General features: G+C 41.6%; 4 protein-coding genes across 7 annotated transcripts in view; 2 read left to right on the forward strand and 2 right to left on the reverse strand.

Annotated features, from left to right (window-relative positions):
- Nucleotides 1-6,558: 6,558 nt before the first annotated feature.
- On the forward strand, nucleotides 6,559-79,572 carry ppp1r9ala (protein phosphatase 1 regulatory subunit 9A-like A). 3 transcript variants are annotated; one of them, XM_061235461.1, is made up of 20 exons: nucleotides 6,559-6,734; nucleotides 7,352-9,302; nucleotides 31,345-31,477; nucleotides 36,204-36,324; nucleotides 36,760-36,864; nucleotides 38,140-38,269; nucleotides 47,052-47,207; nucleotides 48,184-48,237; nucleotides 48,382-48,611; nucleotides 48,838-48,934; nucleotides 55,312-55,456; nucleotides 63,202-63,356; nucleotides 63,527-63,833; nucleotides 64,676-64,733; nucleotides 65,184-65,255; nucleotides 65,377-65,566; nucleotides 66,256-66,300; nucleotides 71,854-71,970; nucleotides 74,694-74,882; nucleotides 77,863-79,572. In XM_061235461.1, exons 2-20 carry the CDS (start codon nucleotides 7,545-7,547, stop codon nucleotides 78,019-78,021), a joined length of 4,221 nt encoding a protein of 1,406 aa, XP_061091445.1. In that variant the 5' UTR covers nucleotides 6,559-6,734; nucleotides 7,352-7,544; the 3' UTR covers nucleotides 78,022-79,572. The 3 variants fall into 3 exon arrangements, with proteins under 3 accessions (XP_061091445.1, XP_061091446.1, XP_061091447.1); XM_061235462.1 differs by lacking the exon at nucleotides 66,256-66,300 and having other exon boundaries at nucleotides 36,201-36,324; XM_061235463.1 differs by lacking the exon at nucleotides 66,256-66,300 and having other exon boundaries at nucleotides 6,560-6,734.
- Nucleotides 79,573-79,780: 208 nt separating this feature from the next.
- Nucleotides 79,781-86,090, reverse strand: pdk1 (pyruvate dehydrogenase kinase, isozyme 1). Of its 2 annotated transcripts, none has more exons than XM_061235465.1 (11): nucleotides 85,168-86,090; nucleotides 84,872-85,013; nucleotides 84,655-84,726; nucleotides 84,369-84,553; nucleotides 83,846-83,941; nucleotides 83,568-83,645; nucleotides 83,286-83,362; nucleotides 82,859-82,957; nucleotides 82,664-82,774; nucleotides 82,095-82,208; nucleotides 79,781-81,434 (listed from the first exon to the last, which is right to left on the reverse strand). In XM_061235465.1, the coding sequence occupies exons 1-11, from the start codon at nucleotides 85,274-85,276 to the stop codon at nucleotides 81,294-81,296; spliced, it is 1,224 nt and encodes a 407-aa protein (XP_061091449.1). In that variant the 5' UTR covers nucleotides 85,277-86,090; the 3' UTR covers nucleotides 79,781-81,293. The 2 variants fall into 2 exon arrangements, with proteins under 2 accessions (XP_061091449.1, XP_061091450.1); XM_061235466.1 differs by having other exon boundaries at nucleotides 84,872-84,966; nucleotides 85,168-85,260.
- Nucleotides 86,091-90,439: 4,349 nt separating this feature from the next.
- On the reverse strand, nucleotides 90,440-128,972 carry LOC133124108 (integrin alpha-6-like). The gene is made up of 26 exons (XM_061235007.1): nucleotides 128,694-128,972; nucleotides 119,797-119,924; nucleotides 119,393-119,472; nucleotides 114,616-114,877; nucleotides 111,456-111,587; nucleotides 110,569-110,782; nucleotides 107,958-108,151; nucleotides 107,279-107,373; nucleotides 106,970-107,094; nucleotides 106,808-106,882; nucleotides 104,448-104,509; nucleotides 104,193-104,362; nucleotides 103,946-104,083; nucleotides 103,651-103,766; nucleotides 103,383-103,542; nucleotides 99,917-99,991; nucleotides 99,685-99,764; nucleotides 99,466-99,543; nucleotides 98,896-98,998; nucleotides 94,769-94,945; nucleotides 93,966-94,064; nucleotides 93,740-93,847; nucleotides 93,409-93,507; nucleotides 93,166-93,291; nucleotides 92,788-92,923; nucleotides 90,440-92,266 (listed from the first exon to the last, which is right to left on the reverse strand). The coding sequence occupies exons 1-25, from the start codon at nucleotides 128,870-128,872 to the stop codon at nucleotides 92,816-92,818; spliced, it is 3,183 nt and encodes a 1,060-aa protein (XP_061090991.1). The 5' UTR covers nucleotides 128,873-128,972; the 3' UTR covers nucleotides 90,440-92,266; nucleotides 92,788-92,815.
- Nucleotides 128,973-287,398: 158,426 nt separating this feature from the next.
- Nucleotides 287,399-288,358, forward strand: part of dlx2a (distal-less homeobox 2a) — a 7,745-nt gene continuing 6,785 nt past the window's right edge. The window contains exons 1-2 of the mRNA XM_061236685.1: nucleotides 287,399-287,616; nucleotides 287,730-287,802. The gene's annotated coding sequence lies outside the window, so the exon portion shown is untranslated. The remainder of the gene's footprint in view (nucleotides 287,617-287,729; nucleotides 287,803-288,358) is intronic.

The raw sequence follows: 288,358 nt of genomic DNA on the forward strand, positions 1-288,358 counted from the left end.
GGCCACCGAGGGACGGGGTGTAGGCGGTGTATCCCCCAACAAACACTAATTGGATTATATAGGGTACAATTGGCTACCAAATTTGGAGAAAAATGTTAAATATATTTTTTTTTTTAAGAATGGGTAAAAAAAGGGATTGTGACCATGGAATGATTGTTGGTGGCAGTGGTTTGAGTATCTCAGAATCTGGTGATCTCCTGGGATTTTCACGCGCACTAGTTAGCAAAGAATGGTGCAAAAAAAAAATTCCAGTGAGCAGCAGTTCTGCAGACAGAAGCGCCTTGTTAATGCTTTTTCTCCACCGTCTACCTGTTCTAGATTGTTGATATTTTGTTTGTATTTGTGGTGTTATGAAATATCGCATAGCCATTTTCCTTGCTAATTCTTTCCAATATATGGAGTTGGCAGTTGTGTGTATATTTTGGCATATATTTTCCCATTCCTAAATGGTAAATGGTAAATTGATGCTTCTCATTTTGGGAGTCTCACCGAACCAATGATATACCATGGCCGTGATCTTTTAAAAATAAAAGTCACAATTTAGTAAAATAAATAAAGATAATGTTGTGCTCTTTCTTGTTCAGTGTGTGAATTACACATAAAAGTTAATTATTATTGTATTTTAATGCATTTTGAGCTGAAATTCTCATTACCGCAATGCGTCCACATTCATGTCAATGGATCTTTCATTGCATTTTAGATTGAATAAACTCAAATTTTCACGAAAACAAAATGCATATTGTTTATTATGTCTTGTAGTAAAGTAAAATATGATGCATAATAAAGTTTCATTAAAAATCTTTTTTTTAAATGTCTGTGGATGTGGTCTGTCTCATCCTCCGCAACATTTTCTATGTTACTGTGAAGACTCCAGTAATTTTTTAATAAAGTTTTATTTTCCCAAGATGCTTCACAAAAAAGAGAAGCTACAAGATAGCTACCAGCTAAGCTAAGTCTCTTCCATTTTTCACACTTTAAAATGAAAACGTCCCTCTTCACCCCTGTACACAACAAAATTGATTCTCATTACCGCAACATGAGATATTATGGGGCGACATGGCTCAGGCAGTAAGAGCAGTCGTCTGGCAGTCAGAGGGTTGCCGGTTCGATCCCCCGCCCGGGCTGTGTCGAAGTGTCCCTGAGCAAGACACCTAACCCCCAAATGCTCCTGATGAGCTGGTTGGCACCTTGAATGGCAGCCAATTGCCGTCGGTGTGTGAGTGTGTGTATGAATGGCTTACAGATTCTATTCTTGAACCCTCTTCACCACAAGATGACATGCAGGCATAGTCTAATTTTAGACACTTTTTGGTAGAATTACCAGGAGACCACAAATAAAGCTGGTTATTCACTCCAATGAAGTTATCGTGGATCTTTGCAATATTTCTGTTTTGAAATTATGTTGTAAATTATATGTCACGTTTCATGTTTGTCATGTCATGTTTTATGTTTAGTTATTGTCTTGGCTATGTTTTGTTTTGTTGTTTTGTTGACCATTGGCTGCCTGTACCACGCCTTTGCCTGCTGTTTTTGTACTTTTGTACCGTCAGCGACCCTGAGCCTGCCTACCATCCACCTGTACTTCTGCCCCGCTGACAGCTTTCCTGGCTACCGGAATTCCCACATGGTGTACCGATTACGAGACTGCCTTCTCCCTCGGTACTGCGCTTTGGTTTTCTGGCTGGATGTTTACGTGTATGAACATTGCTTGTTTTTGACTATGCTCTCTGGATATTCCCCAAATAAAGCCCTGATGGGACTTTACTACACTATTGTTTTCTGAGTCGTGCATTTTGGGTACAAACCCCCCATGCACCCATCTCAGTATACTTGTTTAGAAACTACTGACCTTCAAACACACCAAGGCCCCTTCTCTCATGCTGATGGCATGTTCAGGTAAAATGGGACAGCTTGTAAGGTAAATTGGGACAAATATCAGTTCAAATATTATTTTTTATTTGAACATAGTACAATTGAACATTGTAAATTATAGCTTATAGAAGGGCTGAACATAGTACAACTTGGAAACAGGTGTTGAAGGGTTGGACCGAGTGAAGTAACTGCATGCCATGAAATTTGAAACATTTAAGATTGGGATTCTTCCCTGCCTCCACTGCCTCCCTATATATTCTTTAATGGTAAATGGTTGGCATTTATACAGCGCCTTTATCCAAAGTGCTGTACAATTGATGCTTCTCATTCACCCATTCATACGCGCACACACACACCAACGGCGATTGGCTGCCATGCTAGGCGCCGACCAGCTCGTCAGGAGCATTTAGGGGTTAGGTAACATTCTCTCTTTGTCTTTCCTTCAGTGTTTCTCTCCTTGGTGCCATATCTGTAATAAATAGTTTAGCATTTCTTTAGTTTTAGGCTACTAAACTGTTCAATTAGAGAACAGATCTAGCATGAACGAATAAACTAAAGAGCATGTGTGAGAGTGTGAAAGAGAGAGCATAAAAGAGAGAGAGCGCGACAGAGTTAGTGTGTCCCCCAGGTACAGCAGAAAGCACATGCTAACGCACCCATAATGGTATATGTGTGAGGCAGCATGTGTGATCAGGTCAAGATAATACAAGAAAATGCTTATAATAACAGATTTCACCATAATTAATTAAATTGTGATCCTATTGCAGCTATTAAAACTTTAAAAAGTGTCCAAATTCTGCTGAAATTCTTGTGGTACACCTTTTGTTAAAATGGAACAGTGCTTCAAACGCTTATTCACAAAAAAACAATGGGCCTCATTTATCAAACGTGTGCCGAACGAAATACGAAAGGTACATTTCATAAAAATACTTCTAAGAAAAGTTGCTAGCGAAGTAATAATATGTACACATAATCTATGGTCAGCGGAACTGAAATGGCTTGCAGGGGCGACATGGCTCAGGCAGTAAGAGCAGTCGTCTGGCAGTCGGAGGGTTGCCGGTTCGATCCCCCGCCCGGGCTGTGTGAAAGTGTCCCTGAGCAAGAAACCTAACCCCCAAATGCTCCTGACGAGCTGGTCGGGCCCTTGCATGGCAGCCAATTGCTGTCGGTGTGTGAGTGTGTGAGTGTGTGTATGAATGGGTGAATGGAGAAGCATCAATTGTACAGTGCTTTGAATAAAGGCGCTATATAAATGCCTGCCATTTATCACTGTGGGAAGGAAAGTGCCAAATGTGAAACCATTTTCTTTTTACCAGTTGTATAGTGCGTGTTATTTGAGAGAGAGTTTTCAACAGGCTATATTGCCAGGCTATATGATATGCGTACTTATATAAGCAGATAATCATAAGTGAATTGCATTCAAAAGTTTAATTTTTAAATGAAAATGCAAGACCTGGGGGGGGGTGCACTGTTTTGTTATTTAAATATATTGGTACGTACTGGTGTTCACAATGACGTCTATCTTAACAGATGCCCCACAGATGCCCCAGGACCTGTTAACCCTTATGGCCACACGCCATATTTAAAAATGCATGGCATCTAATCCTAGTGAGGGTCTAACAAATAAACATCAGGTGAGAAATATGAAAGGGCAATAATACAATAACGAGGGGGAAACGAAAACGCAGATTGGATTTAAGGAACGTAGTGATAGAGGAGAGCAGGTGCGAACATTTCGCTGAATCAAGGCAACCAATTTAGGGATAGAACAGGGAGGCAGAGTTATAGAGCAGTATTGAAGTAGAGGTAGAGTTAGTCTGTTAGTTACGTGATTAAATTAAATATCCAAAACTTACACAAACATATTAGTGTGTTAATATAAATAGTACTGTACAAATTCAATGTTAGTTGGGATATTAGTGGTATCTCCAAACAGATAGGGGAGTGACTTGGGATCAGAAACATTCAGACACAGACATCACAGGGTAAGATGAGTGCAAAGACTAATGAATATAAACAGAAAACCAGACATGAATATGAAAAATAATAAATATACAAAAATACCAAATAAACTAACAGACAGAAATCAGGATCATAACAAGCCAGGTATACAGTGGCTTCAAGTATTCAGACACCTTTTTCACTCTATTGTGTTGTAGTTTCATTTTAAATTACATTCTTGCTTATCTAGACTTCTCTGAAAACAGTTAGATTTCAATTTTGTATAGATTTTTGAAAAGTGCCATGTATTGAATACGTCTACCATTTTGGAGGAATTTGCACTCCCATAATTCCACATTCCTACAGTAAAAAGTCAAGCAATCAATGCTGTTTATACCTGCCATGGTGCTTTTCAAGGTGTAAGTCAAATTTCCTGAAACATTTTGATTTCTAAATTGTATAGATTTTTAAAAAGTTCCATGTATTGAATGCAATTACGATCTTGGAGGAGTTTGCAATCCCATAATTCCAAATTCCTACAGTAAAAAGTTGCACAAGCAATAGAACGTTAGATCGAAGCTAAGCTATCAGCAAGAAGCCCCCGTAAAGCACCATTGTTGAAAAAACAGCAGGTGCAGAATCCGATCAAATTAGCCAAGGAACACAAGGATTGGCCCAAATAGAAATGGCTTAACATTCAGTGGACTGATGAGATTGTTCTTTTCGGGTATAGTGGTCGTCGACTGTACGTCAGACTACGCCAGGGTACTGAATTCAAGCCGCAGTACACTGTGAAGACAGTGAAGCATGGTGGCGCAAAAATCATAGTATGGGGATGTTTTTCATACTACGGTGTTTGGCTCGTATACCAGGGACATCAGTTTGAATATATCAAAATACTGAGAGATTATGTTGCCGTATGCCCTATACATGCAAAGGTGGTTTTCATGAATATTGTGGAATTTTGAAAACAGTTCGAGTCGACCTTTGATTTTTATGGATTTTTCAAAATCGTCATGCATTAAAAATCATTACTATTTTGGAGTATTCAATGTTATTATTTGTATTATCGAGTGTTTAAAATAACCAAACGGTATCATTTGGAGTAGCTATTAAACGAGCGAGTCCTGGAGTTTTCAGCTGTGTATTGTCGTCAAAACACGAGGTACCGTAAAATTCATTGTAGATCCGCACAAAGATTTCAAGTGCGGACCGACGTGAACGCAGTCTTTCCAAAACAGTGCACGAGAACACTGAACTGTATAATAATAGCGCTTTATATTACGTGTTATATTCATAGACTGTGGGAACAGTGTTGTGGTTTGAGGTTATTTGTTGCTGAAATTCCTTTCTTGACTGTTAGGAGTCCGAAATGACCTATTGTACCTTTAAAGATGAACTCCGTAATTTTATCGGCAATACCTGTGGTTATATTTATGCTCGTCAAAGACTCGAATCCTAAGGGGAGTTCCCAGTAGCCAGTGGAAATTTAAAATTTGGGAGTGGGGGAGTGGGTTTTGGAAGTAAACACAAGAGCCAACGTTTATGATGGATGAGCTGAATAAACACTGAAAAAGCTGAAAAATGAGCTGAACAAATAACAGCAAGTGTACCACACAAATCATCTATCCCCTCAAAGACAGCTGTCGTAATGTGTGCCTGTCTGTGCTAGTAAGTTGCTTACCAGATGCCCTTGGAGTGTGTTGGGAATTTCAAGCATTGCATTGTAGTTTTAGGTAGTTTCACCTACGAAGAAGCACTGATAAAAATGGCGAGCATTTACAGTGCAGTCCATAACTAGTTGGACAGTGGTACAATTCCCGTTCTTTTGGCTTGCAAATTATGCATTGGATTTGAAATGTAGGGCGGCACGGATGGTGCAGTGGGCACCTGGGTTCCTGGGTTCGAATCCAGGTCGGCCGGGGCCTCTCTGTGTGGAGTTTGCATGTTCTCCCTGTGTTCGCGTGGGTTTCCTCGGTTTTCTCCCATAGTCCAAAGACATGCAGGTTAGGCTGAATTGCCCATGGGTATGAGTGTGTAAGTGAATGTGTGCCCAGCAATCGACTGGCAACCTGTCCAGGGTGTATTCCTGCCTTTCGCTCCAGCCCCCCTGCGACCCTGTTCAGGATAAGCGGGTTAAGATAATGGAAGGATGGATGGATTTGAAATGTAACCATTAATATTATATTAAAGTCCAGAAAGTCTCTGACTGTTCTTTTCTTTTTTCTGAGCCTCATATCCTAACCGCTTCCTTGACTGTCATTGGCGAAGCCAAAAGAACATAAATTGTACCACTGTCCAAATACTTACAGACTGCACTATACTGTCACTTCTCCATGTTCCGAACACCAAGTTAGCTCATGTTTCGAACCGTGCTACTTTCATGACAAATAACTTTTAAAAAAATACTAGGAGGTCAGTTTTGGTTTTTGGTTTTTTGAAACAGCTGGATTTTACACCAGGATTGAACTCTGTGTTACACATATTATCCAAAAGAAAATGCCAGGGAGGCCATGTTATTTGTAAACCACATGGGCTACTTTATTCCCTTTAAGATCGAGTCTTCCATCACTGCAGTGCGGTAGGTGGGAGTATCTTTATGAACTACATTGCTTTCCCACGCCATTCCTGGGCTGTCTTTTGAGCTGGTACAGTCATGCAGTTGAGAGCAGAGAGGGAGGATTGCTGGTCCTGGAATGTGCTCACGCGCACGTCACCGACCTCGAGTCTACTCCGTGAGGCGCGCCGGATAGTCACGGGCACGCGCGTCGGGACGACAGGTCTGTGTATTTGGAGAACGAAGGCAGAACGAAACGCTGGAGAGAGGAATGATGGCGGTGAAGGAGTGACAACTTTGGGAATGTAAATTGAACGGAGGAGTACTTAGCCGTCTCCATAAGACGCAGAAAACGGAAACCGAGGTAAATGATTACATGTTTGACAATATAATAAGTTTTAGAGACGTTCACCATGTGATCTGGTTAACTTCTTGAGCTCGATAACTGCCAAAGCGTTGAGCATTGTAGACTCCAAGGGACCTAACGTTTGTAACAAAAGTGTGTAACTGACTACAAACTGGAATCCTTACGCGTGTTGTAGCTTTGTAAGTAACAGCAGTAATTCGGGACTTTTCTTTTTCAAATATTCGCTGGCTAATATGCTACTCTGAACGCGTAGTCTAGACTACTCCGTTCATTTCGCGACAATAGTTAGCTTGTCGGCTAGCTAAGTGTGGATTCAGGAAATGTGTCCGAAGTTATACATTGGGCTTTTATCAATAGAAGTTTAAAATCGCTTGGCCAAAGTTGCTATTGGTTGGCTAGAGATGGGGCAATGTCTCCCATTTTAATCAAAGAGATTTTATAGTGTACCGAAATACTTTTCTGCTGAAATTGAAAACCTGAGCTCTGACTAAAACAATTGGAATTAATTATCATTAGATACGTTTCCTAATAAGAGAAACACGAATATTGTTATGGAATTCGGCTAGTTTACCCGAAAAAGTTATTTCCTAACGAGAGTTTTCCTATTGTTGTAGATGACCGCAGACTATGTGAACTGAAGAAAGGCGCCGGGAACAGCTCAGCGGGACTCATGGCACAGTTCAAGTAGGAAAAGGGGGGCACGTATGAAACTGCAAAGGAACGGGATATAAAAAAATTTGGAACTAACTTGTTTTACGGCTGATCAGTAATCCGTCTGTTCTGCATCGTCCATTTCACCTCAGAAAAATGATCAAGACCGAAAGCAAAGGCGACAGGACCCTAAGGAGTGCGTCTCCTCATAGAAACGCTTACAAGTCGGACTTTCACGCAATTAAATGCTCCTTTGATGGGGCTAAATCCGACAGTGCTCCCAAGTCTTATGCAAATGGATCAATCGAGGCACGGGAGGAGACGAGGGGCAGACCGTTCGGCAACAGGGTGAATAAGATCAAAAACATTTTCTTACAAATGGACGGCCAACAGCAACAGGAGAGCCAAGAGGTGAAAACGGCCATTAAAAGCGATTCACTGCAGGTTACTCTGCAAAAACCGCAATTTGTAGCCAGTGCTCATAGAGCTAGTTTGGGTAGTGTTAACAGCCCTGAGTCTCAGAGCTCGGACAGATTGCCCAAGGGTGATGATGGGGAGATTGATAAAGCAGCACTGGCAGAGAAGTTTTCTGTGACCAGGAAATTGTTTGAGAAGGGCATCAAAGACAAGCCAACAGCTGAAAAACTCTCCCCAACTAAAGCAACAGGCCGGGTCTCTCTCTGCAGTGAGACCGATGAGGGGAGGGCCAGTAGGCGATGCTCTAGTTCTTCAGAGATTGCTGCTGTTGATATCAGAGCTGATCTCAGCCCTACCCCTCTTACCAAAACCGCCCAGCAGGAGGATAGGGGCAACAGTGAGGAGAAGCAACAGGGTGCCAGGTCCTCTCTGAATGCTGGCCCTATCTCCAGAAGGCTGGAGAACTTCATGGCGGACAGTGATGGTGAGGAGACGTGCAACAAGACCACATCTGGAGGAGTCGACAGTGGGAACCTGTGCAGCCCCTCTGAGCGCTTGTTGCCTACCTCCCCAGTTGGTCATAGTCAACATGTTCAGAAACCCACCTCCAGGGATAACGATGGTCTTTGCAGACCCTCTGCCGGTGCTGTCACAACCAAACCCTCCAGTCCTTCTGTGAAGGATCTGAAACGGCTTCCAGCATATGCCAGCTCTGTCTACGGTCCCAGCAAGGCCAAGGAAGAGGGCATGGCTCAGTGCGGCACTGGGGAGCAGCTGTCACAGCGAGCAGCCCCACTGGACACGGCAGGAGTAGGGGTGGTCCGAGCAGAGTTGGTGGTGGTCCAGAATGAATCCTCAGAGAGTGAGGAGACTGAGGACGGAAACCTTGAGGACAGTGTTTTTGAGGGGCCAAACACAGACCTCACAGGGGAGCCAAAATCAGAAAGCTCAAGTGAGCTGAGTGGGGATTCCCCAGAGGAGCTAAGAGGGTATCATGCAAAGGAGCACAAAGAAAACTCCCTTGAGGAGCTCAAGCCTGGTGCCCCAAAGGAGCCTGTGGTTGACCCTGTTATTGAGGGCAGGAAAGAGTCTCCCACAAACCACTTTTCCAAGAAGGCGTCAGGTGAGGAATTGGAGGACACGGAGATGTTGAAAGAAAAGGAAATAGGAAGTAGCAGTGAGAAGAAATTGAGATTGATGGAGGAGCACAAGGACGAGGTCGGGCCAGTGAGCCAACATGAGGATTATAGAGAGGAGGAAGAAGGTGGGGTGGAGGAGAGTGATCTTGAGGATCAGGTTGAACGGAGTCCCCAGGCGATAGTTACCGCTGTTGTCTATGGCATTGAGAATGCCGCCTTTGTGGATGACAGGGACACTTATCAGGAACATCATGAGGAGGACCATCCATCTGAAGAGTATGAGGAGGTGCCTGGCCTATCAGATGAGGATGACCCAAACCCAAGGAGGAAGATACGATTCACCACCGCACCAATCCGGGTATGCATTTACATTCCAAAAAAAACTGGGGTCCATTTCTTAGCTATAGATATGTGGCTTTATTAAATGTGCCCATTATCTTTCTTTCTAATAGTGCCTTTATATTAATTCATTATTAGGAACATTAGAGATGGCTTTGTAGTTCAATTTTTACTTTTTACACATGATCACATAACTATGAAAGACACATAAGTTGCTGGAGTGCAATATATAACATTCCTTCACCATAATTACAAATTAATGTCCATGCACATAAACCACTGAGCATTAAGAATAAAAAAGTTGGATTGTTATGTGTGTATGTATTGTTTTTATTGTAATATGTTGTCTTTCATTTTGGTGACTTGTCTTGCCAGTACTGACCAAGGCCTAGTACATAGAGGACCACAAATGGAAATGAGTCAAAAGTCATTATTGTGTTTAGTTTCCTTGATAATTTTACTATGTGGTTATATATGGTTGTTGTTGCTTAAGGGCAACTGACGCTATGTATCTTTTAAAATATCTGAAATAATATCAATCAGTCAAGCAAGGGCGAATGAATATGGGCTGGCTCGAAATGTACCCCAAGGTACCCCCATAGGGAGGTCCTGGGGCATGCCCCCTGGGAAGGACAGATTTTAACTTTTGGCAAATCCAAATAGAAAAATACTTCAGACTTACATGTTGCACTAGCTGTGTCTTTGGAAGGTTGTAAATGAAGAAATCTGCATTTTACATTAATTTACTTGTATCTTGATAAAAATACTTTATTGCAAGGTGACATTATGGTAAATAATGACACAAAATGTCATTCATAATTTTATTTTGACCTTTAAAAGCTCCAAGAGTCCAAGTGAGTAACAGTGGGTCGCCTTCGTTATGTGACTGTAGTGGAGCTAGTTCACTGCTGAGTATCTTTGGCTTACTTGTCTGCAGACTACGCTATTTGTTATTTAATACAGTAGGTGTTTAAACATCATGTCTGTGTCTCATGTCACATGTATTGTGTGAGATTAATGAGTTGTGGAGACCTGTTTGTGTGTTGCATTAAAAAAATTAGTTGCATGCTGACAGGAATGACCCTGGAATATTTGGAATTATTGTTAACATTTCTCTGGTGGCATGCATGAGGAGTAGGAATGTGACAAATCATCAGTTACCATCCCATTTTTTAAACGGTTAACCGATACTGCTTATGACGCTAGGGGTTGTATCTTTTTTTTTTTTTTTTTTTTACTCCATTCCATTACTGAGAAATTTAATTGCATTTTCAAACTTTATTTTGGGCCATCTCAATAGTTGTCCGATAATGGTAAATCAGCCTAATTGCCAAATTAAATATTTACTTTTACATTAACATTGTGCAGTGTAACCTCACAGTTGCTGAAATCCCTGTAGTTTAGGTTTGACATTTATTTAATGCAAAATGCAGTTAAAATTATAATTCTTCATGTTTTCATCCCTAGTCCCTATGGCTAAACATACAAAATATTTGACAACTATAGTACTGTAGCATTCAATTAGCCTGCATGCGGTGTTTGTGTTTTTAACCCTCTGAAATGGCTGCTGATTGCTTGTCCACAGCGTATTGTAATATTTAGTGCAACATTTGTCCAATAATGTATTCCTTTGTTTATTTGTACATTTAATATTTTAGTCATTTGACAGACGCTTTTAATCCAAAGCGACTTACAAGTGCATAGGTTCTTCCACAAGTTAAAGCAAAATTAGTAAAATACACATGAAGTGCTGTTCTAAACATACAATCATCATAAGAGCAATTTCATTTTTTTGGGTAGACAAGAGGGATAGGGATATTGGAAAGGGGGGGGGGGATCAGGAGGTAGGACTAAGGTACAGTTTGAAAAGGTGTGTTTTTAGTTTGCGTCGAAATAGGGGGAGGGATTCTGCTGTCCTGACAGTGGTAGGCTAGTCATTCCACCACTGAGGAATCAGAACGGACAACAGGTGTGAACGTGCAGCTCGACCGCCAGGTGCTCGTAGTGAGGGAACCATAAGGCGACCAGAGCTGGCAGACTGGAGTGGTCTAGCTGGGGAGTAGGGAGTGATTAAGGATTGGATACAGCGTAGTGGAAAGCTATGTTCAGTTTGCGAGTATTGAATTTGCGTGTCAACGAATAAACACGGATCTTCTGTGAACCTTAAGAAACGACATAGCGTTACAATAAGCCATAAATCAACCAACAGCAACAAAAATGTTTTGAAAACTCTAATACTGTAGCATTCATTTCATGTGGTGTTTGCATTTTAAACCCCCTGAAATGGCTAGATTGCTTGCTCAAACTACTGAAGCTTGTTGGTTGCCAGTTTAGAATAGTTTAGAACCGCAATAATATGCCTAGTGATAAACATACATTTATTTTAAACTGAGCTCACGGTTATTGGTTATCACTGCACACCATTGTTGTAATGTGTGAGTATTTGTGTTACTGTCACCTTCTTGCCAGCTTTGACCAGCCAGGCCCTTCTCCACTAATAAGGCAGCCTTTAAAACCAGGAAAAGACCACTTATGCCATATCACAATATCAATATAATATCGATATATTCCCCAGCCCTATTACCTGCTGTAGCATTGGTTTTCCTGAGCTCATGTCTCCGTGCCACTGTGCCTGAAACCATTAAAGCTGACCCATCTTGGATGGAGGGTATCGTTACTCCCAGTCAATATTTTGCCAAAATATGAGGAAAACAAATCAGCTCAGTGCATTCCACTATCTCTGGAACAATGCAGTGCTTATTCAGAGCCTAAAATAGAGCCCATCAGTCCACACACTTCCTGTTTTATCTGCTAGCCCCCCACCTGCTGGGCTCCTGTGGCCCTTGTGCCTCCTGGCAGGGTGTCCTGGGAGGGGTCTCAAGTCTCTCAAAACAACATCCACAGCGCAGAGACATTGATTGATGGTGGGTCAGGGGATCCAAGCTGGTAACTGTCAGAATTGCAGCTCCACACTTGCTGTTACAGTTCATTCCATGAATACGAAGAACCCTCCTTCAGATGAACATTCATAAAGGATCTGGTCATCAATTTTTTTGTTTGTTTTTGTTTTTGTTCTGATGGTTCATTTTTCTGTAATTAGGGTACATTCTCACATTTTTCTTCCGGATTATCTGTTCACGAAGTTGCTCTCAAGTTCAGCTAGCCTAATGGATTCAGGGCTTGGCATTGAATTAAAATCCACAACTATCCAGTCCACGGCCTAGTGCCCTGCTCAACTCCATGTACTACTGTACTCCAGTAACTTCCTCTGACTTTGAGAACAGACCTGGTGAATAACAAAACCACTGACTTCTACAGGTCTCAAATAAGCTGGCCTAAATGGATACCTCTGGATATTAGATGCATATTTCTCTCAAGACAAGACTCAAGACAAGATCTCACAGCTCAAAAGGCCCACAATAAACTGTGATGCAATCCCCCTGGAGAAGTGCATTCCTTCTGCTCAAATTGTGAAAGAATGATGCTGGTTAGAACCTCCATAAACCGCACAATCCTGCCCTGGCATGCTGCTTGCTCTACTCTTTGTTTTCTTCCTCTCTCAGGTTTTATTACTCGAGGGTAGGTGAGGTGATTTCTTATCAGTTTTACACACACACACACACACACACACACACACACACACACACTATGGGTATGACTTGGAACTGTTGAATGACTAAGCATGAACAAAAATGCTTAATCTTAATAAAATTGAAATAATACAACACATTTTTTTAAAGGACCAACATTATGAAAAAAAACAAAAAAAACATTTATAGCCATTAAATTAAATCTGTAGAATATAGTCACAACTGAATCATATGATTATCAAATCAGTCTATTGTGTGGCAGCAGTGCAATGCATAAAATCATGCAGATATGGGTCAAGAGAATGGGGGAAAACATGTGATCTCAGTGATTATGACCGTGGCATGATTGTTGGTGCCAGATGGGCAGGTTTGAGTATTTCTGTAACTGCTGATCTCCTCGGGTTTTCGTGCACAACATTGTCAAGAGTTTACTCAGAATGTTGCAAAAAGACAAAAAACATCCAGTGAGCAACAGTTTTGCGTACAAAAATGCCTTGTTGATGAGAGAGGTCAATGAAGAAAGGCCAGGCTGCTACGAGCTGACAGAAAGGCTACGGTAACTCAGATAACCACCCTGTACAATTTTGGTGAACAGAAAAACATCTCTGAATGCTCAACACGTAGTACCTTGAGCTGGATTGGCTACAACAGTAGAATATCATGTCGGGTTCCACTTCTGTCAGCCAAGAACAGAAAGCTGAAGGTGCAGTGGGCACAGGCTCACCAAAACTGGTTGGTCCAGTTGAAAACTGGAAAAATGTAGCCTGGTCTGATGAATCTCGATGTTTGTTAAGTCATAGTGTGATGGTAGGGTCAGAATTTTGTGCCAACAGCATGAGTCCATGGACCCAACCTGCCGTATCAACAGTCCCGGCTGGTGGCGGTGATGTAATGCTGTGGGGAATGTTTTCTTGGCACACTTTGGGCCAGTTAATACCAATCAATCATTGCTTGAATGCCACGGCCTATTTGAGTATTGTTGCTGACCATTTTCATCCCTTCATGGCCACAATGTACCTGTCTTCTAATGTCTACTTCCAGCATGATAATCACAAAGCAAACGTTGTCTCAAAACTGATTTCATGAACATGACAATGAGTTCAGTGTTCTTCAGTGGCCTTCTGAATCCAATAGAACAGTGGTTCCCAAACTTGGTCCTGGAGTACCCCTGTCTATACTGGTTTTCTTTCCAACCACAATTGCAAAGAATTTTAACTAGCTGTTAATTTTTCTTAATTAGCTGATTTCATATTTAAAGGGATTACTTGCCCTCGGAAACCACATTTTGACAGATGGCTATACCGTAAAGGATATAATTGCCATGTTCATATTGGCTTATTGTGCTATATTGCAAACAATGCATATACCTTTTGCGGAGAAATTGCATGAAAAGTGGTAAATTATTTTTAACTGGTCAAATTAGCCCCTTAAGTGTCACCCGTTTTCTAGACACATGCTTGAAGCTGACATACTGAAAATATAATGGTTACTCTTCTTGAACCCTTTTGATGGCCACTAAAATATTCTTTGAGGTCCATTGATTTAAGTTTTTGTCAAATACCCAGCCCCCGTCAACAAGTCAAGCACTCATGCATTTGGCTCGCTTGACCCTTGTCGTGAAAATTCTTGTATGTGGATTTCCAAAATGCAGAGAAGGTGAGGTCCCCCCACACTTGTTTTACCACCCACATGTTACAAAATATGGAACTGTTGTCGCTAAAGCAATGGCATCTTAAAATAGGTTATTCAGATAGAAACATGGGGTTTAATGCTTTCAAACGGTATCCTACTACTATAGTGGTTCAAAATTGCATCTGGAAGGAATGAATGCAAAAACTCTTATGGGGCCACGAAACATGGCCACGAAAACGAACCATACAAACCTGCATGTATGTACGTTTAAGGAAAAGACGGTGGCCCTCAAGTTGACCATCATATGGTACTTTTCTGTGGTTTGCCTTCAGTAGGCCATTTGGTTTTGAGGTCTGCGCTGGCTGTTTTTCAAATTGGTATTTAAAAGCACATCCTGCCATTTATATGTAAACACTTCTCAGGGTTTAGCAATTTTTCAAGATTTGCCCATCTCTAGTGCTGTTGCTCCATATCTGTGTCTGTTTTCAGACACTTGTGCGTTTGGGGGAGGGTTCAGTGTCAGTTTACATTTGACTTTATTTTCTGAAATCTGCTCAAAATGAAACCAAATGGAACTTTTCTCTTTCTTTCTTTGTGGAGTATTTCAAGGAATGTCAGTTAGATTTTCACCTGGAAGTGTGAGAACAAGGCCTGGTCCACGCAACCCTTTGCATTTTGTGCATTTCGCTGAATATTGCGTGCAGTTGTGTGGTTTGCACGTGGACTTACTACAAGTGAGTGGGCTCTCTGCCTCTATGACTTTGTGTCTTTTCAGTCTTTTAGATTGGAGAAATTTGTCCCCTTTGTCAATTTGTAGATAGAGAGTGAACTGGGCAGGGAGGCACAGACTGCCCGGACTGAAGCGGCCAGTGCTACATATAATGGTGAGAGCACTAATAAAATAGTTTTAGTTTTAGTGATGTTGGCTTGGGACAGCGCGGAGTGAAGGAGTGGGTGAGGTTGTGTCGAAGCAGCGGTATGAAGTGTCTTCATTTAAATGCTGAAAGTATGAAAAAATATATTACTAAGTGGGAGGACTATGACAGTAGATATTACACAGACATGGCTTGAGGATGAGGAAGGGGCTGAATACAATATAGAGGGGTATAAATTTATTAGGGAGTGGATAGAACCAGTAAGAAAGGTCAGGGTGTGGCTATCTATGTACAAGAACATCTTATCATGGTGGACGTAAATAGCAATTTGTGGCGCAGTATGTCAGTCAGCCTACAAGAGGGGAACTGATTCTAGATCTGGTGTTGTGTGATGATTCTGGCTGGATTCGCAGAATAGAGATAATGGGACAAGTGATTTTTGATGTATTGCGGGCTGAATGGCCTCTTGTTGTCATTATGCTATGTTATGTTAAAAGGTGTCAACCCCTTTAAACGGTGTCTGTGAGCAAACAGCAAAAAGTAAGTTGGTCTGAGGTGGCTGTAAGCTGCCTTTGAAAATCTTAATCCACTCTGCTCCACTGAACATTTGGGGCTGTTTCTTTCACACACATTAAAAAGTATTAGCCTACGATTTCAGTAATAGGGCTGCATGTTCTATTCAATTGCTGTTTTAAAAAAAGGGCAATGCCATAGTAATGTCATTTCATACATGAAAAAATAAATGTACTTCCCAATTTTATTTATTTCATATTAACCCTTTGGGTGTATATTTTGGAGTACAGACTTCATTTGGCCATTTTATTGATACAACTGCATGTTATTACCATTATAGTGCAGGATGCAATATTACAAATGTGGTAATTCAGTAGGCTATACCAGGAATGGATTGTTTGATTACAAATCTAAAATTTTGGAGTATAGAAAAAATGTATTTTCCAAAGATTACAGAGCTCACTGTATGTATAAAAAGTGCTGTGATTCCTACAAGCTGAAACCAAAATGGTAAAAAATACCCTCTTTGAGAATCTGCACTTTAAGCAAATGTACTGTTTGATTACAATTCTAAAATTGTGGAGTACAGAGCCAAGAAAAAATACTTTGTCCATATCGTCTTATTTAAGTTCGCTTTGTAGTTATTCGTTTTTCAGCTCTTGCGTTGTCACTAAATTACACTAAATAAATATTTCTACAAACCTTGGTAGATTTGAAATAAATGGTATTTTCCCCTTTTGCTGTCTTGTTCCACAAACACATTCATTCCATAGTATTGTCAACCAGTGCATACAAAAATAAAGTTACTTATTTCTCAATTAAACCACATTAATACTTGCCCATAAGGCAGTGCTTCTCAACTCCTGTCCTTGGCCTTGCAAGAAGGCTTTTGTTGTAACCAGGAAGTCACACACCTGATGTACAATAGGTAATTTCAGACTTCTAACGGTCAAGAGAGGAATTGCAGCAACAAACACACTGAAACCACGACAATGTTTATCCCACCCCTCCTCTGTGAACACGCTGAAGTTGAATCACCATTGGCTGTGTCAATTAGAGCCAATTTTCAACCAATGAGCTTGAATTATTGTACAGCTATATATGTTTTGGTACAGAGTGCCGGCCCGTCAACTGCAAATTTTTAAACCCAAATTTAAGGACTATAAACACAGGTAGAGGGTGAGTCAACATGTCAGTGAGCCTTTTTCAATGATAGGAAGGGATTTACAATGGTCTTAATATTTGAACACAAAGATCTTACCTATTGTACCTTTAATGACTGAACCAATTAAACCAGCAAAAATGCCCTTGATTAGTTAAATAAGGTGTTCTCCAGAACACCCGGGGGTCCCCTGAAGCAGCAGACAGGTACCGGGTGACCAGAAGGGCTGCAGCTTCGGCAGTCGCTGAAGCAAAAACCCGGGTATGGGAGGAGTTCGGGGAGGCTATGGAGAAGGACTTTCGGTTGGCCTCGAGGAAGTTCTGGCAAACCATCCGACGACTCAGAAAGGGAAAGCAGGGCTTGTCTCAGGCTGTTTTCAGCAGGGGAGGAGAACTGCTGACCCGGACTGGGGATATTGTCGGGCGGTGGAAAGAGCACTTCGAGGAGCTCCTGAACCCGAACAACACGTCCTCTGTGGAAGAGGCAGAGCCTGAAGACTCGGGGGAATCTGCACCTATATCCCTGGCGGAAGTTGCTGAGGTAGTCAAAAAGCTCCTCAGTGGCAAGTCGCCGGGTGTAGATGAGATTCGCCCTGAGATGCTGAAGGCTCTGGACATTGTTGGGCTGTCTTGGCTGACACGCCTCTTCAGTGTCGCGTGGAGATCGGGGACAGTACCTGTAGAGTGGCAGACCGGGGTGGTGGTCCCCATTTTCAAGAAGGGGGACCGGAGGGTGTGCTCCAATTACCGGGGTATCACACTCCTCAGCCTCCCTGGGAAAGCTTACTCTAGGGTACTGGAAAGGAGGCTCCGACCGACGGTCGAACCTCGGATTCAGGAGGAGCAATGTGGCTTCCGTCCTGGCCGTGGAACAGTGGACCAGCTCTTTACCTTGGCAGGGTTGCTGGCGGGGTCATGGGAGTTTGCCCATCCAGTCCACATGTGCTTTGTGGACTTGGAGAAGGCTTTCGACCGTGTCCCCCGGGGAACCCTGTGGGGTGTACTGCGGGAGTACGGGGTACCGGGGCCGTTGTTACGAGCCATCAGGTCCCTGTATAACCAAAGTGAGAGCTGTGTCCGCATTCTCGGCACAAAGTCAAGCACGTTTCCGGTGGGTGTTGGACTCCGCCAAGGTTGCCCCTTGTCACCGGTCCTGTTTGTGGTATTCATGGACAGGATCTCAAGGCGCAGCCGAGGTGAGGAGAGTGTCCGGTTTGGTGACCTCAGAATCGCATCTCTGCTTTTTGCGGATGATGTGGTTCTGCTGGCTTCATCGGACCATGACCTTCAGCACGCACTGGAGCGGTTTGCAGCCGAGTGTGAAGCGGCCGGGATGAGAGTCAGCACCTCCAAGTCCGAGGCCATGGTTCTCTGCCGGAAAACGGTGGATTGCTCCCTCCGGGTTGGGAACGAGTCTTTGCCCCAAGTGAAGGAGTTCAAGTATCTCGGGGTCTTGTTCACGAGTGAGGGTAGAAGGGAGCGTGAGATCGACAGGCGGATCGGTGCAGCGTCAGCAGTAATGCGGGCGTTGCACCGGACCATTGTGGTGAAGAAGGAGCTGAGCCGGAAGGCGAAGCTCTCGATTTACTGGTCGATCTACGTCCCAACCCTCACCTATGGTCACGAGCTTTGGGTAGTGACCGAAAGAACGAGATCGCGTATACAAGCGGCCGAAATGAGCTTCCTCCGTAGGGTGGCCGGGCTCAGCCTTAGAGATAGGGTGAGGAGCTCGGACATCCGGAGGGAGCTCGGAGTAGAGCCGCTGCTCCTTCGCATCGAAAGGAGCCAATTGAGGTGGTTCGGGCATCTCATCAGGATGCCTCCCGGGCGCCTCCCTTTGGAGGTTTTCCGGGCTCGTCCAACTGGGCGGAGACCCCGAGGGAGACCCAGAGCCCGCTGGAGAGATTATATATCTCTCCTGGCCAGGGAACGCCTCGGGATCCCCCAGGAGGAGCTAGAATGCGTTGCTGGGGAGAGGGACGCCTGGAATACCCGGCTTTGCCTACTGCCCCCGCGACCCGACTCCGGATAAGCGGGTGACGATGGATGGATGGATGGATGGATGGTTCTCCAGAAACCATATGGTTACAACAAAAACCTTCTAGCAAATGAGTTCCGAGGACTGGAGTTGAGAAACACTTAAGGAATAGTGAGCTCCAAAATCTTCTTGGTTTGGCTCTGTTCTCCATCATTTTGGATTTGTAGTGAAGCATGTAGTTAAAGTACAGATTTTTAGTTGTTATTATTTTCATTTTTATATACAGTCCCTTCCAAGAGTATTGGAACAGCTAGGCCAATTCCTTTTTTGCAATACAATGAATACATTTGGGGTTGAGATAAAAAGATGAACACAAGACAAGAGTTCAGAATTTCAGGTTTTATTTCCTGGTATTTCCACCGAGATGTGTTAAACTACTTATAACAGTGGAGGCTGGTGACTTCCAGAATTGAGGAGGCCATTTTTTTCCGCTTGCTCACTTCACTCGCGATGGAATGTTCCCTGTTCTCTTATCTGTCTTTGTGCTGGCCAAAGGCATACTATTTGGAGTGTAAGCTACAGTCAGAAAGTTCTGGCTGATGAAATTCATTGTGCAGAGCTTAGCCTTGTGCCTTCCTGAAGAAATGACATTGCTGTAAGTCTATGAGCCTGCCTGATAATTAAGCTGAGAAATGACATTTGGATGTAATATAAATGCCAAGTGAACATGTGTAAAAGGCAGGAATTTTAATTATGTAGTTAAAAACAATTTTGTTTAGCTTACATTTTTCATTCTTCTACAGCTTCAACAGGTAATCACCAATTTAATCAAGTTTAGCATATAAAAAAGATAAGATAACACTTTCTTTATCATATGTAGTTTTATTCAATATATTTAATATAAAATATGTAAAAATATGGTTCCAGTTGGCTTTATCTAACGTTAACGTTATCCACTAGAGGGCAGCACTCTATTCGTATTTAGAGTGAATTTCCTCACAGAGCAACAATTCGGTAATTTGATATGGAAGATTATTAAATTGACTTGTAATAAAACGAAATGGACTACATTAAAAATAAAACTGTTCAATAAATCCCAAATGGTGTCTAACATGACCTATTGAATGTCATTCTCACTCCCTAGTATCTGGAATCTGCATATCTCCAGCCCAAGAGCTCAAATTGCGCTAGAATCTCGCCGACTTCCGAGGTAGTTTTAAGCAAAAGTGTTTGGCCAAATGAGCTATAAACTCCAGGGATGATAGCCAGGGGTGTTCGCTAAATTTCCTGAAAAGCACAAGTTGATAGGACACTCGTAGCCACTATGGCGAGTGTTTGTTTAACTGAAGTGACTAGCGAATTCTCAAAATGGCTTCTGTGTTGAATAGGAAAGGAAAGGATAGTTGATTCCAAATGAACCAGTAGCATGTGATTGGACGAACAAAATGTCAATCTTTCAGCCCTGGACACAATGCATGGTGAGGCCAGGCCTCCGTTGCCCACCCATTTTCAGTGATCTGGCCAATCACATATTGGCATGAAAAAAAATGCATTACATTGACTTCTATGAGAATCTCATTTCCTAGGGGAGGCCTGGCCTGGCCTGGCCTCCCTTAATACAAACTGATAGGGAAATCTGGCCTGTTGCTTTACAATTGCAATATTGGGTTTTAGCCATGGGAAAATTTAGATTTATGAACAAAACTAAAATAATATGAATATAAAAAATAAAAAATATGTTTTTTGTTAAAATAAATAAATAAAATAAATATATTTATTGTTTTTTTTAAATCTCTCTCTTCTCTCAAATTATTGGGGAGGCCAGGCCTCCTCCACCTCTATGGAGGAGCCTCCACTGACTTATAACATAGCTCCTTTGGTATCAAACCACCCAATTTTTATGTGAGCAAATGTATTGGGACCGAGTATTTAAGAAAATTAAAGTAATTTTCTCCATAAGTTGGCAGACAGAATGTTTTTGTAGACTTCTGAATTCATCCTACTGCCAATATCATGAGTTACATCAATAAAGATTATGAGCCCACTCCAGAAGCAGCCATGCAAGCCCAAATCATGACACTTTCTCCACCGTGCTTCACAGATGAGGTTGCATGTTTTGGATCATGAGCAGATCCCTTCTTTCTCCATAGGTTAGGTTAATCTTGGTCTTATCAGTCTATAAAACTTTGTTCCAGAACGTTTGTGGTCATCTCTGTACTTCTTTGCAAATTGTAATCTGGCCTTCCAATTCTTACTACTGATGAGTGCTTTGCATTTTGTGGTATAGCCTCTATATAAGTCTTTTTTAACGGTTTATTGAGATGCCTTCACCCCTGCCCTGTGGAGATTGTTTGTAATGTCACTGACTGATGTTTTGGGCTTTTCTTCAGAACTCTCACAATGTTTCTTGTCTGTTACTTAGCATGGCAGCGGTTTCTTTCAGGACATTCCAAATTGTTGGACAAGCAATCACTCTGATCAATTTCCCCTCTTTTCTAAGCTTCAAAATGGCTTGCTTTTTTCCCAAAGACAACCCTCTGTTCTTTATGTTGGTCTATGTTATCTAGCACAAATGCAGTCTTCACAGGCAAAACCAAAGGCAAAAACCAACAGTAGACACTCAGAACGATTTATTGTTTAACCAATCAATCTAACAAGACACATCTGGGCAACAATGAACACCTGTCAGTCACATGTTCCAATACTTTTGCTCACCTAAAAATTTGGTGGATCTGTCATCTCGTGTACATCTTTTCACCTCAAACTAGATTGTCTTCAGTGTATAGCAAAAATGAAGGAATTGACCAATACTTTTGGAGGGAACTGTTTTTTGGTTTCACCATGCAGAATTTCCAGCAATTTTTATACATAGTCCCCCATTTCAGGACACCATAATGTTTGGGACATTTTTGGTTACGTAAAGTAGTCATGTTTACTACTATATATCTTCTGTGGTGATGATTTCCCATGTACTGCATCTTCAGCTTCTGCCTTTTTCAGGGGTTAGTTGCCTTAAGCTCAGGAAATTCATGTGCAATTGAATTCAGATTGGATGATCTGACTTAGCCTGTCAGAATTTTCCAATTTGTTTTAGCAGTATGTCTAGGATCATTGTCTTGCTACAGGATGAAACATTGTCCAGTTTGGTTGAACTTTAACCGATAAGAGGCTTCAGAATTAATCCTGCTGCTGCTGTCAGCAATTACATCATCAATGAGGCAAGTTGCAACGGTATGCTTTGGTTCTTGGGCAGTTCCTTTTAGCCTCCACACTTTGCTTTTGCCATCTGATATACCAGAATATATCCAGAATACCTTTTTCCTTTTAATGATGTCCCAAGCAGTCGATTGCAATAATTCTGAAAAAATTCTGATTTGAAATCTGATAAAATGTAGGCTAACAACATAAAAATGAATAAAAATTGATTTATCCCATTACCACTCTAATCAATGCTATTTGGTGGCCATTTTGAAAAGATTCAGATGGTTTTCTAAATGTCAAAACTGAATTTGATTGGGAAATGGTCCAACATTGTCCATCTCAGACATGTCCCATCCATAACACAATGGCGTCATAACCATAACACCGGTGTTTCTTCATAAAAATCTAGACAAAAATATGAATATTTTCAAAATGGCTTTTTTTATGCTCAACCAAGCCTCCTACAGTGGTGTGCAAAAAGTTGGGAACCCCTTGTCAAAAAGCCTTTTACAATTAATATCTAAGTGAACAGAAGCAAACCTGACCTCTAAATGGTACAGTTAAGCATTACACATTTCTTCCAATTTTAAAGCAAAATTACCTTTATTAAAAAATTTTGCAGTTTGAAAAAAATGAAAAAGTTCCTGTGCGAAAGTTTGGGAACCCTGTCAGTAAGTACTTTGTAACTCCTCCTCAAGCAACTATATCAGCTTGCAAACATTTTCTGTAGCCAGTTAAGAGTCTTTCAATTCTTCAATTTTTCAATTTTTCCCCTGGCAGAATACCTTTAGCTCAGAAATATTCTTCAGCCTCCATGCATGTATGGCATGTTTGAGATCTCTTGACAGATTTTCAATAATATTCAAGTCTGAGGACTCTGTGGTGGCCATTTTAAAACCTTCATCCGACTTTCCTGAACTTTTGTATTCGCAGTTTATAATAGAAAAATAAATGCAAATCGCAATATTGCTCTGAAAAATTGCAATTAGATTATCCCAAATTGTTCAGCCCTAGTGAGTAGCAGTTGGTAATGAGAGAAGTCAGAGAAGAAGGGCCAGGATGGTCGAAGCTGACAAGAAGGTGACCATAACGCAAGTAACCACACATTACAACAGTGGTATACAAGAGTATCTCTGAACACCCAACACGTCAAACCTCAAAGTGGATAGGCGATAGCAGCAGAAGTCTATGAAAGGCTATACATCTATTTTGTATTTATTTCAGCCTGGCTAATTTCAACCTAGCCAATTCTCTGATATTTGAAAGGGTACATGGGATTTGGTGAGCAACTTTGCCTGAATGGCTCATCAAAACGGTGACATTCCAGAACATTGCCTTGTCAGGCAGCATGTGTGAAAAGTGTGATAGTGTAAGCTATCCAAATTGTACTGTATAAGTATGTCTGCAATGCAAATAAAATGATTTCAGTAATGGTCCATAACTACAGACTGCGTTCATCTGCCACAAGTGGAGCAAAGTGGTGGATGTCTGATGTGGATTACAAAGACTCCCAACCTGTCAGACCTGTTGGGAGTCCACACACCATGGAAATCCTTAAACGGCTGAGGGAGTGAAGCATGTTTGCTTATCCTTCCACACCATTTTCCCTGTCTGCAATCCAGCACCAGCATGTTTATTACTGAACTTCAGAGCTGTTAGTGAAGGGACAAGCCTATAATCTTACAGAGGAACAAGGAGTGGCCTAACCCTTCTGTTGCTAGCTGTTGCAGGGGTGCTGCTCTCTGCTCTTATTTATACATTCATTGAGATGCTAGCAACAATTTATGGGCTATTGTGCCATCTTGGATTGTGCATAATAAATGCTGAGCCACTGCAAAATACTAACTCCATTTCATGCCAGTGTTGATAGCCCTTGCCCAGAGGAGGCACTTGCCAGTGCGTTTTCTTTCAGTTAGTGTGTGACCCAGCTCAGGCCCCAGGTTGACAAAAGCAGTGCGATTGGATTTGTTTCCTATGTGGGCCTGCTCATATTACAGTTACAGTTCTGTACAGTCCCTGTGCTTCTCCAGTCCAAGGCTCTCAAGGCCGCTGACTAATTTCCCACAGTTGGATTTTTTGACAGTGGGGGAAAAGTCTGTCTGGGTGGCTGGCCTCCTCAGCAGGCAGAGGTGGGTATGGAGCTTGTCTGGTCTGTGAGGCCCTCTCCCAGAACCCAGAAAATGTAAAGCACATGCCAGTGTGGTTTTCTCTGAACGGCAATGTCTCTGCAAACTAATAAACAGGTTGGTCTGTGAGCCTCTCTTGCAGAAGACTTGTAGTAGGCAGAATAATTTTTTCAACTGGTGGCGCTGGTGCCACTAACTTTTTCAACTGGTGGCTCATTCACAACATTTTGCCATGGCATTGCACATTTAAGTTATGCAATGTTATATTTTTGCTATATTTTGCAGCGATCTACACTGAGCACTTTATTAGGTAGAACTGTAAACCAGCTTGTAAATGCAAATATTTAATCAGGATGCAACTACATGGATAAACATATGCAGATACTGTCAAGCGGTTCAGCTGAAACGGCTGATCTCACGTGCAACAGTCTCTAGAGTTTGCAAGAAACATCCAGAGAGCAGCAGTCAGTTCTGCGGGGAAAAAAAAAGCTGACAAGCTGGCAGTAATGCAAATAACCACACATTGCAACAGTGGCATGCAAAAGAGCATCTGACGTGCACAACACGTCAAATCTCTAAGTGGATAGGCTACAGGAGCAGAAGACCAATAAGTGAAAATAAAGAAATAAATAAATACCAAATAAAGTGAATGTATATGATTGTTCGGCAGATGGCGGAAATTATGTGCAACTTATTTAAGTATAATTTCTTTTGAGCAAACATTAAGTGATTAACAAATCAAAATGCATGAAACGGTATTTCTGTACAAGCTTCCGCTTAAAAGAAATCCCCCTCAGCACCACAAGGCGCCTCAGTCTTTTTGTAGGCCAACCCGGAAGTTTGTTCCACCATGGCCCCGGCAGAGTTTTTTCTGAATAACATTAGGTTTGTAGTTAACAAGCTTTGTTCTACACCAGAAATTACACCTGTTAATCTCAACAGTAAATTTCGAAGCCGTCGTATGCTACAGGTCTATTGCCATATTACAAAGTAGGTTCCCAAGAAGTTGCAATATTGAAACTAGAACGGTTGTCACATGCAGGCAGGCTAGTATGAAACCTGAGTGGTGATGGGTGAAATGTGATGTTTATTGTAGTTTCAAAATGTATTTCATGGGATCCACACGCAGAGCATTACTGCTTAAACCACTCTAGTTGCACTGGTGTGACCTTTAAAATGAAATGTACACTGCCAGGGAAAATGCTAAATACATTGATTTCTTTGGGTTGGGAAAAGCACTATAGAAATACAATCTATTATTATTATTTAGTCACTGTCTGGAGCGTTGGGTAGGGCTGTAGAGTTTCAGCAAAGAAAATAACATTGTTCGGTATTTCTGGATTATTCCATGGCAACGGGAACATCAGACAAAAAATAAATATGTCAGGAGTGGCCGAGCTCCCAAACAGCTCACACATGCTGCATACAAAGAAGTCATTTTCACTTTCAACTAACCCAGCTGTCAGAAATATTAAACCCATGTCATTGTGGGTACCAGTGTCCATAACAGTACAATTTAATGTTACCTAACCAGTGATGGTGCGTGGTATTATAGCAGGACGGCTGTGATTGCAAACATGCCCTTTTGAAATGTACTGCAGAACATACAAGCTGCAGCATGTAACAGGCACAATTTTTCAGAGCTGTTCATAGTTTGTACTTGCTTCATAACATCTCAAACAGAAGACAAAATGCAACTGCCGGATGCAGTTCCTTTGAGGGAAGAGAGACCTAACTAGCATTGCCAGATGAGACATATTTAGAGGAAAATGCCAAATTTTTTGGAAATATAAGTTTTTTCCGACTTAGCCAGACAAATTTTTGTGCATTCGCTGGCTCAATTTCCATGTTGGCAAAATGCTGAACATAAAGACTTGAAGCCTTGAAGTCCATAGCCTACCTCCTTCAAAGTGAGGAAATACCCCTTCCAGCAACTCCGATGCGGTCTTATTTACACAAGGTATTGTGTATTTGAAATACATACATCACAGGCCGATTCAACTTGCGTGAATTTTATCATGGCAACTCATAATGTGACTCAGCAGTGTGTATGGCCCCCGCGTGCCTGTAGGCACTCCCGACAACGTCTGGGCATGCTCCTGATGAGTCGGGGTCCTTCAGGATCTCCTCCTAGACCTGGATCAGGGCATCAGTGCGCGTCCCATAGGTGCTCAATTGGATTTAGGTCAGGGGAACGTGAGGGCTAGTCAATGGCATCAATGCCATCCTGGAACTGCCTACACACTCTGGCCGCATGAGGCCGGGCATTGTCCTGCACCAGGAGGAACCCAGGGCCCGCTGCACCAGTGTAAGGTCTAATGATCGGTCTGAGGATTTCATCCCGGTACCTTACAGCAGTCAGGGTACCGTTGGCTATGACATGGGGGTCTGTGCGACCCTTCAAGGATATGCCTCCCCAAATCATCATTGACCCACCGCCAAACCGGTCATGCTGGATGATGTTACAGGCAGCATAATGTTCACCACGGCGTCTCCAGACTCTTTCACGCCTGTCAAATGTGCTCAATGTGAACCTGCTCTTATCTGTGAAGAGAACAGGGCGTGAATGGCGGACCTGCCAATTCTGGTGGTCTCTCGCGAATACCAATCGAGTTGCATGGTGCTGGGCTGTGAGCATAGGTCCCACTAGAGGACGTCGGGCCCTCATGCCACCCTCATGGAGTCTGTTTCTGACAGTTTGGTCAGAAACATGCACACCAGTAACCTGCTGGAGGTCATTTTGTAGGGCTCTGGCAGTGCTCCTCCTGTTCCTTCTCGCACAAAGGAGCAGATACTGGTCCTGCTGCTGGGTTGATGCCTTTCTACAGCCCTGTCCAGCTCTCCTTGTATAACAGCCGGTCGGTCTCCTGGTATAATGCCTCTTGAGACTGTGCTGGGAGACACAGCAAACCTTCGTGCACGTATGGATGTGCCATCCTGGAGGAGCTGGATTGATTGGGCTGCAGGTCCCGACTCATGCTACCAGTAGTGACAAGGACACTAGCAGAACACAAAACTGTCTGTGGCCACCACATGCAAAACAGCTACCTTTTTGGGGGTTGTCTTGCTTTTGCATCTCCATTACACCTGATGTCACTGCACCAAAGCAGGTGAAATTGATTCACAATCACGTGTGCTTCCTAAATGGACAGATTGATATCCCTGAAGTTTAACTGACTTGGTGTTACGTTAATTTTTTTTGAGCAGTATAGATATACAAATAATATTAAAGTTAAAGTGCTGACTGTCCTTTAATTTGAGGGTATTTACATCCATACAGGGTGATCTGTGTAGGAATTACATCGTATATTCATTTTAAACATACCCCCCTATTTTAGGAGACCAAAAGTAATTTGACAGTCGACTTCTCAGCTATTTCTGATTAGTGAGGTGTATTCAATCGCTTCCTTAGTGCATGTATATGTGCTTTCAGTATATATATATATAATTCAAATTAATTCCTGATGGTGAAAGTCACTAGGAAATAGCCTACTGTTAGAGTGAGTGTTCAGGACTGTGTTCAGGACCTTGACACACCGTGGTGTAACCTTAAAGCAGAGAGGGTTACAAGCTTGTTTTTCTGGTTAACAATGCATAAAACAAGATGAAACATAAAAAATATCTAATGAATTACCAATTAGCCTGGAGTTAATTGTAAATTGAGAATAACATAATTTCTTTTGATTTAATGTGGTGTAAGCATAGGTAAATTATGTTTCTTGATTGTTAAGCTGTTTAGGTGTTCATACGCATTATGATGTTCATAGGTATTATGATGTTCATTTAGGTTTTTGTTTATATAAGCTTATTTTAAAGTATTTGTTATTCTGGAGGTTTTAATGGATAAATGCCTTATTTAACTTGAGCTTCTTGTCTGAGTCATTGTTTGTAGTGCATCATAGTGTAACTAAAGTAAGCAACGCCTAGTCTGCTGTAATTTGAGATCAATGCCATCACTGGATCACATGGTAATGACTTATTTTCACATTGTCATAATTCCACTATAATACAAAAAATGATAATATCGAATATCATCATATTACTTGAGAGCATAGCAACGTATGAAAACGGGATATTGTGATGACCCTACTGTGTGCACACTGCACAGCTGGACATGGCACTTTGGATTTGATCACATTAGCCACCATCTTATTTCAGCAACAGACAGAACTGGTCACATCTATGTAGCGGTCTCCAATGCACAGCCTTGTGTGTGCTCACAGCTGTGGTCTACTTGGCCTACTAAAGCCACACCACGGGTCTCTCTTCTGAACAAGGGAATCACTTTTCCTTCTTAAACTAGCCTTAAGTTGATTGACCTTAAGTTGATTGTGGTTCAGATTCCCACTGGGGGACAGACAGTATTATGGGCAGTATTATGGGTAATTGGAAGATTGTCTAAATTTTAATAAAATTTGTCATACCAATGTCACCAAGTGTTCCTATAGTGGCCAGCTGTATCGGCAGGTTTGGTTTGCAGTAAACCTTTGGGACCCAGAGACCTGCCCGCTCCACAGAACATCATACAATAGCTTCTTTCACTTGTTGCATATTCTCATTGTGCTGTATTGCAAATGATTACATAAGTTTTAATTAACTGATCAAATTAAAAACGGATGAATCAATAGTTTCCAATTTTTTTTTACGTGGTCACTAAAACTAACCATTTGGAGAACTGAAGAAATTGAATTACAAAGCAAAGATAATGGGTGAAATCCACATTCTGTTAATAAGATTAAGGAAAAAGAAATGTAGTGTTCAACTAATATAGTGAGCACCATAATTCATTGGACCGTGACATTTTTGGTTATTTTGGTTCTGTACTCTGAAAGGATACAAACACAATGAATGGTTGAAGTGTAGACGGTCAGCTTTAATTTCATGTTCTTTTCATCCATATCGGATGAACCGTTTAGAAATTATAGAACTTTTTGTACATAGCCCCTCCCATTTTCGGGCATCAAAAATATTGGACAGTTTAAACTAATGTAGAATAATGTAGGGACTACAACTTCCACATTCCCACAGGAAAATTCTGCGACGTCCACCACGAATGACGTCTAACTTGGTTCAGCCAATCCCGTAATGGCGGGAGCAATAAAGGTCCCGTATAAGAGCAAGACACGTTCTTGGGATCTCTCTTCTGGCTCTTCTGCTTTTTCTGCCTCTTCTGCTTGTTCTCTTCGACGCACCCTTTTTGGCCAGTCGCTTCAGCTCATCTGCTCCGAGACTCGGACAGAGGCTGAATGCTGCACAGCGCACTACCAGGCCTACGGACACACCCAGTTACCTCGCGGTAACTACGTGGCCTATAGTGAGTGGAAATTGTTGTACGCGGAACGCTACATCAGTTTACCCCAATAAAGCCCAACAACGAAACAGCAACGAACTTTTACACCTGGAAAAGGACCAGCGGATCAGACGACAACGCGCTGCTAAGACGGGAACACCCCAGCCTGCGCATCTCTCCCGGACACCATTCACAGCACCATCGCCGCTTCTACAAGGACAGCATGTCTTTTGGATCCAGCAATGCGTATGGACTCAGTAAGAAAACAAACATTCGTGAATTGATTCGCCGTCTTTTGCGCATATATAGAGTAAAACTACGCAAGTAGTCCCTTCTCACAGCTAACTCTAACTCATTACCACACCCAGAACTCTAGCGACACGCGCGCTTGCGCGCGCCACACACACGCACACACACATACCAAACTAAATTTCCTTACTAACTTCCCGTTAGTTTATCTGTTATGTGTTTGTATGTTTGTTTAATAAATATATTTTATTAAACCCCGGTGTCCGTTTTGGAATCGCATAGACATGAGAGCCGAGTTAAAGCAGTCTTTCGAAGAACTTCCAACCTTCAGGTTATCGGTATGTTCAATCATTAATATTGGTTATTTTAATTAATTGAAATACTATATTTGTGGTTGGATATTTCTGATAACAGTAATTTTATGAGACTGATTACTTTTCGCAGTTATACTGCAACACAACGTTTAACTGGCGCCCCGGTTTCGTAGAGAGTAAAATCCCTGCGTTATTTGGCGGCCCGTGCAAGGACCCTATATAATTTGGAGTCCCGTGCGAGGACCCCTACAATAAAGTAATACTTTTTTTATTTGGTCACATATTCTTTACATGCAATGACTGCTTGAAGTCTGCCACGCATAGGCATCGCCAGACGCTGGGCATCTTTCCTGGGAATGCTCTTCCAAGCCTGTACTTCAGCATCTTCAGTTCCTGCTTGTTTTGGGGCCTTTTTGCCTTCAGTCTCATCTTCAGCATGTAAAATTTATGTTCAACTGGATTCAGATCCGGTGACTTGGCTAGTCAAGGATTTTCCACTTTTTGGCTGTCAAAAACCCATTAGTTGCAGCAAGGGCGTGCACTAACTTTTGCCCCATCGTTGGCAAAAAAACCCCCCAAAAAAGCGTTGAGGTGGTGGAAACAACCAAAGAGAATGAAAGCAAAGGGGGTGAGTGATTACACTGACTGCTTTGCTTCACATTGCCGAAAAAGACCTCTGCCAACCCAAAGCGGCAGATAATCACTCATTCCAAACTGGCTGGTATCAGATTCCAGAAGCTAAACAGCAGTTTGAATATTCAGACAAATAAGACCACATTTTTTCTTTGCATCTAGTAGCCTATAACTGAATTTAATGACACTGCTTTCATAGTGTGAGGGTGTGCCAATTGGAAAATTGGGTGGCAAAAATGTAATAAAAACACGCAATAGGTGATTGCCAAAATACAGTAATGTCTGAACTCTGAGATTCAATATCACGTTAATTTTGGTCATTGTGTTTTCAAGTAGCATATGTTAAACAACTGCTATGCAGTGGTGCTGTCGGCGGCATAGGCTCCAGTTTAGATGGGTTAGTCCTGCTGTAAATGTACAGTTGAGTGGTTGTGGACATCAAGGGTGCTTATGTCTGCTCTTAATTTTGAATGAAGTCATTGTCACCCCTTCACTGCAGGTATTCAGCACCTACTCAAATGAGGAGTATGATCGGCGCAATGATGAGGTGGACCCTGTGGCAGCATCGGCCGAGTACGAGCTGGAGAAGAGGGTGGAGAAGATGGATGTGTTTCCGGTGGAGATCGAAAAGGGTGGGTAACAAAGCAGAAAACAGCGTTCCCAGTCAGGAGATGTATTAAATATATAAATAAATAAACATTTTCACCCTGAGAAGCTCTGGAGGGTGGAAATATTCTACTAAGTCAGGGCAGGTTGCCCAAATCTAATGAAAGGCTATCCAGCTGGCTAGCTTGCTTGCACATTAATGGCCCATTCAGAACAAAGATTTTGATGACACTGACAACTCTTTACAAGACTCATGGTTTGCAACATTCTAAGACTAAGGTTCACATGAAAGCAACAAGATGAGACCATGTTGACGGTTACCACAGCACAGATTCTCTCTACTCCCTTGTTTACAGCTTGGTTTCTTGCAATAGTCATTTGGCAAATATCTAGTATTGTGAAAATGGACAAAAGTAATAGTGATAGTGAGATGCTTGCTGTAGCAGTAAGCTGGCCATGTTACACGCGGTGCATGCACAATTTCACCTGTCTTTTCCCATGAGCTCCACTGATTGTATACACTGTTTTTAACAATAGCACTGACACATACAGTGTGTTCTAAGACTCCACCACCTGTGATTAGATGAGATTTTTTGCCTGCAGTGGCCAAGCTCTGACATTAGACATTCTGTGATGGGGTAGTTCACACTGCTGCAATCTTCTCTGCTGAATTCTAAAACCATTTCCTTGCATCATATTCACAGCCAAGAGCATCCACAATTGGGTGTCCATGTAAATATATTCAAATGGACATGCTTCAATGTTTTTTTATCCCTCAGATTTCATCCAACCCAGTTTTCTTTCAAGTGCTGAAGTAGTAACAGTCTTTGTTCCTTAAAATGTAGGGCTACCCCCCAGTGGTTGACATTTCGGTCACAAAGACTCTTTCAGTCGAATCCTCGCCTGCAATTCACTTGCACAATGTTAATTGCAAATGGTTATTCAAGTGGTGAGCAGTCATCGGCTAATCTTGCTTGTCCAGAAACATTTAAAAAATGTAAAATAATTACATTTTCACTTCTCCACTATTTCCTCTTTCCATCACTGTGGTAGAGGTTGATCAGTCCATAACATAACTTTAACATAACTTTATTCCAGAACTCTACAGGTTTTTTACTGTATGTTTTTGCAAACTATAACCTGGCCATTCTATGCTTCAGGCTTGCTTGGGGTTTGCATCTTGTGGTGAATCCTCTGAGGTTATGATGGCATAATCTTGATGGTCATCTTTGACGCCTACATCCTGGAAAGTGTTCTTGAACTGTTGAACAGTTACAAACAGATTTTTCTTCACCAATCAAGAGATTCTTTTGTCATTCACTGCACTGGTCTTCCGTGGTCTACCAGGTCTTTTGCCATTGCTGAACTCACCAGTGCCTTCTTGCTTCTTAACAATATACCAATAAGTTCATTTTAGTGCACCTCATTTTTTGCCTATATCTGTGATTGATTGATTCTGATTTTACAGCCGGATGATGGGCTGCTTTACTGGGATTCACGCTTTGGTCCTCATGTTGAGAGACAACAGGTTCCAAATGCAGATGGTACTCTTAGAATCAATTCTAGACCTTTTGTTAGCTCTCTTTTGCATGAACTATAGATGAAACCTAACGCACCGGTCCAAGAAACATTTGAGCAGCTAATTGTCCCATTACTTTTGGTACCCTAAAATTGGGGTGGATTGTATAAAAATGGGTACACTTCCTACACTGTTCACCCAATATGGATGTAAAAGCCCTCAAATCCAATAGTCCGCACTTAACTTCATAATCATTGTTTTAATTAAAATTCAGTGTGCTGGCGTACAGAGCCATAACACCAAAAAAAAAATGTATCATTGTCCAAATACTTAGACTGCACTGTTTCTGTTTTTAAAGATATTATTATTTTTTTTTTTACAACAACAGGTAACAGATGACTAGTTATTTTTCCCCTCAGCTTTCACTGCAGGAAATAGTTAGACTTTAATTTAATTGGTACAATATTAATGATACATCAAACTGTGGGAAATATCAATATTGATATATGAACATAGTAATAGTAGCCTACAGCTGACGGAGGAAAATGTAACAAATGGATTCAAAAACACGACAGTAGCAGACATCGATATTGTACATCTTAGTCCCATTCCTATAATGACTAAGGCTGGGTTTCTGTTAATGAAAATATTAGCTGAAGTCCCAGAGCATTCACAGCAAAGTTTCTGTGAAAACGCTGAAAAAAAGGGTGAAAAGCATAAAACATTTCTTTGAAGTCTGACAAACAACTGCAACGACTGACAGACTGGAATCTTGGTCAGAGCTTTGAAGAATCTATACATTGTCACAATGTTCATCCCATTGTTTGCCAATTTGGTTAAAATGCTTAGGCCTATAGGCTACAGTACAGATCACACTGCAGGCTATGTTTAAGGTTGACTGTTACCATCCAGAACTGTCAGAAAATGGAAAGATAGGGGAAATTGCTGAAATGGCAAAAAACACGGAAAGCCACACCGTCCCTGAATTCCAAGACAAACACCCAGTTATACTAATGACTACTGTATTCAGTGAATGATTGTGGTACACTAGTGACATTTGCAGTATATGAAGTGAAACGGTTCAACCAGTTAATGTAGAAATCTGTGGGAAACTGCGGTTGGATGACTACCTCCAGAATTCTACAATTCGACAGGCATTTTATTTGCTTCTAACTTCCCTTTCCTTACTTTTACTCACACTCCTCTATCTCATACCAACTGCACTCCTCTATCTCACACTAACCATCTCATATGAATCACAATCCTCTAACTTACACTAGAGTTGTTCCGATACCGATACCACGATTGGAAATGCCTGTGATACTGCCCAAAATGCTGGATTGGGTATCGACGAGTAAGCAAGTCTACTAATCCGATATCACATAATTTATCATGTGATGATAGCATTATCATTTATGCTACTCAGACAAGCAACAACATGCACGGTGCTACGAGAGTGCAACGTTAGTCAGAGCTAGCATAATTTCAGCAATTTGGCAGTATTTTACACTGTAAAATCCCACCACTAAAACAACGATGTGCACAGTATGCAAGGCTTTAGTTTCAATTTCAACACCAGCAATCTTCTAAAGCATTTGAAGGCGCATCACGTGAAATTGCACAATGAGTTCACCAAGGCAAAGGGAAACTGAGTTGGAAACGTTTACAAAACATTGCTAACCGATAACCATAATTTTTTTCTGAAGCTGAAATGGTAAGCTCAGTTTAAAATATATGCATGTTCACCACCGTATTATTGTGCTTTTTGTTCTAAACAATTGACAAGCTTACAGTAGTTCTAGGAAGCAATCTGGCCATTTCAGGGGGTTTAAAATGCAAATTGAATTGAATGCTACAGTATTACAGTTATCAAATAATTTATTTTGCTGTTGGTTTATAAACAGAAGATCCATGTTTATTCGTTGACACGCAAATTCAAACTACCGGCAAACTGAATGCAGTTTTTCACTATGCTGTATCTACATGAAAATAAACAAAGCAATACGTCATTGGACAAATGCTGCACGCAATATTACAATGTGCTGTAATACTCTTCCATTCTAAACTGTCAATCAACTAGCTACAGTAGTAGCCTACTAGCAAGCAATCTGCGGCCATTTCAGAGTGTTAAGAATGCAAACGCCACAGAAAATTTAATGCTACATTAGTTATCAAATAATTCCTGTGTGGTTTAAATCTGTAGCTGTTGGTTTACGCATGGCTGATTGTATAATGTTTCTTCATCCGTGTTTATTCGTTGACACGCAAATTCAAACTACCAGCAAAATGAACATCGCTTTCCACTATGCGGTATCTGCATAAAAAGAAATAAAGCAATACATTACCATTAGGTTATTTATCCATTGGATATTGAAATTCTGATTTCAGCGAAAAATGGAACACGTTAATCACACCACCCATGCCATACAAAATGTATTGGCAAAGTTTACCTTTACATAAAAAAATATTACATTATATAGAGACCTGTATTGGCAGGAATGTGAAATCATTAGACCAGCCGCCTATGGTAAAATATACCCGGTGTTATCATATAATATCAGGCAAATATTACTTGACCACAACATTTTGAGTGCACAACCCCATCTGTAACAAAGTTCTTAACTGCAGCATATTAACAGATTTCATGCCAATCAAGTCTATCAGGTATAAGCCATAGGGAAGAGGGATGAAAACATGAACATGAATTATCATTTTAACTGATGCATTTTAAAAAATGACACACGATCGACCAGCATGCCTGGACGTAAACCACAGGGATTTAACTACAGATTTCTGCAACTGTGAGGTTACACTGCAATTAGGCAAAACTAATATTTTGTTATTTTTTATTAATACATTTTTTAATGCACAGGTATCAGATCGGTACTCGGATGCCAATACCTAACTTGCGTTAGGGAAGGAAAAAATGGAATTGGAACATCTCTACCTCACACTAACTGCTCTCCTCTACCTCACACTAACTGCTCTCCTCTACCTCACACTAACTGCTCTCCTCTACCTCACACTGACCACTCTCCTCTTCCTCGCACTAACTGCTCTCCTACCTCACACTAACAGCTCTCCTCTACGTCACATTAACTACACTCATCTACCTTACATTAGTCCCTCTATTTCTCGCTTCAACTCTCTTGTTTTTCACAATAACTGCCCACCTATTCCTTACACGAAACACTCCTTTTCACCTTCTCTACCCTCTTCTTCCACACAAGCAGGTGACAACGGCCTGGGGATCAGCATTATTGGGATGGGAGTGGGTGCAGACCAGGGCCTGGAGAAGCTGGGAATATTCGTCAAGACAATAACAGAGGGTGGAGCGGCCGAGAAAGACGGACGGTGAGGAGCTTCATGTTGTTTTTACAGCATCAGTTTATAAAGCCAACAGACGAAAGTGTGTTTAAGCAGGACAATTTATGAAGAAGAGCTGCCTACTCTGTTTTCCCATGATGCGACCCTGAATTCCCTGCTGTCATACTTTACCTATAGGGGTCTGTGCCATTCCTAAACAATTGAGTGTATTTATATCCTTTGGCAAGAGCAGAATAAAATATTTATAGTAGCTCCAATCTACACAGAACTTTCTGCCAGATTAAACACAGCCATGCTTTCTACTTTTCCCTGGTCTATGTATAAGCTGTATCAATGCAAGTTCATAACACACTGAAGAACACAGAAATACAGTTTTTGCCATATTGATGGGATTTTTTTCAGTTACAGTGACACAGCTCCGCTGCAGGTCTCTCTAATATGTGTCCACTGTCTCATGCCTAGCATCCAAGTGAATGACCAAATCGTGGAAGTAGACTCCACCAGCTTGGTAGGAGTCACACAACTTTTTGCTGCCACTGTCCTGAAGAACACCAAAGGCACTGTCTGGTGAGTTTTGATACTTCCTCCCAGCTGTTAAAGTGGAATGGTCTTTGTCAACTGCCTCTCCAAAGCGCACAGGCACATTGCCTATATTTATGGGTTGTGGCCAGCGAGGTAATACAGTCTTTCACAGAGCAATTGGAATAACTGGAAGTGTCATGAGAAACAAGGACTTTAAAGGTATTTTCTTGTTACCTGCCAGGGACTACATATGTGACCTGCTCTATCAAAATCAGACACTACTCGACAAAAGCTTTCTAATAATAACAAAGTTCTCTCTACTCCAGATATCAAGGGTGTTGTGTCCCATTTCATTTTGAGTGCCAACAAACCATGTTTTTGAGAAAAACGGCTTCAAAGTTTAGTCGCGAGATGGTAATTACATGAGGCTGGAAGACTACCGATATTGGGCTAACAAAACTCTGGGGCTACAACTTGTCATCTTACGTATAAACCTTTAAAAATTATATTTTACTCTCAACATTTACTCTTGACATTAAGACATACAGACCACAAAAGCATAAACCCAGCTGTTATGGTTGTTTGTGACTGGTGAACGGTGAAAAGCTGGCTAGCCTCCAAATGACGTGAAACTCTGTTGCTACCGCGTCATTTTACGTGATAAACATTTAAATGTATATTTTTAAACTGAATTTCACATTGCAACATACAAATCCAGAAAGCCAAGACATTGAAGTCGCATTCAGACTTTAGATTATGAAAGCAAAGATATTGTTCAACAAAATTAAGATAAAGCCAAAAATTTAAACTTTTCCATAAACATCAATTTATGTGAAATTGCCCGACTGATTATGATAGAGCGGGTGAATTAGGTATTATTATAGTTGACTTCGGTTTATTTCTTGAATATGGCGGGTTGTCAGTGAATATGTTTCTTCAACATTGGCTCACGCAGTAAGAGCTGTTGTCTAGCAGTCGGAGGGTTGTCGGTTCGATCCCCCGCCTGTGCTGTGTCGAAGTGTCCCTGAGCAAGACATCTAATCCCTAAAATGCTCCTGCAGCCAATCACCGTTGGTGTTTGAGTGTGTATATGAATGGGTGAATGAGAAGCATCACTCGTACAGTGCTTTGGACCATTTACTTCACGCTGGCTTTCAGAGAGAGCAGACTGTTAATGGTTTACCAAAGGCAAATTAAGTCCACAAGCATGCATTTGGCAGAACTGCACTTGTCAGACAGTTTTTCTGAGGTGTGGATAGGGCTTGTCTCAGAACGTTTTTCCCCTGCTCTCTAAGCTAAGCCCTCCATCTGCCCTCACAGCTTCCTGATTGGCCGGGAGAAGTCCGGGGTCCAAAGTGAGGTGGCTCGCCTCATTAGTGAAACTTTGGAGCAGGAGAAGAGCCAACAACAGCAGTGCTTGGATGATCCCTATGACCACTCTACAGATGAGGTGACCAAAGTTAACCAAATTTGATCAGGTCTGAGGACTATACCAGGGTTTTTCCTGCCTCTAAAGGAGACAATGGTGTTATTTTACTGGTGTTAACTTGATCATGGGCCATTCCATTTTTTGGGGTGTTATATCTCCAAAATTGGATATTTTTAGTGTCATTGTATTTTCTGAGTCTTGGGTGTAGGGCAGCTCAACAATGACTCCACATCACAATCTACACAGAAATGGTTGAGTAAAAACAACAACCATTTTCTGCAATGGCCATTTCAGTCTCCAGCCTTAAATCCCATCAAAAACCTGTGGTCTGAACTGAAATACAAATAAAATGTGATTGTAATTGATTGATTGATTGAGGAGGGAGGTATCCCAAGGATATCAATGATTCTGAAAGGTTCTGCATGGATGGAATGGATGAAAGTATTCTCTAATCTTATCACAGACTATAGGAAAATACTCATGGCTGTCATCTTTGCCAGGGGTGTTTACACAAAGTGTTAAACCAGGGGTGCCAATAATTCCAACCAATTTTCTGGGCAAATTATTTAATTATTTATTGTAAAATTTCCTAATTCTTATTTGACTTTGGTTGATTCCATTGAATCATTAATTAAGCACACTACTTTACACCTGTTAGAAAATAAACCATATGTCCATAACTGCATTCGTTTTTAGTTTACTGGTGTGTCAAGCAAAAGTAGCAGAAAGTAGCTGCAGCGAACGCTGTCACTTCAGATGTGTGTACATTACAGGAAATAAAGTGGTCTAGGGTTTACATGATCATTACGAATTTAGTAGTAGATCACGAAACTAGGCATTCAGGGGAGCTGCCATAATTACCTGTTCATCAAGCTGGCATAATTCTGTATATATTGTGGGAATCAGATCTGCAGTAAAATTATATACAGAGGAAAATGGGAAATACACATGGCCAATTAAAGCGGTTACTGTGCTTTATTTGAGTCAAACATTAGGCCCCACCACACAATGCTTTTCATAAAAAGCCTACCAAAAAAACTTCCGGCGGCATGCAGTGCTAGTGAGGAGTGGCACACACCGAACCTCCTGAATATTAAAACCACAACTTGCTTTAAAAATGTGGTAAACTTTTTAGACAAAATCTGAGGAGCAGAGACTTTTCGTGTGCTTTCAACAACTTTAAATGAGCGAAGGTTTACGGAGCAAAGGCGCACCAACTCACAACGCCGGTCTACCTCCAGCCACGCGCAAACAAACAAAGCTGAAACAATCTAAACCTACAATGACTCAACCCGTGGACAAGGAAGAATACAGCTCAAGTGAGTTAATGAAAGCTATCATGTCAGGCAACGATCTGTCTAAAAAGATATCGGGGCAAGTAGCTGACTTGGACAATAAAATCGCGGCCTTGACAACTCGAGTTGAACAAGTGGAACAACGAGTCAGTGACGGAGAGGATAAAGCCAATACGCCGAACGTCGGCTAAAATCCATGGAGAAAGAAATCAAAGACCTCCGTGATAAAAACACAGAGATGGAAACAAGAAGTCGGAAATTCAACTTAAAGATTGTAGGATTAAAAGAAGGAAGAGAGGGAAGCGATGCAACAGCCTTCTTTGAAACTTTCTTTTTCACACTTTTTGGATCAAGAGTCCCAGGACGCATCAAACTTCAAATCGCTCACTGCTCCCCGGGACTCCAGCAAGCAGCAGCCCATTCACCCACAGGCAAACCAGCCGCACGAACGGTGTGGGTCAGATTCCTTCGACTGCAGGACAAAATCAAGGTGCAAAGGCTGGCACAGGAAAAGGGATCCCTTACTTTTGACACACGCATCAGAATCTATCCGGATTATGCGCAAGAAATACAGAAGAAGAGGAATGAATACAACGATGTTAAAGCCGTCCTGAGGGAACACAACATCGGATATGGATTTATCCACCCCTCAAAATTCCAGATAGACTACAAGGGGGAGCGCAAGATATTCCAATCCAAGGAAGAGACCGAAAAGTTTCTGGTGCAGAATAATATCACACGTCGATGAAACGCCGGCCTGCTCCATCCCTTTTGAACCGAGACCCCTATCAGCGCGGCAGCGTGATGCGGATGGAGAAGACCAGCACACTTGGACGGTAGTAAACTCTCAGTAGATTATGGATTTTAGCCTTACTTTTCGACTTAAATAGCCTATTGAAGTGAGAGCGGTTAGTATCAGTAGGCTACTATTATTAATACCATTATAACTGCCACTGCTATTGTGATCATTATTAGGCCTACTACTATGATTACCTTTATTATTAGCCATGTCTATCGTGAGCATGGTGGCTATCATTATTGTTTTGGAACATACTTAAAATAATTGAAAGAAGCAGTATAAAGAAATCTTTGACAACCCGTTTAGTAATAGCCTAATATGTAAAGAAAACGAAAGCTTTGCTAAACGTGTAGCCTATTGTGAAGATTAATCAAAATTGAACTCGACCTAACTCACTGATCCTGACCCAGAATGGCCAGTTTCTATTACTGTAAAGGTTACAAATTCTTGATTATCAGGAATATTCTTTTTTTCCCCTCCCGTCTCCTGTTTATTTAATGTACCCGTGATATCTTTATGCCTATGAAGGAAAGGCAGACAAGATGGTGGTAAAGATCTGTAGCCTGGACTACTATCACAAGGCCTACTGCTGTCCACATTATTTTATTATTATTACTTTATTAAAGCAACTGTTATAATTATCACTGGTGGTAATCTCAATTCTGGTTGTGTCTAATTATATTAATTGGGTTTTGGAGGTTCGGAGGCGGTAAACACTCTGTGTTGGCATCCCAAGGAGCACCGTTATGCTCCATCCTGCCAGTACCCTTACAGGGGCTCCTCCCCCTGGCTGGCTTTGATGTTACATCCTTTCTCAACTATATGGTTCTACAACGGTACTTAGTTTATCCCTTTTTTCCTTTTGTGTCTTTTTGTCTGTATTTCTGTTTTGTGGTGTATATGTCTTTTTGTGGTGTTCATTTCCAGTCTTGGCTCTATGTAATGCTTTTTCAATATGGCCTCTCGTGTATGCAGCATCAATAATAGTTTACTCTCTCTTACCTCATGATTAATCTCAATTTCATGACTGAATGTACGAGGCTTGAATTCGCCGGTGAAAAGGGTAAAGTGTCTAGAATTTTTAAAACTCAAGAATGTAGATCTTGGCTTCCTACAAGAAACTAATTTTAAAGAGGTAGACATTTGCAGGTTGAATAATAGGTTCTATAAGGTTATAGCTTTATCGTGTGCTTCTAATAAATCTAAGGGTGTATTGATTGTAATTAAATGGAAACTCAATGCAAAAATTATAAAAACGGGTGGAAATGCTGAGGGTAGGTTCTGTTATGCAACCATTATCCTCAATGGCACACAATTCAATTTTTGCCCCCAATGTATTCAACTCTCTCTTTTTTGACAATGTGAAGCTGAAGTTGTTGGATTTCGCAGACTCTAAGCTGATTCTGGGAGGCGATTTTAATTTGTTGGTGGACCCTTCCATGGATTCAACCAACCCTAATATATCTGTCCGTAGAACTTCATCCATCTATTTTAAATTATTTCTACAGGACTTAAATATTGTAGATGTCTGGCGCCTGCGGAATCCGACCGCTAAAGATTTTACCTTTTATTCTTCCTTTATTATTCTTTTTCAAGAATAGATTATTTCTTTATCTCCCCAGCTCTCTTAAAAGATGTACAGTACGCATCATTTCTCCCAATGCTTCTTTCAGATCACTCCCCTGTTCTAATCTCTATCAATTTCATACCTGGTTTAAAAGGTGGCATTTTAACACATCTCTATTGCAGAACGACAAGTTTTTGACTAGAATCAACAGGGACGTTAGAGAATTCTTAAACTTTAATGTACAACCATGGATTGACCCACATACCCTTTGGGAAACAACAAAATGCTGTATAAGAGGTATTTGTCTCTCCTTCTCCTCCCATTTGAATAGAGTGCGCAACCTTGAACTAAAAACCTTGGAGAGGGAAATCTTGGGTCTTGAATACCTTCAGAAATCCTCCTTCTCTGAAGGAAGACAAAATGAATTGTCTGATGTCAAAGCAAAATATAAAATGTTATCTACCTCCAGAGCTGAATTTCTACATCTAAGAACCCGACAACATATTTATGAAAATTAAGCAATCAGAACACCTAGCATCCATAGATGTAATAAAAAATGCTGTTGGTGATACATGCACACTTCCTTCCGAAATTCATGAAGCATTCACCTCCTTCTATTCCAAACTATACTCTTCGGAATCACAGAAGGACAACACTAAACTACAGCTCTTCCTAAATTCTCTGAACCTCCCTACACTTTCAGCGGAACAAGCTTCGATCCTGGAAGCTCCCATCAGTCTGTCTGAACTGAAAGATGCCTTAGATTCTATGCCAAAAGCAAAACCCCCAGGTTTGGATGGCATTCCTCCTGAGCTCATAACCGTTCTATGGGATGCAGTTGGCCCAGCTATTTTAAATTCATTAAACCATTCACTGACGACTGGAACCTTTCATCGTGACCAAAAAACTGCTCTCATCACTCTTCTCTTAAAGAAAGGGAAAGATCCTCTGGAATGTGCCAGCTATAGACCTCTTTCAATTCTAAACTGCGATCTCAAACTATATGCCAAAGTTTTATCAGGACGACTGGACAATGTTATTTCGCATCTAGTACATCTAGACCAGGCCGGATTTATTAAGGGTCGTTTAGCTTCGGATAACATTTGCAGACTATTACATATTATTGAATTCTCCTCAACTCAAAAGCAGTCACTGGATGCCGAGAAGGCCTTTGACCGTGTGGAGTGGGATTATTTATCGGACCCTCATTTATTAAAATTCGTATCCTCTACGCTGACCCCACTGCACGCGTCCAAACTGGACACCCTGGTGCACCTCAGTTCATGCTACATAGAGGACAGCCTTGCCTAGTAGATCTATCACCTGGTCTATTTGCACTATCTTTAGAGCCTCTAGCACAGGCTGTCAGACAACATCAAAATATATCAAACATCTCTATCAAAGGAACCACTCACTCCATCTATCTTAACGCGGATGACATTTTGATGTATTTGTCTGATTTAGATAACTCTATCCCACATGTCCTCAACTTCTTTGAGGAATTTAGGTCCTTTTCTGGTTTTAAAATCAACTGGTCAAAATCCCTTCTCATGCCGTTAAATCTTGCTGCAAAAAAGCTCACTTTCTCTTCACTCCCAATTACCATGGAGCACAATGGCTTCACTTATTTGGGGATTCAAATTAGACCTAGCCTCTCTTCCATGATTAAAGACAACTTTAATTCAGCACTGGTTAAAGTCAAAACTGATTTAGCCAAATGGCCTCCTCTCCATGTGTCTCTTCATGGACGCATTTCTGTTATTAAAATGAACATCTTACCTCGTCTTAACTTCCTTTTCTCAATGCTCCCTCTTTCACCCCCTCCCAATATGTTTGCAGAGCTGGACGCAACATGCAGGAACTTTCTTTGGAAAGGGAAACGCCCCTCTATTAGTCTCTCTACCTTATCACGTCCGAAAATGTTAGGCGGCATTGCCCTCCCTAACTTTAAATGCTATTACTGGGCCTTCCAGCTTAGATTCCTGAAGGTCTGGCTGGATGCCTCCTCTGGGGTACCATGGCGTCAGCTAGAAAATGCCTTATGCTACCCTACTAGAATCCAAGACCCTTTTGTGGCGCTAAAATTCGGTCCACACGGTTGGGTATGGGATCTATCATTTCAAATACCTTGTCCATTTGGTACCAAATTGAAAAAAAAACTACATTCCGTCTGTAAATTTCATGACAGGACCCCTATTTGGAACAACAGCTGTATCCAGACCGGCTCTGTGCCTTTTAGTTTCCCCCAATGGACTAACCTTGGTATACACACGCTTAGCGACATTTTCAATCAACAAGGTCTCCGCTCTTTTCAAGATCTGAAGGAGGCTTACTCTCTACCGGGTTCCTCGTGGTTCCTATATCTCCAACTTCATACAGCACTTAAAGCATACGGAGTACCTTGGGATACTTCGGTCCCATCTCATTCCTTGATAAACCTTATCCACTCTGCTAAAACATCTGGGTTTGTTTCCTTAATATATAATAAGTTAGTTCACTACAATGTTAAATGTTTATCTGTTACCACAACTTGGGAATCAGATCTACACAACCTAGGCTTTGATCTAGACTGGTCTATGATATGGAATAACGTATTTTCATCTTCCAAGAATCTCGCTCATCAACTGATTAATTTTAAATTTGCACACAGAGTGTATTTCACACCAGCGCACAGATATAAAATAAAACTTATTAGCAGTGATCTTTGTGACCGATGTTCAAACTCTGAGGTGGGAAACTTTCTACATATGTTCTGGCATTGTCCGTCTGTTAAATATCTCTGGGAACACATAGTTGATACACTTGCCAACATCCTTGTTAAACATGTGCCACCATGCCCTGCCCTTCTACTCTTTGGTTACAACCCGATTGTCAATCCATCATACATTGAGAAGCAAATCATCCTCGCGGCCTCAACAGCTGCTAAAAAACAATTCTAAAGAGCTGGTTTGAACCAGAATCTGGGCCGCGATGTTCTATGACATTTGTATTCTGGAAAAATCTACAGCTAAGGTCAATGGAGCGAAAGCAGAAACTTTAGGTATTTGGTCACAAGCTATTTCTTTATACATAGGCTGTTCTGAAACATTACTTTTGCCATCTCTCTTCATCTTTTGATATCTTACTCATACAATGTGAACTCCATTTTTCATTTCTTTATTTTTATTTTTCTCTCTTGTCCTTGTCTGCTCTCTTACATGTAAAGTTTTTATTTTTTGTATTGTTTGTTTTCTCTTATGTGTACTGTTTGTGTTCTCCTATGTGTATTGTGTGTTCTTTCTTATGTGTACTGTTTGTGTTCTCCTACTGTATGTGTATTGTGTGTTCTCTTATGTGTACTGTTGTGAGATCCCTTTTTGTTGGTTTTGTATGTTAAAACCAAACACAATAAAAAATAAAAATATTGATAACAGAAAAAGCCTACCAATCTCGGCATGGGAATGACCAATCTTGGCATTTTGCAGTATGAACTCCAATAATCAAAACCTTAAAAAAAATTAGTTTTAACATAACTTTTTTAAGATAAAGGCTAACATATTTTGCTGCACCCCTGCAGTGAGTAATGTAGGTCTGTTTCTTCCCACGAAGCTAAAGCTAGCTATCTCATAACCTGCTTAAGTGGGTGTTTTTGTGATCAGAAATGTCAGTTGAGCATTTTGGCATACTTGCCACTGCTTGATTGGTATGAATGAGCTGTTTTTGTCAGTAGTCTGTAATATGGTGTTACAGAGCTACCCAAACAGTTACAGTTGTCGCATGAGTGGACAAAAGTGACAATTGCTAATTACCCAACTCTTAATTAGCTAATAAAGTTAGGAAACAACACAAATTAATCATAAGTGTCTAAAGTTTATTACAACTACAAGAGGGGTCAGATTTTTCAACAGGATGGAGCTCCTTGCCATACCTCAGGTTCCACTATGAAGTTTCTCAGGGGGAAGAAGATCAAGGTCCTTCAGGGATGGCCAGCACAGTCTTCAGATATGAATATTATTGAGCATATCTGGGGAAGAATGAAGGAGGAAGCTTGGAGGACCAAGCCGAAGAACTTGGAGGAGCTTTGGGATGCCTGGGGGTGGCCTTCCATGCCATCCCCGATAACTTCATCAACAAGCTCTACGACTCTCTGCCAAACCGGATAGCAACTGTTCTGCAGGCCAAAGGAACCCATACAAGATATTAATTTCTTAACTTATAGTCCATGATGAAATACTAGACTGATTTTTCATTTGGTATTTTATTTACTTTTTGAGAAAGATAAAATTTATTGATTATAATTTGATTTGCGACAAGACTCTTGTCCAGGTAGAAACTGGCTTGTTCATCATTATCAAGCAATAAACCTTATAAGCATCTATGAAATTTTGGTTTTGCTAGTATCTAAATAAACTTTACACACTTATGATTAATTTGTGTTTTTTCCTAACTGTATTAGCTAATTAAGAGTTGGGTAATTTGCAGTTGTCACTTTTATCCACTCATTGGCCGGGACTGTACAACTAGCCAAAATAAAATATTTTTTCACACAGGGCCATGTAGGTTTGGATTTCTTTTCTCCCTTAATAATAAAAACCTTCATTTAAAAACTGCATTTTGTGTTTACTTGTGTTGTCTTTGACTAATATTTAAATTAGTTTGATGATCTGAAACATTTAAGTGTGACAAACATGCAAAAAAATAAGAAATCAGGAAGGGGCAAACACTTTTTCACACCACTGTATGTACCATATACCATATACCAGATTCCTCAAAACATTTTAAATCTTTAGAAAGTGTAGGAAGTTCAATTTTCTCAGGGGAATAACATTTCTCGTAACAAGGGACTTGTAGGTTTGCCTGTTGTCTGAAGCCCATGTTTCAGTCGCTGCCTTTGTGCGGTGATAAATCTTGGTGGTGGATTTTTGTCCAGTGCCATTTGCTGATAAGCCAAACAAGGTGTATCCCTGATTTCTACGAACACCCTTGTTCCGGTCTGAAAAAGCATTGATAAGCAGCCTGTAGTTGAATGCAAAATCCCAGCTGTTTCAATCAGGTGCATTGAGTAATATTTATGTACGATGACGTGGTATGATGAAGAGCCTTTTCTGGCACGTGGCCCCATGCGGTCCATTTTGCCTCCACCTCATTTGGTGTGTGTTTCAGGATGAACGCTATGGGGAGGAGGTTGGGGAGGAGGAGGAGGTTCTGAGGTCAAGCTTTTCAAGGAGATCAGATGAGGTGCTGGATCTCCCCGAACACGAAGACATGTTTTTACCCTCCAACATGGACTCTGCACACCTTGGATTCAAATTTAAAGAGGTGCTTTAAATGATCAGACCATTTCCTTTAAGTGCACCATCATCTTAAAGTAGACCGTATTCTCCAAAAACAAAAGAGCCACTGCCAAACATACAGTACTGTGCAAAAGTCTGAGGCACCTGTATAATATTCTGTACAGATAACATTATTTCTAAAATAATTCAATGAAAGGTCCTAAATCAATGTACTATACATTTTACATTGCATTTGAGTAATTTGGCAGAATAGTTCAAAACCGAATCAAATCGATATTTTTTGTGACCTGCCTTCGGCGTTAAAACTGCATCACTTCTCTGAGATAGCCTGAACGCTGTCCTATAAGACAATCAGCATTTTTTCCAAGCATGTTGGAGAACTTGCTTACAGTAATATGTTACCTTTTTAAATTAATTACAGAAAATATCTCTGTAAAATTACATCTTTTGGAAAATGAATATTTGGAAATCTCAAATGTGTTCTTTTATACTAACACACACAAAAAAAGAAACATATATATACATACATACATGTATATATAATAAAGTCTAAGGTGCCTAAGAATTCTGCACAGTATTGTATTCCTGAACACCATTGTCAGTGTAACTACACGCTTATTATCAGAGACTGCTATTATATATGCAGTTTACTAATACACCAAAAGGAAAAAAAACGATTGTGTCGCTGGGATAAAAAAGATTTCAGGAACTGGCTTCCTCTCTGATAGGTTTGCGATGATAGAAGAATTAAATCGACCATTACTGGTTTCTATTTGGCTACATTTCTGTCCAAATGATTTGTCTTTACTTTTGATTAGGTCAAACTTTCCTCCTGGAAAAACGATACGGCATGAATAATAAAAAATAAAAAATAATAATAATAAAAAAAGCTATAAATAATAAATAAAATGATGGAAATGCCAATGCAACATGTAGAGTACATCCCAACTTTTCTGAGGTGGAAAATTATTAATAACTGTTCCTTCTCTTTGCCCAAATAGCTCCAACTGAAGCACAGCATAACCTCAGCTGAACTCTGTCAAATGAAGGAGAGGGTAATTCAAATCTCTTCTTGCCTCTGTAGTCTGTTTTCCTCAATCATAAAGATTAGAGGGACTTTACATACCTGGACTGGTAGTGCTAAAGGCAGAGTTGTGTTTTCCATAATTTCATAATGGACAAGTGTAATGTTTTCACAGCTGAAGGCATCGGAGGAAAGCAAAGAATTATGGGAATCCAGGCAGACCCAGGTGCAGCAGAACCTGGAGGAGAATCAGGAGCGTATTCAGAAGCTGGAGGCATATTGGTTGGAGGCGCAGGTGCTGTGCAAAACGCTAAACGAGCATCTGACGGAAACACAGATCCAGTACGAGGCTCTGGACAAGAAGTACAACAAAGCCAAGAAGCTTCTGAAAGATTACCAGCAAAAGTGGGTCCTCCTCTGAGCCTAGACCTCCTGAGAGCAACATCAGGATGGCTTCCTCTTTGATATAATCAAAGCATTTTTATAATTATAATCATTTTGTTATTTTGATATACTATCCCAGTTCACCTGAGCTCCTCTGACTGTTAAAGTTACTGCCATCTTTATTGACATGCAAATTACCACATCTTTTAAGTATTACTTTATGCATACAACTTCTCTCTGTTCTTAGGGAAATTGACTTTGTGAAGAAGGAGGAGGAGTTGAAGCGAATTTGGGAGGAGCAGGAAAGGAAATACAAAGGGCAAATCGAGGGCCTGCTGGAGAGGGTAAGAACAGTACCAGTCGGTAGGTAATTGACATGAAGGAGTCATTGAAGTATTAACAGTCGTGCCTCTGTTAGATAATGTCCGAACCACACTTGCATGCAAAACATGAAAATCGGCAGCCTCGTCAATTTGCCGTTCTTGGACCAATATACATTAAAAAAATATTTTGGTAAGGCAGACGCGCTACTCCATTTAATCCAGAAAATCTCATAAAAATCAGTTTGGTAGTGTTCATTAAAAAGATGAGTGAAAATATGAGCATTTTCGTAAGAGTTATCGTTGCACTCTTGAACACTCTTTAACTTTTAAAAGTAATTTTTACGGTTTCTCATCCAATTAGAACACGTCCTACTTTTAAACAGACTAGTGCCTTTCCCTAAAAGCAGGTTTTCATGTGCTACGGTTGTTATTCAAATTTATATTTTAAGAATGAGGCCCAGTTGAAAATAAATGGTGAAAAGTTAGCTCGTCTGTTAGCCAGTGACTCCATAATATAAGGCATGGCACAACTGCAAGCCACACACGTCACAGAACATACAGATTATACATTGCCAGTGCCATATGGAGCCAACAACATGGCGGAACGGAAGTGACATCACTCCAGCGAAGAACTTAACGGCTCTGCTGGGTGTTAGCATGATGATGTCACCCAAAAATGTGAAAAGACTTCAGCGTCCACAAAGACCGGTTTCTGGGGCACAGAGCGGAGGAGGGTGGTAGTGGAGTATGCACTTTCCGGCTAATGGGACGCACTCGTTGTCATGACAGGTTTTTTTCGGACCACTTTCAAGATGGCAGTTAGCTCAACATTAGCTATTGATTGCTAACTCGCTTGTTAGTTACTAGTATTCATGAAAAACTCAGAGTGAGATTGCAAATCAGGGCTGGAGCAAATCGACATTGTGTATGTTTTGGTCGCAGAGGCCCCTTGGCCGAATCCACTTCTCCCAATTATAATTTAGTTTATAATTAAGTTTATAATTGACCAGGACAAATAAAACAAATAGAACCGAAAATGACGGGCCAAACCAATAAGACAAACTCAGCTGAATAAAATAAATTGACTTCGTTACACATGTAAAAAAAAAATGTAATAGTTTGGGAGAGGTGATCTTTGTGAGCAAAGGGTGTGACTTTGAGTGTGTGACTGAGTGTGTATGTGCGGGCGTGACTGACTGTGCGTGTGGGTGTGTGTGTGTGTGGTAGGGATGAACCGATATGAAATTTTACGGTAGGATACGATATGATATCTTCAAAATATCACAATATCACGATATTACACGATATTGCCCAGTGGTGTAATGCAAAATCTCGGGGGCCCCCCGCAAGGTTTAGGCCGGGGGCCTTTTTCAACGGGGGGGGGGGGGGGGGGTAGATTGGTGCAGTGTCAAGTAAATTTAATTTTAATGAATAAATTAATAAAATACTTCGTGTTTTTCTTGTAAAATTGTCTGGTAGACTGTAAACCCCTGTCAGTAAACATTTAAATTCAAATTAACATCAATTATCTCTATCATTTTCGCAGGGGCATCTTTTCATTGGCTGCACAAGCAAAACATAAGGAATTGCATTTAAACTTTCATATTCGCGCATATTTAAGCAATGTTTCCAAACATAGGCTAATAGCAGCTAGTAGCTAACGTTAAGCTTGCATAAAATTCTTCGACATGGGACTTTGTATTGCAGCCAAACAGAAAAAGATGACGTGACACATGAAATATGTCGAAGTTTTCAACTGAAACAATATTTTACTATTTAAAACGTACTAACTTACTGGAGCATTGTTCACAGTATACCTACCCATCAGACCATACCGCCTTTCTGAGCGTGCAGGTGCAGAGTGGGACAAACGTGGCAGATCCTCACAGTAACCCCGGGTAAAGATCACCAAAAAATGTCAAAAGATCCTCAAGTGTCCAAACGTGGCTCCAAATCCAACGAGACTGCTTTTAAAATCATGTTTATTTCCGTGTAGTGGGTTTTATCCCTTCTCGGCCAACTCACCGTGAGAAAAGACAGGTGTGGCGTGTGAGTGTGTGAACTGGTTGAAATGCGTGTGTCTCACGGTCAATGGGTGAGACTTGAGAGGTTTGCTAGTAGCCAGCCATACAACTGTACAAAGCTATAATTATGTTATATATATATATTATATAAGCTTATGTTGTCCTGCTGCTCTTTGATCTGATTTTGCAACATAACTAAGGAACATTAGACCCTAGATCAATGGGTAACATATTTTACACCACAAAAAACAGCATCTCTGGTTAGCCTGCAGCTATCCTAGCCATCGAATGTCTATCGGAGTGTCTTGTTGGGATAGCTACCTAGCTCTATGCTTCTATGCTTAGTTAGCTAGTCTGTATTGACTTGGTGGTAAAGTAACGTTAACATTACTGGCTAATTGCATTAGCTAGCTAGCTATGTAACAGTGAATAGGACAATTTAGCTACGATGACAACTTATAGCTAGTTAGCTATGTTAAGTCCTATAAAGCATATACAGTACTATGCAAAAGTTTCTTTCAAAGATAAGAGTCTTTCAAAAATAATTCAATGAAAGGTAAAAGAAACGTACTATACATTTTACATTACATTTGAGTAATTTGGCAGAATGGTTAAATCAGGGGTCGGCAACCCTGGTCCTGGAGAGCCGCAGGGTGTACTGGCTTTCGTCTCCACCTTAAAATAAGCAACCAATTCAGACCCAAGAAACCAGGTGAGGTGAGTTAACTGTGCAATCAACGGCTTTCATTGATCAATTAATGCCAAGTAACAACGAAAGCCAGCACACCCTGCGGCTCTCCAGGACCAGGGTTGCCGACCCCTGGGTTAAATACTGAATCAAATCAATATTTTTTGTGACCACCCTTCGGCGTTAAAACTGCATCACTTCTCTGAGATATAGAACAGCATTGCAGGACAGTGATGGCTAAGACAGTCAGCAAGGGAGATTGTTCCAAGCATGATGGATAACTTGCCACAGTTCTCCTTGCTTCTGATCTCAGACAGCCTTGATCAAGTTTTTATGTAAAAAGTAGTCAATTGCTGACAGTAGTATGTTACTTTTAAAAATTAAATACAAAAATGTCTCTGTAAAATTAAATGTTTTGGAAAATTCATCACCTATGGTTGGTTGGTCATGTGGCTAGCTAGCAAATGTATATTTAGCTAACCTGTGTTGTCAGCAGCTATTGAAATGATCTTGTGATGGAGCTCCTTAAATCCTAACCTTAACCATTAGTAAATGGACTCTTGATCACACTGTTTCTTTTTTTTACTTCGGGCAATGTTGCCTCGGCAAGCTGGAAAGAAAAAACGTAATATGCTCACACAACCCTGCAGAAGTTTCACCACATGCAGTGCCATGTAATTCCAATGGAGGGAAGAAGGGTGAAATTTATTTAATTTTACATGTCCTGCAGCACCAATTAAGACGTGATCATGAACACCACTATGTACCAAGATATTTAAATAACAAAACAATGCACTCCCTGGCCCAATGAGCTTACAAGATTTCCATTTCATTAAACATTTTGCAATTCACTTATGATTATCTGCTTATGTAAGTGCACATATATAATTAAATATTAAGTGTTTATAGACAAGTTTATACAGTTTAAAGCATTTTTAATCATGAAAAACTGGTTTAAGCTGGTGGGTTTAATTTTGCGGCTGTTTGGTGTATGCAACACTGGCGACATTGGCGACATGGCTCAGGCCGTAAGAGCAGTCTGGCAGTCGGAGGGTTGCCGGTTCGATCCCCGCCCGGGCTGTGTCGAAGTGTCCCTGAGCAAGACACCTAACCCCCATTTGCTCCTGACGAGCTGGTCGGCGCCTTGCATGGAATCCAATCGCCGTCGGTGTGTGAGTGTGTGTATGAATGGGTGAATGAGAAGCATCAATTGTACAGCGCTTTGGATGAAGATGCTATATAAATGCCAACCATTTACCATTTTATATTTACTGATTACAGACATCTTTATATCAGTGGTCACACTAATGCAGTATTCTGCATTATATAAGCAGGGGGGAAAAAAAACGCTGATTCAAATTTATCTTGCGATATTTTGAGGATAACTTTGTTGTATTAAAAAGTACTGATTTGAGAAGCTATGGGAACTGCGACTGACCCTGTGGAAATAACTGAATGCGTTTCTAAGCTGATCGGCTTTTGGCATCTAGCATGTATTGTATTTAGTATCGTAATATTTACATGGTAAAGTTATAGAAAGTAAAGCGCATGCATCTCTTTCCTCTCTTCTCTTTGCGCTTGCGTAGTTGGTTTAAAAGAAACTGGTAGTTGAAAATTTAGCAAAATCAGCCATCGCAATGCTTCCGGACATTTACCGTAACTTCAACTATTTCATCTTTGACTCAGTCCGGAAAAGGCGGAAAAGACTGTGGTTCAAGACTTGTTGGCTACTTCATTGAAGCTCTTGCTTGTCTAGTAATTAATGCTCTGTAAAAGAAACTAAAAGAGTAGTGTATATCTGAACTAATGGCAGCAGCCATGAAAATTGATGTTCAGACAACTACAATCACAGCAGATAAGACTTGCATACATGTGTTATAGAATTTGTGATTTGATTGATTTTACTTTTAAATTGTATTAGTTTCTATTGTAAGATGTATAGTTCTATTTTAAAAGCATTTCCTGTTGTATTGTACTGCTTCTACTGATTTTTGTTAATAGGTAGCTCTTGAAAATGAGACACATGTCTCAATGAGTCCTCCTTGTTTAAATAAAGAATAAATAAAAATAATCAGAATTGTATTGTAGAGTATTTGGGTTCTTGAAATGTGCTATATACAATTATACAAATATACAATCTTCTTGACTATTATTATCATTATTTACTATGCAATATAGATTAATTTAGCCATAAGGAACAAAGAGAACAGCTAAGACATTATCATTTTGGAATTTATGAATTTACTTTATTTAATTAGTACTGATAATGATAGAGAAACGACTTCACTTTATCAATAAAGCCTGCATATGTGTTATTCAAGACTAGATTAGATTTAACAGTTTTAATATTTAGAAATACATGTGTATTTCAAATTAAGATATGGAGATATATACTGACTGAAACAAATGGATGTTGATATTCCTCAGTGACTATTATTTTCATTGTCATACCTTGAATGTGACATTGATATATTTTTTTTCTTCTTTAGACCATTAATTACTAGAAAGTAACAAGACACATAATTGGTACATTTTAAGTACATATACCAACAAAATACTTACCTAATTAATTTCTAGAAATTAATCAATTAATCAATTCAGCGTTCCTCTGAAAATAATCTATTTGGTTGTTGTTTCACAGAGAATATTTGATTGAATCCAGTGGTACATGTTGTTTGAAGTAGACCACCATAGTTACAGTACCCATAGCAGGTATTAATGCATCGTGTGTTGGAAGCCTTGTCATTTCCTGTCTTCCTGCCAATCATTATCTCTTCTTTAAAACATGGTTTTTGGGTTGAATTCTCCATAATTAAATACAGCCCACTAACACATTTTTGGGACCTGCCCAGATCACACGTTGAATTACTGTACAATATAAACTAGCTCATCCTATAATCCTATACACACATATACATCAATCATAATCCAAAAAGCAGTCACTTTTCATTTACTCAAAAATGAAATTCTCATGAACCACTCCTTTACAACTTGCCTAAATCTGTGGTTCTCCCTCTCTCTCGCTCCCATTCTTTCTGTCTCTTTATACTATATACTGTCCAATAAAGCTGTAAAAGGCCTAAAAAATATCAAAAAAAAAAAAAAATAGTGATTAAACTTACTAACCCTGTTTTCAACAGTGAGCTACTGCAAATCTTGTGCAGGACCCACATGAGCTCTGGGGCTAAGATTCAGAATCAGTCTAGATAATTTATTTTGCACTGTCTGTAGCCTGTTTCTAATATGCTTATATGGGTGAATGAGAGGCATCTATTGTAAAGCGCTTTGGATAAAAGCACTATACAAATGCAGTCCATATAATATTCTTCACTTGAATGCTTACCTGGATCTTTACCCGTATCTCTATGCAAGACAAAGAGAGGCGAATCATTTGTACATAAAAATAATGAGCAGGTACACGCTGTCATCATATCTTTGATATAAAACAGGAAAAGAAGCAATCCAAAAACACATCATTGAGCTGATTATTCTTGCATCCAATAAGGTACCATTACTGTCTTCATGCTGAGATGCGACTTAAACCACTGAAATGTTTGGCCTCCAAACCCTACCACCTTCAGCTTAAAGAGTAGTATCTGATGATCTACTGTGTCAAAGGCTTTCTGCTGGTCTAAAAGCACCATTTTATAACATTTCTTAGATTGAACATTATCTCCATTCCACAGATTGCAGTGCTGGAGGCTGGAGCTGCCGCAGAAGAGAATGCGGGATGCCCCACTGGTCTAGATGCTGTGGTGGAGAGGAGCTTGAGCAGCCAGGTGTCCACTGAGTTGACCAAGAATGCGCAGTCAGAGGAGCCCTTGTTGTCAGGTAGGGAGTGAGTCTTGTTTTCAGGACTGCTTGGGAGTAAAAGAGCAGGATGGTTTTTCCAGATTGGAGCTGTACATCTTTCTGAGGATGCATCTGATAGCCAAATACAGCTGTATAACAACAAGGCCAACGCCTTTGTTTTTGCAATGCACTGAATATATTTGGAGTTGAGGTAAAAGGATGAACATGAGTTCAGAATTTCAGCTTTTATTTCCTGGTATTTACGCATAGATGTGTTAAACTATTGAGAACATAGCACCTTTGGTATCGGACCACCCAATTTTTAGGTGAGAAAAAGGAACAGAGAGTATTTAAGTAAATGAAAGACTATTTAAAAAAAAGAAAAACACTTAATATTTGGTAGCATATCCCTTGCTTGCAATAAATAAGGGTTTGTAAGTGCATCATTCTGACCAGGTGTTTAGTATCGCTGCGGGTTTCCTCTAGACGCGGTAACGTTGATTTTTTTAAATTGCTCATTTGAACAGCAAGGGTTAGGGCTTGAGCCACGTTGTTTGTCTATTACCTGTTAATCACTTCTACTGGTTGCATACCTGTAGAGTGATTGAACATTCGTCTTAAGTAACTTAAATAGCTGTGGAATGTATCAGTAGATTAGCTTTGATTTGGTATTGCTTGTGAGCAATTGTAGGCCATTTAAATAGGCGTGTCAGAGCGACGATAGCGTATATTAGACTGGCGAAAGTTGTCCTTAGTCAGTAAGTGCATCATTCTGACCAGGTGTTTAGTATCGCTGCGGGTTTCCTCTAGACGCGGTAACGTTGATTTTTTAAAATTGCTCATTTGAACAGCAAGGGTTAGGGCTTGAGCCACGTTGTTTGTCTATTACCTGTTAATCACTTCTACTGGTTGCATACCTGTAGAGTGATTGAACATTCGTCTTAAGTAACTTAAATAGCTGTGGAATTTATCAGTAGATTAGCTTTGATTTGGTATTGCTTGTGAGCAATTGTAGGCCATTTAAATAGGCGTGTCAGAGCGACGCTAGCGTCCCCATTTGTGATGTTATGTTTCACCCCATCCCAGTCTGCTCTCTCCCTCGAAGACCCCCCCTGCGACGTGGGCCTCCACGGCGTCGGAACCCCTCAAACCTCAGCTATCCCCCGCTGACCCTCTGTGAGGACTTTGCTGTCACAGGGGGACTATGGAACTGCCAGTCTGCCACTCGGAAGGCTGACTTCATCCCTGCGTATGCCTCCCTCCAGTCCCTACAATTCCTTGCCCTAACTGAGACCTGGATCACACCTGACAACACCGCCACTCCCGCTGCCCTCTCATCCTCCTTCTCCTTCTCGCACACTCCCCGGCCTTCCGGCCGTGGCGGTGGTACTGGTCTTTTAATTTCCCCCTCGTGGAAATTTTCTGTTCTCCCCCTCTCTGACCTGTCCATATCCACTTTTGAATTCCATTCTGTTGCAGTATCCTACCCTACTAACCTTTTCATTGCAGTTATCTACCGTCCTCCAGAGCCCCTGGGAAACTTCCTTGATGAGCTAGACACCCTTCTCAGCTCCTTCCCTGAGGATGGCACCCCGCTGATTCTCCTTGGAGACTTCAACATCCACCTAGAAGCCTCCCAGTCTGCTGCCTTCCTACCGCTAATCCACTCCTTCGGCCTCTCCCTGCAACACTCTCCTCCAACCCACAAGGCGGGCAATGTCCTAGACCTTGTCTTTGTAAGGAACTGCTCATGCTCCGATTTCACGGTTACCCCTCTGCATACATCTGATCACCACTTCATCTCATTCTCCCTCCCTCTTCCTCCCCATCCTCCTCCCCCTCCTCCCACCCACACTTCCTCAGCCCACCGTAACCTCCGCTCCCTCTCACCCTCTTCCTTTGCCAGCACCGTCACCGCCTCACTCCCCCCTCTCGAATCCTTCTCCAAACTCCCCGCTGACTCTGCATCTGCCACCCTCCTTTCATCTCTCTCCTCCGCCTTTGACTCTCTCTGTCCCCCTGTCTCAAAACCACCTCGCACATCCCCTCCCAGTCCTTGGATATCTGACACCCTCCGTACCTCCAGGGCCAGCCTCCGCGCAGCGGAGAGGAAGTGGGGGAAATCCAGAGACGCTTCCGACCTCATGACTTACCAGTCTCTCCTGGCGGCATTCTCTTCCGATGTCACTGCCGCCAAAGCAAAATACTATCAAACGCAAATTCAGAACTCTGCTTCTAACCCCCGGAAACTTTTCTCCATTTTCTCCTCTCTCCTCAACGCACCGCCTCCTCCTCCTCAGTCCTCCTTCGCTGCTGATGACTTTGCTGATTTCTTCGATGAGAAGGTCACAGTCATCCGCAGATCCTTTACAACCACCGCCCCCCTCACTGTGCCCCTCCCCCCCTCTAGGCCCATCCCTTCCTTTTCCACTTTCTCCCCCCTTACGGACTCTGATGTTTCTCAACTCCTGCTCTGCCACCGCCCTACAACCTGTGCCCTTGACCCTATCCCCTCTTCTCTTCTCCAAACTATCACACCTGACATTCTCCCATTTGTCACCTCCCTTGTCAACTCCTCCCTGTCTTCCGGCTGTTTTCCGGCATCCTCCAAGAGGGCCCACATCACTCCGCTGCTAAAAAAGCCTACCCTGGATCCCTCCATCATCCAGAACTACCGCCCGGTATCTCTTCTTCCTTTCCTTTCTAAAACTATAGAACGAGCCGCTTCTACTCAACTTTCTTCCTTCTTTTCTAACAATAACCTGCTAGACCCCCATCAGTCTGGCTTCAGATCGGGCCACTCGACAGAGACGGCGCTCCTCTCCGTCAGTGAGTCACTTCATGCCGCACGAGCAGCCTCCCTCTCCTCTATCCTCATTCTTCTAGATCTCTCTGCTGCCTTCGACACTGTGGATCACTCCATCCTCCTGTCTGCCCTGTCAGCAACGGGCATCTGTGGCACAGCCCTGGACTGGATTGAGTCCTACCTCTCTGGTCGCTCCTTCCAGGTTGCCTGGGCTGGTTCGGTATCGACACCTCGGCCCCTCGCCACAGGAGTTCCCCAGGGCTTCTTTTTTCTCTCTACACTCGCTCCCTTGGCCCTGTGATCACTGCACATGGGCTATCCTACCACTGCTATGCGGACGATACCCAACTCTTCGTCTCGTTCCCGCCGTCTGATACGCAGGTTTCAGCCCGTATCTCTGCTTGCCTGAGGGACATCCAGAGCTGGATGGACAACCACCATCTAAAGCTCAATCCAGGTAAAACTGAAATGATATTCATCCCTGCTAATACCTCTCCCCATCTGGATCTCTCCATTTCTCTCGGGGATACCACACTCACGCCGTCACCCAGTGCAAGGAACCTCGGTGTGGTGATGGACAGCAGACTGTCCCTTTCCGAGAACATTGCGGCGGTGACCCGGTCTTGCAGGTTCTTCCTATACAACATACGGAGAATCCGCCCCTTTCTCACCCCCTACTCGACCCAGCTCCTGGTCCAAGCGATGGTTCTGTCCCGCCTGGACTACTGCAATTCCCTCTTGGCTGGCCTCCCAGCGTCCGCCATCAGACCCCTCCAACTCATCCAGAATGCAGCAGCTCGTCTGGTCTTCAACCTTCCCAAATACTCACACGTCACCCCCCTGCTTACTTCCCTCCACTGGCTGCCTGTCATGGCTCGCATCAAATTCAAAACATTGGTGCTAGCCTTCCAAGCAGTTAAAGGGTCTTCCCCAGCTTATCTGCAAAAAATCATCAGACCCTACACCCCTGCCAGACCTCTTCGTTCAGCCTCCACAGGCCGCTTGGCACCTCCCCCTCTCAGAACCTCCACCTCACGCTCACGACTACTGTCTGTTCTGGCTCCACGGTGGTGGAACGAACTCCCCGTTGACGTCAGAACTATAGAATCTCTCCCCACCTTCAAGCGCAAGCTGAAGACGCACCTCTTCAAGCAGCACCTCTCCCCATCCCTCCCTACCTCCCTGTGAACCTTAATTGTCTCTGTGACTTGCTTTGTGTATCGGTATTTTTAGTTGGCTAGGTAAGCAGTGTTTGGATAGTTAACTTTGGTGACTTTTGCTCTGTTTGTTTGTTTGTTTGTTTGTTTGTTTGTTTGTTTGTTTGTTCAAAAAAAAAAAAAAAAAAAAAAAAATGGCCCTTGTCCTTATCTTTGTTGTACAGGGAGCAGTTGAAATTGTACTTACCTCTAGAGTCTTTCAGCGAACTTATCCCTGGTTATGCACTTTGTTGTACGTAGCTCTGGATAAGAGCGTCTGCCAAATGCCAATAATGTAATGTAAAAACTGCATCAAGCCTGCAACCCATTGACATCACCAAATGGTTGCATTCTTCTTTTGTGATGCTTTTCCAGGCTTTTACTGCAGGCTCTTTCCGTTGTTTGTTTCTTGGGTTTTTTTTTTCCCTTCAGTCTCCTTTTCAGGAGGTGAAATGCATGCTTTACATTCATTACATTACAATAATGGCATTTTGGCAGACGCTCTTATCCAGAGCGACATACAGTTGATTAGACTCAGCAGGAGACAATCCTCCCCTGGAGCAATGCAGGGTTTTGCTCATGGGCCCAACGGCTGTGCAAATGATCGAACAAGTGACTTTTGCGGGTCCCAGTCATGTACCTTAACCACTACGCTACAGGCCGCCCACATGCTCAATTGGGCTCAAAAGGACTGGTGGTTGACTTGGCCAGTCTAATGAAGTCCTTTGTTATGTTGGCAGTGTGTTTTGGGTCATTGTCTTGCTGCATGATGAAGTTTCTCCAAATTAGTTTGAACGCATTTCTTTGGCAGACAGAATGTTTTTGCTGACTTCTGAATTCATCCTGCTGCTACCATCATGAGTTACATCATCATCATCAACAAAGATTAGTAAGGCCACTCCAGAAGCAGCCATGCCAATCCCAGGCCATGATACTTGTATGTTTTGAATCATGAGAAGATCCCTTCTTTCTACACACTGGCCTTTGCATCACTTTGGTTGAGGTTAATCTTGGTCTCACCAGTCCATACAACTTTGTTCCAGAGCTTTTGTGGCTCATCTCTGTACTTCTTTGCAAATTGTAATCTCTTCGATTGTTACTACTGTTTGCATCTTGTGGTATACCCTCTATTGTGCTCTCGAAGTCTTCTTCGAAGGGTTCATTGAGATACCTTCACACTTGGTCGACGTATTCTGTTGCTCAGTACGCTGACAGGACACATCTGAGCAACAAGAAATACCTGTCAGTCACATGCTCCAATACTTTTGTTCCTCTAAAAATTGGGTGGCCTGATGCAAAAGGTGATATTTTCTAAATTTCTGTATCTGGATTAAAAATACCAGGAAATAAAAATTAAAACTCAATTGTCTAAAACAGGAATTAGCCTTGTTGTTCAAATACTTTTGGAGGGGATTGGTATTATATTACCTTGTTTCCAGTCATCCGGTATATCTCTAGTTTCTAAAAAAATACTTGCCAGTGGTTTAAAATGTATCCTTAAAGTTCAGAGGCACGGTGCTGGATTTCCGGCGTTTCAACGTTTTTTCCTCAATAATTATAATAATATTCTCGCAAAAAAAAGTATAAATAAGAGAAAATACAACCACTCCCCAGCCAAGTCAAGATAATACATAACTTATATCCTAAATTATATAGTACATAAAGGAGGAATTTTATTCTGTGTAGTATATCGTAAATGTCTTAAAGCGATCCAATTTGTCTTTGATTTTTGAGTCCAATCACTTTCAGTCTTGCAACCATTTATTCTTCAGTTACCAAAGGTGTTTGAGTAAGGCAGTTTTTTCATCAAAGCAGGGAGCTACTGTCTGTCCATCAGTCACCGTGTCTTCGTCCTATGCACGAAATTCAAAGTGTTCACTGAAACATGGAAGCAAAGTTAATTCAAACTCAGAAAACTTATACGGGGCATTAGCCATGTTTATCTGACAAGTTGAAAAAAGGAATGTTTTCCTTAAAGATACGATAGGTAATTTTGGACTTCTGACGGTCAAGAGAGGAATTGCAGAAACGAACACGCTCAAACCACAACCCTGTTTATCCCACCCCTTCTCTGTGAATGCACTGACGTTGAAACGCCATTGGCTGTGGCAATTAGAATCAATTTTCAACCAATGAGCTTCAATTATTGTACAGCTATATGATGTTTTGGTGCAGAGTGCCGTCCCGTCAACTTCATATTTTGAAACCCGAATTTAAGGACTATAAACACAGGTAGAGGGTGAGTCAACATGTCAGTGAGCCTTTTTCAATGATAGGAAGGGATTTACAATGGTCTTGTAACAATGTTTTAACACAAAAATCTGACCTGTTGTACCTTTAAATGCTGATGAGCCTACAAGCCTGAACATGGACAGAATTCTTAATGTCCTAGCTAGGACATTAAGTTATAACACAGCATCAAGCATATTCAGTGTTTCCCGCAGTGTTTTATAGTTAAGGCAGGCTGCTAACGAATCCAACTAATGTTGAATTCAAAAATTAAAATTGATTAAAAAGAAAAATACGAAATAAGAAATCCGACGTTTGCAGGTTTAAAATAACATTGCACAGTTTATCACTGAATCATTATCAAATTGGAAAGTAACTACATAAAATACCAGCTTGTGTAATATTTCAATAATTATTAACCTAATAATTTTGTCATGGTAAACCATCACTTTAGCACATCTATCTGTCGACATTTATATGTAGACTAGCAGCTATGTAGAGTATTTAAATTAAACAAATAAGCAGACTAGCACCCCCCCCCCCCCCCAGCCACCACTTTAACAGAAGAATTTTAGATTATTCTGAACAATACATTTCAGGCGCATCATTTGTTCTTGCCCTGCTCCCGTAAAGGAGCACTGCTCTCCGTCTCGGTAATGTTAGGCATGGGTTCACAGTTCCCACACTGACACCAATTTCTGTTTCCACTTCTCTGTTCTTGGTTAGCTTCGGCTGCCTCGTCATCCACTGTCTGTCTTTCTCGCTCACGCAATTCTTCCTCTGTAATTCCGGTTCAAAACTGTGAGGTTGTATTTCTTCTTCAAAATCGAAAAGCTTGACCTCGGTTAAGTCGGAGTTGTCCGTCATATTTTTCAGGCTAGCCAAGTTAGGTTCTGTGATATTTGTATGATAACGTTACTGTATTTTTGTTGGAGTGTCATGTGATCACCTGGATAAGTGGCCATCCATAAACCTGCCTCTGCATTCAAGGGTGGAGTTTGAGCGCCCATTACCTTCTGGGAAACAGCAACGTCACTTGACATGTATGCCCTTAGAAGTTTTGCCCAATATTTGGGAAAACAGCTACGTTGAAGGTGACTTTAACAGGGCCTTCACACATAATTTAAGCATTTAATCCAAATAAGCTCAACTGAACATCCTTGGGAACATGCCATCGGGGGGCCTGCTGCCTTATTTGTCTTTAGTTCATCTAATTTATTTCGGATTTCTTTAGCCAATACTGAGATAGGGGATATGCCTTCTGGCCTATTAGTAACCTCCTCCTCGGTAAAACTCAACAAAGTAGCCATTTAGCTAATGTAGTCAAGGTGCATGTCTACGTAACCAGTCGGAGCGGTCAAATTACCCTGCTTCTTACCCACAAACCACACCCTTGCCACATACCTGTTTAAAATGTTTTTTTAGTACCGGTATACCGCACAACCTGATTATGTTTTTTTATGATACCAGATCCTTGGATGGACCTGGTAGAATGAAGCCTTCTAATGAGGGCTTAAACATGAGTAATGAAACATTGTTTGGCTCCTCCGCAGATCCAGACTGGGGATACGCAGTTCCCGAGACAGAGCTTCTGGACACCAGTGCACACCGTGCAAAGGGGCAGCTTGCCCAGAAGGCCAAGCGGCAGCCTCCATCCCGCAGCAAGCTGAAGGAGACATTTGAGGCAGCATTACCCAGCCAAGCAATGGTAAGTGTCTTTTTTGCAGGCTCCTTGATGGGGCCGAATAAAGGTGCGCTTTTGGCTCTAGTGGAACACTGCACATTTCCACTGCAATGACTCTTTTGCCTGCATGTGAGGCTGTCTGATCACTACATAAGTGCCAGGAGCAGCCTTTCTCAGTCTTCCAATCTTTCCAGGAGCATGAGGATAATCCGGTCCCAGATTCAGAGCCTCCTAGGCGGAGGAGATCCATTCAGGAGAGCCTGGCCCTCCCAGTGCCCATTATGGGACCTGGGGTCGAGCAGAACAGTGAAAGCCCTGAGATGACAGGCCCTAGGGCCAAGGGCAGTTCCGAGGTCTTGGCCTCTCCATCCCTGCTGGCCAGCAGCAGCACCAGCCCTGCCCTGACACCACCCAAAGATGTGCCTTCCCCGCACTCTCCCTCAGGCTTCCTGCGAAATGTCAAGAAGAGGGAGTCCAAGGGCAAGGGCAAGGAGACAAAAGGTCAGTTCCTTTGGCCAAAATTCTGCCTGCCAAGCAGTGTCTTCATTCAAGGCCAGAAACCTGTATTGTATTAATTACACATTCACATTGTGTATTCCTGATTAAACACAGTTTCTTGCAAGTAAAGGTCTTGCAATTTGAGGTAAGTCTGGAAGGAAATTCAGTACGAACTACAAAGGGATGCAAATTTTTTTCTTTTTTTTTTTCAAGCAAGTTTAGATATTACAAGCAAGTATATTATAAAATATTATAAAACAACCATGCTCTGTCATTACAATAATGCACTGGTGTGTGTTCATTTCTACCTTGACCTTGTTTAAATAAAAAAATTAAAAAGGTGGAGGAGTACAAGATGCAACTTGCTGGGTTAGTGAGCGGGTCGTCTAAACACCAATTCAGTCAGTGTTCAATACCGTTGGGTAGCTGCCAATATTTTGCTAGCTAAATTAAGCTATGTTTGGCAATGTTAGCTGGCTTGCCATGATGGCCCGAGAATTAGCTGTCGGTCCGATTTTTTACAAAGTAACAATTTAAGGTTGGAGCATAATCTTGGCTCAGAGCCTATGGGCTAGCTAGCTGTCATTAGCTAGGTAATGGAGGCAAGTATTTGTTACATTATTCCAAACCAGTACCCATGGTCGGAGCAAAGCATTGCATTTTTCGCTAAATTATATGTCATAAATATGCGATCCTATGCCTCTGTTGCCACAGGGGTTGGCTGGTTGGCTACATCCTGGAGGTATTCTTGGTTGCCTCCCAGAACTGCGAAAGGGGGAATTAAATCAAATAAATTAAGGTGAATTAAGCTGCTTTGAAAATTAAACTACTATTTTCCATTGTAGATGAAGCAAATGACAGTTCATCAACTGGAAAACCAAAAAGAAGATTCCCTGACTTTGGGTAGGTCACTTTAATCTGTCTATTAAAGTTCTCATTACACTGATGAGTAGCAATTTTAACAATGGTTGATTGACTGCACTGTCCCTTGCTTTCCCCATCCACTTTGTTTCCCCTGCCTTCACAATAAATGAGTGATTCGGGTTTTGTTGACTTTAATGACTTAAAGGTTAACCTCCTAAGACCCGCACTCTTTTTTGGTATGCATTTTTAATTTCTCTTTGCTATTTGGGCTTATAAAATATAAAATATAAGTATAAAAACTAAGCATCATCTTTTGACATGATGTAGTTTTTGAGAAAAATTATGTGGACTCTCGGTCTTAAGAATTAAGTATTATGGTTGTACAGCCCAAAATGTGGAGTCCACGCATGTGTACGCCAGGTCTTAGGAGGTTAATGATTGGTAGTAAATTAATAAATTGGTGACCTCAAACCCCATACATTCCAACAGTGGTCTTCGGAAGTCTGGTGGCAAAGGGAAGAAGCATGACAAAGAGGCTGTCAGGAGTTCCCTGGAGAGCAGGTGATTGCCAGGGTGATGTCGTCACAGAACTTGCATTACCAGGGGGGCGTCCTGGAGCTCAGCAATGTGACGCTGTGTGGTTCCATCGCCAGCTAGCAAATGCTGTTTTCCCATCCCATAGGGGGTCCACAGACTTGCTGGAAGAGTCTGGTGGGAACCTTTCACCCTCAGAATCTGTGTCATCCATCCCCACCTGCATGCCCTTCTCCTGGTTCGGGGACAAGGACAAGGAGCCATCGTCATCGAGCGGCAGCCTGCCCTACACAACGACCGAAAACAGCAGCGAGCAGAGCCAGGACAGGAAGCACAAGGTGAGAAGGACCACACTTTCCTTCTGGTGCTCATCCAATCTAACACATCCTTTCCTCTGGACTCATTCTAGCTGGCCTGTGGTTTTAGTATCATGCAGCTTTTATGTGCTTTGAATTTTTGACTGCATTATTTATGCAAAGAAACCAGACATAAGGCTAAGCATAGTTCCAGATTTGAATATGGGAGGTTATTACCATCATCACAATGAAAGTATTGATAACACAAGCATTGCTGGTTAATGCAGTCTTATACTGTAGTTCCAATTCCCTGTTTGAGTTATCTCTTTGTCAAATTGAAGAAATGCGCTGATGTATCCAGGTATCAGCATAAAACCTCAAGAGCTTCCGGTCATATGCGGAGCATGTCATTTAGGAGACTGGAACAGGCTTCACAGCCCTCCACAGCTTCACAAACAGAATTATCCACATTAAACATAGCTTCTCAAATATCACTGTCACCAGGCATCCAAGGTGACAGAACTATTGCGGTGCCTTTGGGCTTGTTTACACTGTCTGTGCCATATACACAAGAGCTCTGCAATTCTGCATTACTGTACACTAAAGTGCAATTTTGGCTTGACCACGTTGCCAGCTTGTACAGTGTGTGAACCACTTGGGTTTGCAAGTGACAGAGGCTCAGTAAAAATGTATGGAAGTATTTCCTCACTAACAGTCCTTCTTTTAAACAGACAAACCTTTCCTGGTCTTCTTTATTCAGTCGCTCAATAGATTTGGTACAGTATAAACCTTTTCTCCTGCCCTGCTCAAGCCTTTGCATTTAGATGGTATTGTAGATGCTATTTAACTAAACAATAGCCATCTAGCAATAGTTAGATCACCCTAACTACTTACCAGAAGAGCACTGTGTTTTGTATGTGCATGTGGTTTATGTGCTCTGACACAAATAATGAAGCTGCATAAGTTTGATTATTGCCACAAAAAAAAAATGTATCTTGGTTAAAAGGTTAATTAATTTTATGCAATCGATGAAATAGGAATAAAATAATTTCCTTCGCATAATCAAGTTTTTTCTTCTTCTGGCTGAAAGTTTCAAACACTTTCAGTTATAGTTTCCTCATCTTGTTTACCGATCTTGTCTGAGGCTCTAACAAAAGTGAAAAATACAGTAAATTTTCCCTCCCCTCATAAACTGATTTTCAGCATAGTTTTTAGGCCAGGTGTCCTCAGGAAGTTATTGTGGTTCTGTCATGTTCAAACCTATGCATTAGAAGATGGCATTAAATCACTCAAAAACACAACCTCATTCATTCGGTTTAATCAAGTTTCTTATTCTCATTCATTTCAAGTCCCATTGCCAGCCATGGCTTAATTGCTTAAGTCCTCAGACACTTTGGAAGAACAGAATATACAGTGTAATTTATGTGTGTCCATGTACTTTAGCACTTGGCATGGTGTGTGTCTGAAATTAGACTATTAGTTGTGAATGTGAGTTTCGGTAGATGTGGTCTTTATTTTCAGAATATAATTATTAGGAAGAAAAGCCCTTGCTGTTCAACTGGCCCTGTTTGTGTGGGTACATTTAACAGTTTACGTTTCGATTGCTGACCATAGCTGATGTCAGCCTTTCCGTTGCCAATAGGCCTTGGAAGTTTGACGTAACCCAGAGCAAAACCTTTGTCCATATATGGATTTCCGGATCAAAGCACAATTTTTCTATGGAAAAAATGAATGGGATTTTCACATAACTGTCTCTGTCACAGTCTGTGATTTAAGCTGCCATTTAATACTTGGCCGTTCAGGACTAATTTCTCTCTTAAGCCGTACTAGGTCTACTGAATTGTGACGCAGGTTTCTAACTTAAATATTTATTGCTAGCAAAAAAATATTTCAGTTGGAAATCTGTGTCAGAATTCAGTGGACCCAAAGCAAAAAAAGCCCATATATGGATTTCTGGATCAAAGCCCAATTTCTCTATTGGAAAAATAATGGGATTTTTGCATAACTCGGTCTCGGTCACAGTCTGTGATTTAATTTTTGAAATCCTTTTGAAATAAATTTGGACATTTGTTTGTATCTGAAAAAGTAATGCTTTTCATCCTATTTTTATAGTCTAAAAGAATCTGTGTACATTTAAAAAGCAAATTGCTACAGCTAAGTTGTTAGCTACAATAACAACATCACGCACAATGCTGTATCTGGCTGCATTTGCATTGCCGTTGGCTATTACTCATTTGGGTAATAAATTATATGTTTTTTTGTACTTAATACAGTTGTATATTGCTGTAAAGTATCTTTATTCTTGTCATTGTTGGTGTTCTTGTTAATAATTTTCCATTAGTTGTTAGAGTCTTTGCCTTACATATCCTTGCTGGCTAACAGTAGCATTGACGAGCCTGGGAACATTTCTCATGGAAGCGTTAACTGTGACACATAAAAGATGTACTGTGGTCTTGGCATTTGACTAAGGAAATGGTTATTTTGGTTGGAAAGCGTCATCGGAATTCAGTGGACCCAGGGCCGCTTAAGAGAGAAATGAGTCTGGATAAAAAAACATCCACATATTAAACGCCATCATAAATTACAGACTGTGACACAAACGCTGACGTGAAAAGGCCATTCATCTTTTCCGAAGAGAAATTGTGCTTTGATCCGGAAATCCATATATGGGCAACGGTTTTGATTATGGCAACGGTCAGGGTTATGTCAGACATCCAGGGCCTATAGGACAGTTTGCTTCTCCGCTGTTTCTGATTAGTCAAGTGAATACAACTGCTTCCCTAGCACAGGTATAATACAGCTTTCAGTATCTAATCTTGATTCTAATCTTTTGATTGCCTTTGGAGTCCTGAAATCCATTCAGATCCTACTAACAATCTGACATACAAAAATGTTGATAAATCCCACATTGTTTGTCTAAATGCAGTTACAAATGATTTACATTTGACTCACATTAGATAACTGATCCCAAACATACACCAGTGCTCTCTTCCTTCTCAAAGGGCAATACCAATACCTTACATTAAAATGTGTCATTACTATACCTTGAGCTGTCCTTTGGGCAATAGAAGAGAGTCCAGTTCTTTGTTGTTGCTTTGTACAGAGAATCATGCTACCTCAAGCTTTTGGGGCACTGTGAACTTTCCACAAGGCTTCTATGCAGTGGAATGACTTGAAAGTAAAAATAAGACTTATTTCAGCTACATTACGTGTAAGTGTTAGGTCTTGTGAAACAGAACATACACCTATATGCCATTATAAACAACCATAATTTACTTGCGTAGCGATTTTAACCTTCCTTCCATTCATTTCTCATAAATACAAGTGAAACATTCTTAATGTAAGGACATTTTCATCGTGGTGTCAAAATGATATTAATAACTATTGCACAATTAACTGTTTATAGTCTTGTGAACAGTCTGAGTAAACATTTAGATTTTTACACTCATTAAACAAACGTATTTATAGGCCTATAGGCAATTTAATAGAACATCTCAAACCCTAACGGTTGTAGAGTTAAATCACTAACTACCATGTCCAATAGTATTCTTACCTCTATTCTAGGTTATTTATACAATACTCTGCATTTCAGCTATGAATAGAGCCTACAGATGGCCATTAGGTCCAGCTGTAACGTAGTTGCGTCTCTAGCTGCTGCAGCTGAGCTCCCTGAACTGTTGTTGGCATATGTCTCTGACTGTTTCTTGTAATGGCTTCCTTGATTTTCGTTGACACAACGCTGGTCCTCATATTGACAAAAGCCAATAACAGACTCCAAAGGCAATCAAAAGCCTAGAATCAAGACTAAATACTGAACACTTTCTTATATCTGCACTAAGGAAGCGATTGAATACGCCTAATTAATCAGAAACACTTGAGAAGCCAACGGGCCAATACTTTTTGTCCCCTAAACTGGGGGGGACTATGTACAAAAAGGATTAAATTCATGGGGTGCAAGTAACTTAAAGCTGATGGTCTGCACTTATTCATTGTTTCATTTCAAACACAATGTGCTGGAGTACAGAGCCAAAGGAACAGGAATTATACCACTGTCCAAATATTTACAGACTACTCACTGTACACTCACTGAGCACTTTATTAGGAACACCTGTACACCTACTTATTTCTGCGATTATCTAATCAGCCAATTGTGTGGCAGCAGTGCAATGCATAAAATCATGCAGATACGGGTCAGGAGCTTCAGTTAATGTTCACATTAACCATCAGAATGGGGGAAAAAATGTGATCTCAGTGATTTCAATAGTGGCATGATTGTTGGTGCCCAACGATCTGGTTTAATTTTTAGACAGCCTTTAGAAACCGGAGAAATATCGTGATATATAATATCAATATATAAGTAAGGGGACTGTACTGATCTAGGAAACTGTCAGTCTAACTTGCATCACATGTAAAATACTGAAATCTATCATTAGAGATAAACTGGAATTATTTCTTGAAAATAATAAGATTCAAAGGGATAGCCAACATTTTTTTAGCTAAGAGTATAAGTCTAAGGAAGTTATACTCTCCTTATACAATGCTACACCACACTTGGAGTACTGTGTGCAGTTCTGGGGACCGCACTATAAGAAAGATAGCACTGGAAAAGGTTCAGAGAATGGCAACCAGATTGATTCCATGTGCAAAAGGATGAGGATAGATTTAAGATGCTTTAAGTTTAGTCAGATCTCTCTTTAAGCTTTGTAAAAGGAAATTTAGGAGAGATTAGATTGAGGCTTTTGAATCAAAGGGATCAACAAAGTGAATTATTGCCGATTCTTCAGGGTGACTTTGGTTAGCAGAACAAGAGGGCACAAATGGAGATTGGCAAAGGATAAATTCCACACAGATATTAGGAAGTATTTTTTCACACAGCGAGTGGTCACTGTGTGGAATAGCTTTCCAGGACATGTAGTGGAGGCAGAAACACTGGGAGTTTTCAAGACCAGTCTTGATACAGTGCAAGATACTGTTTAGCTTTTAGGCAAACTTGTATAATTGTGGTGAGCACAAAAGAATATCGGAATGCACAACATGTCAAACCTTGAGGCAGATGGGCGACTACAGCAGAAGACCACGTTGGGTTCTACTTCTGTCAGCCAAGAACAGAAAGCTGGGGCTGCAGTGGGCACAGGTTCACCAAACTGGACAGTTGAAGACTGGAAAAAAGCTAGCCTGTTCTCATGAATCTCATTCACCAAATATGCAGAAATTGTGTGATGCAATCATGTCAACATGGAGCAGAATTTGGGAATCTATGCCACAAAGAATTGAGGCTGTTTTGAGAGCAAAGAGGGGTGCTACCCAGTATTAGTATAGTGTTCCTAATAAAGTGCTCAGTGAGTGTATATTGTAGCCTTAAGCACGTTATCTCCTGCAAATTACTTATGTTCTGCATTACCTGCGAGAATGAAATGTATAAATGCAATACAAGGGACCTTTGACAAGACGAGCTGTTATCAAATGAGTAAAGTAGTAATGTGTCTCGAACTGGAAGTAATTCATGTTCGGTTTCCAAATGCATTGTGGGCATGTTTGTTAAAAACATGAGGGATGAGTCAGTGGCAGCTTTTATGAAAAATGACCTAATATAGCTCTATGTTGTGCAAAAATCCTGATGCATGTTGGTATTTTTTATGCTTTATCTTGTGTTTGTTCTATCCATAGAGTCAGTTATATAGTGGAGTCCTGCAATGGGTAGAAACTTTCCCCCTAAACCCAACCCATACCTTGTCAGATTGAACTGTTTCTTGTTACCTTTCCTCAAAAACCATGCCCACAAGCGTGAATGCATAATATTGATAATAACAAGGACACTAGCTAATAGAGTTAAAATGAATGTGTTTAATTCAGCCAGAAGAGCTTGAGTATGGCGCATTCCCCACACACTCGCTTGATAGACTGCCTGTTTTCACTCTTCCACCCAATGCAGGACTCTATTACACTCCGTTTGGTGTTTAAGGTAGTCGCTATAATTGAAATGTTACGGCATCACCTTTTCAATCATACAAGATTTCAGTACATCAAATGGCAGACTGGTCATTTCATTGAGTGTCATGCAAGTCCCAAATTTTCTGTATTATATATTAGCAGTAATGGAATATAATACAAGTAGTTGTATTCATTTCATGCCTGACATACATTTTCAAATGTTTTATTTTTTGCTAAATTAGTCTGGTCATTCCGTAGCATTACTTGCATTTCATGTTCTGTATGGTCTCCACCCTAGATACCTGGCCTGTTAAGCCCAGAAACTCTGCATGAGTAACTTTAGCATGTGCCCAAGTGTCCTGTCCAGTTAATGTTTGCTTTGTCTCCACTTGTTCCAGAGTTTGTCTGTCATAGATGATTCAAACCCTGGAAGTCCCCTCTCGGACTTGACAGGGCTAGTAGCGGAGCCCAGTCTGTCTGGGCGTTCGCACACTTTAACCTTCTCTTCCAACGAGGTGAGTGGCCAATCAGTACTACCTGTCTGTCGCGTTGTCTCGTTTGTCTGCCCATTAAAATAAAAGAAAAAAGAAAAAATAAGTGATCCCATTCCTTCCTTCTGTAAACCTTGCCCCAAAGCACCTTGACCATGTGCTTTGAATTACCTGTGATCACAGCTTTAAAACACAGATTGGGAAGTGGACAGGGAGTTTAGGAGGTTATCTGAGGAGTGTAAGCCCATAGGTCTCAGTAACTTCAGGCCCAGGTTACTAATCAGCCTTCCTGTTCAGAGGAGACACCTGCTGGTTCACTAGCCATATGTATCATCAGAATGTTATATATGTGCTATGTTTGTCACTGATCATTTTACTCTAGGTCTGTGTGTTTCTGTGTCAGATGGACTTCCATTGTGTTGGAAAGACTGCCATTTTAACTTTATGCACAGTTATGTTCTATGCAAGTCTATGTCTCATGGCCTCATTATTGTCATGTCTGCTTTATTGACTCTGGAGGAGGGTAACTCTCCAGAGTCCAGAGTCCATTGCGAAAGCCCAGCCTCTTTACTTTGTGTAAGAGTCAGGAAAAGGGTAGCAGTTAGACGTAAAACAGAGTGCAGTGTTGTGGGAGGCATTTCAGGCCTCTTTTTCACTACAATGACCTAATTTCTCTGCATGTTCCAGATTTTTAACCTGCTCTGATTAATGTCTTTGGCCCATCCCCTACCCACCAATACTCATGACTGGTGCACTTTTTAATGGTGTTCATCCTTTGGGCTGCTGAGCTGCAGATCTGCAGAGTGCATTCAGCATGGTGCTTGTTAAATGGGAAGATTAAGAAGATTAGCAAATGCACAGTGTAAAGCGATTTACAGCTGGCAGATTTTGGTTTTTATGTGGCTCTGATCTATAATTTAGTGCTTGTGGATTTGTATTCTGTTTTATATGGATGTGATATTAGTCTTGAATATCTAATCTTATGTTTTGAGTTCATGCCTTTAGTCACCGTCCATACACTACTTGCTGGTGTTTTGGGTTTGATGTAGTTCAGATTAGCTCAGCTCAGATCTTCATGGTTGAGTTTGAAATATCTGTATAATCCTGCTTCAAGTTTCTCTGGGTTGAAGGCATAGCAACACTGTATGGGCCTGGAACCACTTATTGAAGCCACAGGTTAACATTGACATATTGACCTTTATAGCCAGTTTTAGCGGGTCATGAATGCTTTGGCCTTCCCAGAATCCCCTCCCATTCGTAGTCAGGGAAACTAAGCTTGTAACTAAGACATTGCAGATTCAGGTCCAGGGTGGGGCACTGCATGTACTCAACCTGAATTGCTTCTGGAAATATTCAGTGCCGTGTTTCCCGATAACGGTCTCTCTTAGCATTTTACGAAAACTCGAAAGGTATACCTTACTCAAGTTTAATTTTCTAAGTGTATTCCCCAAACTATCCCTTGGTTGCCTAAGGCATAGCTTCTACATGCGACGTTAATATTATTCACTCCATGCAGCAACTGCTTGACTGCATAATGAGATGTGTTCTGTATGAATAAAACACTGCAGGAATACTGCATATTGCATTTCTCACGACTGGTGGGAACTTATTAATAGAATAAAAAACGAAATTATCCAAACATATATATAATTTTTTCCAAATTATATACATGGTTTGTGATGTCAGATTGTAGTATCGCACCTCGTCCCGCTATGCCACCTAGCAATACTTGGTGGCATGTTTTATTTACATTATTTTTATATCTTTGTCATGGTGCCTTAAATGACTTTGCAATTAGGGTTGATTTGCCAGAAGCAACATGACATTACTGGTGTAGTTTACTATTTTCTTTGATTAGCTGACATTTTCAATAAAAACGCACCAACACAAAAATAGCATGAGCTATAGCCAGAAAAAAGTAAGAAAGAAGTGGTCCCACAGCTTCACAGCAAACAAAATGTTAACGACGTAGCATTTAGAAGGCTTCGGGAAATGCAGCCCAGATCAATAAAATAATTTACATAATGAAAAACATAACCGGTTTGAGTTTCTCTGGATACTACTTAAGCTATTTAAGCTATTTTAAACTTATTTCAGGATAGAGGACCTAACATTGCCTAACAGTCACCATATTTCTCTTTTATGCGTTAGACATGGAAACCCGACCAGTGAAAATACAATAGAAAATACCATTTCTGAGGCCGCGGTGGCACACAGCTAAAGTAACGGACCTTGATGCAGGCATCAGTTCATTGCAGTTGCACACCGAGGATCAGGGTTCGATTTTGCCGAGTGTGGCCGGCTCTCGTGGAGCCGCATAATTGGCTCGCTGCTCCGAGGGTGGGACTTGGCAGGGGCAAGTAGGGTCGCTGCATACAACAGCACCCCGGGCGCCTCAGAGTAACGGTCACAGGCTATGAGAGGAGGCGGCTTGAAGAGGGCTTGTTGTTCTCAGGATCACTAGATGCATCTGGGCCACCGAGGGACGGGGTCGTAAGCGGTGTGTCCCCAGCTCACACTAATTGGATTAGATAGGGTACAATTGGCTACCAAATTGGGAGAAAAAGGGAAAAGAATACTTGAAAAAATTAATTCATAAATACATTGGTCCATAGAATAAGACTAGTAGTATGTTATATTTAAGGTGAAATCTCTGACTTCTGAGTGTCTTGTGACCCAGTGTTGAGGCTGAGCTTGATGACTAACATGTGTGTTTGTGTGGATATATGTGTGTCTCTATCTTTAAGACCCTGGATGATGAGCCTGCCCCCACGAGCAAAGAACACCAGTGGCAGAACCGCCCAGTATCTGAATGGACAACTCAGCAGGTCTGTCATTGGCTGATGGGTATGAACATGGACCAATACACACCAGAGTTTACAGTGAAGGGTGTGAACGGCCAGCAGCTCATGCATCTGGACAGCGACAAGCTCAAGGTAGAAAATCTTACCCACTAGAGCTTGGACAGCAGAGATTTTTACTGTATCCACACAGACACCGTACAGTCAAACAACCACTTATTAATTAAAAAGCAATTCAATTAAAATGATGGTTCTGCTTGTATTCTAAATACACTGAACATTTTATATAAATGCAGACTGCAGTGTTGCTCTGGGGATGGCTATGTACAGATTTTTGAAAAACATACACTCGTCTCTTCACTTGCATATAAATTACCTGTCCATCCACAACAGCTATGAATAGAAATCCAGAAATGAAATTAAAATAGGTCCCTTTACTTGTGCTTTGTGGTTTTATTTCCACAATTGGCTGAAACTTTTAATTGTGTCAGCTGAAAGTAAAATTTAAAATCAAAAACTGTACACAATCTTTCAGTGACGTGTGTATAGTATGTACTTTCTGTAGGCTTGATTGCCACCTAATGGACAAAATGTGTGTATATACAATACCAGTCAAAGGTTAGGACACATCTTGCCCTTTTCTGCTTTTTCTGATTAATGTTTCATTATTAGAAATGTTTATTATGTGTTTGTAATCAAAACAATTCACATGTGGTCAAAGTGCAGATTATCAGCTTTTTTTAAAGGGTATTTTATACATTTTGGTTTCACCATGTTGTAATTACAGCACTTTTTATACATTGTATTTGGGTGGATATTTTTTATATGCCATGACTTCCTGAAGTCTGTGACCTATCAATATCACCAGAGTCTGGATATCTTACTTTCAGGTTGTCTTACAAGCGATACTAAAACCTCTTTGCAGTTGAATGGATCTCTATGGGATTTGGGGGGTGGGACTCGATTCAGCTGTTAATTATGCTGATGCGGTAGGGAACACATTTGTGGACTAAATGTTTTAAGTCTGAGGTATCAAACCTATATGTAGTAGATACTACAAGGGTTGTTTCTCATGAATAATTTTTATGATGAGCTCTTGTAGTATCTACACATATCTGGCAACCGCACAATGGTTTAAGGCTCATTCGATTACTCGGACCCTTGATGACTTAAAACCATTTAGCCAGCTCCATACAGTGGCGGCAGGTCAATAGGGGTGTGTAGGGCGCCGCCCCACCTGTGATCTATCAGTGCAGAAATAATAATTGTGGCTATTTTTAATTAAAATATTTATAACATCTAATATTGGCTTTTCTGTCTATTAAATCACCAATGTAAAAAAATTAAGGTGGACCAGGAATTACAAATAAGAAGTTGCAAATAAGCAACCATCCAACCAAGCCTCATTTAATACCTTTAATTTAACCAAGACTTAAAATAATCAAAACAGACTTAGCCATCTGCCTAGCTTCTCTATTTTGATCAGAACTTGACCAACATATGTAATCATAGCAACATGCTGAAACAATAGCCACTTTAATGGCTTGAAGTAGTTAGTGCCAGCAAAAATGTTTTTATTTTGAGGGTAAATTGGTCAAAAATATTGACGACCCCTGCTTCTATAATTATCTTTGGTAGAAAAGACCATGGTATAAGCAGAATAATCCACTCCGAAGTGGTCATTAGACACTTTTAATGACCACCTAGCCTCCAATCAGAATAGACTATTTGCCCAGACCATGGTATAATGTAGGGGGCCCAGGATTGCCGTTCTCGGAGAAGCTTGCAAGCTCCAGTGGTTACCGAGGTATTGCAGTTTTTTTTTTTGGCAGCCTCTGGTGCCAAAAAGATAATTTCCCTATTGAAGTCTATTCAAAACGACAAATTTACCCTGGCCAAATAATAGTATTCTGGAGTGTACTTTTGAATTCTAAAAGTTCATCATGCTGAACTAATTACTGCCCAGAGTTTTTTTTTTTAGTTTTTTTTTCTTTTCACTTTCTCAATCCTCAGAGCGCTCATGGCTCATGTCATTGCTTGGCGTTGACTGTGATCCTGACCGGTATCTACATGAATGTATGCATTGCACTGCTGCCACACAATTGGCTGATTAGATAATTGCATGAATAAATAGATGTAATGAAGTAAAAATGTTCCTAATAAAGTGCTCGGTGAGTATATCTTGATGGTATAATGTAACATAATGAAATGATTAACTTCCTCATTTGAGGAAGTAGGTCTTGCTGTGTCTTGTCTTTTTTTTGTGATAGTTTGTGATTCCTTGCTCGTTTATTTACATACATCTATGTTTTGTTGTTTAATATATTAGATCAGTTGGTTAGTTGTAGTTGTAGGGTTGTGTATAGCACCCCACTCAGGTAAATGGCCACCAGCCACCACTAGCTCCATACTCCCAGAAATAAGTTTTAGTATTGTTTGTAAGGCAACCTGAAAGTAACATATTCAGACTGGTGATATTGATAGCTCAGACTTCAGGAAGTCATAGCATGCAAAGCATATGCAACTAAATACAAAACATGACTATCTTATTTGACATTGTTAATTTGCCTCAAACGGGGTTGGGGGTGGGGGGATGTTGTATATAAAATGTGCTGCACTTACTACATAGTGAAACCAAAATGTATTAAAAATATTCATTACATTACATTAATGGGATTTGGCAGACGCTCTTATCCAGAGCAATGTACAGCTGATTACACCAAGCAGGAGACAATCCTCCCCTGGAGCAATGCAGGGTTAAGGGCTTTGCTCAAGGGCCCAACGGCTGTTTTGTAAGTATTGTGGCTACACCAGGGATCGAACCACCGACCTTGCGTGTCCCAGTCATGTACCTTAACCACTACGCTACAGGCCGCCTTCATGAATAAAAGCTGAGAATCTGCACTTTTACCTCAATTACAAAAAGCAGAAAAGGGTAAGGAGTGTTTTAACTGGTACTGTAATTCATTACCTATTTACTGTCATGGTTCAAGGTCACCATTTGAAAGGGACAAAACGGATGCAGTGAAAATGTGTTCAAAGGAAAATGGTGGAGAAAAATATATGTAGCCAAACCCAGCCCTTGAAATTAATGACTGAACCATTCTTCACTCAGGCACTAGGTGTTTTGAGCCAGAGTGACCGTGCCACCATCAAGAAGAAGTTGAAGGAGATGCGGAAGGTGCAGGAGAAGTTGGAGAAACAGCGTGAGAAAAAAGAGAAAGAGGCCAGACGCAGTGGCAAGCTGCCGGTCAGCACAGACTCTACCTGCTGAGCTCTGCTGCCCTCTGCATTCCCACCCCGACCAGCAGTTAGTTCTGTCACATCTAGTCACTTTACCATTCCACTTACTCGTATGCCACTGCTATAACCAACTGACAAAGTGCAGCAAAAAGCATTTTCTAGAACTTTTTTTATTTGTAACTACTCTATGGCATTAATTAATGGCCTAATTGTGATTGCTTTAAACCCAGAAACTAACTAATTTTAACACCTTTCAATGAATATAGCTTCACACTACCATGTGATTGCATCGCTGCCCACTGGGATGCAGCCGTCCTTGTCCGTCTAATAATGTCCACCCACTCCTCCCCTCCTTGTGTTCCAGCAATCAGCCCCTTCTACAGTCATTCCTCCGTTGTGTCACTAAAAGAATGATCAGTGTAGCATGTTCCACAGCTCTAAAGATGGACATACGCATACTCACAAGCTTACTGTGGGGAAGAGGGTGGGGTGGGTTAGACAGGTCAGTGGCATTATGCTTGACATGGGGCTGCCTAACTAATGACTTGTCAAATGTACTGCTCTTCCACAGATTGCATTTTATCCTAAAAGCAAAACTCACATTCCTGGGTAGTTCACTTTTGAAGGGAACCTCAAGGTTGATTGTAGTTGCACATGTCAACAAATGCTTTGAGTGTTGCCCTGCAATTTAAATGACTTAGGTTGACCATTTTACTTTACCACTTTATTTCCAATTGGACAAAAGCAATACCTCATTCTTAAAGGGTTTCCAGAAACAAATGATTAGAGAATTGTGCACATGCTGTCCTCTTTAACTTCAGGATGGAATAACACTAGCTTTTTATGCATTTTATATAGTCTGGCAAGAATATAACCTGTAGCTATGTACAGATCTTGTCTTACAGGAGCATTGTACAGTTATTGAGATAAAAGCACTATATTGCCTTTGAAAACTACAAAAAGGGTGACAAGGTTTTAAATGTATAAATAAAAGGTTTTATACATATGCCTATTAACTGCATAACTTAAAACATTTTTATTTCACGACAGAAGAAAAGTTGAGCGTTTAAGGTGTATGTTTTCTACTGAGTAGAATAGGCAGTAGTATGGGACCACTTTTACAAAAGAAAGCAATGTTTACAGGATTTCTTTTTTTCATGCAAGGGAACGGTTAACAGAGGATTGGTAGATTCTGTAGTCGAGTGTAACTGGTTTAAAATGGCACCCAGGCTGCTATTCTTGACTCCATAGCACCTGCTCTTGATTGTGGGACTGCATAAATGCTTGAGGCATGAGAGCTGGGTAGAATCACATCTTATCAGCCCTCAATATTAGTACATAATCTTTAGACATGCCTCACAGCAAGACGATCAGACACTCCTTGAATGTCTATGTGAATGGATTCTTCTTTGATCAAATTAAGTACTGGACAACACATTTTTAAATAATCATTAGAAAAAGGGATTCTGCAACAGTTATCCTCCTGCAGTTCCCATGAGAAGAGCTAGGCTACCAGTTCTACCCTATGGTACATAATGTATATGCGGCACAAATAAACTCCCTTTTCTCGCTATGGCATGTTCACGTGTGTTAACGTCAGTTTTTGCCTTTTAACTGGATTGTGTGTGTTTTCATGCGTCTGCTGGGTAGTTTGCCAAAGGCAAAATAAGATTAACTTTGAAACTTTTAAGTTGGTGTGCCAGCACTAGGCTCTCCTACCCCTGCACAAATACATGATTATACTTTTCTAACCCAGTTTAGATGAAAATAATCAGCATTTTTCACAAATGTCAGTAGGCCAACATATTTAATTTGACATCAGAAAATTAAGCAGAATGTCACTTCAAACATGCAAGACCACATACAAGTACATACAAACATGTACACACACACATGACCTTTGAAAACCCATTTCTCATTTGGCTGCAGTTCAGGTAGATTATCATTAGCACATAGTAACGACAGGATTTCGTTACCATTTCATACTACAGCAAACTAGTGATGTGCGCTTACTCTACCTGTTTTAACTGATTTTAATAAATTCTAGAAGCATATTTAAAATTTTTTTGATGTATGGTCCTATATACAAATGTTTAAGCCTCCAATTGGGCCAGGATAGGTGTATGTGTGTGCCACAAACGCATGGATTGGAATTAGGAACTATGCATATGAGCCTGACATGAGCAGCTGTTAAGATACCTGTACTGTGAACAAATACATGGTGAATCAGGTGCCCAAAGTTCATTATTGCTTGTCTGGAATACTTCCATTTTACCCACCTAAGCCACTGCAGCGGATTCCTGCCTATGCGAGTGCAGTACATTAATGTCACATTCATATTTGCACTCTGGACGCAAGCTAGGACTACTGGACCTCACTCGTATGAGATTTTTTTCCCCCCAATTCACCTCATGCTATAACTATACTACGACATCTTGTTTTTGCCCCAAAGTTCATGTAATAGCCATTTTCATACTGAAATATATTTAATACTGTAACCAGTCAATTCAAATACTTTGGTCAAGCCTTTTAAAATGGTTTGTTCAATGGATTCATTTTAAACTGCAAAATAAATGCTTTATTTAAATTTACATTTTTACCAGTTTATTAAATTTTGAGTATTAGCTTCACCTCTGGTCCCACTGAGGTCAATTATTTGGGTGTTTATGCCCATTTAACAGCTTACATCTTTAGCACTGTTTAGTCACAAAAACCTTTTGAAGCTAAATTGTTCCGTAAACATATCATACTGAGATACTGAGATGTGCTTTGTTATACGTCGCTCTGGATAAGAGCGTCTGCCAAATGCCATTAATGTAATGTAATGCTCTAAGATGGGAGTGGCTCCAGATGCTGATAACCAGTATTCAGTATTAATACAGTAGGAAAAAAAGCCACATCAATAAGATATTCCCATTTAGTCATTATCCCTGCACTGTCAAGTGCATAAAAACTGTAAAGTAACAGTAATGCCATACAATGAAATGCTTTTAAAAACCAAACTTCAAAGAAAACCAAGCTCATAAACCCAAATGCACATTAACACAAGATCTAAAAGAGATTCTGGTACTGAACATTTCAATTGAAATCTGCATTCTGAAAAAAACAATGCAGCGCAGGCAGGTTTACAAGTTACTTTGGAAGCACATGGAACTACTACCTACCAGTAGCTATGCAGTTCCAAAAATAAAATGGCTGCTTTGACCTTTGACCTCAGCATTGTTGCCATCACAAGCTGTTAATTCTTCCTGGTTAAACAAAATGACTCCAAACAGTAGCACCATCTTGAGAGTGGCTGCAGAACTAGAAACTGCGAAATGTGGTCATGTCCTTGGGTTCTTTACTGGGCACACACCAGTCATCTGCCTCATGCATGGTCTTGTAGTGTCTCCAAGCTGACTTGTTGTAGACAGGAAGCCTTTCTATAGACTCAGTGGATAATGCCTGCATTAAAGGAAGACAAGTAACATTAGGGGGTGGGGAGACACTTCAATATACATACAATGAAAGCTGTATAAGAAAATGTATAAGATCAGATCTGTTATATTTCGTCTGGCAAATGGCTCATCCTGCTAAAACTGGGTTTCAGTCTATTTAAATTCCCTGTGGTGTGGTGTGGTATGGAATCCTGAGCAGTAGTTTAAATAGTTTCATTGAATAGTGATTAAAATATAGAAGACATTCTGTTAACTAGCGTTTACTTTCAGAAGTTTAGCTTCAATAAACACTAAAAAGACCTGTGCTTCAAGATCATGTATATTACAAAATCTGCGCATTGCAGATCTTTGTTATGAATATTCTCATTGAGAATCAAGAGTGGCCTACAGTACGGGTTATGTTTTTTAATTATGTTGATGCGTCAGTGGCACTTGGTTGATGCACTGGGCTTTGATGTGATGCAGCTGCCCACCAGGGATCTGATCTGAGATCAGAGTATGGCCTGCGCATTAGGGAGCGACAATAATTGGGCCGTCGAAGGTGGGGGAATTCAGGCTGTTCTGGGATCAAAGGAGGTCCTACCCAGTACTAGAAAGATGTACCTAATAAAGTAGTTACTGGGTGTGTATATACAAACACACAATCATGGTATGTCCTTTAACTCACCCGGATGTATATGACAGCATCCGTGCCATAGCCCTCCAAGGAATACAGTTTTAAATCACCTTGAAAGTACCTGGCATACAGTCGAGAGATGGGAAGACCATAACCGTAGCCAGCCTACAAGAATTCATAAAGGAAATGGCAATGGTGTGAGAATGCCAGTTATTTATGTTCTGTATGTCTTAAGGTTTATACAACAGGGGCGACATTGGCTCATGCAGTAAGAGCAGTTGTCAGTCGGAGGGTTGCTGGTTCGATCAGTTTTGAGCAGTTTTTCCTCGAAAACATGGTTTGGTGGCACTCAAAATTAAATGGGACACAACTCCCTTGAAATCTGGAGTGGAGAGATAACTTTGATATCATTAGAAAGGTTACATTCGCCAGTTTGGTTCAATACAGCCGATTTTAATGGAGCAGATCACATTTATGCAAGGCTAAGCATGAGCCACAAATTCCATTATACTCAGTGAGGATGGTATGCTGTTAACCCCACCAACTGGAGGTTTGTGGATCCTCACTATCCCATCATTGCTATAGGACACAAAACTTTCACTTGGGAGTTCTAGACTCACCAGAGGGGTAGCTCGTGAGGTTTCCATTTGTGGCCGTGGGGCAGTTGAGTAGGTATAGGTAAATAACCGGTCGATCTTTCTCAAAGGCACACCCCCTCCACGATCACTCACCTGTAAAATACACAGCTGAGCAATGCTCGACATTGGAACGAAATCTCAGATGCATCTTTACCTGTAGCAGGACCCCAACATTACCTTGACCGTCAGGTCCTCAGTCCCCAGTGCAATGCGAACATTGACAGCAGGGTACTCCAAAGCATCTCCATAGAGCTCCATGGTGGCTCTCATGGCATTCTGGAGGTGACAGCCACACATTTATGACCTGGACTGTTTCCACTGCACTGCACTGCTCCTACTTTGAGATACACATCATGTATCTTACTAACTCGTGTAACTGTAGTCTTCACTTGCAATATTTTCAGTTCCCTCTGGGAATTTCCAATAATTTCCTTTAGCGTCAAAAGACTAAATTATCATAGAAAGTCCTTGGCCCAACATTTTACATTGTTCTCTGTGACAAAACAACTTCTGAGGAAATTTCTGAGGAGTACTGCCTTGAGGACAGAATATGATCACATTTATAATATCTGTGTTAAATTGTAAATAACAAAACACAATGTACCTTGAAGAGTTCAAACACCATGTGGTAGAGGTGGGATGGTACATACACCACTGTTACTGGTTTTCCTTTTTCTTTAACTGGAGAAATATTAAAATATTCACACACTAATGACAACACCATTACATTTTCCTCTCAAATCCTTATGTCTTATGACATAAATGACCAAAGTTAATATTAACCTAGGTAACAGTAACAGCCTTAAATGGATATAAATACAATAATAAATTAATTTCAAAGTAAAATAATGTTTAAGTCTAACATTGATGATGCATTTTGAATTACCATTGAATTCTTCCATTGTCAACTCTGGCGAATTCATGTAGTACAAGTCACAAAGCTGTCGTGCATTTTCATATGCATCTGAAAGCGAAGATACATGTTTATTATTGTTCAAAAATGACTACCAGAAAAAGAACAGTAGTTGGCACTGAAGCTCTGAGTTAACTGAGATGGAATCGGTTTATTTGTGGCTGTAAAAAGCAGCATGCTCCTCACTCCGTGCACACTACATCTATAGTGCAAATACTATAAAGGTCATCTGGGTAGGACAGCACACTCACCCTTCACCACTTCAGCGACGCGGCAGTGTGGGTCAATGCTGCCTATCTGTTTCGGGTGTGCAGGGTTAACTCTGATTTTTCCACCAAAGAGTAGGGCTGCAATTAAAGATGAAGGTTTAAGAATGTGTCATTTACAGTGCTGTGATATGTCTGTAATGACAGTAGTGTAGCATAATATTTTAGAGAATTAGGCTTATAACTCCCAAGGATGTAGATTCAAGTAGGGCACCACTGCTGCTGTACCTTCTTTGTGCTTCACCTGAATTGCTTTGGCTAATTTTCTTTGGAGATATATTTAATGTTAAAGGTTCACAAGCTGTTACGGAAAACCGTATCTGCTAAATACCTCAAATGTCTGAGGGTATGATCCAGCTTGCTCTGCCCACACCACATTGCCCCCCATCCTCCAATTTTACAAAAGCAGCCAGTTTCATCCCTTGTAGGCTACATTTAACATTGCAGTCAGGGCAGAGAGTCTGTACGTTCTGTTCACTAAGAGTTGTTAAACAGAATAAAAGCTCACTGTGCTGGTTGATCAGCATCCTGATGGATATTCGGCTCATGTAGAAGCGATCCAGGAAGTACTGCACATTCTGGCTGGTCACTGGGTCTGTCCCATAGGCTTCCTTATATTCTACCACTCCTTGTGCCATGGTAGGAATGACATCATTGTGACGGTTCCTTATCTTTATCACTGCATCTGTGAAACTGCCAGGAAAGGAAATGTGCACAATAACAGTGCAAATTGAGGCACACCGTTTCGCTGAATGTTATGCAGTCAGAAATAATACATCTTGCCCATTACTTACTCGTAAGTGACTTTATCATCATCAGCACTTTTATCCTTAAACTCAAGGATATCTTGCAGACTCTGCAAATACCTGAAGAATATCATTGTAAAACAGAAAATGAAATGCACGTGACTATAAAAGTAAGAATGACCCACAATGACATTGCAAAGTCTAAGAATGTCATACAGGTAGACTTAGACAAAGTTATAACATAATACATGTTATACAAACTCACCAGCTTTGGACCAGCCGAACGGAGGGTGTCTTTAACAAATTATCGGGCAGCAAATTTATTTCCTTCATTATATTTGCCAACCTTACGGGAAGTTCCTGTCTCAGGAACACAAACGAAGTTCTTTCACATGCATTCTCTGACCCTGTAAATAGACACAGCATTCCAGAAAATAACGGTGACAGCTACGCTATACAGTCCCAATGTGTGTGGCAAATTGTTCAAGCGGGCAGGCATTATTCAAGAAGGCAGATTGTTCTTGCATCGAAGCTAAATCAAGACAATGTTAACGCACTCACCGAAATCCAAAAACTGTTTCATCGAGAGCGGTGAGGGAGAAAACCTGGAGTAGTAATCAATCTGTTTCCCGATTGGCCCGTTTTTCGTCAACAACCTAAAAAGCCTCATTCTGTGCGATAATTTACAGGCTCCGATAGATAGCTATGTAAGTGAAGTCTTGCTGTGGAAAAGTTAGCTGACGTTAATTTGATGGCTAGCAAGTGATTAGCTAGCAAACTAGTCAGCTAGCTCACTATATCGACTAGACTGACTAATGCCACTGTCCAGCAAAGTCTCCGCTGCATATTTGCAGCTTTAGAAACGACAAAAAATCTCTAGCGAGCTAACTACCTGGTCTGCAGTTTTTTCATACGTAGTTATATGTTGTTAACCAAGTTTGTTAGTAACGAGCAACCAAGACTCGCTAGCTATTAACAAGGGCCTTTTGGCTAGGCGGTGTTAGCCATTTCCTGTCTAGTTAGCTATGCTGGGGAACTACTGAACACCTGGTGGTGTCACCTTTATAACTAGCTAACACGCGAGCAATATACACTCAGTTCGTTCCCTTGACATACGCTACAAAGCTAGCCAGTGGCTAATAACTTAGCTCGCTAGTCCTCGTGGAATTGTCACGATCACAGCAACAAAAACAACAAAAGCCGCAAATGTACAATAACTGCTTTGAATATCAAGCTAGCCACATTCGGATGGAAGCAACATGTGGCTGCTAGCAAGGTAGCTAAGGCCCTAACATTAGCAAGTACGTTAGGCGAATGCAAGCGACCTTACGACGTCCCGGAAGCGTCGCTGCAACGCCACGGAAGTAGTAATGGGCAGTTCGTGAACGAACGAATCTTTCAAATGAACGAACTGAGCCGAGTCGAGTCTTCTCCATGAAAGATTCGTTCGCTGACTCTCCTCAAGCGCTGAGATCTGCCGGCCCCCTGGCTACAAGTAGGCTAAGTTAGAAATGCAGCCGATAATGGGTCGTTAATAAAGTCGTTATGGGGGTGTGATTTGCGGCGAAATGGAAAAACAGGTTGACGGGATCCTTGCTAAAACCGGAAAGCTGCGGTGATGGAGAGAGCAATACTTCGCCAGACAGCTGCGTTGAGATTAACCTTACATACTTAATATTTCAGAAGATTGTTGTTTTAGGTCACATTGTTCGACATGTAGAAGATTCTCATCATGTACCGTATTTCCCACAAGTTTCTAATCATAGCTGGATTTTACAACATGGAACAAATAAGACACGTTTGATAGCTTTATTTTAGTATGTTATGGACAAGTTATATTCACACTAGCTGTTTTAGTGATCCTGACCACTACCTAGCAAGTCCTACATAGAGCAAACTGTGTAGGATTAATTTTTAGCTAGGTAGCTCAGTTAGCTACAGCAAATTGCATTACAATACTGTTTACAGCTGATGTTAATAAGACTAAATTAATAGCTAATAATAGCTAAATTATTCTGCTAGCTCAGTGTTAAAACACTAAATGGTGTTCCACATAAAAACCTGTAAAAAGGTTAACATAAAACATTTATAAACTGCTTAAATGTATAGAGGGACTTGAGTCTGCGATCTCGCAGCTGTCACCCGCAATTATGCGACAAATATGTTGTCTTTTCTCTAAATTAATTCTTTGTCTTTTTTCCTCCCAGTCGGAGCATGCAACACTGTGAACTCCAAATATTGAACACGTCCAGACTTTGGTTTGGACTCTCACTCCAAGATGGATGCTTTCTCACTGTGTGTACTTGGAGACACAGCTAGCGTTTTTAGTCACAAAACGTTACAAACTAACTTGCTTTCGTGCTCCAATTGCAAACTCCCGAACGCTGACTGGAGTGTGTACTTGGAAGCACGGACGTTTGCAGTTTGAGACACAGCTAATGTCCAATAGCTACTTATCAGGCCAGCATTTGTGTGAAGGCCGATTGGCTTACCGAAATGCCAATCCAACAACCACAAATGAACGACCATATGTTCCTACATCAGGCGAGCGGTGGAGCCATACTGAGCCAGTGAACGAAAAGTGACAGAATGGAGTGAACAAACAAGATAGCCACTGAGCCGGTAAACTAGAAGTGACCGAAAGAAGCAAGCAAACGAGAAAGCAAAATAAGTCATTGAACGACTGAATGACTGCGCCATGAGCTGTTGTTTAACTGAAAGTACCCGGCAGTTCAGCCGTAAGACGTAACGTTAATGCCGTCAGCAAGCACCACGTATATTCTGTGGACCAGCTGAATAGTTAGGATATCACAGATAATATTGTGCTAAATCTTGTTGTCATGTTGTCTTTCAATTTTCTGTAATATAGTCAGCTAGGCTATGCAATAAAAGAATGGTTTTGCAAAGACCACAATGTACTGTAATGACCCGGTAATTAGTCCAGTTAAATGTTCTTTGAAACATTTAACTGGACTAATTAATTGTTCTTTGAAACATTTAACTGGACTAATTGATTGTTTGAAATGTTCTTCTGTATTTGTTCACTGTATAGGTTCGGTATCTCATTGGTAGCTCAGCGGGTGGGGGCTGGGTTTTGTGGGGGGTCTTAAGAGGGTGCATGCTGGGAGAGAGGTCTCTCAGTTCGGGACCGTGGCTGAGCCCAGTAAATGGTGGAGTATGTAAATGGTTGGCATTTAAGCGCTGTACAATTGATGCTTCTCATTCACCCATTCATACACACACTCACACACCAACGGTGATTGGCTGCCATGCAAGGCGCCGACCAGCTCATCAGGAGCATTGAGGATAGGAAACTCCTAGGTGTCTTGCTCAGGGACACTTCGACACAGGGACACCACGCCCGGGCAAGGGATCGAACCAGCAACCCTCCGACTGCCAGACGACTGCTCTTACTGCCTGAGCCATGTCACCCCTTATGTAATGGAAAGAATTCCCTGTTCCCCTTGTTAAAGGTGCTGTTGGCTGAACGTCGGAGGCTTTGGCTGGGGAGTTTCCTATCATCTTTCTATTCCACCTTACACCTCACTCCCTACTCCCCAGCTAGACCACTCCGGTCTGCCAGCTCTGGTCGCCTTGTGGTTCCTTCACTACGAGCACCTGGCGGTCGTGCTGCACGTTCACGACTGTTTTCCGTTCTGGTTCCTCAGTGGTGGAATGACTTGCCTACCAGTGTCAGGACAGCAGAATCCCTCCCCCTATTTCAGCGCAGACTAAAAACACACCTTTTCAAACTGTACCTTAATCCTACTTCCTTAGTCCAGTTAAATGTTCGGATTGTTTGAAATGTTCTTCTGTGTCTGTTCACTGTATAGGTTCGGTATCTGATTGGTAGCTCAGCGGGTAGGGGCTGGGTTTTGTGGGGGGTCTTAAGAGAGTGCATGCTGGGAGAGAGGTCTCTCAGTTCGGGACCGTGACTGAGCCCAGTAAATGGTGGAGTACATAATGGAAAGAATTCCCTGTTCCCCTTGTTAAAGTCCCATTTTTGTTAGTCTAATAAACCGTTAATTTGTGGATCTAGGTCTCTGTGAGGACTGCTGTTTTTCCTGACGGATCGCTACAGTACATTGTGTAATTTTATTTTTTTAGGTAGTATATTGAATTGTAGCTATATGTAAGCAGCAATAATATATTTCAGGTATTGTCTTAATTGCATTATGTTTAATTTTGCCTAATATTACAGTATATACAATGTAATTGTAGCCTATGTAATTTTAATGTCTTAACTACGTAGCTTACAATTTCTTAAGAAACCTGAAATGAAGCTGTGGAATATAAAAATGTTTTTAATGCTATTGATGGCTACCTATTATATTATACAACAGGGCAACAAGTGGCATCAACGAATGCTGTCTAAAAGAGGGTTAATGATTATGGTTATTTGACCAATTACACTTTGGTTGCAGTTTACACAATATCCTACATTTGTTAAAAGGGGAAATGATAAATCAGTACCGTAATTGGACTGGGTGATATTCTGAGGGAGCCACACGCGGGCTACTTGTTTATGTTGTGAACCAACATAGTTTAATTCTGCGAACGAACGATGAACTGGGGTAACGAGACTCATGCGCGTACTTTCCAGAAGTACAAGTGAACGAACGAGTGAGCCAAACAAGCGAATCTTTTGAATGAATGGAGCCAAAATATCCGGCTCACCTAAATCACTACACAGGCAGACATATTCACCAGTATAATTTTACCTAGCTATAGCCTTTGTGCTTACTGGTGTATTATGATTTTTTTGTAGATTACGCGCTACACTGGTATAAACGCATTTCGTTCATTCCGAACAAACGCCTGCCAAACACAGGTCCCAGTTCCTATTCTCTATGCTACTCCGACGCAATTAGGTAGGAAGACGGTGATTAAAAATCTAATCATCTACTTTACCTCTGGTTGGTTATTTCTAAATATTGCATAGTATAACAAGTCAAAAAGCATTAACACAATTGAAACAAGTGTGTTGGTTGAAGCTTTTCACGCCTGCCTCTAGTTCTTCTTTAGTTTTGTTTAACAGCAGTTATAAAACTCAGAAGTGCATTACCGCCACCCACTGAATGCATGTAATAATTTTGTTGGAATTTTCTTTATAAAAAAAAAATTAAACACACACATAATCCTCCCATCCCTAGACCCACATTCATTTCGATTTCTCCATTTCTGTATTATCTGACTCCCACCAAACCCTTTCTCTAAAATTTTCTGAATCTTGTCACCCTTCACATCAGTAATACCCAAAATAGTTTTAGCTACATGCACCACCATCTTAATCCTCTCTCATTTCATCGCTATCTCGCTAGCACAATTGATGACCATCTCAATAAACGTCTTCTATCCATATATTTATGCTTTTTCTGTCCTGCTTCTGCAGATTACATTTTCACAAAATCCAGAAGACCTTTGACTGGTACTGTAGAACAGAACTTGCATTGCATAAAAATGAGTTACAAATGTGCAAGAAATGTGGCTGACAAAGTAACAGAGCAAAAGTAGGTAACTTGAGTATATTTGTAAAGGAAAAAATGTAAGACTACAAAGTATCCTCCTGTAGAACTCTTAAGTACAATTTCTTAAACTTACTCAAGTAAATGTAATGTAGTAGTAGTAACCTTAACATCAGTATTTAATCACAATAGCTTTAACATTATTTTCAGCTGTACATCGGATTTAATTCAACACTACAATGGTGGAATTTGGATTTGGATTGAAGACTGTACAAAATGAATTCTATGAAATGGAAAATAAAATGGAATTGGTCACCCTGAAATGAAATGACTGCATTTATAGCAATTAAGATCCAGAAAAAGCCAAACATTTTTCCCCCTCTTTATTTTTATTTTTTTATATCCACATGTAATATAAAAAGGAGTTAGAGCCAGTGATCAGACTTAATTGCATTTTTTTTTTTTTAGAAAATGCATTGCACATACACAGAAATAGACTAGGAAGCAGTTGTTTTATCAGCTTCTCTCTTGGTAGCAGAAATCAATTACTGTAAGGGGTTCTCATTGTCAATAGCCATGTAGCTTTCGCTTTTAAAATATCATCTTTGAAAATACCCTTCACTTTACCCACTGTTTAAGTGCACAAGATGTTTGTACAGCTGGTGTCACAGATGTCATTTTGAAATACTTTGCAAGATGCATGCACACAACCAGAAGCGGTTACAAAAGACTTTTAAAAGTTGCATTAAAAAAAAAGTTAAAATGTACTTGAAAATGCATCAGCATTGAAAAAAATAAAAAATTAATGCGTACACAGCCGTTTTGCTTTCAGTTTGATTTTGTAATGCAAAACAAAATGCATTCGGAGGTACAAGAGAGGGTAGGGAAAATTATTTCATCAATGGTTACTATTCAGTAATTCCCTTTTATGGTTAGGAATCATCTACCATCTCAATTTATCTGTTTTTCAGATTACTATGGAGCATCAAAGTATTTAACATACTTTTTTTTTTTGATCTCAAACTGCAAATGTATAGAGGTGAATCTTATGTGGCACTGCTAGGTTTAAAAACTTAACTGTAGTCAGCAGGCTCGCATTTGCAACAGCGCACTCAACACTGCTATTGGCAATAGCACTCACATAATGTACGCACTCTGCTATTAATCACTAATTGAGAAGTAATAGTCCATTATTTAAAGAGACATACTTGGCAATACATGGGTTGTCTAAAATGGATGATTGATTGAGATGAGCAATGTTTTTGCAGTCTTTTATAAAAACTAAAAACTTTCAGATGCAACACAATGAATCCTCTGGAGCACCAGCCCAACCTGCTCTGCATTAACATTGCCAACATGCCATTCATCACCTGATAATATTTATATTTTTGAAAGAACAAGAAATAATCTTTGGCCTATGAATATCAGAATCATCAACAGTCTATGGGAAAAATAAATACACACTATACTACAAATATTGAAGTATATACAACACGTACAAAATGTTCAAGCGTTTACATCAAAAAATCCAGAAGGAGTTGGAGTTCAGTGAGACAAAGACGAATATGAGATCATGGACCACACAAGAGAATTCAGGAGTGCAATTACAAATGAAAAACCATGCGATAACTCTGCATGAAAGCTGCAGACTCACTATATATATATATATATATATATATATATATATATATATATATATATATATATATATATATATATATATATATATATATATATATATATATATATATATATATATATATATATATATATATATATATATAAAAAAATAAAAATAAAAAACAGTTAAGTTAAGCTTTGAGTTATTCCTATACAGAAAGCAAAATGTTATGGCACAAAGTGTCTTTGATGACAAAACATGTTGCGGTGAAAATATTAAATTTTTTCTTTTTATTAAATGTCCCGTGCAGTCTGTTTCAGCATACTAGAATATGGTTCTGGAGATTAAGATTAAGACAAGAAGGTGGTCAAATTGCTTCCAGCAACAAAAAAATTGCAACAGCCAGCTCTTAAGAGTAGCTTTCGTTCTCATTCCATGTAGTCATCCATTGTTTTTTCTCAAGGGTGTCAAGTTTGGTCATTCCATCCTTAAACTGCCGTTCTTCCTTTTTTATTCGTACAGCATGGTATCTCGGAATGCTGTCCTCATACTTTGAACGCTTGAAAAATCCACACTGCAGAAAGACAATACATTGTACAATTATTTGATCTGTATGCCTTAGAACAGTTCATTCAACATTTTAGACAGCTTAAATTGTAAGACAGCTCAAGGGCTTCAGCAAAGCGACTTGAAGAACACTGAAAGCATGCTTAAAGTGAAAAGCATTCCACGCAAAATACCCCAAGTATTCAGGCTTGCAAGGGAAAGAACCTGCAGAAACACTAGAGGGAAACCACTTTGACACGTACGTTCCAGGCATAGATATACAGCGGTTAAGCTGGAAGCTGCAAAGTTGCAAAATTTGCAATCACACACAATAAAGGGCCAGAAACCAAGATCAGGATTTTTGTGGGCATGCATCTGTGAATTCTTGTGAATGTTGTGGATATCTACACACCAGCTGCCCTGGTACTCCCCTGACAAGGCATGGCAAAAAAAGCATTTCCTTAAAGTAAACTTCAGTTAGTCTTTATCAAGCCCCACTCCAAGCTGCTGCCAATACCAAAGTGGCACAGATTTGCTGATGAGGTTTACCCAGGGGACTGAGCACAGGAGTCCAGCACTACGCATCAGCAGTGAGTCTCTCTTTGTCAGACGGTTGAACATGGATCTCAGCCTTGTGATACGAAGCATCATACTTGTTTTTTTTGTCTCTCTTGAAGAAACCGCACTAAAAGGAAGGAAGGTGTTTGATCATTTTGGAAGGGGCTCAGTTGCAATTTTCACTATGCTCTGTGCATTCATAAAAAGTAACCAAACAAGCTTGCAAATGAATTGTAATGATTTAGAAAAAGGCTAATATTGCCATTAAACCACCATTATATTTGGCCACATTTTCTTCCTCTGGTGAAGTCTTAAAGAAAGTGTAGTCAGCGATACAGGGCTGTGAAAACTCCCGTCTTTCCAGCTTACCTTCCAGAGCAGAAACACCAGCAGTGCCAGCATAAGGATGCCTGCTAGGATTGCCACGAGGATGATCCACCAGGGAACTCCACTCTGCTGAGCGGCAGACTTCTCTGGGAACACGGTCACCCTGACCTAAGAACATTCAAATCACCCTTTTACTTATGTTGAGAAAAACCTAAAAATAAAATCCAGTTTCACTGGAAAGTCTTTCAATAAGTTTCAGAACAGTATAGTTCCAGGGCTGCTTACCTGGGTTTCAGTATCTCTTAGAACCATGTTGTTCGTGGAGGCATCAAGACTGAGTGAAGCTTTCACAATGATGTCAAGGTAGTTCAACTTAGCATAGTCCTACGAGAAGATGAATAGAACAAACCATAGAACAAAACAAAAAACAACTATAAAATAAATACAAAAATACATACAATTTCCCTCAAAATATTTTTTATGAACAATGGCACATTCAGTGATTATTGTATAATATTCTATTGAAGACAAATATTGAACAAAATGATTCTTTTTTTAAATTCAGCAATATCTAATACACAAGAGTGTAATGAAATACATTCCTCAAATTACTGACCTCAATGAAGGTGGCATTCCACAGTCGTGCCCTCAAAAGAATGACAGCATTACTGTCCATCCCCTGCAGGGGGCACTTGATCTGCACACATTTTGCCTCATCGCATGTCTGCAAGCACACAAACGACTCTTTTAGACTACCATTAGCATGAACACTTTCCATAAAATTATTATTAGGGCTCAGGATTCGACTCCAGGGCCAATAACATTGGTCTGAATTCACTTACCAGAGTTTTGTATTTTCTTTTGTCTGTTAGGAGGGATATTTTTCCTTCGTCAGAGGATTTCCTCTCAACCTCACGTTTTCTCCGTGTTGCACTGGATTCCTGGAAGCATGTTTGGTTATGAAGTTTAACAATATTTCACCCCTGACAATCAAATCACAGCTTTTGCTATAATTTGGTGGTCAAAGCCTTGAGTTGAAAACAAATGAATACTCCCATTTTTCAAATTCCTCACAATGGGTTTTAATGAAGTTATCCATGACAGTTTCTGATAATGATCAATCTAAGAATTTGCAAGGGTATTGAATCATCTCTGAGTGGTGTTGACCAGCATGCAAGCAATAGCTTCATTTCCAAATTCAATCTCAAACAAACATTAAAGCACACACACATTAAACGGTAACACTAACAAGTTTTTGCAACAAAAAAGACACTGAACACAATCTACCGGTCACTACAAGATCACCACTCACCGATGCTGTAAAATCTGAAACTTGTGGTTACTCTCGCATGTTATATAGTTAAATTATCAAACTCACACTGGGGCATGCATACCATGTGTCTTAGCTTGTGAGTGATAAGTAAAAATGAATAAATAAATAAGGCTCATTAATATGATTTGGCATATTCAACACTCAATTTACAGCAACAGCAGTGTATTATAGTGGTATGTATTATATATGGCGCATGTTCATATTGGTCCATCATATTGGCTACCATCTCAACATCGGGTAGATACCAATAGTGTGTTTAAAGCTATTATTAGCAGATTCAGGACAAATGGATACATTTAATTAAAGAATCACCTTGATGTGGCTGAGTGGGCCGATTTCTCTTTCAGGGGAGCAGGGGATTTCATCCAGCCCACTGGTGTTAATCTTCACAAGATAGAGTATCCATTTCTCAGCAGAATTCTCTTTGGGCCAATGGATGTTCAGGGCTGCCCTGCCAAATGATTTCAGTGGCTTGCCTAAATTAATAATCTGCATAATAAGAAGAGTCCATGTGTTAGTGTTATTTTAAATCAGTGAAGGGTCCAACCTGTTCAGAATAAATCATGTTTTCTGTTGACCATACCCATTAGTCAAACTATAAAATGTAACCAAATGTAACCCCCCCACCCCTAATAATTCAGCCATATTCATTCATTTCTAAAATACCTAGAAAAATAATTATCCTCATTTCCTCCACTGCAAGCTCATTTCCTCCCAGCAAAGGTTATATCGATGAACAGCATGGTACCGTGGAAGTAAATGGTTGGCATTTATATAGCACCTGTACAAGCGCTGTACAATTGATGCTTCTCATTCGGTTTCAAGAAAAGGGGCAATACTTAAGGGGGTGAAAGAATTTCCATTCTTCCAAAAAAAGTTTCTTTGATGATGCATTTCAAATTCCGAATTCAGGGAAATGTCTCCAGCTTAATGGTTTCCTGGAAATTATTCCAAGCCCATTGGTGCAAAGTGAGAAAAGGCCGCTTTACCAAAATCAGACTTAATCCAAGGCACATGGAGTACCAACATTGTGGACCTAGTGTGGCAGCTGTTAGATGAAATAGAAAGCATGTTACAAAGACAAGGAGGGAGCTTACCAAGAATAGCTTTATAAATAGATTCATATGAAGGTTCCTAGCAGCTTCAATGAGGTCCTATCTGACAACTTATAAAGAGTAGAATAAGTGCATGATCAGCATTTAAAACAAAGCATAAGGATGCATGATAAAAGGAAATCCATCTTGCCTAACAAAGAGGAAGCATGCATATATGGGATATCACCATAGTCCATTACAGCCAGGAACGCAGATTAGACAAATCTCTTGACATTTATTGAAATTAAAATAAAAACCAAATTTGTGAGGAACCAAATGGAAAGGCTTTATAGCGTTTCAATCCTCAAAGATTACATTAAATGTATATGATGGCTGCTCCAGTCCAGGACTATATGCATTTTGATCAAATAAATAATCAGTGTTCTGTTTTTCACAAGGCTTTGAATATGTACAGTGGGCATTTGGACACCCCTGGTTTAAATATCTGTTACAATGAATCTGTATGTGATCAAAAGCAAACCTGAACTCTAAATGGTGCAGTTAAACATGAGACCTTTCTGCAAATTTTAAAGCAAGATTGCTCCCCCCCTTTCATGTTTGTACTGTTTATAAATGAATAAAAAAATGGAAAAAGGCCCTGTGCAAAAGTTCTTTGGACCCTTTTGAATTATTCCGTTTCTTTTTAAAAGATGATTGCTAAGGCCCAGTCCCAGGTGATTTACTTGTTAGGGCTTCAGTTAATCAGGTGAGTATAATGCCAGAGCAGACAGGTCACAGACACAGGTCACAGACACAGGTCTAGCTGTTCACAGGACAATACAACTACTTTAAACAAAAGACCTACCGTAAATCCTCAAATTGTGTCCGGGGTCTTTTATTTACTTAGGCTGCACAAAGCACAGGCCTTTATTTGGGGCAGGCTTGTATTCGAGGCAGGCCTTTATTTATTATTAGGCTTCTGTTGTAGAATTTTATTCTTAGAAATAAACTAAAAGGCTACACTTAAAGTGGGCCAACACTGTTCAACACTTCCTGTAACCGTTCAGAAATCAATTGGTGAAGGCTAATCAGGAAACACCGTTTGGTAAGTCATAGTGTCAGTTTTAACAGAATATTGCAAATATTCTCAAACGCAATAAATCACATACAAGTCCAGAATCCATAAAACAACAACTTGCCAGACACGCCTTCAATAACGTTTTATTATGACATGCGTTTCGTTTGGAGCAGCATACCGGTAGGCTATCAAAAGATTTTCGCTTTGGTTAGGAATTTAATTTACTTTTGGACTGTGATTCTATTGCTAAATGTTGGGCCTGATGGGCACTGAAATCTGGGGGGTATTTGATGGTTCACTGTTAAGTTTTATGAAGTTGAAAGAGTGTCGGGATTTCCACCCGTCTGTTTATTGCGAGCCAAGGAAGCCGCGTTCATTCATTCATTGAACGTGCGCTGTGCTGTAAATACATGGAAACCTTATTGTGTAGCCAAGTAGCCTAAATTGAGTAAATTTTTGATTTTGCCTGATTTACTTTTTATTAGATTTGTAGGCTGGAATTCCTTGCGGCAACAATTATGTTTAAATGTATACTGCTTCAGCCTTTGGCAAGCTACTTAGAAGGGGGCGGCAAGCGACTGGTAGCTTGAGAGCAACGCGTTGGAGACCCATGGTGTAGGACAACAACTTTTCATTGGCAACAGTATTAAACCAACCAACAATATAAAATATTAAGAGCTCTTTTATTTAATTGAGTTAAATCGAAACAATGTCTTCTAGTGCTCATGGACTGATAGCCCTACTTGTAGGCAATATTACCCCGGCTTGTATTTGGGGGCCGGCCTTTATTTGTCTGCCACGCCCCCGGCTATTATCCGAGGCCCGGCTTCAAATAGAATCCCGGACACAATTTGAGGATTTACTGTACTTGGCACAGTTGCCAGAAAGATCAACCTCAACAAAAAATTAAGCGCCTGAAGCATGCAAAAGAACACGGAGAAGCCTGAAGCCTTTGGAACAATGTGCTTTGGATTGACAACCAAAATTGAACCCTTTGGCCACCACCAAAGAAGGTATGTTTGGAGAAAAGAGTGAAGCCTTTGTAGAGAACAACACCTTGCCATTATGCTTTGGGGTTGTGTGGCAGGAAATATTGTGCAAGTGGATGGAAGAATGGATTCCACAAAATAAAGAAATTCTAGAGGCTAATGTTCAAAGGTCAGTCCAGACATAGAAGTTGAAGAGAGGTTGGGTATTCCAGCAAGACAATGAAGATGAGGATTTTCTTTCCATCAACTGGATGCAATTGCAGGACGACATGAATGCAACAAGAATATCACGCTTCGAATACAGGTTCAGGGTCTTACATTTTGATTGGAATTAGCTTGCTACGCAATTCACCTTATGCACAAGCTGGTGATTTTTTGTGATCCGACTTAAACCAGTGTGCTACGGGCCTCAACGCATCAGTGCTAGTTTTCCCGACTAGGTCTCGTCAATCGCTCATTTGTCTTGTAATATCTGAATATCACGTGTTCCAGTTATCAAAAATAGGCAGCCCTGTGCAAGTCAAAACTTTAAACACCAGTCACTTGCTACCCATCACGCCATTATTAATAGTCGTGATATGAGTCTTCACAACAGAGTTGATATCTGCAGTGTGCAAGTTCTCTGCCATCTCTGCCTTTGTTTGGAGAGTATCCGATTCTGTGGGATGGTTTTTCAATCTCTGAGAGCATGAGCATGATGATGGCACCTAGAAATGTGAAAAGACATCTGTGGTACCATACATCAATGTACACTTCACCGGGAGGTGAAGGTGAAGGAGCCATGTTTTAAGCTGCTTTGCTCATCTCCTCCAATACTGGGCAAGGAAGCAGCTTACAACTTGCCACCTTGCCAAGGAGAAAGGACACAAAGATAGGTTTTCAGGGCATGGAGGAGCATGAAGGAGAAGAGGAGGATAGATTCTCAATTTGGTTGCGAATTGTAGGCTATTTCATTTATCCAAGTTAGCTAGGATACACGGTCTACAACCTGTCCCCCGGTGGCCTGAGGAGATCTATCGATCCGGAGAGTGACATTCCTTCTCCAAGTCGGATCACCTCCTCTTTTAACCGTGATTCTGAGGCAATTGGGTGCTATTGCATGCATCCCCCCTGCAGAGTCCCTCCCCCCACCCCTGGATTCCATTGCAATGAGTGAGTTATCCAAAATGTGGGACCATTTTTGGTTGAAAACGAATTTGCCCTCCTTCAATCCCACAACCTCCCACTATCAAAATTTGCCCTCCTTCAATCCCACAACCTCCCACTATCAAAACAGAAATAAGGATTGATGCTAAGGAACAATCTTTGAAGAAGCTGGTGTGTGCACTGAAACATTACCCTGAATTCATATTCAATCAGACTGCCAATTTCATCTTCTGTTTTCATGGCCCGCTCTCCCTTCACTTCTCCTCCAAAGTAGACCTGTGATGGTCGCGCCACGCTGGTGAACACCAAACACGCAGATAAGTGTCAAGAGATGCGGAACTCAGACAACAAACCAGACATCCCTTCCAGTCTCGTTGGGGCCGTTTGAGAATAGGAACAACAAATGTGACCTGCTCTATCGAAATCAGTCTTAGAAACAATTTGAGGAGAACGGTATAGTTCGAAAGCTTACAAAGTTATCTCTCCAGCTGATCATTTGTGACTGGTGAACAGTGAAAAGGTGGCTAACCTCCCAACAATGCTTAACAAGTGTTATTTTCACTTTGACGTCTTGTGTTTAAAAGCTTAAAAACTATATTTGTACTCTGAATCTGGCATTCAGACATGCAGATTATGAAAGCCAAGATGTTGTTCTACAAACTGAAGATGAAACCCTAAAATGGCCATCAATTTATGTGAAATTGACTGTCACGACTTAGAGCTGATTATGATAGAATGGGTCACATATTTGAATGAACTCACCCAGAAACTGATAGCAGCAGTTCAATGACCACAATTGCCCTGGCTTTTACTGGGACAAGATTCTTCTGTTCACTGGTCCTGGAAGAATAGAAGACTACTTGTACACAATGCCATTCTCTGGCTATTAAACACCAATGAACCAAGGCCAACTCAAAAACCAACTGTCATTGACCATCATGACATGGTCTTAATCAGTAAAACAGTTCAGGAGCCACTTACGTTTCAAGCTGAAGGTTGAGCTCAATTTCCTTGGTGTTCAATGAAATGCCAGCAGTACCCAATATTATGTGGAAGGTAACCTGAAAACAAGGTTCAGAACAATGTCATTTGAATGTGTAAAATGTTTTTTTATTTTTATATATTATTATTATTATTATTATTATTAATAATGTTATAATAAGAAGAAAAATGAGTAGATAACAGGATTAGAGCAATCTGTTCCATGCATTACCTCGGAGTCGCTCTTGAGTGGATTACCCAGCTCACATTCAGCCTGTGATCCATTTTTATTTGCTGCACAGGTCAACTGTCCCACAGAGAAACAAAAATAAATTAAAGGCCCGTTTAGCACGAAGATGTCACGTGTACAGTGCTGTGAAAAAGTATTTGCCCTCTTCCTTTATTTGGACCCAATAGAGATGCTGTGGCAGGACCTGAACCAAACAGTGTCCAAAAACCTACCAATGTGTCTAAATGAAAGCAGTTCTGTAAAGAGTGGGATACAATTCCTCCACATTGAGGTAATAGACTGATAAATATAAAATGGAAAGAGTTTGGTTGCAATAACTGCAGTTTAATCCTATAAACACTGCCCCCCTTGTGGTTGTCGACGTCCCAAATTATTGTTGCGTTCATATTTCTAGAATAAAAACTGTGACGTAATAAAACACAAAATGGCAATGCCAGATTGTTAAGGAGAACAGTAGTTTAGATGCTCATCAGCCTCTTATCAGGCATATTCTAACAGTCAGGGGCGTGCGCAGGACTTGTAAATCAACCTCTTATGGGGAGGCAGTATATTGAAAAGGGCTCATTTTGAAAGGCAAGGGTTATAAAAATGGTTGAAGAAAGCAGTGTCACTCATTGTGCCCACACACACACACACTTATTTCAAGTACATTTATTCTCACATTCAATGTTTTTTTAATTTTTTTATGAAGTACACTTATTTTGTAAATTACTGTAAATAAAATCAGCAATACATTTTTACTTAAATTAATCTAAGCCTAAAGGAACGAGTGTCATTCCATCACTTTCACTAGGGTATAAAAATTACATGACAGGCATGCAAAACAATGAGTACCAAGTTCTGAAGTAGTCAGCCATAGCTGACGAGTATCCAAAAGGGGAGTGGGCATACAAAGTACGAGCATTCAAGTTTAGTAAAAACGAAGCTTTTCAGCTGAAGATATGATTTTATTGGCTGTACTGCCTGCGTCCATAGGCCTTTCATCATCTGAAGATCGAGACTGCTGCACATCTAAGACTGACCAACCTATTGCTGACTGTGGAGCTAGATGATCGAAGTTATCCTCACCAACTTTGACATACAAATTACAATTTCATCATTTCTAGTAATAATTCTGTCTTAATCCGTTTAAAGATTGTCCATCCTCACCCTTCCAATGAAAATAAGGATAGGTTAAAAACAGCATTATCCAGATAAGTACAACATTTGAAGAGATCAAGCTTTGGGCATGATGGAGCGGTAAAAAGGCAAAGTGAAGATTGCACTAGAACAGGGAAAATGGGGAAAGCTGACTAATGCATTTCTCTTTAGGTCTACTACCAGTATATTGCCAATATTAATGCAAACGTTATTCTGAATGCTAGCCAACTAAAGCAGTAGTTGCATAGCTAGGATAGTTTCCCTGATGCATATGAAAATTTTTCAGTCAGCATTTGCACAATTAATTTTCTATGGAGGCTGCATAATTGACAATTTTCATTAGAATAACTGTGGTTCAGACAATGGCGAGTCTGCAAGCAATATTATCTAGCATAGAAAATAGGTAAGCTACTAGGACAAACTGTCTAAAGAACATGGCGTTTATCTTTGGAACTTCAAAAATCTAATAAAACTTAACCTACCACCAAAGGCTCAAGAAGCAAGTGCGTCTCAGTCACTTAGCTTAAGCTTTGCTTATTAGCTCTCAGAGAATCAAGCGGTGCTTTCCGGTTGTTCAGAAATTCAGAGCACTGACCATGCACCGGATGCTGAGAGATAAAAAGAACGCACCCAACAGCTTTGAACATGCTCTGGCTTATGTGGGGTTTCCAAGAGGACTGGAGTAAATAGGCGGCCTGATGATTTAAAAAAATAATAAAATACCAGTGCAGTAGTCCGCTATATAGCCATAGCCCAGCTCTTGTGGAACTTACTGATGCAAAGTCCCTTTGTCATCCACCAGCATGGGGAAAGCCAAAAAACAAGACACAGATGCTAATTGACCGTTAAAAGGTACAATAGGTCATTTCAGTCTTAACGGTCAAGAGAAGAATTGCAGCAACAAACACCCTCAAATCACAACACTGTTTATCGCTCCCCTTCTCTGTAAATGCACTGATGTTGAAACCCCCGTCCTCACGCCTGTGGAAACTAGAAGCAATTTTCAACCAATGAACTTGAATTACTGTACAGGTATACAATGTTTTGGTAAAGAGTGTCAGTCCATCAACGGTATATTTTGAAACCCGAATTTAAGGACTATAAACACAGACAGAGGGCTTTACAATGGTCTTGTACAAAAACAAAACAAAACTCCTACCCATTGTACCTTTAACAAACGGTTAAACATTAATTAGAGCTGTAAGGGCAATAGATCATACAGACATTGGTTGCATCTACAGGTCACCAAGTCTCAAAAACAATCTCCATATCAACAAACTCTTGGGAAGGGTTGCCCTTACTTAGCACAAGAAACAAGTCCAAGTGTCTGGAGTTTACCAAGCTACATTGAATTTATGACTGGACCAGAGATTGCTAAGGTCAGATGAGACCAAATAGAATTTTTGGCCATAAAAGTATGTTTTGCAGCAAGCAAGGAATACATACAAGGACCAACCACTCACACCTGTCAAATATGGTTAGTCATTAATGTTTTGGGATGTTTTTCTAGAATTAATTCCACAAAGAACCTGGAAACTGGCAGAAAACCTGGTTGTCTCGGCTACAGTAGGTGGACTTTTCAGCAGGACAATGACCCCAAACAACCATGTGTGTGTGGATTTTGATGTACAAGTAAAAACAGCATCCATGTTCAGCAATGGGGATGTCAGTCTCCAGTCTCATAAGCACAAGCATATTAAGATCATTAAGAATATTAATGATCTTGAAAAGTTCTATGGTGGAATGGTTAAAGATCCCACCAAATGGGTTCCCCAACTGGATCTCAAATTACAGAAAATAACTCCCTGCAGTCATCTTTGCCAGGGGTGGTTGCACAAAGCATTAAACCAGGGGTGCCAATCATTTTGAAACCTGTTTTTTGGGGTAATGCATTTTAAAAAAATGTAAGGCCTGAAATTCCAATATATTGGATCAGATATTAAATCCCAAATTTCAGCATTGCCATATGACCCAAAAATCTATATGATATGGGCGTTTGATATATATATTTTTTTCTCATTAATATACAGTACGGTGCAAAAGTCTTAGGCACCTGTATAACATTCTGTACAGATAAGATTCTTTCAAAAATAATTCAATGAAAGGTCCTAAATAAATGTACTATACATTTTACATTACATTTTAGCAATTTGGCAGAATAGTTACTGAATGTGTGCTTATTCAGGTTCCCCTTGTCTAATGGTGTGACAATTCAGTGCAACTAAAATGCAATAATAGAAGAAATCAGGAAAGGGGCAAATACAAGTACATGGCACTGTGTATGTAGGGCAACAAGATGCAGACTCACCGTGGGAGTTGGTGAGCGAAAGGCAGCGTATGACAGAGCATCGGGGATCATTACAATCAGCTTGGCTTCATGGGCATCATCGCCACCATAATTCTTCACAGTGATTTCCAGAGCAATGTCCTTCTGGTCACTGAGTGATATTTTCGGGACGCCGTCCGTCCTGTAAGGCAAACAAGTCAGCATTTCTGAAAACCAACACTATGTGCTTATGATGGGCAGTTATAGCAAAGTTCCTTTCAGGTGAATCACTCATTTACATGCTACTCACACAAGCAGTGGATGGAACACATCTTGGTTGGGTTCTCTGGAACAGAACTTGTACTGCAGCTCCAACTTACTCTGGCAGATGTTGTCAGTCCCACAGCCTTCCTTCAAGAAGTTGACCTGGAACAGTTCATGAATGAACAGTGTTAATTCACCATTTAAATTTAACTAGAAAAATACCAGAACTGTTGAGCATCTGGTATTTGGGTAATTCAGCAACACAAAAATGAGGACATACTGTAATGCCCATGCACTGAACTGAAATTTTAAAAACAGGTTCCCTTTCCAGCAGTGGTTACCTCAGCGGTAGTCTTGCTTGGCTGGTTGGAATTGAGGATGGGTACCAGCTCAGGGAGAGCCCTCTTCCTGCGTTTGGCTTTCAGGATGGCCACAGACACCTCGATGGGAATCCCACGTAGCTTATCCTTGATACGGTCCTAAATAAAGCAGAAGACCAAGCAGAAAAGGCTTACTTATTGGTGCACAGGGAAAAGAAATGAAGGAAAGCCTCCAATTGAGCGCCATTTCAGTATCTAGCCACAATACCTGCAGTTTCAGTTCAGTCTTGACGCATTTCTGTGTGTTCTGCCCATTGAGCTCCAAGGTCCCCGTGGACTGGTAGTCCTGGTCCGTGCTCGACTTTTTGTGGAATGTGACTCTGGAGGGCAAGCCCAACTTCCTCCTCTCAGACTCCGCCTCAAATGAATATTCCAAAGCTTTAAGGAAATATTTTTAAAATGTCAGCCTACCACACAAGCACCAGCAGCTGCTTTGCACATTTTCACAGCAAGATTCACTTACTCAGTCTGGGGCTGTAGGAACTTGGGTTTGCGGTGTAGGCAAAGCAGGCTTCCACTGACAAGCTGCGAATAGCAAAACAGGAAAATGGTGGCCAATGGTGGCCGTTTATCCTGAACAGGGTTGCAGGGGGCTGGAGCCTATCCCAGCATACATTGGGCGAAATAATTTGTCCTTAATACATTTTTTTAAATTTTTTTTTTAATCATGTTATCCATTTCAAGGATTTCAGCAGCAAAACGATGGTATATCTAGTGTGTGAATATAACGATGGTATAATATCTATAATTTCCTCCATTACTGCATATTTGTCACTGTCTAATATAGCATTTTGTCTAAAGATCTAAAATCATTCAAAGGGAACCTGAACACAACATTTCAGGGGGCCAAGCACCCTTTAGCACATTCTGTTATACAATAGGCACAACTTAAGGGCTTAAAAACCACCTTTGGGAGTATGTAGTACACACAGATCTGGATTGTTGGTAATCTGGCATGATTCAAGTATTATTCTGGACATATCCATAATATATCCACTGCTGGAATGCAAACTGACCAATGGAGACAATAGACAGGACTTACCTGTTGTATAATATATAAACATTATACAATTATACAGTAACATTTTATTGCCTATTTAATTTTATTTACAATAATTGTTAGGCGCCCCAATAGTTGACACCTATGATTCGGTCAAGAGAGGAATTGCAACAACAAACAACCACAACACTGTTTATGCTTCCCACAATCAATTAATATAACGCGTAATAAAGCGTTATTATAAAGTTCAGTGTTCTCGTGCACTGTTTTTATGAAATCTTGACTTTGGTGTGCTACATAACACTATATTTTTTGTCTTTGAAGTTTTCACTTTAGCTAACCAACTATATTGTGAGCAAGCAAGTTATTTGGCTACGTAACCAGTTGGCTATATAACTAAGCTAGTCTACCACAAACAATGCAACTGTAACTTAGTTTGAGAGATATAATGGTTCACCTAAACACGGATGATTGAACACGTAAAGAGATGAAAGGAACGTGTAGCTGCTCAAATTACACTCCAGCCACAGGATCACTGAAACTCTGTATACTATTGCTTATCTAGTTAGGAAACAATAACAGTTCGCTATCAGTAACAAGAAAATTAGCTATTACTAGTCAGCTTTTTACAAATTTACAAATATCCACCTGAAGCACGCTTGTGCAATTGCTACAATGTTCATATTGCCTATATTGTATCGTAAGTGGATATCGGTTAATTTGTCAAAGTAACTGTAAGGGTAATTTTCTTAATTTATTCTTAATTGACAATGTGTGTTAAAGACAATCACGTGATTACAAATAACCTTTCAGTGATAATCCTTATTACTATTAGACCACTTTCTAAATTAACTGCTTATTAACTGATTCTATGAGTCTTTCTCTGTCTCTCTCCAGCAGACAGACAGCCTTTGACCTTAATGTCTCTGCTTCTCAGCTAGCACATTCTGGTCTTACAGCAAGGTCAACAAGGGGTATTCAGAAGACAAAATACTGATAAATTTTCATGGCCAGCTTCATGTCTTTTTGTTTTGGTAAAGCCCCCCCTTTGGGAAAAGTGTGTATAAGAGTCTTACTGTGTCTGATGCAAATCAGAAAGCCAGTAAGCTCTCACTTTCTGTCATTTCTTTGCAAATAAATACGAAAGTTAAACTGAAGAATAGCTATTGTTGTTTTTCACTGGATCTGTTTCATCAAACGATGCTCACCTGTGAAATGTTAAAAAGGGCATTTTCCCCTAACAGTAACTATAGCTAATTAGCTTGTTGCTACCGATAACAAACTGGTATTGTTTTAGAACCATATACTATTTGCTTATCATCCAAGCGAAGACTACACATCTAGTTATAGAGTTGCAGTGATTGCTTGTCTGGACTGCAATTTGGGCACCTACACGAACAAACGGCAATGCCATTGGCTGTGGCAATTAGAACCAATTTTCAACCAATGAACTTGGAATTGTTGTACAGCTGAACAATGTTTTTATACAAAGTGACAGCCCGAATTTCAGGACTATAAACACAGGCAGAGGGTGAGTCAACATGTCAGTGAGCCTTTTTCAATGATAGGAAGGGTCCCGTAACAATATTTTAACACAAATCTTACCTAGTATACATTTAAGCGAAAAGTGACAAACTGGGGGAAGAAAAAACTAATAAAAAAGTATAGAAATAAGTATAGTTTTCCCATACGTTTGAACATAAATTATTATCTATGTTGGTCATTATTATGCAGGCTTTTTTCTTCATTTTTATTAAGGGTGCCAATAGTTCTGGAGCCCATTGTATCATTTAAAAAAAAACGCTTAAATATAATATACATACCTAGAGGTCTTCGTCAGGTCAATTTCCTTTGGCAGGATTTTGACACTTTTCTGAATGTTTATAACTGGCTTAGCCCTGAAACGTAAAAAAAGAAAGAAAAGTGTTTGACAAAATAAGACAATAGCCATTTCTTTATTCTGCATGCAAAGACAAGAAAATTACCTGTATAGAAATACAGCATCTGAAAGTGACCCGATGGCAAGATCAGGATAGGAGTTCCTGTCCAGATCCATGTTCCCAGCCAAAGAGTATCCAAATAATTTGATATCAGAATCACCCTCAAGTACCTAATAACAAAATTTGTTTTTTTAGTAAGTCAATGCATCGGACAGCCTTGTTAAAACTCTTGCCATGCGCTTTCCTGGGCTGAGATCCATATTCTATTGTACTGGACTGAATCTCATGGCTTCAGTAATGCAGTAATTAAAATCTTGTGCTGGATCAAACCCACACTCAGAGGGAAGCGCTGACCTGTGCTGGCATGGTGTTGATTCCATCAGCAGTGCCATGGTAAATGTATACTTTTCCTGCTCCAGCACCATCGTAAGGGGCTCCAACAGCAATATCTGTCAAAGAGAGCATTTATTAATTCTCTCCAATAGTAGATAATCTTTTGAAGACCATTTCTTCTGAGTTTCAAGCAATTGTGCCACATGGGCTCCAGCTCTACCTACACATAATTCCCACAGGCTAGTGACTGCTTTTCATGCCAAACAATTCTACAGCAGGATGAGCCTCAAATGTAGGACAATCATATCAGTCTCTAACAATAACTGGTAGCCCGTGAGCACCTGGGGTATAGTTAGAACTAATGTAATGAAAACCCAAGAAACCCAGGCCAATTTAAACCAAATCCAGACTCCCGTTAATTTTGTTAGTTGGTTAGTGACACGGCGCTGCCTTAAGGCTGTCTCTGCTATAAGACTACTCAGAACTTCAAGGTAGAGCTGGAAAATCCAGGAGTCAGAAAACAAAAGTCCTGCCACTCACCACTTCCACCCATGTACTCAGCCAGCTGATTTCACCAATTATTTCTACATCCTGAATATGTGCCAATTAGCCTATTCAGATGATTTTAATAAAATGCTGGGGAGCATTTTTACTGATTTTCCACATCTCCCTCCAAGGCAGAATCCTCATTGGTGCCCACCTTCATACGAGTCCTGGTTAATATCCCCAATGTTCTCGACTGCCAGTCCAAACATGGAGTCCTTGGTTCCGTTGAGACGGATGGGCTTAACCGTGTCCCACTTCCCACCCTTATTGATGTAGATGTACACAGCTCCTCCAACTTCTCCATCTTTCATGAAATACTGGGGGGCGCCTACAGCAAGATCCTGCCACCTAAAAAAAATAAAAATGAAAGCCAACGCAAAATTTACAGTCTCTTAAAGGGGCAGTTCACTTAAATTAAAAAAAAAATTTTAATTTAAAAAATGTTGCAAACCATTTTCTGGAAAAAAGTAAAACAAGTGAATGAATTTCAACAATTTTATTTCTAAATTATATTGGTTTAGTTAGGGAGCGACTTGGCTCAGGTGGCAAAAGCAGTCGCCCGGCAGTTGGAGGGTTGCCGGTTCGATCCCACCCTGGGTGTGTCGAAGTGTCCCTGAGCTGGTTGGTACCTTGCATGGCAGCCAATCGCCATTGGTGTGTGAGTGTGTGTGAATGAGTGAATGAGAAGCATCAATTGGACAGCACTCTGGATAAAGGCGCTATATAAATGCCAACCATTTACCATTTCTAAAGGCAAATGTGTCAAGCATAGGCTATTACAAGCACACTGAGAAAAGCAATAAAATGTGTGAAAAACACAAAATGGGAAAAGTAGTTTGGCCTGGTGGAGAGCCAGATTGTCTTGCCCGCGCCTGCTGGAGTGAGCACACGCACCTGGGTTGCGTTAACTAAACAGCCCAGCTGCTTAAAGGAGTGCTCGTCTCCACAGTATGGGGCCGAGACCAGGAGCACAAGTTCTCTATTGGAGTTGTTTCTTTGGCGCCGACTACGCTGCTGACAAGCCCGAGCAGCAGGTTGACAAGTTGCCACTGTGTTGCTTTCTTTTGTTGTTAGTTTTTGCCCAGAACCCACGAGGGCAAAAATCCATGCCGCATCTCCTTCCTCTGGGTGTCACATGGTGGGTGACAATCACCCAGCCCCAATCCACACACGTGAGTGCTTGCACACTTCAAATACAGGTGCCTGCAAGAACCTTCGAGGTCGGTCCTGTTTCTTATTTTGCAAGTGCGCAAGAGCTCGACTGTGCACTCGACTCAGCCCTTGATGCAGCCTTCTTGCGAGTAGGGTCATTTAACAGAGACCAGTCAAATCAGACAATCAGTTCATTTTTGAACTTAGAGTCCAACAAGATGAACTAAAAAGTTTCATTATACTGTGGAATGTCTCTGCTGAATGATTCAAATGAGTAAACACTGGAGGGTGACATTGGCACAGGTGGTAAGAGCAGTCGTCTGGCAGTCGGAGGGTTGCTGGTTCGATCCCGCCCTGGGTGTGTCAGTGTCCCTGAGCAAGACACATAACCTCAAAATGCTCCTGACGAGCTGATGGTGCCTTGCATGGCAGCCAATTGGCATGGCAGTGAATGAGAAGCATGAATTGTACAGCGCTTTGGATAAAGGCGCTAGATAAATGCCAACCACTTAAACATTGAATAATGTAGTAGGTGCGCACATGATTGAAATGGGTATTTCCATTCAATTCCAAGTGTACCTGGAATTTATTGTTGTACACCATCAATGCACATTGACAGTTTAGTAAAGCCAGAATTCTATTGTGAAATTGAGTGATTCTCGTCGTAGGATCTCACAGTGAGTCAAAGACATTTAAAAAGCAGCACCACGAACACAGTGGCTTCAATAAACAGGTAATGCATGTATGCCACTACCGCAACCGAATGTTATGCAAGGTACTTTTTGTACCTGTGTCCTTGCTCACCTCACCGCACAATTGCTCCACTTGGGCTACGATCTGAGATACATTACCAAAGTGCGTACTTGAATGACATCCTTAGACTGTAGGGTGGGTATTGGGATTTGGCTAATGTTATCTTTTCCAAGAGGACACAAGTGTTCACTTCTGAAAGCTATTTTGTTTGAGAGGTGTCAGACTTCCATGACACTGCCAAGCATTTCCCAGCAAGAGGTTTTCATACCACCTTATTAATACTTGATAATTTAGCTTAAATACACAGAAGGTTAGCTTCTACTGATATCCCAAGATATTTAAACCGTACAGGAGACCACTTGAATGGGGTTGCTCTGTGGTAACTTTTATGATAACATTTGTTAGGGGAGCATTTCACCTTTAGCAACAATGAATTTAAACCACACTCAAAAATGTCTTTAGACAGAACAGAGCCAGAAGGGTTGGTCAAGAACAGAATTACATTTTCAGCAAAAAAAAACAACAAAAAAAAAAACTAGTAAACGCATGATAGGATCTGAATATAAGGGGGCTGGCTCACCTCCTGTGTGTCATGACGGCGATAATAAAAAAAGCCCAAACTACTCATAAGTCTATTGGGGGGTTTCACAGAAGTAACCATAATATTGCCTGCGTTAGAAATTACTCTATACCATTCAAGCCACAGTGTAGTATTTTAATCTACTCTCAGGGACTGACTAGATTAGTGAAATGTGATGATATATTTTAAGCCAATTTGCCAGGACTACCTTGTAAAAATGATCAATGGGACTATTTCCTGGTAAAATAAAGGTAAAAAAAATACTTATATATTAACATACCCATCTCCATTGAGATCAACAACAGCTAGGTCATAGCCGAAGGAAGATGCCAGGCCCTCCCCTTCGAGAGTATGCTCTGGCGAAAGCATAGTGGATAGATCGGCCTCCTTCTTGAGGAAGACCACTGCTCCGCTGTGATTGGCACGAGGAGCCCCAGCCACGATAATCAGGACGCCCTTCTTAGTAATGCTTTTCCCAGTGTCCAGAGAGAAACCTGCAATGTGAAATTGTATTACCCAGAGTGGCAAGAACAGGATTTACAGCTTATGCAAATGACCAAATGAAAATGCCTTAAAAATGCTAGATGAATGCATTCCAAATGATGGCCTGAGTGAAACTCATTTGGTACACATGCATTCAATTCCCATTTATTGCTGGTCACAAAGAAAAGTATGCTTGCAAGTAAACAATTTGCAATATTGCACATGCAGATTTCAATGCAATTTCAATTAGTCACAATGCAAACATGCAAACTACTGTATACAAGCTACTTTGTGGACAAAATAATCGATGAGTACTTTGACTCAAAGGAGGACACTAATCATGCAGAACTGCAATCACATGGAGAATGACTCAAAAGGGTGAATTTGGAGCACACCTTCAGTTCAGGCACGTGGGAACCTAAATAGCTATTGGCCAACACATCTAGAGCTTTCTCCATGTTGGCCTTCAGAGGAAGGGACTTGTACACAAACTGATCAGGACTGGAGTTGGATAAAGTTGTCAAACAGCACACCTGAACACACAAAGCACAGTTCCTGCCATGAGAGAAAAATTAAAATCAGACTAGATGACAGTGGGAAGGACCCAGACAAAGAAGCTACCGCCCTGTTTTCCGGCATAGAAGTAGGTCTTTGCACGCAGTCCTCTTTTACTTGAAAACCTACCCAAATAACTGTTAGCAGGTACTGGCACTAGGTTTGGGTCCAAACGGTTTTCACCCCCAACTTCATAGGGTCCGTCATCAAAGATATCCTGTTCCAACAGAGTGCTGTTCTTTTGTTCCGCTCGCACGATGCCTGATGGAAGGATTGAGGGAGGAAGAAGGGGTGAAGGGGATGGGAATGGATTATGAGGATGGCTTATGATGCTGCAACAGTGTCATAACCAAACAAGCCCCACCCAATCAAAGGCTTAAATGAAGCGCCAATACACTATAATACTATAAAACATACGAATGGTAAATCAAAGTCTATAATTTATTCAGGTTTTCAGAATTCTAATGAAATCATACATTAAATAATGAAGACCAATAATACATGAAACGGATGACTGAATTTTCAAGAACGATTCTTTTTTTTTTTTCTTTTTTTTTTTTTCCCCAATCACACAAATGCAATACTGTTGATGATGGAATTGTGATGAATCCTGAGAATCTTCATGGGTTTTATTTTCATCCATTATCTGAAAGTGTATTGTAACTAAACATTTGTGTTGTAAGCGGGAATGAGGCTGCGCATTCTGTAGTATAAATGCCCGTGGTAGAGGGAGTAAATTATCTGAATCCAAGCTCATTTCTCCCTCTTATACAACCACTTACCAACAAAAAGCACAAAAGAAATGACACACTGTGGTACACATACAAGACTGAATGATTACATATTTAGTTTTCTAAACTCTGAAGCACTTATTCTTTGGTTTCATAAGGGGATTTATTTGGGAGTGTGCATAATGCTAATGCCTAGCATTATTAGCGAAGGCTTTGTCCGTTACAGCCAATGCAATTAGTTAATGCTTCCTCATCTTCTTGTAACTCGCTCCCCAAACCAGCCATGGGTAGAATTTGCTTCAGCCATACAAATGAGTCTGCAAAAAACCAGGGGCGAAAACAATTATTTGAGGGCTTAAATATCACTGTCACATTATGGATGACTGCAGAGCATTTTTTAAACCACTGTATTTTAATTAATTAATGTTTCAGGAATTTAAATCCATTATAGATTTGGTTCTCTGGATCATTGGCATTGTTGGAGAATGAGGGTATGCAGCTTTAAGAGTGGAAATCATGGGGATTGTTTCAGTTTTGAGTGTTTTGATTGTCCATGTGTGCACGTGAGGCCACTGGGCGAGAGAGTGGTGTTTTTGGTTGTTGTGTGTGTTTTGAACAGGAGCATGGTTGTGGAGAAAAGCTGGTCGTACAAGGGAGTTAATGTAATTTTCTTTGGTACAATAAAGGAAACAAATGCCAAAGGATTCTTTGTCTAAGTTGTTAAGTTGTGTGTTATACAATTAGCAGCTTTGGCCCTGCAATTGAACTATGGTTCGAAGACAGAAGCAGGAAAAAGTAACACCATGAAAAGAACACCAGTTTTAGCCCAATTCATATTGTCTGTTAAGTTCGAAAAGGCATAGAACTTCAGGTCCTCCCATGCTCGTTTTATCACCACTGTAGGGACTACAAAATTCCGGGACGTCCACCACGAATGACGTCTAACTTGGTTCAGCCAATCCCGTAATGGCGGGAGCAATAAACTTTCCCGTATAAGAGCAAGGCACGTTCTTGGGATCTTTCTGCTTCATCTCTTCTGTCTCTTCTGCTTCTTCTCTTCGAAGCACCCTTTTTGGCCATTCGCTTCAGCTCATCTGCTCCGAGACTCAGACAGAGGCTGAATGCTGCACAGCGCACTACCAGGCCTACGGACACACCCAGTTACCTCGCGGTAACTTTGTGGCCAGTGGAAACTGGTGTACGCGGAACGCTACATCAGTTTACTCCTGCAAAGCTAACCAACGAACAACAGCAACAAACTTTTCCACCAGGAAAAAGGACCAGCGAACCTCCTTCCAGCAACCGAGTGGACCAGACGACAACGCGCAGCTAAGACGCCCCAGCCTGCGCATCTCTCCAGGACACGCATTCACAGCACCATCGCGGCTCCTATAAGGACAGCACGTCTTTTGGATCCAATGCGTATGGACTCAGTAAGAGAACAAACATTCAGGCATAGCCAGTGTTTAGTTTAGTCTTAACTGTTTTTGTGAATCTGTGTTTCAATATTTACCATCCTACCATTGTAATGTGTTTGGTTAGCTACATATATGTACGTGAATTGATTTGACGTCTTTTGCGCATATATAGAGTAAAACTACGCAAGTAGTCCCTTCTCAGAGCTAACTAACTCATTACCACACCCAGAACTCTAGCTTACTCAAGCTAGCTACTCCCACCTTTCCTTTGTTCAAGCGACACACACACACCCACGCCCAAACTTAACATACCAATTTATCCAACTAAATTTCCGTTAGTTTACCTGTTATGTGTTTGTATGTTTGTTTAATAAATACATTTTATTAAACCCTGGTGTCCGTTTTGGAATCGCATAGACATGAGAGCCGAGTTAAAGCAGTCTTTCGAAGAACTTCCAACCTTCAGGTTATCGGTATGTTTAATCATTAATATTGGTTATTTTAATTATTAATTAAAATACTAAATTTGTGGTTAGATATTTCTGATAACAGTAATTTTATGAGACTGATTACTTTTTGCAGTTATACTACTACATAGCATTAACTGTCGCCCTGGTTTTGTAGAGTAAAATCCCTACGTTATTTGGCGGCCTGTGCGAGGACCCCTACACGTTATATAATAAGGAACCGCTGTTGCTAAAACAATGTAAAATGGTTTACAAATATGAATGAAAATGAACCGTTTGATCCTTCTTCCCTCCAATGGAAGTACTTGGAACTGCATGTGGTGAAACTTATGTAGGAATAGAGCCCATGTATTTTGAAATATGCTGGGTGTTTTTTTTTGTTATTTTCTTGTTGCTGTTTTTTGTTTTTTTAAATATAAAAAATTATACAGGATCCAGGGATTCTTGTTTTCAAAACAAAGTGGTTTTCAAATGAGAACCAATACATCCTTCTGTGGACAGTACCAATGGGTGTTATGATTTTTTAAATGATCACACATCGCAACTGTTGAAGAAGTTGCCGACTGCAGCTTTAAGGAAAAGTGGATTTTCTAAAATATAAAATATACTTGGGTTAAATATGAGGCTGAAAGGAACTTCTTTAGAAGTATAAAGGCCAACACTGCAGTCATACCCTTCCAGTTGTATGCGCCAGGTGCGCCGAAGACCACGTAATGGTAGTCCTTCGTAAAGGTGGCTGACAGACCCTGCTGGCAGGACCCAAACATCTCATGGCCTCGGGTGCGGCCATCACAGAACTTCCAGTTTCCGCCTTCCTCTTCCAATAGGGGGTCGATGCGGAGGTCCTCGCTCAGCACATAGCAGCGTCCTGTGATGTCACGGGACTCCTGGGGTGTGTTCACGAACAGAAGCCTCTGGTAGCGATGGGCACAGGTCTACAGACGTAAGAGGATGGAGCAATGTCAAACTGTGCCAAGTGGAAGCATTTTTGGTATGCTGATTCGGATGTGAGGCCAAGGGCAGCTACTTCCTTACCGTGACAAGCCAATGATAAAGTGATTGATGTGCAGACCGAGCCGGCAGGGGCGAATGAAATGCAGAGTAAGCGCCTGCCTCCTGACTCTCCTAGGCTGGCAATTCACTATCCTAGACTAGGGACCCACCAGCCTGGACTAGCAACCCTTCCTCCTAAGCTGGCTACTCCTTATCCAAGCATGCCAAAACACTCTCCTAGGCTGGCAACTTGTTTATCAGCATCATGGCAAACTGGTTGGAGAAATACCTTAACGGTCTTCTTTGACTACCAGTTTCCTCCAGCGGAAAACGTAAACAAGCCATGTGGGCAGGTGCACTTACAAATCACAGAAATCAATGAGAAACAAGTACGGTAAACCCCATGGAGCAGTTTGGTGATAGGCAACCCATAATGCATAGCGTCTTTGGATCACGTCCTGCAATTGGGTCAGATTGTATTCGGTTGTTTGATGCACACCCAAGATCGATTGCGCACACTCACATAGCAAAAACATACTGAACTAAGGGGTAAAGGGTTCAATTAAACCGCTCCAAACATGCCACGTGAGAAAGCAACCTATTTTGGCATTAGACCACAAGTTTGCATTGAATTAACACAGGGAAAGGGGGCTTGCATCACTTGTTATGCCCATCTGATGGCTCTGTTGGTTAACCTTTGATAGCCTCTTCATATTTTTATCAATGCAATACTGTTCTCATTTAAAACCTTATTAACCCATCTGTTGCTGTGGCTTTCATCTACATCGCCATCACATCATAGGCAAGGAGGAGACACAGCAATATAAACCCATAAAGACAAAACACAAACTGGACGATTGCAAAAGAAACACAAAATTCCATAAAACTGTTGGTGTGGTGGGAATGTTCACATTTGCCATGCATTTGAAAACAAGAGCTTGTCGGTCAGAAACATGGACTGAAAAGATTTGGAACTGGTGTACAAAGGAAACTAGATCTTTGCACCCAACTCTCCAAAATGGCAGTTCAAGCTTGTGACACAAACTAAGTACAGTTGTGTTCAAATAAATAGCAGTGCATTAAACAGTGAATAAAGTGGAAATATTTTAATAGCTTTTAGTTCAATATTTAAAATATAGTGGAAACATTACACATACAATTCCAAATCAAAGTATTAGCAAATTTCATCAAGTCTGCGTTATTCTTTTACAGGAAGCAAAGAAAAGGAATATTAAATCGGTTTTTAAAAAATGGCAGTGTTAGGAGCCGATGCAGCGGACTTGCGGTTGCACACCAAGGACCGAGGTAGTCTGGTAATCAAGGAAGGCAGTCAAGGTATTTCTCCAGCCGGTTTCTTCCGGTGGAAAACATAAACAAGCCATGAGGGCAGGTGCACATGCAAATCACAGAAACTGCTGCAATGCTTTGCCATCCTCTACCTTTATGGGACTTTTGGCTCCATGTGTTGACAACCTTTCACAAGAACTTGTGCTCGGCCTACAGTAAATTGCTCTATTTTGACTGTCTCACAGTCGTTGCTTGTTCTATCCTCAGTACAATGCTCAAATGTTCGAATAAAGCTCAGGTACTTCAATGGCTCTCCCTTAAAAACAGGAATGTCTCTGGAAGGTAAGCTTGCTAGTTTCTGCTCTTTGATTAGCATGTTGGTAATCTTGTTCTGTTTCTGCAAAATGCTAACTAAATCACTTTCAGCAGGTTTAGAGTGAGAGTGTCGCCTAGGTGTAGTACCACTTATATTCCTTGTTACTGGTTGCCTAAACCGTGAATCTTCTCTCTCCCGTTTCAGGTATAAAACATGCTTGGAGGTTTGAATTTTAGCAGTAGCTGTAGTTTCACAGTCCTTTATTGGCACAATGTCATCTTCATGCTTTTCTACATCAGTGACATCATCATAATCATCATCATCATCATCATCCACAGTGATATCGCTGTGGTTTTAAACCTTGAATGGCTAGAGCGGTATCTTGCTGGGCAGATTCAAAGTTCTGTCATTCCATCCTCTGTAGTAGCAGTTGGAAGATGATGCAATTAATTATCCATAAGGTCCGTAGCTTTAATCCTTGCTTCTGAGACCGCAATCTCAGTGTCTGAAGCTAACGTTTCTCTTTTAGCTTTCAGTTCTAGTTCTTCCTTTTCTAATTATAATCTCCTTTCTAGTGCAGCTGCCAGGGCAAGTGCTTTAGCTTTCTTTGCTTCCGCCTGTCAACGGACGGAGGAACCAGTGGATGATTTACTGACTTTAGTACTGACAGACATTTTCATCCTCTTTGTCTATTGAAGGAGCATTTTCTAGCCATCTTTTCAGTTTTCTTGTGAAAGCTTTGCGATTAGTATATTTCGGTTGATCCCAGTTAACATGATCACAAGGCAATCAGGCAATAATTCCTGTACAATTTGATGCAATTCACCAAAGGCTGTGATAAGATTATCCAATACAATTGTATAATGTTCCACTTCTCTCAGGTTCTCATACATGCCAAGAAGTGGTTCTATTCAATTTATTTTAGTGTTTATTTGAGCCAGTGTCGCCTTTCTTGCGTTCCTTTGCCTCATCAAAGCTGTGTTGGTGCGAGTTCTCACGTGCGGTTGGTTACAATTGAGCTGCATTTTTAGGAACAGCACTTAAGTTTAGCTCCGCTGGTTCATCAGTCCCTTACTCTTCCTGAAAAGGCCTAATAGGTTCAGGCGAAGAGGCTTGGTTCAAAAAATGAGAACTTCTAAAACAATTATTTGCTTCCTTTTCCTTTACTGCTAGAGCATATGCCTATGATGCGCAGCGTTGCAAATAAACAGAAGCGGAACACTTTAAGTTCACTTTAATTCAATTTTACTTCATTTATCATTGCATTGGGTTACTCACGGTAGTTGATTGCTTCTCCTTGATTTGTTCAAAGTATCCAGTCTTCCAGATTGACAGTGTTTTAAGAATGAATGAGTGTGCATGTATAGGCTATACTTGTAGCTAAAATGCTAGGCATATGCTATGCAGGATGAACTATATTGCAGATGGAAAAATAGCCCAAACAAAAAAGGATATGTCACAACAACCCAAAATAAAAGAAAGCGCTGATAGAAAACTTAAACTTCCTTTCCTAAACAAATGAAAACAATTGAAACTTTAAAGCAAAGCTTGTTAAAAAAAACATTTCAGCTTCGCGTCCTTCAGGTAAGCACCTCTTCAATTGGCAAACACAGCTTGTGTCATTCAGAACTAATGAACTAATATTTAGTTGCATAACCATTGTTTTTGATAACTGCCGCGCATCTGCTTTGCATCGAGTCAACCAACTTCTGGCACCAAGAAACAGGTATTTCAGCTCAGGATGAAGGAATTGCATTCTACAGTTTCTGTAAATTTTTTTAACAGGAGTTTTGCTTCAGAAACTGCATTTTTAATGTTTTCAATGGGGTTGAGGTCAGGGAATTGAGCTGGCCACTCCATTACCTCAATCCCTTTTGTCTGGAACAAAGTTGTCGCTTGCTTACTCGTGTGCTTGCGGTCGTTGTTGAAACACCCTTTTCAGGGGCATATCCTCTTCAGCATACGGCAAATTTTTCAACTGATTCTGTACATGCCCTTTTTTCAAAAATGGTGCTTTACGGGGCTTCTTGCTGATAGCTTAGCTACGATTAAACGTCTTCTGACTAACAGCACTTTGTTAACAGATCATCTTTGATCTTTCTGGAGCTGACGAATCCGCTTGTTTCGGGTTTTATTGCCATTTTAAAGCACGAGATCTTTTTCGTAGAGCATCCTATAATTTGCTGCACTTCTTTATACGTTTTCCTCTCTCCAATCAACATTTTAATGAAATTACATTGTTCCTCCGAACAATGTTTGAACAGCCCATTTTACTTAGCAATTCAGAAGGAAATATTTTATTAAAATGTGTGAAACATTTGCTTCCCTTCTTCCTTAATAAAAGGACAATTTATGATACCTGTTTTTCCACACCTGAAACGTGTTGCATCATGTGATCATTGTTAGGCTTCTCCTCCTTAATGTGATAGAGGTGTAGATGGGTTAATGAGGTTTACCCAAGGTAATAACACCCGGTAGCCTACTACATTTAGTAAAATTAAAGTGAAGAATGTTGACCATATGAGTAAGTTAACCAACAGAGCCATCAGATGGGCATTACGAGCTGTGTGAGCGCCCTTTCCCAGCATTTGTTTGATGCAAACTTGTGGGCGAATGTCAATGCATATAGTATTTTTAATCCCCCTATTTAACATCAGTATCATGGTAAATCGCTAGTCAATCAAGTACTCGCCAGCCTAGGAGCGTGTTGGCAGCCTTGGAGAGTCAGTAGCCAGTTGCGGTGTCATTTGCTTACTACGATAAGTACATAGCCACTCTCGCCCTCTCGCATCTGATTTCTGGCAAAAATTAAGCTCTATATTTTCAGGAAAGCACTGTTCTGGGTTTGACCTACCACAACCTTCCCACCAGGACCTTGACTGTGAACAGTCACCCCCATCCACTGGTTCTCCTTGTTCTCAATACTGAGATCCGCTACATATACAAAATTTTGGAGAAAGAAAGAAAGAAAAAAAAAAAAGAAAAAAAAGAAAATTATGGAACAGCTTCACAGAATGACAGTAAACCATGGTCTTTGATGTCATAAGTCACTGTCGATTTGACATAACAATTAACACGATAACTTTGCTATTCTCTAGCAAATTGCAAGAAGCACAAAACAAGGACATTAGTAAAAGTAAAAAATAAAAATAAAGCTAATGAATATAACAAAGCAGAACAATCTGTAAAAGGATTGGTAGAATACACAGTACAGTAACCGTACAAGAGAGCTTGGATGGATGCGTGAAGCGCTCTTACCATCATTGTCGAAATCTACACGCTTGCAATCATTGCTCTGGGTGGTGACCTCACAGCTGTACAGGCCTCCAGTTACATCTGCCTTCTGTCTGGGCAGGGCCTTGGCACGAGGAGCTCCAATCAACAGTCTGGAAAAAGCATTGGAAACTTACGAGATTTATCAGAATCTCATTCTAAATTCATTTCTGCTTAAGCCTGTATGTATGTGGTCATTTCACACAATTATAGTAAGAGATACATTTGCAATGTAGATTCAGTTTGTCAGCATTTTCTTGTCAATACATTAGACTACACTCATAAGAAGAGCAAAAAACATTCTAAAAGACATGAGGAACTGGTACATGGGATAACCACAGAACTTAATTTGAAGCCAGTACAACAGCTGATGCTCTGAGCTCAGTCTTGCATTATCGATTCAAAGTTATGTCAGTGACTGAAGACATGCAGTCACACCAAAACCAAAAGAACCCCACAATCAATACAACCCAAGCAGCCTTCAATATAACTTGATACTGAACATGGGGGGGGGGGGGGGAAAGACCCCAAAAATAAGGAGCTATAAGGAGCTACTCCTCATACTCAAAGCCTTCATATTCTTAAATCTGGATTGGCTGCTTCAGAGACAATATTGATCCAAGCACTCAGACACTATACTTTCTCTTTGGCAAAGAAACCGTTATACAGAATAGGCTATATCGGTAGTAAAAAAGGTATCGCGGTACCAAAACTGTGCTGCTGTGTGCGCTTTGGGGTCTTAGGGAGAGTCCTTCCTGAAGGTTTCCATTTCAACCCTAATTTGGCACCCATGATTCTACCAATTAGCAGCTCACAGGCTGGCTCCTGAAAGGAACGCAAATAATCTATAGCTGTGGTTCCTTTTTGGCTTATTGTATGGTGCTTAAAGTTCACAGAAGTTGTGTTTATTCGTTGACACGCAAACTCAAACAACCGGCAAACTGAACATAGCTTTCCACTATGCCGTATGTATAAAAACAAATAAGGCACAGTGGACGAATTGGACGAATGTTGCACACAAAGTATCCAGTCTTCCAGATTGACAGTGTTTTAAGAATGAATGAGTGTGCATGTATAGGCTATACTTGTAGCTAAAATGCTAGGCATATGCTATGCAGGATGAACTATATTGCAGATGGAAAAATAGCCCAAACAAAAAAGGATATGTATAAAAACAAATAAGGCATAGTGGACGAATTGGACAAATGTTGCACACATTAGGAATTTCCCAACTATTAATTTTTTCTATAACTTACTTGCAATCACTATCTATTGATTTTTTAAAAGTGTTTTGATATATAAACGTATAAATATAAATATTGGCCAGAGCTAGCGCACCTAATTTCCAGTAGTGTAGATTAGCCATTTCTAAAATCAAGTAGAATTGTTGGCATAAGAAAAATCCTTAGACCAGTAGCCCATCATATCCATTGAATACTGAAAGCAAAAATTCCCTGCTTTAAAAGGACCACATTAATCGTGTCACCACAAAGATTGCCCTGAGCCTTATGAAATAAAATTCATTAGAAAAGTTTACAGTTTATTAAAAATAAGTCAAATTCTATAGAAACCATTGGCATACAAGTAAATATTTGAATATATGAATGTACAGTTGATGAATATATTTTAGTATGGTTGCTTCAGCAGTCTATTACCAGAAGTGAGTGAACTGTAGCATATTAAAACTGCCAGTGTAACCTTATGACCATTACAACCTAATGGAATTGTGTGCAGATCAAATACTGGCACTGTCACCAAATTGTGCCTTTAACATTTCCAAACACCCAGAATAAAAGCACTCAAATTAAGGGTTGACTCAGTCATCAATTAGGTTTATGGAAATGGCAGGCAACCCAAAAATAAAGGTTTCCAAGCAATTTACTGTAACTAAGACAGGGTAAATATTATAAAGTTGGAATGGCATGTCTCGCTTAAAAGCTGCAGTTGTTGCAAATTTGTAAAGTTGTACTGTGCAGAAATGTAGGTGTAAAGAAAAGAATTTATAGTTATATTTTAGAAGTTATATTTACAACAAGCTAGTGTACTGTAAATCACATTGCATACCACCATACACACCCTTCTTCACCTCAGATTTCAACAGACCAATTTCAAGTGAATTTTGTGCTAGTCATATTTACAGGGTTTTTTTCTTCTTTTTTTTTTTAACACCACAGTACTGTCATGAGTTAGCGGTGAACAAATGATAACATCATTTGCCATCAGTAGATATTTTAATTGACTGTGAAAGTACTAGTCAAGCTAGTATGACCTGGCAAATCATGGCCGAGTAGGCAGATTGTTACACAAGGGTCATGTTGTCACATGCTACATAGGCTTGACATACAGATGTAATCAAGTAAAAAGAGAAACTATGCATCAGCTAGAAAAAAGCTGATTGGATTGTAGCATTAGCCATTTTTATTGCCTTTACTCCGAGCTGGCAGAGATGTGCAAGTTAACTAAAATGGGATCCAGCTGGACTGGATGACAAACCGAAGTGAACCTGTGAACTATGATTAAATTGCCCGATTGTGGTTGGTTACCAAAAAGGTTAGGGCTCCCCCTTCTGTCAATTCAGTAATCTGCAGACGGAAAAGTCGGAAATTTGCGGTCAACGCTGGCCGTGCCAGAGGAAAAGGAACTTTCAAAGCTTAATGCATGATTAATGCATGATTAGCTTGATACACTATTTATTAGGCTATATGTATAATTCAAATGATTCCAGTCTTTTAGTGACAATGCGATTCATGGTTGGAAATTAACGTTACCTACTTAAAGGTAATATAACTTAACTTGAGCGAGCTTGCAACCATTCGTTCCAGTTGTGCACCGAAGTTATTAAACATAATCCATTTTAATTTTAACCCACTGGAGTAAAAACTAAGTATAAAGACCAGATAATTAGGCTAATTATGCTGCCGAAAGCCACAATGGCCAAAGAAGTTCTATGACTCAGTAGGTTTGATGGAAAATGATGCTGTTATTGCCACGTGGGTTTAAACGCTAGTGCCGTTCTGAAAGCTACAGCCCATTATGTTATATTACTTGGAGACCAATATGTAACCTATAGCCTAACGATTAAGAAATGATAATGACGAAGAAATAGCCCAACTACAGCGTGAAATGAAATTCGGAATATCGGCATCAGCAAATAAATAAATAAAAAAAAACAGCTGTGTCTATACTATGCTGAAAAAAGGCAAAAAAAAAAAACCCGCCAATGCTTTTCAGTTAGAAAGCCTTCATTGGAGCCATCATAGGCCTAGATAAGCGTATTCAATGACATCATATTTCATAAGCTACCAAAGACGTTCACTGAGAATATGAAGACAAATTTCAGTAGTAAACACGTTGCCATTTTTCTTTTTTTAACAAATCGTCTGCCGAGCACTTGCTTGGCCTTCTTTTGTATTAGTCCGAGATGGAGCTGAAAAACGGAAGTGAAGGTTGAGGCACAGGAAAAATGGAAAAGCACGCAAACCAGTAGGCTATATTGGTAATATCACTGCAAATATTTAAGTGGAATGAACGATTGCATGAGTGGAAACTATCCCAGCTGCGCTACTGCTAACGCATTCTGCTAATCCCCCCCCCCCCCTCAAAATGCATGGCAAGTCAGTTACAGATTTTCAGGTATACACTTTATTTTTAAAACAGATATAACATTTTGAAAAAGGGCTTTTGGATGCAAGGTAATTGGATGAATGATCATGGGATCCACAGCATCTTTCAGACAAGCAGAGACACTGTCCTCAAAGGGGGGGGAGCATGCATTCCCCCTCTTCCCCCAGCCTCACAACTTCAGGCTCTCTGCTATAAACCTACCATTGATCCCGTAGTAAGAGTCATGGGTCTTCATTTATCAAACAAGGAAACCCTTGGAGGGGAGAGTGGGGGGTGAGAATGCTAAAAGGTATCCCCCTCCCCCCAAACCAACTCATCGTAAAGCCCCAGCCACATGCAAATTGGAGTCAATAACGCCACACAACACAGCTGTATTTGAGCTCAAATACTGTAGGTCCTCCAGCAGAGTATTGATTCTCTACATTTACAAAGCCTTTTATCCTAAGGTACAAAAGGCAGCTGTGGCCTTCGTTGGCTATTAATTTGCAGCCTTCCAAGAGGACTTGAGATAAAGGTCCAGTAAGTAAGTCTAAAATGTTACCTTCACGTCACATACAGGAGGGGATTACTTCCGCTTCCCTTTTTTCAGCATGAACACTCAAACTGTATTCATTTTATTTTTTCTCCAAAAAAGTATTTTTGATTTGCATACTACATGTCCCACAAGAATAATCATTTAGATATCTGTGCTACATTAAATAATAACACATGACCAACATATGCATGCATGTCCAAAAACAAAAAACATCAACATTTAACAAAATTGAGAAGCAATGAAATACAGAAGGTCTTATTGCACAATGTAGCAAGTTACTCTGTGGCAACGCTTGGGTGCCACACCAAGTGGCTTAAGTCAGAAGATTAACTCAAATGTGGAAAAATACTGTACTTTATAAAGGTTTCAATGGAACCCACCAAACATTTCATTCAATGACACATTTAATACATTGATTTAACCAAAATCAAGGTTCCATAATTATTGGCACCCCTGGTTTAGTACTTGGTGCATCCACCTCTGGCAAGGATAACAGCATGAAGTCTTTTCGGTAATGCTTGACACAATTAAGGAACACATTTAGAGGGTTTTTGGACTATTCCTCCTTCACATTCTTGATTGCACCCATCACAGGTTTTTGATTGGATTGAGGTCTGTGGCCCGAGATGGCCATTGCAGTACATAGATTTTGCGGTCATGGAACAATTTCTGCATAGATTTTGAGGTATGCTTTGGTTCCTCGTCATGCAGGAAAGTCCACCTACACCTACCTAGTTTGATGTTATTTACAGTAATTACTAGTGGGTACCAATAATTTTGGCACCCCCCATGATTTTCAGAAAAATATTACTTAAAAAAAAAAAAAAATGTAAAAAAAAAACACTGACGCATGAGAATAACTATTGAAATAAGTATAGGTTTCCTATACATTTGAACATAAAATTATTATCCGTGTTGTTTACTAAATACAGCTTTTCATTCTTGTCAAGAGTGCCATAATCTGGAGCCCACTGTGTGTCTGTGAGCACACATTTTTCTGGAGAACACAAAGGTTGTGCAAGGGAAAGGGAAAAACTACTGTGGCTGGCGGTGTGTAACATCAGGTGGTAAGCACTGGCTGCACTCCCCATTTCCAGATGTACTCCATTTCTCAACAGTCACGCCCGAGGAACCAGCATGCCTCCTATATCTGTTCTTTCCGAGTCTGGTTAAGTTTACCCACATGGAGACCCAGACTGGGTAATCACAGTAACCATGGCGAAGACAGCAGAGGAGCCATTACATGGACACATCACATCTAAAGTAGCCCTACAGATTGTCTATATACAACCTAGATGCTTAACTGCACATTCTTAACATTTAAAAGCCTGTGTCTGCCACTGAAATCAAAACTGATTTGCTGCTGAATATTCATGAAGTAGGATAGTTATTAACAAAACATATAGCTAGCATGGCTTGAGATTTGTTAAATTAAATATACAAATACTAAATTATATATGCAAGATAATCTACGAAAAAATTTAATTTTTTAGCCATCTTGAAGATGCAATCATGTCCCAAAAACTGAGGTGAAAAAGCTGAAATGCGCTCTGCAAGCCCCCAAGCCCACTGCAGACAGGAAGATGAGTGAATAGGCGGAAGGAAGACAAGCAGATGACGCACAGACTGGCAGTGTGAAAGTTGCCTGTGCTTCTAGCCTCATGGAAACTGAGAGTCTGCATAATTATTTTTAACCAGCTCCCTAAATGAAAACCTCCCAAAAACACATGTTCCTCGTGCATCTAGGAAGGGTAGCACAATGTGCGTAATCTTAAAACAATATCAAAAATATATTTTTATTTTTAAGAAACACCTGATAGCCTAACAAAATTTGCTAATGTAACATAGCCCACTGCCTTGATTCAAAGATCAGAGTTCATCATCTTCAGTAGAATAGGAACAAACACCAAACTTCTTAGCTAGGCGATATAAAAAACGAATAATCTTCATCATACCTTTCAGTTATTGCAATTTAGCTAAGTTGATATAGTATTGGGGGCACTAAATTATTGATGCCAGTGTTGACAACTAACGTTAATGTTAGTAACGCATTGTAAAGCAGGGTAACATTAGCCGGCTAGTTGCTGGACGTTGGTTGGTCGGTTAACTTTAGCAGAGAGATATCCTTAGCACACTGGCCACTCCACTAGTAATCTTGACTTGTCTGTTATTTGGCTAAACAGCTCTGTGGCTGTAATAAATGTGTCGCAAGATTAACCAGCCACCTCACCTACATTTATGATATCTTCCATTTATTTCCAAGGAAAACCGGAGTGGCAATTGTCAAGTTTTGTTATGTTTACATCTATGGATCTAATCCATTGATAAGACCATTTTTTTCTTCATATCATCCGTGATGGTTTAGATATCTAAAGTGTATTCATATTTAATGTTGGTACTGGTGGGTTCTAGTTGTTATTTGTGATTTTGTCGGCATGCCTTCACGGAGGCTAGTATTTTAGCCCAGTGGTGTACCATGCATCTGTACAATATGGCCGTGGTTCATTGAGTGACATCATGGAATACTATGAATAGCTTAACTTGAAGCCTAACACATTTTCCCAACATGGAAATTTATCCAGTGAAAGCACAAAAATGGAAATGAAAATCAAACATAATTCGGAAAAGAGGTACATTTCTCAAAATTTTGGCGTTTTCCTTTAAGTCAATTAGCTGTGCAAAAAGAAAACCAGGGCTGGTTTTTTTATTCAAGGGCCAGATGACTTCCCTTTGACATCCCCGAGCAATTTTAGGGGAATTCAGTTGTGTCTACCAGAGGAGTGCAGGTAGGGCCATTGCGTCAGAGACATGCCACAGCTAGAATCTCCTGGCCCGTATCCAGTAGCCGTTCCTTGACGCTGACCCAGCTTCCTTTATCTTGAACCGACAGGCTTTGGAATGCAGCAGGCATGGCCGCTCCCTTGCTTCCAGCCAACTGAAAAACACACCTGCCAGGCATGGATTTGTCACGGGCTGGCTCACTCCACTGCAGCAAGCCGGGTTTTAGGGTGTGTCCAAGGATATGAATCAGTTTGCACAGTGCCAACGCCCATTGTATGTTGCGCAAAATGTTCCTGTCAAAGTTCCACAAAAATTGTTTTTAAAATAAAAAGATTCCAAGAAAATGTTTAGCACCTATGAGCACTGCTTAACCCCACCAACCTCACCTCCATATGCAGAGAAAACTGGATTACACCGAAGGATCTTCCATTTCAAACTGATAAGAAATGGTTTTACAAGCCATTCTGCCTTTACTTTTTTCTACTGCGGATTTTTTCTACTGCGTATTTTTGTGGGGAGGAAAATCTAAAGGGCAGCTCATTCCTGTAACATTAAAAGGTACTGCATTAAGTCTAATTCAACATGGCAGATATGTACAGGAAAAGCACTGAAATTCCAATAACCAATGACTAGAAATATTAAAGGTTGAAAATGTCCTAGACCCCATAATCAGGACTGTATAAGCTTAACCGAATATGTCTACTTTTCCCAGAGTAGGGATTACTTCTTATTAGTTTGCTCTTCTCCTCCATTTTGAGAAACAACAGGTCTAGAATTCCAACCTCCTGCTTGTGCTGTCTGAGGGGCATCTGCTCTGTGCATGTGTGCACACAATCAGTGTCCTAGGTGGAAACTTCCTTCACACACTCACGCTAAACCAATCCGTCACCCACACGAATGCCAAACTCACTGCTGTGCAAACATTTGATCAGTGCTGACCAGCATTCTTTTCAGGTCCATTCACTGTCAGTTCACTTAAACCTGATAGGACATTAACAGAAAAGATGCACAAGGAAGGTATGCACAATCTCAGGCTATCCAGAGTAGAAAAGTGAGTGCAGGACTCACACCTGCTTTCCAGACTACTTTATATTTAAAAAAAGAAATTGTATTTTTTTTTTTTTTTTTTTTAAAGCTACTCCATGTGTTATTTTCCTCTTTTCCATCCAATTTTAATGCAAGTTTAATGTAGATCAGTAAATAATATTCTTACGACTGCTAAGCCTACTACGAGCAAACCAAACGAACAGCTACTACTACATTCCTGCAATTGGGCAGGCGCTTTTATACAGAGCAACAAACAGTAGTTGAGAAGATTTCTGCATTGAAATGGCACCTATAACACCACCTATGGTTTGCCATTTTTCGCTTGTGGCGAGGTCACTGTCAAAGGGCAGGCCGAACACAAAGACTGCCCCCACGCACAACTACCCGCAGCGAACTGAATATCAATTCGACATTGTTTCCCCCCTGCCCTCCTCTAAGTTCTCAAGTCAGAGATATAGCTACAATACATAGGCCTAAGTTACTTTAAGTGGGTGTAGTGTGTATACGAGGCACAGACTTGTGCAGTGCACGTTTGCGTGGTTACGTATGCGGAGAACACTAAACCTAGAAATAATTTACCACAGAGGGAGTCATGCATTACAAACTCGCATTTACAGCTATAGCAAAACTCACTGCTTTTTTGCGCTTTAATGGCTATGTTGTTTACAATTAATGAAGGTTAATACCGTTAGGTTCCCATTCCCCGTTAAAGAAAACTTTGTATGATTCTGTAAAACTTTGCAAAGAACCTGTTACCCCAAGTCAAGTGCAAACCTGCTGTTCCCAATCAGGCAAATCAAACTGAACAGGCTACAATCCCATGTTTTAAATGGATATCAATATTGTGCGCAGTTTCTTAAACAACGCGTGTTTATAGGCGAAAACGGAAACTTACATTCTCTTGTCCACAGGTTTAACTTGTCTGTGCATGGCGAGGGAAAATCCGAACAGGCTTTCTCGATCCCCGTCTTTCCTGATGACGTTCTCTGTATCAAGATTAAAGGCAGAAATATGTGTTCTCTCGGAGAGAAAGAGGAACAACAGAAGAACAAGTGTTCCTTCGCAAAATGCCATTGCGTTGAGGATTTATTTCGGCTTTCACGTCGGTTCGTCCTTTCCTCGGGGTTTCTCAGCCTTTAATGAAGCTCGCGGTGGTATAACTAAATGGTGCCGTTGTTCTCCTGGGGATTTTAACCGAAACGCTCGGAGCACCGCGCCCCTCCCCTCGCTCAGTACGTCATCAAAGCTACCTTTGCTGCGTCAAAGACCACTTATCTGCCTATTGTAATACAAGAATTTCATATCTTGACTTGGCAGGCGAGAATTTAAAATACATTTCCAGCAAATTGACACATCAGCATTACATTAATACATGGAAGCGATGGATACACCTGTAGGCGTCTGCATGAAAGGGACGCTGGTATAACAGACTTAATCGCCAAAAAAGGGTAAAATAAATAAATAAATAAAACGTCGAACAACGCAGTTTAAATTGTACAATGTTTCTAGTTGACCTTCCAAATCTTGATGGACAAAGAGATAGGCAGGAATAGACACACTAAAAAACTAGCACCGGCAATTTGACACTTGCCACCAACCTAAAGATCTCAATCCAATTGAGCATCAGTGGGATGTGCTGGAACAACAAGTCCAATCAACAGTGGCTCCACCTTGCAACTTACAGGGCTTAAAGGATCTGCTGCTAATGTCTTGGTGCTAGATACCACAGGGCACCTTCAGAGATCTTGTTGACTCCATGCCTCGGCTGGTCAGAACTGTTTTGGCGGCACACAGAGGACCAACACCATATTAGGCATAATGTCTTGGCTCATCGGTGTATGGCTGCCAATAGGGCTGTGCGACATAGCTATCGCAATACATCAAATAGTTTTTTAGCACAATAAGAACTATCTCTGGCAGGTGGCGGTTCATTCAATCTATCTATTCAATGCTGGTTAAATTACCTATTTCTTATACCATGAAGGCTATATCGCCCAGCCCTAGCCGCAACTGGAACTGGCTCACTTGTCTTCATTGATGATGTCACTGCTGATGGCAGCAACAGGATGAATGCCAATGTCTACAGAAATATCTTGTCTACTCAGATCCAAGCAATTGCATCAAACTGATTGGACAAGGACAATGATCCAAACATACAGCCAAAGCCACCAAAGAGTTTTTTTGGGCCAAAAAGTGGAATGCTCTTGACTGGCTATGTCATTCACTGACCTCAAGCCAATTGAGCATGCATTTCACTTGAAGGCAAACAAGCTAGCAAGCTGAAGAGGTTTGCAGTACGGGCCTAGCAGAGCATCACCAAAGAAGGTATCAAGCATCTGGTGATGTCTATAGGTGGTAGACTTCAGTCAGTCATTGATTACACAGGATTTGCAATGAAATATTGAATATGGTGACTTTATTTCGGATTATGCCCAACTACTTTTGGTCCCATAAAATTAGGGGGGGGTTAGATCACCTAACTTAGCATAGTTGCCAACTCTCATGCTTTTGGCATTAGATTCATACTTCCAGGCTCTGTCTAATGCTGTAATTTTTTTACATAGAGGGCAATGCATCTCACACGAAAATAAAATAAAATATAATTTATTTTGGAGGGGAGCATTTACTATTACGCCAAGACAAGGCACTGAATACAGTCTCGCTTGCTAAGTCATGGACGGTTGTTATATTGTTAAAAATGTCAATGTATGACCATGCTGAAGTTGACTGTTTTACTGTATTTTAATTACAATACAATTCTGAATGTATAAATATTAATTTTAAATAAAGTTATTGCTAGACTTGAGACAGAATACTGTTGAATCTTAGCCTTTGTTCTTTTTTTTATTTGAGGGTTACGTCATCGGGGAGTGTTGCCGCGATAACCTGTTACCAGCCTTCGCTTTCACTGCACCATCCGTGCTTACTAGCGAACTAGCTGAGCTAACCATGCTACACTCACCCCCCTTTGACTTCCCCTCCACGTGAAACTCCCACCCCGGACTCAGGCAATTTCTCACCTGTTACATTGGTGCCGTGACCCGGATCTGGGTGGGAGTAAAAAAAAAAAAAAAAAATGGTTGCTGCGGAGTTTCACATGAAGGGGAAGTCAAAGGGGTGGCATGGATGGTGCAGTGGGTAGCACTGCCACCTCACAGCAAGGAGGTCCTGGGTTTGAATCCCTGTCGGCCGGGGCCTCTCTGTGCGGAGTTTGCATGTTCTCCCCGTGTCTGCGTGGGTTTCCTCCGGGTACTCCAGTTTCCTCCCACAGTCTAAAGACATGCAGGTTAGGCTGATTGGAGAGTCTAAATTGCCGTAGGTATGAGTGTGTGAGTGAATGGTGTGTGTGCCCTGCGATGGACTGGCGACCTGTCCAGGGTGTATTCCTGCCTTTTGCCCAATGTATGCTGGGATAGGCTCCAGCCCCCCTGCGACCCTGATCAGGATAAGCGGGTTCAGATAATGGATGGATGGATGGGAAGTCAAAGGGGGGTGAGTGTAGCATGGTTAGCTCAGCTAGTTCGCTAGTAAGCACGGATGGTGCAGTGAAAGCGAAGGCTGGTAGCAGGTTATCGCGACAACATTCCCCGATGACGTAACCCTCAAATTCAAAAGAACGTTGTTGCCCTAGGCTAAAGGCGAGTTCGTCTTTAGCTGACTGGTAACGCATTTGTTCAACAAATATTTGGACAAGTGAGAGGCCGGGGTTCATATCCCACCTCGGACTCAGGCAATTTCTCACCTGTTACATTGGTGCCGTGACTCGGATCTGGGTGGGAGTAAAAAAAAAAAAAAAAAAAATGGTTGCTGCGGAGTTTCACATGGAGGGGAAGTCAAAGGGGGGTGAGTGTAGCATGGTTAGCTCAGCTAGTTCGCTAGTAAGCACGGATGGTGCAGTGAAAGCGAAGGCTGGTAGCAGATTACCTCGACAACACTCCCCGATGACGTAACCCTCAAATTCAAAAGAACGCTGTTGCCCTTGGCTAGTGGCGAGTTTGTCTTTAGCTGACTGGTAACGCGTTTGTTCAACAAATATTTGGACAAGTGAGAGGCCGGGGTTCAAATCCCACCTCGGACTCACTGTTACAATAGCACATCTAATTAAATAAACTTAGAAAAATCAATGTCACAAGCAAATAATTGCTTAAGAAGTGTTTACAGTGAGCACCATAATGTTTTGGACTGACATTATTTTTCTTTATGTGGCACCCTGAAATAGAGTGGCTATGCATAAAAACTGCTGTAATTTCCATGTGGTGAAATCTAAATGTATACACATATTCTTTTTGTTGGATGTGAAATAGGTCAGATGTGGCCCTGCTAGTGCCAGCACAGGGGGACATGTATCGACCACCAGTCGCTTCTAAAAGTGGAGCCACTCAAAGCCATAAAAGGTGGAGTGCATTCAACTCTATTATATTTTAGCTTTCAAAAATTCCCTGTGTTCTGTTTTAAGTTAGGCTGCAGCCTACATGACAAAAATTTAGGCTACAACACCTACCCCATTCTTTCTTCTCATCTACCTTAATTATAAGAATTGCAATTCATGAAATTAATGCAATACCCTCCCCCTTCCATGCTAAATAGTGCATGTATTTTTTAAATAAAAAAAATGCAGACAATTTGTGCCAATCTCAGGAACAAATGTAGGCTAACGAACAGAACACAGGGAATAGTTTCATCTATAGCACATTAGGTAACTTTTTATTCGGCAAAAACAACTGACCTGGTTTAAAACTGAAGGAGCATTACATCACATGTGTGACTCTTTCACAGTTTCTCCTCTTTTTGATTCTGCACCTTGAGCTATTGTATTGGTGTGCTTATACCTTTGTTTTGGCCACAGGCTGTGCTTTTAGCACACAGTGATGATCAGTAACTTGCAGCCTCAAAAGTACTTTACAAACAACAAACCTAGCTCATGCTGTAACTGTCTCACAGTACGTTTGTTGTCACAGAGAGCCTAGCCAACTACCAAATGATATTTATGAACTATAAACCTAGGTAATTGTTCTCAAAGATACGCTACCAAACCAACTGTGTCTGTGTGAATTAATAAGCTAACAGTGCATCTTTAGTCACAGGAAAGCTGACAATACTAAATCAAACTATGATTAGCTGCTGTACAGTCATTCATGCACAACAAGCTGACGATGCAATATTGCTAAAATGGGTTACGTGAAGTCACTGTGTTCCCAACACCAAGTGAGCTCACTATGTTCCGAACAGTGCAACTAAATAAAAAATTACTTTTTACTACATTACATTACAAGGCATTTAGCAAACACTCTTATCCAGAGCGACGTGCAACGAAGTGCAGATCAAACACAAGTACAAGTGCGAAGAGGACCTGAGAGGACAGTACAGTTCCGAGTCCTAGTGTGACTATACAGATACAATCGGAACCCTTGAAGGATACATCAACTTCCAAACTAGCATACCACAGTTGGCAGCTAGAGTACCCTGAGTACAACAATACAATAGCTAATAAAAACAAGTATATAAGTGCCATTACACTCTGTCATATATAAGGCTAATCATGGTGGTGAGTTAGGGAGGGAAAGGTGGACCCTGAAGAGATGAGTCTTCAGTCTGAGCTTGAAAGAGGTCAGAGACTCTGGCGTTCTGACATCCATCGGTAGGTCATTCCACCACCGTGGGACCAGGACAGACAGCAGTAGTGAGCGAGAAGTGCAGGTGTGGTGAGGGGGGGGCACCAGATGGCATGAAGTGGCAGAACGGAGGGGTCTTGCTGGTGTATAGGTCTTGATAAGTGATTGAATATATACAGGGGCTGATCCCTGATCCCTTGCCTGGTACGTGAGCACCAAATTTGATGCGAGCCATAACAGGCAGCCAATGGAGGTTGCTGAGCAGGGGGGTGACATGTGAATGTCTGGGAACATTGAATACCAGACAGGCTGCAGCATTCTGGATCAGTTGTAGGGGTCTGATGGCAGATGCTGGAAGGCCAGCCAGCAGAGAATTGCAATAGTCCAGGTGGGACAGGACCATTGCTTGGACAAGGAGCTGAGTGGAGTAGGTGGTGAGAAAAGGTTGGATTCTCTGGATGTTGTACAGGAGAAGGACATGTTCTCGAAGAAGGACAGCCTGTTGTCCATCACCACTCCAAGGTTTCTTGCACTAGGGGATGAGGTCACTGTGGTATCCCCTAGTGAGATGGAAAAATCAGAGACGGGAGAGGTTAGAGCAGGGATGAAGATTACCTCCATCTTACCTGGGTTGAGTTTTAGATGGTCGTTGCCCATCCAGCTCAGGATGTCTCTCAGGCAGGCGGAGATACGGGTAGAGACCTGTTTGTCTGATGGGGGGAAGGAGAGAAACAGTTGGGTGTCATCATCATAACAATGATATGAGATGCCATGAGCAGAGATAACAGGGCCAAGGGATCTTGTGTAAATGGAGAAGAGGAGGGGTCCGAGGACTGAGCCCTGGGGGACTCCTGTAACAAGGGGGCGAGGGGGTTGACACTCTTCCAGCCCAGGACACCTGGAAGGACCAGCCAGAGAGATAAGATTTAATCCAGTCTAAGGCTGTGCCACAGATCCCTGTAGATGCCAGAGAGGCAACGAGGATGGACTGGTTGACCGTGTCAAACACTGCAGAGAGGTCAAGAAGGATCAGGACAGAGGAGAGGGAGGCTGCTCGCTGCTCAGCCTGAGGGGACTCATTGACGGAGAGGAGTGCGGTCTCTGTCGAGTGGCCAGGTCTGAAGCTGGACTGGTGGGGGTCCAGCAGGTTATTCTGTGAGAGGAAGGAAGAGAGTTGGTTGGAGGCAGCTCGTTCAATGGATTTGGATAGAAAAGGAAGAAGAGATAGAGGTGGAATTCAAAATGTTTGTTCGGTAGTAATTTCTTTTGGCAGTGGTGATAGTGGAGGAGAATGCTGCCAGGAGAGACTGGTAGGAAGACAGGTCTGATGGGTCTTTTGATTTCCTCCACTTCCTCTCAGCTGCACGTAGGCTGGGCCTGGAGGAACATAGAAGGTCAGAAACCCATGGACTGGGAGGGGAGGATCGAGCAGGCCTGGAGACAAGAGGACAGATGCGGAATCGGTGGGTAGTTTGGAGAAGGATTCAAGAGGAGAGAGAAGCGGTGACTCTGGGGGCAAGCGAGGAGGGTGATAGAGAGCGGAGGTTACAGCGTACAGAAACAGGGGGTGAGAGAAGGGGATGGAGGCAGGGGAGCAAGGGGGATGGAGAAGGAAATGAAGTGGTGATCAGACATGTATAAAGGGGTAACAGTGGGGTTAGAGGAGGAGCAGTTCCTCAAAAAGATAAGGTCTAGAAGGTTTCCAGCCTTGTGAGTTGGGGGAGAGTGCTGCAGGGAGAGGTCAAAGGAGTGAAGTAGTGGTAAGAAGGCAGCAGACTCTAGAAACACTATCCATGCAATGCTATATCCTAATCCAACCCATCCATTTTTATTTTATTTTATTTTTTCCCCATCGTTACTTTTATTACTATTACTTTTTCTCCTCTTCTCTCCCTTTTTCCATACTATCCATTCAAGGCTCCAATCAACAACCACCCACTTGTCCACCTGTCTGTTTGTCTGTTCATCTTCCTGTCTATCTGCCCGTTGGGCTGCGTGTTCATATGTATACACAAGTCACTCTTTCCACACTTTGTAATTCTTTTTATTATTATTCTTTATTTACTTTTTTCCATTTATTGTTATTTTTAGTGACTGTCTGTTTTGTTTTACCCTTCCCTCAAAGGCTTCATAGTGTTTTCTTCCTTCGCTCTCTCCCTCTTCCTCCCCCACTCTCTTTCTCTCTATGTATATATGTTTGTTTTTGTATTATTAAAAATATAGAATATAGTTGACCTCCCAAGAAGGGGGGGGGAATAAAAAAATAAAAAAAGAAGGCAGCAGACTGGGAGGCTTCCAGGTGGATGTTGAAATCTCCCAGGAGGATAAGTGGTTGCCATCCTCAGGGAACGAGCTGAGTAGAGCGTCAAGCTCATCAAGGAAACTTTCCAGGGGACCTGGAGGACGATAAACAATGACAATATAAAGTTTAACGGGGTGAGTAATTGAGACAGCGTGGTATTCAAAGGTGGATAGGGATAGGTCAATGAGGGAAAACGCAGAGAATTTCCTGGAGGGGGAGTTCAGCAAACCAGTGCCACCTCTACGGCCAGATGTGTAAGAAGGAGAAGGAGGATGAGAGGGCAGCGGGGGAGGCAGTGTTCTCTGGTGTAATCCAGGTCTCAGTGAGGGCAAGGAACTGTAGGGACAGGAGGGAGGCATAACCAGTAATGAAGTCAGCCTCCTGTGTGGCAGAAGTCAGCCTTCTGTGTGGTGCTAGTGGAATCTAGCGATCTAATAATTACCCTCACAATTGCAGCGTCCAAAGTATCTAACTGATTCTGATCACCTGATCAGAATAACAGTAACGAGCGAAACTGCCGGCGGCTGGTGGAAAACGCACTAGATTTGCTAACTAATATCAAAATGCAACACACCTGGTCTAACTAACACTAACACAATTTGACGAACAAATCTACCACAGCTGATAAACTCGCAAGGTTTCCTTAATATCTAATGCTCACACGCAAGAAACAGAAACAATACTTAAGTTCTCTAGACGGTCTTCACCAACTACACGCGCCTAGTGGAATAAATGCACTTCTCACATCTAATTCCTTCTGGTTTCATAAAAACTGGTACGAGTCACATACGCAATCCATTTCACCATACAGTGACATGGTAATGGTGATGCACTGTAATATTGTGGTGGGGAAGCTGTTGCTAACGAAAGACTATGAACCAGCCACTCTACTGCTCAGCCTGCATAACAGAGCTAGGTGTTTGGACCATTGTGAGCTAACACTGTCTTCTGAACACAGGGACATAAATGCAGTTATTTGTCATCTTCTCTATAAATATTGGTCTAATTCATATCAATCAAAGTGTTTAGTGTTTGGGATAGTCAAAAAGCAACCATAACCATAAACCACAATCCTCAGGAGAAAAACTACCATTGTACGGATGTTAACTTCTGGTGGAAGCGCCTGCTTCACCATGTTCTGTTCGGAACACTTATACAAATAACTCACAGTACCCCTGCAAATTCTGCTTCTGTCCCTAATCTAGCCTTTAGTAAAAACGCAATACTTTTGAAATGAGAATGGAGCATATGATTTCATAATCTTTGTGATAGGTTGTTATGGGTGCAGAAACCAGAAAGCTGTGATCTCAGTGCTGAATTTAAAGAACTTTGAGCTATATTTTATGTGTGAAATGTGCTATAAAAAGGTGCTATATAAATAAAGCTTATAATTATAAAAACTCTGTCTATCAAGTGTTATGCCTCCCACCTAAAGCTCATGCCTACATTATGCAGCTCATTGACACCCCCAGACCTATATCCTGTCCCCAATCTCTCCAGACCCACCAAAGCAGTGGCTGATGGGCCAGCTTTTACACCTAGGTCACTTTTAGGTGAGAAACTGTTTGCCGCAAAGAGAGAGAGAGAAAAACTAAATAAATTTTAAAAAGTATTTTCCCTCACGGATTCCGGGCAAAAATAACATGCTAACCCAATATGTTCAAATAAAGAGAAAGCTAAATCCAGCAACATCTTTTCAGACTGCTGCTCGGAGCTGGCCAGCTGAAAAGAGGTACTTTACAGCAATGTCTTCCTTCCCTTAAAATAAAATGAAAGCCACAACAGAACTTGTGCACCCTCTGAGTTTTTTCCTGGTCTCGGCCCCGCTCTGTGGATGAGCACACTTTAGGCACCTGGACTGATTAGTTAACAACCGAGGTGTGTGTTGCTCTCTCCAACAGTAGGCGGGGCAGAGACAATCTACTTCTCCACCAGACTGAATTGCCAATTGGGCTTACAGGACCGTGCCCTCCCAGATTTTGCACAAACATTTCACACGCCATGTGGCTTCCCTGGGAAGGAAAATAAAAAACAAACCAACACAATAAACTAAAATTAAAAGAACAAAAGAAAGCAAAACCAAGCTTTTAAGCTCCCTGCTCGGAGCTAGACACTTTTCAGCTAACCAGCTCTGCCACTTTTTAGCGGCATTTGTGACAGTGAAAGTGAAGGATAAAAAAAATAAAAATGGCTCTCTGTGTTTTCTCCTGGTCTCTGCCCTGTACTGTGGAAATGACCACACGCTTAGCACCTGTGCCCAGTTGCATGAAACACCTTAAGTGTAATTTCCCCTTAGGGTTAAGTTTGCCTTAAATTTAAGAGAGTTGCACAACAGATCCTTAAGTGTCACTTAAGGCTTTCCTTAATTGAAATGTCAGAAACCCTCAAAAACACCCTGAAGTATTGCATTCTCCCTTAAGTAATCGCTTAAAATGTGTTAAGTGTTACATAAAACCCCTTGAATTTAAGGTTAGCTACAGATTACCTTAATTACCGTAAATGAAGGAATAGCTCATTTTTTTTAGCCATTGGAGGAAGTCAATATCCCTCGCATGACAGACAAAAAGTTCATTCTTGAGTATAGATTTGCATGTCAATCTATTTATGAGATCGCAAACAACCAGGAAGACAAACTCGATCACCAAACGCAACAGAACCATGCCTGACCGTGTATATTACAACTTTTAATTGCACTACGGTTTTTTGCTACAATGGTTCAAAGCAATGCTAGGTCTACAGAGAATAGAGCGATTATACTAGGCATACTCCTTTATTACATATTTCATAGTTACTTCTTAAGACTCAATCAGCTCAGGTGGTCCACTACTGAGTCCACTCTCTAAACCCCCTGGGATTCCAGCCAGAACTGATGAGTCCTTCCGAAGAATGTATTTCATCATTTTTGATAAATCGGCTGGGGGCAGTCCACTTCTTATTAAACAATGGATTAATTTGGATTAGTTTGGCTTCAACAGCGCCCTATTTATAGCCAATCATTTGGGCTTCTAACATTAATACAAAGTTGAATTTGAACGAATATGGCTTGCTATAGTTATCTATGGGTAGCTAACTAGCTAGCTATGACTTTAGTTCTCACTGGTTTTGCTCAATTCTTTTTTCACCGATACGGATATTCTCATATTTTTTAACAACCTTATATTTCTAGCATTAATCTAATCTGTTATTTCCTCCCACATCTTCTGTTTTTGGTCACTGTCACAGTTGGATTAAGTTTGCTTTTTAAAATGTTTTTTCTTTAACGTATTCCTAACAGTATACACTTCTCCTCATCCGTCCAATTTGGTTTCCTTTTTTTGTTTTCCGTATTTTCCACTCATAAGTAAGGTTAGTGGCTAAAACCTCATCATATTGTATAGCCAATGTCAACAGTCAATGTGTTTAGCCACCCATCTCTGTTCACATGCATCCAACCTGGGTTTTGTCAGGATGTAGGTCAAGGGGTTGTTGTCAGACCATGCCGTGAAATGCACCCCTTTTAGCCAGTGGGAAAACGTGTTGCATATAGCCCACTTCAAGGCCAGGAACTCAAGTCTATGAACTGGGTAGTTCGACTGGGAACGTGATAGTGTCTTGCTAGCAAAAGCGAACGTTCTTGCAACCTTTTCACCAGCCTGAAGCTGGGAGATAATGGCGCCAATCCCATCAAACGAGGCGTCCACTGCCAGGATGAACGGCTTCCCGAAGTCAGGGTGGGCCAGTGTCACAGTGTGTAAGAGATTGTGCTTTAAAGTGTAAAAGGCATCCCCATACTCGGATGTCCAGTCGTCTGGTGTGAGCTTCACAGGGCTGCGACACTTGTTCCGTAGGGGCAAAGACCATGAGCTCATCCAAGTAGTATAATAGTTTGGTGAAATTCTCATCCCCAAAGGTCGAGAGCATCATTCGCATGGCTGGGCTGTTAGACAAACCTTGAGGCATCCAGTTAAATTCATGCAGGCCAAAGGGAGAGGAAAAGGCAGTGTATTTCTTATGGCACCTCCATGGTGCAGAAGTAGGCATTTCCACCAAGCGCGGCAAGCGCATCGGCCTGATGAGGCAGTGGATGTGCGCCTTTCGCTGTCATTTGCATTAAGCCACCTGAAGTCCATGCAGATGCACAGGTCTCCATTTTTCTTCCACACGAGAACAAGTGGTGAGGCATATTCACTGTTGGATTTTCTAATGATGCCTTTTTCTTCCATTGATAGCTGTTCTTAGCTTTTCTTAGTGGTTAGGCGGCACTCTGCCGAATATATATATATATATATATATATATATATATATATATATATATAGAATAACAGTACTGTTTTAATGGCAGACCATTAAAGTACATTCAGAGCACAGCATATAGTCCAAAGGTGAGTGCAAAGACCAGCTATCAAAGAGCAGTCCATTATTGTAGCTTATTTTACACTGCCCTTATATTCACATTATCATACGATCTGAAATGACTCAAGGGTAATTTCCACATATTTATTAAATGAAATGTGTTAGGCCTCCTTGTCCAATTAAATATCCCCTGATAACACTGCTCCCATAGCTACTGTAATACACAGTGTCATACATACAGAATTCAGAAATAGTGTAGAAAACATTTTATACAGAAAGTGTGACTTGTTCTGCGATCATAGAATATTTTTCTAAGTAAGGACGTAGCCACGTCTTTCTTCTTCTTCTTTCTAGTCTTAAATAAATTGGCACATAGGACATGCATCCTTTTATCAGTTATATTCTAAAGGATGCAAGGCAAGTGATTGAATTGAATGAGTCACAAGAGAGGAGGCCCTTCTGGTGCACATGCGGTTTTGTGCTCATCTGAGGTGGCACATTCTACCCCATTAGCTGAGAGTGTGCTAAAGCTGTACTCCCCATGAATACTACACTTTGTTAACAAGGAGCTGAATCACAGTGTGGGTAGAGCGAATCTCTGCAGAACAAAAGCTTTGATACAGACTCGCCTACATACCCTGGGAGGAAATTATTGATAAGTGGATCTCAGCCAGGGGACCATTTTTGCTTGCTGCTCTCATGATAATGCTTTCTGTTTCCATAATGAAGGCTTTTGTTATTTCCACCAGTGGAAACACATATACAATGAGTTACAGTACAGTTCACAAGTCCAGAAACTCTACAGCGAGGAGTCTAAAAGTTGGGATAAAGACACTTTAGAACGTGTCCAATTTGCTTCTACAGCAAGTGGTCCAATGCCTACAAACAGGATTATGGCATGTGGATGGCCAAAAAAATTGAAATTGTGGATGAAATCACAGTCACGTGTCATATGTTAAGGAGGCAACAATGACTTCAGAGACCTATGCCCAAAAATGCATAATAAAAACATTACATTATTCAGGGCCACCCATTTCTGTTTGAATCCATATTTAATATTGATTCAAACAATAATATATAATGTTACTTTCCTCTTTTCCCCACTCTGGGCATCTGCCCGGAGCTCCAGCCCAAGACCAGCTGTGCATGTCCCTCCTGCCAAGTTGATTCAGCTGTAGCAGCAAGCCTGTCCCCTTGCCTGACAGTGCCACCCATTGGTGTTCCTTCTACCTCATATCTACTTTGACTTTTTAATTGCACATTTATGTACCTTTATTAATTTTATTAATCTGTTTTTCTTTTTAAAACCATTATTTCAACAAACCAGTGTCAACCAACGGCAGATGGGTTCCCCTACTGAGTCAGGTTCTGCTCAAGGTTTCTTCCTGTTAGCCAGGGAGTTTTACCTTGCCACTGTTGCCCTTGGTGTACTCTTGGGGACCGGTTTCTCTGTAAAGCTGCTTTGTGACAAAGGCCCTTTGTTAAAAGCGCTATCCAAATAAAAATTGATTGATTGAATGAATATTTCTATCGTTAGGCAAGAGGAATACTTATAAGCAGGCTATGTACCTAGATTAAAAAAACACATCTAATAACTCCTGAAACTGAAATACTGCTTTCCTGTCCAATCACCATTTAAGATCTAACCTGCTCAGCCTATAAGTAATTGCCAAGAGGCAGCATTTCACATTTTTTAAACCAGAGTTTAAGCACGTGTGGATGTAGGCCTTGTTCTCAAAGCCCAGCATGAAACAATGCTGACAATTATGAGAGCCTCAAAGCAGTGTGTGCCCCCATTTAGGCTATTCAAGTTACAGACAGAGAGGAATGCAGTCAAGATCAGAGAACCCACACATGACCTACTACGACAAAGTGACCAGGAATTCTTCTGCCAGCACCAGTGCCTAGCCTTGGCACTTCAACACCAGAATAATGATTGTTTTATGACTGTGTTCCACAACTGAATCAGAAAAGAGGGACAGCAGTGCTGGAGATCTGTCCAAAAATATAAAGATCTGAGAAAACCCCATACAATAATAAAAGCTTGGTATATAAGCATTCATTTAATCACTATCTTCCAAGATACTCAACCCTATGCAGGCACGTACAGAGCCCAAGTACTTGCCCCTTTTCCCCAAGTGCCCAATGCACCCCTTTGATTTGTTAAAAACAATCTGTGTATTATTACTCTTGCTTCTGTCATTCATTTTCATTCATTCATTTTGGTAATATATACTCTACAACAACTGGGTATCCTACATAGACAGGCGGAACTAGGGGGTGCTAAAAGTTATATCCCCCTCCCCCGCCCAACTGCATTTTCTAGCTAGCTGACTATGAGCCGCTTGTGAAGCAGCCAAGGGAAGATATTTGAGAGAGGGAGAGAAATGCAAAAGTTCATGCCAATATTTGACAGTCATATACAATGAGGAGTTATGCAGCCTATCATTCCAACGATTTGGAAGAAAACAAAAATCATCTGGGCGTAACTATAGTTGGAATATTGGGGGGGTTGAAATACATAGACCCCGAGAACTGGAACCATATAGGGGGGGTCAGGGACATGCTCCCCAGAATATACAGTCAGGTCCATAAATATTGGGACATCGACACAATTCTCCTCTTTTTTTGGTTCTATACACCACCACAATGGATTTGAAATGAAACTAGATGTGCTTTAACTGCAGACTTTCAGCTTTAATTTGAGGGTATTTACATCGACATCAGGTGAACGGTGTAGGAATTACAATAGTTTCTATATGTGCCTCCCACTTTTTAAGGGACCAAAAGTAATGGGACAAACTAACAATCATAAATCAAACTTTCACTTTTTAATACTTGGTTGCAAATCCTTTGCAGTCAATTACAGCCTGAAGTCTGGGTTTCATCCCTGGTGATGCTCTGCCAGGCCTCTACTGCAACTGTCTTCAGTTCCTGCTTGTTCTTGGGGCATTTTCCCTTCAGTTTTGTCTTCAGCAAGTGAAATGCATGTTCAATCGGATTCAGGTCAGGTGATTGACTTGGCCATTGCATAACATTCTACTTCTTTGCCTTAAAAAACTCTTTGGTTGCTTTCGCAGTATGCTTTGGGTCATTGTCCATCTGCACTGTGAAGCGCTGTCCAATGAATTCTGAAGCATTTGGCTGAATATGAGCAGATAATATTGCCCGAAACACTTCAGAATTCATCCTGCTGCTTTTGTCAGCAGTCACATCATCAATAAATACAAGGGAACCAGTTCCATTGGCAGCCATACATGCCCACGCCATGACACTACCACCACCATGCTTCACTGATGAGGTGGTATGTTTTGGATCATGAGCAGTTCCTTTCCTTCTCCATACTCTTCTCTTCCCATCATTCTGGTACAAGTTGATCTTTGTCTCATCTGTCCATAGGATGTTGTTCCAGAACTGTAAACGCTTTTTTAGATGTTTTTTAGAAGGGTTTTTTCTTCACCAGGGAAATAATTCTTCTGTCATCCACCAAACAGTTGATTTGGCCACACCTAATGTTTTTGCTATCTCTCTGATGGGTTTGTTTTGATTTTTCAGCCTAATGATGGCTTGCTTCTCTGATAGTGACAGCTCTTTGGATCTCATATTGAGAGTTGACAGCAACAGATTCCAAATGCAAATAGCACACTTGAAATGAACTCTAGACCTTTTATCTGCTCCTTGTAAATGAGATAATGAGGGAATAATACACACCTGGCCATGGAACAGCTGAGCAGCCAATTGTCCCATTACTTTTGGTCCCTTAAAAAGTGGGACGCACATATAGAAACTGTTGTAATTCCTACACCGTTCACCTGATTTGGATGTAAATACCCTCAAATTAAAGCTGCAGTCTGCAGATAAAGCATATCTTGTTTGTTTCATTTCAAATCCATTGTGCTGGTGTATAGAGCCAAAAAGAGGAGAATTGTGTCGATGTCCCAATATTTATGGACCTGACTGTATATATTTTTAAAAACAGCTGTGAAATGATAATTTCTGGTAAATTTCTTGGGAAAATACTATGGATTAGCCTACGGAACAAAAAGGCTGGTAGTTTGTCACAGAAAATATTGGCTGAAGTGGCAGAACAGTCAGCAGAAAACAATTGAAATAACGCAACTGTAGCAACTGTAAGTAGGCAAACAAGTGCTTGAAGCAATCAGTTTTCAGATACCCTTGCAAAAGAGATCTCAATGGGGTATATGTGGTTACAGTTTTTCCATCGGTAGCACTATTCACTGGCGACATTTTACAGTTTTCTATGACCAGGCTATATATTATGTATAGTGCAGTCTGTAAGTATTTGGGCAGTGGTACAATTTCCACAAATTCATTTTGCCAAACGGCAATAACAGACTCCAAAGGCAAACAAAAGCTTAGAATTAAGACTAGATCCTGAAAGCTTTCTTATACCTGCTCTATAGAAGCGATTAAAGACACCTGACTAATCAGAACAGCTGAGAAGCCAACGGTCCAATTACTTTTGGTTCACTAAAATGTTGGGACTATGTATAAAAAGGGATGAAATTCATACATGGAAATACAAATGTGGAGCCACTAGAAGAGGAATATAAAACAGAAAACGGGAGAGAGACTCCCTGGCGACCTACCCACTGAAACAAAACCGTGAAAGTGCAAACTACCACGAAATCCCCAAAGAAGTGCGCGAGTTTTGTGTGAGAAAATAACTGAAAAAAGGGAACCAAACTCCCCGGTGAAACGCCAACCGAAAATCTGACCTGAACTATAACGGTCAGGAAAAACAAAATTAGATTACTGACAGGCAGTCTCGAAAGGGCTCAGCACCAAACTCTGCCACTCGCTCCTCTAAACAGAAGCGGACCTAAGTAACAAAAAGAGGGAAGGTCCACGAGAACCAACCAACCCAAAGGAAACAATATTGGTCCCTATACTTCATCTAATTTCTAAACTGAATGCTTTTCGAGACTAAAAGCAATTCAGTCCTCCAACAACTCTCTATCTCTCAATACTCGTCAATACCTCTATACCGGCTCAGTGCACGTGTCCAAATGAAACACCAAAGCTCAGAGCAGTGCCAGGAAGAGACTCTCCACGCAGCTGACTGCAATCGGCCATGATTACACCCGCATTCCACATGCGGAGGTAATTTCTCCTGCTGAACGTGACCGGCACGCCTTCTTGAGGTCTAGAGAGGTAAATACTGGAGTTTCCAGAAGTAGACAGTGAAAACCATGACAATTGGCTGCCAGTTGCTGCCAGGATCAGCTTCAATGTCCTCACTGTGGTCTTGACTGCAGCCAACAAGACAGGCTCTCACTACCTACAGGACATAATTCAACCCTACACACCAGCTCAACCACTGCCAGCTGCATGAATGGCTCTCGCTTGTTCTGACTTCAGAGCTTCTCAACCCTAGCTCCCCAGTGGTGGAACAACCTCCCCATTCCTATGAGAACTGCTCCATCATTGCCTATTTTCCACCGCAGTCTGAAGACTCATCTCTTCACACTGGTGCAGGAGTACTCTGATCCATTGTCATTTGTTTGTTCACCTGTCAATATTAAGCCTTTTAACCTTTGTAATCTTATCTAATTGCAGTTGTATTTGTATTTAGATTGTATTTGCATTTGTATTTCTTGGTACTGTAGTTGATTCCTTACTTGGCCTATTTGTCATGTGTACTGGAAATTATGTGCATGGCTGTACAATGGTTTCTTTGTAAATTGTAGCTTATCCAACCTGCTCTGTAGGTTCTAATGACCTTCGTATGCAATTTGTATGTTGCTTTGGATAAAAGTGTCTGCTAAATAAAATGCAATGTTCTGTAATTTAATGTAGTTCCCATAGACTGTAGAAAAAATATGGACCAAGTGCCTGTTACGCAGAGGGTGAGTCAACATGTCAGTGAGCCTTTTTCAATGATAAGAAGGGATTTACAATGGTCTTGTAACAATGTTTTAATACTTTGCAGTGCCTGTGTGGGCTCAGGGCATCAGAGCAGGCCTGTGAGAAAATTGTGGCATTTGTTGTGCTCCACAATATGGCAACTGCAGTATGAGCAGAGAGAATATCCCATCCACCTCACTCAGGGATGGGCAAGGCAGGCTGTATCTATTTCTGGATTTCAGACCAACTTCTGCTCTTAATTATGTAATTGGCCCAATCACTTGTGTGTCCCGGTGATCCTGGGAGCTAGGTTGTCGGGGGCACTGTTAGCCCCCAGTAGGGTCTCCCAAGGCAAATTGGTCCCGGGGGAGGGGCCGGACTAAGAGCGATTCAAAGACTCCCATGATACGGCCACACAACGACCCAGTTACCTCGCCCGGAAAAGGGAAACCGGGGCCCCCTGCTGGAGCCAGACCCGGGAGGGGAGCTCGTCGGCGAGCATCTGGTGGCCGGGCCTTATCCCATGGGGCCCGGCCGGGCACAGCCCGAACTGGTCACGTGGGGTCGCAGCCCTGTGGGCTCACCACCTGCAGGGGTCGGCATCGGAGTCGGGTGCTTTGCCCAAAGGGCAGTAGGCAAAGGCGGGGATCCGGGCGTGCTGATCCTCGGCGTCGCAGACTGGTTCTGGGGACGTGGAACGTCACCTCTGTGGTGGGGAAGGAACCGGAGCTAGTGCGGGAGGCGGAGCGGTACCAACTAGATATAGTTGGGCTCACCTCCACGCACAGTACTGGTTCCAGAACCAAACTCCTGGAGAGGGGCTGGACTCTGTTCTTTTCTGGAGTTGCTCAAGGTGAGAGGCACCGGGCGGGTGTGCGGATACTCACAAGCCACCGGCTGAGCGCCACTGTGTTTGAGTTCCACCCGGGGAACGAGAGGGTCGCCTCTCTGCGACTACGTGTCGCTGAGGGAAAAGCTCTGACTGTCATTTGTGCTTATGCACCAAACGGCAGTTCAGAGTATCCGGCCTTCTTGGAGTCACTGGGTGGCATCCTGGAAAGGGTGCCACCCGGAGACTCCATAGTTCTGCTGGACGACTTCAACGCTCACGTGGGCAATGACGGAGAAACCTGGAGGGGGGTGATTGGGAGGAATGGCCTGCCCGATCTGAACCCAAGCGGTGTTTTGTTATTGGACTTTTGTGCTGGTCATGGATTGTCCATAACAAACACCATGTTCGAGCATAGGGTAGCTCATAAGTGTACTTGGTACTGTTAGTAAAACAAAGTTTTACCAGGAACCAGTAAGATGACCGTTGTCACAGGAAGAAGCAGATCCGATGTTCGTCATTAGAAAACAGGAAAGTTTATTACAATCAGGAAAATGTTCCAAAGAGCAATGGTGTTAGGGATGTTTTAAAGGATTACATTTGCATATATTCAAATATGTCTACAAATCCAAGTGTAACCTCTGATTGGTGGTAAGGAATTGTGCCTATCCCGAGCACCTCGGATTGGGCCATTCAAATCCTTAATGGTTGTGAGGCCTTGCCCCGCTCCCCCCTGGAGTCCAGTGGAAAATCCCCAGAGGGGGAACCTAGAAACTGATAACGGTCATTATCATATGTGAAGTGGTCCAATACACAAATTCGTCTGTCTCCCAACAGTCCTTCCTTTTTGACCCAACATGATCCGGGAGTAGTGGATCCAGACCGGGCTGCCTGTAACTCGAAGAGCAGTCTCAGAGGTTAGTAAGACCTGATGGGGTCCTTGCGGCTCATTTAAAGCTGCTGCTTTGGCAGCTTCATCCGCCCAGTGATTTCCCAAGCTGATTGCATCTTGTCCTTTGGTGTGCGCTTTGACTTTTACAACTGCTAGTTTGTCTGGTCATTTAGAGGCAGTTATGAGGTTCTGAACAACTCCCCCATTTTTTATCGGGGTACCTGATGAAGACAGGAAACCCCGAGATGACCAGTTAACCATGAAATCGTGGACAACAGTAGGTTTGACATCAGCAAGCAGCGTGTTTGGGTCAGAAACAATTGGGGCAAGTTTGTCTGCAGTAGCATTCGGTAATCGATTGTCAGGCGCCATGAGCCATCTGGTTTTTGGACAGGCCAGATAGGAGAATTACAGGGTGAGACACATGGTTCAATGACTCCCTGTGAAAGCAAGGACTGAATGATTGAGCCAACTGCTTGAGCAGCTTCTGGCTTAATTGGGTATTGTTTCACAGGTGAGGGCATTGTCCCTGTTACCTCAAGTGGTGGTAATGGAGCAGCTCCACAATCCAGTTTGTGCACAGACCAGCATGCAGGGAACATTGCACATAAAGCTTGGAACTTGTTGGTCAAATCCCAGGAATGGACAATAGGTGTTGCAACAGAGGCTATAGCGGTATGAGAAAGACTATGAGCAGTTAATGGTAATGTCTTGCGTTTATGAGAAGCATCACAAACTGAAAAAGCCATAGGTGAGTATGCAACAATAGCTTTCAATAGTTTCATGCCGTCTGAACCGAGGATAGTACCTTCTGCAGTCTTACAAACAAAAAATGATTGTGTCCAATAAGCATTACTGGATTCGACAAGTACTGGTAAGGATTTATATGCGCGTACGGAATTACCCCCAATGCCGGCAAGATCAATGGAATGCCTTGTACAAGGGAGCGGCAGGTCAGTGATAGAAACAGAAGCGCCAGTATGAATTAGCATATCGCATGGCCGGCCTCCTAACCACGCACTAAGATACGGTCTACAATGAGCCTGAGTTTCTATACTACTGACTGAAAAGGAGGCCGGTAATTCCTATGCTTTCAAACAGTTTAACATGACGACAAGTTGTTCTCGGTTCAAATGCGCGTAATCATCATTGGAACCGTGCGCTGTAGGCACAGGTTCTTTGTTTGAGGCTGCATATTCACCACTGGAGGCGTGTGCCTTAGGTAGGGCAGCTAAACATTGTGGTGCTCAATGTCCCAGTTCTCCACATCGAAAGCATTTATCTCCGTCCTTGTTTTGGGGAGTGTAACGCCTATTTTTCCTGTGGTCCCTCCCTCTGCATCGATCCGCGGTATGACCCATTTTCCCACAATTATCGCACTTTGGAAAGTTGTCACGCACAGCAGCAATGGGATGCGAAGTTGACGTTCTCTTTCGTATCTGCTCCTCCAAACGTGAGGCCCACGAAACAATGTCTCTAAACGTATTACCTGGGTGTATGCCGATTGCTAGGACCTTCTGAATATGCGGGGCAGCATCTGCCAATAATTGTTGTGTAAAAACAGCCATGTCTTTATTTGGACTAGGGAAGCCACAATGCGTTTCAAATACTTCATACTTTCGATCAGCGTATTCAGCAAATGGCAAGCTACTTTGTACTATTGCCGTGAAACGATGCCAGTTAGGTGCACCTTTACCCAAAGCAGTTTTTACAGCGTCGCAGAAATTGGTAATTGCGTTTTGCAGTTCATTATGATTCGCCCAAGGGCCAGACGCCCATGGTTCCTGCCGGAGGTCAGCTGGTTCAATTTTGTTCCAGCTTGAAATGGGACATTTTGCACGCACGACTGAAAACATGTCTAGCGGGTGTAGGGACATGCTACGTTGTAGCTCATTTAGTTGGCGCCAAAATGGTAAATTGTCGTCTTGCGCATGAAGATTCGGCAAATCCTTTAGTAGCGCCCTCATTTCGATCAGACTTAAAGGAAGGTGATCAACATGCAGTCGCTGTTCAGATCCCCTACCACGAAATTTAGTAACCATGGGTGCCATGGGCGCCGTGTTATTCTCCTTTTTTTCAAAATGCAATGCGTCAGTTATAGTGTGACAATTTAAATTGGGGTACAAAGATGGAACACATTTAAATTCAGCCGGAATACACGCAAGCGCGGTGGTCGGAACAGAGCTGTTGACTTTGTTCTCAAGATCTTCTATCTTTTTACGCAGACCAGCCAATTCTGTATCTTGCGTTTGCAGTCGATCGTGCATTTCGTCACACTTCTCTATGAGCCTCATATGCTCCGTGATTAGTACAATGGTACCGTAAGCCGTCCTATTCTTTTTTTGCGTTGCCCACCATTCTAAGGAATCCGGAGTGGATCCTTCGGGATCCCAGCCGTTTTTAGTCATCGCCTTTGCTTGCTTTACATATTTTTTCTGCAGATATGTAGTAATACTCCCGTTGGTATTTTGCTTGTTTGGGACCATTTTTGCTTGCGATTTATACTTTCTGTAGGTACTAGCTACGCTTCTATGTATAAACGTTACTGGCCAATAGGCTGAATACAACCAACACGAAACAAAAACTTTAGGACAATGACAACGTAAAATTCAACAACACACAAGACTGGTCGGAGGTGCGACACACACGCTCTCTCACAACCTGAAACAAAGACAACAGCTACCCACGTAAAAGACACACCTTTGTCTCTCAACCCTGGGCCCGGGGCGTCACACACTGACTCTCCCATAGACGAACAAACAAAGACACGGTATGCGCTTCTTAGGTATCTTCGACCTAATACCCAGTAGTGATAATAATTAGTCACTTCTGTACTGTGGGCGACACACTCGCGTACCACGGCCACGCAACCACTTACAGATTTTAGCCTTTTTGGCGTGGATTCACACTCCACAGGCAGGGGTGACTCACAAACACCCAGTCACAATAGGCTTTTAATACACAAGCCTCTCACACTCAGCAGCACTGGTACCACGTCGTCAGCACTGGTGGGTTTATCACAAACAGTAACGTAACGTTACCACAAACGTTACACAAAAAGGACAGTTTTTTCAGCACAAACAAATGATCGCTTCTACACCGGTCAATATATAGGTTAACGTACCACTGAGTGGAGCGTTCCAGATTTCCGCAGTTTTGCCGTCCAATCGCCAAGCCAATGGCAGTAAACACGTTTACTCACTTGTTGGTCAGGAAAACAACGAAGGTCTGGAAAACGGATCCACCCTGCTCGCAGCGCCAATTTGTTGGTAACACAAAGTTTTACCAAATAATTAAAGTGACCGTTTTCTCAGGAAGCAGCAAATCCGATGTTTGTGTCTTGAGTCAGGAAAGTATTTATTGCAGGAAAACAGCATGAAGGATTCACACAAAAGTATCCATCGAACCATTGGAGTTCGGGGACTTTATACAAGTACATTTGCAAGTATTCAAATTTGGGTGCTAAATACAGTGTGACCTTTGATTGGTCATTCGTTATACAGGGTTGCCCTATAGGCTGTAATTTCTACCGCTGTGTTTTATTGGTTGTCTGTAAAACAATGGAAGCTTCCTGCAGACATTAACATGCATATGTGAAGTTTTGTAATACACAAATCTGTCTGTCTCCCAACAGTACCAGAGCACCTTAGGCCAAAGATCAATGATCGACTTTGTGGTCGTATCATCAGACCTGCGGCCGTATGTCTTGGACATTCGGGTGAAGAGAGGAGCAGAGCTGTCAACGGATCACCACCTGGTGGTGAGTTGGATCAAGTGGCCGGGGAGGCTGCTGGACAGACCCGGTAAACCCAAACGTGTAGTGAGGGTGAACTGGGAACGTCTCGCGGAGGCCCCTGTTCGCGAGGTCTTCAACTCCCACCTCCGGAGGAACTTCTCACGCATCCCGGGGGAAGCTGGGGACATGGAGTCCGAGTGGGCCATGTTCAAAGCCTCCATTGCAGAGGCGGCACGCAGAAGCTGTGGCCAGAAGGTCATCGGTGCCTGTCGGGGCGGCAAACCCAAGAACCCGCTGGTGGACACCAGCGGTGAGGGAGGCCGTCAAGCTGAAGAAGGAGGCCTTTCTGGCTTGGCTGGCCCGGGGGTCCCCTGAAGCAGCAGACAGGTACCGGGTGGCCAGAAGGGCTGCGGCTTCGGCAGTCGCTGAAGCAAAAACCCGGGTATGGGAGGAGTTCGGGGAGGCTATGGAGAAGGACTTTCGGTTGGCCTCGAGGAAGTTCTGACAAACCATCCGACGACTCAGAAAGGGAAAGCAGGGCTTGTCTCAGGCTGTTTTCAGCAGGGGAGGAGAACTGCTGACCCGGACTGGGGATATTGTCGGGCGGTGGAAAGAGCACTTCGAGGAGCTCCTGAACCCGAACAACACGTCCTCTGTGGAAGAGGCAGAGCCTGAAGACTCGGGGGAATCTGCACCTATATCCCTGGCGGAAGTTGCTGAGGTAGTCAAAAAGCTCCTCAGTGGCAAGTCGCCGGGTGTAGATGAGATTCGCCCTGAGATGCTGAAGGCTCTGGACATTGTTGGGCTGTCTTGGCTGACACGCCTCTTCAGTGTCGCGTGGAGGTCGGGGACAGTACCTGCAGAGTGGCAGACCGGGGTGGTGGTCCCCATTTTCAAGAAGGGGGACCGGAGGGTGTGCTCCAATTATCGGGGTATCACACTCCTCAGCCTCCCTGGGAAAGCTTACTCTAGGGTGCTGGAAAGGAGGCTCCGACCGACGGTCGAACCTCGGATTCAGGAGGAGCAATGTGGCTTCCGTCCTGGTCGTGGAACAGTGGACCAGCTCTTTACCTTGGCAGGGTTGCTGGCGGGGTCATGCCAGTCCACATGTGCTTTGTGGACTTGGAGAAGGCTTTGACCGTGTCCCCCGGGGAACCCTGTGGGGTGTACTGCGGGAGTATGGGGTACCGGGCCCGTTGTTACGAGCCATCTGGTCCCTGTATAACCAAAGTGAGAGCTGTGTCCGCATTCTCGGCACAAAGTCAAGCACGTTTCCTGTGGGTGTTGGACTCCACCAAGGTTACCCCTTGTCACTGGTCCTGTTTGTGGTATTCATGGACAGGATCTCAAGGCGCAGCCGAGGTGAGGAGAGTGTCCGGTTTGGTGACCTCAGAATCGCATCTCTGCTTTTTGCGGATGATGTGGTTCTGCTGGCTTCATCGGACCGTGACCTTCAGCACGCACTGGAGCGGTTTGCAGCCGAGTGTGAAGCGGCCGGGATGAGAGTCAGCACCTCCAAGTCCGAGGCCATGGTTCTCTGCCGGAAAACGGTGGATTGCTCCCTCCGGGTGGGGAATGAGTCTTTGCCCCAAGTGAAGGAGTTCAAGTATCTCGGGGTCTTGTTCACGAGTGAGGGTAGAAGGGAGCGTGAGATCGACAGGCGGATCGGTGCGGCGTCAGCAGTAATGCTGGCATTGCACCGGACCATCGTGGTGAAGAGGGAGCTGAGCCGGAAGGCGAAGCTCTCGATTTACTGGTCGATCTACGTCCCAACACTCACCTATGGTCACAAGCTTTGGGTAGTGACCGAAAGAACGAGATCGTGTATACAAGCGGCCGAAATGAGCTTCCTCCGTAGGGTGGCCGGGCTCAGCCTTAGAGATAGGGTGAGGAGCTCGGACATCCGGAGGGTGCTCGGAGTAGAGCCGCTGCTCCTTCGCGTCGAAAGGAGCCAATTGAGGTGGTTCGGGCATCTGATCAGGATGCCTCCTTTGCACTTCCCTTTGAAGGTTTTCCGGGCTTGTCCAACTGGGCGGAGACCCCGAGGGAGACCCAGAGCCCGCTGGAGAGATTATATATCTCTCCTGGCCTGGGAACGCCTCGGGATCCCCCAGGAGGAGCTAGAATGTGTTGCTGGGGAGAGGGACGCCTGGAATACCCGGCTTTGCCTACTTCCACCGCGACCCGACTCCGGATAAGCGGGTGATGATGGATGGATGGATGGATGGATGGAGGATAATGAATGAATGAATGAACTTGTTTGACAAGAATGATTTACAATAATTGTTAGGGGTGGCAACAATTTTGATTTTGTTTTCACAAACAAATATATAAAAAAAGTTGAAACATGAAACATAAATGTATTGAAAGAAAGTATATATTTTATTATCTGTGATGTTATATGCAGCATTTTTTTTTCTTTTCATTAAGGGTGCCAATATTTCTGGAGCTGACTGTGCAAAGGATTTAGTCTGAGCTTAAATGATCTACAAGCATACAACACAAAATATGCTACTGCAGTGAAACATATAGAAATATATCTACTCTCTCATCAAAGCTATCTACTCTCTCATCAAAGCAGACTCATTAAATTCATTCATTGTAGATCATTAAAGGTACACTAGGTAAGATTTTTGTGTTAAAACAATGTTACAAGACCATTGTAAATCCCTTTCTAATATTGAAAAAGGCTCACTGACATGTTGACTCACCGTCTGCCTGTGTTCATTGTCCTTAAATTCAGGTTTCAAAGTGTACATTTGTCGGGTTGTCACTCTGTATCAAAACATTGTACAGCTGTACAACAATTCAAGCTCATTGGTTGAAAATTGGTTCTAACTGCTTATAACTTGCTTATTTTCCCAGCGTAGACTACATATCTAGTTATGAAACAATACCTGTCGGTAAATTAGCAAATTTACTATAGTTGGCTTGACAAATTTACAAATATCCACTTATGATAGGCAATATGAACATAGTAGCGATGCATTGTGCACAAGCATTTTGTCTCAGGCAGTAAGAGCAGTTGTCTGGCAGTCGGAGAGTTGCCGGTTCGATCCCCCGCCCGGGCTGTGTCGAAGTGTCCCTGAGCAAGACACCTAACCCCCAAATGCTCCTGACGAGCTGGTTGGCGCCTTCCATGGCAGCCAATCGACGTCGGTGTGTGAGTGTGTGTATGAATATCAATTGTACAGCGCTTTGGATAAAGGCTTGGTTAAGGGGTTTGGTCATACTTTTGCATTGTTTGTTTGTTTAAAAAAAACAAAAAAAAACAAATAGGCCCTGGTCCTTATCTTTGTTGTGCAGGTAGCAGTTGAAATTGTACTTCCCTCTAGGGTCTTTCAGCGCACTTATCCCTGGTTATGGGTATGCACTTTGTTGTACGTCACTCTGGATAAGAGCGTCTGCCAAATGCCATTAATGTAATGTAATGTAAAGGCGCTATATAAATGCCAACCATTTACCATTTGCCTCAGGTGGATATTTGTAAATTCAGGAAGCGAAATAGTAATAGCTAATTTGCTGTTGTTTTCTAACTAGATATGCAATAGTATACAGAATTTCAGTGATCGCTTGTATGGAGTGCAATTTGGGCAGCTACACATTTCTTTTATCTCTTCACGTGTTCAATCATCTGTGTTTAGCTAAACCTTTATTTCTCCCATACTCATACTGTGGCATCGTTTGTGGTAGGCTATCATATCTTATTATAAAGTTATATAGCCAGCCAGTTACATAGCCAAATAACTTGCTTGCTCATAATAGCCTATAGTTGGTTAGTTAAAGGGAAAACTTAAAAAAGACAAAAAATATAAATAGCCTTGTGTAGCACACCAATGTCAAGATTTCATCCAAACATACATCAAAACTCACCTGTTCGGTGAACATTTTCTTACTAGAACACTACGAAAAAACGGCAGGCTCTGTTGCGTTTGTCACTGTGCTTTCCAAAACAGTGCATGAGAACATTGAACTGTATAATAACACTTTATATTGCGTGTTATATTCATAGACTGTGGGAACAGTGTTGTGGTTTGAGGTTGTTTGTTGCTGCAATTCCTCTCTTGACCATTAGGACATGGACAGGGGAGTTTGTGGAACATTATAGGGTAGCAGTTAACAAATGATTGATATGTTTGTTTCCTGGGCTTCATTTCCATATGGTGAAAAAGTAAAGGAATGTGAGCAAGGGTGGTAATGGTAAAATATTGATTACAGGTTTCATTTGCTTTTTGATCCATTTTTTTTACCTTTTCATCCCCAGGGCTTGAATTAATTTCAATGAGATAAAAAAACAATACCCAATAATGTACTCATGGGGGCTATACTGAGACTGTTATGATTGGTCTCTGATGTTAATTGCAAATGAAGCTTGATTTAAAAATGCAGTGAATTACTTAACAAATGAGAGTACTTACTGATTTTAACCTTAAACCACAGAGAGTGATTGAAAGATTCATTCATAAATGAAGGTGCGCAATCTTGTCACTCTTCCACATACTGAGAGTTACTGATTGTTGGTTAAGGTCCTTCTCTCTCTTGGCCACTTTCAAAACCAAGGAGCATTCAGACTCAGCTGTGCCACCTTTCTGCTTTTTCCTGGTGCACAACTTTTGTCATCACTACACTGTCTGTAAGTCTCTGACAGAAAACAGACTCACACATTTGCCTTCCTGTATCCCAAGCAGGGTTTTGCATGCATTAGCTGATTATTGATTCATGGCTGATGTTTCATGTCCAGCAGTGGACCCAAAGGACAGCATTGCATTGGAAACACAGCTCTCAAATACCAGCTATAGCCTAAATGAGTGAGCTGCCTGCAGTCTCATTTCATGTGCTCCAGGTGCCTGCAGGAGCTGTAACTTGAGCCATCAGAGGGGGTTAACCAGGTGTAGCTCAGAGAGCTCATTCTCAACGGAGTGCAGTAACATGAGAAATATGTGTTCAGGCAATGAGGTACGGAAGGTGAGAGGTCCAGAGGTGAGAGCACTTTCTCTGGAGATTTGCCACATTGTTAGGGTCGTTTGAGCAACTGAGACCTGTGTGGGAAGGTCTTGAAACCCAAGCTAGGTGTCTCAGCACACCTCTTCAATGACTACTGGTTTAAATCTCTGTCTGTCCAGACATACACATACCTGGAGCTGGTTAACAAAACATTTAATCAGAAACCAGATCAATGCATGCCCAATTGGCTAACTTTGTAAACCTGTTCCCCATAAGCACAGGATAGGACCAATAGACATGGCATGTTTGAATCATTCATGAACTAAAACCAAAGTTGCATGAAATAATTGCCTATGCTTTCCCTGCATTAGCTCATAAGCACCTACAGTCTTTGAATTTAACCAGAGCCATGCCGCTCCTCAGTAGTGCAGTAAAAAAACATCCCTGGCGCATTGCATATACAGCAGAAGAGTATATGGATCTCACATTCAGGTTAGCACAATTGTGGTTTTGAGAGGCATAATTGCCATTTGAAATATTTTGACCACAGACAGGTCCAAGTAACAGAATCTGAGTAGTCTTACTATGTGACACACATTTGTATGTTGGTTTGGCTAAAAGCTTTTGCCAGATTAATAAATTGTTAACTGTAGTGCAGTAAAAGCTATATTGTGTTGGCTGAAAACTAATGCTGAACACAATATCTTTCTAAATTTTATTGAATCACTCTTTGGGAGTGCATGTTTATTATATTTTAACTGTGATGAAATGATTCATGAATTGCAAAGGAATGCAACCATTCTCAGTGTACATCACTGAAATACAGGATTAGTACCCGCTGGTACCATGCACTGGTTTACCCTCTCCTGGTCTGCTAGCTAAATTCATTAACAGCGCATTCCTGGTGCTTTCTCTCCAATGGACAGGACAGATTTATGATCAAGATAATGTTTAGCTGAGCATTCATGGTCTCTGACCCTAGACGTCTTCAGCCTGTTCTCCCAGCTATAGTATGTACAGTGGTGTGAAAAAGTGTTTGCCCCCTTCCTGATTTCTCATTTTATTTGCATGTTTGTCACACTTAAATGATTCAGATCATCAAACTAATTTAAATATTAGTCAAAGACAACACAAGTAAACACAAAATGCAGTTTTTAAATGAAGGTTTTTATTATTAAGGGAGAAAAAAAAATCCAAACCTACATGGCCCTGTGTGAAAAAGTAATTGCCCCCTAAACCTAATAACTGGTTGGGCCACCCTTAGCAGCAACAACTGCAATCAAACGTTTGCAATAACTTGCAATGAGTCTCTTACAGCGCTGTGGAGGAATTTTGGCCCACTCATCTTTGCAGAATTGTTGTAATTCAGCCACATTGGAGGGTTTTCGAGCATGAACTGCCTTTTTAAGGTCATGCCACAGCATGTCAATAGGATTCAGGTCAGGACTTTGACTAGGCCACTCCAAAGTCTTCATTTTGTTTTTCTTCAGCCATTCAGAGGTGGACTTGCTGGTGTGTTTTGGATCATTGTCCTGCTGCAGAACCCAAGTTAGTTTCAGCTTGAGGTCACGAACAGATGGCCGGACATTCTCCTTCAGGATTTTTTGGTAGACAGCAGAATTCATGGTTCCATTTATCACAGCAAGTCTTCCAGGTCCTGAAGCAGCAAAACAGCCCCAGACCATCACACTACCACCACCATATTTTACTTTTGGTATGATGTTCTTTTTCTGAAATGCGGTGTTACTTTTACGCCAGATGTAATGGGACACACACCATTTTCCAGGGGACCAGACCTATTTTCCATCACAATACAAATACACCTACATTATCAGAGGCTCTAGAGTGCTCTGCAGCAGATGGGCTCGGATTCCTACCTTTTATTTTCAAATTATGAAGTCTGCCTATATACAGTGGGCTCCAGAATTATTGGTACCCTTAATAAAAATGTAGAAAAAAGGCTGCTTATAATAAAACATGGATAATGATCTATAATGATCTATATGATGCCAAAACTATATACTTTTATTTCAATACATGTACTCTGATTTATTTCAATGTTTTTATTTAGTAATCTATTTTTTTCTGAAAACCACAGGTGCCAAAATTATTGGCACCCTTAACAATTATTGTAAATAAAATAGAAATTGCCATTAACAATTTTACTTAATTTAGTTCATTTCAGTCTAAATGATCTATATTGACAATGAATTCGACAAAGTACCAGGAAATCCTGGGAGAAAATCTAGTTGCTTCTGTTAGTGTTATATTCCTGTGTTTTGGTGTTAGTTTATCATTGTTTATTATCGTTATTTTTGTAATCTATTATTTTTCAAATTCATGTCTGGTGTTCTGTTTATATTCATTAGTCTTTGCACTCGGGTGTTTACAGTAGTTCTGGGGTTCAACCTGCCTTCCAATCTTGCATTCCATTCTTCCTGCTTTCTCTCCATTTCATGTTTGCACATAGCACTAATATACTAATCCCAACTAACATAGAATTTGTACAGTACTAATTATACTAACACACTAACATGTTCGTCAAACTAACAAACTAACGTTCACTAGCTTTGGGTATTTGTCATTTAAATCAGTTAACTAACTTACTAACGCATCTCCAGTTTAAATTCTGTTCTATAACTCTAGCTCCCTATTCTATCACTGATTACTTACTTAGTTTCAGCAAAGTATTCGCACCAGTCTCTCCATATCTCTGCATCTCCTGATTTTGTGCAATTGTCTAGTCCCTAGTCCGGAGCCGTTTGTATTACATGTGTGTCTTTGTGAATCCAGTCCACGTTTTTGTTTCCCCCTCGTTGTTGTGCCATTACCCTTTCATGTGTCTCACCTGATGTTTATTTGTTAGACCGCTCTCACTCCCATGCCTGCCTAGTTTGTCTCATTCCCCTGTGTATTTGTCTCATTCCCCCTGTCCTGTTTCTTAGTCCCAAGCCCTTGTATTCCTTCCCGCGGTTCTAGCCCCCTTGTTTCCTGAGCCCTTGTTTCCTGAGCCATTGGCCTTCTGTCCGGTTGGTTTTTGCTTTCTGTTTTGTTCTTGTTTATGACCCCTGCCTTTGGACTCTGCTTTTGGATCAACCTTTGTGCTTTTGCCTATGTGGACTGATGTGGTTTTTTTTATCTTGGCCCCATCTGCTTTTGGTTCCTCTGTCCCCCCCCCGGCCGCAACAGCTAGGAAGCTGAGACTTGGTTGTAGGTAGATTACCCAGCAGGACAATGACTCCAAACATACATCAAAATCTACACAGAAATGGTTAAGTAAAAACAACAACCAGGTTTTGCAATGGCCATCCAGCCTCCAGACTTAAATCCCCTCGAAAATCCGTGGTCTGTACTAAAGAGGGGGGCATCCCAAGGATATCTGTCAGGTTTGTGGGAAGGAGGAACCAAGAGCAGACTCAAGGAGAAGGTTAAAAAAAGGCAGGCGTTAATTAACAAATTAAATCCAAAACGCAATCCAGAAACAGACAATGGTCAAAATCCGGGCAGGGTACATGGGGCTAGAACCGGGGACAGGAAAATACAGGAACAGATTTATGCAACAGATAACAATCGAAAACAAGAATCAGGTGTGTGAACTGGGGAATAGATAAGGAACAGGTGAAATGAATGACAAAAGACAGGAAGGAAGTACATATAAGGAGTGGGAGGCAGAGACAACAAATGGAGCACAGGTGAAACAAATGAATGAGAGGGAATGAAACTGAAAACAGACTATGGGTGGGTGGAGCCCACTATGTATATATAGTGCCATTTTATTGCACTTTTTTTTTCAATTTAAATTTTTTCCAGATTTTTCCCTTTTTCTCCCAATTTGGTAGCCAATTGTACCTCGTCTGATTCAATTGGAGGTAGTCGTATTAGATGTACCGTCCGTACCCCGTCCCTCGGCGGCCCGAATGAGAGCGACACGCCTTCTTCAAGCCGTCTCGTGCCCGTTGCCGTGATTCCGAGGCGCCCGAGGTGCTTATTGTGCGGCGATCTAATAACCCTGCCAAGTCCCTCCCTCTGGAGCAGCGAGCCAATTATTGCTGCCCCACGTGAGCCGGCCAAACTTGGCTTTTGGCAGGACCGAGAATCGAACCCCGGTCCCCGGTGTTATTGCACTTTTTTAAACTAATTGATCTTTTGCTGCTCTAGCCGACCCACTTCAAGCTTTGCCATGTTTTGTGTTAATAGAGATGCTATTCTGCATACCACTGTTGTAACCCTTGGTTATTTGAGTTACTGTTGCTTTCCTGTCAGCTTGCCCCTATCTGGTCATTCTCTTGTAACCTCTGTCATTGCAAAGCATATTCACAGAAATGCTGCTCAATAGATATTTTTTGTTTCCCCCAGCATTCTCTGAAAACTTTAGACCTGTGAAAATCCCTGATCAGCAGTTTCTGAGATACACAAATCACCCTGTCTGGCACCAACTATCATTCTGCAGTCAAAGCCACTAATACTCCTTTCACAGGGAAGCAACGACCCGGGAATGTCAATTGTCAATGCCAATTGTTAGAAGCCTGAAAACCGTCATTTTAACACCTGCCATGTACAATCATTTATCATTTATCATCTGGCAATGCTGGTTATGTCTCTCTCCGTCAAAGGAACTGCATTGTGGCTGTCGCAGGTTATCAACTGGCTGAGACGTTGTCAATGTTCCACTGAGGTAAGAAACAACCTTTCCGTATTTCACAAATTTGCTATGCAAAATGAAACAAGAATCAACTGGATCAGGCATTAGCTTAATGTCAATTTCATTCCTCTTTAGTATTTATACTAAAATTCATAAAACTGGCGGGACAAATCTTGCAATCTGATGCATTCATAGCTGTGATAAAATGCATATATAGCTCTGCTCTTGCTTTATTGCTTAAATATGGACAGATCAATTCACAGGAACATAATGTTGGGGTCCTCGCACGGGACTCCAAATTATGTAGGGTCCTCGCACGGGCCGCCAAATAACGCAGGGATTTTACTCTCTACGAAACCGGGGCGCCAGTTAAACGTTGTGTAGCAGTATAACTGCGAAAAGTAATCAGTCTCATAAAATTACTGTTTTCAGAAATATCCAACCACAAATTTAGTATTTTAATTAATTAAAATAACCAATATTAATGATTGAACATACCGAAGTTCTTCGAAAGACTGCTTTAACTCGGCTCTCATGTCTATGCGATTCCAAAACGGACACCGGGGTTTAATAAAATATATTTATTAGACAAACATACAAACACATAACAGATAAACGAACGGGAATTAGTAGGGGAAGTTAGTATGTTAAGTTAGGGCGTGTATGTGTGGTTGCGCGCGATCGCACGTGTCGCTTGAACAAAGGAAAGGTGGGAGTAGCTAGCTTGAGTAAGCTAGAGTTCTGGGTGTGGTAATAAGTTAGAGTTAGCTGTGAGAAGGGACTACTTGCGTAGTTTTACTCTATATATGCGCAAAAGACGGCGAATCAATTCACGCACATATATATGTAGCTAACCAAACACATTACAATGGTTGGATGGTAAATATTGAAACACAGATTCACAAAAACAGTTAAGACTAAACTAAACACTGGCTATGCCTGAATGTTTGTTTTCTTACTGAGTCCATACGCATTGCTGGATCCAAAAGACATGCTGTCCTTGTAGAAGTGGCGATGGTGCTGTGAATGGTGTCCGGGAGAGATGCGCAGGCTGGGGTGTTCCCGTCTTAGCAGCGCGTTGTCGTCTGATCCGCTGGTCCTTTTCCAGGTGTAAAAGTTTGTTGCTGTTTCGTTGTTGAGCTTTATTGGGGTAAACTGATGTAGCGTTCCGCGTACAACAATTTCCACTCACTATAGGCCACTTAGTTACCGCGAGGTAACTGGGTGTGTCCGTAGGCCTGGTAGTGCGCTGTGCAGCATTCAGCCTCTGTCCGAGTCTTGGAGCAGATGAGCTGAAGCGAATGGCCAAAAAGGGTGCGTCGAAGAGAAGAAGCAGAAGAGGAAGCAGAAGAAGCAGAAGAGACAGAAAAAGCAGAAGAGAGATCCCAAGAACGTGTCTTGCTCTTATACGGGACCGTTTATTGCTCCCGCCATTACAGGATTGGCTGAACCAAGTTAGACGTCATTCGTGGTGGACGTCGCAGAATTTTCCTGTGGGAATGTGGAAGTTGTAGTCCCTACAATAACATCTGTCATGATCTGTGTTTTCAGTTATCTGTTTTATGTGGATACGTCTTCCAATTAATCAGAAGAAGTTGGTAAGTACTGCAGGATATAGCAAGGGTTCAAATTTATTATTGGCAGTGATCCGTGTTTGGTTTCTACCAACAGCCGTTGCCCTCAATCCCATTCATGGCGGCAACACAACATCCACTCTACACAAGATCCAGGTGGACCAGTTCTGTTTTGCTTTCCAACAAAATTGCCTACTCTTTTATAAAAGACATATTACAAGGACAACGACTTGAAGGGCAATTTCTGGAAATGGGAAGAGCATAGCTGAGCAAATACGCTATGGAGACTGTTTATAAATGCCTGCAATATGCTGACCTTATCCCACAGGTTATTATAAACTCAATATCCAGTTAGATCTAGTTCATATTCTTCTGAGGACCAGAGTTGTGCCAATGACAGTCAATGAAGCAATTATGAGGCTGAAGAAAATAGGCAGAAACATAGTGCAACTGTTTGGAACATCATTAAAAAGAAAGATAATTATTTGCAAAGGGACTGGTAGGCCAAGGAAGACCTCTACTACAGTTGATGACAGAAAAAGTCTAGTCATGATGAAAAAAGACCCCCGAAAGATCAGGAGGCAGGCTGATGGATGTATTACATAAAATGTGAACTGTAATTTTTTACTTTTGAAGGTGTAAAATAAGAAAACTATCCTCTCCTCTGATTGGTGTGATTTTGACCACATGTACGTTTTCTTATTCAATTCTTTATGTAGTGCCTCTTGTTTTGGAGGAATTAACAGTGTAAAAATGAACCCTGCTGTCCCCTAGTATAAATTATTTTGTACTATTTGTTGCATTTCACCTAGTCCAATCCAAACCCCCTTGTTACTATGGTCTAGTCTAAGGCCTTGCTGTGGAAGGTAACACATTGCAATTGCCATATTGGCATCACACAACTCCATACACCTTAATGCCTAACCTTTCTCTTTCTTACCCTGCCTTTCATTTCACTAAGAACCCCATAGGGCAGTAATCTGGAAAATGCCTAGTTTCTATGGTCCCTTAAACAATTTATATATGTTGTGAAACAACCCTCCCTAATATAGGCTAATATGTAAGGAAGAATTCTGTGACTCCCCATTGTGTGAGCACACCAAGCATCATGAAAGACACCAGACACCCTATAAGGGGTATCACGCCAAGATGGGAAAAGATGCCGCAAAAAGAAGATTCCTGCCGCACTGATCTATATAATTAGGTGTAAAAGATCCAAGATCCAGATTGTGATCCAAGGTCAGAATTTCTAGGTGTGCCTGAGAAACTGCTTGTTTGAAAATCTATATTTTTACAATACGTTTTTTGTTTTGTACGTTTTTTTAAGTCCAATGTTCATCATTCAAAAAAGTAGGCCTTTATGAAATAAGGTTTGTATTTTTTATTGTTACTTAAAATGCCATTTTATTCATATTCCTAATAGAAACTCAAGGCTAGGGACATCTACAGGAGAGAGCATGTGATGCCCCCAGGTTGGGTGGGTGGACGCAATGCAGACACAGATCAGTGAAGAGGGTAAACTCCCCACGGGAGATTTTAATAGCAGTCAAAACACAAAGCAAGTACGAAATCAAGTCCATGCAAGGGTCAAACAGTGGAGTTATCAATCCGTGAAGGCTTGGCACAGTAGGGCAGGGCTGAGTCGTAGTCGAGAGCCAGGCGTGGGTCGAAAGCCAGAAGAAACAATCAGCGAGGCGGAGTGCAGAAGGGTGATCCAGGAGAGGTGTCTGAAACAGGCTGATGGTCGGGGTAGTAGAAGTCAGGCAGGGGTCTTAGACAAGCCGGGTCGAACTGAAGGCTGGCAGCAGAGGCTGAGCAGGCAGAAGTGGTGGTCAAACAGACAGAGCATGGCAGACAGAAGACGTAGTCGTGGGGCGAAGAAAAGTCTGCCCCTACGGAGAAGACGACAGTCGGTTGAGACCACAAGCCAGTCCCGAATGTATGTCTCCATGCCCTCCCTCTCTGGCCTTGAGACATTGTAGAGGCGGCTAGATGGCAGCGGTGCCCCCGGAAGCAGCTCAATCGCGTAGTCATAAGGGCGATGGGGCGGTAGCATCTAGGCCTTGTTCTTGGAGAAGACCTCTTCGAGATCCAAATACTCTCTAGGAACACCTTTAAGGCATGGGGGAACAGAGAAAGGAGGCAACGTGGAGTTCCCTGCCGGAGCTGGCGCGGACTTGAGGCACTGGGCGTGGCACTCTTGGCCCCACCCCAAGATCATGCAACTCACCTAGTTGATGACCGGAGCATGTTTGGTGAAACAGGAATAACCCAAAACGAGACAGTTCTTGGGTGACTTTACTACCAGGAACTGGATAAGCTCCAGGTAATTGCCCAAGATGGTGATGTGTAGTGGCCCTGTCTGATGGGTGATAGTGCTAAATAGGTGTTCATCCAGTGCCATGGGTGTCCAAGGGAATGGTGGTGAAGCCCATCTCGGAAACCAGCGAGGCATCAATGAGGCTCTCGTCTGCCCTGGAGTCCAGCAGGGTGAAGATAGGAAGCTGTCGCTGTTGGTGAGTGATGATAATGGTGACTTTGGGTTTACGGCGTGACTTGGGATATGGGTTTCGGCTCACCAGGGATCCCAGCCAGATTAGTGAGCCTAATCTTTTGCCTGAAGTGGACACTCCACCAACCTGTGTCCGCCCTGGCCACAGTACAAGCAAGCACCACCCTTTTTTCTGCTTCTTCTCTCTCTCTTCCTCACTTTATGAGGAACCTCCGTGGCGCTTAGTTCCATGGGCTCCGTGGAACTCCTTGCTTCACCAAGCTGGTTCAGATGGGAGGTGCAGTAATGTTGTGAGCGACCTGTGGTGGTAAGTGGACTGCTCGCAACCTCTTGTTTGTGCTGACGGATGCAGTTGTCGATTTGGGTTGCCAGACCAATGATAGAGTCGAGATTCCCCGACAAATCGCAAACCTCCAATTCGTCCTTAATTCCCTCCGTCAGCCCCGTCATGAACAGGTCCGCCATGCCTCATCATTCCACTCATTCCATGGTTCAGAGTGTGGCAGGCAGAAGACGTAGTCGTGGGATGAAGAAAAGTCGTAAACAGGAATATCAAAACAAGGCTAGGAATAACGCTCAAAAGTATCAAGGCACAAGGCAGAAGAGGGACGATTTCGCAATGAGTGCTGGAAAGAACAGAGCTTAAGTAGCAGAGCGGACAGCTGCTTAGAATCATGGTCATTGATTAAGCGGAAACAAGATGCAGATGGAAGTGATCAGCATGCAAAGGGAATAACACTGGGAACAGGTAGGAAATGGGAGTGGATACTGAATAAGGGATGCGCAGGGATAATGTAGAAGCGTCGATAAAGATGTGATCAAGTAAGATAGTGTGAAAACTACGGATAGAATACACCCGGTAATAATAAGGATAGTCAGAAACACCCTGAAATGTGGCATGGAAAGCAGAGCATGAGAAAGCAGGGCATGTTCCATGTTCCATTCAAATGTACATGATACTGTTTTGCCAAACTTCATCGTCTCTCATTTGAAACACATCATTATTTCCTAATAAACGTGATTCATATTCATCATTTTGATATTAGAATTTTTTTTTAATTGGCGCAACAGGCCAAGATGCAGCGGACTTGCAGTTGCAGTTCGTTGCAGTTGCACACCGAGGACCAGGGTTCGATTCCCGGTTCCTTGTGGAGCGGCATAATTGGCTCGCTGCTCCAGAGGGAGGGACTTGGCAGGGTTAGTGGATCGCCACGCACAACAGCAGCCTGGGCACCTCGGAATAACGGTCATGAGCATGAGACGAGATGGCTTGAAGAAGGCGTGTTGTTCTCCTTCAGGCTGCCGAGGGATGGGGTATGGGCGGTGTATCCCCCAGCTAACACTAATTGGATTAGATAGGGTACAATTGGCTACCAAATTGGAGAAATAAATTCCCCCCCAAAAAAAGAAACTTAACACACAACATTTGAGCAGCTAATTGTTTAATTATTTTTCGTTGCCTAAAATAGAGGACTATGTATAAAAAAAGAGGGACATTGCACATTAACTGCAGAACAGCAAGTAAAGAGGTTCAGACCAAATGTCAGAATGGGGAAGAATCTGTGGTCTAAGTGACTCTGACTATGGAATGATTGTTGGTGTCATTAAGGGTGGTTTCATTATGTCAAAAACTTAGCGGTCATTAACAACGTGTCAGTGGAGAAGGGCCAGACAGGAAGGTGGCAGTAATGCAAATAACAGTGGTATGCAGAAGAGCATCTCTGAACACACAATGCATCAAACATCTATGTGGATAGGCTACAGCAGCAGAAAACCAATAACGCTACAAAATAAGTCTAATAAATACCAAATGAAATGCTCACTGATTGTATATTTATTCCATTCAGTAGCAGATATTGGCAGTTGAATAATGTGGTACACAAGGATTTCTCTCTTTTTTTTTGCTATTCAGTGAACACTATTTTTCACGGCTGTACTGGAATACCTATGGGACTACCTTTGGGATAGTCCCATAATTCTTTTCACCAAAAGTCGTGTCTCTTTTGAGCTGCATGCCTGATTTTTAAAAAATAGGTACTGTTGGATTCTTTGGATCAAGTCGAGTTCATTGACATCACTTTCCGCCTAACTCATAGAGCCTGTAACTCATTGTAGGATCCACAACTCCCACAATCCCACAGGACAATTCCGCGATGTCCACCCCGCATGACGTCTAGCTCAGTTCAGCCAATCCCGTAATGGCGGGAGCAATAAACTTTCCCGTATAAGAGCAAGACATGTTCTCGCGATCCCTCTCTTTCTCCTCTTCTTCTCTTCTTCCCACTTATTTTCGACGCACCCTTTTTGGCCATTCGCTTCAGCTCATCTGCTCCGAGACTCGGACAGAGGCTGAATGCTGCACAGCGCACTACCAGGCCTACGGACACACCTAGTTACCTTGTGGTAACTTTGTGGCCTATAGCGAGTGGAAACTGGTGTACGCGGAACGCTACATCAGTATACCCCTGCAAAGCTCACCAACGAACAACAGCAACAAACTTTTCCACCCGGAAAAAGGACCAGCGAACATCCTTCCAGCAACCGAGCGGACCAGACGACAACACGTGACTAAGACGGGAACGCCCCAGCTTTGCGCACCTCTCCAGGACATCACTCACAGCACCATCGCGGCTCCTATAAGGACAGCACGTCTTTTGGATCCAATGCTTATGGACTCAGGAAGACAACAAACATTCAGGCATAGCCAGTGTTTAGTTTAGTCTTAACTGTTTTTGTGAATCTGTGTTTCCATATTTGCCGTCTTATCATTGGAATGTATTTTGTTAGCTATATATATGAACGTGAATTGATTTGCCGTCTTTTGCGCATATATAGAGTAAACTACGCAAGTAGTCTTCTCACAGCTAACAATAACTTTTACTTTCCTTTGTTCAAGGGACACGCACGCTTCACACATGCACACACACACACCCTACTAACTTACCCTACTAACTTCCCGTTAGTTTATCTGTTTTGTGTTTGTATGTTTGTTTAATAAATATATTTTATTAAACCCGGTGTCTGTTTTGGCGTCACATAGACATGAGAGCCGAGTTAAAGCAGTCTTTCAAAGAACTTCCAACCTTCATGTTTAATCATTAATATTGGTTATTTTAATTATTAATTAAAATACTAAATTTGTGGTTAGATATTTCTGATAACACTAATTTTATGAGTTATACTGCGACATGACATTAATTGGCACCCCGGTTTCGTAGAGAGTAAAATCCCTACGCTATTTGGCGGCCCGTGCGAGGACCCTACATCAATGACATCACCAAACTGTTGCATTCTTCTTTTGTAGGAATTTACTGCAGACTCTTTCAATTGGTGTTTGTTTTGGGGGGGGGTTTCCCTTCAATCTCCTCTTCAGAAGGATGCATGCTCAATTGGGTTAAGGTCTGGTGATTGACTTGGCCAGTCTCCTTTGTTGTCTTGGCAGTGTGTTTTGGGTCATTGTCTTGCTCATTCATTCATTCATTCATTATCCTAACCCGCTTATCCTGAACAGGGTCGCAGGGGGGCTGGAGCCTATCCCAGCATACATTGGGCGAAAGGCAGGAATACACCCTGGACAGGTTGCCAGTCCATCGCAGGGCACACACAGCATTCACTCACACACTCATACCTACGGGCAATTTAGACTCTCCAATCAGCCTAACCTGCATGTCTTTGGACTGTGGGAGGAAACCGGAGTACCCGGAGGAAACCCACACAAACACGGGGAGAACATGCAAACTCCGCACATAGAGGCCCCTGCCGACAGGGATTTGAACCCAGGACCTCCTTGCTGTGAGGCGGCAGTGCTACCCGTGGGGTGACATGGCTCAGGCAGTAAGAGCAGTTGTCTGGCAGTTGGAGGGTTGCCGGTTCAATCCCCCGCCCGGGCTGTGTCGCAGTGTCCCTGAGCAAGACACCTAACCCCTAAATGCTCCTGACGAGCTGGTCGGCGCCTTGCATGGCAGCCAATCACCGTTGGTGTGTGAGTGTGTGTATGAATGGGTGAATGAGAAGCATCAATTGTACAGCACTTTGGATAAAGGCGCTATATAAATGCCAACCATTTACCATTTAACCACTTTCTCACTTTCTCCACCGTGCTTCACAGATGAGCTGCTATGTTTTGGATCATGAGCAGATCCCTTCTTTCCTTCACTGGTAGAGGTTAATCTCGGTCTCATCAGTCCATAAAACTTCGTTCCAGAACTTTGCCAATTGTAAACTTCCGATTCTTACTACTGTATCTTGTGGTAAAGCCTCTATATTGCTGCACTCTAAGTCTTCTTCATATGGTTAATTGAGATACAGTGCATCTGGAAAGTATTCACAGCGCTTCACTTTTCCCACATCCCAACAAAGAAATCACATGTACATAAGTATTCACAGCCTTTGCCATGAAGCTCAAAATTGAGCTCAGGTGCATCCTGTTTCCACTGATCAACCTTGAGATCTTTCTACAGCTTAATTGGAGTCCACCTGTGATAAATTCAGTTGACTGGACATGATCTGGAAAGGCACACACCTGTCTATATAAGGTCCCATAGTTGACAGTGCATGTCGGTGCACAAACCAAGCATGAAGTCAAAGGAATTGTCTGTAGACCTCCGAGACAGGATTGTCTCGAGGCACAAATCTGGGGAAGGGTACAGAAAAATTTCAAGTTCAGAACCATCAGGACTCTTCCTAGAGCTGGCCGCCCGTCTAAACTGACCAATCGGGGGAGAAGGGCCTTAATCAGGGAGGTGACCAAGAACCCGATGGTCACTCTGTCAGAGCTCCAGCGTTGCACTGTGGAGAGAGGAGAACCTTCCAGAAGGACAACCATCTCTGCAGCAATCCACCAATCAGGCCTGTATGGTAGAGTGGCCAGACGGAAGCCACTCCTTAGTAAAAGGCACATGGCAGCCCGCCTGGAGTTTGCCAAAAGGCACCTGAAGGACTTTTAGACCATGAGAAACAAAATTCTCTGGTCTGATGAGACAAAGATTGAACTCTTTGGCATGAATGCCAGGTGTCATGTTTGGAGGAAACCAGGCACCGCTCATTACCTGGCCAATACCATCCCTACAGTGAAGCATGGTGGTGGCAGCATCATGCTGTGGGGATGTTTTTCAGCGGCAGGAACTGGGAGACTAGTCAGGATTGAGGGAAAGATGAATGCAGCAATGTACAGAGACATCCTGGATGAAAACCTGCTCCAGAGCGCTCTTGACCTCAGACTGGGGCGATGGTTCATCTTTCAGCAGGACAATGACCCTAAGCACACAGCCAAGATATCAAAGGAGTGGCTTCAGGACAACTCTGTGAATGTCCTTGAGTGGCCCAGCCAGAGCCCAGACTTGAATCCGATTGAACATCTCTGGAGAGATCTGAAAATGGCTGTGCACCGACGCTCCCCATCCAACCTGATGGAGCTAAGAGGTGCTGCAAAGAGGAATGGGCGAAACTGCCCAAAGATAGGTGTGCCAAGCTTGTGGCATCATATTCAAAAAGACTTGAGGCTGTAATTGCGGCCAAAGGTGCATCAACAAAGTATTGAGCAAAGGCTGTGAATACTTATGTACATGTGATTTCTTAGTTTTCTATTTTTAATAAATTTGCAAAAAATTCAAAAAAACTTCTTTCATGTTGTCATTATGGGGTGTTGTGTGTTTGAGGGAAAAAATGAATTTATTCCATTTTGGAATAAGGCTGTAACATAACAAAATGTGGGAAAAGTGAAGCGCTGTGAATACTTTCCGGATGCACTGTACCTTCATCTCTGCCCTCTGAGATTAGTTTTTCTTCACAGGTCTCACAATGTTTCTGTCATGAACTGCTGTTGTTTTCCTTGATCGACCTGTTTGATGTCTGTTGCTCAGGACGCCATCGGTTTCTTTCTTTTTCAGGACATTTCAGGTTGTTGTACAAGCTATCTCCAATGGCTGTGCAATGGCTCTGGTCGACTTTCTAACATTCAAAATGCCTTGCTTTTCTCCCAAAGACAACCCTCTGGTCTTCATGTTGGTCTTCATCTTTTCTAACACAAATGCAGTCTTCACAAACAAAACCCAAGGCTAAAGCTAAAGAGTAGACATTCATAACTAGTTACTGTTTAACAAATCAGTCTAACAGGACACATCTGGGCAACAAGAAATACACACATGTTCAAATACTTTTGCACACCTTGAAAATCGGGTGGTCCGATACAAAAGGTGATATATTCTACGTTGTTTAACAAATCTAGATAAAATGTCAGGAAATAAAATTTTACCCTGGCAGGAGTGTTGGCTCACTGCACTGACAGAAAACATTTTAATGTCATTCAGGATATAGCACACAGAAGTAAAACTAGAAATGAATAAGTATGCAGAATACTCATCTTCAAAACTCCAATTCTTTCTTCTTTGCCCAAGCCCGTGCTACCCTTTTATGTTACAAGCCTTGCAAGATGCCATTTAATGGATCTGTAACCCAAACCCCGGATGGGGGTTTCACCAGGGTGAAACACAATCCCATTCGATTGGGAAACAAAACCCATCTAATCAGGCAGTTTATCCATGGCTGACTTATAAAAGGCACAGAACTGGCCTACCATTCAGTATTAAACAAGACCCAGTACAGGCTAATTAAAATGCACAAAACAGATGGTCATGCGATGCTGTCCCATCTTTCCCTCTGGCTTATTAGTGATATATATTTTTAAAAATGTATATAAAAATGGATAGATTAAATTCCCAGACAAACCAAAATGCTGTGAGGTGGGGACAGCAACATGCAATGTATTTTGACAGTAGTACAATTTCTGTTATTTTGGCTCAGTACCCCAGCACATTCGATTTCAATTGAAACAATGAACATGGGGTTAAAGTGCAGACTTTAATATGAGGATATTTACAGCGGTTGGTCCATGTAGGAATTACATCTTTTTATACATAGTCCCTTTTTATACATACCCCACCTCTTTTGACAGATTTCCCAACTCTTCATTTCCTTCCCCCCCGACACTCAAATCACCACACGGATCTCTGCCTGCTTGGCTGATATCTCTGCGTGGATGACTTCCCATCACCTGAAGCTCAACCTTGCCAAAACTGAGCTTCTCTACATCCCTGCTAAGTCCTCTCCGTCAATCGACCTCTCATTGACTGTTGAGGACTTTGTAGTTTCCTCCTCCCGTACGGCAAAGAATCTTGGGGTGACTCTTGATAACTGCCTCACCCTGGCTCCGCAAGTATCCTCCACTGCCAGAACCTGCAGGTTCTTTCTGTATAATATACGCCGTATCCGTCATCTCCTGACTGAGAAAGCCACCCAGCTCCTAGTCCAGGCGCTCGTTATTTCACGCCTGGATTACTGCAACTCCCTCCTAGCCGGTCTCCCAGCGTGTGCCATCAAGCCCCTCCAGCTGGTCCAGAATGCTGCAGCCCGCCTGATCACCAGTCAGCCCAGGTCGGCTCATGTCACCCCGCTTCTCATTGGCCACCACTGGCTTCCTATTGCCGCACGCATCCGTTTCAAGGCCCTAGTGTTGGCATTTCAGGCTGCTAAGGGGACTGCCCCACCTTACATACAATCCCTGATCACTCCCTACTCCCCAGCTAGACCACTCCGGTCTGCCAGCTCTGGTCGCCTTACGGTTCCCTCTCTACGTGCACCTGGCGGTCGAGCTGCACGTTCACGCCTGTTTTCCGTTCTGGTTCCTCAGTGGTGGAATGACTTGCCTACCACTGTCAGAACAGCAGAATCCCTCCCCCTATTTTGACGCAGACTCAAAACCCACCTTTTCAAACTCTACCTTAGTCCTCCCTCCTGATTTCCCCTGCCCCTCCTTTCTGATATCCCTATCCTTGTCTAACCCCCCCCCCCAAAAAAAAAAAAAAAAAAAAAAAAATGCACTTCTGAGGACAACTATGTTTAGGACAGCATTTTCTGTGTATTTTGCTAGTTTCTGGATGTGATGCTCTGACTTATGGTAGAACCTATGCACTTGTAAGTCGCTTTGGATTAAAAGCCAAATGACTAAAATGTAATGTAATGTAGGTGGTGTGCTTTGGATCATGAGCTGTTAATTTTTTTCTCCACACTTTCTTCTTTTCATCACTCTTGTACAGGTTCATCTTTGTCACGTCTGCGCCTTTTTGGCCATCTGTGTTTCTGTATTTCCTGTTTTCTGTGAGTCTCTATCATTTTCGCCGCTTGTTTCCCTCTGTGACCACCATAGTCTGTTTTCAGTTTAGCATTCATTTGTTTCACCTGTGCTCCATTGTTGTCTCTGCCTCCCACTCATATTACATATTGTACATATTTGCCTGCTGGCCTGTGGATTGACCTCTTGGATTTGATAGCCCATTTTTGGATTGTGAGATTTGGGTGCTGGTATTGGACTCTGACTCTGTTTCATAAAACCCTTTTTGAATTTTACTCCTGCTGGTGTGTGATTAAGTCCCTACTGTGAATTTTGACACTATAATCTGGCCATTCTATTCTTGAGGATTGCCAGGGGTTTACACCTTGTGGTGAACCCTCTGAGGTTATGCTGGCGTAGTTTTCTATTGATGGTCATCTTTGACAAATCCACGCCTACATCCTGGAGAGAGTTCTTGATCAGTTGAACTGTTACCAAGGGATTTTTCCTCTCTTTTCAAATTATTCTTCTGTCATCCTTGCATGTTTCTGTGCAAACCAATCTTGATCATTCATTCTACTTAAAAATGTTTGCATGTACAAGTATTGTGGCTGTGTTATATTTTTCTACAGTGTATGGTCTATTTAAGCAATAACTCGGGCAGTGGTATAAAATTACAGGCAGTGGTATATTGTAATTTTATCACCCCTGTAGCTGTGATAAAATTATAATCACGTCCTGGAGTGAGTTATTGCTTTTATAACACAGTTACCAAATATGATAATATAGTGTAGCAAACCAGTTGGGCTTTGTGTGTTATGTCAGCGTTCGCGGCGATCAGCCTCTCAATCACCCCTCTCTCTGCCAGCCACGGGAATGCAAGGAATGTTGTATATCACGGGTTGCTGTAATTGGACGGAGCAGAACCAGGAAGCCTTCAGCAGCCTGCAGCAGGCCCTGTGCTCCAATTCTCGCCCCAGCTGACCTCTCTCTGCCGTTTGCCATTTGACACTGATGCTAGTCGAGTGGGGCTTGGAGGTGTGCTTTCCCAGGTGGGGGCTGACGGGGAGAAGGTGGTAGTATTATTAGTAGTATATTTCAGCTGGGCATTCAACAAGGCAGACGGCACTACTGTGTCACCGCCAGGAGCTCCTTGTAGTGGTTCTACCTGGGCGGCCTGTTCTTCACTGTGAGGACGGACTGCTCTCCAGTGGCTCATGGCATTCAAGAAGCCAAAGGGGCAGGTTGGAGGAGCTCCAGGCATATGACTTTGTTGTGGTGCACATAGCTGGGGCACAACACACCAATACAGGCACCCTCTTCCGGTGCCCCTGTGCTGCAGACAAGTTCCACTACTGTGAGCGGAGGGAGAACCGCAAAAGAGAGCTGTGTGAGGAGTAGGAGGGGTGTGTTGCAGTGCACCAGGGAGACACACCAGGGAGAGCCATGGGTTGAGGTGGCAGTGCAGCAGTGGGCGAGGAAGGAGCCAGCGACAGGGGAGCAGAGATGGCAGGTGTTGGTACCCAAAGGCATGCGGGAGGCAGTGCTGGATGATATTTCTATTATTATTAATCCTTCATTTGAATATGTGGTGACATTGAGATAGGAAATTCTTTTTCAAGTGAGTCCTATATACATGAGTAAAAAACATATACAGGCATAGAGACAGACAGATACAATTCAGGCAAACGTTACAAATAGCAGAATTAAAAAAATCCTTGAAATTATTTAACGGGACAAGGGATCTTAGTTTATGCTGTAGGAACCTCAAAAAGCAGAAGTGAAGGAAGGAAACGTGTAGTCTGACCAATGCGACCGGAACAGGGTTAATTAAATTTGGTTCTTGTTTATCTGACTCCAAAAGATAAATTCAAACTGTTCTAACAGTTCAACTGCAAATGTCCGGCAATAGTGTGGCTCTATACGATTGCTATCTATCTATGAAGATGCGGACATGCCTGTAGCCTTTATAGCCTACAATGATACACTTATGTATCTTGTGCCAGCACTGGTGTATAGGCGAGTGACTATGGGGTGCAGGTATCCTAGGTTGCCTATGTCTGTTAGGACTCTAAATTGATATGCAGTGGTGCGAGTCAAGAGGATGCAGATTCGAATTAATACAATTTATTAAACAATGTGCATAGCAGAAATAGAATGACAATGTGTTACAAGAATTACAAGGTGTAATATGAATGGCTATATGCGCAGGAGGTTGTATTAGCAAGTCTCCTCAACGTTTTCCTCTATATACCCAGGGTTTACAGGAAAACAACAAATCATCAAATAAAGAGTCACAAGACGGCGGTAACAACAATGGTCCTGCTGATGTTATCTCTGTATGTCTAACAAACCTGGCTAACCTTTGTGGCACAGCTGGATACTGACTCACAGGTAACCTTTACCTGTGGTTTATTTCTAAATGCTGTATCAAGATCTTTATTTAGCAGCCAATGTACTATACCACCAATGACACCAAACTATTTCCCACAACATTAGCTATCTAAAGACGTCAAGATTTCAACTGGGAGCATTCCATTGAGGTGGAAGAATTGCGCAGTGGCAGCATAATGATGGGAGCAATAGTCCTGTATTGATGAGCACTGTCTTTTTATCAAGCCTTGCTGACCCTGTGTCAACATGGTCAACACAGTCGTTTCCTTTTGGGGGGTCTGCAGAGAGGCTGTTTGGTTTCGTGTTTTGTGTAGGCCATGAGTGCATTGTATTCTGTTCTTGTCGTTAGTGTTTCCGTATTTTGTTACCTCCGCGCACACCATAGTCTCCCTGTCACTACATTCATTTGTTTCACCTGTTTCACTTCCTGATTGTATTCCCCACACCTGATGGTTATTCCCCTATGTTTACCTGTATATATAAACCCCTTTGTTAGTCTTGTTCGTCGCCAGATTGTTATGTGTTTATACTGTACTTTCCAGCGTTTTCTGATTGATATCTGTTACGACCTGTTTCGTCCCCGACCTCCAAGTTTGGCTTATTTCTTCTGTCTAATTCTGACCCGTAGTTTTTCGACTTTTGTTTCTGGATTGTGTTTCTGTTTGAATAGCCCGTTTGTTTTCGACCCATTGCCTGTGACCGCTACTCTTCTTTGGATTATCATTGACATATCGCTTTGCTGGAAATCTGACCCATTGTCTGGACTATCGTTTATGAACTGCCTTATCCCGGCTATATCTGATTGCTGACTTGTTCAACCTGCTCTGAGAAAATAAAGACTTTGTTAACCAAAGAACTTTCGTTGTGGTCTCGCTATTGGAGCCCCAGTTCAGAGACCCTGATAGAGGCACACTTACGTAAAATGCGCTACAATGCGCTTATGCGTCTTGAAAAGAATTCCAGATAAAAGGGACAAAGAATTTAAAACAGGACTGACCAAACTTGGTTTTCAGACATGGTGCGTCTAAAATCAAATAATCGGAGCTTGTGGAATAGTTATAGGCCTTCAGTGTTATTAAAGTTGAGAGGTAACGGGGAAGTTTCATGATAAAAACACAATGCAGTGCCACTCTCTTCTTTTTGTTTAGGAGGGCCATCCAACATTATCATAAAGTACACAATGGTGAGTGCAGTATCCATCCCCAGCAATGAAGTGCAAGGCACTATGATAGACAGCATCAAGAGGTTTTAGAGTTGTAGCAGCAACATACCCATAGATAATATCCCCATAATCAAATACAAAAAAAATAGCTGATTGTATAATGATTTTCCAATTAGCAAGAGAACGGCATGCTTTAGTTCTATAGAGGAATCCCAGTTTAATTCTAAGTTTCTGAGCAAGGCTGTCCACATGTGTCTCAAAGGACAGTGTACCTACCATCTAGCCAAAAGCCTAAATATTTATAAGAATCAACCACCTCGATTTGTGTGAATACCAAAACAGGGGGCAACTTTTAATTTAGTCTTTGAGTAATAGATACACTTTGTTTTATCAGAATTCAAAACAAGTTTATGATCCATGAGGGACATCTAAAAACCATCGAAAGCAGACCACAAATTGGCGATGGCCACATTGATCTTAGACCCAGTGGAATAGCGGATTGTATCGTCAGCATAAAAGTGGACATTACAATGCAATGTTGAAAAGATTATGTTATTTTTATAAAGATTGAACAAAAGTGGGCCAAGAATAGACCCTTGAGGTGCACCTTTACTCATTTCTAGAGAGGTTGATTTAATACCATCAGCAACAATAGCTTGAGTTCTCCTTGTGAGGTAAGCAAGAAACCAGTCTAGAGAGAGGTCATCCAATTTCCAGGATGGTAGGGTGGATTAGATGGGGTTGCACTGTCAGGGCTAAGGATACAACTATCAGGGGCAGTGTCAAGTCAGCTGGAGAGTCAGTTTTCCTAGCATTTGACCGAGATGAATGGCTGTAGAAAGATCTGCAGAGAACCAAGGATTTGATCATTGTTTTATTCTGAATTTTTTAAAGGGGGAATGTTTGTCAGCAAGGGAATTAAAAACTTGAGAGAAATTATTGAAGGCTTGGTCAGGCTCAGGGATAGAATAAGAATTTCCAAAATAAACCACGCTTTGTGAAGACACAAGCATTCTGTTTTTTGGCATTTGGCATAAATGAACATTCTTTTCAGAAGGTGTATTATAAATCCTTTTTTGATTGGTATTATGTAATATTCACATTTTTTTAGATGCACCTGTATATTTCATAGCGGCACGGATGGTGCAGTGGGTAGCACTGCCGCCTCAGCAAGGAGATCCTGGGCTCGAATCCCGGTCGGCCGGGGCCTCTCTGTGTGGAGTTTGCATGTTCTCTCCGTGTTTGCGTGGGTTTCCTCCGAGTACTCCGGTTTCCTCCCACAGTCCAAAGACATGCAGGTTAGGCTGATTGGAGAGTCTAAATTGCCCCTAGGTATGAGTGTGTGAGTGAATGCTGTGTGTGCCCTGCGATGGACTGGCGACCTGTCCAGGGTGTATTCCTGCCTTTCGCCCAATGTATGCTGGGATAGGCTCCAGCCCCCCTGCGACCCTGTGCAGGATAAGCAGGTTAGGATAATGAATGAATTAATGAATGTATATTTCATTTAAAAATGAAATGCAAAAATGAAATATTTCATATGGGATAATGTGGCAATTTATCTGTGACATTCCCATCCAGGGTAAAGCTGTGGCCAAATATGAATTGTGGTGGGGCAGTTTGCTTGTGCTTAAGGCAGACAGGGCACTCTTCAGGGCCTATTAAACAGCATTCATATAGTGGAATGGTGTGAACTGTGAAAAACACTATGCGTCACAAAAGCACAATACACAATGCAGCATGTTTTGCTGCTGAAGTCAACCTCTTTTGTGTAGATCTAGAGCCAGCCTGACCACAGTTAATTCTGGCTACTTATTTTAAAAGGATTACAAAGGCTTCCTGTGTCACTGTGCAGATGTCCTCAAGTTTTGAATGTTCCAGGGAAATCCCTGCGAACTTGCCTCATCCTAACTACTGCCTTTGTCCACATTGGTAACTGCAAGAAGAGTGCCATGAAATCACTCTCAGCCAAAGACAGTCGACTCCAGATCTCAAGCTGTTGTGACAGTGCAGGGCCCTTTTGTGGAGAGTTTCCCCCTGTAAATCTCACTCTCTCCACCCACACAAAAGGTCTGCTTCCTTTTATGGCTGTGGGGAGGGGGGCTTCTGAATAAACAATGAGACCATCGGACCTTGTCACATACTTTCTCATGCAAGCCCAGCAGCTGGTGCAAAGGATTATGGGGGATGTGCCTTTGTTATCTCTATCAACTGTTGAGTTTTGTTCAATGGGGGCTCACTGATGTCTTGCTCACAAACAGCTAGCTATGCACTTTATAATCATACTTGCAAAGTCTCCAAATACTGTACATAGGAAGGTAATTTCATTCAGTCACAAAACATGGCAGATGATTTTTACAATTAGATCGTCCAACATATTTGTTAAATGTAATTTGAAGTAGTCAAGGTTGGACCTTAAACATAATTTCCAAAAAATAGCATCAAAAGTAAAGCTCAGTCAACCCAAGGGGTGGAGGGGTAGGCTTTAGCTTCAGTGCACATGGAATACAATGAACTTCTGAGGACACTCATTGGAACTGAACAGGCAGTAGTGTCTCTGTGCACAGCATTCATTCAAATTATGCCATATCACTTCCTTTCTCTCCTAGCAATGCAACAACTGTGTAACGTGGTGCTACTGCACAAGCCTAAGGTATGCTTTGGGCTTTGTTGACCTTTACATATGCTTTCAAACAGTTTAACACCCCAGCAACAGGCCTGCTCTGTTTCAAGTCATGACCAACAGAATCCAAGGCCTTGTAATATGTGAACATCCAAGCCTGGCCCTCCACTTGGCTCAGAGGTAAAGACTTCCTTCCCGTTGTTATTGTTTGCTCCAGCTTGCCAAGTAGCCATTGTTAAAAATATTTTCACACTGGACAAAGGATAGGATTCTGTAACACGCTACAGAAAAGTGTATGATGGTGCAAACTGAAATGCTTGGCAGTTCCTGTGCAAGCAAGGTTACAGTGATACAAGGTTCATTTAACAAGTTCTACAAACAAGCAGGACAACACACAAAAAGTCATTCCACACTCGTCCATTGCAGAGCTGATTTTGTTCCTTCAATGTGTTGGCTGAAAGGAAAGGGGTCAGCAACCTTTGGAGTCGCAATAGGCAGACTGGTTTCCCACTGGCTTGATTACAGGAAGGGTTGGTACTGTGTTACAATACAGGTTGTTACAGGTTTTATAGAACATGGCATGAAACACAACACTATTTGGGAGTACATGTGTTTGGGAGTGAGTTGTGTGTTTCGAGGCCTCAGGCAGTACTGTAAATTACAAAATTACAAGTCTGTACAGCACCACCTACAATTCAGTTTACTCTGTTGAACCCCCTTCACTAACACACACACATTGTTACAGAAAATAAACATTTTCTAAAATGTAATTACATGTTCACAAGAGAGGTAACGTATGGGAGGATGTCAAATTACAGTTTTTCTAGATAGTTTTCACACTACAAGTGGTGCTTTGAACCCAATTAATACAACTTTAAAGGCCCACATGCATCAGCATTCTCTTCTTGATTTTCATATCGAAAACATCTACAAAACATTTGCAAAGAGCAGTGACAGGATTTTTTAGAAGTTCCTAACCCTGTGCCCAATTCCTCCCCTCCCACTACCTGCTGTGATCAGCCCTCTGTGTTACAGTTTTTTTTTCTATTGTTTGCACACATTTTCTGAAACCATACCTCATGTTCTCCAAACTCTAAACAAAAACAACAGTACCATTAACCATGCTGGAAAACCTCCACAAATCTCTGGCTAAATGAAACATTTCTGTCAAAATCATATTACCTCTTCTCAAAAGAACATTTTTGTGTAAACATTTCACACAGCATATCAATAAACCTTACTGAGAACCAATTGGACATGATTTGCTCAATGAAAAACATTATCATAAATATCTTTAGTTGCCAGTAGGCTGATGCCTTTTGCATTTTTAGTGTTGCACATACAAACTATGGACAGTAGCGGATTGTGGAACATGTAACTGCATACTATCAAATATCAAACAAACACAACAATAAAATAACATTATTATTAAAACTATTATAAAATATATATATATATAAATATATATAAAACTAATGTAAACATTTTAACACATGCTGTTGGTATTCAATGTGTTCTCTATATACAAATACTGTGTACAGTAGACAAAGTTATAAGTATTAATGATGAACAAATTGCCTGCTGTCTCTCGTTCCTGTCTGGCCACAGATCCTCATCCACATCACAAGGATTGTTTTCACTGGCCTAGCAGTGGGGAAAGTATCTCCCCGCATGATGTCCAACCCAGGAGTGCATCTATGGAAATAGCACCACATGCCACTACCATTGTCTGAGGTGGACAAGGAACACAATCTTGGGTGGACCAGTTATGGAGTAGCATGATGGAGACTAACATTTTCCGGCATGATAACATAAACAAGCTCCTCTGGCCGATCCATCTGTGCTGGTGGAATCATGATGTTGTGGAAGGGCAGATGGGCAGTATTGCAGGGGCCAAGGTTGGCATGATGTTGTAGAACTCCTACTCCTACTCCTGCTCCACCTCATACTCTCACTCTACCTCATTCTCTTCCTTTCACTGCAGCATCCATTGTGGAAACTAACATTGTTCCAGATGATAACATACACAATGTAATATAACTAAGTGTGCCTACTGCTTAGTTTGCCTAAACGTTAAATAGCATCTAGCACTGTATCAAGCCTGGTCTTGAAAACCAGGCCTCCACTACAGTCTAGTCCTGGCAAGCTATTCCATACAGTGACCACTCGCTGTGTGAAAAAATACTTCTTAATTTAACTGTTGCCAATTTCCATTTGTGCCCTCTTGTTCTGCCTCTAACCAAACACCCTGAACAATTACATATAGTTCACTTTGCTAATCCCTTTAATGAATTTAAAAGCCTCAATCAAATTCCTTTAACTCATCTTAAAGAGATTGTGCATATTATGTCTATTCTCATAACTCTTATCTTTTATACATTGAATCAATCTGATTGCCATTCTCTGAACCTTTGAACCTCTATATCTTTCTTGTAATGCGGTCCCCTGAACTGCACACAGTACTCCAAGTGTGGTCTAACAAGACTATTTTATAAGGGAGTATAACTTCCTTAGATTTATACTTAATACTCTTGGCTATGCATCCTAGGATCCTGTTTGCCTTTTTTACTGCTACTGCACATTGACTAGAACCTGTAAGGGTAATTTTCTTAATTGATTCTTAATTGACAATGTGTGTTAACATAAAGACAATCACATGATAATTTATTTATTTATTTTTAATCCTTAAAAAATTGCCTGCTGACCATTAGACCACTTTCTGAATTAAGTGCTTACGAGGAGTCTTTCTCTGTCTCTCTCCCAGCAGACAGACCTTAATGTCTCTGCTTCTCCTAAGGGTAGCTAGCACATTCAGCACGGTCAACAAGGGGTAATCAGAAGACAAAATACTGATAAATGTTAGTGGCCAGCTTCATGTCTTTTTTTTCGTAAAGCCCCCCCTTCTGGTATAGTTATTGTTATTTTACTGTGGATGAGATGAGGCTCCCCTGTTAAATGTTAAAAGGGCATTTTCCCAAACAAACCTGAAAGGTTTTGATCAACTATTACGCCCAAGTCTTTTTCAACTTCATCCATCCATCCATCCATTATCTTAACCCGCTTATCCTGAACAGGGTCGCAGGGGGGCTGGAGCCTATCCCAGCATACATTGGGCGAAAGGCAGGAATACACCCTGGACAGGTCGCCAGTCCATCGCAGGGCACACACACCATTCACTCACACACTCATACCTATGGGCAATTTAGACTCTCCAATCAGCCTAACCTGCATGTCTTTGGACTGTGGGAGGAAACCGGAGTACCCGGAGGAAACCCACGCAGACACGGGGAGAACATGCAAACTCCACACAGAGAGGCCCCGGCCGACGGGGATTCGAACCCAGGACCTCCTTGCTGTGAGGCGGCAGTGCTACCCACTGCACCATCCGTGCCGCCCTTTTTCAACTTCAGCACATTCCAATTTTATACCACCCATAAAGTAATCCTGTCTTATATTTTTATTTCCCACATGTTGAACATTCCATTTTAAATGTGATGCAGATTTGTTAGAAAGCATTAGGCTGAGTACGTCAGTATTCTGTATTTGATTTCTGTTCTTGAACCCTGCCTGGCTCTTTGGACTCTCTTTGGATCACGTTTTTGTACTTTCACCTGTTTGGACTGACTATCTGGTTTTTGTACCCAGCCTCTGCATTTTGGATTACGCTCTGTCTGCCGCTTTATCTGCCTGCCTTCATTAAACCTGCCATTTCTCTTAGAGGAATGGACTTAGAAAGGAACATAGAGGAGCCCCTCTTAATTTGCCAAAATACATAAAAACTTATTGTGGAATAATCACTTGTCCCAAGTGGTTCCATTACCTCTAAACTGCAACTTCTGTCAGAATCATTACATAACACCAGATTGATTGCTCTCTAGACTGACTGACATACTGTTGCAAATAAAGGTAATTTATGACATCTAAAAATTTATCTTACAGAAACAGTTACCCCCCCATCTCTCTTACTCAATCTGTCCTTCCTAATAAGTTTTTACCCCTCTATATTATACACATCCCCATCTTCATCCCCAAGCCGTCTCTGTAATTCCTGCAATACCGTAGCCCCCACTCGAGTTCCAAATAAAGTTTTTTTTATCTTCATGCATTTAAAGAAAGACATTTCAGTCTCACTCCCTGCAGTCCCAAGCCACTATTACTAACATTTTGCCTTGAAAAGATTGTATTAGTGCTCATTATACATAGCCTTTAACATGTCCATCTGTGCAGTCTGTGCCTCACTGCCCATTTCACTCTATCCTCCCGGCCCCCCAAGTCACTAGTTGAAATAATCCTGTGCTACCCTGAGCATATGCTTACCCAGTGCATGGGCTACTCTGGCCAATCCATCTGTGCTGGTAGAATCATGATGTTGTGGAGGGTGGCCAAAAGGTGATCAGATGGGCAGTACTGTAGGGGCCAAGGTTGGTATGGTGTTGGAGAACTCCTCCTCCACCTCTTACTCATACTCTGACTCTACTTTCCTCCAATTATAAAAGTGTGATTTATAATTGTGATCTGGGAAGAAAGCAGATAATGTGCTTGTATTTTTGCAGAAATGGTATAGGGGCTTGGCACATGAGTGTAAGGTTTTGGTTTTTGTTACTTTTTGCTAAACTTTACACTCAATTCTCTACTTTTGGGACAATTCTCATGTAATTTATGGTATTTAAATGGAAAGCACTACTATTCAAAATGCTAAACAGAAATGATCAATTGGCCACATTATTTCCTCTCCAGTTTAAACACTAGTTGCATACATTTTCAATGAGCAATCACAACTTACACATGGTCGATTGCTTTAGCCCATTTCCCACAACATTTTTATGTTCTCATAACTGTAGGTGAATTTGTCAAAGAATTTTATATATACTACGTCCTGGCCTTTCTGTGTGGAGTTTGCATGTTCTCCCTGCGTGGATTTCCTCCCACAGTCCAAAGACAAGCAGGTCTGGGACTACAGATGAAAATGAGCTCATTAGCTAATTCTGGCACATTTACATTGATGTGGAAACAGAAAATGTTGATTAATGTGCACTGTCCCTGATTAAAAAAATAATATTTCAAAATTAAATAATTGTTTCAATGAATTAGTGTCATCAAAATGAAAAATCGCTTTATCATTGTTTGAAAGACAGTCAAAATGGTTAGACATATTGTCATTAGGACAGTGCACCCAGGAAGAACTGTAAATTGCATTGCACCTATGCCCTACAGTAAATTGACAATAATTTATGACTGGGTGATCTCAGATGTGGGAAACTGCCCTTTGTAAGTAAAATCCAAGATTCTCCTGACAAGCAATTTATCAAATTACATCAATACCAAATTTAGGGAGCATCTATTATGATGGTAGGATGGACCATTTTGCATATGATGCAAGGAGTAGTTGTGTTTGAGAGTAAAACTATTAAACAGAAAACAACATAATCTATTCTGATCAACAAGATTGATCCATTTTTGATTGTAGACAATTGTACTTCATAATTTGCATAACTGTGCTTCATATTTGCAATTTTTAGAATGCAATGAGAAATGGTGTTCTGCTGTGAACAAGTGATGTTATAGTGTGGAGGTTTTCACATATTGTTTTGAGAATGTTAATTATGATTTAACAATTGGGCCAAAGTGAATGAGAAAACTGTATAGGAATGTATAGGAAGAGAGGACATACTATGTCTGATCTTGATGAGAACATGAGGACAAATGAAGTAGACAGGTATAATACAACCAGCACTACTGAACCTGTGACTTCCAATATTGTTTTCACTGTAAACTACATCCGTTTTACTGTTTTAGCGTAATTGAATTTTGTTTCTAATTTTCATTTGTAATGGCTGTATGCTAATAAAGCCTGCATATACTGTGGTGCATTCCTTACAGTAAAGATATGCCATTCTGCTTTGTAATGGAAAGATTATTAGATTATTGTACTTGATGATTGACAAAGTATTCTTGTTGGAAGAAAACTAGCGCTGATGTTTTGTAGAATTATATTATTTTATGTTTCCAGTGTTTTCGCAGTTGTGGTCCATTTGGGGCATGAAATTAACTGTTGCATCAAGCTGCATGTTGGTGTAGAGAGGTATATATAACTCAGTATTAACAGCTTTTTCCAAAAAAGAATTTGCATTAACTAATGTTATTGTTAATGTAGCATCCCCACCGATAAATGGTCAAGACTTAAACTGATGGTTTTCTTGTTTTATTGAAATCCTTCCGTTGTCAACCAATAAACCACCGTAAGAGCTATAGGCAGAGCACAAACACAATGCATTAACTACCTAGCCAGTGTCATGAATTAACCTAGCATAACATTCGGTACCATTATGTGGTTTATGAACTTAGCACATGTAAGAAAGTTCTTATTACAGTCCAAAATCATTTTCAAAGACATTAACACATGTTAACCGTGTATTATTTCATGAACACTGACCTTGTGCCTCTTCGGCGGGTGCTAAAACAATTTAATATTTAACTTTAACTTTATCGCTATCTTTCTGTCTTTGTTAACATTACTGTTGCGTTCTCTTCTTCTCCTTTGTACGCGCTAGGAACTCGCTGGAGTAGGACACATTATTTCAACATAAAAGTCCTTCAAATAAGGCAGAATATAAGTCAATATAAATTCACCAAAAATAAAGGCAATAATTATAGCTCCTGACTTCTCAATAGTGCTGTGTTTTCTTTAGAACTAATTCTGAAATTGGGTCCTTTACACTCCCACCAAAATGATGAGTATTTCATTACACAACATGAACTACGAAACATTTTCTCAATAGAAATTACATTTAACATGAACACATTTTCATTTACATTGACAAATTTTTTATTTTTTTTTTTTTTTACATTTCTTTTCCTTTCTTTTGTTTTTAAGTAGCTTCTAGCAGCAGGACCAGTTTCTGCACCGGGCGCTCCAACAAAGAGAGCTTACTCAAGCGCTCACCCTTTTTGTTCAGTCTCTTATCTCCAACAGAGATTTTTGCTCTTCTTACAAGTCCATCCTTTCCCTGTACAGTCTCTATGACTCTTGCAAGTTTCCACTCGCCTCTAGGTGACAGTTCATCAATGTCCATGACAACATCACCGACTTGCAAGTTTCTTTTCGTGAGTGCCATTTCTGTCTGGCCAAGATACTGTGCAGATATTCTTGTTTCCAGCGACTCCAGAACTGCTCCGCTAGATGTTGCACCCTTCGCCATCTCTTTGCTCCATATAAGTCCTCTCTGGGGAATGTACCGGGCGGAGGCAGTGCTGGGCCGGTCTTCATTTGGATGAGGTGATTGGGGGTCAAAGGCTCCAGACTGTCGGGACTGAGCAAGGTGTCTACAGTGAGGGGTCTACTGTTGACTATAGCCATAGCTTCATAAAGCAGAGTTCGTAGTACAGAGTCAGTGAGTCTGTTGTGAGAAAGCGTCAGCGTGGAGTTGAGGACATTTCTGACTGTTTTGATCTGTCGCTCCCACACTCCACCTGCATGACTTGAGTGGGGTGCGTTCATCACAAAGTCACACTGCCTTTGTGACAGAAATGTGGTCAGTCTGTCAGTGTCAAGCTCTTGTAATGCAGCCTTGAATTCATTCTTGGCACCAACGAAATTCGTGCCTTGATCGCACTGGATTTGGCGGACAGCAACTCTGATGGCGATGAAGCACCGCAAGCCGTTAATGAAGGCATCGGTAGACATGTCCTCTAGCATTTCCAGGTGGATAGCCCGTGAACAAAAACAAGTAAAGAGCAGGCCATATCGTTTGTGTTGTTTCCTTCCTTCTGTTGTGATGAAGGGACCAAAGCAGTCCATTCCACAATAAGTGAAAGGAGGGGAGGACTCCATGCGTTCTTCAGGTAAGTCACTCATACGTTGGCCCTCTGATGGTCTCCTAAGTCTGCGACAGATCACACACTGGCGAATGAATGAAGACACAGCTCGGCTCATACCTGGTATCCAATATCCATTGGATCTGATCTCATTGGCCGTAAAGCCCTTGCCTTGATGCTTGGTCTTTTCATGATAGTGAGCTATTATTAGCTTTGTGACCTGATGGTCTTTGGGAATGACAATGGGATGTTTAAGTGAATCTGAGAGAGACGAATGGCGGAGTCTTCCTCCCACCTTCACAACACCGTCTGTGTCAATAAAGACGTCAAGCTGGTAGAGTTTGTTGTTTTTACTTAATTGATTTCCTTTCTTTAACTGTTCAATTTCTTTCTCATATGCTTGACTCTGCAGATCTCTGATTATGATACATTCTGCCTCTTTCTGTTCACTTACTGTGGAGAGAGCTTCTGACTTGATTTGCTTAGCCCGTCTCACAAGGCGGGCCACTGCTTTGATGGCTCTGCTCCATGACGAGAATTTGCATAAGCGATCTACAATGCTGAATGGTTCCGATTTCTGCAAGGCAGAAGTTTGTAGTGTTTGAGCTTTTCTGATCTCTGGATCTCCTATCGCCAGGTCTGGTATCACATTTTCTGGTGAGGGTACTTCACTTTCCCACAGGAACATGGGACCAGAGAACCAGTCAGATTTAAGTAGCTCATTCACTGTTCGTCCGCGGGATGCTCCGTCGGCTGGATTCTTATCCGTGGGCACATAATGCCATTGCTGGGGGGTTGTGCTATTGCGGATCTTCTGCACCCTGTTGGCGACAAATGTGTGAAAGCGCCTTGAGTCATTGTTAATGTAGCTTAACACTACTTTGGAGTCTGTCCAGAAGTATTCTTTTGCATTAGCACAGCCAAGCTCTTCTCTGAGCATGTTGCTGACAGTAACTGAGACTACTGCCGCTGTTAATTCAAGCCTTGGCATTGTCATTAGCTTTGTGGGAGAGACACGGGCCTTTCCTATTATGAGAGAGCAGTGAATCTCTCCTCTTTTGTTCTTGACTCTCAGATAAGAGCACTGTCCATATCCACTGGTGCTTGCATCGGAGAAGTGGTGTAATTCTGTTTCAATTACTTCTCCAAAGTCTCCGGGTACATAACATCGAGCTATATTTATCTTTTCCAGGTTTGCGAAGTCATGTCGCCAGCTCTCCCACCGTGGCCTCAGCATTTCAGGTAGAGAGTCGTCCCATCCGACACCTTGACGGCACATCTCTTGCAGGATCTTCTTTCCGGTAAGGACGTATGGCGCCAGGAAGCCAAGAGGATCATATATGGAGGCGACAGTAGACAATATTCCTCTACGTGTCCCTGGTTGATTTGCCAAAGTGTTGTTGAATCCGAAACTATCCCCTTCTATGCTCCATTGAATTCCTAGGGCTCGCTCTATTTGTGTGTCTGAGAAAGTCAAATCCTTTGTCTTTGTGTCCATTGCTCGCTCTGATGAGGGTATACTCTGTAGAACGGCATGGTTGTTTGAGACGAATTTGTGGAGACGGAGACCTCCTTTGGCACATATTTCTCTTGCCTCTTGTGACAACTGTATGGCCTTTTCCACAGTGTCTGTACTTGTGACCCCGTCGTCCACATAGAAGTCTCTTGCTACAAACTGTGATCCAACTGGATGCGAGAGTCTATTCTCATTGGCTAGGTTCTTCAATCCATAATTCGCGCAGCCAGGGGATGACACTGCACCGAAAAGATGGACCTTCATACGGTAATCCTGAGGTTGTGCATTGTAATCTCCATCTTTCCACCACAAGAACCGAAAGTAGTTGCGATCCTGCTCTGGCACGTGAAATTGATGAAACATTCTCTCTATATCACACATGAGAGCGATCGTGTACTGTCTGAAACGTAAGAGGACACCGGTAAGGTTGTTTATCATATCTGGCCCTGGGAGGAGGTGCTCGTTGAGGCTCGTGCCACCATACTTAGCAGAGCAGTCAAACACGACACGCAGCTTGTTTGGTTTTTTCGGGTGATATATGCCGTGATGGGGAATGTACCACCGTTCACCTGGAATTCCATCTTCTTGCACCTCTTCTACATCACCTCTCTCTATGATTTCCCTCATGTATGTTGTGTAATCCCTTTTGTATTGCTCGTGTCTGTTAAACTTCTTTCGCAAATGGTTGAGTCTGGTTTCAGCAAGTTTTCTGTTGTCAGGTAAGTGTGGTCGTTGTCTAAAGGGTAATGGCATCTCATAATGTCCCTGTTCATTTTGTCTTAGGCCTTCTTTTAGTTTGTTCAGGAAAATGAGATCTTCTTGTGACACTGTTTTGTCATCCCCTTTAGTGTCCTTGAAGTCTGACTCTAGGGCGCTGATCACATCCATTGGCGTAAATGGAGGGAGTTCTTTAACAGAGACTTTGTGGCATAGGCTGGTGTCTGTTCCGTCTAAGCTTGGTGCTGAGCAGCCTACAACACTCCATCCTAAATCCGTACAAATGGCGTAGGGCTCGTTGTTGTTCCCTGTTAATACCTGTCTGGGTGTCAATGCTCTGGGACAGTTGTACCCAATCAAAAGCCCAACATCACAGGTGAGGAGGGGTGGCACTTTATCAGCGATTGATCTTAAGTGAGGCCATCTTCTTACTGTGTCGTGAGTGGGTACATGATCACGGTTTTCCGGAATACAGTCCTTTGTATATGCAGGGGGCAGGTCAATGTGGATGCAAGAGTTGTAACCTCTTACTCTAAGTCCGGACACCCTTTCACACTTCACAATCATGTTCTCTCCGAGCATAGTGGTAAGTTTCAGCTTTACTGGTTGGGTATTTGCTTGCAGCTCATTGCTTATCTCATTGTCAATGAATGTGCTGTCGCTTTGAGTGTCCAGTAATGCGTAAACAAGATGTTCTTTAGACGGATCAGTGGCCAAGGACACCCATACAGGAACAATCATGGATGTGCTGCATGATTGGCCCTCTCTGGTGACGTTGAATGTCGTGGCTACCATGGTTTCATCTGAAGTGTGTGAAGCTGTGTTTGCCATGGATGCTTGACCTTCTCGCCCTTCACGCCCTTTGAAGTTCTCATCATGGAGACAGGAGGGATGCTTTCCCTTGCATATGTCACAGGTGTGTCTGTAACGACATTCTTTGGCATTGTGACCTGATTTGAGACACCCGTAACATTGCCTATTTTCCTTCACATGTTTCCGTCTATCATTTAGAGGCTGTCCCATGAATTCTGGACATTTGGGTAGTTGATGTTTGTCATTTTTGCACCACATGCATGGGAGTTTTGGTTTTCCATTGCTTACTATTGATCTATTACCGTTTACAGCTGTTTGGATGCTGAAGACATTAGCCTTATTTCCTCTGAAATCCTTTGTGCTTTTCTTTTCATTGGTTTTGTGAAGGGCATGTAGTGAAGTGACGGGATTACATGCTATCTCTGCTTCTAGCGACACAAAGCTAGCAAAATCTTTGAAAGTGGGAAATGCTCTACCATCCATGAGGGCTACTGTGACCTGGCGGTTCCAGCGGGATGCCAGCCAATCTGGAACTTTAAGCATCAGCTTTTGATTCTCTTCGCAGTCGTTTAATATTTCTAGCCCTCTCACATGGGGCATAGCTTGTAAGCAGGCATTCAGGAAATCAGAGAATGTTCTTAGACCTTCTGCATCTTTGGGCTGTATTTTCGGCCATTTTGACAGCTTCTCTCTGAAAGCTCGTTGGATTATAAACGGCTGACCGTATCGTTGGTTAAGCTTATTCCATGCGTCTCTGTATGCTTCCTCATCATTTCTGTAGAACGTGCCTTCCAGGCATTTTTGAGCTGTGCCACTAACGTATTTCTTTAAGTAATAAAGTTTGTCAGCAGAGGAAATATTCTTCTGATCAATAAGAGACTGGAATGAGGCTCTCCACTCGATGAAGTGCATTGGCTCGCCACTAAACGTTGTTGGTGTTGGCATTGGGAGTCTATTTGTGGCTATGCTCTCTTGGATTGCTTGTGCCAAACAGGAGACATCAGTAGGGGGCATTGACATATCAATGTGAGGACGCTGGTGATCTGTGAGTGTATTGAAAGTGAATGGCCTGTTGTTTAGTTGTGTAGGCTGGTAAACATTTTCTTGTTTGATTTCTCGATCATAGATTTCAAGTCTAGCACGAGCTACCTCCATGTCCCTTTCTGCTTGCAGGTGTTCTAATTGAGATCGCTGCATTTCAAGTTCCCTTTTGTGCTGCTCTTCCATTAACCTTATTTTTTCTTTTTGTTTTATTTCCTCTTGCATTATTTTATATTGAACCTCTTTGGCAGCAAGCTCTGCGGCTGCTTCAGCTCTTTTTGCAGCTATGCTCAGGGTTTCGGAGTGCTGGCTGGCTCGAGAATGTGAGGCAACAGTGCCATAAATGGAATGAGCGTAGTCATGGGCTAGTAGCTGATGAAGACAGCTCCTTTCGTGCTCTTTATTGAACTCTCCACTTATCTCTGATATACGCTCAAAGATTATTTTCATAAAGTCCTTTGTTACAGCATCACATGCATCAATTCTCCTTCTAAGTTCAGTGGAAGGCGTCACTTTCCCTCTTATTTCATCATAAAGTTTCATTATTTCACTCATTCCCTTTTCAATGTCGCCTGCCATAGTAGCCAACTCTGTCTCTGATATGTCTTCCTTTAAATTGTCTCTGGATTTTCTGATTAGAATTTTCCATTGATCATATATGCTGAGCAAAGGTTTTTCCTTTTTATTTACTTCCTCCATTTGGTATTGACAAATTTTCTCAGTAGGTTTGGGCGGGCGATCTGTACGACGCGGTAAAACTACATCCTCATCATTATCATCCATTTCATTTTGAAGTTCAGCTAGTTGCTTTTCCTTACTTTCAATCAGCTCCTTTAATTCATACCTAGACTTGCTTTCAGATTCGCCTTGATTTAATAAGCTTCTATGTTCTTGTATTTCCGTTTGTAGCTTCTTTATCAGTTGCTTAGATTAGTCCATTTTGCATTTAATTTTCCTTACCGTCTCCGTTAGCCATCCTGCTAAAACTCACTGCAGTCGCGCCGTGCCGTCCATGGATTGCGTTGGCAGTTCGATGAAGCAGGTGCAGGTGAAGCTCTTACTGTAGCATCCCCACCGATAAATGGTCAAGACTTAAACTGATGGTTTTCTTGTTTTATTGAAATCCTTCCGTTGTCAACCAATAAACCACCGTAAGAGCTATAGGCAGAGCACAAACACAATGCATTAACTACCTAGCCAGTGTCATGAATTAACCTAGCATAACATTCGGTACCATTATGTGGTTTATGAACTTAGCACATGTAAGAAAGTTCTTATTACAGTCCAAAATCATTTTCAAAGACATTAACACATGTTAACCGTGTATTATTTCATGAACACTGACCTTGTGCCTCTTCGGCGGGTGCTAAAACAATTTAATATTTAACTTTAACTTTATCGCTATCTTTCTGTCTTTGTTAACATTACTGTTGCGTTCTCTTCTTCTCCTTTGTACGCGCTAGGAACTCGCTGGAGTAGGACACATTATTTCAACATAAAAGTCCTTCAAATAAGGCAGAATATAAGTCAATATAAATTCACCAAAAATAAAGGCAATAATTATAGCTCCTGACTTCTCAATAGTGCTGTGTTTTCTTTAGAACTAATTCAGAAATTGGGTCCTTTACAGTTAATATGAAATAATGATGTAAAAAAACATTCCATTAGGTAGTAGTAAGTTACATGATTATTATTGATCATCAAAACCGAGGATAAACCTAAAATTAGACCACTAACAAATAGCCTAACTGGCTTATGTTCTAAATTAGTTGCCCCCTGTGTTGGTACTCACACTCTCCATGGTGTGCAAATGAAGAAGGCGATGAATATTTAGGCTTTTGGCTGGACAGTACGCTGTTCTTTAAGACAACCTTGCTCAGAAACTTAGAATTAAACTGGGATTCCTCTATAGAAATAAAGCATGCCTTTCTCCTGCTAATAGGAAAATCATTATCCAAACGACTGTTTTGTCTGTATTTTATTATGGGGATATTATCTATGGGCATGCTACTGCTACAACTCTATTGTGTATTTTATGATAAAGTTGGATGGCACTCCTTAACAAAAAGAACAGAGTGGCACTGCATTCTGTTTATATATAAGGCCCTTATCATGAAACTTCCCCCTTACTTCTCGACTTAAATCATGCTGAAGCCAATAACTATTCCACAAGATCCACAAGATTCCACGAGATTTGATTTTAGACACATCACGTGTGAAAACCAAGTTTCGTTTTAAATTCTTAGCCCCTTTTATCTGGAGTTATTTTCAATTATTATTAACTAAGATCCCTTGTCCCGTATAATTTCAAGGATTATTATACAGATTTTTTTAATTCTGCATGTAAATGCTTTGATTAATTGTATGCTGTTTATTGTTATTTGTAATTTTTGCCTGAATTGTATCTGTTTGTCTCTATGCCTGTATGTGTTTTAACCTATGTGACCACCTATTTTAAATAAAGGGTTAATAAATAATAACATAATAAGTGTTAAAAAGCAGTATTCGCCAGTTTTGTGCCTTGTCTCTCTCAGACAAATGAAATCCAACGCATTATCACCGAAAAAGTAATTAACAATAAATCCAGAGGGAATATAGCAGCAAACAGTTGGACACAAATGAGTCCAGGTTATGCCGTGAGCAGGTTGGAACCTTTTACTATGATTAGACCAATTGGAAGGAATGTGGCCATCTCCTTTCAGTAAATTGGCAAGCAGGGCCGTGTTTGGGTCTGGGAAGTTATACGATTCCAGCAGCATATAGGGAATTCAGCTCAGTATAGTGCTCATAGATCTTAAACTTCTGCAGATCCAAAGCAGAGAACCTGAGAACCCTGCCACATATCAGTATCAAATGGCGAAAACATGGAACAGTGGTGAACCTTCCCAGGAGTGGCCGGCCGACCAAAATTACCCCAAGAGCGCAGCGACGACTCATCCAAGAGGTCACAAAAGACCCCACAACAACATCCAAAGAACTGCAGGCCTCACTTGCCTCAATTAAGGTCAGTGTTCATGACTCCACCATAAGAAAGAGACTGGGCAAAAATGGCCTGCATGGCAGAGTTCCAAGACGAAAACCACTGCTGAGCAAAAAGAACATTAAGGCTCATCTCAATTTTGCCAGAAAACATCTTGATGTTCCCCGAGACTTTTGGGAAAATACTCTGTGGTCTGACGAGACAAAAGTCTAACTTTTTGGAAGGTGTGTGTCCCATTACATCTGGCGTAAAAGTAACACCGCATTTCAGAAAAAGAATATCATACCAACAGTAAAATATGGTGGTGGTAGTGTGATGGTCTGGGGCTGTTTTGCTGCTTCAGGACCTGGAAGACTTGCTGTGATAAATGGAACCATGAATTCTGCTGTCTACCAAAAAATCCTGAAGGAGAATGTCTGGCCATCTGTTTGTGACCTCAAGCTGAAACGAACTTGGGTTCTGCAGCAGGACAATGATCCAAAACACACCAGCAAGTCCACCTCTGAATGGCTGAAGAAAAACAAAATGAAGACTTTGGAGTGGCCTAGTCAAAGTCCTGACCTGAATCCTATCCTTGAGATGCTGTGGCATGACCTTAAAGGCAGTTCATGCTCGAAAACCCTCCAATGTGGCTGAATTACAACAATTCTGCAAAGATGAGTGGGCCAAAATTCCTCCACAGCGCTGTAAGAGACTCATTGCAAGTTATCGCAAACGCTTGATTGCAGTTGTTGCTGCTAAGGGTGGCCCAACCAGTTATTAGGTTTAGGGGGCAATCACTTTTTCACACAGGGCCATGTAGGTTTGGATTTTTTTTCTCCCTTAATAATAAAAACCTTCGTTTAAAAACTGCATTTTGTGTTTACTTGTGTTGTCTTTGACTAATATTGAAATTTGTTTGATGATCTGAAACATTTAAGTGTGACAAACATGCAAAAAAATAAGAAATCAGGACACTTTTTCACACCACTGTAAGTATTCACTGCCTTTGCTCAATACTTTGTTGATGCACTTTTGGCAGCAATTACAGCCTCAAGTCTTTTTGAATATGATGCCACAAGCTTGGCACACTTATCTTTGGGCAGTTTCGCCCATTCCTCTTTGCAGCACCTCTCAAGCTCCATCAGGTTGGATGGGGAGCGTCGGTGCACAGCCATTTTCAGATCTCTCCAGAGATGTTCAATCGGATTCAAGTCTGGGCTCTGGCTGGGCCACTCAAGGACATTCACAGAGTTGTCCTGAAGCCACTCCTTTCATATCTTGGCTGTGTGCTTAGGGTCGTTGTCCTGCTGAAAGATGAACCATCGCCCCAGTCTGAGGTCAAGAGCGCTCTGGAGTAGGTTTTCAACCAGGATGTCTCTGTACATTGCTGCATTCATCTTTCCCTCAATCCTGACTAGTCTCCCAGTTCCTGCCGCTGAAAAACATCCCCACAGCATGATGCTGCCACCACCATGCTTCACTGTAGGGATGGTATTGGCCAGGTAATGAGCGGTGCCTGGTTTCCTCCAAACATGACGCCTGGCATTCATGCCAAAGAGTTCAATCTTTGTCTCATCAGACCAGAGAATTTTGTTTCTCATGGTCTGAGAGTCCTTCAGGTGCCTTTTGGCAAACTCCAGGCGGACTGCCATGTGCCTTTTACTAAGGAGTGGCTTCCATCTGGCCATTCTACCATACAGGCCTGATTGGTGGATTGCTGCAGAGATGGTTGTCCTTCTGGAAGGTTCTCCTCTCTCCACAGAGGAATGCTGGAGCTCTGACAGAGTGACCATCGGGTTCTTGGTCACCTCCCTGACTAAGGCCCTTCTCCTCCGATTGGTCAGTTTAGACGGGCGGCCAGCTCTAGGAAGCGTCCTGCTGGTTCCGAACTTTTTTACGGATTACCATTTACGGATGATGGAGGCCACTGTACTCATTGGGACCTTCAAAGCAGCATACATTTTTCTGTACCCTTCCCCAGATTTGTGCCTCGAGACAATCCTGTCTTGGAGGTCTACAGACAATTCCTTTGACTTTATGCTTGGTTTGTGCTCCGACATGCACTGTCAACTGTGGGACCTTATATAGACAGGTGTGTGCCTTTCCAAATCATGTCCAATCAACTGAATTTACCACAGGTGGACTCCAATTAAGCTGTAGAAACATCTCAAGGTTGATCAGTGGAAACGGGATGCACCTGAGCTCAATTTTGAGCTTTGTGGCAAAGGCTGTGAATATTTATGTATATGTGATTTCTTAGTTTTTTATTTTGAATAAATGTGCAAAAATTTCAAAAAAACTTCTTTCATGTTGTCATTATGGGGTGTTGTGTGTAGAATTTTGAATTGTGAATTTATTCCATTTTGGAATAAGGCTGTAACATAACAATATGTGGGAAAAGTGAAGCGCTGTGAATACTTTCCGGATGCACTGTATGTTATGTTATGTTATGTTATGTTATGTTATGTTATGTTATGTTATTCACACAGGTAAAGCTCCCTGTAAGGGGTTAAAGTTTACCGTGGTAAGGGCGGTGCTTAAGTGGTAAAATGGGTTTGGTGAGATCACAGGTTGTTGTTGTTGTAGTGTAAAGTGTATCTGTGAATACACAGGCCATGGAGATGTGCAGCCAAAATTTTAAAAAGTCCTGTTTATTCTGTGGTACAAAAATAAACCCTGTTGTTGTCAAATATTCCCATTTCATTGTGAACTTTATTTGGGGAAAAACATGCAATTGCCTAGTAGACTTGGTTGGCAGCTATGCCCCCTGCATGGGACTGAATGTGATGACTGAAAGGCACCGAAGGCACGGCTGATAAAGACAACACAATCTCAGGTGCAATAAGCCTGTTGCCTTCTGAGCTGACACTTTTTGCAAAACTATTAAATTACGAGGCAAACTAAATCCTGTATGAAATATAGGTAGCCTTCTGCTTATTATTTCACATATGGAAAAAATATTATGCGAACAAAGGACTGTAGGTGTGTGTTGCTGCATGTGTGTGCAGCATGTAAAACATTATTTTTTATGTTTTGTAATTATTTTAAACTAATTGCAAAATTGTAATTTAATAGATTAATAGCCTTTTGTTATTTATTAATAGAGATGTTTGATTTTGAATGCAGCGTCATGGGAAGGAACTGGCAGATTTTGGTAGGTTGTTGAGTCATTCACTCACTCAGCAAAGAGCAGCTTGCGTCATTGGTGATTTGCGATTGTTTTTGTTTTTTTTGGTGGGTTCTATTCTATTCTTGAGACTTTCCATGGATTTGTATCTTGTGGTGAACCCTCTGTGTCTTCGACACATCTACAGCCTAATGATGGCCTTCCTTTCTGACATTGACACTTCTTTGGTACTAATTGTGGGAGACAACAACAACAGCAGAAGGCACTCCTAGAATCAAATCTAGACTGTTTGCTAGCATGGACTAATGATGAGGCATTCCTAACACTCCTGTCCAAGAAATATTTGAGCAGCCAATTGTCCAATTACTTTTGGTCCCCTAAAATTGCAGCAGGATCATGAGGGTTTCAGCTCCAGTGGGAAGGAAGCCCTGGTCAAAAATTAATCCCCACAGGATAACTTTTATACAGGAGCCAAACATCTGGATTGAAAAAAATATGGCAGCAGTTCACTCATTCACTGCTCTCACTGAGACATATGCTCAAGTAACCATCCAAGCAAGGGGGCATTGCCCAAGCAATGCACAAGGGCTGCTGTTGCATTTTTATGAAGGGGTACTGACATCAAATAATATCTCTAGAGCATTTTACATTTCTCTAGATTTATGAAGCCCTCCTGCTGCTGAACCTGCATTACTATGTGAGTGGTTTTGGCTAATGGGGAGGGGCCTAGCTCAAAGCGGGGAGGTCCACACCTGATTAGTACAATAATAAAAATCATATCCTCAGTTTTCTCAGTGGATCTTGTGAGGTGCTTCCTTCACAGGTCACTAATGGCTCTGGCCCATGGCCACTGAAGAGGTGCCTGAGTGTCCGAGAAAGAACCAGAGAGACTTCTCCTCATTTCTAACACAAAAACACAGCCCTCCCCCAGCTAACCTCTAATTCTGTCATGGAGGTGCAGAGCTCCTCTTGTCTGCAGCCACACCCAACCAGACTGAATAAGCCCCCTCCACCATCAGCCAATTGCAGACTTTACCACACCTGATAATTGGAGCTGTAGCCTTTGTTAAAAGTACCCGTAAGCACAAGTTATCTGGAATGTTGCCTTTGTTGAAAGAGGACTCACCAAAGCATGCCTTTTAATGTCTACACCCTGTTCATAAACAGTAGATATGCAATTTCTGTCAGATCTGAATCTTTCTGAAACCCATGATTTTTGTTTCCAGGACCAGCATTTGCCTCTTTAATCCCTGAAAGACCCCTAGTGGCAATAGTGGCATGAGACTGCTCAACTCAGACATTCAGTGCTCCTGTAGCCAAACCATGAGAGGAAGCAACAAAATATTTGTTCCAAATGCATTACTAACCAAAACGGGAAAATAATAAAATACCGGTTTCCTGTACCACCGCTTCATGCTGTCGCCTAGTTCAGATGGTTAGCAAGCACCCCCTGCCCAGTCTCACCTGCAACTAGCGTGACCCATTGGACAATAAAGTACAGTGGGCTCCGGAATTATTGGCACCCCTGACTGGAAAAAAAAATGGCGCAAGGCAAAGGCATCATACCAAGGACCGGGGTCCATCGATAATTGGTCCACTGTTCAAAAAAATTTGAATATTGTGGAAAGGTTTTTTTCCATAATTTAATTCAAAAAGTTAATATATTCTAGATTCATTACATAACATTACATTACCTTTTTTTGTTTTAATCTTGATGATTACAGCTTACAAAAATCCAGTATCTCAAAATATTAAACTATATTAAAATATTAATATAGAATATTACATAAGACCAATCAAAAAAAGGATTTATAATGTCAACCTTCTGAAAAGTATGTTAATTTATGCGCTCAATACTTGGTCAGTGCTTTTGCATAAATTACTGCATAATTGGGGGCGACATGGTTCAGGCAATAAGAGCAGTCGTCTGGCAGTCGGAGGGTTGCCGGTTCGATCCCCCGCCCGGGCTGTGTCGAAGTGTCCCTGAGCAAGACACCTAACCCCCAAATGCTCCTGACGAGCTGGTCGGGGCCTTGCATGGCAGCCAATCGCCGTCAGTGTGTGAGTGTGTGTATGAATGGGTGAATGGAGAAGCATCAATTCTACAGCGCTTTGGATAAAGGCGCTATATAAATGCCTGTTATTTATAAATGCGGCATGGCATGGAGGCAATCAGCCTGTGGCACTGCTGAGGTGTTATGGAAGCCCAGGTTGCTTTGATAGCGGCCTTCAGCTCATCTGTATTGTTGGGTCTGGTGTCTCTCATCTTCCTCTTGACAATCAGGTAAGGCGAGTTGGCTGGCCAATCAAGCACATACCATAGTCAGCAAACCAGTTACTGGTAGTTTTACTAGTACTAGAAGTTTTGGCACTGACAGAAGTATGAAGTGCTCTAAAATCTCCTGGTTGATGGCAGCGTTGACATGGACTTGATAAAACACATTGGACCAACATCAGCAGATCACATGGCACTCCAAATCATCACTGACTGTGGAAGCCTCATACTGGACTTCAAAACTTTCTGTGCCTCTGCACTCTTCCTCCAGACTTTGGGACCTTGATCGCCAAATGAAATGCAAAATTTACTTTCATCTGAAATGAGGACTTTGGACCACTGAGCAACGGTCCAGTTCTTTTTCTCCTTCGCCCAGATAAGACACTTCTGACGTTGTCTCTGGTTCAGGAATGGCTAGTGTGGTAACGCGCTGGTAGAGAGAGAGAGAGAGAGTAGAATTGGTGGGAAAAAAATTCATTTATTATAATTTTTTTTTTTTTAGGATTTAAATGGACAGGTTAGTTGGCTTCTAGCTGGATTGATGGGCTCACGTGAATTTCACTCGCACTGGCTCCTCTCGTTCGCCCCTGAGCCCCGCTCTGCTCCCGAGTTCGCCCTTTTGTTGATCTCCTCTCCAACTCGGTGCAGCTGTGCCTGGTTAATTAGAGAGGTTAGTGGCGTGCATTCCGCACGCGTTCCGGTGGTGCTAACCTTGGTGCTGATTCTTTCCGGCGCGGCTCTCTCCAAGGTGCCGGTCCCTTAAATACGTCCGCGGGAAATATTCCCCGTGAATTACTTTCCCCAGCTCCTGTCGCCGTCGCACAGCCCGCTCCCCTTCAGTGGCGTACTGATCCTCGATCGGACCACCACACTAGCCATTAGGAATGCAACACTTGTAGACCATTTCCTGGGCAAGTCTGTGCGTGGTGGCTCTTGGTGCACTGACTCCAGCCTCAGTCATCTCCTTGTGAAGCTCACAAAAGTTCTTGAATCGGCTTTGCTTGACAATCCTCTCAAGGCTGCGGTCATCCCTATTGCTTGTGCACCTTTTCCTACCATACCTTTCCCAACTTTCCATGAATATGCTTTGATACAGCACTCTGCGAACAGCCAGCCCTTTCAGCAATGACCTTCTTGTCAGGGGTTTCAATGAGTGTGTTCTTGACAACTGTCAAGTCAGCAGTCTTCCCCATGATTGCCCGACCAAGTATTGAGTGCATAAATGAACATACTTTTCAGAAGGTCGACATTTCTGTATTAAAAATCCTTTTTTTGTTTGGTCTCATGTAATATTCTAATATTTTGAGATACTGGATTTTCATCAAGATTAAAACAAAAAGGCTTGAAATATTTCACTTCATTTGTAATGAATCTAGAATATATGAAAGTTTCACATCAAATTACGGAAAAAACTTTTCCACGATATTCAGATTTTTTAAGATGCACCTGTATATAGCTGCATCGCCTTGGATACATGGATACACAGACTGGAACGATGCAGCTTGGTAAAGTCGTGTTGTTCTACGGATCACTAGATCCCCGCCAGGGGATGAGGATGTAGAACGATTAGATAATGAACATTTGTCAACCAAATTGGGAGAACATTGAGAAGAAACAAGAATGGAACCAACCAAGATCAAACATTCTGTTAGTTTAATTCGTTATTCTTTTATATTTATTATTTTTCCTATTCTTGTCTGGTTTTCTGTTTACATTCATTAGTCATTGCACTCGTCTTCCCCTGTGATGTCTTTATGTAGTTCACAGGGAGTCACTTCCCTGTCTGTGTGATTCACTATTTGGGTGGTTTCAGAATTTTCTGGTTTCCCACGATTCCTTCACAGTCTCGTTTTTCTTACTTCCTGCTTTTTCTCCATCCATGTTTGTAAATAGCACTAATCTACATATAACAACTCACTTAGATTTTGTACAGTAGTAATTATATTAACACACTAATTTGTCTGTCTAACTAACTAACGGTCACTAGTTTTGGGTAATTAGTCATTTAATCACAGACTAACTTCATCTCTACTTCTATACTGCTCTATAACTCTGCCTCCCTGTTCTATCTCTAAATTGCTGGCCTTAATTCAGTGAAGTGTTTGCACCGGATCTGCCCTATCACTATGTTCCTTAACTCTGAGCAATTGTCTGCTCCCTAGTCCGGAGCTGTTTGTATTATATGTGTGTCTATGTGAATCCAGTCCGCAATTTCGTTCCTCCCTCATCATTGTATGATTGCCATTTCATGTTTCTCACCTGATGTTTATTTGTTAGACCGCCCTCACTCCCATGCCCCACCTACGTTGTCTCATTCCCCTGTGTATTATATACCTGTCCTTTTCAGTTGCTCTTTACTAGTGCGTCTTGTCCCATTTTCCGAGTCTGCCCTTGTATTTCATTCCCCTGGTTCTAGCGTTGGGCGGCACGGATGGTGCAGTGGGTAGCACTGCTGCCTTACAGCAAGGAGGTCCTGGGTTTGAATCCCTGTCGGCCGGGGCCTCTCTGTGCAGAGTTTGCATGTTCTCCCCGTGTCTGCGAGGGTTTCCTCCGGGTACTCCGGTTTCCTCCCACAGTCCAAAGACATGGTGTGTGTGCCCTGCGATGGACTGGCAACCTGTCCAGGGTGTATTCCTGCCTTTCGCCCAATGTATGCTGGGATAGGCTCCAGCCCCCCTGCGACCCTGTTCAGGATAAGCGGGTTAAGATAATGGATGGATGGATGGATGGTTCTAGCGTTTTTCTGTGCCCTAATTTTCACATTCTCTGGTTTTTGATATCTGCCTGTTTTTTTTTTCTGTGTTTTTGGATTTTGGATTTGTACTTTCGCTGGTTTGGTCTGTCTCCTTCGTTTTTAAACTCTGCAAATTACGCTCTGCCTGCCCCGTATGTACCCGTCTGCCTGGATTACGACCATTGCCTGTTTTTGGATTATGTATGGGATCTTCCCTCTCATTAAATCTGCCCTAAGTCTGGGCTTGGTTCCTCTGTCCCCAAAACCTGAAAAAATCTATTTCATCAACACCAAGGTTCCATAATTATTGGCACCCCTGGTTTAATTGGTGCATCAACCTCTGGCAAGGATCAGTCTCAGTCAGTTAGTTTTATTACGTCTTTCTTTCTTCATAAATATTATAAGAGCACAAACCAGTGATAACACCCAAGTGTCATACCAAATTGGTATCCTTCAATGCAAACTATAATCAATAAATTAACCAATATAAAATGTATACTTTGGTTCTTGGTTACTTTCTGTAGTTAATGTGCATTGAAGTTTTAAAGTTAGGCTATCCCCCACTTCCTAACATGCCAGACTGGGAATGTTGTTATTAGGCTACTGTACTCCATCCATCCAACCATTATCTTAACCCGCTTATCCTGAACAGGGTCGCAGGGGGGCTGGAGCCTATCCCAGCATACATTGGGCGAAAGGCAGGAATACACCCTGGACAGGTCGCCAGTCCATCGCAGGGCACACACACCATTCACTCACACACTCATACCTAGGGGCAATTTAGACTCTCCAATCAGCCTAACCTGCATGTCTTTGGACTGTGGGAGGAAACCGGAGTACCCGGAGGAAACCCACGCAGACACGGGGAGAACATGCAAACTCCGCACAGAGAGGCCCCGGCCGACGGGGATTCGAACCCAGGACCTCCTTGCTGTGAGGCAGGCTACTGTACTGTAATACTAAATTGGTGAATGCATTTGACGGCCATTGTACATTGTTGTGTTGCTAGCATTGAACTGTATAATAACTGGAAAGGAAATGTGGGTCTTCTGCAAGAGGCACCACTGCAAGATGGCTGCCATGGCCTGGAAAAATAATTACTGGTGTGCCTGCCATTCATTTTCTTTGAGTGTTGTCTAAACTCATCATACTCACTCCAGCGTGAACTATGGTCCCAATAATTCTGTCACATTGCAGTCATCAACAGAAGCAGGCCATAAAATTTTACAGTTTTCCAGAGTAAGAATGTTTTCTGGGTTGATATGATGATGCCTGCTCTTGTTTGCCTGTCACAAATTTGGTGTTTCCAATACTGAACGAGAGGACATATTCACGAAATGTGGATACACTAATTGGAAGAGCCCTTGAAGGAGATGGTGGTGTCCTTAACCCTCCTATTATGTTCCGATTTCATGGGGGCGGCCTGTAGCGTAGTGATTAAGGTAAATGACTGGGACAAGCAAGGTTGATGGTTCGATCCCTGGTGTAGCCACAATGAGATCCGCAAAGCTGTTAGGCCCTTAGGCAAATGGTAATGGTAAATGGCAGGCATTTATATAGCGCCTTTATCCAAAGCGCTGTACAATTGATGCTTCTCCATTCACCCATTCATACACAAATTCACACACTGACGGCGATTGGCTGCCATGCAAGGCCCCGACCAGGTCCTCAGGAGCATTTGGGGGTTAGGTGTCTTGCTCAGGGACACTTCGACACAGCTCTGGCGGGGGATCGAACCGGCAACCCTCCAACTGCCAGATGACTGCTCTTACTGCCTGAGCCATGTCGCCGCCATTAATGTAATGTAATGTAATGTAATGTAATAGTTTAAGTATCTCAGAAACTGCTACTCTCCTGGGATTTTCATTGCTCGAGTTTGCAAAGAATAGTGTTAATGATGTCAGAGGAGAGTGGCCAGACTGGTCAAAGCTGACAGTAGCACAAATAACCACACATTACAACAGTCGTATTCAGAAGAGCATCTCTGAACACACAACGCATCATAAGCAGATAGTCTACAGCAGTAGAAGTGTAATAAATACATGAAGTGCTCTGTGAGTGTATGCTTCTTTCACTTTTGATATATTTGAGATATACAGTGGCTTCAGAAAGTATTCACACACCTTCACGTTTTGCACACTTTATTGATATCAATTACAGATTTGAGTCTTCTTGGGCAAGTCCCTACAAGCTTTATACATCTGGATTTGGACAGTTTATCCCATTCTTCCTGGCAGATCCTCTCAAGCTCCGTCAGATTGGAAGGGAAGCGTCTGTCAACTGCCAATTTCAGATGTTCTATGGGGTTTGGTGGCTAGGAGTCAGAGACTTGTCCTGAAGCCACTCCAGCATTATCTCGGCCGTATGGTTCAGGTCATTGACACGCTGAAAGGTGATCCGTTGCCCCAGTCTGAGTTTGCGTGCAAGTCCAGCACCATGTGGGGCCCAAGGTGCAGGTTTTTTCAAGGACCTCTCTGTATTTGGCTGCATTCATCCTTCAGTCAATTCTTCAGTCAAGTCTCCCTTTCCCTGCAGCTGAGAAGCATGCAGAACATGATGCCACCATCATGCTTTAGTGTAGGGATGGTATTAACCAGGTTATGCGCACTGCCTGGTGTTTGCCAGACACAGTGCTGCCCAAAGAGCCTCCTCAGACCAGAGAATCTTTTTCCTCATACTCTCAGTTATTTGGCAAACTCCAAGTGGGCTGTCATATATAAATAAATAAGGAAAACGGAAGGGATGTCAATACCGAAAGAAGATTAAGAGGCTTTAAGGGCCTTCCTGATTATAGCACAAATAATTTTTCGGATAGATTCAAAGGACTGACTATAGAAGAGTTGGTGGATGATTTACACTCAGCTATTGGCTGGATGTCCTTTGTAGATCCCTTAAGGCGCCGCGGAGAGGGGCACCTGAAGAGTGTGTTGAGATGGTGGAGGGCACTAACTTCTGGCTTGTATGAAGTCAAAGTTTGGAGAGAGTCCAAGGAGAGATTATGACAGGGAGACAAATACCAGTGATGAATAGGTTCATTAAAAATTACATAAGAGCTAGTGTTTTTCCACTCGTATATTAAAATGGTGGAAATTCCCAAACCGGAGGGGCACATGAAATAAAATATTGGGGAAATTTCTTTTGAGGTATGAGAAAATGACAATTGGAAAAACAGAAATAATGAATACGGTCATTAAAAAACAAGTTACATAAGAGATAAATGTCTTCCCGCTTGAAATATTGGGGACATCTCTTATCAAAAAGGTAAACTTTTGTATGCAAAAAAGATATATAAGGAATAAGCTTTTAGACCTTAGGATGGGATCTTAGAATTTTGCCTCACAAGATATCTACGAGCTGTTGAAGAGAGAGCAACACAAGACAACTGTATTCAAGCTGATATGGATATGGATATGGAGAGAGGAGTGACATACGCGGTGCGGACTCAGCTGAAGAAAGAGCCACGCAGAACAACTATAACCAAGCTGGAGTGGTAATTATAATCTATATTACTATACTATATTATAAAGGTAACACATTATAAGTTTCCTTTTATTTTAATATCTTTTATGTCTCATTAAGGTACTATATAAGGTAGAAAAATGTAGAGAAGTTATCATAGTTAGATAAATATAATATTCTAGGAATAGTTTCTTTTTAAACGTCAAGAAGGGGGAGCTATAGGATAAGGCTAAGGCCAAAGAGGATGGATATTGGAGGGGTGTACCTTGATTTTTAAACATCATGGTGGAAAGGTAAATTAGAAAGAGCTAAAGGGGTATATGTAACTTGCATGTGATTAGCAAACTGCAAAAGATGATATGTACACTGTAATCTGTATAACTCTATTCTTTTGATTGATTATAATAAAGTATATCTTACTATAATCATATGTGATAAAGATTCTTTAGAGGAATACATTGAATACAGGACATCAAATACCAGATTTGCATCACACCCTTCACTTCGAGACTGGGCTGGAAGTTCAGTAGAACTTACCAGGGCTCCAGGACGTTCGGAGTACTTGAGTTCGTCCCCGAGACACCTCCTCGTGGGGTACTGCTCGTGGGAACGTGAGGTCTGAGCTCGGCAAGGGGTCCGTGGCTCACGACAGGGTGTAAAGTCTGACAGCAGACGGGGTACAGACACAGGGGATGGGAAAATGGTAAATGGTTGGCATTTATATAGCGCCTTTATCCAAAGCGCTGTACAATTTATGCTTCTCATTCACCCATTCATACACACACTCACACACCAACGGTGATTGGCGGCCATGCACGGCACCAACCAGCTCGTCAGAAGCATTTGGGGGTTAGGTGTCTTGCTCAGGGACACTTCAACACAGCCCAGGCGGGGGATCAAACAGGCAACCCTCCGACTGCCAGACGACTGTTCTTACTGCCTGAGCCATGTCACCCTACATGGTGGATGGTGAAGCGGCCAATAAATCTGGGGGCTAGCTTGTGGCAGGTGGAGCCGAAGGCAATGTCCTTGGAGGACAGCCAGACTTTCTGGTCGACAATGTAACGGGGGGCAGGGCGGCAGCGGTCAGCACATTTTTTCATCTCTGTTACATTGCGTAACAGAGCAGTTTGGGCCTTCTTCCAGGCCCATGGGCATGACAAACAATGAGTTGGGCAGCAGGTACCTCCACGTCCTTCTCCTTCTCAGGGAACAGAGGTGGCTGATACTCAAGCTTCCTTCAGCCAGTGTAACTCTGTCAGCATGTTTTTTTGCCGCTACAGTGTCCCTCTGAAAGTAACGTCGGGTCAGGGGTTTTCCAGATGTTTCTGGACAGCTTTTTGCTCCCTAATTGGAGTGAAAGGCTGCCTGTCCTTTCAGTTTCACCCCAAGTCTAACAAACAGAAGTCTCCAACATCCTGGGTCAACATGCTCCCTTGGGTGGAATATGCCCACAATTTGTTTTGGTCACCTCCACAGGCATGTCCCCTTTTAAGTGCTGCCTCGGCTACCAACCTCCACTCTTCCCAGGAGAGAGAGGTTAAGTTTCCAGCCGCCCAGTTCCTGTTCCTTTGTGCCCAATGGTCTTGGAAGGAGGCTTGTGCTACACTACGCTACCACGTTATCGGTATGAAGAAGCAAACCAACTGTCGATGGCCTGCTCCTCATTACACTCTGAGTCAAAATGTCTGCCTATCCTTCCGGAACATTCCTCTCCATTCAGTCTGTTGCAAGCTCTCCCCAATATTAATTGGTCCCTATTCCATAATCAAGGTTCAGGTCAGGTATATGTAAAACCCCACGCTAACCCAACGACGGAATTTAGCAAGGGCTGAAGGTATCAGCGTGCTCGTCCTTCTGGTGTTGCTGAAAGAATACTAATAGGGTTAAAAATTAGTGGCCCCTATGCGGAGAGTCTAGATCAGCCAATAAATAAACCAAGATACAAAGACAGGAGTACCACTCTGCCTTCCACTCTTTACTGGTCCGGGCTGACCGAGAATCTCCACAATAGGGCCAATAGATTCACCTTTGTTTATCTGACTCTATTTTAGAATAATAATTTAGATTAGTTATCCACATTATGTAGATTTCTTATTGATAATTTTGACTTGATCGCTATAGGAATCCTGTACTGAGATTTACTCTCCGAACAGTCCTCTGTTGGTACCGCTGCATGTCACATTGCGCGTTATGTGCACGTCTCACAAACTGACTAGATATCTATAGTCATCACAGAGGTCGCAGGAATAGCTACTCTTGGGTATATCTGTTTACAGCCTAGGGACCCAAGCAGACCAACCTAGCTACGGCTGTGCTCGACATGAATGAACTACCACGCGGAGGCGAGGGATTTACCATCATAGGTCTACGGGTGCTATACGCCGTGATACATTAAGCGTAAATATTCATCCTCCCTAGACCAGTTCGATGGGGCAAACCAAGCATTCCCTGTATAACTTTGAGTGTCAGTAAGCGAAACCACACAGATCAAGTTTTAACAATTTATTTTACCAGGCAGGTTACATACGTAATTACACACTAGTTCCAAATCAAAAAACATTACAATGGAAACCAAATTACGGAGTCTTAAAAGTCATACCTGGTAATAAAAGCTACATACGGGAGTCTGGCTACAGACACCCTGTACGTAGAAATTACGTGCACAGAGTGCACAGGAGGCTGATTGCATTCTCCCAGATTGCTTAGTTTACTGTCCTTAAATCCAAAATCTGGCCTTTGATGTTAACCCTAAAAATGGGTCACCCATCTGTAATTTGGAGCCACGCCTCCCCAGGAAGCGCAGGGGGGTTGAGGCACATGGCTTTCACTGGGGCAGAGCTCCATACAGTTTTCCCTGGTTCCGGGTTGGTTATGATGTCCAGGGTTTGCTGTTGCAGAAATGAAACCATTGCACCAGTCGCACTGAAACAATCAGAATAATACCAAACATGAATATTATCTAAACTGACTTTGTTATGACACATCCAGTGCTGTACACATAATTTAGTGACTGAGTAAAGAGGGAGAGAGCAATAAAGGGGGGTTCAGGAGAAGGTCAGGGTCTAACAGGCTGTGCCCTCTGAAACCTTCCTGTGCCGTAAAGGATGTTGCCCCGTCATAACGAGTTTTACGGCTGGAGGCCTGAGTCTTCCCCCACAGGATCCTGCCCATATGGGTGCGGAGATAGTGGGGGTTAATGGTGCATGCTCCTGGGTTAAATTACTTTACAGCCACATTTTGCCACAATACCAGAGGAAGCCAGCAAGCTGACCAGCCCTGAGTGATAATGCCAGATATTAATAATTTCCGCCTTCCATATATTACTAGTAGTACTATCACAGCTGCCACCTGTGTAATTGATTACATTATAAATGCATTATAGAAAGCAATACTGTGCTGAAATTTTTGTTGACCTTTCAAAAGCATTTATTTCTGTTGACCATATGTAACCAGTGGGTTATTGTGAATAGTACTTCCGGGTTATTTCCCGGGTAGTTGTTTACATTTTGCCACAGTAGCTACCGGGAGCGCAAGCTCATTCATTGCACAGCTGGTTTTGATCTCGTAATCACGCTAATAGCAACGAGGATAAAACCAGGAAGAGGCAGCTTGTGGAAGGCTTGCTCTTTGTTCATTCTGGAATCCATTTGCGGGGAATAGATGGGAATCCTGGCGAGGTGGGTGAGCTGGCGTTTGTGTAAGGCATGTTAACTTGGGTAGTTTAACTAAACATTGTATTTGTTAACAGTCGCCAGGTATGCTCCTTTTCTGTGGTTCGGTTGCAATGCGGGCGTGTGTCAGACTACGGTAGTTGATTTATTTTACCATTTCATTGACTTGTTGGTTAAATGCTTTTAGTGTAATGTTAATGTGCTCTTTTTAGATTGCTGCTGTGTCTGAAGGCAACGGGTTTGTGTGCGTATGTATGTGCTATGCTACAGGTATGATGCATGCGCCAACATTGCTGGTACCATTAACTGTTTGAATTATAATATGAAGCACTATATTATGTTTCAATATTGGTACTCATTTTATGTATGTATTTGCAGGAGTCTGCCATTGCTGTTTTGCCTGAGTTGTCTTTATGTATTTTTGTTTATTTGATTTGTTACAAACAAGGTGTTTGGTTGGACAATGTTTGATGGCCCTTGGCTGCTTGTATTTGTATAAGATTTCCTTCCCACTAAGCTCAGCTTCTGGGTACTGGCTGGTCCACTAGTTTGAGCATTTAGCTTAGTGTATTGACTTTTCTGTGTTCTCCTTTCTATCAACAGAAGCCAGTGAACGTGGTTCCAGTGTATTGGGGGCATTGGGTGGTTCCTTTCCTGCACTGTATGAGGTGAACTAAGCTTAAAGTTAATTATCACTTTCACATTATTCTTGTGGTTTGCTGTGTATGCTTTGGTGTGTTTTGATACACTCTTAGATATTGGAGCACTCGGAGTGGTTGCTGTGTTGAACTGCTCTCTCTTTCTCCCAGTATGCCAGGTAACTATTCTCATTGGCCAAATTAACTCATTGCTTACCTATGCCCACTTTAGGACTGCCAGTACCCTGTGCTTGCTATTTCCCTGCCTTTCTCTCTATATGCTGATGGCTTGTGTGCTTTTAACTATATGACCTATTTTTGTAATAAAGATATGCTATTGATTAATTCCTCTTTAATGAGTCAATCTATTTAATAAATATTGCCCAGTCAACTGGAATACCTGTCTCTGTTTTATTTGTACAGCTTAATTCTGTGTGTGGGGGGGGGAAACCTGAAGAGTGAACTGCAAGTCTTAAGATGCAAGGCCTTAGGTGGCGTAATCTGGTCTTTGGCCATTTTCAGTGTAACCTAGAATTCTACACATAGAATTTTTAAAAATTAATTATCTGCATTGGGTACGGAGGAGCTGATTGGTGACTATCTTACAGGGAGAAATATGCTACAACATATTAAGTGTTATTTACTTTCATGCACTTCCAATACTTTTGCTCACCTAGAAATGAGGTCTGATACCAAGAGTGCTATGGTCTACGTAGCTTATCACATACAGGTTTATATGGAAAGTGATGTAAAATGGCGGCAGTGGACAGGGGTGGTTTGTTAGGCTCCACTCCAACCCGGGTAACAACTTTTTTCAGCTGCTATATAATACATATAACAAAGACAGCTGTTTAAGGATTCAAAATATGACAAAGGAGAAGTTTCTCCTGTTATGTTGCTGGATATTGAGGACTTCAAACCGTTAATCACGTCAAAGCTATATGGAATCCATAAACCAAAGGGAATTTTGGGTGGACATTTAATTGAAACATGGATTATTTCTGCATGAGCGAGACTTGGTTCCATTGTAACATTTCGACCAATATGATACATATCATGTATATATACTTGTTATAGAAAGGATAGAAAGATTTATATCAAAGAATCATTTAAATGCTGTGTGATTCATTCATTTCGACCTCATCCCCTAGTGCAAGAAACCTTGGATAGACAACAGGCTATCCTTCTCCAAGAACATTGCTACGGTGACCCGGGCGTGCAGGTTCTTCCTGTACAACATCCGGAGAATCCGACCCTTTCTCACCACCTACTCCACTCAGCTCCTTGTTCAAGCAATGGTCCTGTCCCGCCTGGACTATTGCAATTCTCTGCTGGCTGGCCTTCCAGCATCTGCCATCAGACCCCTACAACTCATCCAGAATGCTGCAGCCCGTCTGGTATTCAATGTTCCTAGACATTCACATGTCACACCCCTGCTCAGCAACCTCCATTGGCTGCCTGTTATGGCTCGCATCAAATTTAAAACTTTGGTGCTGGCATACCAGGCAGTTAAAGGATCAGCCCCTGCATATATTCAATCCCTTATCAAGACCTATACACCAACGAGACCCCTCTGTTCTGCCACTTCATGCCATCTGGCACCTCCCCCTCGCCACACCTGCACTTCACGCTCCCGACTGCTGTCTGTCCTCGTCCCACGGTGGTGGAATGACCTCCCAGTGGATGTCAGAACGGCAGACCTGACCTCCTTCAAGCGCAGACTAAGGACCCATCTCTTCAGGCTACACCTTTCCCTCCCCAACTCACAATCACTGTGATTAGCCTTAGACCGTAATGGCACTTATGTATAGATATCGTTACTTGTATAGGTATTGTTGTTTTATTGGCTGTTGTATTGTTGTATTCTAGCTGCCAACTGTGGTATGCTAGTTTGAAAGTTGATTGTACTCTTCAAGGGTTCTGAATTTCTGTGTTTACACTAGGACTCGGAACTGTACTGTCCTCTCAGGTCCACTTTTGCACTTGTTCTTGTGTTTGATTTGCACACTCAAAAAAATGAAAACTCACTATTGCTGATCTTAATGAAATCTCTTTCTTAGGATTTACTTAACAAAATTTGATTTCTAAGGTGAAATTGAGTCAGTTGAGTTATTTCAAATCAATAATTCATTTTGGCAGGTTAACATAACAGGTTTTTGTTGGATCTACACAATTTTCTGAAGTAAAACGCATTTGATTATGCATTTGGGGACATTTGTCCCTCTATGGGTGCCGTATAATCATTCACATTCAAACGTGAGTTTGTTGGTTGTGTCGCTCTTGGTGTCGCTGCTGTGGAAGGTCCGCCATTTTCTCCTCGCTCACCGAACGTTTGTGGAACCTGTAATTTTAAGGTATGTAAACTATTTGTTGCTGTTCATAGTGTTGGCTACTTGTTTTTAGTTTAAATTTCGACTGTGAACTCAGCAAACGCAGAGTAACAACAACCTACATAATAATTGTAGCAGGACTTATGGGCGAGGAGACAAGCACACAAGTCCAAACCAAGTTAAGAAGCCTAGACGCGCCAAAGTAAATTACTTACCTGACTATCCAGCTGGAGAAAACAAAGGAGGAAAGGTTGGCATGACTATCTGAGGTTAAAAAGAAAGACATCCATCAGATAATCAAAATGAAGATGGAGAAAACCTTTGCCCTCAGGAGGAATGAAGTTGTGAATGACATGCCATTCATTGCAGAATTCAAAAGCAGATGGCCAGCTCTTTTCTTTGAACGAGAGGTAAGAGATTTGAATGTCAAACTCTTTTTACATGATCCATTTTTTAAAGGATTGCTATTTGTAGATATTCACAATTTGTTTGATAACACACTTAACTGTATTCAAGACATACCATGACCTACATCAAGATTGTATGCTAGTTGTACTTATTTGTGTATTCCCAAATGCTGAGTTGTATTGTAAGTTGTACATTTCTGTCTCCCCTCCTCATAACTTTCAAGATATGTGAAGAATTCACACGCATTACCACTGTGCAACTGAAGTCCAAGTTTATGGCAGAACTTGACATCATCTGCTCCCGGCTGTCTGCACTGTGCCATAGGAAGGGAGGAGAAGCAGGACGTAAGATCAAGGAGATCATGGCTGCCATTGACCAGGTTAGTGAGAAGTTGATTTGAGCCTTCCACTTTGAAAACCTGTGATCCAATTTGAGATGCTTAAAGTGTAAATAAAGTAGTGTACAGTCATATTTCCCTATATTTCAGAATCATACCATCGGCTTGTTGAGGGCCTGCAACCTGAAAACACTGGTTGTGTACTTAAATGAAGACCCTGAGAAACTTGTAAAGGAATACCTGGTAAGTGTAAAAGAATATTCAAAATCATTATTGCATTACTAGTGAAAGTAGCAGTGGTTTGTCTAGTGGCAAGATAGATATGGGTATGAGTGAGTATGGCTACCTATTATTTTGGTACCCATGGACATTTCCTTGTTCATGCTTCTGTGCTTGTCATGTTTTGCTCAGTTCTGTAATATGCAGGTAAGGATTAGGGGAGTTCATAAGTTTTAATCTTTGGTTAACCAGGACCTTTTGAGTTAAAAGAAAACATATGTTAGAGGGATGTTGTAGAGCGTCAAAGAGAGAGTCAAAGTCCAAGAACACAGCAGTGGGGGATGTGAGCTTAATTCACTGAATTCAAAGTATCTAAAAACAGAAAGGATTGTAAGCAGCTATTTTCATTTGCCTTTGTTTGATCATCATCAATTCAATTTCTATTTTTGGTCTGTGGTAAATGACGTGGACTTTCAAGATGCCCAGAGCCAGATGGAGAAGACCACCATGGGGATCTATGTAATCAAACATGAGGGGGCCAATGCCGCTGATCCATCAGAAGATGTAGGGATCATAGTTGAGGGTGTAGCCGTACTCAAGGACCTTGAAGATGTCGCCAGTGCCACTGCTCTGTTGTTTGGGGTCATCTACGTACTAAACCTCAGCTACCCATCTGATTTAAGGTACACCATTGAGTTTCTCCAGATGGTCTTGATGGGAATTGACAGCCACCGCCTTTCAAACAAAATCCAGGTGCTGAAAAACAAACTTTGTGTATGAGGCTTTACTTTAAAGGACTGTTTTCTTGCTATAATTTCTGCAAATAGGTTGGTTCCAGAGAGACATTTAGGGTACTTCCAATATGCTGTCACCCTTGGGCCTTTAACTGTCAGCCACTGTTCATGCAAGTTGTTGCAGCTGAATTTTGTTTGAGATTTTTTTTTTTTGTTAAATAGAAATGCAATGAACAGATATCTATTGTAACTCCTACATGTTTATGCCTGCTCTCAATTCAATTCAAAGAACTATATTTTTCCGTTTTTCTGGAACTTCACATGTAGAGGAGCAGCAGGGTGTGTCTGCACCAAACAGTGCACTCAACACACACACACACACATGCGCGCACACACTCACATTCTCTCTCTCACACACACACACACACACACACACACACACACACACTTGCGGGGCTCATTAAACAGCAGTTGAATTTTTTTTTTTTTGTGAAGTTGTGTGACAAGTACAATTTTTGGTAAAATGTAAATGCAGTGCACAGATTACTCATCTTTGGGCCTTTAACTGTCAGACACTGTTCATTTGCAAGTTGTTGCAGCTGAATATTTTGTCAAATAGAAATGCAATGAACAGATCTATTTTAAGTTTTGCATTGTTAGTCCTGCATGTGTATGCCCATACTTAAAACAAGCAGTTGAATATTTTGTTTTCTTTTTTATTCTGAAGTTCTGTGGCAAGTACATTTTTTGTAAAATATATATGCAGTGAACAGATTACTCTTATAACTCCTGAAAGTACGTACCTGCTCTTCAAGCATAACTACAGTGTTTTACGACCCATAGCACTGTTGTTTGATGTTACTGCTTGCTCTTGGTGGGAAAAACAACAAGGAAATTTGGTACAACATAGAGCAAATAGCATCCCGGCAGCCAAAGCTAACCTAATGTGGCCCTTGCCTGTAGTTTCAGTTTCAAGTGCCCAATAAGGTTATAGCTGCTGTTCTTATTTTTCCCATGGTAACCTTGAACAACAGGGCTATGGGTTGCATAATGTGGTGTTGCGTTTAAAAAAGTTATTGAAATAAGCACAGCCCAATTCTGTTGTAATGCTTATGATGTGACTGGATTGACCCGGCACTGTGTCCTTGATGGATTGTGAAGTCAAAGGTTGCTGCTAAATAAATGCAGATTTGTTTTAAAGACCATGTGTATTTGCTTTTTAACATATTTGTTCTATTTAACAGAGCTAAACATTTTATGCAGAACAAATTCAACTCTGGTTACTTGGATTTATTTAAGATGTTTACTTAAGAAGGTTTTGTCAAGTGGTTCCACGCAACTGTATTACTTAAAAGTAACTTAAAGTGGCTGTGTGCTACTTATCTTTTATAAGTAGTAACTTTTCTACAACTATTGAGTTGGAGGGGTGGGGGGCAGTATTGTATTGCCTTGTCATGTATTGTAGCTGTATAATATTGTATATTATAACTCTGACTGTGTGCCTTCAGATAAATGCAGAGTTTAAGCAGATTACAACAATGCCTCTCCAATCAAGATTCCTGTCCCAGGTTGACATACACACTGTCAGGCTTTTGAAGCTGTTCGGACTGATAGGCAAGAGACTGAAGACCATCAGGGAAGCCATTATTCCAGAAAAAATATATATTTAAGAGAATCTTAGTGGAGTAACACCACCCCAATTATTTGTAGAGCCTAATGCTTGTTACAACATTTTAAAAAATGCCAGGTGGTATTTTGCCCGCAAATGATGTGCAGTGTTTGGACTACAGTGATACAATAATACCTTTATGAGAGGAAAAAATGACTCTATAAAATGAAATAACTGTCTCTTTGAACGATGACAAAGTTGGAAAGTGACAGCTATTTCATTAGTCATTTTAGATGGGAGTGCATCATCAAGGGACTTGTGGTAACTGATGTATTGTTGAGAGCAGAAATTGTGTTGCATTAAGTGTAGCATTGTGCAAAGTTAATTCTGTTACAACCATATTGTTCCTATTAGAACTTAAACCAAAAACATGACACCAATGTCCATATTCCAAATAAAATAAAAAGACTACTGTTTCCTCGAGACTGCAGACAAAGCTGTTATCCAGGAGTGCATTGAGGATACCACAGTGGGAATTTTTACCATCAAGTACAGCGAATCGGGTGAAGTAGGATTGTCCTTGAAGGACATGCAGTGCTGCGGGAGCTACCGAGCGTGTCCTTTGTGGTTGCTATGCTGTTTGATCTTATTTACAACTTGAACCTGGACTACCTGACTGAACCTTTGAGGTGATACAAAAAATAATGCAGTTGGAAGGCAGTACACTTCCCAAGAAGGCACAAGCTTTAAAAATCTAACTCTTTCAGTGAGATGTGTTTTTTGTTTTTCTGATTATATGCCAATTTTTATTCCATAGTTTGTGGTATTTGTGAATGTATGATGTGTTCTGAAAGGTCATTTTATAAACTACCTACCTCACACACTTTTATTATTCATCTTCTTCTTTGTATTACATTTCTGCCTCATGTACTTTGTGTTCAGTTAAATCACTCCTGTTTTTTTGCACATTTGTAGACATTTAAGTAATTTTGTGTTTATCAATATTAGATCAGTTAGTAGCTATGTACAATATTAGTAACATACAACTAAATGTATATTCATTTAAATTAGAAATATCAAATTACCACGAAAGAAAATAGTACAATAAACATTAAAAAGACATGTTGAATCATATGGCCCTACCATAAAAATTACATAAACAGATTAGATTTGTTGAACATGAAAACTTTGAGTTTAAATTGCATAATAAAGTATATTCCAATGAAAGGTTCATGTTGGAAAAACATGATTTTATTGTGTGCAACTGATGTACATACTTAATTAATGTTAATAAATTCAACAGACTTTTTCTTTCAGTGTTGCCTGTGTGTTATAAAATACAAGAAATGAACTTTTTCTCTTTTTTGGGTTCTCTGTCATTGCAGTTCACACAAACATAATACAATGAAACAACAAAGTTTCATGGTTTCTTCGTGTGGGTGAGCCTATTCTGAAAAAGAATTAGCAATGGCTTGATGGCGAAGGGGAAGGCAGTTGAATATTGGTGAATATTAATGTTACTAAAAAGATTCCTGCTTTTCTCCTCAGACTAGCGAGCACAGCATGCTCCCATTCATTTGAATTAAGCGTTAAGCTAAATTATTGCATCCAAAGGTTATTCCAGATCTTGAGGCATCTTATAATAGCATAAATTATATATTTGTTTATAGCTAAAATGAATACATGGAATATACACATGATATCTTGTCTTGTGGGTTATTTTTATGTTTATGGATTTTGGACCCCCTAAAGTAGCCTTGGCCACCCCATTGATACCCCATTTATATAGTTCTAGAACCACCACTGAGACTAAAGTTATGAGTTAAAAACCAAGAGGAGGGTAAAATCAGCCAAAATATGCTTAGGACTTTGGGAGTTAACCTGCCATCTACTATTGTTACAAACAATAGTTTTTCTCTCTCTAGCATGCCCAGTATTACAAGCAGAAACTAAACTGGAAGTAGTATCTTAGAATAAAAACTGGGCATGTTTGATAGAGAGAAAATATTGTTTGCAACAATTGTACATAACAGCAAGTTTGAAGTGGTACTGAATGAGATCCCAGGGAGCAGGATGTTGGTCTGATACTGTGCATATAAGGGCTGAAGCAAACCCGTTGATACAAGCAGGGAGTGAAATCCAGCCAGCCCCTCCCTATATACGCCCAACCTCTGAGCCTCCAGCACAAGTTCTGACACACAACACATTTTTGTAAACTATGACAATGTTTGTTGGGTGCTGGAGGTGGGGCATCTTTCCCGCATAAGCTAAAAACAGTTTCAAAGAAATGCAAACAGAAATAATGAGAGAATTTTTAATTGACATTGGCTCTTCTCTCACTTCCTAACTAAAGCGTTTCCCCCTAGAGGGCAATTTCCACATATTTTGTACTATAAAAATGTCAACATCTAAAACTATTTACTACACACTCATGGTTGAAGACTTACATGAAGGAAGAAGCTTGTACTGTTCAGAAATTTGAGACAGAACTAATTTATGTCAGAGCATGTACATACAGTGTACACAAAAGTTACAGTAAAATACCAAAAAAATACAAACAACTGATGATTTTAATATTCCACTGAATACCTCAATTTCTATGTCAAGGATCAACCCAGAACTACTTTATATTTGTGCAGTGGTATAACCCTAAAACTAAAAACAAGTTTCAGCTGTTCTAACAGAAGCAAACCATAAAGTATTACAATTTTTGTGGCAAATTATCTGATTATCCCCCAGCAGCACAATATCAAACCAAACTACAGCACAGGATGAAAGTTGTAGGAATAGAATATTGTAACCATGGTTACTGCTATGGTTTCCAGCAAGCTGCATTCCTTGTGTGTGCTCAGCAATGCTGAGTCAGACCCATCACCCATGTCCAGGACCCTGTGAGAGTACTGCCACACCTCACCCTAAGGAGTCACCCATATCCAGGATGGTACAGGCCAGGACAAATAAGGTCTTACTGACATCACCAACCAAGGCTCTGGTAAAGATGGAGCTGCTGCTAGGATTAATCCAGAAAAGTGAATAGAAATGGTAGCCCTCAAGAACTGGATTAAATAAAAATCCCTCACTGCAACTGGTCAACTCCTGAGTACATGTCAGAATTTTCTCACTCACCAGAGACACATAATATATATACACGCACTGAGGTCAGAAAAGTCCACAATTGAACACTGCCCCTTATTGAAGGCAAACAAACCCCAACTGAAATCATAATAGGTTGTAAATGTATATATAGTGGGCTCCAGAATTATTGGCACCCTTGATAAATATGCACAAATAATAATACAGTTATTATTATAAGCTTTATTTTCCATGTGTGGAAATATACAGGAAAACTATATACTTTTATTTTAATACATTTACTCATGTTTCACGTTTTTTTTATTATTGACAGCCCGAACAATTATTGTGAATAAGATCAAGTAAAATCAAAGTGAAATTGGCAATAGTGTCTTACTTTAAATGTACAATAGGTAAGATTTTTGTTTTGTTACAAGACAATTGTAAATCCCTTCCCATCATTGAAAAAGGCTCACTGGCATGTTGACTCACCCTCTGCCTGTGTTTATAGTCCTTACATTTGGGTTTCAAAATATGCAGTTGACAGACCAGCTCTCTGTACCAAAACATTGTATAGCTGTACAATAATTCAAGCTCATTGGTTGAAAATTGGTTCTGAATAGTGAAAAAATGTGTCTAAATTGCATCTAAATGATCTCAAAGAAATCCCAAAGAATAATGATTCTTTCTCTAGGTTGCTAACATTAATGCATTGAAGTCGCTTCATTCACAGTTCCAGTTTCTCTGTTTACAACTTTGTGACCTGCCACTTCTATAGAGCTGGTACTGGCTATGATGAGGTAGCCGACCCTCTTTCCGAAGTCGTTTTAAGCTTTTTTTAGTTATATGTTACATGTAAACGTGTGGTGCAGGGTGGAGCTGATCCTGACTGCAATTTTAATTCTGTAATACAATGTATTCGTATCTGGTAGTGTTATAGAAACGTGGATGTTGTTAACGTTAGCTCATCAGTACAAACATTAACTAAAATAAATAAATGTTTGTTAAACATGTAAGTTAGCTAGCCGACGTTCGCTGTTGATATTCAATTCCAAAGCCGGACAGAGAAGGTTGATTGATTCCATGTATCAAAGATAAGAGTTACAAGTATAGACTTAAGATGCATAATCTCCTTAAGCTTAGTAAAAGGAGACTTAGGGGGGATTTAATTGAGGCTTTTAAATGAATTAGAGGCATTAACAAAGTAAATTATAGGTGATTCTTCAGGGTGAGCAGAACAAGAGGGCACAAATTGAAATTGGCAAAGTAGAAATTCCGTACAGATATTAGGAAGTACAGTTGTGTTAAAAAAAATAGCAGTTCCTGTATTTGTCCTGTGTGTATTTATGTTTATTCTTGTTATTTATTCATTTTTGAAATTGGTTATTGTTTTCCATTACAGTTCTCATTTGTCATCCCCTGTTATGTCTGCGTCTGAATGTTTACCAGTCTAGTCACTCCCCTGTCTGTGTGCCCCACTATTCGGGTGGTTACGGTAGTTTTCGGGTTTTCAACGTTCTTTCTAAAACTCGCGATTCTTACTTCCTTCTTGGTAGTTAAATGTTATAAAGCACGATTCTTACTAACTACTACTAATCTAGGTTTTGTACAGTACTAATCCGATTAATACACGTACTGTCTGTCTAACTAACTAACTAACAATCACTTTTATTGGGTAATTTAGAAATATTCACGTAACTAACTCATTAATGCAATCTCTTAGTATTTCTGCACTGTTCTGTAACTCCGCCTCCCTATGCTATCCCTGATTACTCGTTTAGTTTCAGTGAAGTGTTCGCACCTGTCTCTAACTATCACTACGTCTTCAAACTATGCAAATGTCTACTCCCTAATCTGGAGCCGTATGTTTTACATGTTTTGTTACGTGCATCCAGTCCGCGTTTTCGTCTCCCTCCCGTTATTATGTTATTACCCTATTATGTTTCCCCACCTGTTGTATATTTGTTTAGCCCACCTTTTTCCCAGCCCCGCCTAGATTGTCACCTTCCCTCATGTATTTAAACCTCAGTCTCTGCATTGTTCTTTGTCAGAACGTTGATCAGTTTTAGTGCCAAATTCCTTGTAAGCCTAACTCTTGAGATTCTAGATAGACACCCCTTTGCCTCTTGATTTCCGAGCCTGCCTTGCCCTTTTGTTTTGTTTGCCTTTCTGATTTTCTGGTTTTCGACATTCTGCTTTGTTTTCTGGTTTTGATTCTTGCCTTCGTCCTCTTGTACTTTAGCCTTTTGATTTTCTGGATTTGTGTCATTAATTGTCCTTTATTAAAGAAGAACGAAAGCAAATATTTCACACATTGTTATAAAATATATTTCCTTCTGAATTGTTAAGTAAAATGGGCAGTTCCAAACGTTCGGAAGAACAACATCATTTGATTAAAAACTTGATTGGAGAGGGGAAGTGCAGCAAATTATAGGATGCTCAGCTGAAATGATCTCAAATGCTTTAAAATGGCAACAAAAACCCGAAACACACAGACTACTGTTGACTACTGTTAAAACGGATTGAAGAATTGTCAGAATGGCAAAGATTCAGCCATTCATCAGCTCCAGAAAGATCAAAAATTATCTACAATTACCTGTAAGTGCTGTTACAGTCAGAAGATGTTTGATTGAAGCTAAGCTATCACCAAGAAGCCCCCGTAAAGCTCCATTGTTGAAAAAACGGCATGTGCAACATCACCATAGTCAAGGTTTTCCTATTCATTTTCCAGTCAGTATCGTTTTTTCAGGCTCACACAAGCAGATTGCTGCCTTGGTATCCAGGTGCAGTCTAATTACCAACCAATTATCATTAATTGGTAGGCAGGCTCTACCCTATTTAAGACTCATTGTCTCTCCGCTCTGTTACATTGTGTTTCAGACACCAAGCCAGGTAGAGGTAGCCTGCAAGGCTGGTTTACGCAGAGCTAAAGGTGTGGTAACCTGATATGGTTACCCAAATACAGGGTTTCTTTTGTATTCACCTGTTAAGTGAAAAATAGACTTAGACCAGGTTTTCGGTACTATTTTAGTTGGCGTTTTGCTGGGGAGTTGTCCTGTTTTTGGTTTTCCCCTTTCTCATCAAGTGGTTCGATTAGATTATATTGAGGAGAACCCTAGATTAGCTTAGTGGTTATCACAGGTTCCCTTTTCGGTCGCGTCTGGTCCTCCATCCCCATGCCCTACCAGCTTTTCGTGTCTAGCGGTCGTTGACAGTACGTCAGAAAACCCCCAGGTACTGAATTCAAGTTACAGTACATTGTAAAGACAGTGAAGCATGGTGGCACAAAAATCATGGTATGGGGATGTTTTCATACTACGGTGTTGGTATCATATACCAGGGATCATGGATCAGTTTGAATACATCAAAATATTGGAAGAGATTATGTTGCCATAAGCTGAAGAGGAAATGACCCTGAAATGGGTGTTTCAACAAGACGACCCCATACACATGAGTAAGCAAGCAACATGTTGGTTCCAGACAAAAAGGATCAATCAATATTTGTAATGTCACCCCACAAGTTTTCAATGGGGTTGTGGTCGGGGGATTACCTCAAGGTAATCCCCCGACCACAACCCCATTGAAAACTTGTGGGGTGACATTACAAATGCAGTTTCTGAAGCAAAACCAAAAATTCACAGGAACTGTGGAATTGTAGTTTGTTCATCCTGGGCTGAAATACCTGTTTCTAGGTGGCATGTATACCTGGCATGTTGCTCTTCAAGATGTAAGTGGTATTTACTAGACTTTTTTTTTATAGACTTTTAAATAGTTCCATGTATTGAATACAATTACCATTTTGGATGATTTTCAATCAGATAATTCCACATTCCCACAGTGAAAATAACTGCAATCAATGCCATGAATACCTGGCCATCTGTTCTTCAAGATGTGTGCAGTTTTTCCTGAAAAGCGTTTAATTTAAACTTTTTATAGATTTGCCATATGTTGAATACAATTACCATCTTGGAGGATTTTGCAATCCCATAATTCCAAATTACTACAGTAAAAGGTGACACAATCAATTGCATGCATACCTGGCCATAGATTTTATAAGTTCCATTGAATGCAATTGCTATTTTGGATGATTTTTGCAATCTCATAATTCCAAATTTGTATAGTAAAAATGTACAGAATCGATGGCATATATATGGTGGTCATTTGCTATTCAAGATGTTAGTGGTTTTATTTAAATCTTTTTTAGATTTTGTAATTGTGCCATGTATTTAATATGGTTACCATTTTGGAGGACTTTGCAATCCCATATTTCCTCATTCTTACTTTAAAAATTCACATGATCAATGGTTTGTATACCTGGGTTTGTGATCTTCAAGAATATCATGGTGTTTCCAGAAAATAGTTTTATTTAATTTTTCATGGATTTTTAAATTGTGCCATGTATTGAATATACTGAACATATTTTGCTATTCCATAATATTCACTGTACAAACGCACATATTCGATGGCACGAATACCTGTGAAGGTGGTTTTAATGAATGGCCTATAGTGGAATGTTGAAAACGAGGCAACTTTAGATTTTTATGGAATTTTTAAAAATCACCATGCATTAAAAATAAGTATTCAAAGTTATTCTTTTCGTTACTAAATGTTTAAAATAACCAAACTGTAGCATTTGGAGTATTGAACGAGTGAGTAATGGAGTTTTCAGTTGTACAAAATCGTCAAAACCCAATTCGCCATAAACCGCAATGTACATGAGCACCAGAAATTTAAGTGTGGATAGTTTGTCTGACGTTTTTCGAAGTGCAGATGGCGTGACCGCAATGTTTTTATTGTATAGATCTGTCAGTCGCTGAACATTGTTCGTGTCAATTCTTTGGTTGATCAATAGCCTCTGATGAAACCAGGCGTAGGTCCACAAGGGTATGGTAGCAAGTGGACTCCAATAATGCCTGGTTTGTATCCCTTTTCATTCTTACAGGTAACACGACTCTGCTGGGGTGATATGGTTCAAGGTGGGAAGAAATCAGACAGGTTAAGGGCTGGTGTTGGTGCCACATTGGATGGGGGGAAAAATAATGTAAAAAAAGACAAAGGGAAGAAAGAATTAAAAAGGAAAAGAATGAACAAATTGCATTTAAAAAGCACTAAAACTAAATATTGTTGGAATAGGATTAAAATATTATTGTTAATGATATCATGATTGTTATTTTGTTATAAATGTTTTGTAATTATTTTCTGTTCACTTTTGTTCAAACCCTTTCCAACCAAATATTGTTTAATGTATGCCAAATCATTGTATAAGTCAGTATTTCTGTAAAACATTGTCCCCCGAAGTAGACAACTGCAAAAAAAATAATAATAATTAAATATGATTATCAAATTCAGGACTGAGATGACACAATAGGATCCTAATTGTGTAATGTTCCTGATTTCTGTCTGTTAGTTTATTTGTTATTTTTGTAAATTTATAATTTTTCATATTCATGTCTGGTTTTCTGTTTACGTTCATAATCCGGGTGTTTTCAGAATTTTCCGGTTTCTCACGATTCACTTTTCTTACTTCCTGCTTTCTCTCCATTCATGTTTGTAGATAGCACTAATCTACTAATACCAACTAACATAGATTTTCTACAGTACTAATTATATTAACACACTAATCTGTCTGTATAACTAACAAACAGTCACTAGTTTGGAGTAATTATAGTTTAATCATGTGAACTAATAGATTAACCTTATCCCTATTTCTACACTGCTCTATAGCTCCGCTTCCCTGCTCTGTCTCTAAATTGCCTGCCTTAATTCAGCGAAGTCTTTGCACCTGCTCTCCACTATCACTACGTTCCTTAACTCTGTGCAATTGTCTCCTCCCTAATCAGGAGTCGTTTGTATTTCATGTGTGTCTATGTGAATCCAGTTCACGTCTTCGTGCATCCCTTATTATTGTATGATTGCCCTTCCATGTATCTCACCTGATGTCTATTCGTTAGATCACCCTCACTCCCATGTATTTAAACACCAGTTTGAGCATTTACCAGAGTCAGAATGTTGATCATAATTTCAGATCCAGTTCTTTGTAAGCCTGTCATTAATGAGTTTCCTGAGACACCCCTTTGCCTGATTTCGAGTTTGCCTTGCCCCTTTGTTTTCTTTGCCGTGATTTTTGGTTTTTGATCTCTGTTTTGTTTTTTGACTACTCTTTTGCCTAACCCTTGTTCCCTTGTCAACTCCTCCCTGTCTTCCGGCTGTTTTCTGGCTCCTCCAAGAGGGCCCACATCACTCCGCTGCTAAAAAAGCCTACTCTGGATCCCTCCATCATCCAGAACTACCGCCCGGTATCTCTTCTTCCTTTCCTTTCTAAAACTATAGAACTTTCTTCTTTCTTTTCTAACAACTACCTGCTAGACCCCCATCAGTCTGGCTTCAGATCGGGCCACTCGACAGAGACTGCGCTCCTCTCCGTCAGTGAGTCACTCCATGCCGCACGAGCAGCCTCCCTCTCCTCTGTCCTCATTCTTCTTGATCTCTCTGCTGCCTTCGACACTGTGGATCACTCCATCCTCCTGTCTGCCCTGTCAGCAACGGGCATCTGTGGCACAGCCCTGGACTGGATTGAGTCCAACCTCTCTGGTCGCTCCTTCCAGGTTGCCTGGGCTGGTTCGGTATCGACACCTCGGCCCCTCGCCACAGGAGTTCCCCAGGGCTCAGTCCTTGGCCCGCTTCTTTTTTCTCTTTACACTCGGCCCTGTGATCACTGCACATGGGCTATCCTACCACTGCTACACGGACGATACCCAACTCTTCGTCTCGTTCCCGCCGTCTGATACGCAGGTTTCAGCCCGTATCTCTGCTTGCCTGAGGGACATCCAGAGCTGGATGGACAACCACCATCTAAAGCTCAACCCAGGCAAGACTGAAATGATATTCATCCCTGCTAATACCTCTCCCCATCTGGATCTCTCCATTTCCCTCGGGGATACCACACTCACGCCGTCACCCAGTGCAAGGAACCTCGGCGTGGTGATGGACAGCAGACTGTCCCTTTCCGAGAACATTGCGGCGGTGACCCGGTCTTGCAGGTTCTTCCTATACAACATACGGAGAATCCGCCCCTTTCTCACCCCCTACTCGACCCAGCTCCTGGTCCAAGCGATGGTTCTGTCCCGCCTGGACTACTGCAATTCCCTCTTGGCTGGCCTCCCAGTGTCCGCCATCAGACCCCTCCAACTCATCCAGAATGCAGCAGCTCGTCTGGTCTTCAACCTTCCCAAATACTCACACGTCACCCCCCTGCTTACTTCCCTCCACTGGCTGCCTGTCATGGCTCGCATCAAATTCAAAACATTGGTGCTAGCCTTCCAAGCAGTTAAAGGGTCTTCCCCAGCTTATCTACAAAAAATCATCAGACCCTACACCCCTGCCAGACCTCTTCGTTCAGCCTCCACAGGCCGCTTGGCACCTCCCCCTCTCCGAACCTCCACCTCAAGCTCACGACTACTGTCTGTTTTGGCTCCACGGTGGTGGAACGAACTCCCCGTTGAGGTCAGAACTGTAGAATCTCTCCCCACCTTCAAGCGCAAGCTGAAGACACACCTCTTCAAGCAGCACCTCTCCCCATCCCTCTCTACCTCCCTGTGAACCTTAATTGTTGTCTCTGTGATTTGCTTTGTGTATCGGTATTTTTAGTTGGCTAGGCAAGCAGTGTTTGGATAGTTTACTTTGGTCACTTTTGCTGTTTGTTTGTTTCTTTGTTCAAAAAAAAAAAAAAATTGGCCCTCGTCCTTTGTTGTACAGGTAGCAGTTGAAATTGTACTTCCCTCTAGGGTCTTTCAGCGAACTTATCCCTGGTTATGGGTATGCACTTTGTTGTACGTCGCTCTGGATAAGAGCGTCTGCCAAATGCCAATAATGTAATGTAATGTAAAATTCCCATGAGGTTTGGCAAACCACCCTTGAGCCACCCTTTCAAAAACTTTGCTGGTATGATGGTGCCATTTTATGTTGTTTTTTTTTTACTTGGTCACCCAAGACACAACCAATCTCTATAATTCTTAAACTGCGATCCTTGGGCTACTTATGGCCTCCCTCACACATCCTGTACCAAAACATTCATGCCCATGGGGTTTTTTCCCCAGTTGCACTTGACATCGATTGGAAGCTGCCATCCATAGGCTACTGATTACACAAATGTATCCTATCCTAATCAAGTTCATAAGTTCAAATAATGGTGGTTAAGTCGGATGATAAATTAATACACACACCACTGTTGGTGGCATTAGGATGGTCCAATTTTGGAAATGTCTCCATTATGGGAGACTGATCTCGGTGATCTAAAAACGCAAGATAGAACTTTATACAAATTCAAATCCGATCATATTCAGAATATAGCTATGTATTTAAACCATGAAACACATACTTTGAACCCAGAAGTCAACACTATGTAGTTTGCTTATACACCCAGTGAGCACTTTATTAGGTATTTGTTGCACATACTTATGTTTTAAATCAATGTAAGCAGACCAAAATTATATTCAATTAGGTTAAATATACAGATATACACTCACCAAGCACTTTATTAGGTGTTTATTAGACTTTTCTTTTTTTTTCTACTGCTGTAGCCTATCCACTTAGTTATGATACGTTGTGTGTTCAGAGATGCTCATCTGTATACCACTGTTGTAATGTATGGTTATTTGTGTTACTGTCACCTTCCTGTCAGCTTTGACCAGTCTGGCTCTTCTCCACTGACCTCTCTCATTAACAAGGTGTTTTTGTCAGCAGAACTGCTGTTCACTGTATGTTTTTTTTTTTTTTTGTGCATGAAAATCCCAGGAGACCAGAAGTTTCTGAGATATTCAAACAACCCTGTCTGGCGCCAACAATCATTCCACAGTCAAAGTCACTTAGATCACATTTCTTCCCCATTGTGGCATTTGGTCTGAAAAACAGCTGAACCTCAGTGAGTGGATTTAGCTTTCGCCGCTTTATTTAATAGAGAACATCAAATGTACAACTTTGGTGCTTGTACACTAGGGATCACCCCTTGCATACATTCAAACACTAATCAGAACCTATACACCAGCCAGACCCCTCCGTTCTGCTACTTCAGGATGCCTATCACCTCCCCCTCCTTGTACCTGCACTTCTCGCTGACAACTGCTGTCTTTTCTGGCACCACAGTGGTGGAATGACCTTCCTGTGGATGTCAGAACATCCAAACTGAAGGATGCACCTTTCCCTCCCTAACTCACTACTATGTTTAGCCTTGTGTATGCCATAGCTTATAATAGCACTTATGTATAGTTATATTAGTATTCAGGGTATTCTTGCTGCCAATCATAGTATGCTCGTTGGTTAATTGAGGTACTCTTTAAGGGTTCAAGTTTTATCTATGTGATACTAAGGGTACTCGGTACACTTGTCCCTGGGTTCGATTTGCACGTTATTATACGTCGCTCGGGATAAGAGTGTCAGCTAAATGCCTGTAATGTAATGTATTAGAACAGTATACCACAAGTATCGTTCCCAAAGCATCCACTTTACCTCCCTATTGTGTTGTAGTTTTAATTTTAAATGGATAAAATTGTCATTTTTGTCCATTAATGTACACTCAATGACAGGTAACCCAAAATTACAGTGAAAACATGTTTTAGAAATTGTTCAAATGTATTAAAAGTCAAAAACTGAAATCTCTCATTTACATAAGTATTCAGACCCTATGCTGTGGCACTCCAAATTGTGGTTTAATTATCCTTGGGAAAATTGTCTGTAATTGTGTAATTGATTGGACATAGTTTAGAAAGGCAAAAACCTGTGTATAAGAGGTCTCACAATTCACACTCCATAGTAGGACAAAAAGCAAGCCATGAAGTCCAAGGAGCTCTCTGTAGCAATATAATTGAGGCGTAGATCACGGCAAGAAGATAAAACCATTTCTAAAGCTTTGAGTGTCCCCAGGAGCACAGTGGCCTCAATACTTGTGAAATGGAAGAAGTTTAGAACCACCAGGATTCTTTCTGGCTAAACTGAGGAAGTGGGCAAGAAGGGCCTTGGTTAGAGAGGTGATCCAAAACCCAACAGTCATAGAGCTTCTCGCCTCTGCAGAGATGGGAAAACTTGCTGGAAGGACAACCATCACAGCAGCACTCCATCAATCAGGGCTTTATGGTAGAGTGGAAGCCACTCTTGAGTAAAAGGCATATAACAGGCCGCTTGGAGTTTGCCATTCAATTGAAATTTATTTGTAAAGCACTTTTCACAGAAGACTGTTACAAAGACGCCTTACAGAGTAACAGAAAAAATACCAGCTCTCAGCCCCTATATAGCATCTGATCACTTGAAAAAACCTCAAACATTGGCGAGAACAAACTCCCTGAAGGGAAGAGATCTCAGGAGGAATCTGGCTCACCCGGCTCATCTCAACTGTACTGGATGTTGAGATGAGACTGAGGGATGCAGTCTGGAGGTCTGGCAGGAAAGCAAAACGAAGAAGGATGTTAGGCATGGCATTTAAAGGACTCTGAGGAGGCAAAAAAGGGACAGGGAGACTGGTCAGAATTGAAGGAAGGATGAATGCAGCCAAATACAGAAAGGTTCTTGAAGGAAACTTGCTCCAGAGTGTATGTGACCACAGACTGAGGTGATGGGTCACTTTTCAGCATGACAATGACCCAAAAGATACAGCCAAGACAGTGCAGGAGTGGCTTTGGGACAAGTCTCTTGAAGAATGGGATAAACTGCCCAAATCCAGGTGTGCAAAGCTTGTAGAGACCTACCCAAGAAGATTCAAAGCTGTAATTGCAGCAAAAGGGTTTTTTACAAAGTACTGAATTCAGTGTCTGAATACTTATGTAAATAAGAGATTTCAGATTTTTAATACATTTACTAAAATTTCTAAATATAAACAAAAAAGGGAAATGCATTATACACAGCAATATTATTTCATGGGGCCTGGAATTCCTAGCTACACCCTGCCTCCTTGATTTAGTCAGAGAGGTGTGGGAGGAGCAACCCTATCCTCATGGAAGCCTGATTGAGCACATACAGTGGTGTGAAAGTGTTTGCCCCCTTCCTGATTTCTTTTTTTTTTTTTTTTTTTTTTCATGTTTGTCACACTTAAATGTTTCAGATCAGCAAACAAATTTCAATATTAGTCAAAGACAACACAAGTAAACACAAAATGCAGTTTTTAAATGAAGGTTTTTATTATTAAGGGAGAAAAAAAATCCAAACCTACATGGCCCTGTGTGAAAAAGTGATTGCCCCCTAAACCTAATAACTGGTTGGGCCACCCTTAGCAGCAACAACTGCAATCAAGCGTTTGCGATAACTTGCAATGAGTCTCTTACAGCGCTGTGGAGGAATTTTGGCCCACTCATCTTTGCAGAATTGTTGTAATTCAGCCACATTGGAGGGTTTTCGAGCATGAACCGCCTTTTTAAGCTCATGCCACAGCATCTCAATAGGATTCAGGTCAGGACTTTGACTAGGCCACTCCAAATTCTTCATTTTGTTTTTCTTCAGCCATTCAGAGGTGGACTTGCTGGTGTGTTTTGGATCATTGTCCTGCTGCAGAACCCAAGTTAGTTTCAGCTTGAGGTCACGAACAGATGGCCGGACATTCTCCTTCAGGATTTTTTGGTAGACAGCAGAATTCATGGTTCCATTTATCACAGCAAGTCTTCCAGGTCCTGAAGCAGCAAAACAGCGCCAGACCATCACACTACCACCACCATATTTTACTGTTGGTATGATGTTCTTTTTCTGAAATGCGGTGTTACTTTTACGCCAGATGTAATGGGACACACACCTTCCAGAAAGTTCAACTTTTGTCTCGTCAGACCACAGAGTATTTTCCCAAAAGTCTTAGGGAACATCAAGATGTTTTCTGGCAAAATTGAGACAAGCCTTAATGTTCTTTTTGCTCAGCAGTGGTTTTCGTCTTGGAACTCCCAAGCCATGCAGACCATTTTTGCCCAGTCTCTTTCTTATGGTGGAGTCATGAACACTGACCTTAACTGAGGCAAGTGAGGCCTGCAGTTCTTTGGATGTTGTTGTGGGGTCTTTTGTGATCTCTTGGATGAGTCGTCGCTGCGCTCTTGGGGTAATTGTGGTCGGCCGGCCACTCCTGGGAAGGTTCACCACTGTCGCCATTTGTGGATAATGGCTCTCACTGTGGTTCGCTGGAGTCCCAAAGCTTTAGAAATGGCTTTAAAACCTTTTCCAGACTGATAGATCTCAATTACTTTCTTTCTCATTTGTTCCTGAATTTCTTTAGATCTCGGCATGCTGTCTAGCTTTTGAGGATCATTTGGTCTACTTCACTTTGTCAGGCAGGTCCTATTTAAGTGATTTCTTGATTGAGAACAGGTGTGGCAGTAATCAGGCCTGGGTGTGGCCAGAGAAATTGAACTCAGGTTTTTTTTTTTTTCACACAGGGCCATGTAGGTTTAGATTTTTTTCTCGCTTAATAATAAAAACCTTCATTTAAAAACTGCATTTTGTGTTTACTTGTGTTGTCTTTGACTAATATTTAAATTTGTTTGCTGATCTGAAACATTTAAGTGTGACAAACATGCAAAAAAATAAGAAATCAGGAGACTTTTTCACACCACTGTAGGTGTTGCAGAGCCGCAATGATAAGGTGATGCCCATGGTCAGGAACATATGCAGGAAACTCAACAGATGCAGCAACACACCTAAAACCAGCTCGCACAGCCCGGGCCTTCCTGCCAGGTGAGTGTGTTCTTGTGCTCTTTCCCACCAGCAAATACAAGTTTCTGGCAACCTAACTGGGACCTACACCATCTGTGAGCAGCTGGGACCTGTCTGGGACTGGAACAGAAGAACCAAGAGCAGACTCAGGAATAACGCGAAAAGGCAGGCTTTATTAACAAGGGGCAGACCAAGAACGTAATCCAAAAACAGGCAATAGTCGCAATCCAGGCAGACAGGTACATACATGGTAGTCAGAGTAATGAAAAAAAAGTTCAAAAACCGGTCGGCAGTCCAAGCAAGCAAAGGTACACAAACGAAATCCAAAAACAGACTCCAAAGCCAGGCAGAGATAAAAAACAGGAAATCCATTCCAAAAGATGAAACCTAACTATAACATAGGGTAAAGGAACGGGAAAGCGGAAGCTAGAACCGGGGGAAGGAAAATGACAGGTACTGAATCAGAAACGGGATACTACAAACTAGCCGCAAAAATATCCATCCATCCATTCATTATCTTAACCCACGTATCCTGAACAGGGTCACAGGGGGGCTGGAGCCTATCCCAGCATACATTGGGTGAAAGGCAGGAATACACCCTGGACAGGTCGCCAGTCCATCGCAGGGCACACACACCATTCACTCACACACTCAAACCTATGGGCAATTTAGACTCTCCAATCAGCCTAACCTGCATGTCTTTGGACTGTGGGAGGAAACCGGAGTACCCGGAGGAAACCCATGCAGACACGGGGAGAACATGCAAACTCCACACAGAGAGGCCCCGGCCGACGGGGATTCGAACCCAGGACCTCCTTGCTGTGAGGCGGCAGTGCTACCCACTGCACCATCCGTGCTGCCAGCAGCAAAAACAGAAAGGCTTAAATACAAAACTAAACAAGCACACAACGAGAAGCAGGTGAAACTAATGCCAAGAGACAGGAAGGACATAGGAAAATACATGGAGTACAGGGCGGAAACACAGGTGGAAAGAATGAACAGGCTGAACAGAATGAACTACAGAAGGAGAACAGGGACAAAACTCAAAGGAAAGGGAATGAATACACTGAAAACACAACGACAAAAGGGCAGAGACATGACAAGGGCCAGCCCTATGGTGCTGACAAAGAAAAACCGCAGCAGGTACACCACATCAACCTGTTTAAGCATCAACAAAATTATATAAATCAAGTGCATTGCAATATCAACTTATATAAGACTCCATCTATTCCTATGTGGGAATTGAATGGGTGGAGTTCAATTTATTACCAGACACGGAGCTATTGGGTCAGGGTCCTTGATGAAATCAAGAATTCCCTGACCTAATGGCCAATAAATGTTTTAGTCTCATTGCATATCTCTTCCCATAGTTTAATGAGATTTGTATTTAGAGATTTTTATATAAAGATATTTGTAGCATGAGCTCAAATATAGTACCGGGCTTTATTATTTTCACCCGGCCCTCATTAGTGCCAATGGTACCTTACCTCCTGAGGCTGTATATAAAGCACTCGCGGACAATCGGTCGACGCTTTGGTGTTACTGTTCGCTCTGACACCAAGATGGTATGCACGCGGTAAGACTGAGCCTTATTGAGTCAGGTATCGTGCAGGTTCGGGTTTCTGTCTCATTTAAAAAACAAAACAAAAAGAAAAGGTAAGGAAGACGCTCAGCCTGTTGGTGCTGTGTGCACGGCTGATGCCTTCCGTAAGGTTCTTTGTTTTTCTTTGATTTCATTTTCAGCTTGTGTGAGCTTGCGGGTGAGGGACGTTGTCCCCGGTACATGTATTTTGGTTTATGTTTTTTCCTGAGCTGCGTCTCAAGGTTCTTTGTTTTCGTGCCTAGTGTTTTTTTACTAGGTTGTTATTTTATTTTGGGGTTGTAGTGCTCGTTTTCAGCACTCATTTTGGTTGGGTTATTCGCCCTGGTTTTTAAGGGTTGCTTTATTTTCCTTAGCAGTTTTTTGGGGCTATTTCCTTTATTTGGTTTCCTCTACCTTCCGGTGTTTAGTGGCAGACACGTTCGCGTGCCCGCTTACAAGGGATTACCCTTAGTCGCTCCTGGCTCTCCGCCATTCCTCAACCTTATACTCTGTGGCAGCATGGTGGTGCAATGGATAATACTATCGTCTCACAACAACCTGATCAGGGGGCCTTTTTGTTTGCAGTTTGCATATTGCTCTTGATCCCTCTACCGAACTTATTCCTCTCCGAGTCCCCCTCTTTCTCCAATACAATTGTGACCTGCTCTATCAAAATCAGTTGTATTGACCCCAAAACATATTTAGAGTTTTAGAAACTAATCAAAAGAGGAGAATGTAAGCTTTGTAACGATACCAAAATCATTGAGTTAGTTAGTTTCGTCACAAGAGTAACGTGAGGCTGGTAGACTATCGACACTGGGCTAAAGAAATGGAGCTATAATCTTAAGTACAGTATAAACCCTTTAAAACTATATTTTTACTCTGAAAATTTACTCTTGACATTAAGACATACAGACGCTGAAAGCAAATACAGTTATTTGTGACTGGTCAACAGTGACAAGTTGGCTAGCTTCCAAAAAAAGCACAACTCCGCTGTTACTTTCACTTTGACATCTTGCGTTTAAAAGCTTAAAAACTACATTTTTATTCAGGCATTAAGTCCTGCAAATTATGAAAGCCAAGTTATTGTTCTACAAAATGAAGATGAAAGATAAAACAGAATGAACATTTTTACATGAACATCGATTTATCTGAAATCGTCACAACTTATGACTGATTATGATGGAATGGGTCAGAATTTACTTGTGGGTGGTGCATTGGTGAATGGCCTATTCAATCCTGACATTGTTTTCAATAAAGAATTTATGTTTGACTTGAAATGTGTGTTATTTTAGTTATTTACATTACTTTGAATTGATAGTTGGTGAATATGTTGTCACGTTTCAGGTCTGTCTCGCCATGTTTTATGTTTATTTATGTTTATTTATGTTGTCTTAGTCACGTAGTGTCTTATCATGTATTATGTTGTCTAGGTTCGTCATGTTGTTTAGTTATGTTTCTTTACGATTTATTGTCTTGTCATGTCTAGTTATGTTTTCGTACGATTATATTACCTGGTTATGTTGAGTGATTATCGTCTTAGTTTCGCTTTGTGTTATGTTTTGATGCATGTTTATTGTTACGTTAACTGGTCGTTGTTATGCATACACTTTTGAAAAACATACATGTTTTTCCGCAAACCTTGCGTTCCGCCTTTTCTCTCTCGCTCTCTCTCTTTCTGTCATTCACTCCCTAAGTGTTTCCATTTGTCTATTTACTAAAACTACTAACGCTAAATCAGGATTGGGTAGAGACTAACAAACTAATCATGTGTTCATGTTACCTTACGTTTCTCGTGCATGTCATTTACTAATTTACTAATGCTAGGGCAGGATAGGTTTATTACTAACGATTACTAATTACCTTGTTAAACTTGTCATCCATCGCACCTGTTTTCCATTTCCTTGCTACGCTCTAACTAATTGTCTGCACCTGTCTACACCCGCATTTATAGCCCAGTCGCGCAACTGTTCTTCGCGAAATTGCCTGCCTCTAGTTTTACTACGCAACTCTTGAGCATTATTTTCTGATTGATTCACATTAAGATCCAAGCCTGTTTTACCGACCATCGTTATTGATTTCTGTTTCGTTGACCATTGTTTGTTTTTGACCACGTCCTCGCCTACCGTCTTTGTACTTTTGCCTCGCTGATTGTTTTATGGTTTCGACTTCCGCATCGCCCTCGACTACGACTCTGCCTGCCGTCCGCCTGTACATCTGCCCCGCTGACAGCTCTCCTGCTACCGGACCTCCCTGCACGTTTACCGACTACGAGTTTGCCTCTTCCCTCGGCACCGTGCTGTTTGTTTGTTTAATATTTGTTTGGCTGGATCTACGTGTATGAACATTGCTTGTTTTGACTACGCTCCTGGGATTCGTCCCGAATAAAGCCCTGACGGGACTTTATCTAACCTTTGTTTCTGAGTCGTGCATTTTGGGTCCAACCCCCACGCACCCGTCTCATATGTAGTGGATATATCCCTCTGTGATAATGTATGCTTATTTAAAAATGTTCCAGCCACATTAATCACCACATTAGTCACTTTAATTTGGTTCCTCTTTTCCAAAAGGTGTTTAGTCAATTGATTATAATCGGATACATTCAACTCGTAAATTGCTGTGAGGTACACCGATTATATTCACTGTCGTTTTCCTGACAAATGAGAGCACAGTTTGTTGTTATGTGTCCTTTCAAGATCTTGTGTGGGCCCTCAAAATCCTGGAGTAGAATATTTAAAAATAGTTTCTAGGTCCTAGAATGGGTCCTGGGACCTATCAATGTTTATCAAGCATAATCCCTAAAGATCCAAACCAAGATCTTCAAAAGGACAGCAATCCGTGTAACTACCCAACACAATCCTACTAAATAACTAATTAACAAAGGATCTTGCCCAGGATTTTGGTCTTAATTTGGACCCTTGTTGGATCTTTAAAGATCCTGTGAATTTTTTTTACGAGGGTAGCGCAGCTCTCCAGATGCTCTTTAAGAGCAAATTTCCAATTCTCTTTGAAGGCACCAGTTCAAAGAATTTGTAGAATTATGTCCTCCATGCAGACATACTTTTGCACCACCATCTGGAAATGATAGCCCTGCTCTCTTCTACAACTGGAAAGCTGGCAGGAATGCAGAAGGCATCAGTACCATCCTCAAGATCAGAGCATGTAGAGGAGGAAAGGCTGATGTGTGTTCAAAAGGCATGCTGCAGAGGTCAGTACAATGAACATACACTATTTCATGCAAGTAAAAAACATTTCAAAACTAAATACGTAAATGTTGCATCTAGAGAAAGTTGCTACAAGCTTCCTTTCAATCTATGAGTCAATAAAAATGTTAAAATGTATTATAGTCCTATGTCACAAGACCATAGGATGGATTTAATATGATATTCTGTAGTATTCTATAATTCTTATCCACTTACATCTACCATGGGGACAAGGTTAATTCTATAAAAAATACATATCTGAGAACAACTTGGAAAAACTAGTTATATTAACAGTCAATATTGGTACAGTGTAGTGGTATTCAATTCCAGTTCTCAAGAAGAGGCAACCGTTGAGTGAATTATGGTGTCTGGTTCTCCTGATAAAAACAGTGAGGTTTAATAAAAAATAATTGTGGATCACTCTGGAGTCTGGCACAACTTGAATCACTTTAAAGTTAGCTAATCACTTGAAAGTGTTGGTCTGCATTTCAAATGTTTATTACAACACAACTCTTTTGACTCTGCTGTAGGGACATGTTTATAACTCACCTTTTTGAAAGAATAGAATGTCCTGAAACCAAAAACAAGAAAGAGGTAAAAAGATTCCCCTCAAACCAGTACCCTAGATCACCCTTAGTTCACTCTTGCCAATAAATCACTGATGTGGAGGTGTGGCAGATGTGAAAGAACGGCACTCCCAGAAAGCTTTGGGTGTGGAGCCTGTGTGATGGCAAGCCCAATTCCTGACTAATCTTTTCAACATTTTGCTCTTGGCTCAATTTTAACTCTTATCTTGGGCATATCTTAACCCCTGGGTTGCATTTAACACCAGTTAGCCAAACTGCCTACAAAGTGAAAACCAGGCATGGAAAACTTAACCAAATCACAATACTCTTTGGCCTTAATTCTTAAGCCGTTTCTAAAAACTTATTCAATTAAGTAATTGTTCAGCATTTGCCCAGATTTTAAAAAAATATTATAAAATATTAAACACACATGTATTAGGAAGAATTGAACACTTGAATTGTTTCTTGATGGAAAAAAAGATTATGCCTATACTAAAGCAATTTATATGCTCTTGTCAAAGCGATTCATATGATCTTGTTTCCAGTGGTATTGTTGCCAGACAGCAAAGCCAACAATAAGATGTTCTATGTTTAAGTGAAAAAATTTTTTTTTCTATACTGCATTTACACTATTGCACATATACCAGTTTTTTCATGATTAAAAATGCTTTAAACTGTATGAACTTGTCTATAGACAGTTAATATTTAATTATATGATATGTGTACTTATATAAGCAGATAATTATAAGTGAATTGCATTCAAAAGTTTAATTTTGAATTAAAAGTGGAAAGGTCATTAGGAGGGAACCTTTGAATGCAATTCACATATGATTATCTGCTTATATAAGTACACATCATATAATTAAATATTAAGTGTTTTATAGACACATTTATACAGTTTAAAGCATTGTAATCATGAGAAAAGTGTGTACTGCTAGCAGAGCACACAAATGGAAACAGGAATTTTGCAACCATAAATACAGATAAATTGATGTCCAAGTACTGAACATACATTTACAGTATTGTCCTTGGTCATCTGTCCATAGAATACATACATAAATACAGTATTCTACTTTTTAGGCTAGCATTTACTTCCAGCATGGGGACAAACTCTGTCAATGATTAAAGGTGAAATCACACAATAAAGTTGCAGTGGTATTATCAGGGAGACAAATGATTACCACATGGTCTCTTATGCATTAATGCAGTGAAGCTGAACATATTAGGTCACATAAGGTACCCTGAAGTGCCTGAACTGTATTGGTGCTATGAAATCTAATTATTCTTATGCTTACCATTCTATTACCATTCTATTGTGGTTACAATGTCACTTAGTAATGATAATGCAAACAATCCATGACACGTGTATTGTAAAGTACATTTTTGTGCTGTGATTTCTTTAAATTATATTGCCATAATAACAATTTTTTGGAATGATAAAATAGTATATTAATTTTTTGTTCAAAAGGATGAGCAGAACTACACAGCAAGTTACACAAGACTGACACCTTGTGGCAATTCACCATGCTGACAATTCATCAGGAAAATCCCAGCACATGTGATCTTTGCTCAAATTGTTTGTGATTTAAACATTTATAGTTCAGGCATATGGTGGTACAGAAAGATGAATTGAACTGCTTTATGCACAAAACAATGGCAGATTCTCTTCACATCTGGCACTGAAAAACAGTATTATAGAAATTCCAGAATCTGTCATTTCTAATTGAGACATGCCTTGAAAATGCACAACATCATGCACAATTTCAAGATAGCTCTTGAAAATTGAATGCGTCTTTCCCAAAAGATTACGTGAAGACAATTTTTCAAGACACTCTAAGGCCGTGTCCGAAACAGGCTGCTAACTACTGTGTCCTCAAAATATGTAGGCCACTCTCTACCAAGCACACTGCATACTTATAGGCTATTGATACAGAACATGAGAACACTGAATGAGAAAGTTGTTAAGTAGGCAACCTTTTCTCTCATAGAGTATGTAAAATCCCTGTTTATAGAGGTTTAAAGTCCCGCAAAAAAGGAACTGGACCTAGAGAGGGGTTTGAAACTATGGGAGAGAACCCAAGGAATTGTATCATATCTAGAATGGAACATTGTCACATGGTTCCATTCATTGCTATTGAATTTGATAGATCCGCAAGTGGCTGCACTGCAAAATGACTGCCCCATGGCCCAGAAATAATATTACTGATGAGTCTGCCATGATTCTTATGAGTGTATAGGGCGGCCTGTAGCGTAGTGGTTAAAGTACATGACTGGGACCGGCAAGGTTGGTGGTTTGATCCCCGTTGTCACCACAATAAGATGCACATAGCTATTGGGCCCTTAACCCTGCATTGCTCCAGGGGAGGATCGTGTCCTGCTTAGTCAACTGTACGTCGCTCTGGATAAGAGTGTCTGCCAAATGCCATTAATGTAATGTAATGAGTGTTGTCCAAATTCATCACACTTGTGCAAACATGAATTACAAACCTAAGGCTCACACTGCAGTAATCAATAGGCCATAGCATTTTACACTCATGTGACTTCATAAGGTAAAGGGGATATCATCACGCAGCTCTCACAGGATGCATAAAAAACATCAAACATCATAAGTGCAGCTGGAATCTCGAAATACTCGCATATAATTCAGCTATAAATCCATTATTTGTCACATGGGCAAATATGAAGAAAAAAAACAGTACTGTGCAAAAGTTTTAAGCAGGTGTGAAAAATGCTGTAAAATAAGAATGCTTTCAAAAATAGAAATGTTAATGGTTTATTTTTATCGATTAACAAAAATGCATGAACAGAAGAAGTGAATGAACAGAAGAAAAATCTAAATCAAATCAATATTTGGTGTGACCGCCCTTTGCCTTCAAAACAGCATCAATTCTTCTAGGTATACTCCTACTTTTGAAGGAACTCGGCAGGTAGGTTGTTATATCTTGGAGAACTAGCCACAGTTCTTCTGTGGATTTAGGCAGCTTCAAATGCTTCGGTCTCTTCATGTAATCCCAGACAGATTCGATGATGTTGAGATTAGGGCTCTGTGGGGGCCATACCATCACTTCCAGGATTCCTTGTTCTTCTTTACTCTGAAGATAGTTCTTAATGACATTGGCTGTATGTTTGGGGTCATTGTCCTGCTGCATGTTTGGGGCTAACCAGATGCCTCCCTGATAGAATTGCATGTATCTGCCTGTACTTCTCAGCATTGACGAGACCTTTAATTCTGACCAAATCCCCAATTCCATTTGCAGAAATGCAGCCCCAAACTTGCAAGGAACCTCCACCATGCTTCACTGTTGCCTGCAGACACTCATTCTTGTACCACTGTCCAGCCCTTTGGCGAACAAACTGCCTTCTGCTACAGTCAAATATTTCAATATTTTGACTCATCAGTCCAGAGAACCTGCTACCATTTTTCTGCACCCCAGTTCCTGTGTTTTCGTGCATAGTTGAGTCGCTTGGTTTCCAGGTCTGAGGTATGGCCTTTTAGCCGCAATTCTTCCGTATAGACCACTTCTGACCAGACTACTCCGCACAGTAGATGGGTGTACCTGGGTCCCACTGGCTTCTGCCAATTCTGAGCGGTACATCTTCCAATTGTGAGGGGAAGTAAGCATGATGTGTCTTTCATCTGCTGCACTAAGTTTCCTTGGCCAACCACTGCGCCTACGGTCCTCAACGTTACCCGTTTTGTTGCGTTTCTTCAGCAGAGCTTGGACAGCACATCTGGAAATCCCTGTCTGCCTTGAAATTTCTGCCTGGGGGAGACCTTGCTGATGCAATATAACTGCCTTGTGTCTTGTTGCTGTGCTCAGTCTTGCCATGGTGTATGACTTCTGACATTTAACTGTCTTCAGCAACCTCACCTTAGAAGCAGAGTTTGGCTGTTCCTCACCCAGTTTTAACCTTCCTACACAGCTGTTTCTGTTTCAGTTAATGATTGTGTTTCAACCTACATATTAAATTGATGATCATTAGCTCCTGTTTGGTATAATTGGTTAATCACACACCGGACTATTTGCCTACAAAATCCCTGACTTTGTGCAAGTGTACCTAGAAGAATTGATGCTGGTTTGAAGGCAAAGGGCGGTCACACCAATTATTGATTTGATTTAGATTTTCCTTCTGTTCACTCACTTTGCATTTTGTTAATTAATAAAAAATAAACTATTTTAATTTCTATTTAACATTCTTTTTTAGCATTTACACCTGCCTAAAACTTTTGAACAGTACTGTATATAAATCTTCATTGATTTAATAAGATAGAAGAATATGTTAGGGAAAGTTACCCTCAGGCAATTGATTTGGATCATCTATCCATTCTGTAACCACATAAAGGCAGCACTCAGTCCTGTTCGGTTTATTTTGCCAAAATACCTCTGCTGGTAAATATAATGATTGAATTTCATTTGCTGACATTATTATTTGTTAAAATACTAAAATTGCAATTATATATAATGACTCCTAATTCTGATGTTTCTCAACTCCTGCTCTGCCACCGCCCTACAACTTGTGCCCTTGACCCTATCCCCTCTTCTCTTCTCCAAACTATCACAACTGACATTCTCCCATTTGTCACCTCCCTTGTCAACTCCTCCCTGTCTTCCGGCTGTTTTCCGGCATCCTCCAAGAGGGCTCACATCACTCCGCTGCTAAAAAAGCCTACTCTGGATCCCTCCATCATCCAGAACTACCGCCCGGTATCTCTTCTTCCTTTCCTTTCTAAAACTATAGAACGAGCCCGCTTCTACTCAACTTTCTTCTTTCTTTTCTAACAACAACCTGCTAGACCCCCATCAGTCTGGCTTCAGATCGGGCCACTCGACAGAGACTGCGCTCCTCTCCGTCAATGAGTCACTCCATGCCGCACGAGCAGCGTCCCTCTCCTCTGTCCTCATTCTTCTAGATCTCTCTGCTGCCTTCGACACTGTGGATCACTCCATCCTCCTGTCTGCCCTGTCAGCAACGGGCATCTGTGGCACAGCCCTGGACTGGATTGAGTCCTACCTCTCTGGTCGTTCCCCAGGGCTCAGTCCTTGGCCCGCTTCTTTTTTCTCTTTACACTCGCTGGCCCTGTGATCACTGCACATGGGCTATCCTACCACTGCTACGCGGACGATACCCAACTCTTTGCCTGAGGGACATCCAGAGCTGGATGGACAACCACCATCTAAAGCTCAACCCAGGCAAGACTGAAATGATATTCATCCCTGCTAATACCTCTCCCCATCTGGATCACTCCATTTCCCTCAGGGATACCACACTCAACCTCGGCGTGGTGATGGACAGCAGACTGTCCCTTTCCAAGAACATTGCAGCGGTGACCCGGTCTTGCAGGTTCTTCCTATACAACATACGGAGAATCCACCCCTTTCTCACCTCCAACTCGACCCAGCTCCTGGTCCAAGCAATGGTTCTGTCCCGCCTGGACTACTGCAATTCCCTCTTGGCTGGCCTCCCAGCATCCGCCATCAGACCCCTCCAACTCATTAAGAATGCAGCAGCTCGTCTGGTCTTCAACCTTCCCAAATACTCACACCTCACCCCCCTGCTTACTTCCCTCCACTGGCTGCCTGTCATGGCTCGCATCAAATTCAAAACATTGGTGCTAGCCTTCCAAGCAGTTAAGGGGTCTTCCCCAGCTTATCTACAAAAAATCATCAGACCCTACACCCCTGCCAGACCTCTTCGTTCAGCCTCCACAGGCCGCTTGGCACCTCCCCCTCTCCGAACCTCCACCTCACGCTCACGACTACTGTCTGTTCTGGCTCCACGGTGGTGGAACGAACTCCCCGTTGAGGTCAGAACTGTAGAATCTCTCCCCACCTTCAAGCGCAAGCTGAAGACACACCTCTTCAAGCAGCACCTCTGCCCATCCCTCCCTACCTCCCTGTGAACCTTAATTGTTGTCTCTGTGACTTGCTTTGTGTATCGGTATTTTTAGTTGGCTAGGTAAGCAGTGTTTGGATAGTTTACTTTGATCACTTTTGCTCTGTTTGTTTGTTTCTTTGTTCAAAAAAAATAATAATTGGCCCTCGTCCTTATCTTTGTTGTACAGGTAGCAGTTGAAATTGTACTTCCCTCTAGGGTCTTTCAGCGAACTTATCCCTGGTTATGGGTATGCACTTTGTTGTACGTCACTCTGGATAAGAGCGTCTGCCAAATGCCAATAATGTAATGTAATGTAATTCAGAGTAATGGAAGATGCAGGTTTGTTTTCCCCCACACAAGGCTCTGCCTACAGGGCAATGACCCATTGCTGACTGGATCTATTGTAACAGCCACCAAACTGTAGAAGAACTAGAATGGAAACTGCCACAGGAAAAGAATGCTTCTTCCATAGCCCACAGTTCTTTCTCTGACTTGTCATATGACATGCCATGTCCTTTTGCTGAGTATAATGGCTGCCCTTGTAACTTGTATCTAGCAACAACTGCTAATTTATGCTGAATAGCTTTGTTAGCATGCAAAACCCTGTTTGATGTAACACAAAATGTTCTTGTATGGTGATGTGGCATCTGTTTCGTACTAGTTGATTAGGCTACACATTACTGGCACACAAACAGGACAGAGGTGATTAAATCATTCCAAATGTTGCGCAGAAGGCAAAACGTCAGTTCAAACTACTACGGCAATGTTCAAAATGCGTCTCTGGAGAAGCTTATACTAAGCTTCCGATAGATCCGATTCAAGGCCCTAGTGTTGGCATTTCAGGCTGCTAAGGGGACTGCCCCACCTTACATACAATCCTTGATCACTCCCTACTCCCCAGCTAGACCACTCCGGTCTGCCAGCTCTGGTCGCCTTATGGTTCTCTCTACGTGCACCTGGCGGTCGAGCTGCACGTTCACGCCTGTTTTCCGTTCTGGTTCCTCAGTGGTGGAATGACTTGCCTACCACTGTCAGAACAGCAGAATCCCTCCCCGTATTTCGACGCAGACTCAAAACCCACCTTTTCAAACTCTACCTTAGTCCTCCCTCCTGATTTCCCATGCCCCTCCTTTCTGATATCCCTATCCTTGTCTATCCCCCCCCCCCCCCCCAAAAAAAAAAAAAAAAAATGCACTTATGATGAGAACTATGTTTAGAACAGCATTTCATGTGCATTTTGCTAGTTCTGGATGTGATGCTTTGACTTATGGTAGAACCTATGCACTTGTAAGTCGCTTTGGATTAAAAGCGTCTGCCAAATGACTAAAATGTAAATGTAAATGTAATACTAAAAGAACAAAAAGAATTGGCCTAAAAATATGTATTCAACTTTGTTATGCATGGTCTACCCTTTTCAGTTTCTCACCTGTTACACATGATCTGTAAATGTATTAAGAAATCATTTACTAACCATTTACAAAGCTTTCTGCAGCCCCTAATCTAAAGTGGGAACTGTTCTCCATGTACAAATGTGTATTAAACTTTGTTATGCATTGTCTTCCCTTTTCAGTTTCACACCTGTTACACATGATGTATTAAGGAATCATTTACTAACCATTTACAAAGCTTTCTACAGCTGCAGCAATCATACTTTTTAGTCTGGCAAACAGTTTTGGGATCCATTCCTTGTTTGTGTCTCAACAGGACCAAAGGCGCAAGCAAATATATAAAAACACAATATTAACAGATTTATTGCAGAAATATAACCACAAAAATATTGTCACAAGTTTCACCTTTGTACTATGTAGGTTTGTAATGTATGTTTTGGTCAAGTTCAAAGTCCCATTATATGTTTAAACTTGAGATTCTCCTAAACATAATACTGAGAAATTACACTGCCATGAACAAAGTATTTTCCCCCTTCCGGATTTCCTTATTATTGCATATTTGTCACACTGAATGGCTTCAGATCTTTAGATAAAATGTAGTGTTCTACAAAGAGTAAAATAATTACTAATAACAATTATTTCATGAAAATTGTCCATATTAATGACACTCATATTACCCATGTGAAAAAAGAATCACTGCCAATCTACCAATTAACCAAATTTAACACAGATCTAAACATCACTGAAATTGAATCTTACATCAAAGTTCCTAAAAGCACACTATCAAAGAAAATTAAAAAAAATAGGAAATATTTTTGAGTCTGGAAAAAAGTTTTTAAAATACACTCACTGAACACGTTTAGGTACATCTGTACACCATCTCCATAATGCAAATATCTAATTAGCCAATTACGTGGCAGCAACTCACAGCATAAAAGCATGCAGATATGGTCAAGAGGTTCAGTACTTTTTCAGACCAAACATCATAATAAGGACATAACCTTGTGTTGCAACAGCAGTATGTAGAGGAGCATCTCTGAGCACTCAACACATTGAACCTTGAAGTGGACTGGCTACAGCAGCAGACCAATAAGTCTAATAAGTACCTAATAGAGTGGTAACTGAGTGTATATCACTCTGGAAGGAATAGTGGAACTTCCCAAAATGGTCAGTCTCTGCTTAGTGTTCATGACTTGACAATAAGAAAAAGACAGGGATTCATGGGAGAGTAGTGAGGCTGAAACCAGTGCTAACAAAAAAAACCTCAATGCTCATCTCTCATTTGCAAAAAAACACCTGGATGATCGGCAAGGCATTTGGTATAATGTTGGACAGATTGGACAATCTGTCAAAAAATGATGATCACTGATGATGATGGACCCTCTCCTAGCATGGTGAGCAATGAGTGGAATTAGTTGTCTTCTTGTCCTCCTTTCCACTAAGCGGAGAACTGGTTTGGAAGATTTGCCTCCACGGTTTCCAATCCCAAGCATGCCAAACACCCACTTCCTCCTCTTCCATCCACCATCCATTCGACCCCTTTTACTGCGTTACAGTAAAACACCTTCCATTCTGTGTTACAGTAAAACACCTTCCATACTGTGTTACAGTAAAACACCTTCCATTCTGTGTTACAGTAAAACACCTTCAATACTGTGTTACAGTAAAACACCTTCCATACTGTGTTACAGTAAAACACCTTCAATACTGTGTTACAGTAAAACACCTTCCATACTGTGTTACAGTAAAACATCTTCCATACTGTGTTACAGTAAAACACCTTCCATACTGTGTTACAGTAAAAAAACTTCCATACTGTGTTATAGTAAAACACCTTCCATACTGTGTTACAGTAAAACATCTTCCATACTTTGTTACAGTAAAACACCTTCCATACTGTGTTACAGTAAAACAAAAGATTGACATTGAGTCAGATTCATTGATGTGAGCAAAAATTGCAGGTAATAGTGGCTCTCTTAATTTTCAATTGTTAGTTAATGCTTATAATCAGACTTGCCTTTCTTTTATGTCGGAAGTGACTCTCATCTATTACAATGAACTGCCTATGTCCTCCTATGTGCTGTCCTCTTTGCCTTCTGAATCTCTCCATTGGCACCACACACACCTCCCGCACTTTCCTGGCCATCTTTGATAATGTGGCCAAACTCCCTGCTATATTGTCGGCGATCATGTCAATCTGTCGTAACTGGAGTCCCTGGGAAAACCTTGACAAACATTTTTGGAAAAATGTTCACCAGAACCCAATGATTAATTGATGCATGGTACAAGAAGACCCAAGTGCACAATAAACAGTAAATAAATACATAAATAGATACATAAATACTATTAAATGTATTACATGTAAAATACATTTTATTTTACAGCAAATAATTTGTAGTTCATTACATAAAGTAGCATATTGCTAATAGACTCATTTTCAGGTAGAAACTTGATTGAGGCTGTCTGGGAGTATGTGGAGAGCCAGAAGCAAGTGAGACAACCAAAGTCTGCAAAAGAACTGTGGCAAGTTCGCCAACACACTTGGAACAACCTACCAGCCAATTTTATTTGAAAACTGCAGGACAGTGTCCCCAAGAGAACTGTTGCAGTTTTAAAGGTGGGTGGTCACACCAGATATTGATATGGTTTAACTTTATTAACTATGTAATGCCCTTTATAGTAAATGTTCTTGATATTTAGAACATTATTTTTTTCATAGCATCTTAACTGTACAGATTTACAGTTTTGCAAAACTACTTTTATACTGTACAGTATATATGTTAACCTGATCACATGATCATATGTGAAAGCTTCAAGTTTCAATTTGTGAAGACATTAAAATGATGGGGAAAAATATATTCACATATGAAATATGCGCATATGAAGAATCCACATTTGAAAGCTTATTAGAACAAAAATTACATGAACATCTACAGTGAGGTATTTGGGACAAAAAGTAATTGGACATTTGACTTCTCAGCTGTTTCTGACTAGTGAGGTGTATTCAATCTTATAATCTTAATATGCATATAAGAAAGCTTTCAGTATTTATTCTTGATTCTAGGCTTTTGATTGCCATTGTTGTCCGTTACTGGCATTTGTCAATAGACTAACCTGTACAGAAATCTCATCCAGTTAAAAATGGATACTTTACAATGGCTGAAAATTGACTTGTGTCTTATTGACCTCTTCATGTTTCTGCCCCTGTGGTTGGTCTTCTGACACCTCCTGGATAAAAACAGCAACAGGAAAAACAGCAACATTAATCAGATATATTTAGCTTATGTCGTGAAGTTTAAATAGCATGGAAAAAAAACATTGTACTCCTGCTCATTAGTTCTAAAACTGCAGGTTCAGGCACAACCATGTAACTCTAAAATACTGTAGAACATGGCTTCTGTCTCAGATAATTATAATGACTTAGAAAACACAAAATCACTTGGTGTAACTAATTTAGCTTATTTACACAATGAGAATCATCTATGTTCAATAGACTCACTTCAGAGTAGAGGTAGTTGGAGCAAGCACTACAAATGCTGCAGCTGCAAATGGGATGGCGACGTCCCACCCCTGAGGGCCACAGTGGGCTAAACAACACTTCCAGTAGGATGCAAATTTCGAACTGCATCTGGAGTTCAGATTATGTGCACTCAAAAACTTATTTGTTAATGAGAGATGTCAGAGGAGAATGGCTAGACTGGTCAAAGCTGACAGGAAGGTGACAGGAACGCAAATAGCCACATATTACAACAGTGGTATGTAGAAGACCATCTCTGAACATACAATGCCTCATAACTCAAAGTGGATAGGCTACAGCAGTAGAAGTAAAAAAAAAAAAAAGTAAAATAAATGCCTGATGAAGTGCTCGGTATGTCCCTTCTATAGTTCTGGAGAAGTAAGCATTTGAAATTTATCGTCTTATTTGCAGCCAGTTGAGAATGTTCTCCTCGTGGTGTGTCACACAAGGATAACCACTCCCCTATCCAGGCAAAACAATGCAAATATTTGACTAACCTTAGGTTCACTTAAATTAGACTGCCTTTTAAGGACTGTGAGGTTGGTCGGGTGGTTGAGGCCCAAAAACCGAGACAAATCCAGATATGCAGTCCAGGTGCTTTTATTTACACGGTGGACACCAATTCCGTGCAGCAATAGGTACAGTGCAGGCCCAGCCAAAATAAAACTAAATAACTAAAAGGAAAACTAAATAGGAAAAAAATAACTAAAAATAAAACAGGCAAACAAAGAAAAACTCAGCCCTGCACTAGGCAATGTCCCTTTTACTCCTGGGCCCTTGCAGCTCTCCACACTGGCTGGTCTCTTTGATTTCGGCAGCAGCTGAACCAGAAAAAAAACCCCTTGGAACTCCAGCCTCCTCCCTTATATCCGCATGGGTCCTACACTCAACACCCCTCCAACTCTACCATACTTGGTGCCTTCCCCGGGAACCCCCCCTTCATAAACACCTGGTACCCTCCAGTACAGGTTCGGCAGTTCCGGGTCTAAACAGAGGAGCGTGAGAGCAGAGAACAGGTAACAAACAATTGGTTGTCTTTACCAAACACTTAACAATAAATAAAAAGACATTCAGTACAAAACTAGTCTGTGTCTTTTTCTCTAAAATACTTTCTTTCTAACACTGACCCACGATGGAAAAATACTAAAACATTAACTCTTGGAGCGGGCATTAACAAACAGAAACAGCCATACTACTCCCACACCACAACACAGACACCTCCAAGCCGGCTTGATCTAATCATTAATGGAAGTGGCCATGCATTGTGTGTGTATGCGAGTGTGCATCTTACACCATAGGGCACGGCTACACCGTGACAAGGACTATTAGACTATTTCTGGTTACATTAATTATATTCACTAACGTTAGCTAGTTAACTAGTAAGGACGTTATAGCTGTGCTTTTATCTTAACTTTTTATTACTGGATAAGTCAGCGTCCTTATCTCAGCTACCGGTGTATCACGGCAGTAGCTATGGTAAGCTATGGAGGTAGCTGTAAGACGGAAATTATTAATATCTGGCATTATTATCAGCTGGTCAGCTTGCTGGCTTCCTCTGGTATTGTGGCAAAATGTGGCTGTAAAGTAATTTAACCCAGGAGCATGCACCATTAACCCCCACTATCTCCGCACCCATATGGGCAGGAGCCTGTGGGGGAAGACTCAGGCCTCCAGCCGTAAAACTCGTTACGATGGGGCAACATCCTTTACGGCACGGGAAGGTTTCAGAGTTAGGGCCTGTTAGGCCCTGACCTTCTCCTGAACCCCCCTTTATTGCTTTATAACAATTTACTCAGTCACTAAATGATGTGTACAGCATTGGATGTTTCATGACAAAGTCAGTTTAGATAATATTCATGTTTGGTATTACTCTGATTGTTTCAGTGCGACTGGTGCAATGGTTTTATTTCTGCAACAGCAAACCCTGGACATCATAACCAACCAGGAACCAGAGGAAAAACTGTGTGGAGCTCTGCCCCAGTGAAAGCCATGTGCCTCAACCCCCCTGCGCTTCCTGGGGAGGCGTGGCTCCAAATTACAGATGGGTGACCCATTTTTAGGGTTAACATCAAAGGCCAGATTTTGGATTTAAGGACAGTAAACTAAGCAATCTGGGAGAATGCAATCAGCCTCCCGTGCACTCCATGCACGTAATTTCTACGTACAGGGTGTCTGTAGCCAGACTCCCGTATGTAGCTTCTATTACCAGGTATGACTTTTAAGACTCCGTAATTTGGTTTCCATTGTAATGTTTTTTGATTTGAAACTAGTGTGTAATTACGTATGTAACCTGTCTGGTAAAATAAATTGTTACCATCTGTGTGGTTTCGCTTACTGACACTCAATGTCATACAGGGAATGCTTGGTTTACCCCCTCAAACTGGTCTAGGGAGGATGAATATTTACGCTTAATGTATCACGGCGTATAGCACCCGTAGACCTATGATGGTAAATCCCTCGCCTCCGTGTGGTAGTTCATTCATGTCGAGCACAGCCGTAGCTAGGTTGGTCTGCTTGGGTCCCTAGGCTGTAAACACATATACCCAAGAGTAGCTATTCCTGCGACCTCTGATGACTATAGATATCTAGTCAGTTTGTGAGACACGTTGTGCACATAACGCGCAATGTGACATGCAGCGGTACCAGCAGAGGACTGTTCGGAGAGTAAATCTCAGTACAGGATTCCTATAGCGATCAAGTCAAAATTATAAACACGACATCCACTAATGTGGATAACTAATCTAAATTATTATTCTAAAATGGAGTCAGATAAACGAAGGTGAATCTATTGGCCCTATTGTGGAGATTCTTGGTCAGCCCGGACCAGTAAAGAGCGGAAGGCAGAGTGGTACTCCTGTCTTTGTATCATGGTTTATTTATTGGCTGATCTAGACTCTCCGCATAGGGGCCACTCATTTTAACCCTATTAAGTATTCTTTCAGCAACACCAGAAGGACGAGCACACTGATACCTTCAGCCCTCGCTAAATTCCGTCGTTGGGTTAGCGTGAGGTTTTACATAGCTATGGTAACAATTTGTGGAATGTAGGGGCACAGTCTGTCAATCATAGCTAAATTGACTGCTCTCATTACCACCTGCAGACAGTTTAGGTGAACTTTTACAGTGGGACATTTAGACTTAGGAAAAAAAGTACATTTAAAAATACATTTAAATGACTGAATAATAAAATAAATTAAGCACATTTGTTTTATTGTTGCCTAAAGACAAGTGGCAAGTGTAACAATAAATAAATAAGTTGAGACGGGTGCGTGGGGGTTGGACCCAAAATGCACGACTCAGAAACAATAGTAATATAAAGACCCCTCAGGGCTTTATTCGGGACGAATCCCAGGAGAGTAGTCAATCCAAGCAAAGTCCATACACGTAGATCCAGCCAAACAAAAAATAAACAAACAAAAAGCACGGTGCCGAGGGAAGAGGCAAACTCGTAGTCGGTAGACGTGCAGGGAGGTCCGGTAGCGGGAGAGCTGTCAGCGGGGCAGATGAACAGACGGGCGGCAGGCAGAGGCGTAGTCGTGGGCGAAGCGGGAGTCGAAACCATGAAACAATCAGCGAAGCAAAAGTACAAAAACGGTAGGCGAGGACGTAGTCAAAAAACAAACGATGGTCACAAAACAGAAATCAATAAACAATGGTCAGTAAACAGGCGTGGATCGTAACGTGTAATCAAACAGTAAATAATGCTCAAGAGTTGCGTGAAAAAACAGAGGCAGACAATTTCGCAGTGAACAGTTGCGCGACTGGGCTATAAATGCAGGTGTAGACAGGTGTAGACAATTAGTAAGAGCGTAGCAAGGAAATGGAAAACAGGTGCGATGGATGACAAGTATAACAAGGAGATTAGTAATCGTTAGTAATAAACCTATCCTGCCCTAGCATTAGTAAATTAGTAAATGACATGCACGAGAAACATAAGGTAACATGAACACATGATTAGTCTTGTTAGTTTCTACCCAATCCTGATCTAGCGTTAGTAGTTTTAGTAAATAGACAAATAGAACATTAGGGGAGTGAAGGACAGAACGAGAGAGAGAGAGAGAGAGAAAAGGCGGAACGCAAGGTTTGCGGAAAAACATGTAAAAGTGTATGCATAACAACGACCAGTTAACGTAACAATAAACATACATCGAAACATAACACAAAGCGGAACTAAGACGAAAATCACTCAACATAACCAGGTAATATAATCGTACGAAAACATAACTAGACATGACAAGAAAATAAATCGTAACAAGACATAACTAGACATGACGAGAAAATAAATCGTAACAAGAAATAAACTAAACAACATGACAAACCTAGACTAACATAATACATGATAAGACACTACGTGACTAAGACAACATGAATAAACATAAATCAACATAAAACATGGTGAGACAGACCTGAAACGTGACATAAGTAACATTATTTATTTCATATAGTGACATTCCTTGTAGTTGCACAACCTGACTTACTGGTTGCGCCACCTGATTTTTGCAACTAATTTGAAATTAAACAGGCTTCTACTTGGACGTCTGTATTAGCTTTTGCCATTGCAAATTCATATATATAATTTTTAAATAGAATAAAGAGTTCATGATAAAATAACATTTTCCTAGTTTTACATTGGTGTATCACCTGACATGGAAAGTGTACCAGCCTACCTACGAGTTGAAAGTAGCTATGTTTTTACCAATATTTGAGAGAGAGATCTACAAACCTTTTTATTCCGCCATAAATGTCACAGTTGCGCCCGCCTGATATTTTGGGGGTTTGAGATGCCAAAACATAAAATTATATATATATATGAATATATGAATGTATTGACAATGTATTCAAGCTAAATAGGTTTTGTAGAATAAAGTCATACTTGTAATTAATTGAATAAATTATTTTAAAAGGAAATAATGCACTCGGACACAAAGATGTGCATGTCATGTCATTGACCCATATACTTAAAAATATTGCGTGCAACCACCATATTCTTTTTATTCTTTTTACTGTTTTGTAGTGTGCATTCCAATATTGATTAATAACATCAAGTTATTTTGCCTTAATAATGACCTCAAATACACTAAAGCTGCCAGGTTGGGAAGCCATAGGCTTACGCATTTATTATTATTTTGATTATTATTATTTTGTCCTGTTATTGAAATATGACCAACACATTTTTACAGATAATTCCTTAAAACAAGCCAATTTACCAACGATTCCTGCAACAACTTGCGTCTATTCCCAGGAGAGGATGTCATCGTTAGGAGGTAACTGCTGATTGAGGCCGCCAGAGGGCAGGGGCCTCATTGGCTGCACCTGTGCCTCGTTAATTACTAGGTGCTGGCTCAGGGTATTTAAAGGCTGTGCTGACAGTCTACCAACGCTTTGGTGTCAAACTTGCATTTGCACTAAGCCGGTAATGCACCAGGTAGACTCTGTGAATCTATGAGTCCGGTACGGTGCTGGTATTGATTTCTTAAATCAGTTTAAAAAAGTTTAAAGGTAAGGAAGGCGTGCAGCTGGTTGTGTTGTGTTCACTCACGCCTTCCTCTAGGGTTCTGGTTTTTCTTTTCTTTTGGACTCGTGTGAGTCGGGGATTGGGGACGTTGTCCCTGGTATGTATTTTGGTTTGAATTTTTGTCCTGAGCTGCGCCTCATGGTTTTATTTTCATGCCTAGCCTTTTCATGCTAGGTTGTACTTTATTTTCTTCATCGGTCTGCGACCGTGGATGCAAAGTATTTAGCACTTGTTTTTGGTTGGGTTATTCGCCCTGGTTTTCGAAGGGTTGTTTTATTTTCTCCAGCTGTTTTGGGCTTCATTTCTATTTGTGTTTAAAAAATCTCATTTGGGTTAGTTCCTCCCTCTGTTCTGGGAGAAGACCTTATTATTTTTAGTCTCTGTCTGTTTCCTCCCAGGATTTCGTGGCAAACACGTTTGCGTGTTTGCTTAGAAGGGTTATTTCCCTCAGTCGCGTCTGGCTCTCCGCCCCGTTCCAACCTCACAGAGGATATATTTTATTTTCGGGAAACAACATTTATCCCTAGTAGCTACCATGGGCTACCTACCATTCAAAGTGGTCCAGGCAATCACTTTGCTTCAGCTTCATTTTATGACCACACAAATCGCATTTCATTTTCCTTTTGCATACTTTTTTCTTCTGCAGCCATTCAATGTTCAGATGTTTTCTTTTAGAATGTTTTCCTTCACCCAGCTCTCTCAGCTTACTCGGTAAACCAGGCATTTTGAATACCGCAAATCCTCAAATTGTGGCCGGGGTCTTTTATTTACTTAGGCTGCACAAAGCACAGGCCTTTATTTGGGGCAGGCTTGTATTCGAGGCAGGCCTTTATTTCTTGTCAGGCTTCTGTTGTAGAATTTTATTCTTAGAAATAAAGTAAAAGGCTGCACTTAAAGTGGGCCAACACTGTTCAACACTTCCTGTAACCGTTCAGAAATCAATTAGTGTAGGCTAATCAGAATTTCACCGTTTCGTAAATCATAGTGTCAATCTTAACAGACTTAGTTCATTACAAATATTCTCAAACACAATAAATCACATGCAAGTCCAGAATCCATAAAATAACAACTTGCCAGACACGCCTTCATTAACAATAACAAATTAGCGTAGACAACAGCAAGTTTTTTTTTTTTTTCTAAAGTGCGTTTTATTGTGAGACATGCGTTTCGTTTGGAGCAGCATACCGGTAGGCTATCAAAAGATTTTCGCTTTGGTTTGGGATTTAATTTACTTTTGGGCTGTGATTCTATTGCTAAATGTTGGGACTGATGGGCACTGAAATCTGGAGGGTATTTGATGGTTCACTATTAAGTTTTATGTAGTTGAAAGAGTGTCGGGATTTCCACCCGTCTGTTTATTGCGAGCCAAGGCAGCCGCTTTCATTCATTCATTGAACGTGCGCTGTGCATGGAAACCTTATTGCGTAGCCAAGTAGCCTAAATTGAGTAAATTTTTTATTTTTTGCCTGATTTACTTATTAAATTCGTAGGCTGGAATGCCTCGCGGCAACAATTGTGTTTGAATGTATGTGAGGTTGGGGGTGACGGAGAGCCAGTTGCGACTAGAGGGAGAACCCTGCGTGCACACGAACGTGTTCGCCAATAATTTCCCCCTGAACAAAACGGAACTAAAAATACTTCCCTTCTCCCGAGACAGAGGGAGGAACAAAAACAAACCCGAAGGCGATTCAGAGTAATAAACAGAAATAAAGTCCAAAAACTGGCTGAGGAGAAAATAAAACAACCCTTACAAAACAGGGCGAAATACCAAACGAAACTTAGTGCTTGCAAACCCTCTGTGATAGTAGTGGACTGAGGAAAACCCGAAAAGAAAATGCAACCTAGCGTAAAAATGCTAGGCACGATAAAATAAAACCCACGAGATGCAGCTCGGGAAGAAAAGGCAAACAAAAATACAAGTACCGGGGACAAAAAGACACAGAACCTTAAAGGAAGGCGCCAGTGTAATATAGCGACAAACTGCACGCCAACCTTACCCGTAATCGAATTACAAAACCACCAGCACAATACCTGACTCTTTCAGTACGGAGTCTACCCTGTGCTTTTACCGGCTTGGTACAAGAGCGAACAGTTGATACTCAAGCACTGAAGGGTAGTCAGGACTGGGCTTAAATAGTCTCCCGGGAGGTAATTCCCCTGAAGTAAATGAGGATCAGGTGTAACCAATGATCCTCAGCCCTCAGGTGGTGACCAGGGTAGTTTTATTGGTTTTTAAATTTCGTAATAATTTTAAATATTTTTCCTTTTTTTAAAACACACTCAATAACCCAAACAAATTTTTTAAACACACACTTAAACCAAAAGGAACAGAGACATCAAAATGAATGGAAAACAAATTTTCAGAAAAAGTGATTCAAAAAATGTTCACAAAAACACAGACTTTCCAACAAAAATCTATATACAATTCAAAGAAACAAAAGTGAATTAAAAGACCAAAGAGATAGGAAAAAGAAAAGTCCATTTCGCTCAGGTTCTACTGTCCTGAGAGGCTTCTGTGTCCCTTGGGGGGGGGTGGACTATATGATGAATTCTTTCCAGTGGTCCACCCCCCACTTCTCTCTCGCCAGGTTCTTGCTTCCGTGCATGTCAACCAGAATGCCGTCCTGGAGGAGGTTTTGGATCCTCCTCCGGAGAGTGACCAGGTCTACGGATGTTTTCTGGTAGACCTTGATGTTCCTCGTCTCCCACAGGACCTGCTTCACGATGTTGATGATCCTCCACTGACGCTGGAGCACGGTGGTCTTGCATCCCCCCGGCGGGCCGTAGAGGACGCCCTCAGCCATCAGGGAGGATCTTGGCAGGAACCTGCTTAGGGAGACCGAGGAACAAACAAGGCCCCAGACCCGCCTGGCCACGGAGCACTCCCAGAACAGATGGTGAATGTGTCAGTGCATCCGTGGGGGCAGCGTTCAGTCAGGGCTAAGTGCCGGCGGTACATAAAAGTTCGTGTGGGGAGACACCTATGGGCTGTCATCCAGGCAATGTCTTTTTGTTTGTTGGTAAGACACTTGTGTGTCACATTTGCCCAGATGACTTGCGGGTCCAGGTCTGGCCCCCCCCTCGGGAGCGTTACAATTTGGCCAGATCTTAAATGAGCCATGATCATTTTGTAGCTCCACGAGGTTAGGCCAGCCCTGGGCAGACCCGTCCTGTAGGCAAAGTCCTTCAGGGCTCGATAGACATAGGGGGGGTCCCAGCTGTAGGGTATGGTGAGGTCCAGCACACCCAAGCCCATTGCTCTGAGGAAGGGGGTGGCATAGTACCTGGCAAAGGTACCAGAGGCCTTACCCACCTTCACAACGACAAGGCAGATACGGCCGAACAAAACCCTTCGAATCGGCACTCAGCTCGTTCTAAAAAATTATATTCACAATGTAACAGTTTTGCAACAAATGAAGAAAGACAAGAAGCTGGCAGCAGCACAAGTAAGCATTAATAACTTAATATCGAACTGCAAACGTTGCTGCAAACGAGTGACTTTGCTAAAATTGGTAGTTTCTATAGCTACAGTAGTCACTATTAATAGGCTAACATAGATGATGTAGGTAATATTTTTATTGGCTGCTGTATTGTTGTATTCTAGCTGCCAACTGTGGTATGCTAGTTTGAAAGTTGATTGTACTCTTCAAGGGTTCTGATTTTCTGTATGTTTACACTAGGACTCGGAACTGTACTGTCCTCTCAGGTCCTCTTTGCACTTGTTCTTGTGTTTGATTTGCACTTTGTTGTATGTCGCTCTGGATAAGAGCGTCTGCTAAATGCCATGTAATGTAATGTAATGTAATGTAATATCAAAGTATTTACACCAGACCAGGTTCACCTATTGTTAGGTAGCCGTTAGCCTCAACCTCTCATGCAAGCTCGGCCTACACAAGGCCTTGCCTTTTTAATTATGTCTGATATTAAATTTATAAACTAGGGAGGCACATTTTAAATAATTCATTTGACCGAGTATCGTTTTTGTAAACGAATTAATGAAGACAAGCGTTCAAACTTACGGCTTTGTGAACGGGTTTTCACCTAAGCCTACATCCAACAGATTAATCGTAAATATCTCCCGCAAAGTGAAAGCACATAGAAATATTTGTTTAAATGGATGTTAAATTTAGACGTTAAATTTTAACTTCACTTCCTTCTGTCTGCTCCACTGAAATGAATAATTACTACACACAAAGATGTTAATACTTGTATCAATTGCTTGGCTGCCGAAAACGCGCACGGAACAACGAAAATACTGCCGGTGTAGGCTTATTACCGCCTAATATTTAGCTGTTCTATAGCTAGTCTAATCGGTTGCGTGTTGTTGCTGTTCGCGTAATAAAATTCTGCGTTTACTGTGCTATTTATATTTTCCACGACTATAATACACTGTAGGCTATATAATATGGTAACTATTAGCCTTCACATCACCTAAGTGTTAAGTGTACCTAAGTGTCATGCTCAGTTAGTAAATGTATTATTCGTAGGGGCAACTTATTACTGTTACAGTCGCGCATGTCATTTCAAACGCTGCTATGCATGAGATCTATTGATTCTTTTAAAAATAATTTAACGTTAAAAAAGTCATTGATTTTCTGGCAGGGAAGATTGGCTACTCTAAATCCAGTGTTTATATTTCAGGTGCGCGTTATATGAATGACTTGTCGGTGAGTCTACACTGTAAATGACACACCTATAAAATACACAGTACTCAATAAAATTAAGGTATGTTGAAGGAGTAACATGGTAGTTGGTCACACTGCACACATGCAATTTGCACGAGAGGGCATTGAAGTGAAACACCTTGCTTCATCTTAACCCAACACATGAAAACAATTCATGCATTTCTCCCTTGTGAAGGTATATAATGTGATTTTGTATTATTTGACTGACATATTTTACTCATAAAAAAGCATCAGATGTTTTTAGTATATTTAATTAATAGTTTTAAAGCTATCACTGAATACATCATTTGGGATATTGGATTAGATTAGATTGAGGTTAGTAGGAAGGAAAACTATAATTTAATAATAATTTAATTAACCAAACATAATTTAAAATAAATTCTGCTTATGTTATTCACTGAATGTAAATATAACCTAAAATAAATTGTGACCTATGCTTTTATAAACCAGCCTGCTTTTATATTTATGATTTTGACAGCAGATTTATCCTCATCCAGTTGCTCCATCACCATCTCTGCTGTGTATCTAGCAGCATATCTGCTGTTCTCTCTCTATGCTTTATGTAAAGAAAGACAAGATGGAATGATCAAATCAATGAAGTGTGTTTGTGGTGTATGTACCGTAACACTTAAAATTACATCGTTTGTGAAACTGACATTTTACCAGTATGTACAGTGTCAGTGTGGGGAGTAGGATTTGGTAGATGGGGGTTAGGATTTTGGGCTAGGTTAAAGGAGCACTGTCACAATTGTTTAAATTGAGATTATTTGGATTAAATGCTTAAATTATGTGTGTAGGCATTTTTAAAATCACCATCAGTATAGCAGTTTCCTAAATATTTGGCAAAACCTCTAAGGGCAAACACGTTCACTGACGTCACTGGACGAGTTTGGTTTGAATCTCCAGCCTGTGTTTCCTAGAAGGTAACATGCTCAACTCAAACTCCACCCTTGAATGCAGAGATTGGTTTATGGGTGGCAACCTTCCAGCCGATCACATGACACTCCCATGAATATATGATAACATTAGCATAAAAATATCACACAACCTAACTTGCCTAGCCTGAGCGATATGGCAGAGACCTCTAACTTCGGCGGGTTTACAGAGGTAGAATTGCATGAGAAGCTTGCCCTGATAAGTTTTGCCCCATATTTAGGAAACAGCTACACTAACGGTAATTTTTTTTAATGCCTTCACACATAAATTAATTTAAGCATTTCATCCAAATAATCTGAACTGAAACAAGCCTGACAGTGCTCCTTTAAGTGTTTGGGGTTAGGGTTAGAGGTTTACAGTTAGGATTAGGGGTTATGACAATAGTAGGTTTGGGCACAGTTGTGATAGTACAATTATTCATTAGATTACTTACTGGCAGGTCAGTTGTAACATTTTAAATTGTTTTTGGTAAATCTCAGGAGCCAAGTGCTCTAAAGCTCCAGTCTATTTTTGACATGTGATAGCTCCATTTGTCTATTAACTATTCTAACTATTCAAATTGAAACTAAATTTAAATTCTTGTCTTTTGAGGCTTTCAGCAAAAAAACATACTTTTTGTGATTAATATTATCAAGCAATGGCATGTGCTATTTATGTGATAAAATCATATACCGTATCATATACTTTTGATTTTGGACATGCAAGTGAATATATTTTTTAGTAAGTGATAAAATATGTTCTCTTGTACAATGGGGCCGGCCAACCGGACTATATCATATTCAGGCTACAGTATATAAGCCTGACATTTTCTGATAGGGACAGGTATTGGTAAAATTGGGTGAGACATAATCTATTAGATTATCTACCTGTTTCACCTGTAAAAAACTGAAAATAGTGAACGAATATTACAGTCACCCTTGGCCTAAGAATTGACATTCTAATCAAAGATGACAATATGCTGCAGGGACCAAATGCGAGATAGTGCTAGGGGAGGCCCTGGGTAATTTAGAGGAGGAGTACTCTACTGCCTCTTATATAAAGTGCTCACCATCCAGCATCAAGCCGTGTTATTATTGAAAGTAACACAATGCATTACTATTGTAAACCAGTCATAAGTAACATTTGGTCTCATGCGCTGGTCAGCTTGCTGACTTCCCCCTCCTGGAGCATACATTGTTAGCTCCCACCATTGGCACACATGCCTGTGGGGGAGAGCTAGAGAAGGATTCTTAGAGGCGCCTTCTTGGGCCCTGGGGGCCCCCCCTTTTCTCACATTCCTGACAGGTTAGAGTACAGGAATATTGGAGATGGTCTAAAGATGTTTCATGATAATCCCAGGTCAGAATATAGTAATGTTTGGTGTTAGTCTGATTGGTTCAATGCGACTGGTGTAATGGTCTAGTTTTTGTAACAGTCTGCCTTTGATAGCATAACCATTCAGGAGCTGAGGGGAAACTGGGCAAAAGCTGTCTCTGTAGAAGCCATGTGTTTTTTCCCCCTGCCTGGTGGGCCTGGCTGTAAATTATAGATGGGTGACTCACTTTTAGGGTCAAGAACTAAGGCCTGGATTTCGGAGATAAGGAGAAGAAACCAAACAGGCTGGGGTGTCTCCTTTCCTTTCATTCACCCAAATCAGGTTTATCCAAAAGGTATATTACCATGAGAGGCACAAATACATATTTACAGCATAATGTAGTTATCATGAAAACTCCCAACTACAGCATTCATAGATATGATGGGGCGGCCTGTAGCGTAGTGTTTAAGGTCAGGAAGGGCTGCCATTTGTGAGGGGCCTGAGAGCTGGGGTTTCAATGTTGTTTAAACTAGCTTTGGGGAGTTTCGGGCAAAGATAAGAGAAAGATGTATGAGTGGTCCAAGGGCAGTTGGGTCATGGGAAAAGAATCCTCCAGAACATTGGTGACCTCCCTGTGACCCCATACCTGGTCACTTCCAAGGGGGAAGGCTCCGGACAATGCCACAGTACCCTCATTTGGGCACTGCTGCCATTACACTGTTCTCCTAGATTAAATATTCAAAACTGCTATTAAGATAGTAAATAGACCCGGTATCACCCATGTGATCCTTGTATTATTGCATTAAGGCTTATGTAATGGTAACAGGAATTGCATGTAAAATGGATAATCAGGAGGGAGGTTTCATGATAACTGCAACAAAATAAAACATAAGGGTAATCTGTTTGGTATGGATATGATCTGGTAAAATCAAGGAATCGGATGAGATACATTTCATACCAAATGGAGTTTAATAAACCATAGTTTCAGTAACTCAAGGGAAAGCCTGCACGTCCTCTCTTGGTAATCTCATTTTCCCTACTCAACAACCCCTAAGGGTGGGGGTCTAAATTCCAGATTTGACCACCCCTCCAGGTTGATTTATGGCACTGCCGCCTGGTTCCAAACGTATGATTTGGCATAAAAGCAAGAGAGACAGACCAATCTGGGAAGATCATATTTGACTTCCCACACAGCATATTGTACGTGTATGTAAGTATCAGGAAGATCGTATTCGACTTCCCACACAACATGTCTTGTGTATGTATGCATGTGTAGCAGCGGAAGATCGTATTCGACTTTCCACATGGCATATTCTATACTCTGTGTTTGTGTGTAGTCCAAGCAGGCTAGGTATGATTATTTACTCTATCTCTATTCTTAATTTTGTAATTGATTGTGATATTCTAAAGCTAATAACCTACCTGTCTGCGAATAAACTATTTTGTTTGTAACTTGCGTGATCTCCATGACTCTAATTCATCTTGTACCTTTTCGGCCTAAATTACAACTGAATACTCAGGGGGAAATGGTGGCTAAAGACTGGCCGATCGGCAGCGTGGTGCATCTGTGATAATTCTAAGCTGTGAGGCCAGCAAGTTTCTGTCCGTTAAAAGGTCGGGGGACGCATGGATCTTGTAATCTGGTGCGAAGGGAACCCATGGGTGTTACGGCGCTGGTTCCTGCCAAATTAGCTCTAAGGAGCCCAGACAATGCTACGCCAACCTGGGCTCGCAACTATCATGGCAGGTTTGCATGTATTGTGTTGACTGGACCCTCAGCCTCTGAGTTCTCCACCTAACTGAGATTTCAGCAGTAATGCTAATCCCGGGAGCATCTATTGAGTAATGGTGGCGCAGGTACGAGTGGAGTGTAATCACTCCCGAGGTCCGCGTAAGTTACAAACCCAAATTTCTAAATTATATTTTAAATGGAGTCAGATAAACAATACGGCCCCGTTTGAGAACGGAGAATATTAAGAATTGTACTGATCCGTTTCTGGCCAGCTGTAAGCGGGATATGGGGCAGGTCAATCCATATCCGACCCATGGCAACGGACCCAGTATATTCTTAAACATAATTGTGCTCTGTTCTTGTACGGAGGATAATAATTAACCCTACTAATGTTCTCCCAGCAACGCCAGAAGGACAAGCACGCAAAACCCCCTTCGGCCCCCGCTAAATTCCGTCATTGGGTTAGCATGGGGTTTTACACTATTCACAGAAAGTAATGTAATCATACTTTTTAATGAGGAGTAATAAGTAACTTTGACCGCGGATTGTTGGTGCCAGACAGGGTGGTTTGAGTATCTCAGAAACTGCTGATCTCCTGGGATTTTCAAGCACAACAGTCTCCAGAGTTTACAGAGAATGGTGCGAAAGACAAAGAACATCCAGTGAGCAGCAGTTCTGTGGGCAAAAACGTTTTGATAATGAGAGGGGTCAGAGGAGAAGGACCAGACTGGTCAAAGCTGACAGGAAGGTGACAGTAATGCAAATAACCACACATTACAACACATAACGTGTCAATCCTTTAAGTGGATAGATTATTACAGACAAAACAAAATACTGCAGCACCAGCTGCCATACTAAAGGAATGATACTGCATGTATTTTGTTATTGATTAATTTCACTATTCATTTATTTTATTGAATAGTCACTGGGGGGGGAATTCAAAATGTTGGACATTTTTGAAGCTATCCTTAGATAACTTGGGTAGTTGCCTCTCTGACACCACCTGCGGAAGACCCAGAGTAGACCATCTTTGAGTAAAGAGCTCAAATCATCGACATGGCAAATTAGCTATTGGTTAGCTTGCCGAATTTACAAATATCCAATATTTGTAAATTCTAACTATGACTAATTTGCTTGATGCTACCGATAGCGAACTGATAATGTAGTCTTCACTTGGATAATAAGCAATAGTATACAGAGTTTCAGTGATAGCTCATCTGGAGTGCAATTTGAGCTGCTACACGCAACCAATCAGAATAAGCCCCCACACCATTGGCAATTAGAAACGATTTTCAACCAGTGAGCTTGAATTATTGTATAGCTGTGCAATGTTTTGGTACAGAGTGGCGGCCTGTCAACTATATATTTTTAAACCAGAATTTAAGGACTATAAACACAGGCAGCGGGTGAATCAACATGTCAGTGAGCCTTTTTCAATGATAGGAAGGGATTTTTTTAATGGTCTTGTAACAATGTTTTAAGACAAAAACTTACCTGTTGTCCCTTTAATACAGCTCATTCAGTGACATGTCTGAGAATAGCAGTGTTGACAATGTTACAGAGCTACATACACATAATAGCAAGCTAGATAACCTAGCATCACAGCTCCTGTATGTTTTCTTCTCAGGTGTTTGTGCATGGCCGTCGTGTTGCTGTGATCTGCCGTTTCAGCTTTGCACAGCATGCAAAGCACTATATTACTGGGTTTCTGCTTAAAGAATTCCCACACTTTGGATGCTCGGGTTTTTTGGATCAACTTTCTGCCGCACTCTCAGCTGGGTTTGCCACCGCCATGTGCAAAACAATGAGGCGTCGCTCATGAATATGCAAATCAATGAAATTACATGGTCGACGTCATCAACAACTTATGTCTGCTTATTTCTGTTTTGTTGATTATTTTTGCTCTAAAGAAACGTAAAGAAACGTAAGCAGAAGAACATGAAAAAGAAGGTGAAAGGGAAGTACCAATTACTATAAATACTATTTAATAATAACATTTAATAGTAGTAAATATTATGTTCTGTTTTACTTTGCTTTTATGTGTAAACCCAAGTATGTTATTTGCTAGGCTTTGGTTTGTAAAAATTGGACTTTGTAATTCATTAACCATTTTTTCCTTTTCAATTGTAGCGGTAAATCCACAGCAGTTCATAAGGAGATACAAAAGAGTCCTACAACAATTGCAAAGAGGGAAGAATATGAGTTCATCCTACAAGTCCATGAGGGTGGACAGAAACAGTGGTGGCCAGTGCTGCAATCATTGTGCCATTGTGTCGCCATTGAGAGCGTCTTCATACTACATACTTCATTCAAGAGAACAAAAGCTGCAGATGTTTGCCATGAAATGTTCTGATACAATTAATGATACTCCCCATTATGAAGAGGAAGTAAAAAGGAAAGACATGTTGGGGAATGTTGTTTATGTCCTGTAAAAGGAACTGTCATGTTTATATATTTTATCTTATCCTGCACTTAGCTGGGATGGGTGGGTGATATTTGTAATAGTTCAGGCGTTGAGGACCCCATGTAATTTTGTGTCCCCCACAAATATTACGTTTTTTTTTGTTGTTAATGTGGTGAAATTGGCAGTTTTTAGTTTGAGAAAATGCCATGCCAATATTTTTGTGGTAAAATTAGTTCATTAAATCTGTCATTTCTCTGTTGTCACCTTTTGATATCTTTGCTTGTTCCTTTGGTCCAATTGAGACACAAAGAATGATTTGATCCCAAAGCTGTCTGTTAGACTGGAATTTATGAAAACAAGTGAGAAACTTGTAGACCACACACAGTTTAATATACATTTGTACACGGAGAGCAGTTCCCACTTTTGATTAGGGGCTGCAAAAAGCTTTGTGAATGGTTAGTAAATGATTTCTTAATACATTTATATATCATGTGTAACAGGTGAGAAACTGAAAAGGGTAGACCATGCATGACAAAGTTGAATACACATTTTTAGGCCAATTATTTTTGCTTTCTTAAAAACCTTGACAAGTATTTACACAAGCATGCATTTATGTGTCAAATTGTAGATTGAAAACTTAATTTACAAACAGGTTTTGAACCAAACGCATGCCACATCACCTAAGTTAGCCAGGACATGAGGGAACCACATCTAGTAATTGCAATGAGTGTCAGTGTCATGGTTTAATGTCTCATTCGAAAGATGGCCACCCAAACATCACTGCGTTGGGGCCTATTTGAGGGAGGAATGCCACCTACTTCCAGCAGAAACTTCTCTAGATGTCCTCCATCCATATTATGAACCAAGCCCAAACCCACACCACCATTTTCAAATATGTTTCATAGATCAGCTACAGATTATTTGTGAATGTCTAGTTAACATGATGACAAATTGTTTACAAATCATTTACATATATTTTATTCAGGTTTAGTTCATTAGTTCACGACTTACAACATATTATCTATATATGAACAAATTATTCATTAATCATTTACAAATGTATTTATTGATTTATTGGAAACAATCTATGAATCATATTAATTATTATTTCACAATTCATTGTTTACAAATCATTTGCACATGTTTTATTCATGATTAGTTCATTAGTTAGTTCATGACATTCAACATATTATCTATATACGAACATCTGATTTATTAATCATTTACAAATGTATTTAAATAATTTGTTAATGATTAGTTCATCATGAACTAGTAACTTATAAATGACTTATAAGGGATCGTTATTATAAAGTGTTACCGAACATTCCCTTTGTTTCTGAACTCTTGATCACGGTTTTATTCATTGGGCCTGTTAGTTCTAAAATTATCCATCACCAATCCTTGCAAGGACCAAATATTTTATCGGAGTTTTAACTAAAACCGGCCTCTCTTCCAACTGTACCCACGTGTCAGTCGATGACGCCTTCACCTGGTCAGGCCAGAGGTGAATTTCTCTGTTCCCGCCCGAGACGCCCTTCCCCCGGGACAATGGTACCTGGACAGCCTTTATTCCCAGGAGTATCCCAAACTCACCGGACAAGAAACTTACCTGCCGACGACGGTTGGACCGTGGATCAGCTGTTTGGGACTGGTATAATATTGTCGGATATTAACCCTCAAGTAAGGCTGCTCATCTTGGCATTATTCTTGAGGAATTGTTACTTTGTAACCGTTATCTAGCCTATAACTTGTTGTGTAACTTTGTTTTAATTGTTGCTTTGTTATCTTAAAGCACATATAGCTCACAATTCCATACAACACTCTCTTTCTCTTCCAAGAGAATAGCCTAGAGGTGGCACGGATGGTGCAGTGGGTAGCACTGCCGCCTCACAGCAAGGAGGTCCTGGGCTCGAATCCCCGTCGGCCGGGGCCTCTCTGTGCGGAGTTTGCATGTTCTCCCCGTGTTTGCGTGGGTTTCCTCCGGGTACTCCGGTTTCCTCCCACAGTCCAAAGACATGCACGTTAGGCTGATTGGAGAGTCTAAATTGCCCATAGGCATGAGTGTGTGAGTGAATGGTGTGTGTGCCCTGCGATGGACTGGCGACCTGTCCAGGGTGTATTCCTGCCTTTCGCCCAATGTATGCTGGGATAGGCTCCAGCCCCCCTGCGACCCTATTCAGGATAAGCGGGTTAAGATAATGGATGGATGGATGGATGGAGAATAGCCTACGGCTCTCCAGCCTTATAGTCATTGGAACTATTTAAAATTAGATGAACAAATTTTTCTAAATTAATTCATTAATACCGCTAAGTCGCGAACATGCTTCCCAAAGCGTAAGTACACCTATTGCGATGATTAGATTAATTTACTCCTGACTACTCCATTTCAGATAGGTGTACATGCCATTACGTGCCATAACCATAGTTCACCGTTGTAAGGCCTGAGCTATATTTTTTGCAAATTCCTTTCCCCATCCTCTTCGCTCCTCCTCTCTTCCTTTGTCTTCTTCCTTTGTTCCCTCGACGCGTGCATACGTGTACGCACATTCCTTTGTCCTCCATGTTCCTTACCTCTTCTACACATAATTTTTCTGTTACGCCATTCTTTGTATTCAGGTGTGTTTAGCGTGAAATCTGTGTTCAATAAATATCCTTTTATTGTAACTGTCCATCTGAATGTTGTTCCTACACTGAACTGGGCCAACTAGCCATCCAATAACTATAATTTAGCCTACTTATTATTTCATCAAATTCATATTAGTTGTTATTGAATTAAAATAATTCATTCAACTATATGACTATTTTGATTTATCAAATTATTACTATTGAGTTCATTGTTATTAACTTAACTAAATTGCAATAATTAAATGAGACTGATTTTAAATAGAATATTACCGTTTGGAATCTACAGAAATATCGGCCCTAAGCCCCCAAATAGCATATGGCGAGCTGGCAGCAAATTGGTTGGTGTATGAGTGTTTCAGCATGTTGCTATGGTTACATATTGTATGTTGGTTAAGTTCTGATCAAAATAGAGAAGCTAGGCAGATGGTTTTGATTATTTTTTATCTTGGTTAAATTCAAGGTTTTAAACAAGGCTTGCCTTGGGCTACACAGTACACAACTATTTGACCCAATTTATCCAACAAATAGCCAGCTTCTCTGTTTTGTGCAGGTGATAGCAAGCCACTCAATTAAAAGATTATAGATCACTGAGAGTTGTCCGTTTACAAACAACGGCGGCATGGATGGTGCAGTGGGTAACCGCCTCACAGCAAGGAGGTCCTGGGTTCGAATCCCGGTCGGCCGGGGCCTCTCTGCATGGAGTTTGCATGTTCTCCCTGTGTTTGCGTGGGTTTCCTCCCACAGTCCAAAGACATGCAGGTTAGGCTGATTGGAGAGTCTAAATTGCCTATAGTGTGAGTGAATCGTGTGTGTGCCCTGCAATGGACTGGCGACCTGTCCAGGGTGTATTCCTGCCTTTCGCCCAATGTATGCTGGGATAGGCTCCAGCCCCCCTGCGACCCTGTTCAGGATAAGCTGGTTGGGATAATGAATGAATTAATGAATGAATGAATGACATAGCTGGTACCATTAGTTAGCAAACTAGCAAAACATTAGAGCTCTTACTGCTACTATTATCTCAATGTAACATACTGTACTTCACAAAACTATTTCACAATTAGTTTTGAATTCAAAATTCTAGTTTTCCTGTTTAGGAGGATAGTTTTCTTGGTGACAATTAAAGCAATGAGTATAGGTTTTCAGTTTTGGATTGGATTGGTTCTCTATTACTGAGAGATCTCCAAGTAGGCACAGGGATGGAGATACTGGAATGCTGCAGCTCAAAATAAGATCAATTATTTTGAAAACTTCTTGCCAGAAATGTTGAGTTGGTGGGCAGAGCCAGGTGGAGTGGAGGTAATTATCTGGTGTATTTAGTGTGCAGTGTGAGTATGCTTCAGAGTCTGTGAGTCCATTCTATACATCTTGTGCTATGTGATATGTGCCCTGTGGATTACCTTGTACTGTATTAGTTGTAAGTTAGCATTGTTAGCCATTGTGAAGGTGTTCCTGCAGATTTTGGTCCAAAATTCGGTTTCGGTAGTAAATGACAAGTCTTTTTCACATGCTTTGATTGGGATGGAAATTGTTGAATCGATGGTGGATATTAGTTTATATAATTTTGAAAAAATGTTCCTTGGGTTGGATATTTTGCTGATTTATTCTACTAGTGGGGGTGGGAGTAAATTGTTATTTGATATATTGATTTTTGATTTTAGAACAGACTTTAATTGGAGGTACTGAAGGTATTGTTCTTCCCCAAAATTGAACTTCTGGACCAAATGCTGAAAATGAATGAATTTGTTATTCTGGAAGAGGTGGTGGAGGTGTGTGATACTGCTTTGTTTCCAAGTGTTGAAGATAAGTAGGGGGGGGTTTTAGTAGAAAGTCAGGGTTCTGCTATATTGGTGTGTGTGTATTTACAGGGTTTCATTGTAGATCATTTTGTTGATTTTCCACCAGGCTGTCAGGGTTGAAATTACAGTGTTATTAAAACAATTATGGTGATTTATTGTGGTGTTGAGAAATGGTGAATCGGAGGCTGAAATGTTTTTACATTGTGATTGTTCTATTTCTAACCATGAATTGTTCAGTTGGTTTGGGTGAATCCAATTGGTGATATTTTAGTTGATTTGCCAGATAATAATTCCGGTAATTTGGGGCTTCTAATCCTCCTTGAGTTTCTGTACTGTGACCAATATGATTCAGGGTGTTTTATTTTTCCAGTATAATTTGCTTGTTATGGAGTTAAGTGAATTAAACCATTTAGTAGTGGACTGGGTCGCAGTCATTGTGAAGAGGTAATTAATTTTGGGTAATATAATTTTTACAGTAGCTATTCTGCCTATTAATGAGAGGGGTACGTCGTTTTCTATTGTTTTCATTAATAGACTGAAGTTTAGGTGAAACAACTGACAGTCTGGTGGAAATGTTTATGGCTAGATACTTCATTGTTAGGTTTCGTGTTTTTCTATGAATTGTATTCAGTCTGTCTTCTTGTTTTTGTTACCTCTGTGCACACCGTTGCCACCCTGTCAGTTTGTTCACTCCATTCATTCGTTTCACCTGTGTTTCACTTCCTGATTGTTTTCCCACACCTGATTGCCATTCTCTCTCGTTACCTGTGTTATTTAAACCCCGTTGTTCAGTTCCCCGCCAGATCGATGTGCAAAAACCATACTCTTCCGAGTTTCTGACTGATCGCTGGTCTGACCTGTTTCGTACCCGACTAGATTTTCTCGTCTGTTTGATTTTGAACCGCAGTGTATCAACCTGTTTTTGAATATCGACTTTTGCTTTCAGATTCTCTTTCTGTCTGCTTCGCCCGTCTGTTACTGACCCTTCGCCTGTGACCACGACTACGATTTGGATTATCCTTGTTATACCTGTTTGCTGGAGTTTTGACCCTTTGCCTGAACTCTGTTTTATGAAGTGCCTTATCCCTACTGAATCTGTTTGCTGGCTCTTGACCTTCACCTGTATAGGTGGCATAGGAGCTGTCCTCTTTCAGATGCATGAGGCAGGCGAAAGAGGTGTGGCTTATGCTAGTTGTGCACTCTCAAAGCAGGAGAAACGGTACTCCGCAACCAAAAAAGAGCTACTTGCAGTCTGAAAAATTTCAAGGTACTTTTACATTACATTACATTACAAGGCATTTAGCAGACGCTCTTATCCAGAGTGACATACAACGACTTGCAGATCAAACACAAGTACAAGTGCATAGAGGACCTGAGAGGTTAGTACAGTTCCGAGTCCTAGTGTAACCATAAAGATACAATCGGAACCCTTGAAGAATACGTCAACTTCCAAACTAGCCTACCACAGTTGGCAGCTAGAATACCCCGATTACAACAATACAATAGCTAATACAAAAAAACAGCAATATCTATACAATTATATAAGTGCCATTACAGTCTATGGCATATATATAAGGCTAATCATGGTGGTGAGTTTAGGAGGGAAAGGCGTAGCCTGAAGAGATGAGTCTTCAGTCTACACTTGAAAGAGGTCAGAGACCGTTCTGACATCCACCGGGAGGTCATTCCACCACTGTGGGGCAAGGACAGACAGCAGTCGTGAGCAGTGCAGGTGTGGCGAGGGGGAGGCGCCAGACAGCACGAAGTGGCAGAACAGAGGGGTCTTGCTGGTGCATAGGTCTTGATAAGTGATTGAATATATACAGGGGCTGATCCCTTAACTGCCTGGTACGCGAGCACCAAAGTTTTAAATTTGATGCGAGCCATAACAGGCGGCCAGTGGAGGTTGCTGAGCAGGGGAGTGACATGTGAATGTCTGGGAACATTGAATACCAGATGGGCTGCAGCATTCTGGATCAGTTGAGGGGTCTGATGGCAGATGCTGGAAGGCCAGCCAGCAGAGAATTGCAATAGTCCAGGCGGGACAGGACCATTGCTTGGACAAGGAGTGGACATTAGACATTACCTCTACGGGGGGAAGTTTCTGTTGAGAACGGGTCACGGTTCACTTTGACTTTTTAAGCAACCAGAATGCCAGTTAGCCAGATAACTAGAACAGTTGGGGCAGTATGAGTTTGACATTGTACATAGGTGAGGGAAACTGCATAAACATGCATATTTGTGGGCTTGCGCATATGCATTTTTTGGTGCTGGAGGCCAACTGATTAGTCCCCTGATCTTAACTTGGAGCCCACTCTAAATGTTTGGTCGCTTTAAAAATAGGATGAATGTGATTCTGTGTCCGCAAACAATAGTCCAGTGACATGTGATTGTACAGAAACCCTACGTTTAGAACAAAGAATTACTCTGAATTAACTTACAGCTTGGAAAAAAAGAGGGGAAGACTAGGGTAAAACCCTTCTAAGTGAACACGCAAACGTGTTCGCCACTAAATCCCGGGAGGAAGGGGAATATGGATACACAGCCACGAAATCAGAACTTCTCCCAGAACAGGGGGAGGAAAAAAAATAACAGGAACAAGTCTTTCTTTCTTTCTTTTATAAACAAACAGAAACGAAGCCCAAAAACGGCTAATAGAAAATAAAACAACCCTTTGAAAACAGGGCGAACCACTCAACCAAAATAAGTGCTAATAACAGAGCACTGACGGTCGCAGACCGAGGATGAAAATAAAGTACAGCCTAGCGGGAAAAACTAGGCACGAAAATAAAAACCTTGAGGCGCAGCTCAGGACAAAAAATACAAACCAAAATACATTACCGGAGACAACGTCCCTCTACCACCAGCTCACACGAGCCTGAAAGAAAAAAGAAAACCAAGACTCTTGAGGAAGGCGTCAGTGAAGGAAACACTACCAGCTGAACGCCTTCCTTACCTTTTAATCTCACAATGAGTTGAGTCACACACCAGCACAGTACCCGACTCGTAATTTAGCAGAGTCTACCTTGTGCATTACCGGCTTTGTGCAAGGGCGAATGGTTGAACACAAAAGCGTTGAAGGACTGTCCGCACTGGTCTTAAATACCCTTTAGGAGGAGAAATCCTCTGGCGCTAATGAGGTCCAGGTGAAACCAATGAGACCCAGCCCTCTGGTGGTCACCAAGGGTCATTACCTCCATCATGAAAGACAGACACTTCAAGCAAATTGGAAACAACTCCTGACCTGTGAAGAGAAACAATGATGTGTGTTTAAGGGAGGGGGTTTTATGTTTGCAGAGCATAGTATATGACACCAATGAAGTAATTTGGAGAAGTGTTGCACCACCCAGGTTGATGCATGAAATATTTAGTTTCTTGTATAATAACAAAACTGGTGGCCATTTAGGCGTTGACAAACTCGCTGCTAAAATAAGGAGCATATTTTACTGGCCTGGTTGGCTAAGGTCCAGTAAACAGTAGTGCAGGAACTCCTGGAACAGGGGCAGCTAATGAACAGTCAGAGCCCACTTTTCAGGACAATAATGAACAAAGTTGAGGTCCTGTATGACACTGATCCAGAAAGACACCAACAGGCACAAAAGAGGAAAAATGTGTTACCGGGGATGGTTATAGGTTCCCCAGTTTCCAGGTTACGAGACCTGAAACGACTGGGAGTAACTTACCTGAAGAAACTGTACATCTGTCAGCTATAACTGAACAAGAAAGCGCTACGAACAGCTGCGATGGGTAATGGTTACAAAGAAATGTAAATGCAGGATTGAACAAATTGAGGCTGTGGTAATTCTGAGCCTACTTCTGGTCATGGAGTTGAGCCTCCTGCATCAGAAGCTGCACAGTGCCCTCTACACCAAGAAAGGGGTACCTTTTCAAGACCCTTTTCAAGGGTCTCTAGATGGCCACTGTGGCAGTCCGACTTCATAATTGATGTTTTTCATGCAACTTGTTAAATGTGGAAACGGCTAGGATGTCTTTTTTTTAAGAAGGAGGTACTGTGGCAGTGTTGTGTTTGTGGTGATGCCTGCTGTTGAAGATGTGATTCACTTGGGGGGGCACTAGAGAACACACTGTCACAAGTTCATGTCTTCACCCTGAAAATACGCAGTTTTGCCGATTTAAATGCCGATTTAAATTTTATATTGCAGTAACATTATGCTAGATGTTCAGTACAGCATACACTGTTGAGGATTTTGAGCAAGAAAACATCAGTGCATACTTTGTGGCAGTATTTTTTCAGAAAGCCTGACATATAAATGATGGACATGTGGATCCACCTCTCCCAATCTGCCACATCTGTATCTGACGTTGCTTTGAACTGACGTTTGAAGGAACAAGGGCATTCTATTTTAATTCACGTTCTCGATTTCCCCATCTTTACTTACAGTACATTACATTAATGGCATTTGGCAGACACTCTTATCCAGAGCGATGTACAACAAAGTGCATACCCATAACCAGGGATAAGTGCACTGAAAGACAATTTCACTGCTACCTGTACAACACAGATAAGGACCAGGGCCTATTTGAATCCTTTTTTTTTTTTACGAACAAATAAACAAACAAACAACAAAGCAAAAGTGACCAAACTTAACTATCCAAACACTGCTTACCTAGCCAACTAAAAATACCGATACACAAAGTAAATCACAAAGACAACAATTAAGGTTCACAGGGAGGTAGGGAGGGACGGGGAGAGGTGCTGCTTGAAGAGGTGCGTCTTCAGTTTGCACTTGAAGGTGGGGAGAGATTCTACAGTTCTGACCTCAATGGGGAGTTCGTTCCACCACCGTGGAGCCAGAACAGACAGTAGTCGTGAGCGTGAGGTGGAGGTTCGGAGAGGGGGGGGGGTGCCAAGCGGCCTGTGGAGGCTGAACGAAGAGGTCTGGCAGGGGTGTAGGGTCTGATGATGTTTTGTAGGTAAGCTGGAGAAGACCCCTTAGCTGCTTGGAAGGCTAGCACCAATGCTTTGAATTTGATGCGAGCCATGACAGGCAGCCAGTGGAGGGAAGTAAGCAGGGGGGTGACGTGTGAGTATTTGGGAAGGTTGAAGACGCTGGGAGGCCAGCCAAGAGGGAATTGCAGTAGTCCAGGTGGGACAGAACCATCGCTTGGACCAGGAGCTGGGTCGAGTAGGGGGTGAGAAAGGGGTGGATTCTCCGTATGTTGTATAGGAAGAACCTGCATGAACAGGTCACCGCCGCAATGTTCTTGGAAAGGGACAGTCTGCTGTCCATCACCACGCCGAGGTTCCGTGCACTGGGTGATGGCGTGAGTGTGGTATCCCCCAGGGAAATGGAGAGATCCAGATGGGGAGAGGTATTAGCAGGGATTTATTTCTTTTTCTTTTCCTAGCCTCTCCCGATAGGTGGAGCTAGGGGCAAGAAAAGGAGAAAATAAAAGGAAAATCAGGAGAAGAATAAGGGATTGGAATGAGCCCATTGTCTTCTGAACACAGGGAAGTTGTGCAGTTATTTATTGTTTTTTCTAAAATTATTGGTCCAATTCACATCAATCAAAGTGTTTTAGTGTCTGGGATAGTCAATATACAACTGTCATAAACCATATTCCTCTGGAGAAAAACGTTAACTTCTGGTGGCTACAACCTCTTCCCTGTGTTCTGTTCGGAACACTGTGAGTCATGTTATGCACAACTTCACCATTGCCAGTGTGGAGATGAGATTGTGCTTCTTTTTGAATGCAAGGTGGTCCACCTTGATGTTTAATAAAACTGAATTTGACCATTGTGCAATGTGCATTTAAAAAAATTGTTTCAATTGACATTCATCTCCAACGGGTCAGGAGCTTCAGTTAATGTTCGCATCAACCATTAGAATGAAGAAAAAATGTTATCTTAGTGACTTTGACCGTGGAATGATTGTTGGTTGCAGACAGGGTGGTTTGAATATCTCAGAAACTGCTGATCTCCTGGGATTTTCACGCACACAAAGAATGGTGCAAAAAACAGAGAGCAGCAGTTCTGCCGACAGAAACATCTTCTTAAAGAGAGAGGTCAGAGGAGAATGGCCAAACTAGTCAAAGCTGACAGGAAGGTGACAGTAACGCAAATAACCACACATTACAACAGTGGTATGCAGAAGAGCATCTCTGAACACTCAACGCATCATAACTCTTAAGTGGGTAGGCTTCAGCAGTAGAAGTCTAAAAAATAAGTCAAATAAATGCCTAATAAAGTGTTAATACTAGTTATCCAACAGAGCTAAGCCAATGCTACTGCTTAACAACGTCTTGAGGCCACCCAGGCTAGTTAGGTTACTAAGGTAACAAAGGTTATAACAAACAGCAAGCATGTTACAATAAAATTAATTTAATGTCAGAATGTAATAACTGTTTTAGCAATGACAAATCGGGCAGGACCTCAGCCATACATTATTGCATCTATCCAGTTGACTTTTATAACGCTAACATTATGTGTATTACAGTTAATAACATTACTTTATTAACATTACTATTGTATTTACTTCATGTAATATAACTAGTTAGGCTTACTGACCGTCGACTGAATATAATTACTATTATCATTCACTTTGTTAGCCCACTGCTAGTAACATTGGTGCAGGTGTAACTTGACTTGATGTACCGGACCTGCAATTTTAGTGTGTACAGGCTACAGTAGGCTACCAATTGCAAAACAGTGTACAGATTACAGTGATAACCACCTTCAATAATTCTGTGACCATCTTTGTGAGTTGTTAATAGCTACGTTGTTAAAAACATGTTGTGCTAACATTAGCTCAAATAGGATATAACTTAAAAAGGTTGATGGAGGCGCTGGAGGCCGACTGACATAATATCTCCTATGTTTCGTCATCCCATCGATACCCTGACATGCCCAGCCTGCCCCAATTCATTGCATTTCATTTATGGGAGGGATACTCTGTGGTACTTCAATAAATGCAATCAGAGGCCACTTTGGTGTTGGATAAATACAATGAGAAGGATTGTTTTTAATGGGGAGGTAAAACGGATTTTGGTGCAGTGGGTAGCACTGCCGCCTCACAGCAAGGGGGTCCTGGGTTCGAATCCCGGTCGGCCTGGTCCTCTCTGTGTGGAGTTTGCATGTTCTCCTTGTGTTCGCGTGGGTTTCCTCCGGGTACTCCAGTTTCCTCCCACAGTCCAAAGAGTGTGTGAGGGAATGGCGTGTGTGCCCTGCGATGGACTGGCAACCTGTCCAGGGTGTATTCCTGCCTATCGCCCAATGTATGCTGGGATAGGCTCCAGCCCCCCTGTGACCCTGTTTAGGATGAGTGGGTTAAGATAATGGATGGATGGATGGTAAAGCGGAATTGCATTTCCGGTATATTGCTAAATGCTATCTTAGCACTTTTCATCATAGACGGCAGCAGCAACACCAGCTTACTAAAGCCCGGGACATATAATATACTGCACCCAAACCAAACAAATCTACTTCATGGTGGATCATTGTTAATACTTATAGTGAGAATTACATGTCCGCACATTTTGTCTTACTATTGTGAAAATATTATCCTTTTGCTGTTTTATCAATTGTGGAGAATTCTGGGAAAAAACAAAACCAATCAAAAGTCGAGTGAAATGTCATAGCTATGGTTACTGTCATCAGATAGCTTGCTAGCCTCAGTGAGAGGACCTTCACTATGTTGTCAATAACATTAGCTAACGTTAGCTATGGAGTCGTTGCAGATATAAGCACAAAAGCGTGAGTCAGAAAAGTGGACCAAAAAAGAAGAGCAGGAAAGGGCAATACTGCCAAAATTAGACAGGTTTCTGATTGTGACTGAAGGTACTGGTGAAGGTGGTAATCAGCAGTGAGAAGCAGAAGCAAGAGGAGACTGTGCTGGAGTTTGAGCATCAGTAACAAGAACACTGCTGAGTTGTATAGATGAACTCATGCTAAAAACTGCTGCAGTTGCACACCGGGGACCGGGGTTCGATTCTCGGTCCTGCCAAAAGCCAAGTTTGGCCGGCTCACGTGGGGCAGCAATAATTGGCTCGCTGCTCCAGAGGGAGGGACTTGGCAGGGTTATCTCGGTCCTGCCAAAAGCCAAGTTTGGCCGGCTCACGTGGGGCAGCAATAATTGGCTCGCTGCTCCAGAGGGAGGGACTTGGCAGGGTTATTAGATCGCCGCACAATAAGCACCTCGGGCGCCTCGGAATCACGGCAACGGGCACGAGACGAGACGGCTTGAAGAAGGCGTGTCGTTCTCATTCGGGCCGCCGAGGGACGGGGTACGGGTGGTACATCTAATACGACTACCTCCAATTGAATCAGACGAGGTACAATTGGCTACCAAATTGGGAGAAAAAGGGAAAAATTCGGAAAAAAAAAATAAAAAATAAAAACACCTTTTATTTGCATACCATATCTCCCCTATGTTTTACAAACCAATAATGTGTTTTTCATTTATTTTAGTTTGGCAAGAGAGCAAATGACTGACACGTTAATGTTGTAAGAGGTGGACAAATAAAAACATGGTTGCTTCTATTATGTGAACATTTATGTTTGTAATTGTGTTTGTGGGTTTGTGGGAGGCAATTTATTTTTGATGATCTATCACATGATTGGCCTGCTTTGAACTGGGCTTCAGTTTTGTGATTTCCTTACTGTAGGCCTACGTCAGCAAAGGCTAGCTATAAAAAAATTGAGAGAATGCTTGAATATAATTAAGTGGTACACAACAAAGAAAAAAAGAGGAACTCGTTCTCAAAACTAAAAACTTATCAAGAAATGCTTAAGGAGCAGAATGGGACAAAAGAAACAAAGTGGGTTATCCATACTTAAAATAGAAAATGACAAAGCTGGGAATTTGGACCTGTAGAGCTTGGTGGATGATTTCACTAACCACAAATTGCACCTGATGTCTTTTTAAATGAGTGAGCAGAATTTTTAAGCCATTGTTAGTCAGAAAGAGTAATGTATGATGTTGTCTCCTATCTATTAGTAACATTACTGCTATCTGTTTAGAGGACTGGCTAGCCCTTATTCCTGTGCTTTGTCTACGGTGGTTCTGAATTGCTGAAATGCCATCATTTCAGTTTTTTTCATAATAGTGAAATAGTTAGGAACTGATTCGGATCCAGTTGGATTACTCATCTATGTCATTACTTTACATTACATTATTGGCATTTGGAAGATGCTCTTATCCAGAGCGACGTACGGTTCATTAGACTAAGCAGGAGACAACCCTCCCCTGGAGCAATGCAGGGTTAAGGGCCTTGCTCAAGGGCCCAACGGCTGTGTGGATCTTATTGTGGCTACACCAGGAATCGAACCGCCAACCTTGCAGGTCCCAGTCATGTACCTTAACCACTACGCTACAGGTCACCCCTTATTATGTCAATAATTTGGGGAAACTGACCCTAGATCTGCCATAAATTGTAGTTACAAGCATACGGTAAGATTTGTATAACAAATGCAACAACAGACATGACATGATCTATCCTGGGATGGCCAGTCTCACGGGACATGCCAAAACACTCATGCCCATGGGTTTTTTTTTCCCCAATTGCGCTTGACATCAGTTACTGGTTGCCATCGGTAGGCCACTGATTACATGAATGTATTCTATTTGTACTCAAGTTTATAAGTTAGAATTATGCCAGATTTTTTTAATCGCATCGCGCCCTCTCGTGGTCACAATAGAGTAATGTCGCAAGCGGAATATGCCACAAGCATAATTGTATTAGTCATGGTTACAGTAACAACTGTAGGGACTACAACTTCCACATTCCCACAGGAAAATTCCGCGACGTCCACCACGAATGACGTCTAACTTCCGTCCAATCCCGTAATGCAATAAACTTTCCCGTATAAGAGCAAGACGCGTTCTTGGGATCTCTCCTCTTCTTCTCTCTTCTGCTTCTTCTCTTCGATGCACCCTTTTTGGCTTTTTGACCCTTTTTTTCGCTTCAGCTCATCTGCTCCGAGACTCGGACAGAGGCTGAATGCTGCACAGCGCACTACCAGGCCTACAGACACACCCAGTTACCTCGTGGTAACTTTGTGTCCTATAGTGAGTGGAAACTGGTGTACGCGGAACGCTACATCGGTTTACCCCTGCAAAGCTCACCAAAGAACAACTGCAACGAACATCCTTCCAGCAAATGAGTGGACCAGACGACAACGCGCGGCTAAGACGCCCCAGCCTGCGCATCTCTCCAGTACACGCATTCACAGCACCATCACGGCTCCTATAAGGACAGCACATCTTTTGGATCCTATGCGTATGGACTCAGTAAGAGAACAAACATTCAGGCATAGCCAGTGTTTAGTTTAGTCTTAACTGTTTTTGTCAATCTGTGTTTCAATATTTACCATCCTACCATTGTAATGTGTTTGGTTAGCTACATATATATGTACGTGAATTGATTTGCCGTCTTTTGCGCATATATAGAGTAAACTACGCAAGTAGTCTTCTCACAGCTAACAATAACTTTTACTTTCCTTTGTTCAAGGGACACGCACGCTTCACACATGCACACACACACCCTACTAACTTACCCTACTAACTTCCCGTTAGTTTATCTGTTATGTGTTTGTATGTTTGTTTAATAAATATATTTTATTAAACCCGGTGTCTGTTTTGGCGTCACATAGACATGAGAGCCGAGTTAAAGCAGTCTTTCAAAGAACTTCCAACCTTCAGGTTATCGGTATGTTTAATTATTAATATTGGTTATTTTAATTATTAATTAAAATACTAAATTTGTGGTTAGATATTTCTGATAACAGTAATTTTATGAGACTGATTACCTTTTTTAGCAGTTATACTGTTACATAACATTAACTGGCGCCCCGGTTTTCGTAGAGAGTAAAATCCCTACGTTATTTGGCGGCCCGTGCGAGGACCCCACATAATTTGGAGCCCCGTGCGAGGACCCCTACATATTTTGGAGCCCATGCGAGGACCCCTACACAACATTATGAACAAAAACATCCTTTTAATTGCAATAATAATTACAATAATAAACATATGCACCCCTTGAACTGTGTCACAAATTGACAACATGATGGAATGAACATGTGGTATTACACACTATCCTAAAAGACTGTAAGCGTCTAGGTCTGCCTTTGAGTTGGAGAAGAAGAAAATTATCAGGCCCACAAGGCAGAAAACACGCAAAAAAGAGGAGCAGAATAAAGAACAATATAAAGCTAAGAATCACCATAATTGGTGCAAATCGTAAATGTTGAGTTATTTTCAATGAGCTTTTCTTCACGAAATACTTATTAGCGGCTAGCCAACTAGTTTGTTAACTGGCTAATGTCAGCAGATGGAAGGACCTGTTATCAGCTGATTGATAGAATTTACGGTAGGAGCCAGCCTGTCACGTTTCAGGTCTGTCTTGCCATGTTTTATGTTTATTCATTTTGTCTTAGACTCGTAATTGTCTTATCATGTATTATGTTAGTCTAGGTTTGTCATGTTGTTTTGTTTATTTCTTGTTACGATTCATTTTCTCGTCATGTCTAGTTATGTTTCGTTACGATTATATTACCTTGTTATGTTGAGTGGTTATCGTCTTAGTTTCGTTTTGTGTTTTGTTTTGATTTATGTTTATTGTTACGTAGACTGGTTACTGTTTAAACATACACTTTTACATGTCTTTCCGCAAACCTTGCGTTCCGCCTTTCTCTCTCTCTCTTTCTGTCATTCACACCCTAATTGTTTCTATTTGTCGATTTACTAAAACTACTAACGCTAGATCAGGATTGGGTAGAACTAACAAACTAATCATGTGTTCATGTTACCTTACGTTTCTCGTGCATGTCATTTACTAATTTACTAATACTAGGGCAGGATAGGTTTATTACTAATGATTATTAATTACCTTGTTAAACTTGTCATCCATCGCACCTGTTTTCTATTTTCTTGCTGCGCTCTAACTAATTGTCTACACCTGCATTTATATCCCAGTCGTGCTACTGTTCGTTGCGAAATTGTCTGCCTCTAGTTTACTATGCAACTCTTGAGCATTATTACCGATTGATTCACGTTAAGATCCAAGCCTGTTTTACCGACCATCGTTTATTGATTTCTGTTTTTTTGACCATTGTTTGTTTTTTGACCACGTCTTCGCCTACCGTTTTGTACCTTTGCCTCGCTGACTGTTTCATGGTTTCGACTTCCGCCTCGCCCTCGACTACGACTCTGCCTGCCGTCCGCCTGTACTTCTGCCCCGCTGACGGCTCTCCTGCTACCGGACCTTCCTGCACGTCTACCGACTACGAGTTTGCCTCTTCCCTCGGCACCGTGCTTTTTGTTTGTTTAGTGTTTGTTTGGCTGGATCTACGTGTATGGACTTTGCTTGTTTTGACTACGCTCCTGGGATTCGTCCCGAATAAAGCCCTGCCGGGACTTTATCTAACCATTGTTTCGGAGTCGTGCATTTTGGGTCCAACCGCCACGCACCCGTCTCAGAACAATTTCGCCACAATGGACCCTGCTGACTCTACTGCCATGTTCCACGCCCTCCAGGAACAAGGAGCCATCGTCCGGCAGCATTCACAAGGAATCTCCGAGCTTCACCTGGAGATTCGTGAACTGTGTGCAGAGAGGAAAAGGCTCGCCGTCGCGGTCCTGCCACAACCACGGGAGGAGCCTACCCACCCACCCACATCCCCAGCGTTCAACCCCATGGAAACCTGGCAATTCCGGGAGCCCCAACAACCCCCCACCCCGGAGAGGTTCGGTGGAGAACCTGAGAGGTGCAAGGCTTTCCTACTCCAATGTGACTTCGTATTCAAGCAACAGCCCCAGACCTACAACAGCGACGACCGTCGGATAGGCTATGTGATGGGACTGCTGAAGGGGAGGGCATTGGACTGGGCTACTGCGGTGTGGACCGGGGGTTCATTCCCTCCTCGTTACCCGGTCTTCGTCGAGGAGATTCGGAAGGTCTTCCAACACGCATCCAGCGACCAGGAGCCATCCCAGAGACTGATTGCTCTGCGCCAGGGACGGAAGACCACGGCAGACCACTCCATCGACTTCCGCACCCTCGCGGCGGCTACTAGTTGGAACGATGCGGCGTTGGTGAATCTCTTCCTGGCCAGCCTGAGTGAGACGCTCCAGGACGAGTTGGCGCGACTGGATCCCATCACCCAGTTCGACCAACTTGGGCGCACCACGATCCGCCTGGACAACCGTACCAGACAACGTCGGTCGGAGAGACCGATCCTCCCCGGCAACCCGTACCCCAGGCAGGGGCCAAGTCCTCGACTGGAGGAGCAGCAGTCTGAGGGATCCGAACCCATGGACCTGTCCCGGGCCGGTACGAGGATCTCTACCGAAGAACGAGCACGCCGCAGAACCACCGGTTCATGCTTCTACTGTGGGAGGCCGGGTCACACCCAGGCTCGGTGCTCCTTCAAGACCAGGCCACCAGTGGAGGTGAGAGCAGTCGACAGACATGAGGGTTCCAACGGAGACAACCATCGTTCCACGCTCACCACGCTGTTAATTCTTCCCGACTGCACAGCCCGCGGTTAACGCATTGGTGGATTCTGGACGCCAACCTCATTGACGAACTTCTGGTGTCCGAACTGAACATTCCCACCCTCCCTCTACCCCACCCTGAGAACGCGCAGTCGCTGGATGGAAGGACCTTCTGCCGCATGACACAAATCACCATTCCCATACAACTGGTCATTTCTGGAAACCATCGGGAGATGATCCAGTTCCGCGTCATCCGGTCCCCCAATGACCAACTCAATTTAGGATTACCCTGGTCCAGAAACACAACCCCATGATCAACTGGAGTTCTAACCAGGTGCAAGTATGGGATCCGAGATGCCATCTCTCCTGCTTGCGTTCCGCTCCACCACCAGCAGAGGGAGTACCAGCTCTACCTCAGACCCCCAAGCCCTCCCTGGAGAATGTTTCCACTCCTTACCATGACCTGGGCACGGTGTTCTCCAAGACACAGGCTCAGTCACTGCCGCCTCATCGACCCTACGACTGCGCCATCGAGCTCCTTCCCGGTTCGTCACTCCCCTCAAGTCGCCTATACAACGTCTCCAGACCAGAAAGGGATGCTATGGAGAAATACATCTGTGACTGCCTGGCTAATGGACTAATTCGCCCATCTTCCTCTCCCGTCGGTGCGGGATTCTTCTTCGTACAGAAGAAGGATGGCTCCCTACGCCCGTGCATCGACTACAGGGAGCTGAACAACATCACGCTGAGGAACAAGTATCCTCTGCCCTTGATGGACTCTGCGTTCCACCCTCTTCACGAGGCCACCATCTTCACCAAGTTGGATCTCCGCAACGCTTACCACTTGGTCCGTATCCGTGAGGGCGATGAATGGAAGACCGCCTTCAACACCTCTCTCGGACACTTTGAATATCTAGTCATGCCATTCGGCCTCACCAATACTCCTGCTGTCTTCCAGGCTCTGGTGAATGACGTTCTTCGGGACTTGTTGGGTCGCCATGTGTTCGTCTACCTAGATGACATCTTAATCTACTCTAATAATGCCAAGGATCATGAGTACCACGTCAGACAAGTGCTACAGAGACTAGAGAACAGATTATTTATCAAGGCGGAGAAGTGCGTCTTCCATTCCGACACAGTTCCTTGGATTCATCCTTGAGAGGGGACAGATCAGGGCGGATCCCAAGAAGATTCTGGCGGTCACCGACTGGCCCACACCCACTTCACATAAGCAACTCCAGCGCTTCTTGGGATTTGCCAACTTCTACCGAAGGTTCGTCCGATCCTACAGCCAAGTGGTCTCTCCGCTAACCAGGCTCACACGTGTGGTTGAGACGGATGCTTCCGACACAGGGGTGGGAGCTGTGCTCTCTCAGGTGGCGGCCGTGGACAACCAACTACACCCCTGCGCCTTCTTTTCCAAGAAGCTGTCCCCGACGGAGAAGAATTATGATGTTGGTAATCGTGAACTGCTGGCAGTCAAACTGGCGCTGGAGGAGTGGAGACATTGGCTGGAGGGGGCCGAGAAGCTGTTCATCATTTGGACCGACCACAAAAACCTGGCATACCTCCAGACAGCCAAGAGGCTGAATTCCCGACAGGCCAGATGGGCACTGTTCTTCGGGAGGTTCAGCTTTTCACTCACCTACCGCCCGGGTTCTAAGAACGTTAAGCCTGACGCCCTGTCTCGCCAATTTAACACCTGTGTTGAGCGTGAGGTTCCGGAGACCATCCTTCCAGCCTCCTGCACCGTGGGATCCGTCATATGGAAAATCGAGTCGGTGATCCAGAAGGCTCTACGGAGGGAACCCGATCCCAGGCCCAACCCCAGATTACGCCTATACTTTCCCTCAGCCGCTCGGACACAGGTGCTGCAATGGGCCCATTCATCCCTCCTTTCCTGCCATCCCGGCTTTACCCGCACCTTGGCGGTGCTGAAGAGGAAATTCTGGTGGGTTTCCATGATCCCCGACACCAGACGCTTCATCAAGGCTTGCACCACATGTGCCAGAAGCAAAGCATCTCACCAGGCCCCTGCTGGACTGCTTCAACCATTACCGGTGCCCAGCCGACCCTGGAGCCACATCGGAGTGGACTTTGTGACCGGACTTCCCCTTTCCGAGGGCAACACCACCATCCTGACTGTGGTGGACCGATTCAGCAAAGCGGCACACTTCATCCCCCTAGCTGGATTGCCCACTGCCCAAGAAACCGCTGATGTTCTGGTGAGGGAGGTTTTCCGCATCCACGGACTTCCCTCGGACATCGTTTCCGACCGCGGCCCCCAATTCATCTCCAAAGTTTGGAAGGTGTTCTGCGTGGCCCTCGGGGCCACAGCTAGCCTCTCTTCGGGCTACCACCCTCAGTCCAATGGCCAAACTGAGAGGGCCAATCAGGACCTGGGGGCCGCTCTACGCTGCGTATCGGCCAAGAATCATGCCGCATGGAGCAAGATGCTTACCTGGGTGGAGTACGCACACAACACCTTACCCTGCGCCGCCACCAGGAAATCGCCGTTTGAGGTCTCCCTGGGCTACCAACCTCCACTGTTCCCTGACCAGGAGGCCGAGATCGCAGTTCCCTCCCTCGCCATCCACATGAAACGGTGCGCCAAGGTTTGGACGGATGCCAGGGCCGCGCTGTTAAGCACGACAGACCGTAATCGGCGTTTTGCTGATCGCCACCGCACTCCACCTCCGGCCAACAAACCAGGTGACTCCGTCTGGCTGTCCACTAAGGACATTCCCCTCCAAGCCACTTCCCACAAACTGCAACCCCGCTTTATTGGTCCCTTTAAGATTCACAGTATCATCAACCCTTCCTCTGTAAAATTGTCACTCCCTGCTTCCCTTAAGATTCACCCCACATTCCATGTGTCTTGTATTAAGCCTGTATCCTCTCACCCCATATGTCCCCCGGATCCCCCACCACCTCCCCCCCGCATTATTGACAACCACCCTGCTTTCACTGTTAAGAAACTCTTGAACATTCGTAAGAGGGGCCGTGGGGTGCAATACTTGGTTGACTGGGAGGGCTATAGTCCTGAGGAGCGTTCCTGGGTCGCTCCCAGTCTCATTCTGGACAATTCGCTCATCAAAGACTTCCATCGTGACCACCCTGACAAATTCAAAGGACCACCAGGAGTCGGTCGTTAAGGGGGGGGGTCCTGTCACGTTTCAGGTCTGTCTTGCCATGTTTTATGTTTATTCATTTTGTCTTAGTCTCGTAATTGTCTTGTCATGTATTATGTTAGTCTAGGTTCATCATGTTGTTTAGTTTATTTCTTGTTACGATTTATTTTCTCGTCATGTGTAGTTATGTTTCGTTACAATTATATTACCTTGTTATGTTGAGTGGTTATCGTCTTAGTTTCGTTTTGTGTTATGTTTTGATTTATGTTTATTGTTACGTAGACATGTTACTGTTTAAACATACACTTTTACATGTCTTTCCGCAAACCTTGCGTTCCGCCTTTCTCTCTCTCTCTCTTTCTGTCATTCACACCCTAATTGTTTCTATTTGTCGATTTACTAAAACTACTAACGCTAGATCAGGATTGGGTAGAACTAACAAACTAATCATGTGTTCGTGTTACCTTACGTTTCTCGTGCATGTCATTTACTAATTTACTAATGCTAGGGCAGGATAGGTTTATTACTAACGATTACTAATTACCTTGTTAAACTTGTCAAACGCCATATTGATGTGATAATCAATGTAAACAGTGTAATTGATAGCCACAAATGTGAAATCAATATATGCACTCGTGATTGGAAAAAAAGAATTAGATCCAGATAAATGTGATAAATGGACATACATAGACAATATACAGTGGTGTGAAAAAGTGCCCCCTTCCTGATTTCTTTTTTTTTGCATGTTTGTCACACTTGAATGTTTCAGATCATCAAACAAATTTAAATATTAATCCAATATTCATCCATACTCATCCAAGAGGTCACAAAAGACCCCACAACAACATCCAAAGAACTGCAGGCCTCACTTGCCTCAGTTAAGGTCAGTGTTCATGACTCCACCATAAGAAAGAGACTGGGCAAAAATGGCCTGCATGGCAGAGTTCCAAGACGAAAACCACTGCTGAGCAAAAAGAACATTAAGGCTCGTCTCAATTTTGCCAGAAAACATCTTGATGATCCCGAAGACTTTTGGGAAAATACTCTGTGATCTTACGAGACAAAAGTTGAACTTTTTGGAAGGTGTGCATCCCATTACATCTGGCGTAAAAGTAACACCGCATTTCAGAAAAAGAACATCATACCAACCGTAAAATATGGTGGTGGTAGTGTGATGCTCTGGGGCTGTTTTGCTGCTTCAGGACCTAGAAGACTTGCTGTGATAAATGGAACCATTCTGCTGTCTACCAAAAAATCCTGAAGGAGAATGTCCGGCCATCTGTTCGTGACCTCAAGCTGAAACGAACTTGGGTTGTGCAGCAGGACAATGATCCAAAACACACCAGCAAGTCCACCTCTGAATGGCTGAAGAAAAACAAAATGAAGACTTTGGAGTGGCCTAGTCAAAGTCCTGACCTGAATCCTATTGAGATGCTGTGGCATGACCTTAAAAAGGCGGTTCATGCTCGAAAACCCTCCAATGTGGCTGAATTACAACAATTCTGCAAAGATGAGTGGGCCAAAATTCCTCCACAGCGCTGTAAGAGACTGCAAGTTATCGCAAACGCTTGATTGCAGTTGTTGCTGCTAAGGGTGGCCCACCAGTTATTAGGTTTAGGGGGCAATCACTTTTTCACACAGGGCCATGTAGGTTTGGATTTTTTTTCTCCCTTAATAATAAAAACCTTCATTTAAAAACTGCATTTTGTGTTTACTTGTGTTGTCTTTGACTAATATTTAAATTTGTTTGATGATCTGAAACATTTAAGTGTGACAAACATGCAAAAAAATAAGCAATCAGGAAGGGGGCAAACACTTTTTCACACCACTGTATACCCAAATCGATATGTGAAAGTATATTGTTGTATGAAGCCACTCACTGTTAGCCACTCACTGTTTGAATACACTTTTTAAGCCACTCACATCTGTATGCACTAAACAAAAAAACCACTAGAGGCCCCCCTGGGGCTGAGATGGCCCGTCAGGGGAACATGGACTGAGAGGAGTTTGGAACTCGGGGGGGTCCCGCAGGCCCTCGAGGAAATGGTGGAGGGAACATGTATTTTTAGAGCCATACTGATTTCACAATACTGGGCCAAATGGCGCCGACCAATGAGAATGTACCTATCCTTATCAGGGATTGTGAAGTCATTGTGGTGCGGTGAAAAGAGACACCTGTTGGGAGGAAATAAGCCTTTTTGGAAACTGTATAAAAGCCTGTCTGTAACCGTTTTTGTTCCCAATATATCCGCTTTACCATCCTATGTGCAATGTTAGGGACTTTAAGCAACAACGGATTTTGAGACTGCTACAGTAACCGGAAATAGATCTGTGCTCTGCTGATCGAGACTTACTCCGCTCTGCTGCCACAGCATGCAGATCTACAACGGGAAAGTAGCGATTTAACATATTCACTACAACGTGTGATTGAGGTGAGTGTTTTTTTTAATTAAATTTGTTTATACAATTGTGAGTGACAATATATTTTAAATGAAATCTTTCCATAGACACTGGCTAATGTTAAGATTTTCCCATTTTTCCCAAGCTATGTCATCTGCTCTGTCTGCTCCTCGACATGACAGTTGTGTCAGTGGTGGTGGTACAAACAAGTGTTCACAGTAGGTCACATAATTTAGCTATGTTTATATAATTTAGTTTATATGTACATTATTAGTTAATTCTAGAAACTAGTGACAAAAGTTGATTTGTGTTAAGGGTGCCTAACAACAACGTTTTAGCAATAGACTTACCTCACTTTCCCATATGCTAATGTTAGCTAGCTAACAAAACTTTGCTAGCTAGTATAAAACAGATTATGTTACGGGTAATTTAACGTTAACTAATCCGGGTATAACAAAATTATAAGGTTAATTGTACTAAGGGTAACTAGCTTGCTAGCTAACTACTGTAGTGACTATAGTGACCAGTCAGCTGTTCAAAGCACTTTGCTAAGTGACTGCTATGTATTTGACGGTTACAGCGACAGCGTCAGCGTAAAGACAAATCTATTTCTGGTCACCGTACCCGTCCCAAAATCCGTAGTTGCATAAAGTCCTTGTTATTAAAGGGGAGGGGGGCCCGGAGTATAATTTGCACCGGGCCTGACAGGTCTTATTTACGCCGCTGTCTCCAACCACAAAATTACAAGGCTCTGTATCTTCAGCAAATGATCAA

This window comes from Conger conger, chromosome 3, assembly GCF_963514075.1.
Source record: "Conger conger chromosome 3, fConCon1.1, whole genome shotgun sequence".
In the NCBI taxonomy this organism is placed as follows: Eukaryota; Metazoa; Chordata; class Actinopteri; order Anguilliformes; family Congridae; genus Conger; species Conger conger.

What these genes read in the sequence shown, in the direction of transcription:
- ppp1r9ala (XM_061235461.1), top strand. Translation starts at nt 7,545, where the DNA reads ATGATCAAGACCGAAAGCAAAGGCGACAGGACCCTAAGGAGTGCGTCT. An exon ending in TTGGATTCAAATTTAAAGAG is followed by an intron (nt 47,208 to 48,183) that starts GTGCTTTAAATG and finishes TTGCCCAAATAG; the next exon opens with CTCCAACTGAAGCACAGCAT. An exon ending in TGGACAGCGACAAGCTCAAG is followed by an intron (nt 74,883 to 77,862) that starts GTAGAAAATCTT and finishes TTCTTCACTCAG; the next exon opens with GCACTAGGTGTTTTGAGCCA.
- pdk1 (XM_061235465.1), bottom strand. Translation starts at nt 85,276, where the DNA reads ATGAGGCTTTTTAGGTTGTTGACGAAAAACGGGCCAATCGGGAAACAG. An exon ending in GTTCGGCTGGTCCAAAGCTG is followed by an intron (nt 84,727 to 84,871) that starts GTGAGTTTGTAT and finishes GATATTCTTCAG; the next exon opens with GTATTTGCAGAGTCTGCAAG. An exon ending in CGTCGCTGAAGTGGTGAAGG is followed by an intron (nt 83,646 to 83,845) that starts GTGAGTGTGCTG and finishes CTTCGCTTTCAG; the next exon opens with ATGCATATGAAAATGCACGA.
- LOC133124108 (XM_061235007.1), bottom strand. Translation starts at nt 128,872, where the DNA reads ATGGCATTTTGCGAAGGAACACTTGTTCTTCTGTTGTTCCTCTTTCTC. An exon ending in TAACCAGGACTCGTATGAAG is followed by an intron (nt 107,374 to 107,957) that starts GTGGGCACCAAT and finishes TCTCTTTGACAG; the next exon opens with ATATTGCTGTTGGAGCCCCT. An exon ending in CTCAACCTTCAGCTTGAAAC is followed by an intron (nt 99,544 to 99,684) that starts GTAAGTGGCTCC and finishes CTATTCTTCCAG; the next exon opens with GACCAGTGAACAGAAGAATC.